This window comes from Podarcis erhardii (assembly GCF_964252035.2).
Source record: "Podarcis erhardii genome assembly, chromosome: 3".
NCBI classification, from domain to species: domain Eukaryota; kingdom Metazoa; phylum Chordata; class Lepidosauria; order Squamata; family Lacertidae; genus Podarcis; species Podarcis erhardii.
In genome coordinates, this window is record NC_138507.1 from 122103702 (window position 1) to 122381143 (window position 277442).

A 277442-nucleotide genomic window follows, 5' to 3' on the forward strand; every position below is an offset into this window, starting at 1 on the left:
ACTTCTGGCGCAACGGAACACTGTGACAGAAACCAAAGTGCTCGGAAACACTGTATACTGTCCCCCTGCAGCAGTACCTATTTATCTACTTGCGCTGGTGTGCTTTCGAATGGCTAGGTTGGCAGGAGCAGGGACAGAGCAATGGGAGCTCACCCCGTTGCGGGGATTCAAACCGCCAACTTTCTGGTCGGCAAGCCCAAGAGGCTGGACTCTCCTCATGCTTCGCAGCAGCAGGATGGGGGCATGAAATAAAGAAGGACAATAGAATTAATGGACTATGCAGAATTGGATAAGATTACAGGAAGGAATCTGAAACCTGTGGGACCAGAGATTGTCAGAGGACTGGAGTAAATATTGGAAAAGCAATTGTAATAAACAGATTACGCTAGCAGGACTGCGAGACGTATTGTAAGGAGGACTGTGTGAAATATTGCAGAGAAGATAATGAAGAGAGTTATTAGTTAACGACAAATAAAAGTAATAGGGAAATTAAGAAATGTAGATTAAGTGATAAAGATTGAAAAAACCTTCAGATGCAGTTGATGGAAGTCCAAAACATTGTATAAGATAAGAAAATATGTTATATGATTGTTGGGAATGATATGTAAAAAATTAATAAGTAGATAGATAGATAGATAGATAGATAGATAGATAGATAGATGATAGATAAAGAAGGACAAGCAAAACATTCAAGAGTGGGATGAGATGCTCCAGAAATAAACATCACCCCCTCCCCACCTCCTGAGCTGGGTCAACTGGTCAATAGAGGAACAACTCTTTAGAAATTGGTGCCCAATATTGAGGTTTGTTGTTCCTCTTCCCTCCCTGTGGCTTTACCCTTTCGTGTTGTGTTTTCGCCCTGACTGTAAGCCTGTGGGGCAGGGACTGCCTTGTTTAATTGGTTGTATGAAGCTGAAGGCAAAGGTAAAGCCCCCCCTTTACACTTAAGTCCAGTCGAAGGTGACTGGGGTTGCGGCATTCATCTCGCTTTCAGGCTGAGGGAGCCGGCGTTGGTCCACAGTCAGTTTTCCAGGTCATGTGGCCAGCATGATAAAACCGCTTCTGGCGCAACGGAACACTGTGACAGAAACCAAAGTGCTCGGAAACACTGTATACTGTCCCCCTGCAGCAGTACCTATTTATCTACTTGCGCTGGTGTGCTTTTGAATGGCTAGGTTGGCAGGAGCAGGGACAGAGCAATGGGAGCTCACCCCGTTGCGGGGATTCAAACCGCCAACTTTCTGATCTGCAAGCCCAAGAGGCTCGGTGGTTTAGACCACAGCGCCACCCGCGTCCCTATGGTATGCAACCTGCACTGGGAGCCTTTGTGGCTGAAAAGCGAGGTCTCAAGAGCTCCAAATAAACAAATAATCAAGAATGGCCTGGATAGGTCAGTTGGTTAGAGTGTGGAGCTGATAATACCAAGGTTGCAGATTCGAACCCCATATGGGATGGCTAAATTTTCCTGCATTGCAAGGGGTTGGTCTAGATGATATTCTGTGTCCCTGAGATTGAGCTGGAGGAGGAAAGTAGAATTCGGACTTAAAAACAACCCCCCCTGGAACCCCGGGAGCAATCGATGACGGAGTTTGGAGAGGAGAAAGGCAAGTTTTGACAGCTGTCAAAGAGCTGTCAAAGCGGAAAATAAGATAGAGACTATGTTACAAGGACTTTGCTGGTTATATTTGTTATAAATTGGATACAAATTGTTTTAAATAAGGATTATAAAGTTACTAGGGCTAATGGACGCGATCTGGAAGAGAACTCAGTTTTTGCAATCCACCTAGAGGAGCCGAGGGATATTACAAGTGGTTTTAGCTGGAAATTGGAACTGAACTGTTTATCTCCTGGGAAACTGCAGAAATGGAACATTATTATGACTACAGAGGCCACTACACCGAAGAAGACAATGGAATCATCTGTTGTGGAATGAAAGGAACTTGACGTAATGTTTTGTTTCTGAATAACAAGCCTCTGTAAAGGAACTAACTTTTGGAATTAGGACATTTGTGCAGGAAAACAGGGACAGAAAGAAATAGAAAGAGGAGTGTGATCAATAAGAACAACAAAATAACAAGAATTGGACCAAGTCAAAAGTGGGGACATTTGGGACATCCAGATTTGACAAGCTTAAGGATTATAATTTGGAGTTCTTCACTCCTGGATATAAAAATCTGGATGGAAAAAATGGGCCTTTCTTTGAGACAGAATCCTTCCATGATTGGACATTCGAAACTAAAGAGGACTGGCAAAGGACTATGACTTAGAGAGATGTGGAAATATCGGACATTGAGGAACATTGGGAACGCAACCGGGAAAAGGGGGGGTGGGAAATGTGGAATCCAAAGGGCGTAAACTATGTTTTATTTAGGCTATATACATCTACATGGTATTCTAAAGTGGGGAACTCATGGTGGGAATAAGCCTATTTTAGGGGAATGGAAAATAATGTTTTTTTTTTTTTTTTTTAAAAAAAAAAATGGGTTAAGGATAACAAGTCTGAATTGAGGAGAAGAACTTGTTGAGATCATTTGAGAGATTTGGAATACACGGGGGGGAGGGAAGGGGAAGTCCTGAAAGGATGTAATTGGAAAAAGATTTGAAATTGGATGTTTTATTAATTTGTAATTAATTGGAAAATTTTAATAAATATTATTTTAAAAAAAAAATAGATGATATTCTGTGTCCCTTCTAACTCTACAATATTAGGATTATAAGAATGCTGTTTTCTACTGATGCTTTAAAGCATGGGTAGGCAGCCTAAGGCCCGGGGGCTGGATCTGGCCCAATTGCCTTCTAAATCCGGCCCACGGACGCTCTGGGAATCAGCATGTTTTTACATGAGTAGAGTGTGTCCTTTTATTTAAAATGCATCTCTGGGTTATTTGTGGGGCATAGGAATTCATTCATTACTTCCTCCCAAAAAATATAGTCCAGCCCCCAACAAGGACTGATGGATAGTGGACCGGCCTCCTGCTGAAAAAGTTTGCTGACCTCTGCTAAAGGCTGGGCAAAATGCAGTGGGCTAGTTTGCTGAGGAAACATTGTGCTGGGGAATAATAATAATAATAATAATAATAATAATAATAATAATAATAGTAATAATAATAATAATTTATTCTTTGTACCCCGCCCATCTGGCTGGGTTTCCCCAGCCACTCTGGGTGACTTCCAACAAAGATTAAAAATACATTATAATGTCACACGTTAAAAACTTCCCTGAACAGGGCTGTATTGCACTATAAGGCAGTCCATGTTGCAGATTCCTAACACACACACACACAAAATGTACAAGACTTGTGTAGGAAGGTTGGAAGGATTTGCAGAAATAACGATTTGAACTAGAATACAAAAATGGGAGGTGTGAGGAGGTCAAGGAAATAAGTAAAGGAAGAAAGTTATGTAAAGGTTTAATCTGTTCTTTTTCCTCTTTTTTAAGTGAGTGTATTTTCTTTTTTGTTGTTGTTGTATTTTTTTTGTATTTTGTATTTTTCGTTTTTTTTCTTTCTGTAACTCTTAAACTTTGAATAAATATTATTATTATTATTTTTAAAAAAAGACTTCTGTGGCTGGACTCCTTAAGAGCTGATGGCTCTGGTGTGATTGAGATCTCTGGCTCATCGGTCTGATCTGTCATTAGCCAACCCCCCAAGAGAAGCTTATCTGGCAAAGGGAAAGGACCCTCTGCAGAGAATTACACGAAGAGAACTTGTGATCCTCTCGTCTCGCACGGAGGCACTTTGTGGCTGCGGGGAGCTCAGCAGAGAAATAAGCCAACATGTGTTGGATAAAGGGCATGATCCAACAAGAGCACGCTTGGTACGAAACCCAGTACAGGGACATGAACCAACAGGGGTACACAATTCAGTGAGGTTCTCCTTCTTGAAGCTCCTCTCGAGTAGGAGCCCCTTTGCAGTGGGGCTCATGCAGGAAGACAAGAACATGAGGAAAGCCTGGTGGATCAGGCCCGTGGCCTGCCTAGTCCAGCATCCTGGCCTCACAGCGGCCAACCAGATGCCTGCGGGAAGCCTACAGCGAGCACAAGAGGTCTATTCCCTTCTGTGATTTTCAGGATATCTTCCTACTGGACTGCTTCTAAAATCCATTGGTCCCACAACCTGCAAACTAACAGGAAATGAAATTGATTTATCCCTTAGCTGAGCTACCATGGGAACCTGGCATGGGAGTCCCTTGCCTAGTGGTGGGGCTTGCGCCACAGACATCATCAGGAAACTGAGCTCAGATTTATTTAGGTAAAGGTAAAGGGACCCCTGACCATTAGGTCCAGTCATGGCTGACTCTGGGGTTGCGGCGCTCATCTCGCTTTACTGGCCGAGGGAGCCGGCGTACAGCTTCCGGGTCATGTGGCCAGCAGGACTAAGCCGCTTCTGGCGAACCAGAGCAGCGCACGGAAACGCCGTTTACCTTCCCGCCGGAGTGGTACCTATTGATCTACTTGCACTTTGAGGTGCTTTCAAACTGCTAGGTTGGCAGGAGCAGGGACCGAGCAACGGGAGCTCACCCCGTCGCAGGGATTCGAACCGCCGACCTTCTGATCGGCAAGTCCTAGGCTCTGTGGTTTAACCCACAGCGCCACCCGCTATTATGGTCATGGTACAGCTGTGCAGGTGTTCTCATACTACATCGCAGTCATCACAGGTGGGGCTCTGGGCTCCAGGGGGTTTCCTTCCATTTTTGACTGGGATGCCCCCAGGTTTCATCCTTCCCAGGTGTATCTAAAATAAATATCCAAAATAACTAATTTACCTGTTCAGGTTTCCCCACAGCTGTCATTCCTGAATATGTGAATCATGGAATCATAGAAATGCAAGGACTCCTTATGGGGTCCTTGCTGTGGGATCACATTCATCCAGTGTTTTACCAACTGCATTGGCTTCCGGTGGAGTACAGGATCAGGTTTAAGGTGCTGGTTTTGACCGTTAAAGCCCTATATGGCCTAGGACCCTTGTACCTACGGGGCTGCCTCTCCTGGTATGCCCCGTGGAGGACCTTAAGGTCCACAAATGACAACATTTTGGAGGTCGCAAACCACAAGGTGGTTAGTTTGGTCTCAACTAGGGCCAGGGCCTTTTCAGTACTGGCCCCAACTTGGTGGAACGTTCTGTCACAAGAGATCAGGGCCCTGCAGGAATTGACATCTTTCTGCAGGGCCTGCAAGACAGAGCTGTTCCGTTTGCAAGAAGCTCTGTGAAGAATTAATATTGGAAACATTGTAAAAATGAAAAAGGAGTGAGGAGATGTTATTAATATAAGGCAATATAAAATTAGGAAATGTGTAAGAAATGAATAAAACGGAGGATTATCAGAAGATCTGAGGGAAGTCCAAAAAGAATGTATTTGTGATAAAGTGTGTGTTATGTTTTATAATTTTGTATTGTAATATATATATATATATATATAGAGAGAGAGAGAGAGAGAGAGAGAGAGAGAGAGACAGAGCTGTTCCGTCTGGCCTTTGGCTTGGACTCAATCTGACCCTTATGTTTCCCTCCCCTTATGGTTTTGATCTATGGGCTACGTTTAAAACGAGGCTGCATTTTAAATTTCATTTTAACCTGTATTTTAAATTCCCCCCGCCTATTACGTTTTTACTGTAATTGTACTGGTGTTAGCCACCCTGAGCCTGGCTCTGGCCCAGGAGGGCGGGGTATAAATAAAATTTATTATTATTATCAGAGTTGGAAGGGGTCCTGCGGTCATCTAGTCCAACCCCCTGCAGTGCAGGAATCTCACCTGAATCATCCATGACAGGTGGCCCTCCAACCTCTGCTTAAGTACCTCCAAGGAAAGAGAGTCCCACAACCTCCCGAGGGAGACCGTTTCCCTGTCAAACAGCTCTTCCCACCACAAAGTTCTTCCTGATGTTTAGCAAGACAACAGCTGAAGAATTTATGAAGTGGGTGCTTAGCTGCAGCTGGGATTTCAATAGCCCCACAATGGAAAACCTTGAACCAATATCTGCATTTGGCTTGGTGGGATAATAACTTTTGGACGTTGTCTATGGCGAGGGGAAATTGCACACAAGCTGCGTGTTTCCAGGGTGTGTGTGTGTGTGTGTAGGACTGGACATGGTTGGAGGATGGATGGCAGTTAACAGATTGAGGCTGAATCCTGACAAGACAGAAGTACTGTTTTGGGGGGACAGGGGGCAAGTGGGTGTGGAGGACTCCCTGGTCTTGAATGGGATAACTGTGCCCCTGAAGGACCAGGTGAACAGCCTGGGAGTCATTTTGGACTCACAGCTGTCCATGGAGGCGCAGGTCAATTCTGTGTCCAGGGCAGCTGTTTATCAGCTCCATCTGGTACGCAGGATGAGACCCTATCTGTCCACGGACTGTCTCACCAGAGTGGTGCATGCTCTGGTTATCTCCCGCTTGGACTACTGCAATGTGCTCTACGTGGGGCTACCTTTGAAGGTGACCCGGAAACTGCAACTAATCCAGAATGCAGCAGCTAGACTGGTGACTGGGAGCAGCTGCTGAGACCACATAACACGGTCTTGAAAGATCTACATTTGCTCCCAGTACGTTTCCGAGCACAATTCAAAGTGTTGGTGCTGACCGTGAAAGCCCTAAACGGCCTCGGTCCAGTATACTTGAAGGAGCGTCTCCACCCCCATCGTTCTGCCCAGACACTGAGGTCCAGCTCCAAGGGCCTTCTGGCAGTTCCCTCACTGCAAGATGCCAAGTTACAGGGAACCAGGCAGAGGGCCTTCTCGGTAGTGGCACCCGCCCTGTGGAACGCCCTCCCACCAGATGTCAAGGCAATAAACAACTATTTTACTTTTAAAAGACAACTGAAGGCGGCCCTCTTTAGAGATGTTTTTAATGTCTGATGCTGTATTGTTTTTAATATTCGGTTGGAAGCTGCCCAGAGTGGCTGGGGAAACCCAGCCAGATGGGCGGGCTAAAAATAATAAATGATGATGATGATGATGATGATTACTACTCCTACTACTCCTACTACTCAGAATGCTTTTACATCAGCCGTGCGGATTTTATTTACTAAACTCCAGACTTAGATGCTCAACGTTCACCATCCATTCATGCCAACTAAGGAAATATGGATGTCTTGATTTGTATTGCTGTGTCGCTGTTTCTTTCTCTTGCTATTTACTGCTTGTTGGTTTTATAAACTGTACGATGCAGTACCTTGCTGCCACATTTTTGGGTTGCTACTAATGTTAATCAAAGTTAAAACATGATGATGATCAATTGATTAATACCAGGAGTGTAGGTGCTCTCATCCTCAGAGAGGAGCAACCAAATTTGTGCAGGTGATGGACGCAAAATTGCAGAATGGTTCCAGCCAGGCGATCTCCATAAACAAATTCTGAGCTCCGTCGGATGGCCAAGATTTATGAGTCCTAATAATAAGAAAATATTGTTTTTTCCTAAGGGGTCAAATCTCCCTTCCTTCTGTAATTCATACCTGGAGAACAGCCATCCTTTCTCTTACTCGATTCTCTATTTTCTTTTTTTCATTTACATAACCTCCAGTTATGCAAATATTAAAGCACATATTGCAATCTGTTCTCTTCTTACATCTGGGAGCGAACCAATAAATAAATAAATAAATAAATAGGGAAGCTATTTTTTATTTGGTAGATTAATCAACTAACAGCCCAATCCTAAACATGCCTACTTGGAAGTTAAGTCCTGTTGAACTGGAAAGGGCTTGCTCCCAAGTAAGTGGTGTGAGGATGACAGCCTAAAAGGGGGGGGGGGCAACTAATGCATTTGTTTTGAGAGACTCCTCCCTCCCCATTGCACCCAAAATCTGCTTCAGAGTATTGGGGAAGCCCCAGAACAGATTTAGAGGGTGCCTGGAGGGCTGGGAGAGGGAAAATTCCATTGCACCAGCAGAAATCCTTGTTGCTTACTGCTACAAGTCCACATTTTCAGTCGATTAAATTACAGAGAGACAATTAAATTTGGCATGGTCCTGAGTTAAGCATGTATTTAGTTTCAGAGGCTAGTTTTAAAGAATCCCAGACACTGTCGAAAGCTGTCAAGCTTTTGAAAGAGTGCAAATATTTACCTGTAATCAATCAATCAATCAATCAATCAATCAGAAAGCAGATGATTAATCAAATAAACTGGGTGGCAGTCTGTCCTCTCCTCCTCTGCTCAATCCCACCACTCAGGAGCAAAAGGGTTATTTAATTGTAATCAACAACCCCCTTTTTCTGGATAAAGGCTCTCTCAGTCCTACCTGGGCTTCCTATTTGCCTTATGGCAGGCTTCCTCCACCTCGGCCCTCCAGATGTGTTGAGACTACAATTCCCATCATCCCTGACCACTGGTCCTGCTAGCTAGGGATCATGGGAGTTGTAGTCCCAAAACATCTGGAGGGCCGAGGTTATGGAAGCCTGCCTTATGGGGTCTCAGCTCTGGGGTTCCAATACCTCAAGCAATCTCCTCTAACTAGTGATATTCTGTTGCCACCTTATAAACACTAATAAGTCAGATTTATTCTGTCACAGACATTATAGCTTGGCCAAATGGCCATCTGTTAGAGACTCTTAAGTTGAGATCCCTGCATTGCTGGACTAGAAGATCCTTAGGATCCACTCCAACTTTACTGTTCTATGATTTTGTGATGGTAAAAGCTGACTATAGCAGATTCTTATATGATTTGTTTCTAATAAATGTGTTTGGATACCACATGCTTGGCATGAGCCAACAGCGTGACTCAGCAGCAGAAAATGCTAATTTTGTTCTAGGCTGCATCAACAGAAGTATAGTTTCCAGGTCATGGGTAGGCAAACTAAGGCCCGGGGGTCGGATCCGGCCCACTCGCCTTCTCAATCAGGCCTGCGGACGGTCTGGGAATCAGCGTGTTTTTACATGAGTAGAATGTGCCCTTTTAATTAAAATGCATCTCGGGGTTATTTGTGGGGTATAGGAATCCGTTCATTCCCCAACCGCTAAATATAGTCCGGCCCCCCACAAGGTCTGAGGGACAGTGGACTGGCCCCCTGCTGAAAAAGTTTGCTGACCCCTGGTCCAGGTCAAGGGAAGTAATAGAACCATTCTATTCTGCCTTTGGCTGATTAATATCCTATAGTAGCAGTTCTCAACCTGTAGGTCCCCAGATGTTGTTGGGCTACAAATCCCATCACCCCTGAGCTCTGGCCTTGCTACTAGGGATGATGGGAGTTGACATTCAACAACATCTGGGGACCCACAGGTTGAGAAAGGCTGTCCTATAGCCTTTTAAATGTATCTGTGGGAAGTGGGGTGGTCATTATTTTGTTGTCTTGGTTTAATTATTTACTAGTGTTTTATCTTGTATTTTCTTCCATCAACTGTCCTGGGATGTCTTGAGTGATGGATGGATTGATGAATGAATGAATCTGATGTCACAATGGCATCATGTGACTGACAGGTGGGTTGCCCCAACATGCACTAAAGTTGGAACATGGGAATGGGGACAGATCCAGCCCAATGGTCCCCAAAGTCTCCCTATCTCTGACATAAATTGCTGCCCATGTTTTTCCCCATTAAGAAACTCACCTGAGACCTAAAAGAAAATGTGATGAAAATGATGTATAGATGGTATATTACACCTGTCAAGTTAGAAAAAATGTATAAAGTCAGTAGTAAATGTTGGAAATGTAAAGAAAAAGAGGGAACATTTTATCACATGTGGTGGGAATGTAAAAAGGTGAAATGCTTCTGGGAGATGATATATAATGAGATGAAAAAAATGTTGAAATATACATTTATAAAGAAACCAGAAGCATTTTTACTGGGCATTGTTGGGAGTGATATAAATAGAAAGGAGTATAAGCTCTTTTTATATGCAATAACAGCAGCAAGAATATTACTGGCCCAAAAATGGAAGCAAGAAGAATTACCGACGATTGAAGAATGGAGGATGAAGTTAATGGACTATGCAGAATTAGATAAACTAACAGGAAGGATTCGAAACTGGCGGGACCAGAAATTCACTGAAGACTGGAATAAATTTACAGACTATTTGAAAAGTATTTGTGAAGATCAGAAGACATTTGTAGGTTTGCAAGAAGTTTTGTGAGGAGTATTCTCCAAAAATGGAGAAGGGGAAGGATGATTTGTTAAGAGATGTAAAGGCAATATAAAATTAAGAAATGCATAAGAAGCGGTTAAATTGGTGGATCATCAGAGGTGCTGATGGAAGTCTTAAAAAAAGATTGTATAAGTGATATGTTTTGTGGTACATTTTAAAATTTATATGTAAAAATCAATAAAAATTATATATTGAAATAAATAAATAAGAAACTCACCTGCAGCTCCAAAATCTTGATGCGGTGGCGATGGTTCCTCAGCTCCTCCTGGAGTTCAGAGATGAGTTCCCGCAGTTCCAGGATCTGCTGCTTCCTCTCCTCGTTCTCGTGGAGCCAGTAGGAGACTTCATCCGTGCAACGGAACATGTCAGGGCACCTCTGCTGGTCCAGTTGTGGCAAGGTGGCGATGATCTTGCACCTGCCATTGGGCAGGACCTGGTTGCTGTATTCTCCACACTGGATGAGTCCAGGGCTCCCTTGGTGGCCGTCATCTCCGCTCATCCCTTCGCCATCGGCCGCCAGGGGTCTCTGCAGGGAGCGGTGGTTCAGGAAAGCCAGGAAGAGGAGTATTTGTGCCACCAGCCTTTGGGGTCCTGAAGGCACCCCAAGCTTCATGGTGCAAGCACAGGCCCAGGCCAGCTGGCAATGGAACAGCCACTCGTTCAGAGGGTGGCCTGCATGGAGACGTCTCCTTGGTGCAAACCCCAAACTTTGCATTGGCGTGGAAAGGAAAGGATCCACTGCAAAGGAGAGCCTAAGGCTGAATGTGGAGCTGCCATCAGGATTGCAAGGTTATAGGTGTGCGTCGATTCGAGAACCCAGGATATATGGTCCAGAGGATGGCAAGCGTGAATTCCACTCCCCTCTGTTATTCCGCCTTGTATGGAATAATGCCAACTCAATCTAGGACCCAAGGTCTTCTCCAAACCTCCTTGAGGCAGTGTGCTTAGACACAGGATTTCTTTGGATTAAATTGAGCAGATTGCCTGCAACTCGTCCATTTTTCATGGAGGATAACAACCCGAAGGAGAGGTTTCCTGGCACCAAGATTTCAGCACCATGGACAAGTCCTCCAGCAAGTTGTTTGCCCCCAAAGGAGGACCCAATAGACAACTCACAGAGACTGCTGTTCATGCATGGATCACAAACAGCTGACTGTTTTAGGCATTTCCCAGGTCTCTTTCCTTCAATTGGAAAAAAAGAGCAGAAAACGAAAGGAAATGAGTTTCTTAACATTTAGGGCAGTCTTTCCCAACTGGGTTTTTGGACAGCAAATCCCATCAGTCCCAGAACACATGGCCCATGAACACCCACATTGCAGGGAGTTGCGTTAGATAACTCTTCATGGTTCCTTCCAACTCTACAATTCTATGATTCTATGAAATATTTAAAATTCAAATTTCTAAAATATTTTACTTCAGAGCAAGCAAATTACAGGGGAAACATTTTGTGTGTGATTTCAAGGCACCCTTGCCAAACTGTCCTTAGTTTTGCAAAGGGTAGGAAGAGATACCAAAATTTCACTGTCAAAAATATTGACCATGGTCTCTCCAGGAGCCACTTCTGAGATTGCTTCATGGCACTGCCTTCCTCTGAATTACTCCTCAAAACCCACCATTTGCTTATGTGTAAGAACATTTATATGCTGTCATGCCATTAAAAATATATATCAATGAATTTGTTGATATGTATAGACTGATTTCACAAAGTTAAGTTAAGCTAAGCAGATATATAAGATCGAATGTTTAATTATTAAGATACAAAATTACATTCTCAATAATAAAGTTACAAAATAATAACAAGGAAGTCACGCACGGGTGGAGGGAAGACACAGGGCAAGAAATAAGAAATGGATAAATGTGTATATAATGAAATGTGAAAATGTGAATTTACGAATATAGAATCCTAGAATCATAGAGTTGGAAGAGACCACAAGGGCCATCGAGTCCAACCCCCTGCCAAGCAGGAAACACCATCAGAGCACTCCTGACATATGGTTGTCAAGCCTCTGCTTAAAGACCTCCAAAGAAGGAGACTCCACCACACTCCTTGGCAGCAAATTCCACTGTCGAACAGCTCTTACTGTCAGGAAGTTCTTCCTAATGTTTAGGTGGAATAGGTGGAATATAATGTATATAGGTGGAATATAATGTATATGTATCAATATGTAAAGATTTCATATATGTATTGCAACATTAATAATAAATTAAGAGCAAAAAAATAATATATATCAATGGGATTTACAATAAAAGCTGTTAAAAAGACCGGCAGCCATTCACCATTGTGTTCTTAATTGCTTGCATAGGCCTGGAGGACCTTGAATCCTGGAACTTCATATGATTGTGGAATTCCCTCTGCTGGCAGGATAAGACCTTTTTGTTCAGGCTAAGGTGCAGATGATGCTGACCACTGCGCTGCTAGATCTTGGGGTGAACTACACTGCCTCTAAATGCATTCTGGTGCACCATATTTACTCGAGTCTAATGCACCGTCAAATCTAATCCGCACCTTAATTTTTGCAATGTAATTTGGCCAAAAGAAAGGTGAGCATTAGATTTGAGTAAATATGGATTTTTGACTGTTCTCAACTTCTACTTTGCATTTTACAAACCTTTGTAAGCTGCCTTAAATCCCAACTTGAGAGAAAGGCAGGATACCAACCCATCCTGCATCAATAGGAGTATAGCATCTAGATCAAGCGAAGTAATAGTGCCACTGTATTCTGCTCTGGTCAGACCTCACCTGGAGTACTGTGTCCAGTTCTGGGCACCACAGTTCAAGAAAGACACTGACAAACTGGAACGTGTCCAGAGGAGGGCAACCAAAATGGTCAAAGGCCTGGAAACGATGCCTTATGAGGAACGGCTAAGGGAGCTGGGCATGTTTAGCCTGGAGAAGAGGAGGTTAAGGGGTGATATGATAGCCATGTTCAAATATATAAAAGGATGTCACATAGAGGAGGGAGAAAGGTTGTTTTCTGCTGCTCCAGAGAAGCGGACATGGAGCAATGGTTCCAAACTACAAGAAAGAAGATTCCACCTAAACACTAGGAAGAACTTCCTGACAGTAAGAGCTGTTCGACAGTGGAATTTGCTGCCCAGGAGTGTGGTGGAGTCTCCTTCTTTGGAGGTCTTTAAGCAGAGGCTTGACAACCATATGTCAGGAGTGCTCTGATGGTGTTTCCTGCTTGGCAGGGGGTTGGACTCGATGGCCCTTGTGGTCTCTTCCAACTCTAGGATTCTATGAAAACAACAAGCCTTCTCCCCCCACACATGGAAAAAAGCCAAAGAAGGATTCTGTTGCAAATGTGACTTGAAAGGATAACCAAAACCAATCTGTAAATTTCAAATTTACTTTCCACAATTTCCCCCAGTCCTCAAATTGTATATTATGTCAGATTGTTCTCTTTTGAAAGAAAAATATATGAAAATGATGTATAGATGGTATATTACACCAATACAGATAGCAAAAATGTACAAAACTGGGTCAAACACATGTTGGAAATGTAAAGAAAAGGAAGGGACTTTTTATCATATGTGGTGGGAATGTAGAGAAGTTAAAAATTTTTGGGGAATGATATATAATGAATTGAAAAAAAAATGTTTAAAATGGCATTTATAAAAAACAACCCAGAAGCATTTTTGTTAGGGATTGTAGGACAAGACCTGCCAAGGAAAACAAAGAATTAATTTATGTATGCTACAACAGCGGCAAGAGTCTTGATAGCACAAGGCTGGAAGAATGAGGAAATCCCAACAAAAGAACAGTGGCAAGAGAAATTGATGAGCTACGAAGAGCTGGCTAAATTGACATACAAACTGCGGGGCAATGACAACTGTGACTTTAAGGAAGAACGGGAACTTTTTACAATTTATCTAAAAAGAAAACAAAATGAATTGGACTCTTTGCCACGTTTTGAATAAACATACACAAATTTATTGGTTGATAATATACTAGATAGATAATGTAACGATATGTATAATTTTAGGGACGTGGGTGGCGCTGTGGGTAAAACCTCAGCGCCTAGGACTTGCCGATCGTGTGGTCGGCAGTTCGAATCCCTGCGGCGGGGTGAGCTCCCATTGCTCGGTCCCAGCGCCTGCCAACCTAGCAGTTCGAAAGCACCCCCGGGTGCAAGTAGATAAATAGGTACCGCTTACCAGCGGGAAGGTAAACGGCGTTTCCGTGTGCTGTGCTGGTGCAGGCTCGCCAGAGCAGCTTCGTCACGCTGGCCACGTGACCCGGAAGTGTCTTCGGACAGCGCTGGCCCCCGGCCTCTTAAGTGAGATGGGCGCACAACCCCAGAGTTGGACACGACTGGCCCGTACGGGCAGGGGTACCTTTACCTTTACCTTAATTTTACAACATGCAGAGAATAATATGTGCTGAGAAATCAGAGAGAAGAGCTGAGGGAAGTCTCTTGGGGGCAGGGTTTGAAGGGGGAAGGGGGAAAATAATGAATATGAAATGTTTTGATAATTTGTTATGTTGAAATTGTTAATAAAAACATTTTTTAAAAGAAAAGAAAAGAAAAGAAAAGAAAAGAAAGGAAGGAAGGAAGGAAGGAAGGAAGGAAGGAAGGAAGGAAGGAAAGAAGGATAACCAAACCACATGCAATTAATCAGAGAATTGGAGAATGGTTGAGTTGGAAGGGACCCCAACGGTCATCTAGTCCAACCCCCTGCAATACAGGAATCATAGCTAAAGAATTCATGATAGACGACCGCCCAACCTCTGCTTAAAAACCTCCAAGGAAAGAGAGTCCGCAACCTCCTGAGGGAGACTGTTCCACCATTGAATGGCACTTAGTACCAGAAAGGTCTTCCTGATGTTTAGTCAGAATCTCCTTTCTTGTAACTGGATGAGTCCCAAGCTTCACCCCCACTTGACCCCATTGTGCTGTTGCTGCTTCTTTGTATATGTGACTGTGAGGCACACGCACACACATTGTTAATGTTCTCTTTTGTTGACTTGTGACGCTGAGCTGTCTTCTGGAGCCGGATGGGTCACGATAAAACACATTTCCTTAGAGGAAACGCCGTCGTTGCAAGCCTTCTGACCTTTTCACCACATCTCTGTGGATTCCCCACCTTCCCTGAGACGAGAGATCGCCTGCGTCTTCCACAGCTAAGAAAACGCCGTCATTGTTTAGGGACCCACCTTCAAATATCTCAAGGGCTGTTGCATGGCAGATGGAGAGAGCTTGTTTTCTGCCGCTCCAGATGGCAGATCCCAAACCAATGGTTTCAAATTATAATAATAAGGTCCTGTGTGAGTGTCTGGAGGCGGTTGGAGGATGGATGGCGGCTAACAGATTGAGGCTGAATCCTGACAAGACAGAAGTACTGGTTTTGGGGGAAGGGGGCGGGCAGGTATGGAGGACTCCCTGGTCCTGAATGGGGTAACTCTGCCCCTGAAGGACCAGGTGCGCAGCCTGGGAGTCATTTTGGACTCACAGCTGTCCATGGAGGCACAGGTCAATTCTGTATCCAGGGCAGCTATTTACCAGCTCCATCTGGTACGCAGGATGAGACCCTCCCTGCCCATGGACTGTCTTGCCAGAGTGGTGCATGCTCTAGTTATCTCCCGCTTGGACTACTGCAATGCGCTCTATGTGGGGCTGCCTTTGAAAGCTACCCGGAAACTACAACTAATCCAGAATGCAGCAGCTAGACTGGTGACTGGGAGCAGCCACCAAGAGCACATAACACCGGTCTTGAAAGACCTACACTGGCTCCCAGTACGTTTCCGAGAACAATTCAGAGTGTTGGTGCTGACCCTTAAAGCCCTAAATGGCCTCAGTACAGTATATCTGAAGGAGCATCTCCACCCCCATCGTTCTGCCCAGACACTGAGGGCCTTCTAGTGGTTCCCTCACTGTGAGAAGCCAAGTTACAGGGAACCAGGTTATTGTATTTTAGTGTTTTGTTGGAAGCCACACAGAGTGGCTGGGGAAACCCAGCCAGATGGGCGGGGTAATAAATTATTATCATCATCATCATTATTAAATTTTTATTTTTACCCCGCGCTTCCTGGTTCAGGAAACTGAGCTCAGGGCTGCTAACAACAAATTAAAAACACTTAATTGATGCTACAAAAACAACAACAACCAAACTAGCATAAAATACTGTATAAAGCGTAAATAACAATAAAATCAAAAATCAATTTAGGGAGAAAATTCATCCAATAAACATTAGATGATCACCAGGGCTAGCTGGCTAAATTAGTCCCACTTGGGCCAGCGAAGAGACCAACGAGATTCTGACTATATGTTAGGTAGAACTTTCTGGTGGTAAGTTCTGTTTGACTGTGGAACGGGCTCTCTCAGAAGGACTCTCCTTATTTTGAGGTTTTTCAACGGAGGGTGGGTGGCCATTTGTCAGGGATTCTTCAGCTCTGATCCCTGCATTGCAGGGGGGGGGGGACTAGATGACAGCTGAGGTGCCCTTCCAACCCTCTGAAATTCTCCCTAAAAGCAAAACAATATCCTGGGATGCTGAGAGTCAGCTCGAGTTGTGTTCTCCACCTGCAGCCATTTTAGACAAGAGGCCCTGAGTCAGAACAGATGCAGAGACCCCAGAGAGAATGTGGGGCACATTGGGGAGAGGAGGGCATTCATTCCCCACAAGGACGACCCCTGAAAAGAAGAAGCCCGAACTTACCTGCAAAAGGACCAGCCTCTTGGGATCCTTAAGCGACACGCCTGGGGACGTGGAGTGTGCTTTAAGGGAGGACTCCCAGGGCTTATTCTACCTGATCCTATCACTGCACTAAAAATAACATTCAGGGGCCTTCTCAGTCGATGCACAAGAAGGAGGGCAGTAGCAGAGGCCCTGCTTGACCTTCAGGAGTTTTATCAGTGTGCGGGAGATTACATGGGAGGCTGGCCAGGGTGAAGCTGTTCTTATTCCCTGGGGGTGGGGGAAGGAGGGGCCTTAAAGGCAAGGCCACATTTGTGAATGAGAGGACGCCTGAGGTTCCTTCTTCACCCTTTGCTGACAGACTAAGGGCAGCATCCATTGATGTCTGTGGGACGTGAAGCACAAGAGCAGTCAAGTACAACATTCCTAGAGTGAACATGTTTACACATGGGGAGGAATGTTTGTCCAGCAAGCAGGTAAACTTCCTGTTTCCTTCTGGGCTGGGACAGACTTCCTCTGCATGGGACTAGAGGTGGGCATGGCTTCACCTGTGCAGGTAACAAAAGCATAGGATTGGCCGCCATATCTCTCTCTTTTTGACTACGTGCGTCGAAGAAGCAACATCTGCTTAGCCGAAGATGCTCTCTTGACTTCCAGTCAAGAGAGGACAAAGGGACTGTCTCTTTATGAGATAGTTTCCAGGTATATGTTACTTTTCTAAGCTAAGTCTGCCTTCTGGGATCCGATTGTGAACAGAATGTGAGTGAGTAAACTCTTTTTATACTTTTATAGAAGACTGTGTCGTGTCTTATCTTTGATGAAGGAATAAGGGGAAAGGTGGCGCTGTGGGTTAAACCACTGAGCCTAGGACTTGCCGATCAGAAGGTCGGCAGTTCGAATTCCCGCGACGGGGTGAGCTCCCGTTGCTCGGTCCCTGCTCCTGCCAATCTAGCAGTTCGAAAGGACATCAAAGTGCAAGTAGATAAATAGGTACTGCTCCGGCGGGAAGGTAAACGGCGTTTCCGTGCGCTGCTCTGGTTCGCCAGAAGCGGCTTAGTCATGCTGGCCACATGACCCGGAAGCTGTACGCAGGCTCCCTCAGCCAATAAAGCGAGATAAGTGCCACAACCCCAGAGTCGGCCACGACTGGACCTAATGGTCAGGGGTCCCTTTACCTTTACCAGAACAGTTATTATAGAGGCTTTAGTGAGCCTGAGTTTAAAAAGGGGGATGTTACTCTCCTAAATTGTGAACTTGTTTACACAAGTTGGAAAGGCTATAATCAAACAATATATCCTCTCCTGCATCCCTGAACATTCCCACAATTTCCACATTGGGAATCCACACAAAGAGACTCTGGTTCCTAAGCTGTGGTTAGAAAAAGGATATTGCAGAACTGGGAAAAGTTCAGAAAGGGCCCCAAGTGGTCCCTCATCCTGTTATCATAGCGGCCAAACCAGCAAGCAGGATTTGAGCACAAGAGCCCTCTCCCCTCCTGTGGCTTCCAGCAGCTGGGACCGCTGAGGCATTGCTCATGGCAGCAGAGTAAGCCATCATGGATAGTAGCCATCGACAGCCCTCTGCTTTGTGAATTTGCCTCACCTGCTTTTAAAGACATCCAGGTTGGTGGCCATCTCTGCCTCCTGTGCTGTGTGAAGAAGCGCTTTTTAAAAAATCTGCCCTGAATCTGCCAACGTTTAGCTTCTGCTACTGTAAAGGTAAAAGCACCCCTGACCATTAGGTCCAGTCGTGGCCGACTCTGGGGTTGTGGCGCTTATCTCGCTTTATTGGCTGAGGGAGCCTGCGTACAGCTTCCGGGTCATGTGGCCAGCATGAGTAAGCCACTTCTGGCGAACCAGAGCAGCGCACGGAAACGCCGTTTACCTTTCTGCCGGAGTGGTACCTATTTATCTACTTGCACTTTGACATGCTTTTGAACTGCTAGTTTGGCAGGAGCAGGGACCGAGCAACGGGAGCTCACCCCGTCACGGGGATTCGAACTTCCGACCTTCTGATCGGCAAGTCCTAGGCTCTGTGGTTTAACCCACAGCGCCACCCGCATCCTCTGCTACTGTACAAAGGAAAAAAATCTCTATTTCTTGCTCTACCCACTTTTGAACGTGGACTTTGGAAAATTTCGCAGAAGGGAATGTAGCCACTGGGTTTCCCCACCCCTGCTTTTGAGGACCCCTTGGAGATTGCACTGAGTTGCATCGCCTGAGCTCTGTGAGTGCAGCTTTCTCCCGATTGAAGCACAGAGCATTTGAGAACCAGGACATTCACAGGGAACCCAAAATGCTTGTTTACAAAGCTATTGTACTACCAACTTTACTGTATGCTTGTGAAATGTGGACCACTTATAAACACCATCGCCAACTCCTAGAAAGATTTCATCAACAGTGTCTCCGAAAAAATTTACACATCACGTGGGAAGACAGGTGAACTACTGCCAGTGTACTGGAAGAAGCAAAGATCCCCAGTGTCAAAGCAATGATTCTTCAACATCAACTTTGTTGCACAGGTCATGTTGTGCGGATGCCTGATGATCGTCTTCCAAAGAAGCTACTCTATTCCGAACTTAAAAATGGAAAGCGTAATGCTGGTGGGTCAACAAAAGAGGTTTAAAGACTGTCTCAAGGCAAATCTTTTAAGAAATGTAGTATAAACACCGACAACTGGGAAACACTGGCCAGTGAGCACTCCAGTTGGAGAACAGCCTTTACCAAAGGTGTCATGGGCTTTGAAGATGCTCAAACTCAGGACAAAAGGGAGAAATGTGCTAAGAGGAAGGCACACTTGGCAAAACCACACCGTGATCAACTCCCGCCCGGAAACCTATGTCCCCACTGTGGAAGGACGTGTGGATCCAGAAGTGGCCTCCACAGTCACTTATGGACTCACTGTAAAAATTGTGTTTATGGAAAACAATCTTACTTGGTTACGTTGTTGTTGTTTAGGCATTTAGTCATGTCTGACTCTTCGTGACCCCCTGGACCAGAGCATGCCAGGCACTCCTGTCTTCCACTGCCTCCCACACTTTGGTCAAACTCATGCTCGTAGCTTCGCGAACACTTTCCAACCATCTCGTCCTCTGTCGTCCCCTTCTCCTTGTGCCCTCCGTCTTTCCCAACATCAGGGTCTTTTCCAGGGAGTCTTCTCTTCTTATGAGGTGGCCAAAGGACTGGAGCCTCAGCTTCAGGATCTGCCCTTCCAGTGAGCACTCAGAGCTGATTTCCTTCAGAATGGAGAGGTTTGATCTTCTTGCAGTCCGTGGGACTCTCAAGAGTCTCCTCCAGCACCATAACTCAAAAGCATCAATTCTTCAGCGATCACCCTTCTTTATGGTCCAGCTCTCACTTCCATACATCACTACTGGGAAAACCATAGCGTTTCCTATATGGACCTTGGTTACGAGGGATCGCCAAAGAAAGAAGTTGAAAGAAGGGGTCCAGCATTGAGTTACGGTCATGCTCGGAATTCATTTGGATTCCCTGTGTTTTAACAGAGGGCTCCCGACTTCACACGCTTCTTCCTGCCATTATGGATAGTTCTGACCTTTCCCCCCAAAATTGCCTGTTTGTGTGCAAATGTCAACACATTTGCCTTGCAGAATGTGCTGTCTGTGTAGGAGCCCAGGTCCAGCTCTGGTGCAGAATTAGGACTCAGCACACCCATGGTTACACCCTGGTAGCTCAATGGGACCTGATGAAAGCTGCAGCGAGGATATGGATCTCACCCATATCGGTGATCCTTGCAAACCCTTGATCTGTGGTACAGGCCCTGTTACTGGTTCACAACAATTCTCGTTCCACATTTGCGAAAGTTTTAGTGTGCTGGCGCCTAAACACTTCAGAACTCTTCTGGCTCTAGACCTCGGGCAATTCACCGGACACTTTCTGGCACCCGCTAAAAACATTTCTGCTTAGACAAGCCTACCCAGACATTTAGAAAGTCAGTGAGAGTTTTCATCTGGTTTTAAGCTTTCGAAAGTCTCAGACTGTTGTCGTTTTCCTTAGCGATAACTTTATTGCTTTTCGTAAGCTGCTTTGAGGTTGCTGGTTTTTACAAGACCTGTGGGTATAGGGCAGCATATAAACCAGGGGTCAGCAAACTTTTTCAGCAGGGGGCCGGTCCACTGTTTCTCAGACCTTGTGGGGGGTGGACTATATTATTTTTTTTTGGGGGGGGGAGAATGAACGAATTCCTATGCCCCACAAATAACTGAGAGATGCATTTTAAATAAAAGCACACATTCTACTCATGTAAAAACATGCTGATTCCCAGACCGTCTGCAGGCCAGATTGAGAAGTTGATTGGGCCGGATCCGGTCCCCAGGCCTTAGTTTGCCTACCCATGATATAAACAAACAAACAAACAAACAAACAAACAAACAAACAAACAAACAATACAGTGGTACCTCAGGTTACATATGCTTCAGGTTACATACGCCTCAGGTTATAGACTCCGCTAACCGAGAAATAGTGCTTCAGGTTAAGAACTTTGCTTCAGGATGAGAACAGAAATTGTGCTCCAGCGGTGCAGCGGCAGCAGGAGGCCCCATTAGCTAAAGTGGTGCTTCAGGTTAAGAACAGTTTCAGGTTAAGAACGGACCTCCGGAACAAATTAAGTACTTAACCTGAGGTACTACTGGACATTCAAGCGGTGTATATCTGACTACTGAAGCAGAGTTTCTGTTTTTCTCTCCACACCCTGCTCTGATCTCTCTCTCTCGCTCTCTCTTAGACACACACACACACACACACACACACACACACACACACCCCATCTCAGTCTGCACCGCTCTTAACAGGCACAGAAAACCTCTGGTATTTCTGTCTCATGATAATCTCCCATTACCTACCAGTGGTTAGGTCAACATGTTTTCCTTGTATAATGAAATCCATTACCATCACCTTTTGCTTAAACCCTAGAATTGCCACTCAGACCCCTTTCAAGGAAACTCATTTCTTTGGACGGGAACCCACGCAGGAGATACATTTGCCGGGTCATCATTTGGGCTTCAAAATGGATTTGACCTCTTGCTTTGCATCTCCTCCTCCTCCTCCACTCCTGCCCCCTCCCCAGCTTTTATCCTTCCCGCCATTAGGCTCACGAAATTTCATTGTGATCATGGGAAACAAACGAGGCAATGGGGGGCAGAGAGGCTCTTAGCCCCCCTCCACCAGTCTGCTCCTATTTTTAATTAAAAGTTCACAATGCTCCTTTGCCTTCAAGGCCCTTCTCCTGCACTCTGTGGACCTGGCGGTCCACTCCAGTTAGATTTAGCCAGCAAATCTAACTCTTGAGTGAGGCAGAAATGGATATTTCTCCTTCCTTCCATTATGCTCTAAGTTGTTTGGGTAGCGTTCGGCGGGGAAGGAAAATAAATGAAATCGATGTAACTGAGTGGCCGATTTTGGCCAATAATGGCCCTCTGAGAATTTTAATCAAATGGAAAAGTCCTCCAGAAAGGTCAAGGACCATAAGTTGTTTTCCCCTCAATGCCTCACCTTTTCACTTAATGGCCCAGCGTCTCACTTAATTGCCATGGAGACGGGCTGCTCAGATCAAAAACAAACAGGCTCCGTAAAGCTCAGGCAAGCCTCTAGCCCTCATGGGGGCAGAGAGCCCCCTGCCCCCCAGGATCCCAGAGCCCCTCTGAAATATCAGCAGAGTCCCTCTCAGGTTGTGTTTGTTGGAAAGGGGCCATAGCTCTGTAGTCATAACTCAGTGGTCCCCCTTCTCTCAGTCCCGCACAGGAGAGGGCCTTCTCAGTGTTGTTGTTCTTTAGTTGTTTAGTCGTGTCCGACTCTTCGTGACCCCCTGGACCAGAGCACGCCAGGCACTCCTGTCTTCCACTGCCTCCCGCAGTTTGGTCAAACTCATGCTGGTAGCTTCGAGAACACTGTCCCACCATCTCGTCCTCTGTCGTCCCCTTCTCCTTGTGCCCTCCATCTTTCCCAACATCAGGGTCTTTTCCAGGGAGTCTTCTCTTCTCATGAGGTGGCCAAAGTCTTGGAGCCTCAGCTTCAGGATCTGTCCTTCCAGTGAGCACTCAGGGCTGATTTCCTTCAGAATGGAGAGGTTGGATCTTCTTGCAGTCCATGGGACTCTCAAGAGTCTCCTCCAGCACCAGAATTCAAAAGCATTAATTCTTTGGCGATCAGCCTTCTTTATGGTCCAGCTTGGTGGTGGTAGCTCCCACCAACTTTGGAATTCTAAGAAGAGGAGGAGGAGGAGGAGGAGGAGGAGGAAGGAGGAGGACCTTCTGGGTCAGGCCAATGGCCCATCTGGTCCAGCATCCTGTTCTCACACTGTAAGGCCATGTCCCATCTTTGAAGGAATCACTGCCCAGTGGAAGTACCTCAGTCTGGAGAGTAGACCCAGCCTCAGGCAGGGAGATTCAGTGGGGTAACTTGCAATGGAAGGACTGAGGAGCAGAGGTTTGCACCCAGCTCCTTGGAAGTGCCGGATTTACGTATAAGCTAAACAAGCTATAGCTTAGGGCCCCACTCTCTTGGCCACACCCCCCCCAAAAAAAATAAAGGAATTAAAGAAACCTGGATGTACATTTCCAAAATATAAGATATAAAAAGCAAATAAAATAAAACCTACATACAGCAACAGTGTTTCGTGTTGTGTAGGCCCCTATGATGTAAGTCATGGGCCCCGCCTGCTAGCCTGCTCCCTAAAATATCACTAGTTTGCTCATTTCTATATACAGTGGTACCTCGGGTTACATATGCTTCAGGTTACAGACTCCGCTAACCCAGAAATAGTGCTTCAGGTTAAGAACTTTGCTTCAGGATGAGAATAGAAATCGCCCAGCGGCAGCAGGAGGCCACATTAGCTAAAGTGGTACCTCATGTTAAGAACAGTTTCAGGTTAAAAACAGACCTCCGGAACAAATTAAGTACTTAACCTGAGGTACCACTGTATAGGGTGCCTACATTCTGCATGGGCTGGTTGCAGGGCAATATGTGCAAATGGCTTTAGGTCTATAAATTACTGTATAGCATATATTCAACACAAAAAACAGCGACAATTTCATAGAATCATAGAATCATAGAGTTGGAAGAGACCACAAGGGCCATTGAGTCCAACCCCCTGCCAAGCAGGAAACACCATCAGAGCACTCCTGACATATGGTTGTCAAGCCTCTGCTTAAAGACCTCCAAAGAAGGAGACTCCACCACACTCCTTGGCAGCAAATTCCACTGTCAAACAGCTCTTACTGTCAGGAAGTTCTTCCTAATGTTTAGGTGGAATCTTCTTTCTTGTAGTTTGGAGCCATTGCTCCGTGTCCGCTTCTCTGGAGCAGCAGAAAACAACCTTTCTCCCTCCTCTATGTGACATCCTTTTATATATTTGAACATGGCTATCATATCACCCCTTAACCTCCTCTTCTCCAAAGAGAAGATTTGTTCTTGACAAAGGACAGCTGGACATAGAAAGGGCCCCATTACCTTCAGTAGCTGAGGGCTGTTGGCTATTTGCAGTATGGTAGCGCTGCAGAGAGCTTGCTGGGGAGACCATGCATTAAAAAGGGACTCAAAAATAACTTAAACAAGGTTTTAATAACAAAAACAAAAGAAACCATTCAACATTACCTGGACATAGAAAGGGCCCCATTACCTTCAGTAGCTGAGGGCCTCATCAAACCTAAATCTGGCCCTGATCCTTGGCCATGTTAAAGGGCAAGGAGAGGATGGGAAGTGGAGCCCCCCTTAAATTTGGGCATGGGACACTCGGAGTGCCAGCAGCCTTCTGCAAGGGGGTGCTTTCCTGGTGCTTCGAACTACAACTCCCAGTGGTCCCCACCAGTTGTCAGAAACATCTGGAGGGCACAATGCTGGGGAAGGTTGGAGTGTGTGTGTGTGTGTGTGTGTTTGTGTGTTTGTGTGGAGATTTGTGTCCCAGAGCAGAGTCCCTGCATCCGCCAGCTCAAGCCGGAGTCATTTGGTCTTCTAAGCTCATTAAGGCTTGTTTTGTTGATGTTTGGTCCTGGAAGAAAGAGAAAGGCTAAAAAGTTTGTCGTCCGGTGACCTTTTCATTGCTGTTTCAACCTTAGACTCCTTTCAAAGCATTTGCATAAACTCCCTTCATCTTTAATGTCAACAGATGCTCTTTTTGCGAACCAGAGAGAGAGAGAAAGTAAGATGCTCTGTAGCCTGGCGATGGAATAGACAGAGACTGCAACAAGCACCGTGGCAAAAAAAAACACACAAAAAACTCCCGCATTTTAAGTTTAACGCTGCAGCTCATTCAGGTCTGAGTCAGCGTCTGTTGACGTCACCTTGAGTTACTTTCATGCTCTCACATACTTTTGTTTTGTGATGGTCTGACGGCTAGGGGCAAAGCAGAGAACCCGATCTGATTACTAAAACGTTAAAATATAAACATCCATTATTCAATTAAAGAATCCAGTTCAAACAGCCCAGAGGAGATATGACAGCCATCTTCTGGGCTGTCTCATGAAGCCAGCTTGTTTTCTCCTGCTCTGGAGGGCGGGACTCGAACCCATGGCTTTAAGTTATAAGGAAGGAGATTCCGACTAAACGTCAGGAAGAACTTTCTGACACTAAGAGCTGTTTGACAGTGGAACAGACTCCCATGAGAGGTGGTGGACTCTGCTTCCTTGCAGGTTTTTAAGCAGAGCTTGGTCATCTGACAGGAATGCTTTACCTGAGATTCCTGCATTTCAGTGGGTTGGACTAGATCAGCCTTTCTCAACCTGTGAGTCCCCAGATGTTGTTGAACCACAACTCCCATCACCCCTAGCTAGCAAGGCCAGAGCTCAGGGGTGATGGGAGTTGTAGTCCAACAACATCTGGGGACCCACAGGTTGAGAACCGCTGGACTAGATGATGAAGTTGCCTGCCAGCGATGAGGAGCTGGCAGCAGACTGAAGAGTCCCAGCCCACAATGGCAAGATGCATCTCTGTGTCTCTGGGGTGCCCAAACTTTTTTCAAAGAGGGCCAGATTTGATGAAGTGAACATGCGTGAGGGCCGCCTAGAGTTGTTGAACTTTTTTTAGGATTGAAGTTGTTGAGTTTTTCTTCGGGTTTTATCCCAGGAAACGAACTGCCACACAGCCAGATGGGCGCTGTATAAATAATAAATAATAAAATTATTATTATTATTATTATTATTATTATTATTATTGGCACTGTGAGACTCAGAGGGTGGAAAGATCCTCAAGCCACTCTGGGTGGCTTCCAACACAATATTAAAATACAATAGTCTATTAAACATTAAAAGCTTCCCTAAACAGGGCTGCCTTCAGATGTCTTCGAAAAATCTGGTAGTTGTTTTTCTCTGCCTGGTTCCCTGTAAGCTCACTTCTCACAGGGAGGGAACTGCCAGAAGGCGCTCAGCGCTGGATCTCAGTGTCCAGGCTGGACAATAGGGGTGGACACGCTCCTTCAGGTCTACTGGGCCAAGGGCGTTTAGGGCTTTAAAGGTCAGCACCAACTCTAAGCAAATTCTGAAATTCCCTCTTCCTCCTGTTTCTTCCTGATGATCAATTTCTTACAGGTGTGAAATGGGTATTATGTGGCTGTTGGTTTGAGGGGGGATAGGGCTCCATGATCACTGCAGATGGTGACAGCAGCCACAAAATTAAAAGACGTCTGCTTCTTGGGAGAAAAGCAATGACAAACCTAGACAGCAGCTTAAAAAGCAGAGACATCACCTTGCCGACAAAGGTCCATACAGTTAAAGCTATGGTTTCCCCAGTAGTGATGTATGGAAGTGAGAGCTGGATCATAAAGAAGGCTGATTGCCGAAGAATTGATGCTTTTGAATTCTGGTGCTGGAGGAGACTCTGGAGAGTCCCCTGGACTGCAAGGAGATCAAACCTCTCCATTCTGAAGGAAATCAGCCCTGAGTGCTCACTGGAAGGACAGATCCTGAAGCTGAGGCTCCAAGACTTTGGCCACCTCAGGAGAAGAGAAGACTCCCTGGAAAAGACCCTGATGTTGGGAAAGATGGAGGGCACAAGGAGAAGGGGACGACAGAGGACGAGATGGTGGGACAGTGTTCTCGAAGCTACCAGCATGAGTTTGACCAAACTGGGGGAGGCAGTGGAAGACAGGAGTGCCTGGCGTGCTCTGGTCCAGGGGGTCACAAAGAGTCGGACACGACTAAACAACAACAACAAGGTAGAGCAAACCAATTTTGTTGGTAAAGCAGTCTTAAATTGTTCGGTGCTTTATATCGTAAGCGTAACACATCGATCTTGGCTCTGTAGGAAATTGGCAACCGGTGCAGCTTGGATTCAGCCACAGCCATCACCCACCCAGCTCAAAGGTTGACGCTGGCAGGCAGGTTTGGGTGTCAGAGTCAAAGCTCCTGTGTTGCTATAGCAGGTATATTACGATTCGCAGGGGAGGGAATGAGTCACCCATGAAATCGTTGGCCTTTGGGAGAAAGGCAGCACGAATCTGAAGGACGCAAGCGCACACCGCCAGGTAGACGAGCTCCACACTCAGGTGCGAACGCAATGCCTGTAATTCAACTCCAGCAGGTGCAAAATGAATGACTAAAGGGAATGGAAAACAGGTTGGCTGTTATCCGTCTGTCTAGAGAGAGAATGGAAATTGGATGTGTGTACTATTGTAGACACGGGAGCCAACTCCCTGGGGCTGAGGTCCCTTCCTCCCCCCCCAAAAAAAATTGAGGAGATTGGGGGCTCCCCCAAAGTTGATGGACATTGCCGTTCAAATGGTGTGTGCCGTTTACCTGCCCGCTCAACTTTTTATTCAAGTTACACACACACACACACACACACACACACACACACACACTGATTGTAGATGCAAGTCTGGCGACATGGAAAGCCAACAGGGAGCCTCAAGCGATTCATTTGCACACTCCCATTTGAGAGCCAGACTAGGACCTGGGTTCAAATCCCCACTCCAACAATGAATTGTGTGTGACCTTGGGCCAGACGCTGGCTCTTTCAGCCTCACAGGGTTGCCATGGGGATTAAATGAGGAGTGGGTGTGGAAGAAATTTAAAGACTATCTGCAGAAACACTGTAAAATTAATGAATGTTAAAATGATGTTGGACTGAAAATAAGTGGCATTAGCAACAAAGTTAAAAAGTATGTAAAAATGAATTGACAATGGATGAAAATATAGGGCTATAATATGTTAAGATATAGAGTTAAGATAATGAAAGAGGGTAAGGATTTGCTGATTTGATTAAATTAATGGGAATGCAAAAAGGGGAGGTGTGAGGAAGTCAAAGAAACAAGCTAATGAGTCCAAAGTTATATTAAAAAAATGGATTTGTTTTTAACTTTTTCTTTTTTATTTTCTTTTTCTGTATTTTGTATTTTTCTTGTTTTCTGTATTTTGTATTTTTGTTTTTGAGAGTCTTCTCTTTTTGCTTTTTTATGTATTTTTGTATTAATGACTTTGTTAAATCTTAATAAATATTATTAAAATAAATAAAAATAAATAAATGAGGAGTGGATGGAGGGGGATGGACCATCCAAGCCTTGGAGAAGAGGGTGGTATATAAAGGTTGGATGCCCATCTGTCATGGATGTTTTGGTCGAGATTCCTGCATTGCAGGGGGTTGGACTAGATGATCCTTGAGGGTCCCTCTGCAATTCTATGACTGTGAATCTATGAAATGCTCTTGTGCTCCAGTGCTGCTTACGGGTTTCCCATAGAAGGCATCTGGATGGCCACTGTGGGATCTGCCCCCTTGCTTCTTAGCACCCCTCTAGGTCGCCCCTCTGCCCCACAGGGGGTGTTGCCACCCAATTTGGAACCCACAGGAGTAGATCCTCATCTACCTGGATGTGAATTAACCTGCGGGTTGTGCTGCTTCCTTATCACTGTATCGCAACAGGAAAATATATTTCGCACTTTGTATGTGCGTTGCCTTTCAGATCACACCGCAACAGGGGATGATGCTCGAGAAACCTACTGGTTGAGCAGTGAAGAAGCTGTAATAATAATAATAATAATAATAATAATAATAATAATAATAATAATAATAATAATTTATTATTTATACCCTGCCCATCTGGCTGAGTTTCCCCAGCCACTCTGGGCGGCTCCCAATCAAGTATTAAAAACAATACAGCGTTAAATATTAAAAACTTCCCTGAACAGGGCTGCCTTCAGATGTCTTTTAAAAATAGGATAGCTACTTATTTCCTTCACATCTGAAGGAAGGGTGTTCCACAGGGTGGGCACCACTACTGAGAAGGCCCTCGTGTCTGGTTCCCTGTAACCTCACTTCTCGCAGTGAGGGAACCGCCAGAAGGCCCTCGGAGCTGGACCTCAGTGTCTGGGCTGAACAATGGGGGTGGAGACACTCCTTCAGGTATACTGAACCGAGGCCATTTAGGGCCTTAAAGGTCTGCGCCAACACTTTGAATTGTGCTCGGAAACGTACTGGGAGCCAATGCAGATCTCTCAGGACCGGTGTTATGTGGTCTCAGTGGCCGCTCCCAATTGCCAGTCTAGCTGCCGCATTCTGGATTAATTGCAGTTTCCGGGTCACCTTCAAAGGTAGCCCCACGTAGAGTGCATTGCAGTAGTCCAAGCGGGAGATAACCAGAGCATGCACCAATCCTGGCGAGACAGTCTGCGGGCAGGAAGGGTCTCATCCTGCGTACCATGGAGGCGCCCTGGACACAGATTTGACCTGCGCCTCCATGGACAGCTGTGAGTCCAAAATGACTCCCAGGCTGCTCACCTGGTCCTTCAGGGGCACAGTTATCCCATTCAAGACCAGGGAGTCCCCCACACCCAGTCGCCTCCTGTCTCCCAAAAACAGTACTTCTGTCTTGTCAGGATTCAACCATCGCCAGAGGAGGTCGGAGTTTTAAAGCTTTCTGGCGAACCATTTTCGAAAACCCTTTTGGTGCTCGGTTACATCTGCAACTATGTGACATCGCAGGAGTGATGCAACCGGTAACTCTGTTGAGGGCAGGTGGAACCACATCTCTCTCGATTGGAAATATTCTAGCAAGATATTTTTCAGAAAAAATATTGCACTTCATGTTCTCCCCTGCGTTCAGTTGGCTGCAAACTCTGGGTGGCATTTTTTCCTCTCTCTCTCTTTTGCAGTTTGGCTCACTCTCTTGAGTCACCCACAGTGGACACTTCATAAAACAAGAGGAATGAGAGGCCCTGCTTCTTAATCTCAGAGGTAGGGGTGGTGGCATGCTGCATTTAATCCATGAAGCGGGCATTCACTCTAAACATGCTCAGAGGAGCTGTTAGCTGCTGCCCATTCGCACGTTGCAGAGATGATCTGTGAGTTGACCGCCTCTCCCGGTCTGCCCCACGGAGAGCCTCAAGGACCATAAATGGCAACACCCCAGAGGTCCCGGGCCCTAAGGAAGTTAGATTAGCTTCAACCAGAGCCAGGGCCTTTTCAACACTGGCTCCCACCTGGTGGAACGATCTGCCTCATGAGACCAGGGCCCTGCAGGATCTGATTTCTTTCCACAGGGCCTGTAAGACAGAGTTGTTCTGCCTGGCCTTTGGCTTGGAATCAATTTGATTCCCTCCCCCTCTTTCTTTTTTCTTTTTCCTTTCTCCTGTGATGAGGCTGCATTTTAATATTTTAATGTTGTATTTATTCTTGTTTTTAAGTTGTATTCATTCAACTTGTTTTTATTATTGCTTGTTTGCCGCTGTGAGCCCGGCCTTGGCTGGGGAGGGCGGGGTATAAATTAAAATTATTATTATTAGTAGTAGTAGTATTATTAGTATTAGTATTAGTATTATTATGCCTTGATCTGGGGGACCTCGTCGTGCACAAATTCCCATGCATCTGGGACGGATGATCTGTCTCAGAACGGCATGTGGAAATGCTACCTTTGAGAGCCATGTTTTCTTCCCCTACCCTCCTTTTGCTTTGAACAAGATGTTCCCGTTAGTCCCTGCTTTGTCTTGATCTCCCGGGGGTTGAGGCAGAGCCTTTGAGGTCAACAGGACCTCATTTCTGAAAGTCAAGACAACGTAAAGAGCCTCGTTCCATCCCTGTGGCTTGAATCTGCTTGGGAGAGTGTTGTGATTAAACCTGCCTCTCAAGTGCCTTGTTTGCCTGGCTTGCGGCTGGCAGAGGAATGATATATATATATTTTTATTTTAAAAAACACACACCCTGATCTCCTTTTCTTGTGCTTATGGGATAGCCATGCACGGCTAAGGCTCCCTGTCAAGGGGAACCTTCATCCTGCTGCCTGGGAGAGGCTGTGCATGGCTAAGGCTCCCCCAAGAGCCATGCTCCTTTTAAAGAGCTGTGTGGAGCGTGTGTGCGGCTCTTGGGGGCCAAGAGCCTCACACATGTTCCACGGAGCTCTTTCAAGGGAGCGATGAGCAGAGCCTCCCGCCTGCATTCGCTCCATAAGACGCACACACATTTCCCCTTACTATTTAGGAGGGGGAAAGTGCGTCTTATAGGGTGAAAAATACGGTAAATCCTAACAGCCAGAAGCTTCCAGGGCTTTGGGAAGAAGGTGCCAGGAGAGTGTTTAGGGGGCCAGCCTAGTTCCCCTAGTCCAGTGAGGGCACGCTAGTGCTATCCACTATGACCTCGAGGCCTCATTCCTCTTCCGCCAGCACAGAATCCAAGGTGTGTATTTGTAAAATTAGGGCTTGTGTGCGGAGCTCTGGTGGACTCTGGCGACCAGGAGGGAGGAAAACCAAAGGAGAGAGAGGGCGCCTTTGTGACCAAGCCAGGGAGAGTGATAACTGAAATAAAGGGTGAGACTTTGCCTGCCGTTGTTCACTCTCAAACTTTTGGAGTGGGAGGGACCAGACGGTGAGAAGGGAGGATGAGATCATGAGATGACAAAGTGGTGGGGTGGTAGGGAAGGTGGAGGGGAGGAGACCAACAAATGCCTCCTCCTGGGACCGTCAATATTGTTTTGAAACGAAACAGCAGTGCTCCATCTCTGCGCCTCGACTCCAAATGTGTCCCTCATCATCTTATGTCAATTGATTTGCGGCAATTCCAGGCTCCTAAGCGACTTGATAGTGATGGAAGAGGCTTTGGAAGGGAAATTCAAGGGAAGGTCGGAGCCTCTGATTGGGGCCATCAAGCCCTTCTGAATCGCCTCTCTGTCAAAGGAAAGGATGTCCCAGGAACCTTCTGGCCGCTGAAATACGAGCCAGATAATGCTCCTAATGTACATTGCCTCTGGCATGAACTCCCCAAGGGCAGACTGCCCAAGCTGGTGTCTATATGTAGAGATCACAAAGCCAGTTATGGCCACCACTGGCATTTTATTTTTAAATCCCACCTTATCCCAAAAGGTTTCTAATTTTTATTTTAATGTGGGAGGGAATGAAAACTGGCTCAATCCATCCAAACCTAAGCACTTTATTCACCAATTTAGTTTGCAGGAGAGTTAAGCCTGTGCTGAACTCTTTCCCGCTGAAATCTCAATGCAAGGAGCAGGAGAGGCAAAAACCCAGCATTTAAACCACAGTTGAAATGGATATAAATTCACTGTACTCTTTTTGGCCCCTGCTAAACAACATTCCTACCTGGATATTTAGAAAGTTGATTCAAGTTTTCGTCTGCTTTTAGCACATCATCATTTTGACCTAGTGAAACTAACTGTTGTTGAGTTTTCTTACCGATAATTCTATGGTTACATCAGCCTTTCCCAGCCTGGTGCTCTCCAGATGTTTTGGATGGCTTTACCAATTAGTCCAAAAAAGCGGCCATAGAATCATAGAGCAGGATGAGTGTGCCTGTCGAAGGAGGGAGTTCTGTGCTTCGGTTCGTGTCGTGTGCATGTTTTCAGAAAGCACAAATCATGCAGGACTGTCCTCAAATGCAAACAACCTTACATTTCCTCCTGTAGCCCTGGTCTCTGCGCAGAAGAATAAACGGGCAGAAATCTGACATCAGCAACTGGAAAATAGAAAGCTGTGGGGATGGGAACATTTCAACCTTTCAAGGACACTCGTCAGGTGGCCAGCCTTGCAAAAAAGCTATTGAAAAGGAAGATGACAAGATGAAACCACTGGATTTCAATATATCAAGAGGTTCAGTGCTGCCACATCTGGACTGAATTGGCACAATTGATTTTTTTTAATTCTCATATTTTTTGTGTCAGTTGTTTTACCAGTGCCAGGGTGTCTGTTGTCAACACAACTGCTTCATTTGTTGTCCATTTTTCTGCATTCCCTTTCCACCTGGCCTTGCTGTTTGCAACTCTTTCCCCAAACTGGTGTTAAAGCCGTAAATTTGGAATAAATAAAGCCATAAATTTAGAATAACACCATCTGCACCCAGCAAAGTGAGCGTGAGAAAAGCTCTGCAGGATCAGGCCCAAAGTGGCCCATCCAGTCCATCATCCTGTTACCACGAAGGCCAGCCAGATTCCCCACTGGGAAACCTGCAAGCAGGATTCGAACGCAAGATTCCTCTCCGGCCTCTGAGGCTTCCAGCAACTGGAAGTGGACCGGACTGGTGCGCAACAAGCAGACTTAACATAATAAGAGAACAAGAAGAGCACACATTTAAAGAAGGTTGGGAAACGTTTGCTGAATATATGGGAATTACCGTATTTTTTGCTCTATAAGACTCACTTTTTCCCTCCTAAAAAGTAAGGGGAAATGTGTGTGCGTCTTATGGAGCGAATGCAGGCTGCGCAGCTATCCCAGAAACCAGAACAGCAAGAGGGATTGCTGCTTTCACTGTGCAGCGATCCCTCTTGCTGATCTGGCTTCTGAGATTCAGAATTTTTTTTTTCTTGTTTTCCTCCTCCAGAAATTAGGTGCGTCTTGTGGTCTGGTTCCAGTTACAGACAGGTAGCCGTGTTGGTCTGCCATAGTCAAAACAAAACAAATTCCTTCCAGTAGCACCTTAAAGACCAACTAAGTCAGTTCTTGGTATGAGCTTTCGTGTGCATGCACACTGTGTATCTGAAGAAGTGTGCATGCACACGAAAGCTCATACCAAGAACTGACTTAGTTGGTCTTTAAGGTGCTACTGGAAGGAATTTGTTTTGTGGTCTGGTGCGTCTTATAGAGCGAAAAATACGGTGATTGCGTACAACTGAAAATACTGGCAGCATTAAGATAAATCTAACTGTGTAAACAAGTTTTGATGGATGCAATAATGGGATACTGAATGGTATAAGGGTTTTTTTTTTGCAAAATATGCAGGGATTTATGATACTTAAAATGAACCACGTAAAGAGAAGAAGGGAAGTCATGGATATCCTAAGGATGTAAAATGAGTATTTTAAATTGTAAAACAAAAAACTTAAATAAAATTATATACAAAAAGGGGGGGGGGAGTGGACAGGACTGGAGTCCAAACAAGCTTATGACGCTCTCTTGATTTCTCTGCAAGAGATGAGCGCAGCTCCTACTCTTGACATGATTTAGTCAGAGGGTCGGAATGCCCATTTTCATTTCGGTGCTAAACGCATCTTCGCAGGCTCAATAGGGCACTCGCCCTCAGGATTAATGGGATCGGGGAAGGGCCAGAGCTCTCCCCCCCCCCCCAGAGCTTGCTTATTACAGGTGACATTTTGACAGGGCTGCCTGTGCATCTGGAGAAGAATATTTAGCTCATCTCAACCAATTAGCATAGTAATTAAATACAACATGGAAATGAGGAAACAGGGCCAGCTCTTGCTATTATTACACCGCTTGGCAATAAGTCATAATAGCAAGTAGCAGAAGAGTGTCCTGATTTTCTTCGGGTAGCTGGAATCTTGGAATGAAAGCAGTTCCCCAGCTGGGGGGTGATGGGGCAGTGGGAATACCTGGGGGTGGGGTCTAAGAGGCACAGTGGCTGCAGGAGGTTTCTGGGAAAGACTTTGGAAAGCTGGCATCACTTGATCAGCTACAGCCCTTGCATTGAATTGAGGCAGCTGAATACTTTTAATTGGATTTGGAATACACATGCGATTAATTCTCACCGCTTTGAATTCCAATACGTTATCATCTTCCTTAGTGGGTCTTGTTCATCTTATTATATACCTTATTTTTCACTCCATAAGATGCACCTGACCATAAGACACACCTAGTTTTTAGAGGAGGAAAACAAGAAAAAAAAAATTCTGAACGAAACAGTGGATGTATGATTTTGCTGTGGCCACAGACATGTGATTTGACAGTGAGTTTGGGGTGACCCAATGCAAAAATCCTGAGGATTCATGTGGATCTGTGCTTTGTAACCATGTTTTTGCACCATTGCGGCCCCACGAAACAGTGGATGCATGATTTTTTGGGTACAGGCTGTAGCCATGGACATGCTATGTGATCTGATGGTGAATTTGGGGTGACCCAATGCAAAAATCCTGAGGATCCATGGGCTTTTACATCCCCCTCCCAGGCAGCCTCCTTTATCTCTAGCGTCCCTTATCTCCCTCCCGATCGCTTGTTTCCTTTCAACACCCCCTTCCCTCTTGTTTGCCTTAGTGTCTTTTCCTTAGCTGGAGCAGTTTTTTTGCTCCTCCTTTTCTTCTAATTTCTCTCCTCATTGCTTGTTTTAGTCTTCCTGTCTCCTCTCCTTGCAAGTTCGCTGTCTTTACCTCCCCCCTCCCAGGCAGCCTCCTTTACCAGCAGCCTTATATGATCAGCGTCCTAATCAGCGGCTTTGTTTCAACACCCACTTCCCTCTTTCAAAAAAGAAGAAGAAGAAGAAGAAGAAGTAGTAGAAGAAGAAGAAGAAGAAGAAGAAGAGGAGCTCCAGGGACCACATATTCACTCCATAAGATGCGCACACATTTCCCCTTACTTTTTAGGAAGAAAAAAGTGCGTTTTGAGGAGTGAAAAATACGGTATATTTTTATTAAGTTTATATAACGCCCTTCATCAAGGGGGGTTCATAGAAAAAAATACAAGACAAAATGCCAGTTGCAAGAATTGCAACAGAACAACAAAATATAATATGCCCCACTTCCCACAGATACGTGTAAAAGGCTTTAGGATATTGATCAGCCCAAACATTCAAGAGGAACGTTTTTGCCTGCAGTCTAAAAATATAGAATGAAGGTGCCAGGTGAAACTCCCTGGGGAGAGCATTCTACAAAAGGGGAGCCCCATTCATGGAAACTGCTGTTCCGAATAATGCTTGATACAGGTTGGGGTTTGGGGAACTAGAGCGGATTATATGGAATCAAGGGGGTTGTTGTTGTTTAGTCATTTAGTCGTGTCCAACTCTTCGTGACCCCCTGGACCAGAGCATGTCAGGCACTCCTGTCTTCCACTGCCTCCCGCAGTTTGGTCAAACTCATGCTGGTAGCTTTGAGAACACTCTTTCACCTATTCCTGTTATTATCATTCCCTTTTAATGAGGGCGAAAGAGGAAAGCACAAACTATGGTCTGAAGCTCAACATCAAAAAAATGAAGATCATGGCCACCGGTCCCATCACCTCCTGGCAAATAGAAGGGGAAGAAATGGAAGCAGTGAGAGATTTTACTTTCTTGGGCTCCATGATCACTGCAGATGGGGACAGCAGTCACGAAATTAAAGGACTCCTGCTTCTTGGGAGAAAAGCAATGACAAACCTAGACAGCATTTTAAAAAGCAGAGACATCACCTTGCCAACAAAGGTCCGTATAGTTAAAGCTATGATTTTCCCAGTAGTGATGTATGGAAGTGAGAGCTGGACCATAAAGAAGGCTGATTGCCGAAGAATGGATGCTTTTGAACTATGGTGTTGGAGGAGACTCTTGAGAGTCCCATGGACTGCAAGAAGATGAAACCTCTCCATTCTGAAGGAAATCAGCCCTGAGTGCTCACTGGAAGGACAGATCCTGAAGCTGAGGCTCCAAGACTTTGGCCAACTCATGAGAAGAGAAGACTCCCTAGAAAAGACCCTGATGTTGGGAAAGATGGAGGGCACAAGGAGAAGGGGACGACAGAGGACGAGATGGTGGGGCAGTGTTCTTGAAGCTACCAACATGCGTTTGACCAAACTGCGGGAGGCAGTGGAAGACAGGAGTGCCTGGCGTGCTGTGGTCCATGGGGTCACGAAGAGTCAGACACGACTAAGCAACTAAACAACAATAACAATTTTTTTAATCATTATTACTATTGTTATTAAAAAGACCAATGGGACACTCTGGGAGAAAAATGACTGGTGGTTGAAGGGAACTTAATGGGAGTCTGGTTTGTTCCCTAGCAATCCTCACATTCTTGCGCATTCATACGTAGAAGAACACACAGTGAAAAGGAATCTTTTTGAAAGAGGGGCATCTTTAAAATGCTGGATGCCCAAAGGTTATGAGAAACGTGGGCCCATCACGGAAGCTCAAGCACTGAGCCTGTTCAAACGCCCCTGACATTTTAGTCTCTGGACTTCATGAGGACGCCTGCATATTCTGTCATTGCACAGGGTTGGGCTGGATGACCCTGTGGGGTCCCTTACCATTCTATGAGCTACTGTAGAACCTGCCAAGCTGGTTGCGCTGTGTTTAGGGGCCCGCGTCCTGCCCACAGCCCCACCACAGATGATGCCCTTGCCCCTTGACACCACCTGGACCACCAGCTGCCAGTGTTTTGTTCCCGGCGCAGCCCAACAAAAGCTCAAAGTTTAATTGGCGCCTGACATATGCAAGCGATAGCGTGATAAATCGGAGAGGACCCGCGTGCCTCTCTTGCTTAAAGTCTCTGATTTCCCCATTTATTTGTTTCTAAAGTCACCTGTTATCCTCTGAGCTTGCAGAACCAATTAAGAAGCTAGAAGGGTCGAGGATAGAGGGGGGCGGCGGTTTTCCTCGCCCTCACCTGGCGATCTTCATCACACGGAGACGCTAATCCACCCACACCTCCAATTGCCACCGGTGCCCAGAAATAATTCCTCTCTCTCTTTGGCAAGCACCTGCTAATCCCCACCCCCTGCTCCCTTGCACACCTGGAGGCTTCGAGGCCACCTCCCCTTTTCCCTTGCGGCTTCAAAAGGTATCTCCGGAAGGCTGCTCGCGCTCCGGAGACGCGCGGGCGTGATATAAAAGGGGGTCCGGGCTGCAGCTGAAACCTCGCAGACGCGGCGCCAGGAGGAGGAATCGGAGACCACGAGGCATCGCAGTGCCAGGTAAGTCTTCCCGGGGCTCCTCTACCGCCCAGCCACTTGGATGCCCGCCTGCAGACAGGACAGGTGTTACTCCAACAGGTGCGCTCTTCCCCTCCGCACCTTTCATCACTCACCTTGACCAGCCTCGAAGCAGGTGGGGAGATGATCTCTCCAAAGGTGGCAGAAGGACCATAGCTGTCAACTTTCCCCGTTTTTTAAAAAGGGAAATGCCCTTATTCCCAATAGGATTCCTCGCGGGAAAAGGGGAACGTCGACAGCTATGCAGAAGGAAGACTTTTTTTCTTTCTTTCTGTTAGCCTGTTCTGTGAAGCGGGACAGGGACGGATGAGGAGCAATGCGTCAAATACACGAGGGGGAAAGTTTTAAGACGGGAGTTGGGGAAAAAGGAGCAGAATCCCAGAATCTGAGTTTTGTAGGGTTGTGGAGCTGGAAAGGGAGCCCCGAGGGTCATCGAGCCCAACCCCGCTGCTATGCAGGCTGTGTGGCATGGAAGATGGAGCAAACTTGTACATGTATAAAAGCATAGAAATGTAGAGTTGGAAGGGTCCTGGGGTCATCCAGTCCACCCCGCTGCAATGCAGGAATCTCGGCTAAAGCGTCCATGACAGATGGCCACCCAACCTCTGCTTAAAAACCTCCAAGACAGGAGAGTCCGTCACCTCCCGAGGGAGTCCGTTGGCTCTCACTGTCAGAATGTTATCTTTGATGTTAAGTCGGCATCTCCTTTCTTGTGACTTGAAGCTATGAGTTCGAGTCCCACCCTTCAGAGTAGGAGAAAGCGAGATTGCTCCATCCTCCATATGGTCCCTTTATTGTTTGGAATGGGTGCATTTTCAATGGGCCCAATCCACCAGGAAGTTAGTTCTCTCTTACACTCCCCCATTCAGCTGAAAGGGAGCTCTCCGTAAGAGTGAATTCATATTAATTTACACCTTTGCACAGACACAAACTTTTCTTTCGGTCCACACAACCGGGTTGCTCAAGAGGCGAAAAGCCCTTTCCCCACCTGACTTAATTCTTTCTCTCTCACGCTTACTGTTTCTCTCACTCCCTCACAAACACGGTTGAGTAAAGATGATCGCCTTTATCTAGAGGAGGGAGAAAGGTTGTTTTCTGCTGCTCCAGAGAAGCGGACACGGAGCAATGGCTCCAAACTACAAGAAAGAAGATTCCACCTAAACAGTAGGAAGAACTTCCTGACAGTAAGAGCTGTTTGACAGTGGAATTTGCTGCCAAGGAGTGTGGTGGAGTCTCCTTCTTTGGAGGTCTTTAAGCAGAGGCTTGACAACCATATGTCAGGAGTGCTCTGATGGTGTTTCCTGCTTGGCAGGGGGTTGGACTCGATGGCCCTTGTGGTCTCTTCCAACTCTAGGATTCTATGATTTTATGATTCTACATCTGTAGTCGCAGATGCGATCCCTGAAGGCATTGTTATTATTGCAGATTTATTCATTTGGAACAAAAGAAGGCAGAAGTTTGCTGTTTCCTAGGTACACCTTTTTAAAGCTATGGCACAACTTATAAGGGATAAAACCTGTTTATGCCTCATTAGAACAGCTATAACCCTCCCCTCCTTCCAGCTTCACATCTAATTTTAAGAACATAAGGTGCTCAGGGTAGGAAAAGCAGAATAGTAATAATAATAATAATAATAATAATAATAATAATAATAATAATACTAATATAATTTTAATCTGTATGTGGGCGTTAAAACTTTTGTAATGATGCTTTTTTGTTGTTGTTCTGTAGTGAGATATATTGAAAGGGATCAAATTCGCTGAGGAAAAGGAGATAACCCAGTAGTGTTGGACTAGATGGCCCTCATAATAATAATAATAATAATAATAATAATAATAATAATAAATTTTATTTATACCCCGCCCTCCCCAGGCAAGGCTGGGCTCAGGCCGGCTAACAAGCAATAATAAAAAGCTGAATGAATACAACTTAAAAACAAGATTAAAATACAACATTAAAACTTCAAATTTCTATGATTCTTACTCAGACCCACTGAAATTCAGAATGACTTCATGTTAGTTGCATGTATTCTATACTGCAATAGCATTTAATAATACCCTTTTCTCCCTCTGTTGTGGGAGAGGAGACTGCTATGAATGCGTTGTTCAGAGGCAGGAAGATTTCAGGACAGCAGAGCCGACGCGACGGGCTGCAACTTCTCAGACCTTCTGTTTCCCTTGGTTTGTTTGTTGCCTTTTCTGTACTGATTTCTGGTCCCAAAAAACCTTACCCCCCCTTCACCCCAGCACTGGAAATGCCCAACCTTTTCTTATAGCGCAGTCTGCGTGCTCAAAACCTTCCACATCCCTTTACCTTGCCTTGGAAACAGCAGCTGGACGGTAAGTTCAGGTGGTTAACCTCATAATACAGGTAAGACAGGTGAGCCCAGGAGTATCACATCAAAGGGAAATGGAGAGAAGGTTCTCTGCTTCTGCCACAGCACTAGAACACGATGAAGAGATTCAGGACAGGGAAAAGAAAGGGTCATGCAGCTAAACTATGGAACTCACTGCCTCATGAGGCAATGATGATACAATACGATAATCTTTATTGTCATTGTCCCATACAGAACGAAATTGAAAAATCTACATAAGACATTCAAAACCAACAAGCCTGCTATCCCAACCTGGTTAGCCCCCTAAACACTCTGATACCCCATTTTAAAATACAATATACTCCCATATAGACTCCTTACACTGCATTTAAAACCAAAATCTAATTTGGATAGGAACTGTTTCTCGGGCGGCTAGTCCTAGTCTTTAATAACCCTGGACCTTCTTCCAGAAGGCAGAAGCTGAAAGAAATCATTTCCGGGGTGAGCACTATCCTGCGCTATCTCTGCAGCTTTCTTATGGCACCTGGAAGCATAGATTTGATCCAAGGTGGGAAGAGTGCACCCAATTATTCTCTCCGCAGTCTTGACAACCCTGGACAGCATTGTTTTTTCCCTGACCATGCAGCTCCCAAACCACACGCACAGACCATAAGTTAATACATTCTCCACAGTACAATGGTAAAATGCCATCAACAGGTCCTTTGAGAAATTGTTTTTCTGGAGGATTCTCAGAAAATATAACCTCTACTGGGCTCTCTTCACCAGGTCTTTGCTGTTTTCTCCCCAGGTTAGGCCAAGAACTTGGATGGCTTTAAAAAGAGGATTAGGCAAATTCAGGGGGGGGGGGCTACTGATGGTTACTAGCCAGGGGTGTGGGCTTCCTTTTGGCCTGATCTAGCAGATTCTTCTTACGTTCTTAAAGTATTATTATTATTTTTTAATATCTTTATTGTCATTGCCCCCTCTCAGGGACAACGAAATTTACTTGGCTGCTCCATCCACCCAGGTAGGGCACTCCACACAAAATCAGAACAACTATAAAAACACTCATTAAAACAATACAGTATAATACAGCAAGGGAGATTAGATGACTTTCAAAGTCCAGGTTTCCCATTCAGGGCCGAGATCGCTCTGGAGAAGAAGCTGTTCTTGAGACGGCTCGTTCTTGTCTTCACCGTCCTGTATCTCCGTCCCGACGGCAGGAGCTCGAAGAGACAGTGACCAGGATGCGATGGATCTTTTGCTATGTCCAGTGCCTTCCTATGGCACCTTGTGGCATAAATTGCTCTAAGGTGGAGAGTGGGCAGCCAACAATGCTCTCTGCTGCCTTCACAACTCTGCACAACCCCATCCTGGCCTGGGTAGTACAGCTACCCAGGCTTTATGTTCTTAAAGCACATGGCAAAACTATGGAACTCCCTCCCACTGCAAACAGCAGCGGCTTCAGAATTTGGATGGCTTCCAAAGAAGACGAGGATTATTGATTGTCATTACAATTCATTTATTAATCGCCTTTAACATCAGTCACATAAAATATTAAAACCAGTTAAAAAGGGTATTTATGTATGTCACTACAGCAGTCATGTTTTGTTAGTCCAAAAATGGAAAAGGAGTGAGTTCCCAACTAAATAAGAATGGCAGCTTAAACTGATGGAATACGTACAGCTTGCAGACTTAACATATAGAATTAAGCGAACAAGAAGAACATACATTTAGAGAAGGTTGGAAAATGTTTATTGAATATATGGGGGGGGGAATTGTCTACACTTGTGTTTAATGTAATCGTAGGACAGTTATGGAGTCACATTTAACCCACATATTATGGGTTAGGATACTGATAGAAATACTGTACTGAACATCCTTATTAGCTATCAGTGTAATATAACTGAAGTATTTGGTTCTTACAGATAGACAATTCAAGGCAAACTTCTACATTTGCTCCCAATGCATTTCATTATCTACGAACCTTTGCCATACTTTTTTTTCCGTTGCAGTATGAGATTACAAAGCACAGAAGGGAATTAAATTCCTACGGATTGTGAGAATGGTGCTATATTGCCTGAATGGGTTTCCTCCATGTAACATGCATAGGCTACAATCTAAAACAAACAGAATTAAGTCCATTGGTGTATTGAGCTGCTATTATGCTTAATATGGCACCCCTATTTTCTGTCTTGGCAGACCCCCCAAAAGATGCTGAGACTCCAAGGAAGCAGTCTTTGGGCTGCCCTGGGCATCCTGCTTATCCACTTGGTGGGAGGAGCGCCCAACAACTGCCTGGACAGCGGCGGGTGCCGAGACATGGAGACGAAAGCAGAGGTCGAGGTAAGTGGGCAGGGCAGAGGGGAGGGGGCCGTTGCGGGTCTTGGAGAAGCACTTGGAACTCCCTGCCACAAGATACGGCAATGGCTGCTTGGCTTGGATGCCTTTGAAAGGGGGGTGAGGCACACTTGTAGAGGAGGAAAGGCCCATCAGCAGCGATAGCAAAGGGGAGCCTCCCTGCTCAGTGGATTGCTGTTGTTTAGTCGTGTCCGACTCTTCGTGACCCCCTGGACCAGAGCACGCCAGGCACTCCTGTCTTCCACTGCCTCCCGCAGTTTGGTCAAACTCATGCTGGTAGCTTCGAGAACACTGTCCAGCCATCTCGTCCTCTGTCGTCCCCTTCTCCTTGTGCCCTCCATCTTTCCCAACATCAGGGTCTTTTCCAGGGAGTCTTCTCTTCTCATGAGGTGGCCAAAGTCTTGGAGCCTTAACTTCAGGATCTGTCCTTCCAGTGAGCACTCAGGGCTGATTTCCTTAAGAGGTTTGATCTTCTTGCAGTCCATGGGACTCTCAAGAGTCTCCTCCTGCCCCAGAATTCAAAAGAGACCCGACTTACAGCAGGGCTTTGTTTAGGGTGCTCAGCATCCCCACCTAACAGCCAAAGTATGGGGTAGCGCAGCAGCAGCTTTTCTGCTCATCTTCCAACCTCCTACCGGCCCCAGAGCTTCAATTCCAGCTGTGGATATATTTGGCACAGTCTTTTTTGGTACAGATCGCAGAGAGAGCGGCAGGGAGGGCATTAAAAGAGTGTTTAGAGGGTGCTCCCTACTTTTGCCGTTTTCGCTCCTGCGTGCAGAGTGCTAGAACGCGACACCCGTGTAAATGGAGAGAGTCCTATACGTAAGTAATAAGATCATTCCAACAAATGAAAGATCATTAACAAGTCATTATAATTCCTATGTGGAGGATAAAATTGTGATATGGAATTATGAAAACACTGGTGAGAGATGAGAGGCAGGACTGTGATTTGGAAAATGCTTCGGAAATCAAACTGTGGGAAGTCATGAAATTAAGATTATAATTTGGAAGACAATTGGAGTTTTTTATTTAAGTTTTTTATTTGTACAGCGGTACCTCGGGTTATATACGCTGCAGGTTACAGACTCCGCTAACCCAGAAATAGTACCTCGGGTTAAGAACTTTGCTTCAGGATGAGAACAGAAATTGTGTGGCAGCAGCGGGAGGCCCCATTAAGCTAAAGTGGTGCTTCAGGTTAAGAACAGTTTCAGGTTAAGAACGGACCTCCGGAACGAATTAAGTACTTAACCCGAGGTACCACTGTATTGGATTGTGATTTGATATGTTAATTGGATGTTCTTATTGGAAAATTAATAAACACTTTAACGAAGAAACAGCACTTCATTATAATTCCTGTCAATGCATCCCAAACACCGTCGAATTTATCCCTACACAATCTGCGTCTAAAAGCAGCAATCCGTTTGTATACTGCAAGAGTTGTCGTATCTTCTCCCCATTGATCGAAGGGGGCCATGGCATCATCTTTCCAGTGAACCAATATCGGTATTTCTGTGCTTAAACCTAACAGCTCGAAAGCACACCAGCGAAAGTAGCTAAATAGGTACTGCTGTGGCAGGAAGGTAAACAGCGTTTCCTTTCGCTTTGGCTTCCATCACGGTGTCCCGTTGCGCCAGAAGCGGTTTAGTCATGCTGGCCACATGATCTAGAAAGCTGTCTGTGGCTCTGTCAGCCTGAGAAGCGAGATGAGCATAGTCGCCCTTGACTGGAATTAACCGTCCAGGGGTCCTTTACCTTTTTATCTTAGTAGGGCTGCTATATGTCTGGAATTTCCCAGGCACTGCCATGATTCATCCGTCAAAAATTGAAATTGAATTGAAATACGTTATTATCACTTGTACAACTTGTATACAGTGAGATTACAGGAGCACCCCCACTCAGCTCTCTTAGTCTTAATTCCCCTCGTTTACTGACACTCACCCACCAAACCCGAAAGTCACTTGCCCTGTTGTTATCTTTTCATTCAGCAGCCTAACAGCCCACGGATAGAAGCTGTTTTTTACCCTGTTGGCACGACTAATCGTGCTTCTATATCTCCTGCCTGAGGGGAGGAGATCAAGAAAGTGCCAGCCAGGGTTTGACTAATCACCCCTGATAATTTTCCTCACTCTCCTGAGGCAACGTTCTTCCATTATTTCATCCAGTGGATTCACAGGGCAGCCCATAATATCTTGCGCTGTATTCACCACCCTCTGTAGGCACTTCCTATCAGCTGGTGTCAAACCAGCGTACCACACTGTGACGCAGTATGAAAGGGCATTTGAAATGGTGTCTAGTTTGAATTTTCGGTAAAAAATGTCTGGGGAAACCCGGGCGAGTGGCAGCCCACATGACTTTTTTCTGGGCAAATTTCCTAAAAACTTCATTTTGTTTTTGCAGATTTCCAGAAATTAATAATAATAATGTTGTTGTTTAGTCATGTCCGACTCTTCGTGACCCCATGGACCAGAGCACGCCAGGCACTTCTGTCTTCTACTGCCTCCCGCAGTTTGGTCAAACTCATGCTGGTAGCTTCGAGAGCACTGTCCAACCATCTTGTCCTCTGTCATCCCCTTCTCCTTGTGCCCTCCATCTTTCCCAACATCAGGGTCTTTTCCAGGGAGTCTTTTCTTCTCATGAGTTGGCCAAAGTATTGGAGCCTCAGCTTCACGATCTGTCCTTCCAGTGAATAATAATAAGTTATTATTTATACCCCGCCCATCTGGCTGGGCTTCCCCAGCCACTCTGGTCGGCTTCCAAATAAATATTAAAATACTGTAATACATCAAACATTAAAAGCTTCCCTAAACAGGGCTGTCTTCAGATGTCTTCTAAAAGTCTGGTAGTTGTTTTTCTCTTTGGCATCTGGTGGGAGGACGTTCCACAGGGCAGGTGCCACCACCGAGAAGGCCCTCTGCCTGGTTCCCTGTAACTTGACTTCTTGCAGTGAGGGAACTGCCAGAAGGCCCTCGGTGCTGGACCTCAGTGTCTGGGTAGAATGATGGGGGTTAACAACTTTGCCAAATAAAGCTCAACAACTACCTGACGGCTAACCACAAGGGTCTCCGTCCCCTGTCCCCTTTCTTCGTTGCAGGAATGCCTCAGAGCCTGCAGAACCGGCCTCTCGGAAGAAACCCCCGTTTTCCCCGGAAACGGCCACCTGCAGCCGCTGTCCGAGAGCATCCGCAAGTACGTCATGAGCCATTTCCGCTGGAACGAGTTCGGGAAGGGCAACGGCACCGACCCGGGCCACAAGCGGGAAGAGTTTCCTCACAGCCTCACCATGGATGCCCTTCCGGCTCAAGGCAGCTGGGAAACCGCTGGGCAGGGTGACCCGGAGACCCCCGAGAGGCAGGAAGGCAAGCGGTCGTACGCCATGGAGCACTTCCGCTGGGGAAAGCCGGTGGGGCGGAAGAGGAGGCCCGTCAAGGTCTACCCGACGGCGGAGGACGGAGAGGAGGAGCTGGTCGAGAACTATCCCCAGGAGTTCCGCAGGGACCTCTCCTGGGAGGCGAACCCCGAATTCGGCTCCCCCGAGGAGAACGGCGAGGGCACCCGGTCCGAGGAGGAGGAGGAGGAAGAAGGTGGTGGCCCGCGACCCTGGGAGGCCAAGAAGGACGGCATGGCCTACAAGATGCGCCACTTCCGGTGGAACGTGCCTGCGCCGCCCAAGAAGAAGCGCTATGGCGGCTTCATGAGCCCCGAGCGCAGCCACACGCCCCTAGTGACTCTTTTTAAGAACGCCATTGTCAAAACAGCCTACAAGAAAGGCCAATAGGGGGTGGGGAGAGGAGAGGAGAGGGGAGGGGAGGGGAAGGGGGAGAGAGAGAGAGAGAGAGAGAGACCAGGGACAAAAAAGCACCCCCTATATGTTCAGGGTGGTGGTGGCAAAGAGACCTCTGATCTAGATCCCTTTGGCACATGTCTCATTTAGACCCTGTTAATGATAATCATTTCTTTTCGTTGTCCTCACTTGCTCTGGGTAACTGTGGAACTCGCCGCTTAGGATAAACATTCGTGTTTGCATTCTGGTTTTTGGGTGTTTATGTTATTGTGTTTTTGGGGGGCGGGGAGGAAAGGTTTGTTTGGCGAAAGATTAAGCCAGGATTGGCCAATCCGGGTGCTGTCCAGAGGTTTCGGACTACAAGTCCCATCAGCTCCAGCCAGCATGGATGATGGGTGTTGTAGTCCAAAACCTCCGCAGGGCACAGGGACGGCCGAGCCTGGCTTAATCTCCCATCTGTGGTTTCTGCGGAACGAAGCAGGAAGGAAGCCTTATCTTTCGGAGGGGCGCAGAGTATTTTCGTATTTCGAACCAGCTGTACAATACTGTAAATGAAAGGGTTAAAAGATATAAAATAATAATTCTGAGAATAACAATAATACATCTTTTTGCAAACTAAGCGTGGTCTCTGAGGCATCTTTGGGCACGTGGGGGCAGCGTCATGAGCTCAGCGTCTTCTTCCCTTGCTTTGGTTAAAGTTGCAAGTTGGATCGGAGTCGAAACTTCAGACGGAAAGAATAATTACCGTATTTTTTGCTCCATAAGAGACACCTTTTTCTTCCTAAAAAGTAAGGGGAAATGTCTGTGTGTCTTATGAAGCAAATGCGTGGTCCCTGGAGCCGAATTGCCCAGGGGCAAAAAGCAGATCATGCTTTTTTTTTTTTTTTGAAAGAGGGAAGTGGGTGTTGAAACAAAGCCGCTAATCACAAGTGATCGGAAGCGAGATAAGGGACGCTAGAGATAAAGGAGGCTGCCTGGGAGGAGGAAGGTAAAGACAGCAAACTTGCAAGGACAGGAGACAGGAAGACTAAAGCAATGAGGAGAGAAATTAGAAGAAAAGGAGGAGCAAAAAACTGCTCCAGCTAAGGAAAAGACACAAAGGCAAACATGAGGGAAGGGAGTGTTGAAAGGAAACAGCTGATCAGCAAGCGATCGGGAGGGAGATAAGGGACGCTAGAGATAAAGGAGGCTGCCTGGGAGGGGGGAGGTAAAAGCCCATGGATCCTCAGGATTTTTGCATTGGGTCACCCCAAATTCACCATCAGATCACATAGCATGTCCATGGCTACAGCCTGCACCAAAAAAATCATGCACCTACTGTTGCGTGGGGCCACAATGGTGGAAAAATGTGGTTACAAAGCACGGATCCACATGGATTCTCAGGATTTTTGCATTGGGCTACCCCAAACTCACTGTCAAATCACATGTCTGTGGCCGCAGCATGAACCACAAAAATCATACATCCACTGTTTTGTTCAGAATATTTTTTTTTTCTTGTTTTCCTCCTCTAAAAACTAGGTGCATCTTATGGTCAGGTGCATCTTATGGAATGAAACTAGGCAAAGGTGCAGGGAAACAGTAGAAGGAGTTTGTGCATCAGAAGCAAGACTCTGCTGGGAGACTGCACTCCTCCATTTCTGCCCTTGGGAAACACGCAAAGCAACAATAAAGCAATGCCTCAGAACATGTGCAGAGTGCATTCCCAATTGTTAGCTACTGCATAGCCAGTGTCTGGGCCCAATCCTTGCACAACCCACAGTTGACTACATCAGGCTTCCAGGCAGAGTTGAGTCGCAATCTCTAAGCCTAGAGAGGCTCCAGACCCGGAGATCAGTGGAGAGTGTGGTGTCTTTAGGATACGTGGTTTCACCTACACAAATAGACAACCTGAGCCTAAGACAGGGGGGGCTCCCAGCAGTAACACCCCAGCAGATCTTGCTTCTCCATTGGTTTCTGTTTTGGATCCAGCACACAGCAAGCAGGATTCTGTGTCTCCAGCTTCCAATCTGCTTTTCAGCTCAGCTCACCCCCCCCCCGAAACTGTTCTCCTACCTAGCAGGTGACAAAGTGGAGGCAAGCCCCCCCCCCCCTGAGCCTGGAGGAAACCCATCCCTTAATTGTAGCTCTCTCAACCTGGCTCATTTTGGGGAGATGAGGATGAGGACACTCATGGCCCACTAAGGTCATTGCCACCTCCTCTCTGAGATTCTAACTCTCACAGGACCCCAAGAATTGGGAGAGACTTGGGGCATCACCCAGACGGACCCCCTAGAGCCACACCATTGAATCATAAAGTTGGAAGGGACCCCAAGGGATCATCTTGTCCAGCCCAGGAATCGCAGCTAGAGAATCCCTGAGACATGGCCATTCAACCTCTGAATAATAATAATAATAATAATAATAATAATAATAATAATAATAATAACTTTTATTTATACCCGCCCTCCCCAGCCAGAGCCAGGCTCAGGGCGGTTCACACCAATAAAATCACAGTAAAAACATAATAGGGGGGAGAAAAAAACCCAATTTAAAATACAGGTTAAAATGCAATTTAAAATGCAGCCTCATTTTAAAAGCAGCCCATAGATCAAAGCCATAAGGGGAGGGAAACAGAAGGGTCAGACTGAGTCCAAACCAAAGGCCAGGCGGAACAGCTCTGTCTTACAGGCCCTGCAGAAAGATGTCAAGTCCCGCAGGGCCCTGGTCTCTTGGGACAGAGCGTTTCACCATGTCGGGGCGAAAGCTGAAAAGGCCCTGGCCCTAGTTGAAACCAATCTAAGCTCCTTGAGGCTTGGGACCTCTGAAGTGTTGTTATTTATGGACCTTAAGGTCCTCCGTGGGACATACCAGGAGAGGCGGCCCCGTAGGTACAAGGTTCCTAAACCACAAAGAGCTTTAAAGGTCAAAACCAGCACCTTAAACCTGACCCTATACTCCACCGGGAGCCAGTGCAGCTGGAAAAGCACTGAGTGAAAATGCTCCCATGGCAGGGACCCCGTGAGGAGCCTCGCTGCAGCATTCTGCACCCGCTGGAGTTTCTGGGACAGCTTCAAGGGCAGCCCCGCATAAAGCGAGTTACAATAATCAAGCCTGGAGGTGACTGTCACATGGATCACAGTGGCCAGATCAGGGCGAGAAAGGTAAGTGACCAACTGTTTAATACAGCGGAGATGGAAAAATGCCATCTTTGCATGCTCAAGAACCTCCAAGAAAGGAACCCACAACCTCCTTGGCATTCCACTGCCAAACTCTTACCACCACATAATTCTTCCTAATGTTCAGTTGGAATCTCCTTTTTTTTTTTGGAGCAGATATAGCCATATAGATAAGACCACCAGGATAAGAGACCTCTTAGCCTTCTCCAGGCAAAACATACCCAGCTCCTTCAACCGCTCTTCATAAGGCTAGGTTTCCAGACCCTTGATCATCCTGGTTGTCCTCCTCTGAACACCTTCCAACTTGTCAACATCCTTCCTAAATTGCGGTGCCCCGAACTGGACACCATATTCCAGGTGTGGTCTGACCAAGGAAGAATAGAAAGGGACTATGACTTCCCTTAAAAGGTACGCGGGTAGCGCTGTGTTTTAAACCACAGAGCCTAGGACTTGCTGATCAGAAGGTCGGTGGTTCAAATCCCCGCGACGGGGTGAGCTCCCGTTGCTCGGTCCCTGCTCCTGCCAACCTAGCAGCTCGAAATCACATCAAAGTGCAAGTAGATAAATAGGTACCACTCTGGCGGGAAGGTAGACGGCGTTTCCATGCGCTGCTCTGGTTCTCCAGAAGCGGCTTAGTCATGCTGGCCACATGACGTGGAAGCTGTATGCCAGATCCCTCGGCCAGTAAAGCAAGATGAGCGCCACAACCCCAGAGTTATCCATGACTGGACCTAACAGTCAGGGGTCCCTTTACCTTTATTCATTGTATTGGGACGTGGGTGGCGCTGTGGTCTAAACCACAGAGCCTACGACTTGCCGATCAGAAGGTCAGCAGTTCAAATCCTCACAACGGGGTGAGCTCCTGTTGCTCGGTCCCTGCTCCTGCCAACCTAGCAGCTCGAAAGCACATCAAAGTGCAAGTAGATAAATAGGTACCACTCTGGCGGGAAGGTAAACGGCGTTTCCGTGCGCTGCTCTGGTTCTCCAGAAGTGGCTTATTCCTGCTGGCCACATGACCCGGAAGCTGTACGCCGGCTCCCTCTGCCAGTAAAGCGTGATGAGCGCCGCAACCCCAGAGTCGTCCGTGACTGGACCTAATGGTCAGGGGTCCCTTTACCTTTATGACTTCCCTTGACCTGGAAACTCGACTTCTGTAGTTGTAGCCCAGAATAGCGTTACCTTTTTTTTTTTACTGCTGCATCACACTGCTCATGTTCAGCTCGTGGTACCCAAACACTGTTGCTGGAGACAAATCATATCGCAATCTGTTATAGTCAGCTTTAACTATTGCAGAATTGTATAGCTGGATGGAATCTAAAGGGTCATTGCAGAATGGCATAACTATCTACAGTATCCTCCTGCTGGCCCAGGGTGAGAACTTCAGTACATAACAGTCCACCACCCTCTGAGGGAAATTATTATCCCCAGTACCGGGTGTCCCACCGTCCGTAATATTGTGTCACCGCACGCTAAGGATTCGACCTTCCCTTTGCCAAAGAATTAAGAGTCCCTGTTTATTGGCCCTTATCTCCTCCAGTTACTTCAGAGATCTCCAGCAACAGCCCTCTAGAGCAGGCATCCCCAACCTTCGGCCCTCCAGATGTTTTGGACTACAGTTCCCATCAGCCCTGACCACTGGTCCTGTTAGCTAGGGATCATGGGAGTTGTAGTCCCAAAACATGTGGAGGGCCAAGTTTGGGGGTGCCTACTCTAGAGCATGGATAGGCAAACTAAGGCCCGGGGACCGGATCCTGCCCAATCGACTTCTAAATCCGGCCCGTGGACAGTCCAGGAATCAGCATGTTTTTACATGAGTAAAATGTGTGCTTTTATCTAAAATGCATCTCTGGGTTATTTGTGGGGCATAGGAATGTGTTCGTTCCCCCCAATATAGTCCAGCCCCCCCCCCACAAGGTCTAAGGGATGGCGGCCAGCCCCCTGCTGAAAAAGTTTGCTGACCCCTGCTCTAGAGTCAGTCTCGTCATGGTTGAAAGTTCGGTTGGACCACAGATCCCATGTACCTACAGGACCGCCTCTTTGCTGGTATGCCCCATGGAGGACCTTAAGGTCCACGAATGACAACGCTTTGGAGGTCACAAGTCGCAAGGTGGTTAGCTTGGTCTCAACAAGGGCCAGGGCCTTTTCGGTGCTGGCCCCGACTTGGTGGAACGCTCTGTCACAAGAGACTAGGGCCCTGCGGGACTTGACATCTTTCCGCAGGGCCTGCGAGACAGAGCTGTTCCGCCTGGCCTTTGGTTTGGATTCAGTCTGACCCTTATGTTGCCCACCCCTTATGGTTTTGATCTATGGGCCTTACAACAGCTCTAAGGCTCTGAGCCCATCATATCTGCGGATGGAAGAACAGAGGCATAGGAGGCCAGCTTCGCTAAGTCCTCCTTGTAAGTCTGCACGGCATAGACGAGATTCAAATTGGGGACTCTCCCCTAGCAATTGCGCAATATGAGCTTTAAACGCAGAGGAAACCAGAGTCCCAATGGTGGCTCCATTGACCTGCTATTGCGGCCGTCCAATGCAAAACAAACAAACAAACAAACAAACCCCTTTCAAGAAAACAAAATGTTTTCTTAAAGACAGTCCGGCCTGAGCCTGTGACATTAACGCTTGTTTGAAAAGGCCACCCAGATAACTATTCAAACACAGATCAACTCAGCACCCCACAACAATATGTGACCTTTTGAGGATCAACAATGACTTGTTTCCACCTCCTTCATTGCACCTCAGCATGACACATTGTTGTGTTCCTCAAATCCCAGGAGGGTATTTGAGACCATGAATAGTCATGCCCTCAGATGTTATGTATCATAGACTTTATCCAGGCCCATCTACTTGTGAATTAAAAGCCAGTTTTCAAATAAAGAGTTATCGTAGAACGATAGAACGGCGATGCAGAAGTCTCAGCTACAGCGTCCATGGCAGATGGCCATCCAAACTCTGCTTAGAAACCTTCAAGGAAGGAGAGACCACCACCTCCCGAGGGAGACCGTTCCACTGTAGTGTCAGAAAGGGAATCTTGTTTCTTGTAATTTGAAGCCATGGGTTTGAGTCCTACCCTCTGGAGCAGCAGAAAGCAAGCTTGCTCCATCTTCCATTTGACAGCCCTTGAGATATTTGAAGATGGCTCTCATATCACCTCTCAGTCTCCTCTCCAGGCTAAACATACCCAACTCCCAAACTGAGAGGGTACTGGGATATGAACATTATGTTGTTACTTTGTTCCATATCTTTAAATCTCTTTCAGCTTTTGCCTTCTGGAAGAAGGTACAGGATTATAAAGACTAGGACTAGCCGTCTGAGAAACAGTTTCTATCCAAATGCAGTTTTGGTTTTAAACGCAGTATAAGGTAGTCTCTATGGGAGTATATTGTATTTAATTATGGGGTATCAGAATTTTTAGGGGGTTAAGCAGGCTGGGATAGCAGGCTTGTTGGTTTTTGAATGTCTGATGTAGATATTTTCAATTTCGTTGTTCTGTATGGGACAATGACAATAAAGATTATCGAATCATATCAGAAATCTATCTATCTATACAGATAGATTCATATCTAGGCAGATTTATGCCTTATCGATAAGACTCATGGCACTGAAGAGTAACTCTAGGCAGGAGTTATTACATTTACCGTATTTTTTGCTCTATAAGACTCACTTTTCCCCTCCTAAAAAGTAAGGGGAAATGTGTGTGCGTCTTATGGAGCGAATGCAGGCTGCGCAGCTATCCCAGAAGCCAGAACAGCAAGAGGGATTGCTGCTTTCACTGCGCAGCGATCCCTCTTGCTGTTCTGACTTCTGAGATTCAGAATATTTTTTTTCTTGTTTTCCTCCTCCAAAAACTTGGTGCGTCTTGTGTTCTGGTGCGTCTTATAGAGCGAAAAATACGGTGAATATATATTTATCTAACTCTGTCCCAAAAGATCCCTATGTACATTACGGGGTGCGGATGGGAGAAAGGTGCATTTTTTTGGCCAGGAAAATATTCTGAGCCAGGAACCAGCAGCAAAAACGACACAGACCCACAGAGAATAGATTGACTTTATGCGATGGATTATCAACACACGCGTTCAGTGGAGAGAGAGAGAGAGAAAGGAAACACCCGACCCATCAAAAAAGACTTTTTAAAACATCTTCTTAAAAAAGGGAGGCCAAAAATGGCGCCCCGCCTCTTGCGACTGTCCGTCAAAGGCTGCCCAGGTGCTCTCTTCCGCATAACGGGGAAATCGAGTCAAGCACAAAGGAGGGGAAGGAAGACGAAGGGGCCTTGGGGTGTGTGTGTGGGACTGTAAGCGGATTCATCCTGCATCCCCATTGCTTGGAAGGTGGTCCAAAGGGGATGCCCTCCCCCATGGGCTCCTGGAGGCAGCAGGATCGCGATCCGCCTGGTCCCAGGTGATGGTTCGAAGCCGAAGTCGCATCCTGGCATGCAGTTGGGACCCCTCAGTAGACGCACAGGTCCGGGAACTTCATCTCATAGACCGGGATGGAGTGGCTCTGAGGCTGGCCGTACGCGGCCGTGATGGTCCCGGAGGGGCTGGGAGGAGGTCTGCGGTCAAGAGAAGAGGACTTTGAGACACAGCTGGCCCTTGTCGCTCTGGAGTGTGTGTGTGTTGTTACAGAAATTACGGGAGGGGGGGTGGTGGCACATCTTTAAAGTTGTTAAATGTTACAAATATTACGCCTGAATGTATATCCTTTCGACTTGGCAGCTCAGGGAAGTTACCTAGCTTTAAAAAATAATATAAAATCAACTCCTTTGCCAGTTTCCTCCATTCCAAAGCTGTTTTGCCCTTGAAAAATAGGGACTCGAGGAAGTGCCCAGAGGAGACAATTGCTGAGCTAATTGTTGGCCAAGGAAAGGTCTTAGAACACGTACATAAATATATAAACCACATGTCTGAAGCGGCACAGGAAAACAGCCATGAAGCCATATTGGCTCCCAAACTGACCAAATGTTTATGAATAGGGTGAGCCTGTGACCTGGACTCAGGAACTAAGTATTTATCATTACAAAAGACTGGCCAGGCTCCCCAGGCGAGTAAGCATTAACAGGTAACCTGCCAGACAGGAGATAAACAACGACAGGAGGTTAAACAACACACTCAGATTTCTGCTGTAGACCGCCCTTTCTGCGATGTGGGTATGATGGGTCTGGGGGTGGTCTTGAACTCCAGGGTGGGCAATTTAAAATGTCTATATAAGGGCGGACACACCTTGGTTCGGGGTCCTCCTCCTTTCCTGCAACAGGGGGCCACCCTGTTGCAACAGTTCAACAAAGATCAGGCTTACTAGCTGCTTTGCTTCATAATATTCTCTGGTTGGCCTCCGTTATTTTCTCCCGTGTGCTGCCCCCTGTTAGGATTCTTGCTTCGTGTTTGCAGTCATGGGATTGTTGTCTATCACATGACGGTGTATGTTTTCATTCCACAGTGTGGAAAGTGACCAAAACAGGATGGAGAACCTGCAAAGGACTCTACAAGGGCTCTTGTGTCCCCCCCCCCCATAAGGGAATAAGGGCAGATTTCCGTTTATTACACTTGCGTTTATAATGCTTCTGAATCTAATTTTAAAAGAACCATCTCGCATTTGGCAAGACACACACCTGGTTCGGTGGGGGAGTGGTCAGGAATGCTTTCAAGAGACACTGAATCTGTTACCTGTCTCTCCCCCAATGCGTCTCCTTACCGCTGGCCCCCCCAATATATTCCAGGTTTTACCCTTGCCAGCCTCTGAACCATGCCCTTCGGCAAACCACTGTTCTAAATCTATACTCTCCTCCTTTTCCTGGGAAGGTGTGTGTTTGGGGGGGGGGGGCGACTCCCACCATTCCTCCTCAGTCCAGCCACTGACAGTATGGTGGGGGAAAAAGTGTCACAAAAGAAAGCTGCTCTGCCCAAAACAAGCGGGAGAAGTTCTCCTGTGCAAGGCTCGTGCGGGGAGAGGGGTTTCTCCTGTGCGCTGCCTCCTGTTAGGATTCCTGCTTCGTGTTTGCAGTCATGGGATTGTTGTCTATCACATGACGGTGTATGTTTTCATTCCACAGTGATGGAAGTGACCAAGACAGGATGTTTTGGTATTACTGTGTTCCATGAAGTGGGACTATCATAGCTGTCAACTTTCAGATTTGAAAATTAGGGATCAGCAGCCTCAAAAATAAGGGATCAGCAGCCTCACCTGTCCCAGGGACAGTCTACGGGATATCTAACAATCCGGGATAGCAGCGGGAAACGGCGCTGGAATAAGGGAATTTCCCGCAAAAAAAGGGAAGGTTGACAGCTATGGGCTATTGTCCTTTGTTCTTTCTCTCTTTGCTGTCTGATGAGAAAGAGGCAGGAGCTAAATCAGAATGCTCCGAGTGTATTATATGTAAATAAACATAGATTAGCCAAAATGCTGTGCTACTTAGTTCTGTTACGCAAGCTGCAAAGACTCTGCGGATCCCTAAGTATGCCGATGTCTGCTGGCATCGGCTGCTGTGATGTTCAGGCTGAAGAAAGCTTTTGAAGCTCCCGAGCGATCGACCAGGAGGGAGAGAATGTGCCAGTCGGGCATGTGTCTCTGCCAGGGTCCTACATGTGAGGAGAATGATCCTAATGCCCCCACCCAGCACCCCCAACCTCTCTCCCCCTTCCACCCCCTTACCGTATGGTGATCTCAAATATCTGGTTGAGCTTGCTCTGCAGAAGCGTGGCCTGCAACAAGAAGAGGAACGACTATGAGCATTGGAATTGTAGACAGGGAGGAACGAAGGCATGGGATAACTCTAATACGCAGCACTAATAGATCATTTGAGGGAAGCATGGAAATGGGGGCGGGGCCTAATTTTAACCTCAAGAGAATGCAAACTGGGAAATGGTGCTATAGTTGTATTTTTTTGCTTTTTGAGAATGTATAGATTTTGCTCAGTGCAAAGGATGAGCAAATCTATTTCATTCCTATTTTATTAGGAATAAATTAATTTTATTCCTATTTTACAAATCTATTTTATAATTAAAAATAGGAATTGCTGCCCTGCAATGCGATCCACATGGGGCTTCTCTGGCGTTTGAACCTGAGGCTGCTGGCTGTGCAAAATGCTGCAGCGCGATTGCTGACAAGGGGGAGGCCTCGCTAGCACAGAAAACCTGCGCTCAGAGGTTGCCATTTTGCTATCAAGCCCAGTTCAAGGTGTTAGTGTTGTTGGGGGAAGTGGGTGAAATCACACTAAGTGAGGGATTTTGCTCAGGGCAAAGGATGAGCACTGGAGGCAAAATGCTACCCGGCATTAGTATCACAGGGGGAGCTGGCATAGGGAAATGTGAGCGGATCATCTTGGATCTTTGCAAGGCTCACTTCCGAGACCAGAGAACTGCACTGGAGCAGATTGGTTCGCAATGCAGCAGCATTGCTTAATGCTCATGTAGAGAGTGTTAGGTTTCTGTTTGTGCCACTGTGCAGCTGCTTAGAGTCACAAGACTCTGTTTACATTCCAGAGATTCCAGACTGTTGGAAGTCTCATGGGAGATGGATGTTGATATTACTGGTTTCCGGTTTCTTTGTACCAGTTGCCTCTCTGCTTTCACAGAGAGAGGATGCATATTCTTTTCTGTCTGCGTAGTTAGAAATAATACTCTTAGCAATGCAGCTCATATTTTTCTCTCCTTCTGCTGCTTGGATACTCTGCATAATGGGAACATGTCTGGAGCCTCATCAAAGGCTTAGGTCATTAATCACCGTCGGAGGACTCGACTGGAGGAGTAGCTCGGTCGAGCGCAAGTTCCGACAGAGAGTGTGTTTATGCTTGTCTCGTGTCCAGTGGCGGAGGAACCCTCTTTGACACCAGGGGCAGGACGCACCGCCTGGCGACGCACACATGACATCCATATGGAATGTGCATGTGCGGCATCCCATATGGAGTGTGCACGCACAGCGAACAAATCCACTACTCACCCGGGCGCCACAGTGAGCCGCGATTTCTTCAAAGGGAGCTTTCTGGAACTTTTCCACCACTTGCCTCCTCCTCTCCCGCTCCTGTTCCTCCACCGCAACGCTGTCTACTAAAAAAGAAGAAGACCAGGAACGTTCGTTGGACACGACAGCGAGAACCAAGTTCAAGGTGTCCCTACCAGCATACAAAGGGATGTGGGTGGCGTTGTGGGTTAAACCCCAGAGCCTAGGGCCCGCCGATCAGAAGGTCGGCGGTTCGAATCCCCGCGATGGGGTGAGCTCAGCAATATCTTTTCAAATATTGTTAATTTTACTTAGGGGTATTTTTATTGCTTTTACAATTTTTTCCTAAACCGCTTTGAGTTGTTGTGGTACAATTAATTGTATGACATCAAGTAGTAAATTAACACCCAAGTTAAATGCTGACAGCTTCTGAGGAAAACCTTGATGGTTTGGGAGCAAGAAAATCTTTGTGGGATGGAGAATGCAGCTTCTCTTAGGCTTCTGAAGGAATGCAGTGATGTGTAGGTGGGCTTGTCAGCTGGCCTCCCAGCCCCTCTGCATGCCAACAATTTTTGTGTGTGGTTGTTATTGTATTCGTTACTGTGTTGTTGTTTTTTGTTACGTTTTGTTAAAAATGTAAGAGAAATATTATTAAAGAGAGAGAGAGTTGCCAATGGTCCCTTCCTTTTTGCCCAAAGTGGGGTGCAAAAGGGGCAGGGGACCCTGCTGGACACCTCTGGTCCCCAAAGACTCTTACCAATTGCGTTCTTCAAGGTTTCATACGTGATCTCCTCGGCAGGGGCTCTCTGTTTTGGGTTTGAGTGGACAGTGGAAGGAGGAGAGAAGAGAACAGAAATGTTAGAAACCAGGAGTCTCAAGATGTCATTGTTGTCTGGGCAGAAATCCTAGAATCATAGAGTTGGAAGAGACCACAAGGGCCATCGAGTCCAACCCCCTGCCAAGCAGGAAACACCATCAGAGCACTCCTGACATATGGTTGTCAAGCCTCTGCTTAAAGACCTCCAAAGAAGGAGACTCCACCACACTCCTTGGCAGCAAATTCCACTGTCAAACAGCTCTTACTCTCAGGAAGTTCTTCCTAATGTTTAGGTGGAATCTTCTTTCTTGTAGTTTGGATCCATTGCTCCGTGTCCGCTTCTCTGGAGCAGCAGAAAACAACCTTTCTCCCTCCTCTATGTGACATCCTTTTATATATTTGAACATGGCTATCATATCACCCCTTAACCTCCTCTTCTCCTACTTGAGAGGCAAACGGGGCTGCCAGCAAACGATTGGGGGTGGGGAAGATCTCCTGAACCAATAATCCCATCAGCCCTAAACAGCTCAGGGCCAAGAGCTGAGAGGCCGTCTCCTTCCCTACAAAGCCTCTTGGGTCCCCTGTCACCCAACCCCGACTTCCACGAAATCTCCCGGCGGCTTGCGACAAACGGGCCGTGACAGGGCACCATCCAAACCGCGTACCTCCTCTTTTTCGGGGCTATTTCTCGACTCCACTTCCACCTGCAGGGAGATGGTCTCGCCAATGCTCTTCCTCTTTGACAGCCGATCTTCATCTGAAAGGGAAATTGCCAACATGGGAGGAACGGCTGTTAAAACTAGCAGGCTTTTAGCCGAGATGGGGACACCGGCATGTTTAAATCAGAGAAAAGTCATTGTTAACATTTGCTAAAGACTGGAAACCTCTTACAGAATTTTGTGTGGAAAAGATATGATGATATTTGGATTTGAGGATTGGAGATCATATTTGTTTATGGAAAGTGACTTTGTTGGGTGTTGGACTGGATAAAGTGCATATTGCTTTTATACAGCAGACAAATGAAGAATGGGAAGGTTTTTTTTTACTTTCTGAGTGTTATCTTTCTGTCTTTCTCTCTTAACCTCTATTTTACTCTTCCTTTCCTTTCCTTTCCTTTCCTTTTTTCTCTCCCTTTTATGCTTTTATTGTATCTAGACCAAAGTCTTAGTTTAGATAAAAAAGGGAAAAGATATTAAGTTTTGTATTTTTCCCCCTATACAGTCATACCTTGGGTTACAGCCGCTGCAGGTTGCGTTTTTTTGGGTTGCGGACTGCCAAAACCCAGAAGTACTGGAACGGGTTACTTCTGGGTTTCGGCGGTCGCACATGCGCAGAAGTGCTAAATCGCGCTTTGCGCATGAGCAGAAGCCCCAAATTGCAACTGCATGTGCGCAGATGCGGGTTGCGAACGCTGCGGGTTGCGAACGTGCATCCTGCATGGATCAGGTTCTCAACCCGAGCAGCCACTGTAAAGCTTAATAAAAACTATTACTTTAAAAATGAAATGGTATGAGGAATGTAGAGTTGTTCTAGATTGGTGCTTCCTGAAGTGCAGGACTACCTATTGGGATGTAATAAGAGGGTAGCAGGGACTTGGGTGGCACTGTGCGTTAAACCACAGAGCCTAGGACTTGACGATCAGAAGGTCGGTGGTTCGAATCCCTGCGACGGGGTGAGCTCCTGTTGCTCGGTCCCTGCTCCTGACAACCTAGCAGTTCGAAAGCACGTCAAAGTGCAAGTAGATAAATAGGTACTGCTCCAGCGGGAAGGTAAACGGCGTTTCTGTGCGCTGCTCTGGTTTGCCAGAAGCAGCTTAGTCCTGCTGGCCACATGACCTGCAAGCTGTATGCTGGCTCCCTCAGCCAATAAAGCGAGATGAGCACCGCAACCCCAGAGTCGGCCACGACTGGACCTAATGGTCAGCAATCCCTTTACCTTTACCTTTAAGAGGGTGGCAGGGGGTTTAGAGGTGCATATTCAACCACTTTGCCTTTTCCCCTCCCTCCCCTGGCATCGGAGGGCACTCTCAGCCCCCGTACCTGTCAGCTGGGGGATATAAGGGGTGCTGAGCCGGTCTGAATTGTATCCGCTGCCCCCCAGCACCTCGCTGATCTTGCTCTGCCGAAAGAGGATCTCAGGGCCCAGGCGGTCCAGGTTCCTTGATAGCCTACGGAAGGGAATCGGGAGGAGAAATGAGAGGGGGTGCCAAAGCCTCTCTCTCTCCCGCCTGCTCCCTTGCTGCTCAGAGCATTCCCTCATGCAGAGGAAGGGCCAAGGAAGGCATCAGCACAAAAGGAGTATGCGTGTCACCGGATGAGGAAAGCATCAAGTCTTGGATTCCAAGTCAGAGGCTCCTGGGCTGGCTTACCTGGGCTTCTCTGCAAACACGCCTTCGGGGAGCAGGTACGGCGCCTCCTTCTGCCTCATCTCAATGACCTGGAAAAAAAGCAGAGGCAAGACTCGCTCAGCCAGCTGAGATCCTTGGGGAAACCTTCGACCACCACCAGCGCCCACATCTCTGAGCGCCCTGCTTGGCACACACTGACATTTAGGTTCCCCGATATTAAGATGGGTTTACTCTATCAGAGTGGGACGTGGGTGGTGCTGTGGGTTAAATCACAGAGCCTAGGGCTTGCCAATCAGAAGGTCGGCGGTTCGAATCCCTGTGACAGGGTGAGCTCCCGTTGCCCGGTCCCTGCTCCTGCCAACCTAGCAGTTCGAAAGCACGTCAAAGTGCAAGTAGATAAATAGGTAACGCTCTGGCGGGAAGGTAAATGGCGTTTCCGTGCGCTGCTCTGGTTCGCCAGAAGCGGCTTAGTCATGCTGGCCACATGACCCGAAAGCCGGCTCCCTCGGCCAGTAAAGCGGGATGAGCGCCACAACCCCAGAGTCGGTCACGACTGGACCTAATGGTCAGGGGTCCCTTTACCTTTTATAACAGGGACAATACAGACCTCGTGAATGTGCTGGCAGAAGGCGGGCACTGTGGTCAGCTGGCTGATCAGGTTCAGGTAGGCGGCGCCGAGGGCATAGAGGGCACAGCGACTGTATAAAGGCAGGTTGTCCTCGTTGACCTGGGCCAGCTCCTGCAAAGAAGGTTGGGATGTTATGGGTCCGGGCAGTCTGATATGAACGTCAACGGAAAAACTCGAGAGACCTGGGAAATGCCTGATTCTCCTCTGTTGGCTCTGCTTCTCCATCGTCTTGTTGGGTTGAACTGGGTTATTCTAAGCTGCTCTTTGACAGCCACTGGCAGAGCAGAAATCTTATATCGCTTGCAGGGCCAGATTGAGGTTGGATGAGGCCCTCAGCTACTGAAGGTAATGGGGCCCTTTATATGTCCAGCTGTCCTTTGTCAACAACAAATCATCACTGTTCTTTGTGTTGAATATATGCTATGTGAGGACACGGGTGGCACTGTGGGTTGAACCACAGAGCCTAGGTTTTGCCGATCAGAAGGTTGGCGGTTCGAATCCCCACGACGGGGTGAGCTCCTGTTGCTCGGTCCCTGCTCTTGCCCACCTAGCAGCTTGAAAGCACCTCAAAGTGCAAGTAGATCAATAGGTACCGCTCCGGCGGGAAGGTAAACGGCGTTTCCATGCGCTGCTCTGGTTCGCCAGAAGCGGCTTAGTCATGCTGGCCACCTGACCTGGAAACTGTACGCTGGCTCCCTCGGCCAGTAAAGCGAGATGAGCGCTGCAACCCCAGAGTCGGCCACGACTGGACCTAATGGTCAGGGGTCCCTTTACCTTTACTATATGCTATGTGGTAATTGATGGACCTAATAGGTATCTCAAGCCATTTGCGCATGTTGCCCTGCAACTAGTCCATGCAGAATGTAGGCACCCTATATATAGAAAGGAGCAAACCAATGATATTTTAGGGCACAGGCTAGCAGGCGGGGCCCATGACTTGCATCCTAGGAGCCTACACAACACAAAACCCTGTTGCTGTATGTAGGTTTTATTTTATTTGGTTGTTATCTTATCTTTTGGAAATGTACATCCAGGTTTTTTTTCTTTAATTTTTTTGGGGGCCCCAAGAGAGTGGGGCCCTAAGCTACAGCTTGTTTAGCTTATATGTAAATCCGGCACTGATGGCTTGTACCTGTGAGGTTAGATGGCCATCTGTCAAGGAAGCTTTGGTTGAACTTTCTGCATTGCAAGGGGTTGGACTGAATGACCTTTAGGGTCCCTTCCAACACTACGATACTCTGAATCTATATGCCAGAACTCACTGATATTCATTTACATAATAATATGTATAAACCGCCTAAGCTCAGTTGGTTAAGAGCGTGGTTGCAGGTTTGATCCCTGAACAATACAGCTGCATATTTCTGCATTGCATTACTGTATCTTAATATTTTGTTGCAAGCCGCCCAGAGTGGCCGGGGGACACCCAGCCAGATGGGCGGGGTATAAATAATAAATTATTATTATTATTATTGCAGCGTCCTCAGGGTCCCTTCAAACCCACAGTTCTATGATACTAACTCAGACAAATAAAAGTATCAAAACATCACATAACTATAACATTATTAAATCAATAAAATACAGAAAGAACACCTGGCGCTGGATCAGATTAATTCTCTAAAAGCTCTTTGCGGAACAAATTTATTTTTTGTTTCACAGATTTCCAAACAGCTTCACAGCCCAAAGGCTACGAATGAATGGGTTGACAAATAAGATAAATCACAAAGACTGAACTCTTTAAAAACCGCAAAGCCATTTCTTCAATCAAAATTTTCCCCAAAATATAGAGAGCTGGGTCACACGTCAGGGAAAGCCCGTCTGATACAGATTAAAACCACCTTAGCAATAGTCATATCAATATTGCTTTGGCACCCCATTCTCTCTCCTCCGGACCCCCCAAGAAATAAAGGAATCAGCTGGCAGACTCCCCCTGGCCCAGTCATAGAATCATAGAATCCTAGAGTTGGAAGAGACCACAAGGGCCATCTAGTCCAACCCCCTGCCAAGCAGGAAACACCATCAGAGCACTCCTGACATATGGTTGTCAAGCCTCTGCTTAAAGACCTCCAAAGAAGGAGACTCCACCACACTCCTTGGCAGCAAATTCCACTGTCAAACAGCTCTTACTGTCAGGAAGTTCTTCCTAATGTTTAGGTGGAATCTTCTTTCTTGTAGTTTGGAGCCATTGCTCCGTGTCCGCTTCTCTGGAGCAGCATAAAACAACCTTTCTCCCTCCTCTATGTGACATCCTTTTATATATTTGAACATGGCTATCATATCACCCCTTAACCTCCTCTTCTCCAGGAGTCCCTACCTGCATGGCCAGCGCCAGGCGGATGAGGTCCACCACCACCTCCTCGTTGGCCAGCTCGATGCTGGTGAGCGCCAGCAGGCTGTAGATGGCCTCGTAATGCGCCCGCCCGTTGCTCTCCTCCTTGCACGTCAAGTACATGTGGCGATAGAGCTGTTGCGAGTGCTGTGGAAAAGCAGAGAGGCAGTGTTTGTGAGAGAGGTGTCGCCGGAGGACTTTTATACTTCCATGCCTCTGAAAACTAAACCAACAGCATTGTAGGTTTTCCGGTATAGAAATCTGGGGTGCAGCCACATTTGGAATACGGCACAGTCCTGGTTGCCTCAAAAAGGGCCGCCAAATAATAATAGGAGTTTTTCTCCTTCTCATAACACTAGCATCTGTGAACATGCAATGAATGTCGGAAGATTCAGGGTGTTTAGGGAAGTTTTGATGTTTTATTGTGTTTTTAATATTCTATTGGAAGCCGGCCAGAGTGGTTGGGGAGGCCCAGCCAGATGGGAGGGGTATAAGTAATAAATTATTATTATTATTATTATGGTGGATAAACGACGTTGCACATGGAAAGTGCCAGAAATGATTTCCCCCCACCCCCCGTTGATGTCTACCTGTCCACCTGGCTGGCTCACATCCTTCCACCTGCAAGTCTTGCAAACCCACAAGCGCTCCCCCCCCCCCCGCGTACCTTTTTCATGAAGACCGTATCCTGGCGGGAGCACTTGTCCACTTTCAGCTTCAGGACGGAGATATCGCTGATGGTGCTGTGCGGGGAAATGGCAAAGGATGAGAGGCAGCGTGGCATAGTGGTTGCAGTGCTCCTGGGCCGTGTTCAGAAAGTGGTAGTGGGGGATGAGTGTTCAGACCCCTGGGCTCTCACTTGTGGGGTGCCTCAGGGTTCTGTCCTCTCCCCCATGCTTTTCAACATCTACCTGCAGCTGCTGGGTCATGTGGCCAGCATGACGAAGCCGCTTCTGGCGAACCAGAGCAGCGCACGGAAACAGAGTGGTACCTATTTATCTACTTGCGCTTTGATGTGCTTTCGAACTGCTAGGTTGGCAGGAGCTGGGACCGAGCAATGGGAGCTCAACCCATCGCAGGGATTCAAACCGCCAACCTTCTGATCGGCAAGCCCTAGGCTCTGTGCTCAACAGCTATGGGCAAACCGCAACCCCCCGAGCCCAACAACACGGAAAAATACGGTAAATTGCTGTGTTGGCCCTTTGCGAAAAATAAGTTTGTTTTGGGTTGCAGTTTGGGCACTCGGTCTCCAAAAGGTTTGCCACCACTGTTCTGGGGTCCTGCTGCTGGGGTCCTGCTGGGCTCCCGTCTGTTAGAATATTCCGTTCCACCTTAAGGGACAGGCATGATTGTTGTATGTCACCTGCCTGTTTACACTCCAGCACAGCTTGCTGGGAACTTCCGTTTGTGTACAGCTTTTGCATTTAGCTGCTTGCTTTGGACATCAAGGGAAGAAGACATGTTTTCCTTTTGTCCTGATGTATGCTGAATAAGTGGGACGCGGGTAGCGCTGTGGGTTAAAGCCCAGAGCCTAGGGCTTGCCGATCAAAAGGTTGGCGGTTCGAATCCCCGTGACGGGGTGAGCTCCCATTGCTCGGTCCCTGCTCCTGCCAACCTAGCAGTTTGAAAGCACGTCAAAGTGCAAGTAGATAAATAGGTACTGCTCTGGCGGGAAGGTAAACGGCGTTTCCGTGTGCTGCTCTGGTTCGCCAGAATTGGCTTAGTCATGCCGGCCACATGACTCGGAAGCTGTACGCCGGTTCCCTCGGCCAATAAAGCGAAATGAGCGCCGCAACCCCAGAGTCGGTCACGACTGGACCTAATGGTCATGGGTCCCTTTACCTTTACAGTGGTACCTAGGGTTACATACGCTTCAGGTTACATACGCTTCAGGTTACACACTCTGCTAACCCAGAAATAGTGCTTCAGGTTAAGAACTTTGCTTCAGGATAAGAACAGAAATCGGGCTCTGGAGATGCAGCGGCAGCAGGAGGCCCCATTAGCTAAAGTGGTGCTTCAGGTTAAGAACAGTTTCAGGTTAAGAACGGACCTCTGGAATGAATTAAGTACTTAACCTGAGGTGCCACTGTACATGCTGAATAAACTGCTTGTAAATATGTTCAACACAGCCTCTCCCTGCACAGCTGAGTGTGTGTGCTCAGCTTCTGAAGGCTTATGAAGCTAGGGTCGCAGTTTCATGCTGATCCAAGGACTGGAGATTGCCTGGCCCACCGGCCGGTGGGCTGAGGCCAGCTGGGGGCCTGCCTATTGCCCCCGATTCCTCGGCTGCATCCCAACACCGCCCCCCCATCCTGCCAGCCTGCAAACGGAAGGCAAGGCCTGCACACCTGATGGTCTGGAACTTGTGCTTGTTCCCGTGGCGGTCAATGAAGCTGATGAGGATCTGGAGGACAAAGAGGCGGATCTCTGCGTCCTCCATCAGAGCCGCAGACAGGAGACGGTCCAGGAAGGAGCTGGGCAGAGCTGTCAGCATGTTGCTGCACTGGAAGCCGGTGGAGACCTGTGGGGTCCACAGAGATCTCCGTTAAACGGCGCCAACCTCATAGAATCACAGAGCCTTCCTGTTAGGTATTATGTCCATGGAAATCAAGGAAAATCATAGACCCCTCTTTATATATGCAACCACAGCGGCTAGGACAGGCATAGGCAAATTCCAGCCCTCAATAATAATAATAATAATAATAATAATAATAATAATAATTTATTATTTGTACCCCACCCAACGGGCTGGGTTTCCCCAGCCACTCTGGGCTGCTTCCAACAAAGATTAAAAATACATTAAAATGTCACACAGTAAAAACTTCCCTAAACAGGGCTGCCTTCAGGTGTCTCCTAAAATTCAGATAGTTGTTTATTTCCTTGACATCTGGTGGGAGGGTGTTCCACAGGGCGGGCGCCACCACCAAGAAGGCCCTCTGCCTGGTTCTTTGTAGCTTTGCTTCTCACAGGGAGGGAACCACCAGAAGGCCCTCGGCGCTGGACCGCAGTGTCTGGGCAGAATGATGAGGGTGGAGATAATCCTCCAGGTATACTGGGCCGAGGCCGTTTAGGGCTTGAAAGGGCCTCCAGATGTTTTGGAACTACAATTCCCATCATCCCTAGCTAACAGGACCAGTGGTCAGGGATGATGGGAATTGTAGTCTCAAAAATATCTGGAGGGCCGGAGTTTGCCCGTGCCTGGGCTAGGATTTTAATAGCAAGGAATTGGAAAGGTGATAACATCCTCAAAAAACAGACTGGCAAGCGGAAACGATAGAATACAGTGGTGCCCCGCAAGATGAAAAACTCGCTAAACGAAAGGGTTTTCCGTTTTTCGAGGTGCTTCGCAAGACGAAAACGTCTTGCGGGTTTGCTTCCTTTTTCTTAAAGCCGTTAATACCCGGGGAATCCGCGCTCCGCAAGACGAAAAAACTTGCGGAACGAATTAATTTCGTCTTGCGAGGCACCACTGTACTTACAACTTGCCAAAGCGACAGGGAGAATAAGAGGAAATTCAGTACAAAAAGTTAATAAATATTGGATGATATTTAAAGGATATCTTAAAAATTACAGTGACAGTGTTAATCTCCTGACAGACATGGAATGAATCTTGAAATATAGAGAATGTACATTGTAAAAGTTTACGGATATAAAATGGGAAACCAAGATAATAATAATGAAATGTGTATAGCTTAACAAAGTGTAAAATAGCACAAGGAGAAGAATCGGAAGTTAGTGTCTATGATATCTATGGTGTGTCTATGTTGTGGTGTGTATTGTCTAAGTTATATGTAAATTGATGTATAATAAAGGTGTTTTTGTTTTTTGTTACAAAAACAAAACAAAACAAAACTTTTTTTTAAAAAAAGAATCAAGAGTTGGAACACCGCAGCTCAGTTGCAACACATTCCATAGGGCAACTCTCCCAGATTCTGGAATTAATGAAAAAATACACCACATTGGTTACCTGGAGGAGGGATTTCAGAAGCATGATCTGCGTCAGCCGATTCCGATTCTCCCTAAAAAGGCAAAAGTTGAGATTAAAGCCTGGCGGTGGTGATGTTCGCACTGAGAAGCTAACTCAGAATCACAGAGAGGCACAAACAGAATTTCCTTAGCTGCAGGGTGCAAGGTAACAAAAGAAATACGCGCCGCCTTCCTCATTTTCTCTCTTGCAGTGATAGTGCCTACGCCACACAGTCTAGAAAAGCGTGCACACCCCTCTGCAATTTTGCTAACTTTATTTCTTTATTTCTCAGGCGGCATATCTGCTGCGGCAGTTACAGGGAAACTTCCCAGCACTGATGGACAAATTAAGAAACAGCCTTTTCAGTAAATTCTTTAAAACTAAGGCCACAAAGTCTGCAGATAAACTATGCTGCCGCTTCTAAACAATTAACAACACAAGCAACACAAAGACTAGTCTACTAGATACCACTGCCATTCTTATTGCATAATATACATAATTTAGTACAGCAAAAAAAAAAAAAATGTGTACACTTGTGAATTCTAAAATATATTTGAAATAAAATGAAAAGACGTCTGTAAATCTTTGAAAGTCCGTAGAAGTATAATAAGTCTATAGTTGAAACAAAGTAATAGATGCTATCCTGTGGGCTAAGCAGTAAAACTTTTTAGGCGCTGGAATCTATGTAACATATGCTTATGACCACTGCTCCTTGTGCATTTTTCTAATCTATGGGAAATTAAAAGACGCCTGCTTCTTGGGAGAAAAGCGATGAAAAACCTAGACAGCATCTTAAAAAGCAGAGACATCACCTTACCAACAAAGGTCCGTATAGTTCAAGCTCTGGTTTTCCCAGTAGTGATGTAGGGAAGTGAGAGCTGGACCATAAAGAAGGCTGATCGCCGAAGAATGGATGCTTTTGAATTCTGGTGCTGGAGGAGACTCTTGAGAGTCCCATGGACTGCAAGAAGATCAAACCTCTCCATTCTGAAGGAAATCAGCCCTGAGTGCTCACTGGAAGGACAGATCGTGAAGCTGAGGCTCCAAGACTTTGGCCACCTCATGAGAAGAGAAGACTCCCTGGAAAAGACCCTGATGTTGGGAAAGATGGAGGGCACAAGGAGAAGGGGACGGCAGAGGACGAGATGGTTGGATAGTGTTCTCGAAGGTACGAACATGAGTTTGACCAAACTGTGGGAGGCAGTGGAAGACAGGAGTGCCTGGCGTGCTCTGGTCCATGGGGTCACGAAGAGTCGGACATGACTAAACGACTAAACAACAGCAACATCCTTATGACCACTGCTTCTTGTGTATTTTTCTAATCTATGGGTTGCACTGAAGAAGATTCCAGCGAAACAGTCAGATTATCCGGGATCACTGTCCTACGTTGTTATTCACTCACCACTTCAGCACTATGAACTAATAAAATAATAATAATAGTTTTATTATTATGCTTTTATGGACTTTCAAAGATTAACAGACGTGTGTTCATTTGATTTCAAATATATTAGAGAATTTACAAGTGTACACATTTTGTTTTTGCTGTACTAAATTACGTATATTATGCAATAAGAATTGCAGTGCTATCTAGTATACTGGTCTTCGTGTTGCTTGTTTGTTGTGTTAAGTTTGCAACACAGGGGTTTGTTGTTCTGTGTTTCTAAACAATTGGCTTGATTTTTAAATTCCGGTTATTTTTTTCCAAAACAATTGCAATTAATTTGAGTCTCCAATAATTCTCTTTCCCCACCCTCCGATATGCAGAAACTTGTTTTTTCTCCTGGCTGGGTTCAGCAACGCAAAGACTTGCTAAGGCTCCAGCCTCATAAAGAGAGGCTGCTGTTCCTTCCAGCTTTCCATCAAAATATCTGTCACCTTTAATTCTTTAATTCTTGTTTTCCCAGCTCCCAGGTAGAGATTTAAATACACATCTCCTATTAGTCCAAGGTAAGAGCTGTTTATTTTTAAACAGAAACCAGAATCGGGACCATTTTGCTAAGTGCTTCCTGGCATCAGACAGAGCTGAGACATCTTGAGGAATGTGGAACTTAAAAGTTAGCATTTTGGTGGACAGAGCAGAGAATCTCTCCAGGTATTTGCAAACACTTAGAGAAATGGGCTTCTAAATTTGTCCCGAAGGTAGTATTTTAGTGCCCACAAAAGGAGCTATGGGCCATAACGGGTTCTGCTCTGTCTCCAATGTCGGAGGCAGCAAACTCTCAAATACCAGTTGCTAGAAACGGCAGGAGTCAGAGAATTGCCAAGTTGAATAATAATAATAATAATAATGATAATAATAATAAAAAAATTTATTTATACCCTGCCCTCCCCGGCCAGAGCCAGGCTCAAGGAGGCTAACAACAGTAAAAATTACAGTAAAAGCATAATGGGGGGGGAACCCCAATTTAAAATACAGGTTTAAAATGCAGCCTCGGATGGGGCACAGCGGGGTCATCCAGCCCAACCTGCTCCAACAGAGGATTTACAGGCTGTGGGAAGAGGATTTGGGGTGGGGGGGGGGGAGGTAAAGGAGAGAGTAAAACAGTCGGAGGAAAAAGGGGTAAAGGGGGGAGAAGGAGAAAAAGTGTCCTCACCCAGCTTTGCCCGTGTCTAGAGGGTGATGCAGAGAAGGAAGAGGGACTTTGCTCATGATAAAAAGCATGACCTCCGACCTCTGATAGGTGGGCAGGGTGCTGGCAAACGAACCTAAAGAAAGACAGCAGGAAGAGAGCATGCAAGACGGTCCAGATTCGCGGGGGGGGGGGGAGAGAAGATGGGGGTGAACGGACAGGCAGGCGGGCAGAGAGGGTGCAAAGGCCCGAGGCAAGAAAAGGAGGGGGCACTCTCTTTTCAGGCCAGAAGCATTTCAACAAAATGTTACACAGAATCACAGAAATGTAGACTTGGAAGGGTTCCCCCCAAGGACAGGCTCCCCCAGACTTGGCCCTCCCATCATCCCTAGCTAGCAGGACCAGTAGTCCGGGATGATGGGTTCTGGTGCACAGAACCTTCTCAGGCACCCAATCTGAGCATTACTGACCTCAGCCAATGTGCAGGGGCCCAATCCTGCACTGCACATTGCTTCAAAAGTGTATTAGTATGTAACACATTTTCACCCCGCCTTTATTTCATCGTGGAGCTACATGTGGAGTACATGGTTCTCCCCTGAATTGTAGTGTTGGATGGGACCCCAAGTGTCATCTAGTCCAGGCATCCCTCCAGCTGTTTTGGGACTACAACTCCCATCATCCCTAGCTAACAGGACCAGTGGTCAGGGATGATGGGAACTGTAGTCCCAAAACAGCTGGAGGGCCAAGTTTGGGGATGCTTGCCCCTGGGTCATCTATAGTCCAACCCTCTGCAATGCAGGAACAGCGACGGTGCCGGTCCAAACTTGCGCCGCTAACTTTGCCATGAAAAATAGCTCGCATATGGGGCAGTTTAACCCGGAGGCAGAATAATAATAATAATAATAATAATAATAATAATAATAATAATAATAATTTATTATTTGTACCCTGCCCATCTGGTAGGGTTTCCCCAGCCACTCTGGGTGGCTTCCAACAAAGATTAAAAATACACTGAAATATCACACATTAAAAACTTCCCTAAACAAGGGCTGCCTTCAGTTGTCTTTTAAATGTCAGGTAGTTGTTTATCTCTTTGACATCTGGTGGGAGGGCATTCCACAGGGCGGGCACCACCACCAAGAAGGCCCTCTGCCTGGTTCCCTTTAACTTGGCTTCTTGCAGTGAGGGAACTGCCAGAAGGCCCTCGGAGCTGGACCTCAGTGTCCGGGCGAACGATGGGGGTGGAGACGCTCCTTCAGGTCTACTGGGCCTTTGAGGCTGTTTAGGGCTTTCAAGGTCAGCACCAACACTTTGAATTGTGCTCGGAAACGTACTGGAAGCCAATGTAGGTCTTTCAGGACCGGTGTTATGTGGTCTCGGCGGCCGCTCCCAGTCACCAGTCTAGCTGCCACATTTAGTTGTAGTTTCCAGGTCACCTTCAAAGGTAGCCCCACATAGAGCGCATTGCAGTAGTCAAAGCGAGAGATAACCAGAGCATGTACCACTCTGGCCAGACAGTCAGCGGACAGGGAGGGTCTCATCCTGCGTACCAGATGGAGCTGGTAGACAGCTGCCCTGAGCACAGAATTGACCTGCTTCTCCATGGACAGCTGTGAGTCCAAAATGACTCCCAGGCTGCACACCTGGTCCTTCAGGGGCGCACCTCCCCATTCAGGACCAGGGAGTCCCCCACACCAGCCCACCCCCGTCCCGACAAAACAGTATTTGTGTCTTGTCAGGATTCAAAATCAGAATGGGAATTTTTGGAGCAAAGGAAGCTGTTTGTAGGAGCACCCAAAACAAACTTCCATATGCCGAACGGACAACAACCCTGCGTCACCCCAAGAACCAGCCCAGATTTCAACCATGTCTGAAGTAATGGGTGCTGGTCTGGAGACAAACAAAGGCATCTGCTTAGAGATGCTTAGAATGTTTTTAGGGGCTAACCAGGCTGGGATAGCAGGCTTGTGGGTTTTTGAATGCGTGATGTAGATTTTTTCAATTTCATTGTTTTGTATGGGACAGTGACAATAAAGATTATCGTATCATATTGTCTCCCATCTGCTTTGACTCTGGCGATTCCCAAGCTTATCCTGACCTCTGCTGGTGGCATGAAGGCAAACTCTGTGAAGGCACCTGTTTCCCTTCCTTCCTATCTGCCTCCAGGGCTAGAAACTCCCGTCCCATGTGCTCCCGAGGGATTTATGGAGATACGGAAGGGTTAAGAACATGAGAAGAGTCTGGTGGATCAGGCCCATCTGGTCCAGCATCCTGTTCCCACAGTGGCCCACCCATTATTGACAGTAAGAGCTGTTCGACAGTGGAATTTGCTGCCAAGGAGTGTGGTGGAGTCTCCTTCTTTGGAGGTCTTTAAGCAGAGGCTTGACAACCATATGTCAGGAGTGCTCTGATGGTGTTTCCTGCTTGGCAGGGGGTTGGACTTGATGGCCCTTGTGGTCTCTTCCAACTCTATGATTCTATGATTATGGGAAACCCACAAGCAGGATTTGAGCACATGAGCAATCTCCCTTCCTGGAATTTCCAGGAACTGGGTTTCAGAAGCATTTCTGCCTTTTGAAGGCCCTCTTCTCCATGAATTTGTTCCATACTCTTTTAAAGCCATCTGGGTTGGTGGCCATCAGAGTTTCCTTAAGACTAGGGCCCTTCAGGATTTGACCTCCTTCCACAGGGCCTGTAAGACAGAGCTATTCTGCCTGGCCTTTAATTTTAATTCAGCCTGATATTTTATTTCCCTTTTCTTCCCTCCCTTTCCCCTTTTTATGAAGATCACCCACTCTGAGACCCCACAGCTAATTCTCCCCTGGCCTCCTCACTGGCCCAATTCAGCCAGCTAGTCCCGGGGATTATCTAATGCTTAAAGGTAAAGGGACCCCTGGCCGTTAGGTCCAGTCGTGGCCGACTCTGGGGTTGCGGTGCTCATCTCGCTTTACTGGCCAAGGGAGCTGGCGTACAGCTTCCAGGTCATGTGGCCAGCATGACGAAGCCGCTTCTGGCGAACCAGAGCAGCACACGGAAACGCCGTTTACCTTCCCACCGGAGCGGTACCTATTCATCTACTTGCACTTTGACGTGGATTGGATTTGTTCTGTCTCCAGAAAGATACGAGTTCGAAGCTGATTCACCCTCGTGCCTCTGGGGATAGATTAATGATTCCTCTCTCGATAACTCAGAGGAGCAAACTAGCTAATTTTTCTGTAAGCGATTCCTAAAAGGAAACCCATCCAGATTTCTTAGCAGGCAGCTTAACAAACCGTTTAATACTGATTTTCGCTTTACAGTAGAGGCACAAGTCTCCCCTCTTTCTTCATCCTTTGTCCTGCTGTTCAGATGAGTTTTACTCAAGTCCTTACAGCCTTGATGATGCATTGACTGTTTCATTTGCCTTGCCTGTGTTCTTAGTTGTTGTTATATTTTTAAAATATATTGCTCTTGATCTTATTGTAAGCCCCCTCCCTCTGTCCCCAGGTGGCTCATAAGCACAGATGGCAGAGAAATTAACAGAATAACAGTATTGTAGATTCAGAAGGGATCCCCAGTGGTCATCTACTCCAACCCGCTGCAATGAAAATGCTTAGCTAATGAATCCCTGACTTTATATTAAGAAATTTTATTTAAAAGAAAGTGTATAAGAGGGATGTTATCATGGACTGAATGTCTTAAATAACCTTTTTCTATGTAACCAATAGATGGAAAATCAGAAGTCCTTATTTTTCTTTATTTCTTCTTTTTCCATTATCCCTTCTGTTTCTTTTTCCTGTTCTTCTCTCTCTTCCTGCTTTTTTTCTCTTCCTTTTCTCTTTCCCCTTTTCTTTTTTGTCGCTGTTTACATCTGTTTCTTTTAAATTTATATCAAGTTTTCTACATCTTACTGTATTTGGAAAAACCTTAACAAAAAAATTAAACAACAAAAAAGAAAGAATCCCTGACTGTTGGCCCTCTGACCTCTGTTTAGAAACCTCCCATGAAAGAGTCTGTCCCGCGGTCAAACAGCTCTCGCCGTCAGAAAGTTCTTCCTAATGTTTATTCTTCCTAATCTGGTTCTCCTTGCATAGAAATGCAATAGATCTACATCATGAGTAGGTAAACTAAGGCCCGGGGGCCGGATCCGGCCCAATCGCCTTCTAAATCCAGCCTGCGGACGGACTGGGAATCAGCATGTTTTTACATGAGTAGAATGTGTCCTTTTATTTAAAATGCATCTCTGGCTTATTTGTGGGGCCTGTCTGGTGTTTTCACATGAGTAAAATGTTTGCTTTTATTTAAAATGCATCTCTGGGTTATTTGTGGGGCATAGGAATTCGTTCATTATTTTTTGCAAAATATAGTCCGGCCCCCCCACATGGTCTGAGGGACAGTGGACTGGCCCCCTGCTGAAAAAGTTTGCTGACCCCTGCTTTAGGCCAGGGGTAGGCAAACTAAGGCCCGGGGGCCGGATCCGGCCCAATCACCTTCTAAATCCGGCCCACGGACGGTCCAGGAATCAGCGTGTTTTTACATGAGTAGAATGTGTGCTTTTAATTAAAATGCATCTCTGGGTTATTTGTGGGGCATAGGAATTCGTTCATTATTTTTTCCAAAATATAGTCCGCCCCCCCCCCAGCTGTCAACGTTTCCCTTTTTTAAAGGGAAATTCCCTTATTCCGAATAGGATTCCTCACAAGGAAAGGGGGAGAGTTGACAGCTATGCCCCCCCCCCCACAAGGTCTGAGGGACAATGGACTGGCCCCCTGCTGAAAAATCGTTGCTGACCCCTGATCTACCCGATTCAAACTTCCTGAAACAAGACACAGACATGGGCCTTTCACACTGCACTTTCCTGAAAGCGTTGATGAAGTTCCCCGATCAAAAATATGCACTAAAATAGGGGGAAATGCACACACAGGAACCTGATCCAGACCATTGGTCTGAATGGACCATTCACAGCAGTGTTGACTACACTGGCTGGCAGCCACTCTCTAGGAATTCGGACAGAGGAATATCTGGCGATGCTGGGAATTGAACCTGGAGTCTCCAGCATGCAAAGGACCCTGAGCTGTGACCTTTCTGGCTCAAAGGGAGGAGAAGAAAAAGCCTTGGCCTACCTGTGGTCTTGATGACGGCCTCCTGGAACATCCTTTCTTCGTGCTCCTTGATGATCTTGGTGCCCCCGGCGATGGCGCAATCGTAGCTGCCTGTCAGGGCGTAATCGATGCTCAGGCGTAGCTGCCTCAGGAGAGTGTTGAAGACCTCCAGCACGGTTGGCCCTGGAAGAAGCGCACAGAGCATTGGAGTCTCCCCTGCGATTCTGGCAGAGCAGGGGGTCAGGCTAGAGGACCTTCAGGGGTCCCTTGTAGGAGTGCAAATATCCAGAGTGTGGGGGTCAGGTGGGGTTGCTATGAGGAATTATGAAATATGAAGCAAGCCATTGTGTCAGCAATGAAAGCATGGCGTTGACTGGGTTTAATTCATTGACAATAATTTCTGATCAAATCCCATCAGCGTCTCCGCCTCTGCCATTTTCTTTCTCTACACCTGACTTATATGCAGAATTCATCATGCGAAAGGCTGGGCTGGATGAATCCCAAGCCGGAATTAAGATTGCCAGAAGGAATATCAACAAGCTCAGATATGCAGATGACACAACCTTGATGGCAGAAAGTGAGGAGGAATTACAGAACCTTTTAATGAGGGCGAAAGAGGAGAGTGCAAAATATGATCTGAAGCTCAACATCAAAAAAATGAAGATCATGGCCACCGGTCCCATCACCTCCTGGCAAATAGAAGGGGAAGAAATGGAGGCAGTGAGAGGTTTTACTTTCTTGGGCTCCATGATCACTGCAGATGGTGACAGCAGCCACGAAATTAAAAGACGCCTACTTCTTGGGAGAAAAGCAATGACTAACCTAGACAGCATCTTAAAAAGCAGAGACATCACCTTGCCAACAAAGGTCCATATAGTTAAAGCTATGATTTTCCCAGTAGTGATGTATGGAAGTGAGAGCTGGACCATAAAGAAGGCTGATCGCCGAAGAATGGATGCTTTTGAATTCTGGTGCTGGAGGAGACTCTTGAGAGTCCCATGGACTGCAAGAAGATCAAACACATCCATTCTTAAGGAAATTAGCCCTGAGTGCTCCCTGGAAGGACAGATCGTGAAGCTGAGGCACCAGTACTTTGGCCACCTCATGAGAAGAGAAGACTCCCTGAAAAAGACCCTGATGTTGGGAAAGATGGAGGGCACAAGGAGAAGGGGATGACAGAGGACAAGATGGTGGGACAGTGTTCTCGAAGCTACCAGCATGAGTTTGACCCAACTGTGGGAGGCAGTGGAAGACAGGAGTGCCTGGCATGCTCTGGTCCAGGGGGTCACGAAGAGTCGGACACAACTAAACCACAACAACAACAAAAGTGTAACTTTGTCCCTACATGGGTGTTTTTTTTAAAATGCTCAGAGGAAATCTGATTGGTTCTTACAAACTCTGTGTAAAAAGTTCTTTTGTGAATAAAACAACCTGGGCCAGAGGGTGGACAAGAATTATTATACGCGCTCGTCCCAGAGTCTTGCTGTTCAAGGCTCTGTGTGTATGTTATTAATCAGAGTCTAATCCTTCCTTTGCTTTGGGAACGCCATAGTCCCTTCCAATTCTACAGGTCTGTGACAGGCTCGCTCAGCTGCTCTGATCTGTGGATCTAGCGCTGCAACAGGTGCTGCGTAACACCAGTTCCGCATCTTTAAGAACTCCATCTTTTAGAATGGTTTGCCCTTTGGAACTGCCTGCCTCTGGGTATCAAGGCGGCGCTTTCGCTGCTCCTTTTGGCACCTGCTAAAGAGCATTTTTGTTCAGACAAGCCTGTCCAGATGTTTAGACGGTTGTGGCATTTTAAACTCTCTCTCTCTCTCTCTCTCTCTCTCTCTCTCTCTCTCTCTTCTTGTTACAGAACCGTAGACACATAAATCATAAAGCCTGATACAACTGACAAAAAAATGGATCAAACAGCCCTCAACAGTCCCTTTGCAGCTAAAAAGACAATCCCAAAATGCTTAAGGGACTAGTTTGGACCTGAGACAGCAGTTCCTTACTTTTATTTTAATTTTTTTAATACATTTTTAATGATTTTTTAACATATCAGTTCCAACAGTCATCTTCAACATATCTTCTCATATTATACAATGTTTTAGACTTCCATCAACACCTCTCATGATTTTCCGTTCTTTATCACTTATTCTGCATTTCTTAATTTCCATATTGCATTTAATTGTCCTCAACTAATCATTCTTTTCATAATCTTTCTTGTAATATTTCAAATAACCCACCTTACAAAACTTCTTGCAGTCCTGCTAGCGTAATCTGTTCATCACAATTACTTTTCAAATAGTTCATATATTTACTCCAGTCCTCTAAGAATCTCTGATCCCGCAGGTTTCAAATCCTTCCTGTTAATTTATCTAATTCTGCATAGTCCATCAACTTCATCCTCCATTCTAGCAGTTCCTTACTTTTAGCCCAGTTTCTGAACTTATGAGGGAGCGTGGTGTAGTGGTTAGAGCGTCGGAGTTCATATGCCCCTACACACCCACGAACCTCACTGGGGGTGACCTTGAGCAAGTCACCGAGCTTTCAGGATAACCTACCTCGCAGGGGTATTGTGGGGGTTCAGTGAGGAGGGGTGGGGAGAACCGAACCCACCACCTTGAGATCCTTGGAAAAATAGCTGGGAATGGATAGGCAATAAATGAATTAAAAATAACTATAAATACCTCTCCAGGCTAACTTCCCCATCAATATTTCCCATTGATTTGTCTGGGATTGATCTCTGACTCATAAGTGCCTTGCCAGTGATAATATCATAAGAATAGTAGCTTTAAACTGCAGCAGTGAGTTCCACAGTTTAAACACGCAAAGAATGGCTTTTTTTGGACTGTCCCGATTCTTCCGACACTGCTATACTTTGGAGTAGGCGGGTGGCTAGAGATTTATCTGCCGGGAGTGGGCAACGCTCTGTCCTCGGACAGCACCGTCTTGGGGGTCGCACCCTGGCTCCTTACCGACCGATCCGGAGGCTGCGATGACGGCTGCCTCTGACAGGACCTCCACGATCCCGGCCCGGACGGTGGCCGCACTCCTGCTATTGGCATCCAAGTGGCTTAGAAGCTGCTGGATCACGAGGTGAGAGTGCTGGGGCTGGAAGAGCGAACAGACAAGAGAGGATGAGGGGAGAAAAGAAAGTAAGATTGTGACGATGTGGAAATGTTGGTGTCAGATTTCGATTTTGTCCTAATGGTTTCTTTTTTAAAAAAAAAAAAAAAGCTTTTCATTTAATTTTCTTTAACATAAACAAAACAAAATAAATACAGTAAAATTCTACCATCACATGTCCACTTATTTTCTCGACGCTCTATCGAGCACAGACTTCTCTCCCTCCCTTCAACAGGCTTTCATATTAATCTTTCATTTTTCGCAGATTCTTAATAACACCCTATTCACATCATAGGATTTATTTTAATCCTACTACAGTCTCTAAACTTCTACAGTTGTTACTTATATACTCCACAAATTTACTCCACTCTCTTCTGAACTTTGTTTCCTCTTGGTTATGGATCCTGGGGGTCAGTTTTGCTAATTCCACATATTCAACCATTTTTACCTGCCACTCCTCTAATGTTGGCAATTCCTGAGTTTTCCATTTTTGGGCTGCTAAGATTCTGGCAGCAGTCATAGCATACATGAATAATCTCTGGTCTGCATTCCTTATTTCATCTCCTATCAATCCCAGCAAAAAGGCTTCCAGATTTTTTGGGAAAGTGTATTTGAACAATTTTTTTTCAGTTCATTGTACATCATATTCCCTTTTTTCCCCCATTTTCTCACATGTCCAGCACATGTGATAAAAATCTCCATCTTTCATTTTACATTTCCAGCATGCTTTACTGCTCATGCTATACATTTTTGCTAGTTTGACAGGTGTTAAATACCATTGTCCTAATGGTTTCAATATTAATTGCATTTGACCTTCTAGGCAGAATGCATTGATGAATGATTCCTGCATGCTTGCATTTTGTAACTCTTATGCTTCCCTTATGTGAACAAGTAATCTTATCTGGCACCAATGGCCAGCCAGGATGTTTGCCTATGTCTGTTTTGAGTTAAGGCTAGAGTTCAAATCCAGCATCTTCTTGAGATGTTCCGGGGACAGGAGAGTAAGATATGGGAATGGAATGTCAACAGTCCCTGCGGAAGCCCTGGTTGCCAGTGTAACTGGGGTTAGAGTGCAATAGTTGAGACCAAATGGTTTGGTAAATGAGGGCAAGTTGATTTTAGTGTGGCAGAGCCTAGGACTTGCGTGGCGAGTTCCCGCCCCCACCCGGGAGAAATAAAGACACTGGACACCAAGTATTAAGGTTAAATGGGCGAATTAGGCCACAACTTTATTGATTTCAAGAATGAGAGGTATTGGCTTAGGTATTGGTCGTATCGACTAGCCGGCTCCAGCCCGATTGCATGGGTTAACACCATAAGGGGGAGTCCTGTTGAGGCACGTCAACTAGGAGCTCCCCCGGGTCACCGCTCAAGGGCGTGCCTTAGGCCCACACCTCCATAGGCTTCGGACAGGGCCACGCCCCGCCCCCCCCTGGAATCCTTTATCGGACTACCCTTAGCTTTTTGGGGGGAGGTGATGGCGTTTCCTCCCCCCCCCCACATCCTCTTAACCCCTTCTTACCAATGTCTAACCGCCACTTGAGCAACCGCTCACCGCCAATACAGTGGTGCCCCGCAAGACGAACGCCTCGCAAGACGGAAAACCCGCTAGACGAAAGGGTTTTCCGTTTTGGAGGCGCTTCGCAAAACGAATTTCCCTATGGGCTTGCTTCGCAAGACGAAAATGTCTTGCGAGTTCCTGCGGGGTTTTTCCCCTTTTTCCCCCTTTTCCTAAGCCCTAAGCCGCTTATCAGCTGATCCGCTAAAAGCCGCTAAACCGCTAATAGCGCTAATCCGCTAAGCTGTCAATGGGCTTGCTTCGCAAAACGAAAAAACCGCTAGACGAAGAGCCTCACAGAATGGATTAATTTCGTCTTGCGAGGCACCACTGTACCCTCATGCCTGCAACCAATCTCTGATCCCCATTGCAATGTCAGTCAGCCATATGTCATTTCCTGCATCCAAAAGATGCACGCCATCAAACCGGTAGAGGGCCTCATTGTTGAAACGTATGCCTGGGTGGTCAATGCCCCCCTTTTTTTTAAAGGTTAAAAAGAGGGCGAGCCCCGGCCGCGCCGGCCCTAAATAGGGCAGGCCACGCCCCCCAGCCACTCGATTGGCTGGCTGGGTTGACAACGTGGCTGGGATTCCCTCAATCTCACGGGGGCTACAACCAGCCCCCGCGCACGTGGGGTGGGCATGAAGCCTGCAACCGCACCTCCTCCACAGGCTCAGAAGTGGCTTTGCCGATCAGAAGGTCGGTGGTTCAAATCCCCACGATGGGGTGAGCTCTCATTATCTGGTCCCAGCTTCTGCCAACCTAGCAGTTCAAAAGCACATCAAAGTGCAAGTAGATAAAGAGGCACCGCTCTGGCGGGAAGGTAAACGGTGTTTATGTGCGCTGCTCTGGTTCGCCAGAAGTGGCTTAGTCATGCTGGCCACATGACCCGGAAGCTGTCTGTGGACAAACACCAGTTTCCTCGGCCAGTAAAGTGAGATGAGCACCGCAACCCCAGAGTCGGTCACGACTGGACCTAATGGTCAGGGGTCCCTTTACCTTTACCTATGTATGTTTACAGGGGGCAGGCAGGTGTGGGGGACTCCCTGGTCCTGAATGGGGCAACTGCGCCCCTGAAAGCCAACAGAGCATTTCTAGCTAAAAAGCTGGTCCAACGACGGATGGCATCAATGAGAGAGTGTGCTGTGTGTCCTGTCCTTTTGTGTTACCTGGACAGTAAGGTCACATCCACATTCAGTCACATGCAAAGGAAGGATGTTCCCACCAGGAGGAAACAGGAAGTTTTCAACTGGCTGGGCCAAACATTCCCCTGCATGTCCACTCTAGGAAAACAAGGAATGTTGTACTTGACTGCTTCTTATGTATCACATCCCACAACTGCCTTCTGCAGCTCCACAGCTGAACCGTGCACTGAAGAAGCAGCCGTTTCTTTTGTCTGTCGCAAATCTCCGGCTGCATCGCACGCTTGTGAGTTCTAGCATTGCGAAAGAGGCAAATTTTCTCTACCCTCTTTCTGCATGCCAGGCATCCTTTTATAAACGTCTGCCAGGAAGCAGGTGGATTCGCAGGACCCCGCAGGGTTGAAACGATGTATGTTTGTGTGGGCAGAGGAGCTCTGCCCCTCGGCAAAGCGAAACCCAAACCCGCTTTCCTTTCAGCGTGGGAAGGAGAAACCCTCTCCCCATGGCGACTCTCACCTGGATCGAGTACATGATGATCTTAAAGCAGTGGATGGCGAACGTCTTCGGCTCCCACAGTGTGTGGTTGTCCAGGTGGCTTTTGGGAAAGAAGGGAAAGGACACCGTTTAGCAGAGGCACCCAACAAACATCTGGATTTCCTGCTCTCTTGCACACCTGCCAGAGCATCTGGAGGACAGTCCCTGGTTCCAGGGTGTCAGGTGAGAGGCCATGACAGGTGGTTGCAGGAAGGCAGGTAATGCACACAGCCAGCTTTTGGAGTAGAAAACAAATCGGCTTCTCCCTGGGAATCTAGAAATCACCACCTGAACCAGAGAAACAAATCTATCGCTTGTTCAAAGTTCAACCAAAGATTCGGTTTCTTTGTTTGAGAATTTTTTTTTATTTTTAAACCTGCTAACTCGGTTTCTCTGTATCCAAGATTAGCCTTTTCTCATGTGAAAATTGATTTAAGGATTCCAGCCAATAATAGCTGGTCAGAGAGAGAGGGAGGGAGGGAGAGACAAAGGACTCAGCTATATTAGGCAGAAAACAGTGTTTTGAATGTGTTACAAACTTGCACCACCAGATGGCACTAGAGAGCAAAAGAATTTTCTTTGCTGTTTTCCATAGGGTTTTTTTCCTTTTGTTATAACGATTTAATTTCTGGCTAATTTATAGCATGCTTTTCCCTGCAGATCCAGTGAAAGTGAAAGAGAGGCGTGCAAATATCCAAGCGGCGACAGAGAGCATTTGCAGCCCTCCAGGTGTTTTAAGAGGCTCCCAGTGGTCAGGAATGATAGGAACTGTAGTCCACCAACATTTGGGAGGCAACAGGCTCCCCCACTCCCTATATTATAACTCTGCCAGCTCAGACCAAAGGACCACCTGGTCCTCCACGTTGCTTCACACAGTGGCTGGTCATAGATGTCTGGGGAGTCCGTGAGCAGGACATGATGGTTTCTGTTTTCCTTTGCTGTCTGCCTGCGGCATCCCATGTCAACTGCCTCTGCACATGGAGGCTCTATTTAGCTGTTCCTAGAAAGAACAAGGGGAGGCCTGTAGCTGGATTTGTGGGAAACCAGCAAAGCAATGACCAACCGAGACAGCATCTTAAAAAGCAGAGACATCACCTTGCCAACAAAGGTCCGTATAGTATGGAAGTGAGAGCTGGACCATAAAGAAGGCTGATCGCCCAACAACAACAACAACAACAACAACAACAACAACAACAAGAAGCAATCGAGATCTGAGCATGACTTTCCCCTCCTGTGGCTACCAAAAAAAAACTGGCACTGATGCAGCTGAGAGTATTAGTTTTTTTGTACTTTATGAGTAGAGCCATAAAGTGTTGAATCTGGATGGAGCCTATGGTTTCAGCCCCTGAAGTTACGCCTGCTTCTGCCAAATGCAAAGCCTGTGGGAATGTTCAGGCAGGCAGGAGAGGATATATTGTTTATTAATATCCTTCCTAACTGGCGCTAGCAAGTTCTATAACTTAGCAGAGTTTTACATTCCCCTTTTAAACTCACAGCGGATAACTGGTTGCAGGCTTGTTTAAGCCCCTTAATATTAGATTCCTGGTAAGTCCCCTTATCTCCCTCTTAAAAGAAAAAGCACACGCCACAATCTTGTTTAAAGTACAGTGGTATCTTTGGATGTGAACGGGATCTGTTCCGGAGTCCCATTCGCATTCAGAGCAGAATGCAACCTGCGTCTGTGGGTGCGTGGGTCGTGATTTGCCACCTCTGCACATGCGCGTGACGTCATTTTGAGCGTCTGCGCATGCGCGAGTGGTGAAACCCAGAAGTAACCTGTTCCGTTACTTCCGTGTCCCCGCGGAGCGCAACCCGAAAACGCTCAATCCGAAGCTACTTCAACCCGAGGTATGACTGTATATATAAGAAGTTTACTCACACATTCAGTTCACAGATGGATCCCTGAAGGCAGACTTAGTTACAAAGGATATACATGTGGATCTACCCCATATGGGGAGGGGGTTAATCCCAGTGACTGCAGACAGGCAGTCACTCCAGTTCACACGACGAAAGGAAGATGGAAAAAAGAGGGAGAAGGGCTGCGTGCCTTGTGCTTTTGTTACCTGCACAGGTAAGGTCACGCCCACCTCTAGTCACATGCAAGAGGAAGGATGCTCCAGCCCAGGAAGGAAACAGGAAGTTCCGACTGGCTGGGCAAAACATCCCCTTGCATGTCCACTCTAGGAAAACAAGGAATGTTGTACTTGACTGCTATCTATGTATCACATCCCACAAACCCCCGCTCTTCTGGTTAGGCAAACCAACCCCCCACCCCGATGGGACCACTGAGGCAAGCTCAACGGGGAGCGACGCAGGATCATCGGGGACTTACATGAGGACAGGTTTGATGGCGTTTTTGATGTTTCCGTAAGCCGCCCGGCCCAGCAGCTCCCTCAGGCATCGCTCGGCCAGCTCTGCTGGGTTTTCCTTCTCCTTCTCGGTTGTTTGCAAGGGAGACGGAGAACGACTAGAGGAGAACAGAGCAAAGACAGATTCAATTCAGACCCAGGTCTAGACACCTGCACAGTGCAGAAATGCAAGGCCCCAGCTCTTTTTGAGTTTTGTTTCCTCCAAATGGCTGGAGCATTTATTTCATAAAATTTATACACCCCTGTTGGGATGCTGCCGAGGAGACAGGGGCTCCAGCCACCGCCGGCAGCCGGGAGAACTCTGGTTCCTGGAACAGCGTCAATCAATGACTCGAGCCTCCGATACGTTCAGAAGCTGAGCACGCTCTTATCAGCAGAGTGAATAAATCTTCACAACATAAGTGGCAGACAGAGACATGCGTAAGCATTATTTACAGGCGTTTATTCAGCATAGTGCAGGAACAAAGGGAAAAAAACATGTCTGCTTCCCTTCGTGTCCAAGCAAACAGCAGTATAGCAAAAGCAATATATAATGGAAGTTCCCAGCAGACTGTGCTGGAATGTAAACAGGCATGTGACACACAACAGTCATGCCTGTTCCTTTTAAGGTGGAACGGAACCATATCCTAACATCCTCCCCCTTTCCGTGTAACCTGTAGTACCTGTGATTCAACCCAATTGCAACCCCTGTAAATAAACCTTAAGTTGTTCTCTGTTAACAACCTTAGACAACAGATCTGCAGGAATTTCATTTCCTGGCACGTAGGACACCTGAATAAGCCCCTTCTGAATACAGAAAGCCCCAAAGAGAATAAAACAATAAAATTATCAGTACAAACGCTCTATTCAACCAAACTGAAAACGAATTAAATCAGGCATCCATATTCTGCACGTCTGGGTAGACTTGCCTAAACAAAAAATGCTTTTAGCAGGCACTGAAAAGTTTGCTGCGAAGGCGCCTTCCTGATATCAAGAGGCAGGGAGTTCCAGAGGATAAATGCTGTCACAATAAAAGATTTATTTCCTACATAATGTCCATTGGTATCAGGTGGCACCTGCAGCAGTGCCAGCTCCACAGATCGAAGAAGTCAAGTGGGTGTAGTTGGCATAAGCTGATCTCGCAAGTAAACTGGCATGTTCCCACCCAGACCCTGCTGAAGTAGACCTAGAGCCACATAGCACCTAGAAAGACATATATGGGAATGTGGAGCAGGAAGAAACCAGCCAGCTGCAGACATTTCCCTGCACAAGCCATATGTTGTGGTTCCTCAGAGGAAAGAGGCAGGATCAAACCCAGCATACAGAGACACAACGGATACCCTCCTCTGGGTCATTCTGCAACCCAGCTGCACCGGAATGAGGGGGTGAATGCAATCCCACCCCAGGCACAGATGCGGAAGGATTACTTCCCACCTCGCCCCCAGCGGAAGCTGATCAGAAAGAAGCAAGACAGAACAGTAACTCACACAGAGATGCAGAGGACCACCTCCAGGATGGATGGAGAATTTGGGGCTCACGGGGACACAGGAAGCTGCCTTGGAGATAGATAGTCCACTGGCTCGCAGAGCCCACTATTTTCTACTTTGGCAGCAGCTGCCCAAGGTTTTCGGCAGCAACCTTACCTGGGCATACCTGGTGATGCTGAGGATTATACCTGGGGCTTTTCATGTGCAAAGCACAAGCCACGCCCCCTCTCCCATAGCTGTCAACTTACAGATTTGAAAATAAGGGACCAGCAGCCTCGAAAATAAGGGATCAGCAGCCACAATAAGGGATTTTCAAGGCACAGGTATGTTCAACTTCTGAGCCCCTCCAAGCCAAAAGCAGAAAGCCCAGCCAGCAGCCAAACGAAGCTTCAAGCGGTGGTTCCCACAGCGCAGCAACCCGGCAAAGGGGACGCAGCAAGGAAAACCACCGTCACCTCTCTGCTGGGAAGCGCTGAGCAAAGGCGAGTCGCCAGGCAAAGCGGCCGATTTGATCAGCACAAGGCATGCAAGCTCCACCCCCCAGTTGTTCTTAGACTCCTTATTGGGTGAGCAACGCAGCCAAGCAACACAGTTGGAGCCTCCCTCCTCCCTGGCCGGCAGGGAGGGAGGGAGGGAGAGGAGCTGCTTCCTTTGAAACCCGGGAAATTTAAGGGACATCATCAATAAGGGACAGCAGCGGGACACGGCGCTGGGATAAGGGACTGTCCCGCCAAATAAGGGACGGTTGACAGCTATGCTCCTCTCCTTAAAGGGGCCTTCAATTATTTGATAGATGCCTCTGTGAGAGTGCCCAGACTTGCCCTTCGAGTGCTATTGGGGGCATTCCTGATCTAGCTGTTCTTCCGACAGCATTCCCACTCCAGGATTCCCCTGGGCGGAAAGTTACTCACCTTTCAGTCTCCTCCGCGTGCTGAAGGTTGAAGAGCAGTGAAGGGACAATCTTATCCATGTGCTGGGGGTCCCAAATGTTGGCCTGAAGTTCGTCGTTCACCGTCTTCCGCACCACACCTTGGAGACCTTTTATCCCAGACATCCGGATTCTGAAAGAGAGAGAGACTTTTTTTTGCTGCCTACCTGGAATTCTGGCCTCCAGCTCAGCCTCTCCCAAACTGGCTCCCAGTACATTTCCAAGCACAATTCAAAGTGTTGGTGCTGACCTTTCAAGCCCTAAACGGCCTCAAAGGCCCAGTATACCTGAAGGAGCATCTCCACCCCCATCGTTCAGGCGGATACTGAGGTCCAGCGCCGAGGGCCTTCTGGTGGTTCCCTCGCTGCAAGAAGTGAGGTTACAGGGAAGCAGAGAGAGGGCCTTCTCGGTGGTGGTGCCCGCCCTGTGGAACACCCTCCCAGCAGATGTCAAGGCAATAAACAACTATTTTAGTTTTAAAAGACAACTGAAGGCAGCCCTGTTTTGGGAAGTTTTAAATGTCTGACGCTGTATTGTTTTTAATATTCGGTTGGAAGCCGCCCAGAGTGGCTGGGGAAACCCAGCCAGATGGGCATGGTATAAATTATTATTATTATTATTATTATTATTATTATTATTACTACTACTACTACTACTATTTGGGGCTATAGCTTCTCATCTGCCCCCAGCTCTCATCTACATAACTATTTCTAACCTGAGAGTCTTAGGGAATGGAATCACAGAATCACAGAAACCTCAGCTAAAACATTCATGGCAGGTGGCCATCCAAGCTCTCCTTAAAAACTGAGGTTGTAAAAAAAATCTGTTTTCCTTTTTTTACATAATAGATTAATAACTTCTCTGTTATTAGATCTCCAGGGAATATGGGGAAGGCTCTTTTGCAGCATCTCACTGATCTTAAATCTGCCGAAGTAAAAGCTGGACCTAGAAGCATCTGTTGGTTAGAGTGTGGTGCTGATAATGCCACAGTTTGCAGGTTCAATCACCACAGAGGACAGCTGCATTTTCCTGCATTGCAGGGGGTTGGACTAGATGATCCTCAGGGTCCCTTCCTCCCCCCAAAAAATAATATTTATTTATACAACAAGAAGAAAAAAACACACACAAAAAAACACAAATACCAAATTGTACACAAATTACAAAAATAACCATAGACACATAATTTGCTTGGCAAACAATAAAACATCTATTGGTCTTAACACTAAAGACCCAACTTCCCCTCTATTCCATATTTCAAATTCATATTACTTATTGCCAATACACATTTTTTTTCATAATTAAACTTATTCTCAATAAATCTAATTTCTTCTATTTACCTAGCAACTATTACTGAAGTTCCTCGAATGCTGCAACAGAATTTAAACTACTATATTTATTTTTCAGATATTCTTTGAAAACCTCCCATATAGAAACAAATTCCTGTTTTGATTTATTCTTTATCTTTTCTGATAAACCATCTAATTTGGCATATTCTGTCAGCTTTTGGATCCAATCTTGTATAGAGGGGATTTCATTACTCTTCCATTTTGCTGCGATCAAAACTCTTGCTGCCGCCGTCGCATATAAAAAGATACCCTTCCTCTTTTGTGGAATATCCAAATCTGTTATTCCCAGGAGGTAGGCCTCTGTTTTTTTATTGAAAGAGATCTTTAGCATTTTTTGCAGTTCTGCATGTATACTCTCCCAGGGTCCCTTCCAACTGTAAAATTCTCGACAGATGTTGTATTTCTGGTTTTTATGGAAGCCGCCCAGAGTGGCTGGGGAAACCCAGCCAGATGGGCGGGGTACAAATAATAAATTATTATTATTATTATTATTATTATTATTATTATTATTATTATTAATGTTCTAATTTGTGGGCTTCGCAAGAGTCATCAGGCTGTTCTTTGGTTGGTATGGATAATTTGCTTGAGTTGCCCAACCCTATAGAAGGAAGAAGCTGTTAGAATTCCTGCTCCATGATTGCAGTCATGCGATTGTTGTTTTTCACATGACGGTATATATTTTGACTCCACAGAGTGGGAAGTGACGGAGACAGGATGTTTGTGTTGCTACTGTGTTCCGTGAAGTGGGACTATTGTCCTTTGTTCTTTTCCTCTTTGCTGTCTGATGCTAGAGAGAGAGGGAGCCATGTTGTAGTGCTCCGTGTGTGTTTATATGTAAATAAAGTAGATTAGCCAAAATGCTGAGTTGTGAAGACTCTGCGGATCCCTAAGTGTGCTGGTGTCGGTTGGCATCTGTCGCTGTGATGTTCAGGATGAAGAAAGCTAATGAAACTCCCGAACAATCGACCAGGAGGGAGAGAACATGCCATTTGGGCATGTGTCTCTGCCAGGGTCCTACTCGAGTGTAGGCTGAACTCCTGACAGAAGCTACCGCCAAAGAAGAGGAAGATTGGCAAAACAAACTAAATAACTATGCATGACATAGTACAAAATTTGAAACCCAAGAAAGAAAAGGACATTGTTGTTTTAAAAAGGGGAAATGTTTAAGGCATATATTGCAAGCTTTGTGTATAGGTTTCTACATTAGTTGAACTTCTAAAGGTCGCTTGTAACAACATGAATAAGATGTTAAAATGGGACTGTTAAGAATATAAGATTCTATAGATGTGCATGAATAAGTATAAAATAATGGAACCAGGAAAGGGAAGGGAGGGAAGTCAATTAAGATGTATGAATTCTGGAAACCGATTGGTATAGAAATATTGGGAATTGTGGGTAGGAAGGTGGAAATATCTAAATTAATGGTTCTTATTCGCCTGAGTAGCACAGAGTTAAAACAAAAGAGGAATGTAAATTGGTTAAATTGATGGTAATTGTATCCAGACAGGTTATAGTGAGATAAACCCAGATGCCAACTTTGCTGCCACATACACCCAGACAACACCATTACTGGCCCCAACAACATCACACATACCATCTCGGGACTATTTAATTGCTCATCATCTAACATTGTGTATGCCATCAAATGCCAACAGTGTCCTTCAGCTCTCTATATTGGACAAACAGGCCAAACCTTACGCCAAAGGATAAACGGACATAAATCTGACATCAGGAATCACAAGACAGAGAAACCAGTAGGAGAACACTTCAATCTCCCAGGACATTCTATACAAGATCTCAAAGTAGCTGTTCTATTACAAAGGAATTTCAGAAATAGACTGGAAAGAGAAGCTGCTGAATTGCAACTTATTACCAAACTTAAAACCATGGAGAGACCTGGTCTGAACAAAGACATTGGATTCTTATCTCATTATACATGACAAAGCCATTTTTCACCTTCTCACCCCTTGCTTTTTCCTGTAGGACCTATTGCAGTCGTTAAGAGTCGTCAACAGGCTCATCACAGCTATCTGCCAATCACCCATTCCCACCACCCTTCTGAGTAATACCCCTCCCCACCTTCTCACTATATAGAAGGGTCTGGTGACTTCTGTTTCAGTGTATCTGAAGAAGTGTGCATGCACACGAAAGCTCATACCTAGAACTAACTTAGTTGGTCTTTAAGGTGCTACTGGAAGGAATTTTTTTTTAATTTTGTTTAGGTTATAGTGAGTAATTGGAAAAATGCAGAAGAGCTACAGGTGAACCAATGGAGGAAAAAATTGAAAAATATTACAATCTTAGAATATCTAACTGTGAAGATACATTAAATGAAAGGGTTTAAGGTCAGTGAGAAGGAGGAGGATTGGTTTGAGAAAACTAAATTGAATTATTTGGGCAGGTTTGAACAATTTGGGGCAATTAAAATGTTAAAAGTTAAATAAACCTTGTTGAGGGAGGAGTGTTAAGGTATATAGAATGGTACATATGGTTGATTTGAATATGTTATTATTGATTATGTATACCCAATGTATCAGCTCCCTGTGGGTTTTCACTTTTTGTTTTCACTGGTTGTGTTTTGGTTGTTGGTAAAAATAAATAAATTAATTAATTAAGAAAAAATAAGATGTATGAATTAAATTTGTGATTATGAATTTTTTGTTTTCTTTTTCATGTTATTATAAAAGTAAGAAATTGTATTGGGTTTTTTTAAAAAAAAGATAATTTGCTTAAGTCATCAGCACTTCCTTATCTCTTCCACAGCCCTGGGACTGCAAAACCAGTCTAACAGCTGCAACAGTAATATTCCTCTTGAAAATATCAGTAATATTAATATCAGTAATGTTAGAAGTGGGATGGCCATCTTTCAGGGATGCTTTAGCAGAGATTCCTGCATTGCGGGGGGTTGGACTAGATGACCCCTGGAGGTCCCTCCCAACTCTTAAGATTCTCTGGTTCTATAATAGAAATAGTAATTTATTATTTTTACCGTGCCCATCTGGCTGGGTTTCCCAGCCACTCTGGGCAGCTTCCAACAAAGATTAAAAATACATTAAAATGCCACACATTAAAAGCTTCCCTACACAGGGCTGCCTTCAGATGTCTTCTAAAAGTCTGGTAGTTTTTGTTCTCTTTGACATCTGGTGGGAGGGCGTTCCACAGGGCGGGTGCCACTACCGAGAAGGCCCTCTGCCTGGTTCCCTGTAACTTGGCTTCTCGCAATGAGGGAACCTCTAGAAGGCTCTCGGCACTGGACCTCAGTGTCCGGGTAGAACGATGGGGATAGAGACGCTCCTTCAGATATACTGGACCGAGGCCGTTTAGGGCTTTAAAGGTCAGTACCAACACTGTGAATTGTGCTCGGAAACGTACTGGGAGCCAATGCAGGTCTCTCAGGACCGGTGTTATGTGGTCTCGGAGGCTGCTCCCAGTCCCCAGTCTAGCTGCCGCATTCTGGATTAGTTGTAGTTTCCGGGTCACCTTCAAAGGTAGCCCCACGTAGAGCGCATTGCAGTAGTCCAAGCGAGAGATAACTAGAGCATGCACCACTCTGGCGAGACAGTCTGTGGACAGGGAGGGTCTCAGCCTGCGCACCAGATGGAGCAAGGCTATTTTCTGCTGGGAACAAGAGGGAACAAGGCTATTTTCTGCTGGTGCAGAGGGGAAGACCCAAACCAATGGATTTAAATTACGAAAACGAAAATTCCGACTCAACATCAAGAAGAACTTTCTGGCGGTAAGAGCTTTTCGACAGTGAAATGGGCTCCATCGGAAGGGGGAAGACCCTTTGTCGTTGGAAGTTTTTAAGCAGAGGTTGCACGGCCATCTGCAAGGGATTCTTCAGCTGTGTTGCGAGGGGGAGGACTAGATAAGCCCTGGGTTCCCTTCCAGCGCTACAATTCTATGCAGCAAAGACCCACAGGAGGAGGCGTGGCCTCTGTCAGCTTGAGGAAGCCAGCTTGAGTCCTTCCTTCCCTCTGGTTCTATTTTTTCCTGGAAGATCTGTGCCAAACCAGTTTTGGGTGTGAGTGTCCCTTTTGGACTCCTTGAAGGTGAACCTACCCCTGGCAGGCGATTGCAACCTCATTTAGCATGTTTAAAGAGCACCTTCCTTTCCCTTTCGGCGGGGGCGACTCCTTCCTCCCAGAAGGATTAATTACGAGGAGCAGAGCCAGATGAATGTTGCTTTCCACGAACTGAGCTTCTCTCCGCTCCTGGTGCTTTCGAAAAAAAACCCCAGCAGGGGCTTCCTTTCCCCACCCACCCCTCTATTCCGGCACCCAAGGAGCGCTTCTGTTTTGGATCCGATTCAGGCAGTGCTCCCCGCAACTCTGCACACAATCTCCACCTGCAATTAGCCTGCCAAAGATGCCTTTTCAATGCCTTGTCCCTCCTCGACAAAAGCTGGGTGCCGCTTTTCAGAGGGATAATGAATAGTCGAGGTTGGGGCGCGGGAGTCGGATCAGAACAAGGTGCCTCCAGGGAGGCCTCTAAGAGCAACTGGTGACTAACTGCCTCAAAACTAGCATGTCTTTTGTTTCCTGCTATGGTTCCTCTTGGATTTATGGGTCTGCACAGTGCCATGGCCTGTTTGCGCCCAATTAAATCCCCTTGGCAGTAGGTGTTGGTTCAGCTTAATGCAGCTGCGGTAGAGCCCCTTGGGGGCAGTGGGATTTCCAGGGGGCGCTAAGAGGTAAGGTTGCCTGTGTATATTACACACTCTACAAGCTTGTTTTCTCCTGAACTGGAGGGGAGAACTGAAGCCAATGGCTTCAATTACAAGGAAGGAGATTCCAATTAAACATCACAAAGAACTTTCTGACAGTGAGAGCTGTTTGACAGTGGATCAGTCTCCCTTGGGAGGTAGTGGACACTCCTTCCTTGGTGGTTTTTAAGCAGAGGTTGGCTGGCCATCTGTCATGGATGCTTTAGTTAAGATTCCTGCATTGAGGGGAGTTAGAATCATAGAATCATAGAGTTGGAAGAGACCACAAGGGCCATCGAGTCCAACCCCCTGCCAAGCAGGAAACACCATCAGAGCACTCCTGACATATGGTTGTCAAGCCTCTGCTTAAAGACCTCCAAAAAAGGAGACTCCACCACACTCCTTGGCAGCAAATTCCACTGCCGAACAGCTCTTACTGTCAGGAAGTTCTTCCTAATGTTTAGGTGGAATCTTCTTTCTTGTAGTTTGGAACCATTGCTCCGTGTCCGCTTCTCTGGAGCAGCAGAAAACAACCTTTCTCCCTCCTCTATGTGACATCCTTTTATATATTTGAACATGGCTATCATATCACCCCTTAACCTCCTCTTCTCCAGGGTAAACATGCTCAGCTCCCTTAGCCATTCCTCATAAGGCATCGTTTCCAGGCCTTTGACCATTTTGGTTGCCCTCCTCTGGACACGTTCCAGTTTGTCAGTGTCCTTCTTGAACTGTGGTGCCCAGAACTGGACACAGTACTCTAGGTGAGGTCTGACCAGAGCAGAATACAGTGGCACTATTACTTCCCTTGATCTAGATGCTATACTCCTATTGATGCAGCCCAGAATTGCATTGGCTTTTTTAGCTGCCGCGTCACACTGTTGGCTCATGTCAAGTTTGTGGTCAACCAAGACTCCTAGATCCTTTTCACATGTACTGCTCTCAAGCCAGGTGTCACCCATCTTGTATTTGTGCCTCTCATTTTTTTTGCTCAAGTGCAATACTTTACATTTCTCCCTGTTAAAATTCATCTTGTTTGTTTTGGCCCTGTTCTCTAATCTGTCAAGGTCATTTTGAAGTGCGATCCTGTCCTCTGGGGTGTTAGCCACCCCTCCCAGTTTGGTGTCATCTGCAAATTTGATCAGGATGCCCTTGAGTCCATCATCCAAGTTGAAGAGGAACCATTGATGAGCACCCTTTGGGTTCAGTCAGTCAGCCAGTTACAAATCCACTGAGTGATAGCATAGTCAAGACCGCATTTTACCAGCTTCTTTATAAGAATATCATGGGGCACCTTGTCAAATGCCTTGCTGAAATCAAGGTAGGCTACATCCACTGCTTGTAATTCTGTCAAAAAACGAGATCAGGTTAGTCTGACATGACTTATTTTTCAGAAATCCATGCTGACTATTGGTGATCACAGTATTCCTTTCTAGGTGCTCACAGACTGTTTGCTTAATGATCTGCTCCAGAATCTTCCCTGGTATTGATGTCAGACTGACTGGGCCCTAATTATTTGGGTCCTCTCTTTCCCCCTTTTTGAAAATAGGGACAACATTTGCCCTCCTCCAGTCTGCCGGGACTTCGCCTGTTCTCCAGGAATTCTCAAAGATGAGTGCCAGTGGTTCTGAGATCACATCTGCCAGCTCTTTTAATACTCTTGGATGCAGTTCACCTGGCCCTGGAGACTTGAATACATCTAAACTAGCCAAGTATTCTTGTACTATCTCCTTAGTTATTCTGGGCTGTGTTTCCTCTGCTGAATCATTTGCTCCAAATTCTTCAGGTCGGGCATTGTTTTCTTTATCGGAGAAGACTGAGGCAAAGAAGGGATTGAGGAGTTCAGCCCTTTCTGTGTCCCCTGTTTGCATTTCACCATCTTCTCCTCTGAGTGACTCCACTGTTTCTTTCTTCTTCCTTTTGCTACGAACATACCCATAAAAGCCTTTTTTGTTGCTTTTAACCTCTCTAGCAAGCCTGAGTTCATTCTGTGCTTTAGCTTTTCTGACTTTGTGTCTACACGTGCTGGCTATTTGTTTGAATTCCTCTTTGGTGGTTTTCCCCCTTTTCCATTTTTTGTACACATCCTTTTTTAATCTTAACTCAGTTAAAAGTTCTTTAGATAGCCACCCTGGCTTCTTTAGGCACCTTCCATGTTTCCGTCTCATTGGTATTGCCTGAAGTTGTGCTTTTACTATCTCCCTCTTAACAAACTCCCAGCCATCATGAACTCCCTTTCCTTTTAGTATTACTGTCCATGGGATCTCACCCAGCACTTCCCAAAGTTTTATGAAGTCGGCTTTCTTAAAGTCAAGAAATTGAGTCCTAGTATGCTTGGCTGCTCCTTTCCGCTGTATAGTAAACTTCAGAAGAGCATGATCACTCGCGCCTAATGATCCTTTGGACTAGATGACCCTAACTCTACAAATTTCTGATTTGAGGACCTTGGAGACCAGGGTTCAAATTCAGACTAGGCCATTGAGGCTCACTAGGTAAGACCCTGACAGCCAGTTCTAGGGATAAAATAGGGGGTTGGTGAATCATGTGACCACCTTGAGCTCCTTGGAGGAAAAGGTGAGATAAAAATGGAGTGGATGGATGGATGGATAGATGAATCCAGCTAGTACTCACTTTGTCCGGGTGTCCATGTCGTCGTGGCTGGAATGACACATTTCGCTGAAGCGAGAGACGAAGAAGTCGTAGCTCCTGTGATATGACGGGGTGTCCTCCTCAATGTTTGCAAATTTCACAAACTGCAGGCGGGGAAACAGGGAGCAGGGTGGCAGAGAAAGAGGTGGGAGACAAAAATTTTAAAAATGCAATGCTCTTTCCCAATTCTCACTCTGTAGGGAAATACGGAAGATCTTCCTTTCCACACGGAGTGATGTTGTCTGCGTGGGCTGGAGCAGCACGTGGGCTCAATCCCCATATGAGATGAACCCACACTCTCATCTGTAACTACAAGCTAAAGCCTGCCTTCAGGATCATACTGTGAACTGAATGCAAGTAATCTTATTACTTTTAAAAGAAGACTCTTGTGTCACTATTTTTTTAAAGAGGGAATTAAAGGGGAATTTAGCTTTGGTATTTAAAATTTTGTATGTTTTAAAGTTTAGTTGTGAAATTCATATCATTCATGTATTCATGTATTGTTTTAACACTTAATTGGGGGCCACCCAGATTGGCTGGGGAAACTCAGCCAGATGGGTGGGGTATAAATAAATTATTATTGTTGTTGTTATTGTTATTTTTATATCAACTTTCTCAGCCTCTGGACAGGCTCATCTAAAAGCAAGAATGCTTTTAGCAGGTGGCTTTTAGCAGGTGGCTTTTAGCAGGAGTACATTGAAGGCACCTGTTTGATATCAATAGGCTTGAGTCTTACTCTCCAGAGAAGGAGAAAACAAGCTTGTTCCATCTTCCATGGGACAGCCCTTGAGATATTTGAAGATGATTCTCATATCTCCTCTCTGTCTCCACTTTTTCAGGCTAAACATATCCAACTCCTTCAACCGTTCCTCATCAGGCTTGGTTTCCAGACCCTTGATCATCTTGGCCGCCCTCCTCTGCCCACGTCCCAGCTTGTCGACATCCTCCTTAAATTGTGGCGCCCAGAACTGGACACAGTATTCCACCTTCCATGTGACAGCCTGCATTACAGGGGGTCAGACTTGATGAACCTTGGGGGTCCCACCCAACTCTACAGGTCTAAGCGGTTTATAAATTTTAAGAAATGAATAAAGTTTGGGCCCAAGGACTCTCTGCTTCACTGCTCAGCTGCTTAGCCATCCTGCCAAGCCATGTCTCTGAGGACATAATTTTTATTTCTACCCCACCCTCCCCAGCCAAGACCGGGCTCAGGGAGGCTAAAACCAAGTAAAAACAATTGATTGAAATACAACTTTAAAAACAAGATTAAAATACAACATTAAAATGCAGCCTCGTTTCAGTAGAAATGCAAATCAAAAACTTTTTGGGAATGAAAACGTCAAATCTTCACCAAGGCCAACTATCCAGACTGGCCCCACGTGGGCCAGAAAAAAGCCAGGGAAGTTCCCAAATAGGAGTTCCATCACAGAAGGAAAAAGGAAAGAGGCGAAGGCCCTGCAGAAAGAAATCAGATCCCACAGAGCCCTGGTCTCATGAGACAGAGCGTTCCACCAGGCCAGAGCCACCACTGAGAAGGCCCTGGCCAACTCTGCTACCTGCACCTCTTCCTCAGATGCAACACTTCACAAATCTTACAGCGCTTACTGAGTTTGTGCCAAGAATCTGTAGGTCCGGCTTCTCTGACTCCAGCAGCTTGGCCACCATCTTCAGGAAGCTCTCCACGAAAAGATTGATGCTCTGGCAGTGACAGGCCATCAGGAGCTGGTCCAGGGCTTCCATCGCAATGCAGACGTACCTGGAGTGGCAGGCAGAGAAAGAGAAATGGAAAACCACCCTTAGAATGCCTCCATCCCTTACTGGGTTAGAAGGAGAGCAAGGGAAGGCAATGCTCAAAGTCACCAAAGGATACAAAGGAACACAGGAAGCTGATTGCTATCCAGTCACAGAGTCACAGAATTGTAGAGTCACCTAGTTCAGGGACGTCCAACTTCCAAGAGACTGCGATCTACTCACACGATTAAAATCTGGCAGTGATCTACCCCTTTTTAGGGGGGTTCAGGTCAGAATTGTTGAGCTTTTTCTAGGGAGGAAATATTGATTAATTTAGCAGCTTAGGTCAAATAAATAAAAAAACGTCTCTCACCAAGAGATTCCTGATGAGACAGTCAGCCTCACTGTGAAAACTCCGACTTCCGCTCTGGCGATCTAGAGGGCAGAGCAAGGGGGCAGAGCCGGAGGGAGGAGCCAGCAATCTACTGTGATCTGCTGAATCCTCCTGGGGATTGACCAATTGATCCCGATTGACCTTTTGGACATCCCTGATCTAGTCCAAACCCCTGCAATGCAGGCTGTCACACAGAAGATGTTGAAGCGATGATTCTTCAACACCAACTTCGTTGGACTGGTCATATTGTGCGGATGCCTGATGATCGCCTTCCAAAGCAACTACTTTATTCCGAACTTAAAAATGGAAAGCGTAATGCCAGTGGTTGACAAACACTGGCCTGCGGCTGCTCTAGTTGGAGAACAGCCTTTCCCAAAGGTGTCCTGGGCTTTGAATTACAGATAGGTAGCCGTGTTGGTCTGCCATAGTCAAAACAAAACAAATTCCTTCCAGTAGCACTTTAAAGACCAACTAAGTCAGTTCTTGGTATGAGCTTTCGTGTGCATGCAGTGTGCATGCACACGAAAGCTCATACCAAGAACTGACTTAGTTGGTCTTTAAGGTGCTACTGGAAGGAATTTGTTCTGGGCTTTGAAGACACTCGAACTCAGGACGAAAGGGAGAAACGTGCTAAGAGGAAGACACGCTTGGCAAACCCTCACTGTGATCAACTCCCGCCCGGAAACCTCTGTCCCCACTGTGGAAGGACGTGTGGATCCAGAATTGGCCCCCACAGTCACTTATGTTTTTTTTTTTGAAAGATATTTATTAGAGTTTCCAATTTAATACAAAAAGAAAGACAACAAAAAACAAATAATGCTCAAAAAATAACAAAAGTACAAAAATACACAGTTAAAACAAAACAAAACAAATATAATTCCCGTTACTTATTTCCATTACCTTATATGCCGGACCTCCTCTCACCTCCCCCTTTTGTATTCCAGTTCAAATTCTTAATTCAGCAAATCCTTATTGTAACTTATTATAACTTATTTTAACTTGTTACTCCATTTTTACATTACAGCTGGTAACCACTTAATTTCTGTCCAACAACTTTCTAACATTCATTAATTTTACAATATTTCTGCAAATAATCTTTGAATTTCCTCCAGTCCTCTTCCGCCGACTCTTTCCCCTGGTCTCGAATTCTGCCAGTCATTTCTGCCAGTCCCATATAGTCAATCATCTTCATCTGCCATTCTTCCAGAGTGGGTAGATCTTGTGTCTACTTATGGACTAATTGTTAAAACTGTGTTTATGGAAGACAATCTTACTGGGCTACGAGTGATCGTGGAAGAAGAAGAAGAAGAAGAAGAAGAAGAAGAAGAAGAAGAAGATGAAGATGATGATGATGAAGAAGATGAAGAAGAAGAACACTGGCTGTCACATGGAAGATGGAGCAAGTTTGCTTTCTGCTGCTTCAAGGGGAGACCAGAAGCAATGTTCAAATAACAAGGAAGGAGATTCCAACTAAACCTTTGTTTGACAGGGGAATGGACTCCCTCAGAAGGTGGTGGGCTCTCCTTCGTGGGAGGCTGGGTGGTCACCTGCCAGGGATTCTTGAGCTGTGATTTCTGCATTGCAGGGGGTTGGACTAGTTGACCCTCAGGGTCCCTTCCAACGCTGCAATTCTATGATTCTATGACTCTGTTGTTAGAATTCTAAGGTCTCAAATATAAATTAAATGTTCATAAATGTACAAGGCAAACACATATATAAACCATGTGTCTGAAATAGTATAAGAGAGCAATCCTGAAGGCATTTCAACTCTCCCAGTGACCTCAAATATTCCTCTGCAGGAAGGGAGGCAAATGGGGAAAGCCTTCCCATTGTCTTTTTGCTTGCAAGGGCATATTTGTGTATGAATAGGGTGAGCCTGTGACCTGGACTCAGGAACTAAAGTATTTACCATCACAAAAGAATGCCCAGGCTGCCCAGGTAATGCGATCAGTGACCATTATCAGGTACCCTGGCAGGCAGGATTTCTGCTGTAGACCGCCTCCTTCTGTGATGTATGTATGATGTTTTGGGGGGTGGTCTTGGGCCACAGGGTGGGCAGTTTTAAAAGTCTAAATAAGGGCTTGCACACCATTGTTCTGGGTTCCTCCTCCCTCCTGCATGTGGTGAGTAGGGACCCTGTTGCAACAGTTTAATAAAGATCAGGCTTACTAGCTGCTTTGCTTCTCAATATTCTCTGGTTGGCCTCTGTTATTTTCTTCTACCGATAGGGAACCCACTTAAGGACTCTATACGGGCTCTTGGATACCCCATAAGGGAAAAGGAGCAGTTCCCCCCCTTATAACAACTCCCTACATCTTCTCCTGGTCCTAATCCAGCAGCAGAACCCTTCTCAATCACATTTCCTTTCTCCAGCACACATTTCTGGGCTCAGAGCTGGCCGACGTGTCTTCTGAGCTCACCTGTTCCAGAATCTGAGCCCAGGATTTCCCCTGGGACCTGCCTGGGAGGTAAACATCAAAAGCAAGGTGTGGAGAAAGAGAGAGAATGAGGACATCCTGCTCCGTTAAAACACACACACCAAATAAAAAATAAATCCACTCAATAAGGCCACGGCAGACACAAGTTTTGCTCCCCAGGCACCGCAATTGACGTCAAGCAAAGACTTGAAGACGTGGGTGTCTCCCCAGGGTTCAGCCAGCCCAAAGGCAAAAATAAATCACCTGTCAGTGGAAGACAAACAGGCCTGGGCTGTTTGCAAACGCAATGTTTTTGCAGTGGAAAAAGCCCACTTATTCAATCATTTCAGAACTCGAGTCTCTCTTTTTGTCAATCACAGGCCCATCAAGCCTGGACTACCCAATTAGGGTTGTCATATTTCAAAAGTGAAAATCCAGACACAAGTTGTTGAGGGTGGTTTTGGTTTTTTTTTTTGCAAAATCTCCAAAAAACAACAACAGTTTTTGAACTATTTTTATGGCGATTCTCCAAAAATCAATACTTCCGACAGGGGTTGCCATACATCCAGGTTTTGCCAGACATTTTCAGCGATTTTCGGAAATCCCACCCAGACGCAATTTCCGACGGATGGATCTCAGATATATCTGGGAAATCCCAGACGTATGACAGTCTACAATAGTGAGGCTTCAGTTTCAAGACATGTCCTGGGTCATATTTTGTTTCACAGACGTAGAATCCCCTCCTATAACCCTGCCCAGGTTCTGATATCTTCCGAGGAGGCCCTTCTCTCAGTCCTGCCCCCCGCCCAGGCATGCTTGCTGGGGGTGCAGAAGAGGGCCTTCTCCGTGGTGGCTCCCAGGCAACTTTGGAACTCCCTGCCTAGAGAAGCGATTGTTTGTATTTTTTAAATAAATCATGTGTGTATGTGTGTGTGTTTAATTGTTTTCAATTATTGTTTTTCTTTCTATGTTTTCAGCTGTTCTGATTTCATCTGTAAGCCACCTTAAGCCCCTACCAGGGGGAAAAGTTTATTTTTATTTTAGTTTATTTGTTAGATTTATATAGCTCCTGCCATCCTTAAGAACTCAGGGCAGTTCACAGAATAACATACAGGATAAAAACAAGTAAATAATATATGCAGATGACACAATCTTGATGGCAGAAAGTGAGGAGGAATTAAAGAACCTTTTAATGAGGGTGAAAGAGGAGAGCGCAAAATATGGTCTGAGGCTCAACATCAAAAAAAACAAAGATCATGGCCACTGGTGCCATCACCTCCTGGCAAATAGAAGGGGAAGAAATGGAGGCAGTAAGAGATTTTACTTTCTTGGGCTCCATGATCACTGCAGATGGTGACAGCAGTCACGAAATGAAAAGACGCCTGTTTCTTGGGAGAAAAGCAATGACAAACCTAGACAGCATCTTAAAAAAGCAGAGACATCACCTTGCCAACAAAGGTCCGTATAGACAATGCTATGGTTTCCCGGTAGTGATGTATGGAAGTGAGAGCTGGACCATAAAGAAGGCTGATCGCCGAAGAATGGATGCTTTTGAATTCTGGTGCTGGAGGAGACTCTTGAGAGTCCCATGGGCTGCAAGAAGATCAAACCTCTCCATTCTGAAGGAAATCAGCCCTGAGTGCTCACTGGAAGGACAGATCCTGAAGCTGAGGCTCCAAGCCATTGGCCACCTCATGAGAAGAGAAGACTCCCTGGAAAAGACCCTGATGTTGGGAAAGATGGAGGGAACAAGGAGAAGGGGACAACAGAGGACGAGATGGTTGGACAGGGTTCTTGAAGCTACGAACATGAGTTTGACCAAACTGGGGGAGGCCGTGGAAGACAGGAGTGCCTGGCGTGCTCTGGTCCAGGGGCTACGAAGAGTCGGACACAACTAAACAACTAAACAACAACAACAACAGGGCTATAAATAATTAAATAATAATAATCGGGGCTTTTTTCCCCATCCGGAACTCACCGGAACTCAGTTCTGGCATGTCTCAGGTAGGCACCATTGCCAGTATAACAGAACTAGGAAGGTGTTCATGGTGACTTCCGGCACCTCTTTTTCTTTTATAGAAAAATAGCAATACAGTCTTACTTTGGATCCCGAATGCCCTGGAACTCAGATGTTTTGGCTCCCGAACGCCACAAACCCGGAAGTGACTGTCCCGTTTCGCGAACGTTCTTTTGGAACCCGAACATCTGACCGGGCTTCTGATTGGCTGCAGGAGCTTCCTGCAGCCAATCAGAAGCCGCACTTGGGTTTCCGAATGTTTTGGAAGTCGAACAGGCTTCCGGAATGGATTCCGTTTGACTTCCAAGGTACGACTGTAATAATAATATCCATAAAATAATAATAACTCAGTAGAAGGGCACAAGCCTTGAATGCAGAAGGCTCCAGTTAGAGCTTCTGGTATTGATAGTTTACAGGATCAGGTAGAAAATGTGGGATGTGAAACACAAGAGCAATCAGGTACAACATTCCTAGAGTGAACATGTTTACACATGGGGAGGAATGTTTGTCCAGCCAACAGGTAAACTTCCTGTTTCCTTCTGGGCTGGGACAGACTTCCTCTGCATGTGACTAGAGGTGGGCGTGGCCTCACCTGTGCAGGTAACGACAAAAGCACAGGGAAGGGCAGCCATCTCTCTCTCTCTCTCTTTGACTACATGCATCGAAGAAGCAACATCTGCTTAGCCAAAGATGCTTCCAGCCAAGACAGGACAAAGGGACTGTCTCCTTATGAGATAGTTTCCAGGTGTATGTTACTTTTCTAAGCTAAGTCTGCCTTCTGGGATCCTATTGTGAACAGAATGCGAGTAAACTCTTTTTATACTTTTATAGAAGACTGTGTCGTGTCTTATCTTTTATGAGGGAATAAGGGGAAAATACCAGAACAGTTATTATAGAGGCTTTAGCGAGCCTGAGCAAACACCTCCACTGCGAATTTAAAAAGGGGAATGTTACTCTGCTAAATTGTGAACTTGTTAACACAAGTTGGAAAGGCTATTATCAGACAATATATCCTCTCCTGCATCCCTGAACATTCGCACAGAAAATAAAGCGAAAGATCCTCCTCTGCCCAAAAATGCCAGAGAGTCACTGCCAGACAGAGCAGACTATATTGAGCTAGACAGCCAAGCATTTTGATCTCAAATAAAGGAGTTTCATGAGTTCCGCTGAAATCCACCATTTCAAAGGTGTGCGGAGATCAAAGCCAAGAGTCCTATTCTCTGGAGGGAATTAACCGGCGCCTCCAAGTCAACCCAACATCTGAAATCGGAGGAGGCGGCATGTGCCCTCCAGCACCCGCCACAGCCTTTGCTGCCGACATCAAACTCTCCTCCAACAAAGGCTCCATTGAGAGCAAAACCTCATTAGCCGTCCCTTGAACGCAGAACCTCAGACAATCCCTTTGAAGGGATTGTCATTTCTGATGAAAGCGGACGTCTTTGCAGCTTTGAAACATCTCCCAATTTCCATGCTCCTGAGTGACGCTTCCGCGCCCCTCTTTCTCTCCAACTTCTCCCCCCCAACCCCCCTTTTTTTCTCCAGCAGATGAAAGCAAAACACAACAGGCAAATGGGGGCAGGAAGTGCAAAGAGACAGTTGTGTGTCCTGGTTGTGTCGCCAAAACTGGGGGAATAAACAATAAACCCACCCCAGAAGTATTTGAAGGCCCTGTTTCATCTGGAGTTGACCCGACACCTCGGAATCATAGCGGTAATTTATTATTGGCAACATCAACGCCCCCAGAAGACGCACGACAGAATCTCTCCGGCAAACACCACCTACTAAGTGGAGCAGCCGCTCCAGCGAAGTGAAAAGTCAGGTGTGAGCAGAAAGAGGATGGATATAGAAATGACTCAGGCAGCTCAGCAAAAATAGAATTTGAAAAATCAAGCGGAATGGTGGAATCTTCTGTTTCTTTAGAAAAGAGATATTATGCACAGAGGGGAGAAAGGGGACAGGGAAACGCTTTTGTCCTTTTCTCGTAACGCTAGGAATTGCAGAGAAACGGATGGGGGAAAGCTTTACGGTGTCTCTCAAAACGCTAAATTTGTGGACCTCTTTTGAATATTTGGGGCAGATAAAAGACAGGAAGCTATCTATGGCTCTGCTCTGCTTCCACTTTGAACATGCTGTGCGTGACGCTCCTTTTTTCTCTAAGCTAAAAGTCCCGAAAGCTGCATCCTTTCTTTGATTTTTTTGGTGGCTCTGTTATGTGGGATGTGATACATAAGTAGCAGTCAAGTACAACATTCCTTGTTTTCCTAGAAAAGACATGCAGGGGAAACTTCCACCAGATGTCAAGGAAATAAACAACCATCATACTTTTAGAAGACATCTGAAGGCAGCCCTGTTTAGGGAAGTTTTTAATATTTAATGCTGTATTGTTTTTAACACTCGATTGCAAGCTGCTCAGAGTGGCTGGGGAAACTCAACCAGATGGGTGGGGTATAAATAATAAATTATTATTATAAATTATTATTACCTGAGATTCCTGCATTTCAGTGGGTTGGACTAGATGATGAAGTTGCCTGCCAGCGATAAGGAGCTGGCAGTAGACTGAACAGTCTCAGCCCACAATGGCAAGATGCATCTCTGTGTATCTGGGATGCCCTCCCACCAGATGTCAAAGAGAAGAATAACTACCTGACATTTAGAAGACATCTGAAGGCAGCCCTGTTCAGGGAAGTTTTTAATGTGTGTCATTTAAATGTATTTTTAATCTTCGTTGGAAGCCGCCCAGAGTGGCTGGGGAAACCCAGCCAGATGGGCGGGGTAAAAATAATAAATAATAATTATTATTATTATCATTATTCCGCATGTGGGCAACAACTTTTCGTATAGGCTAGGAAGGGTTCCCAGTTTTAAAAGCTTTTTCATCCCACTGCAGGGCTGTAGAATCATGGAACTGTGGGGTTGGAAGGGCCCTCCCCAGGTCATCCAGCCCAACCCGCTGCCACACAGGTCTCCCTTACCCGTATCGGTGCCTGCTCACATCTCGGATCAGTTTTTCTGACAGGTAAGCGCCGATGCGGTCGAGCTTCTCGGGAGCAGAAAGGGCGTAGAAAGTCAGCTTCTCCATGTTGGTTTTCACCAGCCCATCCTGGAAAAAAAGGGAACATCTGTCAGGACTCAAGTCTGCACGGCCATCTTGAGGGATGTTGGACAAGGACCTCTGCTCAAAGGAAGGATCTAGCAGGGATCCAGGGAGAAACCGAGGAGCCATTGGCAGGTCACATGGTACAGCCCAGCCCCTATAAAAGCTCTCCGCTTCAGACCTTTTGTAAGTTTGGGGGCAAACTTTGATCGGCTAAACTGGCACCATTACCAGTGCCCAATGATCCCACATTTGTAATAACTTGATCTCTTAGTGCAGCAGCACTTAACCTTTGGAACTCCCTGCCTCTTGAGATCAGGCAGGTATCTCCATGGCACTCTTTTCTGCTACCGCCCCAAAACATTATAGTTTAGAGAAGCCTACCCAGATGTTTATGGGACGCGGGTGGCGCTGTGGGTTAAACTACAGAGCTTGGGACTTGCCGATCAGAAGGTCGGCGGTTCGAATCCCCATGACAGGGTGAGCTCCTGTTGCTTGGTCCCTGCTCCTGTCAACCTAGCAGTTCGAAAGCACGTCAAAGTGCAAGTAGATAAATAGGTACCGCTCCGGCGGGAAGGTAAACGGCGTTTCCATGTGCTGCTCTTGTTCGCCAGAAGCGGCTTAGTCATGCTGGCTGTACGCCAGCTCCTTCGGCCAATAAAGCGAGATGAGCGCCGCCACCCCAGAGTCGTCCATGACTGGACCTAATGGTCAGGGGTCCCTTTACCTTTACCTTCACCTCAAGAAGACTTGCTCAAGTGGCTGAGAATGGGTTTGGAGACTCCTTTCTCAGGCACCCCAGAAAGGACAGACAGGCTAAAAAACTTTACATTGGTCATAAAAGAAATGTGTGATCTCGTTCTCATGTTAATAATCCATATGATAATATTGGTACCCGTTGAAATTTTTATAAACCTAATGACTAATGTCAATAATATAACCACTGCTGAACTGAACATACCCTCTAAATGTTAATCTTGTATGTGTAACGCAACATGACGAATGCCAAACAACAACTTTGTCGTATTTGCACAATGTCTGCTTACAAAAGCACACAAACACAACTGCACAGAATGTGCTGAGGTGGCTCCATTAGACGGTCAAAGCGCAGAAGGAAATCTTCCTACAGTCAGAAATAATCAGAAATGCTCGGTTCATGGCACAAGTTTTCAAGCCGTCAGTCAGAACTAGGCATGCACTGAAGATTATATATATGTAGTATGTCTCGCCAGAGTGGTGCATGCTCTAGTAATCTCTCTAGTTATCTCTTGCTTGGACTACTGCCATGCCCTCTATGTGGGGCTCCCTTTGAAGGTGACCCGGAAACTACAACTAATCCAGAATGAGGCAGCTAGACCGGGGACTGGGAACGGCCACCAAGACCACATAGCACCAGTCTTGAAAGACCTACACTGGCTCCCAGTATGTTTCCGAGCACAATTCAAAGTGTTGGTGCTGACCTTGAAAGCCCTAAACGGCCTTGGTCCAGTATATCTGAAGGAGTGTCTCCACCCCCATCGTTCTGCCCGGACACTGAGATCCAGCACCGAGGGCCTTCTGGCGGTTCCCTCCTTGAGAGAAGCCAAGTTACAGGGAAACAGGCAGAGGGCCTTCTTGGTGGTGGCGCCCGCCCTGTGGAACGCCCTCCCACCAGATGTCAAAGAGAACAACTAGCAGACTTTTAGGAGACATCTGAAGGCAGACCTGTTTAGGGAAGCTTTTAAAGTTTAATAGGTTATTGTATTTAGTGTTTTGTTGGAAGCCACCCAGAGTGGTTGCGGAAACCCAGCCAGATGGGTGGGGTATAAATAATTTATATATATATATATATAGAGAGAGAGAGAGAGAGAGAGAGTGAGTTAGGTATTGCATTAAACTGTAATTATGGTACGTTCTTAATATGTAGTCAGTAGTTCACTCTTTGATTAAAGCCTATACTGTCCCCCAAAGTAACAGAAGTCTGGAGGGAGAAACAATGGGAACCAAAATGCATTAAATGGGGGTGTGTGTATAAAAATGCACACCTTTGTGAAAATAATGTACATAAATGCATTACTTTAGGGGAAGCTGCTGACTTTTTTTCTCCCCCCCCCCCAAAAAAAAATCACAAAGTTTGGACACGATGAGCTGAACTGAAGATTAGAAAAATAACAAAAATGAGGAAAACGGGAATTGACAGATTCCTCTATCCTCCTACCTTTTGCAATCACGTATCCTTAAAAAAACAGGATGCATCCCCCATTCCTGGAAAACATAACCTTTAATTTGGCAGCACTTTCGGATCTCTACCTTCTGTGCTTTGCCTTTCAGTTCGAAAGGAAGTTGGGAATAAAGTTTTAGGGAGATTGGGTTGGGGGGAGAGAAGACATATGGAAGGAGGTGTGAAAACAGCCCTCCCCATTTGGCAAGGAGCTGCCAGTTAGAATTCCTGCTCTGTGATTGCAGTCATGGGGTTGTTGTCTATCGCATGACGGTGTATGTTTTGACTCCACAGAGTGGGAAGTGATGGAGACAGGATGTTTGTGTTACTGTGTTCCGTGAAGTGGGACTATTGTCCTTTGTTCTTTTTTATCTTTGCTGTCTGATGCTAGAGAGAGAGGGAGCCATGTTGCAGTGCTCCGTGTGTGTTTATATGTAAATGAAGTATTTTAGCCAAAATGCTGTGCTACTGAGTTCTGTTACGCAAGCTGCGAAGACACTGCGGATCCCTAAGTGTGCCAGTGTCTGTTGACATCGGTGACTGTGATGTTCGGGCTGAAGAAAGCTTTTAAAGTTCCTAAACGATAGACCAGGAGGGAGAGATATGCCCAGTTGGGCATGTATCTCTGCCAGGGTCCTACTCGAGTGTAGGACAAGCTCCTGACAGGAGGAACAGGGTATGTTTAGCCTGGGAAAGAGGAGGCACAGGAGATAGCATAGCCATCTTCAAGTATCTCAAGGGCTGTCACATGGAAGAGCAAACAAGCTTATTTTCACCAGAACAGTTATTACAGAGGCTTTAGCGAGCCTGAGCAAACGCATCCTCTGTGAGTTTAAAAAAGGGAATGTCACTTTGCTAAATTGTGAACTTGTTTACACAAATTGGAAAGGCTATAATCAAGCAATATATCCTCTCCTGCATCCCTGAACATTCCTATAAGATTTGCATCACTTGCGGTCCAGCCCAGGAAATTTGCACTGCCCAGGCTGCCCTTTGCAGTATTGATCTTGACCTAAAGAATTTGGATACTCTGTGCAGAACCGCATTCCTGGGAGGGCGAGGAGGGAAGGATGTCAACACACACACACACACACACACACACACACACACACACACACACACAAATACAAGAACTCTGAGTTGGGCTGAGCAGAGAAGGCATGTTTACCTCTGGATCCTCAGGGAAAATGTTGTCAACCAGCCTCTTGTAACGGGGGCGCAAAGCTCCACAACAGCCGCAGACACCTGGAAGAGAAGAGGAGACCATGAGGACGTTAGAAAGAGCCTCCTGTTCTCACAGCGGCCAACCAGATGCCAGTGGGGAACCAGCAAGCAGGATTCGAATACAAGAGCCCTCTGCAGTTTTCAGAAGCGTTGCAGCTTCAAACTGTGGTATAAGATCATAGACATCCATAGCCCTCTCCACCTCCATGAATTTCTCCACCTCTCTTTTAATGCCATCTAGGTTGAGCCTCTTGGGCTTGCCGATCAGAAGGTCGGCGGTTCGATTTCCCCATGACAGGGTGAGCTCCCGTTGCTTGGTCCCTGCTCCTGCCAACCTAGCAGTTTGAAAGCATGTCAAAGTGCAAGTAGATAAATAGGTACCACTCCAGCGGGAAGGTAAACGGCGTTTCCGTGCACTGCTTTGGTTTGCCAGAAGCAGCTTAGTCCTGCTGGCCACATGACCCAGAAGCTGTACGCCGGCTCCCTTGTCCAGTAAAGCGAGATGAGCGCTGCAACCCCAGAGTCGGCCACGACTGGACCTAATGGTCCTTTACCCTTTACCTTAGGTTGATAGCCTGAGACCTTCAGGTATAGGGCGGTATAGAAATAGAATAAATAATAATAAAATAAATAAATAATGTCCATCTCTGATTACTGTGGGAGGGAGTTCCACAGTTTAACTACATGTTTCAAGAAGGACTTTATTTCGACTCCTGCTTGCCGGTTTCCCCTAAGAGCCACCTGGCCGGCTGTTGGGGGAACAGGATGCTAGGATAAATAGGCCACTCGCCTGACCCGTTCTTAAGTCCCAGGTTAGGCTGAGGTGGGGAGCAGAGGAGGAGAAGATTTCAGGGACAGAGAAATGCGAGCCTCACTCCAGACAAGGCAGCACAAATGCTCTTTATCGGTTGGAGGCCATGACTCACACGAGCGAAAAACAATTTCGTGAGCGAGTAGGCAAGGAAAGAGCCTTCATCGCTCAGAACTGGACCAGATGTAGCCCTAGGAAAAGAGGCTGGAGGGAGTCGTTTGACAGCGGCAGAGAGAGGCTTTTTCTTTGTCTTTGCTGCGGTGTGTTTCACGCCCTGGTGCAGGCAAGCCCTGAGCTACCCAGGGTAAAGTTTTGTTTGCCATACTGTGCCACCCCACCCTATCTTGGTCGCACTCTGTGTGCCACACACTCCATCCCATTCAGCCAGGGAGATGCAGAGTTCCCCAAATCATGGCCGAACCTTGCAGGTGGGGAGAGGAAACGGGAGCCTGATCTGGTCTCTGTTCTCTCGAATAAGCAGCTCCATAGCCAGTGGTGTAGCGTGGGTTGCCACTGCCCGGATCAAGGTACAAAAGAAGGGGCATCACCTGCAGCTGCCTGCTCCCATACAGGGGCCTGGGCTGGGGGCTCTGCACATGACGGCGGCATCAGCCATGGCGTGAGAAGTGTGTCGCACACACCTTCCGAACCTCTGTAGCCCAGTGGCGTAGTGTGGGTTGCACTCTTAAGAATTTTGCGCCTGGGGCAATCGCCCCTGCAACCCCCTACCAGCGCTACGCCACTATCCACAGCCACTCCCCGAAGCACGCAAATTTCAGCGCTGGGGGTGGGGGATTTTTTCCATCAACGAGGGCCGCATTCTTTTCCGGGTGACCTTGCGGGGGCCACGTGTCAGTGCTGGGGGCAAAAGTGGGCAGAGCAACACACACTAAATTCACCATTGCAAAGCAAGGTAGCTTCTGCTCTCTCTCTCTCTCTCTCTCACACACACACACACACATCTTCCATGCAGGTGAGCAAAAGGCATTGTCAGAGTTCAAGGGCAAATTCCAGTCAGGCAAAGACATTCAAGGAGGATGAAGATCAGGGCATGGCCTGGAGAGAGTTCCAGGGGCCAGGCAGAGAAGCCTAGAGGGACACACGTGGTCCCCACCCCAAGGTTTCCCACACCTGCAAAACTTAGCCTTTCCTTTTTTTTTTTTAATTAAAATTTTTATTACATTTTCAATTTACAGAAAAAAGAAAAAAGAAAAAGAAAAAGCGATCCAACTTTCAAAATGCATTTTTACATTGTTAACTGGACTTCCCCACATCTCCCTCACCCTGCGTTCTTTACAATAAACATGTCAGCAAATTATTACCTTATTTCGTGTCTTATTTGTATCTTTCAAAATATTTTACTTCTAGATTTAAAGTACCTTTTTCAAATATTTATGCCTTAGAATAATACATAAAATAACTTTAAATTTCACCTTTTTCTTACTTATAACTTAATTTTCTATTTTCCCAATCTAGTTGCAGGAGCAAAAATTTCCAAATCATGCAGATTCTTAACATTCATACAACTTATAATGTTTTTGTAAATAATCCTTAAATTTTTTCCAGTCTTCTTCCGTTGTCTCTTCTCCCAAATCTCGAATCCTGCCAGTCATTTCTGCCAATTCCATATAGTCCATCAACTGCGTCTGCCACTCTAAAACGTAGCCTTTCGCTCCTATTCCTCCAGCGCAACATCCCAGGAAACAAGGAGGGCCAAGTTAAGCTGTGTACCGGAAGGGGCAATAATAATTTAATAATAATGATTTTATTATTTACATCCTGCCCATCTGGCTGGGACTCCCCAGCCACTCTGGGCAGCTTAAAGGTAAAGGTAAAGGTACCCCTGCCCGTACGGGCCAGTCGTGTCCGACTCTAGGGTTATGCACCCATCTCACTTAAGAGGCCGGGGGACAGCGCTGTCCGGAGACACTTCCGGGTCACGTGGCCAGCAGGTTTTACCCACAGCGCTACCCACGTCCCTTGCCTGGGCAGCTTACAGCGTATTTAAATCCCCAAAGCCCCCCTCTTTCCAACCCTCTAATTCAGGTGTGGCTAGCCTGTGCCCTTCCAGACATTTGCCAGGCTACTATTCCATCAGCCCCTGTTGGCACAGTTAACACCAGGGCCTGATGGGAGTTGTAGTCCCAGCAAAGCCTGGAGGACCACAGATGGTCTCCAAGCTGTGATCTAATTCCCTCTGCCCTTCAGGTCACGGCCTAATATAGCACAGAGTGGGCTTAAGTCCATTGAAATGGGTGGTTTTAAGAAGGAAGAAATGGAGGCAGTGAGAGATTTTACTTTCTTGGGCTCCATGATCACTGCAGATGATGACAGCAGTCACGAAATTAAAAGGCGCCTACTTCTTGGGAGGAAAGCAATGACAAAGCTAGACAGCATCTTAAAAAGCAGAGACATCACCTTGCCAACAAAGGTCTGTATAGTTAAAGCTATGGTTTTCCCAGCAGTGATGTATGGAAGTGAGAGCTGGACCATAAAGAAGGCTGATCGCCGAAGAATGGATGCTTTTGAATTCTGGTGCTGGAGGAGACTCTTGAGAGTCCCCTGGACTGCAAGAAGATCAAACGTATCCATTCTGAAGGAAATCAGCCCTGAGTGCTCACTGGAAGGACAGATCCTGAAGCTGAGGCTCCAAGACTTTGGCCACCTCATGAGAAGAGAAGACTCCCTGGAAAAGACCCTGATGTTGGGAAAGATGGAGGGCACAAGGAGAAGGGGACGACAGAGGACGAGATGGTGGGACAGTTTTCTTGAAGCTACCAGCATGAGTTTGACCCAACTGCAGGAAGCAGTGGAAGACAGGAGTGCCTGGCCTGCTCTGGTCCATCGGGTCATGGAGAGTCGGACACGACTAAACGACTAAACAAGAAGAAGAAGAAGAAGAAGGTTTGAGTCCTCTGCATTGAATTGCAGCCTCTGCAATTGCTGTTCCCTGGTTCAATATTTCCCCCCTCCCATGATTGATCGTCACAATTACTCTAAACATCTCCCCCTCGCCTCTGGCTCCTTCCTCAAAGTGAGCAATTGATTCTTCTCCTTCAACACAAAGTGCCTTGCACCTAACCCCCTAATGAATTCTCCATTCCTATCCACAATGAATCTCACCTCTCATGATCTCTTAAAGCCGCCTCATTATTGCAGATGACAGACTAATGTTAAGTTGATCCCATTTCTAATGTGAAAACATGATGAGCTCGCTTGCAGGGCTCCAGAAATTCAGGTCCGAATGCACTGAGCTGGGATAGCTTAGTTGGTAGACCATGAGATTCTTAATCTCAGGGACATGGGTCTGAGCCCCACGCAGGGGGTCAGACTAGACAATCCTTGGGGTCCCTTCCAACTCTCCAATTCAGATCTACTTGCTCAGAACAAATCCCACTGATTCAGCCGGAATCACTCCCAGATCTGTCTGCAAAAAGATTATTATTATTACTACTACTCAAGGCAGCTTATGCAGATTAAAACAACCCAGACAGAACACAAAGGGCTAAACACGTACAGAAGATGGTCGTTAAAAAGCAATCAAGCTCTAATGGAATTAAAGCAATACAAAAACCAAATCTGTTAGAATGAAGACTTCCCTTTCTGTAGGGAGGGGTCCCTGCCAGTCTCTCCTGGGGGTTCAGGCTTCTCCTCAGATGCTGTTCTGGGGTGTCCCTGAGTTTCTAGGGGGCCAGATCACCACGGAAGAGGAGTTACCTGGCCGAAGGATGATATCGTGCCAATATGGACTCTCCTCCACTGGAGATTTTAAAGCAGAGTTTGGGTGGCCATCTGTCATGGATGATTTACCTGAGATTCCTGCATTGCAAAGGGTTGGACTGGATGACCCTCAGGGGTCCCTTGCAACTCTGTGGTTTGTGATAGGAATTTTGAGGTCTTAGATATATGGTAATGTTCATAAGTGTACCAACCAAGCACGTACATAGATCAGCACAGGAAGACCGACGTGGAACCATTTTGATTCCTAAACTGAATAAATGTTTTCTCTGCAAGGTCAAAGTGTTGTCTCTTTCCTCACAAATTATCTCTTTCCTCACAAATCCTAAGGGCACATTTAAGATATGAATGGGGTGTGAGCCTGTGACCTGGCCCAGGAACTAAGTATTTATCATTACAAAAGACTGGCCAGGCTCCCCAGGCAATCCAATCAAGTAAGCATTAACAGGTAACTTGCCAGATAGGAGATAAACAACGACAGGAGATAAACAAAGCACTCAGATTTCTGCTGTAGATCGCCCTTTCTGTGATGTAAGTATGATGTATCTGGGGTGGTGGTCTTGATCTACAGGGTGGCAATTTCAAAAGTCCATATAAGACCTTGCCCGCCATTGTTCTGAGTTCCTCCTCCTTTCCTGCGTGTGAGGGGAGCACCCTGTTGCAACAGATCAATAAAGATCAGGCTTACTAGCTGCTTTGCTTCTCAATATTCTCTGGCTGGCCTCTGTTATTTTCTCCTACCAATAGGGAACCTACGTAATGACTCTATATGGGCTCTTGGATACCCCGTAAGGGAAAAGGGCAATTTTTGTTTACAACAACCTGCAGCCAAGACTCGCCACCCACCCCTCACCAGAGGCAAATTCGTTTTAAATCCCCCCCCCAAATTCACTCCCTAAATCTCTGCGACCTCTTTCTGAAATTTGCGCCAGAAATGAATGATGCAACAGCCTTTAATGTCTCTCCTCTTCTTCCCCATTCAAAAGCATAGGCAACCCACCGAGCTGATACCCCTGTGGGGGCAAAAGGGAGCCATGGCCCCTGCCTTGTGGGGTAACATGCCAGGCTGTGGGTGTGTGTGTGTGTGATGGAGGCTGAGAGATTGCTTTACTCCTTCCTCCGAGGGGCAGGGAAGGATTCCCCCAAGGTGGGGGAAGAAAGGAGAATGAAGAAACTGGCGCCTTGCCAAGGAGGATATTTGCATAATAAGACCTGGCTTTCATCTCATCCTCTTTGTGTTCAGCACACTTTGCAAACATTAACTGATTAATCTTCACAACACAGCCCCTCTCTGGGCTAAACATCCCCCCTTTCTTTAAACATATAAAAAAATACAGATGGGTGAAAAAGAAAAGCTTCGCTCCATCCATCGCTTTGCCAGATCAGACTAAAGCTCTGCCTAGCCCACCATCCTGATCTCCGATCAGGGGCTTCCAGGAAACTCACCGATGAGGAGCTGATACGGAAGGGGGGGCATGTCTTCTTCACCTTCTTCTTCGCTACAATATATCCATTTATTTCCAATTGCCAATGTCAAAAGGGACTAAGATCTATAAAATTCATAGAAAATCAACGTGCCAATTTGCTCAATTTCTCTAGGACTCCATGACACCTCCCCTGTCCTCCATAATCCCTCAAGCAAGGTGTCAAGACCCTAATCCTGTCAAATCACTCTGCCAAGCCTTTCCTCCGGGCAATGCCAGTACATGGACCATTGTCTTCTCATCACCGGTACTCAGGATGTGCTTATCTGCACATATCTCCAGCTCTGCATATTCCCCCCTCCCTCCTCCATATGTTAATCCTTTGTAACCCAACCTCTTCTTAATGTATTCATGATGTAATCTGTGTAACCCAACCTCTTCTTAATGTATTCATGATGTAACTGGGATGTATTTTGCACTGTATTCTGGGACATAGAGGGAAGTTTCAAAAGTTCATGTCACCCCTTTCTCGCTGTTCAATCTCGCCTTGAACCTGTTGCGCAATAAACTTGGATCTTCTGCAGCTTGCTCCTGTCTGTGGCTGAGCTCATTTTCCTCCGCAGGGACCCGCGGACTTAGTCCGACGAGCTGGGTGGCAGAGCAGCCTCGCACCCAGATTTTACCGTAACAGGAACAAAGGATTTTTTCAAGCTGCACTGCCACTGAAGCTGGAGGTTCCATTCTTAGCGATCACAGAACATAAGGAGAGCCTGGTGGGTCAGGAGAATGGCCCATCTAGACCAGCATCCCCTTCCAACAGTGGCTGACCGGATGCTGGCGGGAAAACTGCAAGCAGAATTTGAACACAAGACCCCTCTCCCCATTGCAGGAATTTATGTATAGGTTGGACGGGGGTTGCCCCTCCAGCAGATGTCATGCACATGCAGCCCACTACCAAAACCAGCACACTATTGTGACTTGTCCCCACTTCATCACAGTTTATTCCTATCTATTCAAAGGGCCTTTGCTGCACGATACCAAATGTAAGAATTCGCTGATAAATGTATCTCTGTACTGGCTCACTGGGAAAACTTCTGAAGAAGTATCTGAAGAAGTGTGCATGCACACGAAAGCTCATACCAAGAACTGACTTAGTTGGTCTTTAAGGTGCTACTGGGAGGAATTTTTTTTGTTTTGGGAAAACTTCAGAAATTCATATAGACATGTGAGCTCAGCTACTCAGCAGCCCCTCTGCCTGAGGGATAATTCCTGGCAACCTGATACTTGAGTGCCAGACAGGTATTCATTCCAGAAATAACAAACCCAGATGAAGACAAAAGGGTGGGATTAACTTGGCTGGGAAATAGGGCAATGTAAATACCGTATCTCTTTTCTTACACTTGATGGGTTTTTGGTGGAGGGCAAGGAGAACCATGGGGCAGGGTCCAGGATTCTCAGATTACTGCCACCAGACCTCCCCTTTCATAATGTAACCGTGATGTATGAGTGTAACATGGGGATTAGTAAAGGGTAAAGGGACCCCTGACCATTAGGTCCAGTTGTGGCCAACTCTGGGGTTGCGGCGCTCATCTCGCTTTACTGGCCGAGGGAGCCGGCATACAGCTTCCAGGTCATGTGGCCAGCATGACTAAGCCGCTTCTGGCGAACCAGAGCAGCGCATGGAAACGCCGTTTACCTTCCTGCCAGAGCGGTACCTATTTATCTGCTTGCACTTTGATGTGCTTTTGAACTGCTAGGTTGGCAGGAGCAGGGACTGAGCAATGGGAGCTCACCCCTTCGTGGGGATTCGAACCACCGACCTGATCGGCAAGCCCTAGGCTCTGTGGTTTAACCCACAGCGCCACCCGCGTCCCTTTTAGTCAGCTGCTTATTGTAAGGTCTTTATTTCTCATGCAAGCAAGTTTTTTTTGGGGGGGGGGGTTTACATCTAAATACCAGTCGATACTTTCTCTTCTCATTTAAACTGGATTAAAGTTGTAAACCATACACAGAGAACCCCACTTGCACTGTTGCAACAATCCACTTGTAAATTAAGTGCCTATCTCGAAACCTGCTAGGTTTGCAAAGCACCACCCACTGGGAGCTTTTCCTGCACAAGCCCTGCTCAAACTACTATTATTTTCTATCCTGCCTTCTTCCTGGGCCCAAAGTGGGTCCGGGACTCAAAGTGGCTTACACAAATTAAAGCAAGCCCCAACAAAATGCAAAGAGCTAAAAGCACATAAAAGAGGATTGTTAATAAAATAATAAAACTGCAATAGAGGTAAAACAATATAAAAACAATTTGATTAAAATCACAGAATTGTAGAGTTGGTCTTCTATTTCAACCCTCTAAAATGCAGGATAATAAAAACAAATATTGAAAATAAACAGCAGCATTGCACTATTCAGGAGCCCTTGAAAAAAAAGTTAGTTTCCCCAAGGCCTTTCAGAATAATACACTAGCTTTAATTGTGGAAATAGATAGCTCAGTTGGTAAGAGCACAATGCTGGTAACGCCAAGGTTGCAGGTTCGATTCCCTGTGTGGCACAGATGCATATTTCTGCATTGCAGGGGGTTGGACTAGATGATCCCAAAGGGTCCCTTTCCAACTCTACAATACTATGATTCCATAAAATGCACTCCTGGCAACTGCAGAGTTCTGGGCATCCAGGCTCAGAGCTGAGTCCAGGATCACATCACAGTCAACTTTTCCCTTTTCTTGCGAGGAATCCTATCGGAATAAGGGAAATTCCCTTTAAAAAAGGGAAAAGTTGACAGCTCTATGCATCCAAACTACAAAACTGATTCTTCAGGCGAATCCCCGTTCTGCTTTCCAAACGACACAGAGCCCCCTCGGTCCCGTCTGGACGAAGTTCACCCATATCCAGTCTGTTACCGATGAACAGGAGCGGGGCAAGACGTACCCCCGGCGGATCGTGCCCGCCACACACCTTTTTACATCCCTTGCCCGAGAGAGGAAAAGTGTCCCCAACCACTGGCAGGCGTGCGCTCTCCCAGTGAGAGAAACCAAGGAGGCGAAACAACACTGAGTGCTGAAAGGAAACAATTTTTAAAAAGCAAAACCCAGGAGGAGAAGGCGAAGGGAGTCTATGCAAAAGAAAGACCCCCCAAAAGAAATTCAGCACAGCACTTCCAACCTCCCAGCCCCGGTTTACTTGCGGCCTCCATCTGCTCCGCCGGGATCATGTATCTGGCGACAGCCAAAGTCCAGCCCTTTGTCTCTGTGACAAAGACTTGAGCCAACTCGAGATGGAGACGGAAGACGAGCCGTCAGCAAGCCCGGCCCAGCCCAGGCTGTGATACGCTGTGCCAATGGCCGGCAAGACCACAGCCGGCGGCTGATGCTCCCTTGCAAAGACCTCTCGCCTCCCGGCTGGGTCTCTGCTTCCGGCAGGGAAAAGCTTCTATCCATGCTCATGCACACTTCGGCACTCCTATGCCAAAGCTCAACAACTGTAGCCAAACCGCCACCCTCCCCTAAAAACTTTTGTGTCCAGATTTTCAGTTTATGAAATACAGTGGTACCTCGGGTTACAGATGCTTCAGGTTACAGACTCCGCTAACCCAGAAATAGTACCTCGGGTTAAGAACTTTGCTTCAGGATGAGAACAGAAATTGTGCTTCGGCGGCGCAGTGGCATCAGGAGGCCCCCATTAGCTAAAGTGGTGCTTCAGGTTAAGAACAGTTTCAGGTTGAGAACGGACCTCCAGAACGAATTAAGTTCTTAACCCGAGGTACCACTGTATGGCAATCCTAGCATAATACAGTGGTACCTCAGGTTACATACGTTTCAGGTTACAGACGCTTCAGGTTACAGACTCCGCTAACCCAGAAATAGTACCTCGGGTTAAGAACTTTGCTTCAGGATGAGAACAGAAATCGTGCTCTGGCGTCGCGGCGGCAGCGGGAGGCCCCATTAGCTAAAGTGGTGCTTCAGGTTAAGAACAGTTTCAGGTTGAGAACAGACCTCCAGAACGAATTAAGTTCTTAACCCGAGGTACCACTATATGGCAGTCCTAGCATAATACAGGATAATGCTAGTTTTGTTTTGTATTTCAGGTCTTCTCTCTCTCTTTCTCTGCCAAGATTTAGGTAGGTAGCCGTGTTGGTCTGACGCAGTCGAAATAAAAAATAAATAAATAAAAATGGTCCAGTAGCACCTTAGAGACTAACTAAGTTTGTTCTATGACACGGGTGGCGCTGGCGTCTAAACCACGGAGCCTAGGGCTTGCCGAATGGAAGGTCGGTGGTTCGAATCCCTGTGATGGGGTGAGCTCCCTTTACCTTTTAAGTTTGTTCTGGATATAAGTTTTCATTTGCATGCACACTTCTTCAGATACCAAGTTATAGGGATTCTCTCCAAATGCATGTATTTGTAGGGGGGGGGGAGGTGAAAAGACAGTACAGGGTGGGGCAGATGAGGGCCTCTTCTTTATTTTTCTATCTGGTGCTGAACTTACCCAAAAAATCAAACACAAGGGTGGTGATGGGAAAAGGAAGTATCTGTGGGATTGAGTGTGGATATGTATGAACATTTGTAAGGACTGTATGAAATGTTTGTATGTTTGTATGTTCGCAACATGTGTGTATTGATGCTGAATTATTTTAATAATAAAAACTTGTTGGAATTTTTTTTTAAAAAAAATCCATTGCAATCTATTGCAGCCTCATAGAATGGCCCCTCTGGAATTTGTCACACACATGAATTTGTGAGTCTATCTGTGCTTGGCTAGCCAGAGCTTAAGGTAAATGGTAAAGGCCCCCTGGACGGTTAAGTCCAGTCAAAGGCCACTATGGGGTTGCAGCGCTCATCTCGCTTTCAGGCCGAGGGAGCCAGCGTTTGTCCACAGACGGCTTTCCAGGTCTTGTGGCCAGCAGGACTAAAACCACTTGTGGTGCAACGGGACACCGTGACGGAAACCAGAGCACACAGAAACACCGTTTACCTTCCCACCGCAGTGGTACCTATTTATCTACTTGCACTGGTGTGCTTTCAAACTGCTAGGCAGGAGCTGGGACAGAGCAACGAGAGCTCACCCCATCGCGGGGATTCGAACTGCCAAACTTCCGATCGGCAAGCCTAAGAGGCTCAATAGTTTAGACCACAACGCTACCCGCATCCTCAACAGAGTGGTAAGTGGCCCCCAGATGTGATGTCTTGGCCATCCCTGTATGATGGCTCTGTTCTGCCCGTTACAATCGATTCTGAATATTAGTTGCTGGAAATCACAGAAGGGAGTGTGTTCGAATCCTGCTTGCTGGTTTCCCACATTGACCTTGTTGGCCAGGAGGCTAGTCTAGAGGGGGCATTGGCCTGATCCAGTAGATTCTTCTCATGTCCTTCCTGCCCAGGGAGGTTGGGATTCATACCTATCAAGGGAGGTGTCCTCCATTCTCCCCACACAAAGCCATCAGCCTGGCAAGATACATTACTCCCTCACCAGTCCCATCGGGGCTCATTAAGAGGCTGGTTTTGTTTTTTTCTCTTCCAATGACAACCCCCCCCCCTTTCCCCATCTAGACCCAAATCCCTGCAGACAGAAGCAGATCCCTCTACCTCCCCTGCTTTGCCAAAGAAAGGGGCCTCCCGCAGAGCGAGGCAGCCCCCACCATCTGTCGATTCTTAAAAACCACCAGAAAAGGCCCTGAGTGCTAATTTGCCCTTTAAGACACGCAGAACTGCTGAACCTCCCAGCAATCACTTAGCTACAGAACCCGAATCTCTTTCTTGTTCTCCCTTTGGCAGAGATGTAAACACAGCCAGGTTTGGCTTAGAACACGCACTGCAAACAGGTTTCTGTGAGGAACAGATGGAGTCTGTACCGTCAGTTAACCTCCTAGATGATTTGCTTAATGGAAGCTTAGAGAGGCTTCGGGCTGCTGGAAGCTTTGCAGGAGCAAGCCGAGAGGCGGGTGTTACGCTCCCGGACTGAATCAGGAGGGGGGCAGTGACCCCACCCTACAGACTAGGGCTCTGCTAGGATTGTCCAAAACCGGTTTGAAGTCCATATCGTGATATTGGTTTCATAATTTTTGAGAATCATGATGAGTGGGTGCTATGCAGAAATCACAAGGTTGGAAAAGCTGTGAAGCCTGTCAATGCCTCTTCATGTTGTTGTTGTTTAGTCGCTTAGTCATGTCCAACTCTTCGTGACCCCCTGGACCAGAGCATGCCAGGCACTCCTGTCTTCCACTGCCTCCCGCAGTTTGGTCAAACTCATGCTGGTAGCTTCGAGAACACTGTCCAACCATCTCATCCTCTGTCGTCCCCTTCTCCTTGTGCCCTCCATCTGTCCCAACATCAGGGTCTTTTCCAGGGAGTCTTCTCTTCTCATGAGGTGGCCAAAGTCTTGGAGCCTTAGCTTCAGGATCTGTCCTTTCAGTGAGCACTCAGGGCTGATTTCCTTCAGAATGGAGAGGTTTGATCTTCTTGCAGTCCATGGGACTCTCCAGAGTCTCCTCCAGCACCAGAATTCAAAAGCATCCATTCTTTGGCGATCAGCCTTCTTTATGGTCCAGCTCTCACTTCCATACATTACCACCGGGAAATCCATAGCTTTAACTATACGGACCTTTGTTGGCAAGGTGATGTCTCTGCTTTTTAAGATGCTGTCTAGGTTTGTCATTGCTTTTCTCCCAAGAAGCAGGCGTCTTTTAATTTCGTTGTTTTTTTTAAATAATATTTATTACTTTTAAAACTTACAAAAAGGAAAGAGAAGAAAAAAGACCCCCCCCAAAAAACCCCCACAAGATAAGGAAAAAACAATACAATACAATATATAAACAATACAAAACACAACATTAACCTAAACAAAACAAAACAAAAACAATTTAAAAACATACATTGTACCATTTCAGTAGTCTATCTTTCATACCCTTGTTTCATCGACCTCCTCTCACCTCCCTTTTCGTATTCCACTTCTATTAATTGTTTCAGCAATTCCTTTCCACCTTTCTCTATTTTCTGTCATATAAATATCTTAACTTATTTTTACCCTTATTTTCCATTAATACCATAATGCTTATTTATGCTTAACTCCTTATAACATTTCAACTAAAGCCATAAGATTTCATTCCAACATTTTTCTAACACTCAGTAATTTTACAATATTTCTCTTTCTGAAAATAAACTTTAAAACTTTTTCCAAACTTCTTCCACCATCTCTTCTCCCTGGTCTCAGATACTGCCAGTCATTCGTCAATTCCAAATAGTCCATCAACCTGGTGATCTTCTGTTCAAGGCTCTCAACTCTTTTCCAAGTCCCTTCTGTAGGTCTTCTTCATATTTATACATGCACTTTACTTTGTCTTCTACTGATCTTGTTCTTATTTTCCTTCCTTTGATACTGAAGAGCAGATCTTGGGGAAGCTCCAACCTAGCAATGCTTTTATTCCTTCTCAACAGGTCAACCAAATCTCCATGGTTAAATCTAAAATCCATAAGGTATTTCAGGACATGTTTCAAAATTCCTCCAAATCCAAAGGCCCCCACAGCTCCAGCGTCTTTTAATTTCGTGACTGCTGACACCATCTGCAGTGATCATGGAGCCCAAGAAAGTAAAAAGCCTCTTCATAGCTCCATCCTTATTTGTGATATATATTCCTGCATTGCAGGGGGTTGGACTAGATGACCCTTGGGTCCTTTCCAGCTCTACAGTTCTATATCAGTATGTTTAGCTGGTGATATATTACAAAGTTGAAAACCAGCTCCATTCCTATTTCAGACATCCTGATATATCAGTATATCATGATGTTTAGTTGGTGATCTATTGTGATGTTGAAAACCATATATTACCAAGCCATACTACTGGCCCATCCAGCTTGCTTGGTGCCAAAGCCCTTGTCCTAACTTTCATCATCATCATCCATAACATTTATATGCCGCTTAACCTGCAAGATCCCATAGCGGTTTGTGTAAAACGCAGCTAGACGATTTAAAAACTCAAGATGCATGTACAACATTAAAAGCCGACAATACAAAGAAACAGATGAGTAAAACAGAGAAGCCATCGATAAAGCACTCATTTATATATTGATAAAGCAGGACAAGGTGGTGAATCTTACAAAGTATACACACAAAGTATCAAATGTGGTGACAGCCTGGCAGAAGATGTGTTTTATTATTTATTATTTATACACTGTGTATCTGAAGAAGTGTGCATGCACACAAAAGCTCATACCTAGAACTAACTTAGTTGGTCTTTAAGGTGCTACTGGAAGGAATTTTTTTATTTTGTTTTGACTATGGCAGACCAACACGGCTACCTATCTGTAATTAAAATGAAAACATCACAGCACCAGCCATGTCCTTAAAATCCCCATTCCTGGAGAACTCTGGGAATTGTAGCTCTGGGGGGGGGGGGGATAGGGAATCTCTTAACAATGGGCAACACTCTTAATAAACTACGTTTCCAGAGATTCTTTGATGGTGGTGGGAGCCATGGTGGTTTAAAGTGATATGGTTTGGGGCCGTGAGGCAAGGTGAGGTGACTGCTTCGGGTGGCAGCATCGCCAGAGGCAGCAGACCCAATGGGGCCACCTAGATGCTTTCCACACACATCACGACCTAGCCAGTCTCCCTCATCCTATCCTTGCTCCTTCTGATTTCTGCTTTAACAAGATCCACACCTATCCAAGCCTCTTCTTGGGGGGAGGAAACCCAAAAGCGGGACCCGTCCTCTTTGCCCTTGGCTCTGCAGTCTGAAATTGTACCAGCCAGGCAACAAACAGTCCCTAAAGAGGCTTTAAAAATAAAAAAATAAAATTGGCTCCTTCTCCTGATCAGTTCTGAATATCAGCTGAATATGTCGCTTGGCAGAGCTGCCAAGACTCATTTAGAACATGAAAATACATTTAAGGTGTTGATTATAATACCTTAATGGCTCATGCAGGCATCGAAGCGGCTAAATAAAGGTTGCAATCCCGATTGGCAGCGGTTAAAGATGAATTACTGTAATTATCCTCTATTAGATCAATTTCCTCAGCTCCAAAAGTTCTGCTTCGGTGTTTTTGCACTGTCTTGTTTGTTTGCCGGCAAGGCGCAAGAGAGCTGACCTGCCGCCTCATCCGGGGTATCCAAAAGTTGGCAGGTTCAAGACAGGTAAAGTTCCTCTTTGTGCAGTGTGTCGTTCACCTACGGAACTCACTGCCACAGGAGGGAGTAAATGGCCACCAACCTGGCCTAAAAGTGAATTATTAGACAAATTCATGTCTGAAAGAAGATTGGACACATTAGCCCAAGGGACTGGAGAAAATTCAGCCCGGCTGTTGTTTCACCCAAAAATGGAGTTTGGCGCTCACCTAGTCTAATGGATTACTGAATTTTGATTTATTTGATATAAGTTGCTTATTCTAAAGTTATTGTGACTTTTTCTATTGCATCAGATTGCTGCTATTAATGTTTGATGTTTTATTATTATTTTTATGCGTGTTGGAAGCCACCCAGAGTGGCTGGGGCAACCCAGACAGATGGACGGGGTATAAATAAAAATAAATATTATTATTAAAAACCTCAGCATCTCTCTTGCACAAGCAGAGCACTTGCTCTCCTCTCTATTTAAATCTCCCTTTGTGTAGAGATTTTCAAAAGGGATACATGAGAAATCTGAAGAATCATGTATTGCGCAGGCTGTTTATGTTAGCCAGATTTAATAGGTTTCCCTCGCTGATAGTGAGAGGAAGATATTTAGCTCTCCCAGAACCAGAGCGTCTCTGCAAATGTAGTAAACAGGAACCTCATACTTTGGAGCATATTTTCTTTTCTTGTGATTTTGGCATTTATGCCAGAAGACAATTATTAGAGGCCTTACAACTCAGTAGGCTGAATTCTATGATACCAACGGTTCAGGACCCTGCTTTCGGACAGGAATGATCAAATTACTTTAATAGTGGCTGAATTTTTGAGTGCTGTCCATGTAGAAAGACTGGGCCATATAAAGAGATTTAGTGGTTCTTAATAGATCGGTGATGTGGTAGTGTTGTATTGTATTATTTATGCAAATTGATTTCCTCTGGAGTTAAAGTTCTGACCGGGACAAACCTTGTTAAGCTGAGCTTGTACTATGCACAATTTGTATACGGTGTCTGTTTGATAATGTGTGGTTTGCTATGCCTAATAAAGGATATTTGATTTGATCTCTCTTGCACAAACTGTGCATCCTCCAGCAAGGGGAAGCCAACAAGCTTTTTGGGCAAGTCTGTCCCCCTGTCAAGCAGCTCTTGCTATTAGGCAGTCAAAAAAGCAGAGACATCACCTTGCCAACAAAGGTCCGTATAGTTAAAGCTATGGTTTTCCCAGTAGTGATGTATGGAAGTGAAAGCTGGACCATCAAGAAGGCTGATTGCTGAAGAATTGATGCTTTTGAATTCTGGTGCTGGAGGAGACTCTTGAGAGTCCCATGGACTGCAAGAAGATCAAACCTCTCCATTCTGAAGGAAATCAGCCCTGAGTGCTCACTGGAAGGACAGATCCTGAAGCTGAGGCTCTAAGACTTCATGAGAAGAGAAGACTCCCTGGAGAAGACCCTGATGTTGGGAAAGATGGAGGGCACAAGGAGAAGGGGACGACAGAGGACAAGATGGTGGGACAGTGTTCTTGAAGCTACCAACATGCGTTTGACGAAACTGCGGGAGGCAGTGGAAGACAGGAGGGCCGGGTGTGCTCTGGTCCAGGGGGTCACGAAGAGGCGGGCACGACTAAACGACTAAACAAGAACAACAACAAATATTTAAATATTTTCTTTAGTTCGTTATAAATCATCTCCCAAAAGTTCTTAATTTAACACAAGTCCGCCACATGTGGTAAAAGTCTCCATCAGCCTCCTTGCACTGAATGCAGGAATCTTTTTTGCCCAATGTGGGGCTTGAATTCAGGACCCTGAGATTAAGAGTCTCATGCTTTACTGACTGAGCTATCTGAGTGTCCAGTTCTACCCCCTTCACTTCAGGTAGTTGGAGGAGAGAAGCAAATAGGCGGAGGGGTGGACTAGATGACTCTATGGGTCCCTTCCAACTCTACAAGGAAAAGGCAAGATTTAAAAAAAGGAAACTCATTTTAGATCTGTTCCAATCTGGGAAGGCTTAGGGGATTTGCCAGCTTCCGCATCATCTGGGACTTTGGATTCGCGAGCAGGTTTTAACATACGGACTCCGAGCCAGAATTAATATCCTAGATCAGGAGGGGAAACAGACCGGAGTGCAGAAATGGAGTCTGCTTGTGGCTTTCTGGGATCTGCTAATGTTGCTTCTCAGGGGGCTGCCCTCAATGACAATGTGACAGCCTGATCTGACAGCCGTCTCCCCACTTAGCAAGTCTGCAGTATGTCATGGCTGGGGTGTTTGCACAGCGCCCCTCCCCTTTCCCCCCGCTGTGATGCTAAACAGCACCTAGTTCAAATTCTGGCAGCACCCTTTGAGATGCTTGCCTCTGCTCCGCGAGAGCAAAACACCCTCTTCTCCCTGCCACCTCCCTCTCATTTATTTCTCTTTATTTCCATTATTAACAACCAAAAAGTACAGTAGCGAGCTATTGCATAACAACAACAACAACAACAACAACAACAACAACAACAACAACAATTTATTTATACCCCGCCCTTCTGGCTGGGTTTTCCCAGCCACTCTAGGCGGCTTCCAACAGAATATTAAAATACAATACAGTGATACCTCGGGTTAAGTACTTAATTTGTTCTGGAGGTCCGTTCTTAACCTGAAACTGTTCTTAACCTGAAGCACCACTTTAGCTAATGGGGCCCCCTGCTGCCGCCGCGCCGCACGAAGCACGATTTCTGTTCTCATCCTGAAGCAAAGTTCTTAAACCGAGGTACTATTTCTGGGTTAGCGGAGCCTGTAACCTGAAGCGTCTGTAACCTGAGGTACCACTGTAACCAATTAAACATTAAAAGCTTCCCTAAACAGGGCTGCCTTCAGATGTCTTCTGAAAGCCTGGTAGTTGTTCTTCTCTTTGACATCTGCTGGGAGGACATTGCACAGGGTGGGTGCCACCACTGAGAAGGTTCCTTCTGCCTGGTTCCCTGTAACTTGGCTTCTCACAGCGGGGGAACCGCCAGAAGGCCCTTGGGGCTGGACCTCAGTGTCCGGGCAGAACGATGGGGGTGGAGACACTCCTTCAGGTATACTGGGCTTTAAAGGTCAGCACCAAGACTTGTGCTCAGAAATGTATTGTGCTCAGAAACAAATTGTGCTAAGAAACGTATACCATATTGTTGTTGTTTAGTCGTTTAGTCATGTCCGACTTTTCGTGACCCCCCTGGACCAGAGCACACCAGGCCCTCCTGTCTTCCACTGCCTCCCGCAGTTGGGTCAAACTCATGCTGGTAGCTTTGAGAACACTGTCCCACCATCTCGTCCTCTGCCGTCCCCTTCTCCTTGTGCCCTCCATCTTTCCCAACATCAGGGTCTTTTCCAGGGAGTCTTCTCTTCTCATGAGGTGGCCAAAGTCTTGGAGCCTCAGCTTCAGGATCTGTCCTTCCAGTGAGCACTCAGGGCTGATTTCCTTCAGAATGGAGAGGTCTGATCTTCTTGCAGTCCATGGGACTCTCCAGAGTCTCCTCCAGCACCAGAATTCAAAAGCATCAATTCTTTGGTGATCAGCCTTCTTTGTGGTCCAGCTCTCACTTCCATACATCACTACTGGGAAAACCAGAGCTTGAACTATACGGACCTTTGTTGGCTTGTCAACCCCTTGTTTATCCTCTCCCAGGACATCAGCCTAGCGATTTGCTTTCGCCTCGTGTGCTGATATCATGGTTTGCTGCTGGCTTTGTCGCAAATGCCAGTTTCTGCAGGGCCTCTCCCACAGCCGCCTCTCTGCGGCATTCCCGTTGCCAATGCCCGTCTCCTTGCCGCGATATCGAAGGCAGCCACAGGGAGGAGAGACGGCCTTTTTATTTTTTGCGGAACACTTCTGGGGCGAGCGATAGAGAGGAACCCAGGACTAAAACTTTCTGTTCTGCAATGCTGGCGCCCAGATTCTCCAAGCAGAATACATTCGCGCAGATTAATCACATTTCATCGAATCATAGCGTTTGAACAAAGATGCTCTAATTGGAGTGCCTGGTGCACATTCAAGCTTCCCTTTTAAACACCCACTCTTGCGAACTTCATCCTTGGCTTGGGGAAAACTGCTTTGACTCAGGTTTGGCTCTTTGCAGCACTCAGAAAATCCATCCTCGGTCTATATTAAATGCAAAGAATTGTAGAATTGAAAGGGTCATCTGGTCCAACACCTCTCTTCTTTGCCCAGCTGCTGCCAGCTGAGTCTGTCTCTTTTACAGCTTCCTTGTTCCGGCCTTGCAAGTGAGTCATTTCTGTGGCCTCTGGGCTCGTGCAGACTTTTAATATCCAGCTGCCCACAAGTGCTTCTGTTCCTCCTCGAGGCCTAAAAATAAAAGACCTTTTAACACACCTGGCTCGAGTGTTTATCTGGAATCGGTTCTTATTCACCATAGGCGAGCGAGCAACCTTTTTAGACTCCTGTATTGATTGCTGCTATAATAGTCTCTGTACAAATTCTCCCGTGTCTCAGTTTCGACTGCTTCATTCCGCTTGCTAACCTTCCCTGCCCTTTCCCCTTCTTATTAGGAATAATACAAGTTCTCTCGTCTGAAAATCCTATGTGTGTTGTTGGTTCAAGTTGCCCAACCTTATTTGTGCTGCTTGTTGTTGTTGTTTAGTCATTTAGTCGTGTCCGCCTCTTTGTGACCGCCTGGACCAGAGCACACCAGGCACTCCTGTCTTCCACTGTCTCCCGCAGTTTGGTCCTTGTGCCCTCCTTGTGCCCTCCATCTTTCCCAGCATCAGGGTCTTTTCCAGGGAATCTTCTCTTCTCATGAGGTGGCCAAAGTATTGGAGCCTCAGCTTCAGGATCTGTCCTTCCAGTGAGCACTCAGGGCTGATTTCCTTCAGAATGGATACGTTTGATCTTCTTGCAGTCCATGGGACTCTCAAGAGTCTCCCTCCAGCACCATAATTCAAAAGCATCAATTCTTTGGCGATCAGCCTTCTTTATGGTCCAGCTCTCACTTCCATACATCACTACTGGGAAACCCTCTATAACCTCTATAACCCCACAAAAACCTACAATTCATTTTGCTTTGTTTCTGCAGAGGTGTTGATGCAGAGGCCACTTCTTCTTGGAGCAATGATGACAGTAGAATCCTAGAGTTGGGAGAGACCACAAGGGCCATCGAGTCCAACCCCCTGCCAAGCAGGAAACACCATCAGAGCACTCCTGACATATGGTTGTCAAGCCTCTGCTTAAAGACCTCCAAAGAAGGAGACTCCACCACACTCCTTGGCAGCAAATTCCACTGTCAAACAGCTCTTACTGTCAGGAAGTTCTTCCTAATGTTTAGGTGGAATCTTCTTTCTTGTAGCTTAGAACCATTGCTCCGTGTCCGCTTCTCTGGAGCAGCAGAAAACAACCTTTCTCCCTCCTCTATGTGACATCCTTTTATATACCTATTTGAACATGGCTCTCATATCACCCATTAACCTCCTCTTCTCCAGGCTAAACATGCCCAGCTCCCTTAGCCGTTCTTCATAAGGCATCATTTCCAGGCCTTTGACCACTTTGGTTGCCCTCCTCTGGACACGTTCCAGTTTGTCAGTGTCCTTTTTGAACTGTGGTGCCCAGAACTGGACACAGGACTCCAGGTGAGGTCTGACCAGAGCAGAATACAGTGGCACTATTACTTCCCTTGATCTAGATGCTATACTCCTGTTGATGCAGCCCAGAATTGCATTGGCTTTTTTAGCTGCCGCGTCACACTGTTGACTCATGTCAAGTTTGTAGTCAACCAAGACTCCTAGATCCTTTTCACATGTACTGCTCTCAAGCCAGGTGTCACCCATCTTGTATTTGTGCCTCTCATTTTTTTTGCCCAAGTGCAATACTTTACATTTCTCCCTGTTAAAATTCATCTTGTTTGTTTTGGCCCTGTTCTCTAATCTATCAAGGTCGTTTTGAAGTGTGATCCTGTCCTCTGGGGTGTTAGCCACCCCTCCCAGTTTGGTGTCATCTGCAAATTTGATCAGGATGCCCTTGAGTCCATCATCCAAGTATGTTGTTGTTGTTTAGTCATGTCTGACTCTTCGTGACCCCCTGGACCAGAGCACACCAGGCACTCCTGTCTTCCACTGCCTCCCGCAGTTTGGTCAAGCTCATGTTCGTAGATTCGAGAACTCTGTCCCACCATCTCGTCCTCTGTCGTCCCCTTCTCCTTGTGCCCTCCATCTTTCCCAACATCAGGGTCTTTTCCAGTGAGTCTTCTCTTCTCCTGAGGTGGCCAAAGTCTTGGAGCCTCAGCTTCAGGATCTGTCCTTCCAGTGAGCACTCAGGGCTGATTTCCTTCAGAATGGAGAGGTTTGATCTTCTTGCAGTCCATGGGACTCTCAAGAGTCTCCTCCAGCACCAGTATTTAAATATACTTTCCCCCAAAATCCAGAAGCCTTCTTGCTGGGTTTGATGGGGAAAGAGATCAAGAAAGCGTATCAAAGACTGATCATGTATGCCACAGCAGCGGGAAGAAACAAGCTGGCCCCAAATTGGAAGCTACCGTACAAGAAATTCCAACCATTGCAGAGTGGCAGACGAAAATGATGAACTATGCGGAGTTAGCCAAGCTGACTGGCAAGATTCGGGACCAGGACGACCAGAGATTCATAGAAAGTTGGAGTAAATTTATGGTGTATTTACAGGATACAGTGGTGCCTCGCAAGAGGAAATTAATCCGTTCCCGTCTTGCGGTTTTTTCGTCTTGCGAAGCACGGCTATTAGCGGCTTAGCGGCTATTAGCGGCTTAGCGGCTATTAGCGGCTTAGCGGCTTAGAAAAAGGGGGGGAGGGAAAAAACTCACAAGAACTCGCAAGACATTTCGTCTTGCGAAGCAAGCCCATAGGGAAATTCGTCTTGCGAAGCGCCTCGAAAAACGGAAAACTCTTTCATCTAGCGAGTTTTTCATCTTGCAAGGCATTCGTCTTGTGGGGCACCACTGTAATTGTAAAACTTTAAAAACACTGGCAAGATTGATATAACTCCTACAATGTAATAAATAAGAGACTCAGTATTTAAAATATGTGATTTAAAGAAATAAGGGATACCTGTTGAAGGGAAGGAGGGAAGTCATAAGCTTGGCAGAGCTAAAAGTATTGATGTGATTTGATGTATTGTATGAAACTGTGTTGAGAAAATAATTTTAAAAATTGACAAAAAAAGAGATTCCTGCATTCAGGGGGTTGGACTAGATGATCCCGTGGGGTCCCTACAATGCTGCAATTCTATGATTCCCTGGAATCTGTTTGTCTATTTCATTTCCCTCCCACCTTGGAGCTCACGGTGGTGGAATATTTAATCCCCACAACGATTCTGTAAGGTAGGTTGGGCTGAGAGACAGTGAGCTTTGTGGCCAAGTGGGAATTCGAACCCTGGTCTCACAGGTCTTAGTCTGACACTCTGACCACTACAACACACTGCCTCTTTCCAAAGCAAGGGTGGCCTGGGTGCTATTCTTGCTCTCAATACGTACTTAAAAAGAATCACTAAAATGCTATTTTAAAATATTTTCATAATGCCTTCCCACTTTTTCCAAAACATTTAGGGCAGTTTACTATAAATCATATCACTAAGAACAGAACCAGAAGCTCCAGTTAAATATATATATCCATCCATTTTTGGAAACCGAGTTCTTTTCTTAATGGTGTTTTATGTTGTAAACCACCCCAATGCCTTCTGATATGGCCTTATAGAACTACTTCTAAATATAGAAATAAAGGCAGGCCTGCAGGTTCTGTGTTGCCTCTGAAGGCCACAAGGGCAGATTGTATCTGCAAAGTTCTCACTTGACAACCCAGGCAATTGCAGAGCTCAGAAATCAAGAAGGATTCCCAGTTCAGCAAAACACTCTTTAGCCCAAGGGTCCCCAACGTGGTGCCCCCAGAGGCCTTTGCTGGCACCTAGAGGGTCCCATCCCCCTACTGAAATTAAGTTTTGAAGGAGAATGGCATGTCTCCTTTTGGGATGTGCCTGGTGTGGGAATGTTCAGGGATGCAGGAGAGGATATATTGTTCGATTACATCCTTTCCAACTTCTGTTAACAAGTTCACAATTTTAGCAGAGTAACATCCCCCTTTTTAAACTCACAGCGAATGCGTTTGCTCAGGCTCGCTAAAGCTTCTATAATAACTGTTCTGGTATTTTCCCCTTATTCCCTCATAAGACACGACACAGTCTTCTATAAAAGTATTAAAAGAGTTTACTCACTCACATTCTGTTCACAATTGGATCCCAGAAGGCAGACTTAGTTTGAAAAGGAACATACACCTGGAAACTATCTCATAAGGAGACAGTACCTTTGTCCTCTCTTGGCTAGAGGCCAAGAGAGCATCTTTGGCTAAGCAGATGTTGCTTCTTCGATGCATGTAGTCAAAGAGAGAGAGATGGCTGCCCTGCCATGTGCTTTTGTTGTTACCTGCACAGGTGAGGCTGCACCCACCTCTAATCCCATGCAGAGGAAGTCTGTTCCAGCCCAGAAGGAAACAGGAAGTTTACCTGCTGGCTGGACAAACATTCCTCCCCATGTGTAAACATGTTCACTCTAGGAATGTTGTACTTGACTGCTTGGCATAAGAACCCTGGAAGGAAGCCAAACTGTGGAACTCCCTGCCACAAGAGGCAGTGGTGGCCACGAACTTGGATGGCTTTAAATGAGGATTAGACAAATTCATGGAGGAAGAGAGCTCTATCGAGGGCTCCTAGCCAGGACGGTTCTGCTTTGCCTCCACAGTCAGAAGCAACGATGCTTCTGAATGCCAGCTACTGGAAACCACAAGAGGGGAGAGTTGGTCTTGTGTTCGAGTCCTGCCTGCAGGTTTCTCCCGCAGGCATCTGGTTGGCCGCTGTGAGAACAGGATACTGGGCTAGATGGGACATTGGCCTGACTCTGCAAGTTCCTCTTATGATTTTAGGAATAATCATAATCATAATCAAATTTTATTTATATGCTGCCCTCCCCAGCCGAAACCGGGCTCAGAGCAGCTAACAACAATAAAATCACATAAGTGATTTTACATAAAATCACAAACAATTACATAAAATCACAATCAATTAATTAAAATACATTCTAAAATTAATACATTCTAATTCAGAAGCGGCCTTATATGACATCTTTTATCCAACTCAGTATTGTCTATAGTGGCATTAAAGCTAAAAAAGCCAATGCAATTCTGGGCTGCATCAATAGGAGTATAGCATCTAGATCAAGGGAAGTAATAGTGCCACTGTATTCTGCTCTGGTCAGACCTCACCTGGAGTACTGTGTCCAGTTCTGGGCACCACAGTTCAAGAAGGACACTGACAAACTGGAACGTGTCCAGAGGAGGGCAACCAAAATGGTCAAAGGCCTGGAAACGATGCCTTATGAGGAACGGCTAAGGGAGCTGGGCATGTTTAGCCTGGAGAAGAGGAGGTTAAGGGGTGATATGATAGCCATGTTCAAATATATAAAAGGATGTCACATAGAGGAGGGAGAAAGGTTGTTTTCTGCTGCTCCAGAGAAGCGGACACGGAGCAATGGTTCCAAACTACAAGAAAGAAGATTCCACCTAAACATTAGGAAGAACTTCCTGACAGTAAGAGCTGTTTGACAGTGGAATTTGCTGCCAAGGAGTGTGGTGGAGTCTCCTTCTTTGGAGGTCTTTAAGCATATGTCAGGAGTGCTCTGATGGTGTTTCCTGCTTGGCAGGGGGTTGGACTCGATGGCCCTTGTGGTCTCTTCCAACTCTATGATTCTATGATTCTATGATTCTAGAGTTTCAGACTGGGGACATTGCTAATAATAGAATCATTGAATTGTAGAGTTGGAAGGGATCCCCAAAGGTCATCCAGTCCAACCCCCTGCAATGCAGGAATCCCAGCCAAAGCATCCCTGTGATACGGCCACCCAGCCTCTGCTTAAAAACCTCCAAGGAATGAGAGTCCACAACATCCCAGGGGAGACCATTCCACTGTTGAACAGCTCTTACTGTCAGAAAGTTTTTTCGAATGTTTAGTCGGAATCTCCTTTCTTGCTACTTGAAGCCATGGGTTCGAGTCCTACCTTCCGGAGCAGGAGAAAATAAATTTGTTTGCTCTACCACGTGACAGCCCTTGAGACGCTTGAAGATAGCTATCCTATCTCCTGTGTCTCCTCTTTCCCAGGCTAAACATACCTTGCTCCTTCTGTCAGGAGCTCAACCCATACTCGAGTAGGACTCTGGCAGAGACACATGCCCGACTGGCATGTTCTCTCCCTCCTGGCCGATCGTTCGGGAGCTTCACAAGCTTTCTCCTGCCCAAACATCACAGTGACTGATGCCAACAGATATCGGCACACTTAGGGATACGCAGGAGTCTTCGCAGCTTGCGTGACAGACCTCAGCAACTCAGCATTTTGGCTAATCTACTTTATTTACATATAAACACACACGGAGCACTGCAACATGGCTCCTTCTCTCTCTAGCATCAGACAGCAAAGAGAAAAAAAAGAACAAAGGACAATAATCCCACTTCACGGAACACAGTAACACAAACATCCTGTCTCTGTCACTTCCCAAAACATATACCGTCATGTGATAGACAACAATCCCATGACTGCAATCACGGAGCAGGAATTCTAACACCTTCAAACGTTCCTCATCAGGCTTGGTTTCCAGACCCTGGATGTGCCAGGGATTAAATCAGGAACCTTTTGCATGCAGAAGAAAGTGTTCTGCTTCCAGGTATCAGGAAAATAAGGAAAACTACGTACCAGCCTGAACTGGGCAAGATGAGGTCACGATCCGAATTGGCGTCAGAGACCTTTGTGTGATGTTCTTTGCAACGAAAACTGAACGTAAGTCCCTTTCGAAGCTCAAGTTTATTTTGGGCAAGCTTCACTATATATCCAGAACGAATGGACAGGCGAAGATCCATTCCACACACACACACACACACCCCGATTTATCTCAGTCACATAAGCTTCTTAAAAATGCACAGATAGTTTTCATTAGATTACAAATGGCCGGAGGCTTAAGAAGTAATTTGTGTCGGCCAGATCCTGTGTCAGGGATCTCTTACACTTTTATCCCGAATTTCCTCCTGAGAGCACAGTTCTCCCCTTAGAAACGTAATTTTAAAAATACTGTGTGAGGGGTATTGTTTCTGTTATTATGGGATGCATTTCTGACACTGACAGGTAGGGCTGGGAGAAACCACCTGCCTGAAATCTTGGAGATCTTTCATTCATGCAAAGTGTAGATGGTCGGGAACTAGATCATAGCTGTCAACTTTTCCCTTTTCTTGCGAGGAATCCTATTCGGAATAAGGGAATTTCTGTTAAAAGAAGAGAAATGTTGACAGCTATGAACTAGATGGAGAAATAGTTTGACTCTGGTATAAGGCAGGTTTCCGTGCTCCTAACCTGACGGCTCATCCCTCCTCCAGAGATTTTGCAGGCTGCGGCAGATCGTGATCCTTCCGGGGAGAATAAACAAAGAAAACCTGAGGGCTAGAAAGGATGGGGTGTAAAAACTGTCTCTCTGCAGCCTCCCATCCCTTCCTCTTCCTTGCAGCTGTCAATCACAGCCTCCTGTAATTCAGACTAGACTCCTCTCTCAACCACCCTGGAAAGGCAAAGCCAGAAATCTTGGTGCCACCATCAACCTCGAGACAGGCAGATCATGCCACTGCCCACCTGCAGGCTTGCCAGGGAGCTAATAAGACAAGCTGCCTCTCAAATTATAGCACGAGGAGGTGGAGAATGACAAGTGATCCGTGGAAGAGTGAGAATCAGCTCTGCGCTACTCATCCCCTTGCCTGTCACCCGCTGGATTTTCCAACACGCATGCTAAAAAGGCAGAGAGGATAGGCTTTCCGGCACCAGAATCTGTCAGAGAGGAACTCGCTGCCTCGCCAGCTTTTGCCCATTTATTTACGATTGTGACCATGGGTGCCGTGGTTCGTATAGCACCGTCCACTTTGAATCACCTTCTGTAATAATAATAATAATAATAATAATAATAATAATAATAATAATAATATTTATACCCTGCCCACCTGGCTGGGCTTCCCCAGCCACTCTGGGCGGCTTCCAGCAAAATATTAAAATACAATAATTCATCAAATATTAAAAACTTCCCTAAACAGAGCTGCCTTCAAATGTCTTCTAAAAGTCAGATACAATGGACGCTCGGGTTGCGAACGTGATCCGTGCGGGATGCACGTTCGCAACCTGCAGCATTCGCAACCTGCGTCTGCATGTCTGCACATGCACAGGTTGCGATTCGGCACTTCTGCGCACGTGCAAAGCATGGTTTAGCGCTTCTGTGCATGTGCGACCGCTGAAACCCGTAAGTAACCCGTTCCTGTACTTCTGGGTTTTGGCGGTCCGCAACCCGAAAAAACACAACCTGAAGCGGCTGTAACCCGAGGTATGACTGTACAGTAATACATCTAGTTATGTACCGTCCTTCTTGTGAACGCTTTGAGTAACGAGCTCCGCTAACCTGGAAGTTAACTTGGAAGCAAACTTTGCCCCAGGATGCGAGTGGAAGTTGCGCACCGCTGGTGTGGCAGCAGCAGGAGGCCCCATTAGCGAAAGCATGCCTCATGTTAAGAACGGTTTCAGAATAAGAACGGACCTCTGGAACGAATTAACTTCGTAACCGGAGGTACCACTGTAGTTATTTATTTCCTTGACATCTGATGGGAGGACGTTCCACAGGCGGGTGCCACCACTGAGAAGGCCCTCTGCCTGGTTCCCTGTCACCTCGCTTCTCGCAGGAAGGGAAATGCCAGAAGGCCGTCGGAGCTGGACCTCAGTGTCCGGGCAGAACGATGGGGGTGGAGATGCTCCTTCAGGTCTACTGGACCGAGGCCGTTTAGGGCTTTAAAGGTCGGCACCAACACTTTGCATTGTGCCTGGAAACGTACTGGGAGCCAATGTAGGTCTTTCAGGACTGGTGCTATGTGGTCTCGGCGGCCGCTCCCAGTCACCAGTCTAGCTGCCACATTCTGGACAATTGTCTCCAAGCAAAGCGCAATCCGAATAGTGGACAAGGCTCCCTCCTTTTTTCAGACCTTGAGATTTATCAGTATATCACAATGTTTAGCTAGTGACATATTGTAAAGTTGAAAACCAGCTCCATCGTTATTTCCAGATACCTTATTTTTCGCTCCATAAGATGCACTTTTTTCTTCCTACAAAGTAAGGGGAAATGTCTGTGTGTCTTATGGAGCAAATGCGTGGTCCCTGGAGCCGAATTGCCCAGGGGCAAAAAGCAGAAACAGGAAGACTAAAGCAATAAGAAGAGAAATTAGAATAAAAGGAGGAGCAAAAAACTGCTCCAGCTAAGGAAAAGACACTAAGGCAAACAAGAGGGAAGGGAGCTAATTGGCAAGCGATCGGGAGAGAGATAAGGGACGGATAAAAGAGGTTGCCTGGGAGGGGGGATGTAAAAGCCCATGGATCCTCAGGATTTTTGCATTGGGTCACCCCAAATCCACCATCAGATCACGTAGCATGTCTATGGCTACAGCCTGCACCAAAAAAATCATGCACTCACTGTTTTGTGGGGCCGCAGTGGCGCAAAAATGTGGTTACAAAGCACAGATCCACATGGATCCTCAGGATTTTTGCATTGGGTCACCCCAAACTCACCATCAGATCACATTTCTGTGGCCACAGCATGAACCACAAAAATCATACATCCACTGTTTCGTTCAGAATATTTTTTTTTCTTGTTTTCCTCCTCTAAAAACTAGGTGCATCTTATGGTCAGGTGCATCTCATGGAGCGAAAAATACGGTATATCAGTATATTGTGATGTTTAGCTGGTGAGACATTGCGATGCTGAAAACCAGATATCGCCCAGCCCCAGATGCCAGTGGGAAACCAGCAAACAGGATTCGATTCTCCCCTCTTGTGCTTCAGCTGGGGAGGGTGGGATATAAATAACATTATTATTATTATTATTATTATTATTATTATTATTATTATTATTGATGCTGGAGCATCTGGGCCCCCTTTGGGCCTGTCCCAGTCTCTTCTTAGGCTATTTTCACATGCAACACAATGACACACAGTTCTGCCGAACGCAGCACTACGTAGGCAAATTAGCTCTCTTCCGCCTGTCTGGCCCAAAGAATGCGGTATTATTTTAAAAGGGGAGTTTTAAAAAAACACACAAACCAAGCTCTCTGCAGTTCACTTGTGGCTCATCCCCTTCCGCTAATGACTTCTTTAGCTGGGATTCATTCTGGCAGGATTCACAGCAATTAGCATCGCTGGTTTTTAATTGCATTTCACTTCTGGCGTCTCAGGCAGAGTGCAGCTGTCATGGGGGCAAGCCTCTCCCCATAGACCCACCCCTGCCTTCCACCCCCAGCCCCACTCTCCAGGAATTGTCAGAAGGGACTGCTAAGTGCTGAGAGACTGCAATGCACAAACCCACACACACCACACACCGACACCGGATCCTGGCTGCAAGACGTTTTCTCTGCACCGCAGTCCAGAGCGGCAAAACAAGGGATGGTTCTCTGTTGCAAGCCCAGCCCCCAAACTGCACATTTTAAGGCGTTTTTTCAAAGGCAGACCTAAAAGGGTGTCGAAACTGCACAAAACAAAACATGGACCAGAGGAGCAAACAATAATTACCCCCCCCCCTCGAGGGGAGCACTTGCAAAAGTGGAGCATAGACAGCTTGAGCTTCTCTCCACCAGTACAAAGAAACACAAGGTTGGTCCTGATTCTGAGATCAGCAGGTGAGGCTATCAACAACAACAACAACAACAACAACAACAACAACAACAACAACAACAACAACAACAACATATTATTTATTCCCCAGCCACTCTGGGCGGCTTCCAACAAAACACTAAAATACAATAACCTATTAAACATTAAAAGCTTCCCTAAACAGGGCTGCCTTTAGATGTCTGCTGAAAGATTGTTAGTTGTTTTTCTCTTTGACATCTGGTGGGAGGGCGTTCCACAGGGCAGGTGCCACCACCGAGAAGGCCCTCTGCCTGGCTCCTTGTAACTTGGCTTCCCGCAGCGAGGGAACTGCCAGAAGGCCCTCGGCACTGGACCTCAGTCAACCTGGGTCTGAACTGCAAACACTTTGGACTGCAGGTGGATGTCTACCATGTTTATTTACTTACAGCATTTCTATACCACTTAATCTGTTAAAAACATGGTCATCTGTCATGGGTGCTTTAGCCAGGATTCCTGATTGCAGGGGGTTGGACTAGATGACGCTCAGGGTTCCCTCCAGCTCTACAATTCTATGATTTTGTGTCGAGGCTCCGTACTCTTGCATCTGTGGCTCTGGGAGGACACTTGCTTTAGCTATTTTGCTCTGCAGGCACATATTCTGGGGTTTATCAGCCCTTAGGATAATAGAACTGTAGAGCTGGAAGAGACTCAAAGAGTCCTTTAGTCCAAATGTCTGAAATGCAGGAATCTCAGCTAAAGCATCCAGGATAAAACTTCTGCTTAAAAAACTCCCAACGAAGGTGAGTTCATCACCTCCTGAGGCAGACCGTTCCACGGTCAAACAGCTCTTGCCCTCAGAAAGATCTCCCCGGTGCTTAGGAAACCAAACCAATAGGGCCCAGTCTTTGTCAACTTGGTGCTGTCTGGTGGTTTTGAACTACAACTCCCGTGGGAGTTGTAGTGCCAAACTTCCAGAGGGAACCTGGCTGGAGAAGGCTGGGCTACCCAATTTGACCCGGCGGGGAAATGGCAGGGAGCAGGGATTCGCCCTGCTCCAAAAGGTTCCAAACAGCCAAACCAGAAGGAAAACCTGCAACCTCCAGGGAATGGCAATTGTTCCACCCCAAGCTGGCGCTGTGGGTTAAGCCACTGAGCCTAGGGCTTGCCGATCAGAAGGTCAGCGGTTCGAATCCCCGCAATGGGGTGAGCTCCCGTTGCTCGGTCCCTGCTCCTGCCCACCTAGCAGTTCGAAAGCACATCAAAGTGCAAGTAGATAAATAGGTACCACTCTGGTGGGAACGTAAACGGTGTTTCCATGCGCTGCTCTGGCCCACCAGAAGCAGCTCAGTCATGCTGGCCACATGACCCGGAAGCTGTACGCCGGCTCCCTCGGCCAGTAAAGCGAGATGAACGCCGCAACCCCAGAGTCGTCCACGACTGGACCTAACGGTCAGGGGTCCCTTTACCTTTAAGGCGACTGCACCGACAAACCTGGTTGATCTGAAGACATCCCAGCCATGCACTGCAACAAAACAGGCCTCTATGAATCTATGCACAATTGCTAGGCCAGAAATGCAGAAAAATCGAGGAATAACTTCAGTACCTGGAATTGTACCTGCCTTGCAAGGCTCACGGTAGGAATTTATCTGAGCCCCCCAGGATTGGAACAGCTTGTAAAAGTGATCCCAGCTGAAATGCGTTCCGCAGAGAATCCACCCCGGGAGGGAAGGCCGGGATCTGGTGGCGCCAATGCCCCCTGCCCTCTAGAACGCAGAAGGGACGGACACAAATTTAATCATCTCCCTGCGCGACGAAGGCTGCAGGGGAAAGAGGGCTTTTGCCAGCTGCTGCAGCCAGATGTTTGACATTAGCAGCCCTCTAAGTGTAAAGGATTTGCCTCTGCGAGCAATGTGGCTTTCGGCGGGGTCAGGAAAGGATAAAACGCAATCGGACTAAGTGTTTTGCAGGATGCGAGCCAAGGAAAGGGAAACCTGCTGGTATTGTGAATCACCAAGCTGGGATGAGCCAGGAAGGAAAGCAGCAGAAGCAAAGAACTTGGGCCGCAAAGACTCTCTGGGTGACCTTGGCACCCTGCAATCGGTGTTAGAAACTCAGGTATATAAGCTGGGCGCCCAATGGCTCTTTAAACCAAGGTCAGAATCGCCAAAGCGGCATGTCTAGTTGCCATCTTGGGCCAAGGCAGCTCAAAAGTCTTATTTTTGTTGTTGAGGGTTTTTTTCTTTTTGCAAAATCGAAAAAAGCATCTACAACTTTTCTGTCTGGATTTCCACTTTTTGAAATATGGCAACTCTATGCAACACCATAAAGTCTCACACGGGATATAACTGATCTATGGAAGGAGCTTTATGATATGAAAATAGAGACGATGGTTGTACTATTGTAACTCAAGAAAACCCTTAATAAGGACATTTTAAAAAAAAATCACTCACTGCCAGATCTACAGGGGTTCCAGTATATTTAAGGCAGTGTTTCCCAACCTTTTTTGGGCAAAGGCACACTTGTTTCATGAAAAAAATCTCGAGGCACACCACCATTAGAAAATGTTTAAAAAATTAACTCTGTGCCTATATTGACTATATATAAAGTAACTCTCTTTAATAGGAATCAAATAAACACAAAGAAAGTATTTTATAATTACTTTATTATGAAATAGTAAGTACCGTATTTTTCGTCCCATAGGACGCTCCGTCCCATAGGACGCACCTACTTTTTTGAGGGGGAAAATAAAGGAAAATTTTTTTTCCTTTATTTCCCCCCCAAAAAACCAGGTCGGGGAACAGTGGGATGGCGGTGCTGCGCCTCCCCGCTGTCCCCCGAGCTTGTGGGGCTGGCCCATGTCTGCCTGGCGCGAGGGGCGCTCTGCTTCAGGGCGCCCCGCGCGTCCGGCAGCAGGCTACAGTCCGCAGCATGGGGAACCCTCTGTTTCAGGGCGCCCCATGCGCCCCCCGGGTGCGCAAGGCTTGCCAACACGAGCGCGGAGCACGGGGCGTCCTCCGAAGGGCGCCCCGTGCTCCGCGCTGCCAGCTGCCGCCCGCAAGCCTTGCGCTCCTGGGGGGAGATCCCCCGGGTGCGCAAGGCTGGACAACACCAGCGCGGAGCACGGGGCGTCCTCCGAAGGGTGCCCCGTGCTCCGCGCTGCCAGCTGCCGCCCGCAAGCCTTGCGCTCCCGGGGGGAGATCCCCCGGGTGCGCAAGGCTGGCCAACACCAGCGCGGAGCACGGGGCGTCCTCTGGAGGGCGCCCCGTGCTCCGCGCTGCAGGCTGCTGCCCGCAAGCCTTGCGCTCCCGGGGGGAGATCCCCCGGGTGCGCAAGGCTTGCGGACACCAGCGCGGAGCACGGGGCGTCCTCTGGAGGGCGCCCCGTGCTCCGCGCTGCAGGCTGCTGCCCGCAAGCCTTGCGCTCCCGGGGGGAGATCCCCCGGGTGCGCAAGGCTTGCGGACACCAGCGCAGAGCACGGGGCGATGGGATGTGGGAGGGAGCTCGCTCCCCGCCCCGCGTGTGCTCGTCGCCGCCGCCCCGCCTCTCGCCGCCCAACTCGCCCGCCTCCCTCCCACGGCACACCAGCCGACGTCCCGCGGCACACTAGTGTGCCGCGGAACACCGGTTGGGAAACACTGATTTAAGGTATTGTTACAGAAGTTTCTCCCCCTCCCCTTTGATGGTTTTAAACTGATGTTCTGCTTCTGTGTTTACTCTGGCTTAAGATATCTCTCTACATCAATAAATCTATATATATGACTTGCATTGTAAAAATAATTAATAAATAAATCTGGCCAGTTCAGAGGACGACCTTGAATTGGGTTAAGAACTTGGAGAAGTGAAAGAAGAAAATTCCCTTGCTCCAAGGATAATCCGCATATATATTGGCCAATTCCGACCTCTTTTTCTTAATGGTGACACGGACCATTCATAATGTAGGAATATTCTTCAAAACTGTGAGCAGGGCAGGTGAAGGCAAGAGACAAAAATTCAATACAGTGGTACCTCGGGTTAAGTGCTTAAGTACTTAATTCGTTCCGGAGGTCCGTACTACCTGAAACTGTTCTTAACCTGAAGCACCACTTTAGCTAATGGGGCCTCCTGCTGCTGCCGCGCCGCCGGAACCCTATTTCTGTTCTCATCCTGAAGCAAAGTTCTTAACCCGAGGTATTATTTCTGGGTTAGCGGAGTCTGTAGCCTGAAGCGTATGTAACCTGAGGTACCACTGTATATTGAATTGCTGCTCCTGCTTAGGCTGCACAGGAAAAGCGTTTGGGTTCCTGAAATTCATTCTGATTTGTGCAGGTCAAATATAACGGACAGAATTCTAAAGGAGATTGTATTAGTGTGCGAAAACAGCCCAGATCTGAGGATCCCCGGATGGTGGAGACGACAGGTGTCGAATCCTGGCACCTGGGCACCTTCACTTGGTCGCACGGGACAGCGAGCCAGGTGCAAAATGCGCCTGGCTAGTTTTGAGCCCAGAGTCCGCAATCTAGCGGATTCTTACACAAACCTGTTGTGTAAGGATGACACAGCTGTGGGCACCACGGTTTAAGAAGCTGGAAGGTGTGCAGAGTGGGCCAATCAGGATGATCAAGGGTCTTAAGACCAGGCCTTATGAGGGATGTTTAGCCTGGAAAAGAGTTAAACATGAGAGCCATCTTTGGATATCTGAAGCACTGTCACACGGAAAGCTTTGTTTTCTGCTCCTCCAGGGGACCCAAAGGACATCTAGTCTAACCCCCTGCAAGGCAGGATCCGTTGGGAAGGAAAAGAACGGATAGGAGTTGTGCAAGAACGTGGAGGCTTCCCATTTCCAGTGGAGGCTGTGCAGGAAAAAATTCCTGGGGAAATTGCGCTCCAAATTGTGGTTTGAGGTCGGCACACAGCTCCCCTTGAATTATCTGAGGACAAGGGAGAGATATTTTGGCAAAGCGTCCACAAGGCAGCAATCCATCGACACTCAACAGAACGCAAAGACGTCACTGCGGCGGAGATGTCAAGCAGACAGATTCGGGAAGGAATCCAGCAAATTATACCATGTTTGCAAATTGCACGCCAGCTTTTTACAACTAGCTATACAGCATATATATAAGGTGACAAAAAGGCCAGTTAAACTTTAATGTTCATTTATGCAGCACTTTTTAAACACAGGCTTGCAGACAAGTCGTACTCAAGTTTATAAGCCCTCAAATGAATTTAATCCCACCGTCGCTATCACACTGCATCAAAAATATGAATGGGATGTCTTCCAAGAGAGACTGCCAAGAGGAAGTCTCTGGCATTGCTCGACTTGAAGGCTCCCAAATGCTCCCTGGAAAAGCAGCAAGGCGGTTCGGCTGCCCTTACTGGGCAAATGGCAAATGGGTAACCTCAACGAGCCCATTTTACAGATGGAGAACTGAGGCGAGGCTAAGAAACAGGACTGGCCCACTGCCGTCATGGCAAACTATCCTAAAGGAAGACTTTTGAGCTGAGGTTGGAAGCCCATCTGTCAGGAATTCCTTAGCTGTGGTTCCTGCACATTCCAGGGGGTTGGACTAGATGGCCCTTTGGTGTCCCTTTCACCTCTACAGTGCTGTGATTCTGTGGTCCAGCTAAACTGCAGCAAGTCTCTTTTGTTAACTGGGGATCTCTTTCCTCAGTAGCTATTCCATATTAAGGACTGATCTTCAGAAGGAAATGGAATATTCCACAAAGCAAGGGTTAAGTACTGCAGTTGAGAGGCACAGCCATATCAAAATCCCAAAACAAGCCCAGCCCCAATATCACAGTTTATTCACGAAACATGATTCACCCATGACTGGGATGCAAGCCAAAATAGATCAAGCAAAAAAAGGAAGAAGAAGAAAACACAACCCCAAAGGTTGCAGTGGTATTTGCATCAATCTTTGAACTCATCTTTACTCCCTCGGCCACGGATCAGGCACAGAACATTCATGGACATTCAAACAGGAAAAGTCGGTCACAGACAGAACTGCCCTGCAAGCAGAAATGCAGCAGCTAAGGCTTTAGAGCTCCTGGCTCAGGGCAGCAGAGCAAAACCAGCCAGCGAAACACTGGGGAAATGGCAATCCTAGAAGAATGTATTTTCAGCTCACCAACCAAACTGATTCGTGCATCGCCGGGGGTTGGTCTAGATGACCCTTCCTATTTTTTGGGTTGCAAGGGAACAACGACGAAATCAGCCTCAAAAAGAAGGCTCTCTTGGCTCAGCTATTGCAAGGAATCTCGGAGTTTGATGCAGCAGAAGCCGGCTTGGTGTGTGTGAACCTTGTGCAAATCGGCACCCCCCACCCCCCCACCCCCCACAATTGCCTTTGCAAGCCTTGATTCAGAAACATCTGCCTGTTGCAACTCAGACCAGCTGCATCACTGAAGCTGGCTTTCGGAGAGGGCTGCAGGAACCGGACCTGCTATCTGCAGCATCGGGGCCCTGGGATGGCATTACTCGCCAGACAAACCTGAACAAGAGAGGGGGGTAACCATGCCCAGATTCACACACACACACACACACACACACACCCTGCAAACACGCACAAAGCAGATTGTAAACACAGACTCACAGCTGTGAATACTGCATTGGGGGGGGGGGTTAGACTAGATGACCTTTGGGGAGCCCTCCAGCACTACAGTTCCAGGATCCTATGAAAATAGAGGACACCCCCCCCCCAACTGCACAGATCACACACACACCAAATCCCACAGACCAACCTCCCCTGGATTTGCACCCCCAGAGCAAGGCAGCGGCAGACACCAGGCTGTGTTATCGCAAGCAAAATATGGGGAGCGGGGCAGGAATGGGACCCATTGAATATGGCAATCCAAGGGAATTAAGTAACAACACGGGTTTTTTCGGGGGGGGGGAGGGCGTGCAGGGAGTAGTGGCCAAAAATAGTTGCCTGCGCAGCAGAAGCGTTCCCCGGTCTCCAACAAAGGTTACAACTTTTGTTCAATAGGCTGCCAATACAAGAGGGGATTTTTATTTTTGCGGGGGGGGGGGGTTAACCCTTTGATGCCCTCTGCAGAGCTCTATTCTACTGGACTCCAGCCTTGGAATCCTTTGTAGTCTTTACTGAGTTCCAGGGAAAGGGGGAAATAGAAACTGGAGGAAAGGAAATGCCGTGATTTGGGGGGGGGGGCGGGGCGGTCATAAAAAGGCAACTTGCAGGGGGCTGGAATAGATGACCCATGGTGTCCCTTCCAACTCTACATTTCCACAATTTCTTCTCCATGTCCCTCTGGAGCCACGGGAACAAGACCCTGCCTGCTCCGTAACACCAAAGAAGCTCCCCTGTCAGTCTTGATTTCTACCTGCGGGGAATTCCCTTTCGTGTCTTTTTTTGGGAGAGCAGATTTCAAACTGCCATCTGAAGCTGGGGGCGGGGCGGGGGGGGGCACAATCCAGACACACGCCGGACCTGTGGACCACACTACCCAGTTACATTTTTTTTAAAAAAACACATCTTTCTTTTTTCCCCAATAACAGCCCTTGCAGATATTGTGATTTTCAGAAGGGGGGGGGGAGGAGGGACAAGGAGGAGAGGGGGCTGCTTAACTCTTTCCTTCCCAACCAGACCCCCCCCCCCTTTGCATAGAACTCCTTCTCCCCGCAGCTTCAGTGCAGAACATAGCTGTCAATTTTCCCACCCCCTTTCTTTAAGGGAAATTCCCTTATTCCGAATTGGATTCCTCACCAGAAAAGGGAAAAGTTGGCAGCTATGGTGCAGAAAGGCCACGAGATACCTATTTATCAGGCCTTGGAGATTTTTTTTTGGGGGGGGAGGGACGCTCTTCTTTGCGAGACCCCCCCCCAAAAAAAACCCAACCACAACAACAACCAAGCAGAAATGGGGAGATCTTGTTTCCTGGGGCCAGAACTGATGAAAGACCGCTTTATTATTATTATTTTCCTTTCCTGACACAGCGCGCAACGCTCTCCGCATCCCTCTAGCATCTCTTTTTCAGAATGGGGGGGGGAGCAGAGATGCTTGCCTGTTCCCCTGCATCTCTCCGGTGGGCGAGGCGACCCCTAGGAGGTGTAGCTGGAAAGTGACCTTCGTGGACGGAATTTGGGGGGCAGGGGGACGATGGCACGATCAACATTCCCCCCCCCACTCCAAAAAAAGAGAGAGAACCAGGCAGAAAGAAAGGAAAAAGCAAAACCCGCAGCAAACGGAGGGTGCAAGCTGCCAGTCCCTGGTGATGTTGGGGAAAAGGAGAGCCAAGCGGGTACCCCCCCCCACCGCGCGCCCCCCGCCTTACCGTACATGGCTCGCCAGCGGAGCCCCGGCTCGCCGCGCCCGCTCCGCCGCGCTCCCCCGCTCGCTCTGCGGCGCCGCTCATTCACCGCCGCGGCGGAGCCCCGGAGAAGGCGGAGACAGGCGGGCATGAATGAACGGGGGGGGGGGGTCTTCTGCGCATGGGCGGAGAGGGGGTGGGTGGGGGTCCTCGGTTAGAAGCGCCCCTCTGGAAGTGTGTGTAGGGGGTCTCTGGTACCCTGAGGAGAGGCTTCGGGAAGAGACTGGAGGGCTTGGGAGGGGGGTTCCCCAGAGGCCATCTAGTCCATCCCTGGGGGGGGGGGGATCCTGGGTTAGACACCCTCCTCTGGAGGGAGTCATAAGAGTGGGGGGCTCTGGTGCCCTGAGGAGGGGCTTCGGGGAGAGAGTGGTGGGCTTGGGAGGAGGGATCCCCAGAGGCCATCTAGTCCATCCCACCCCGGGGGGGGGAGTCCTTGGTTTGACACCCTCGTCTGGGGGGGGGGGTTGGAAGAGTGGGGGTCTCTGGTACCCTGAGGAGGGGCTTCGGGGAGAGAATGGTGGGCTGCAAGGCAGGAATCGCTGCTAAGGGATCCCTGGCAGGTGGACGTCTGATTCAAAACCTCCAGCGAATTGCACGATGGTGGAATAATAATAATAGTAGTAGTAGTAGTAGTAATAATAATAATAATAATAATAATAATAATAATAATAATTTATTTATACCCCGCCCATCTGGCTGGGCTTCCCCAGCCACTCTGGGCAGCTTCCAACAAAATATTAAAATACCGTAATGCATCAAACATGAAAAGCTTCCCTAAACAGGGCTGCCTTCAGATGTCTTCTAAAAGTCTGGTACAGTGGTACCTCTGGTTATGTACTTAATTCGTTCCAGAGGTCCGTTCTTAACCTGAAACTGTTCTTAACCTGAAGCACCACTTTAGCTAATGGGGCCTCCTGCTGCTGCCGCGCCGCCAGATCACGATTTCTGTTCTCATCCTGAAGCAAAGTTCTTAACCCGAGGTACTATTTCTGGGTTAGCGGAGTCTGTAACCTGAAGCATCTGTAACCTGAAGTGTATGTAACCTAAGGTACCACTGTAGTTGTTCTCTTTGACATCTGGTGGGAGGGCGTTCCACAGGGCAGGCGCCACCACTGAGAAGGCCCTCTGCCTGGTTCCCTGTAGCTTTGCTTCTTGCAGTGAAGGAACCGCCAGAAGGCCCTCAGTCCTGGACCTCAGTGTCCAGGCAGAACGATGGGGATGGAGACGCTCCTTCAGGTATACTGGGCCAAGGCCGTTTAATTTTGCTCAGAAACACACTGGGAGCCAATGTAGGTCTTTCAAGACCGGTGTTATGTGGTCCCGGCGGCCGCTCCCAGTCCCCAGTCTAGCTGCCTCATTCTGGATTAGTTTCAAGACCGGTGTTATGTGGTCTTGGCGGCCACTCCCAGTCACCAGTCTGGCTGCCGCATTCTGGATTAGTTGTAGTTTCTGGGTCACCTTCAAAGGTAGCCCCACATAGAAGGGAAGGTGGAAGGGATGGTGGAAGTGTTGGAAGGGGTCCTGGGGGTCATCTAGTCCAACCCCCTGCAATGAAGGATTCCCTGACTGGCGGCCCCCCAACTGCTGTCCTGCTTCTGCCCCCACACCTGTATGATATGTGTTGGGTGGAGAGGGAAGAGTTGGGGACAATTTCTGGAAATCGTCATGCCAATCTTATGGAATCCAAGAATCATTGAACTGTAGGGTTCGAAAGGACCCCAGGGGTCATCTAGACCAACCCCCGACGATTGAGGCATCTCAGCTGAAGCATCCATGACAGGTGGCCCTCCAACCTCTGCTTAAAAACCTTCAAGGAACTAGAGGAGGCCACAGCTTCCAGGGGGAGACTGTACCACTGCTGAACACGCCTCAACTTCAGAAAGTTCTTCCTAATGTTTAGTGAGAATCTCCTTTCTTGTGACTTGAAGAAGTAATAATAATAATAATTTATTATTTATACCCTGCCCATCTGGCTGGGTTTCCTCAGCCACTCTGGGCAGCTTTCAACACAATATTAAAATACAGTAATGCCTCAAACATTAAAAGCTTCCCTAAACAGGGCTGCCTTCAGATGCCTTCTAAAAGTCTGATAGTTGTTGTTCTCTTTGACATCTGGTGGGAGGGTGTTCCACAGGGCAGGTGCCACCACCGAGAAGGCCCTCTGCCTGGTTCCCTGTAACCTCACTTCTCGCAGGGAGGGAAACACCAGAAGGCCCTCGGTGCTGGACCTCAGTGTCCGGGCAGAATGATGGGGGTGGAGATGCTCCTTCAAGAAGCCCTTGATTCAGAAATTGGGCTCCTGGGCCTGGAAGAAATCTCTCACCTCCTGGCTTCTGCCAAGCTGAGTTGGACTGGATGACCCCAGGGGTATCTTCCAACTCTATACTTCAAGGAAATGTCAGGGAAAATTACATATATGAGCAGTGGGAAATCTCTCCCAAAGCCCCCCTCCTCTATTGACTGCAACACAGCTGAAATCTCCCCCTGCTCAAAAATTATATACAGTATATAAAAAGTGAAAATGGCCTGATTTTTTTTATACCTATACTGGGGCACAGTCTCATTCAGCGTCATCAGCAGATATGCCGATATCTGACTCATTCACGACTATATTGAACCTTCATTCTCCCTTGTGAAGTAACTCACAGGTGGGGAATAATGTTATTTTTTATAATTATTTACTGTTTGTAAAGGGAACCTTTGCATGAGTCAATACCTTATTATCCCTTTAGAACTGCCCTGGATCTCTGTACATTTGTCCTTCCATTTTTGACTCTGTTTTCGTTTTCGTTGTTATGTTTGCACTTTGTTTGTTTGTTAATAAATCAATGCATTGATTTTAGAATGCTGTGTTACTTTTATTGTTGTTAGCCACTTTGAGCCCGGCCTCAGCTGGGAAGGGATATAAGGGATATAAATAAAATTGTTTTATTATTATTATTATTTTAAAAAGTGAAATGGGAATTTCAGATTTCAGATAATTTAAAAATACATCACTTCTGAATTTTAATTTTGAGGGAGATTTCTTAAAAAAAACCACACCGATTTAAAAGAAAAGCAAAAGCCACACCTCCAAATCTTCCGACTTATGATTCCTAAGTCAATCATGTTTTGAAAAATCCATTGCGGCTCTGCCTCCCTCCTGCTGCCCCTGAAACGCTCAGATCCAGCAGCAAATATTATTGCAAATGTTAGGTCTCAAATTTGGAGATTATACAGCCTGGGGGATCCCCCCCCCCTGAATAAATTGGGATGATCTGTTTCTAAATAGCTTCTTCCAGGAAAAAAAAAAAAAAAGAATCTTTCTCTGCTGTTGAAATTCCCCACCTAAAACAGGAACCCACAATCGGAGCAGAATTGCGGCTTCTGCTTCAGAATTATCTCTCTCTTTTTGCAGGCGAGGGGGGCGGCGGGACTGACTGACTGCATCACTGGGTGACGTCAGCAAAAGCTCCGGGGGTGGGGTGGGGGGGGCGGACGGGTGGAGGGAGGATCAGCTCAGCCTCAGCTCCGGACCGCAAGGGCTATTTATACATCTGCTGGTGGAGAGCAAGGACTGCGCCGGATGTTCAAATGCACCAGAGATTTCCTTACTCAGGTAGCCTAAGAAACTGGAAGACAGAGGGGGGGGGGCGGGCGCAGCTCATGATATGTATAAATGATGTCTTCTGGGGCGAGGGGGAGTGAGCAAAGCAGGCGGGGGGGGGGTGTAACGTTGTCCAATGCTCCTTTGCATGGGTGTAACCAGGATTTCCCAGTAGTGATGTATGGGAGAGCTGGACCCTAAAGAAGGCTGATTGCCGAAGAATTGATGCTTTTGAATTCTGGTGCTGGAGGAGACTCTTGAGAGTCCCATGGACTGCAAGAAGATCAAACCAGTGGCATAGCGTGGGGGTGCAGGGGGAGCCGGCCGCACTGGGAGCAACATCTGGGGGTTAGGGGGCGCAAATCCATGGGTTAGGGGGCGCGAATTACTTGCCTTGCCCCGGATGCTGACAACTTACGCTACGCCACTGCATCAAACTGATCCATTCTGAAGGAAATCAGCCCTGAGTGCTCACTGGAAGGACAGATCCTGAAGCTGAGGCTCCAAGACTTTGGCCACCTCATGAGAAGAGAAGACTCCCTGGAAAAGACCCTGATGTTGGGAAAGATGGAGGGCACAAGGAGAAGGGGACGACGGAGGACGAGATGGTGGGACAGTGTTCTCGAAGCTACCAACATGAGTTTGACCAAACTGTGGGAGGCAGTGGAAGGCAGGAGTGCCTGGCGTGCTCTGGTCCAGGGGGTCACGAAGAGTCGGACACGACTAAACGACTAAACAACAACAACCAGGATTTTGGTTGGGGACAGCCAAAGTTGTTGAGCTTTTTTTATGTTCTTAAAAAGGACATTATGTGGGGCAGGCTTCTGGGGAGCCCTGGACATTTAAGTCCAGCCAAAGGTGACTATTGGGTTGCGGCCCTCATCTCGCTATCAGGCCGAGGGAGCCAACGTTTGTCCACAGACAGCTTTCCAAGTCATATGGCCAGCAGGACTAAACTGCTTCTGGTGCAACGGGACACCGTGATGGAAACCGGAGCATACGGAATTGCCGTTTACCTTCCTGTCGCAATGGTAACTATTTATCTACTTGCACTGGCGTGCTTACAAATTGCTAGGTTGGCAGGAGCTGGGACCGAGCAACAGGAGCTCACCCCCTCACGGGGATTCAAACTGCCGACCTTCTAATCAACAAGCCCAAGAGGCTCAGTGGTTTAGACCACAACGCCACCCCATGTCCCCCTACAAACAACTTATTGTAGCACCACCTAGAGCAAAAAACCAGAGCACCGCTGAGCATGCACAGAGGGCATTTTCAAAATCGCGAAGCAAGAACGGTCCAAGCCTTTCCCCTATCAGACCAGACCAAGGGTCTAACTTGCCCCCCATTCCATTCTCAACAGTGGCCACCAGAAACCCACTCTAGGAAGCCCCAAGAAGAGCATGGCGGCAACAGCCACCCCATTGAATTTGCCCCTCCAAACTGGTTGTCTGAGATACACTGCCTCTGATCTTGTAAGATCCATTTTGGCTATCGTAGCCAACAGCCATGGCAGCCCTCTCCTGCCTTCTGAGTTCGCCTGATCCTTTTGTGAAGTCCTCACCCAAATCCATGGCCAGTTTTGCTTCTGTAGACACTACCCGCTAAAGGCCGGGGGAAAGAGAGTTCATGAGGTTTGTCCCCATCACAAGTCTTTGGCTGAGTGATTCTGGATGGGTAACGAATCCAAGGGAAATTGAATTGGTCTTCAGGGGGGTGTTTGCAAAATTGCTTACTGCATGGGATATTAATTTTAGGGCCTAAATTACTCCTAAGTAACTTTAACTACAGGGGATCAGGTGGGATAATGCATGGGGGTTGATCATAGAATCATAGAGTTGTCTAGGACACCACAGGTCATCTGTCTAACCCCTGCAATGCATCCCTGGTTGATGGCTACCCAACTTCTGCTTAAAAACCTCCAAGGAAGGAGAGTCCACAGCCTTCTGAGAGAGTCTGCTCCACCACTGAACAGCTCTTACTTTCAGAAAGTTGTTCCTAATTATTTAGTCTGAATCTCCTTTCTTGGAACTTGAAGCCATGGGTTCGAGTCCTACCCTCCAGAGCAGGAGAAAACAAGCTTGCTCCATCTTTCATGGGACAGCCCTCGAGATATTTGAAGATGGCTATCCTATCTCCTGGGACACGGGTGGAGCTGTGGGTTAAACCACAGAGTCTAGGACTTGCTGATCAGAAGGTCGGCGGTTCGAATCCCTACGACAGGGTGAGCTCCCGTTGCTTAGTCCCTGCTCCTGCCCACCTAGCAGTTCGAAAAACACGTCAAAGTGCAAGTAGATAAATAGGTACCGCTCTGGCGGGAAGGTAAACGGTGTTTCCGTGCGCTGCTCTGGTTTGCCAGAAGCAGCTTAGTCATGCAGGCCACATGACCCAGAAGCTGTACGCCGGCTCCCTCGGCCAGTAAAGCGAGATGAGCGCCGCAACCTCAGAGTCGGCCACGACTGGACCTAATGGTCAGGGGTCCCTTTACCTTTACCTTTTATCCTGTCTCATCTCAGTCTCCTCTTTTCCAGGCTAAGCATACCCAACTCCTTCAACTGTTCCTCATCAGGCTCAGTTTCCAGACCCTTGATCCTCTTGGTTGCCTTCCTCTGCATACCTTCCAGCTTGTCAACATCCTTCTTAAACTGAATCAAAGCAAATTTCAGAGGATTTGGAGTTGAGAAATTAACTGGGGGCAAATGAATGGAAGAGGAACCCGTTTGGGATGACCTGGGGTGGGGTGTACGGCAAACAAACAGATCTACCCAGACACTGAGGTTCAGCACCAAGGGCCTTCTGGTGGTTCCCTCACTGTGAGAAGCCAAGTTATAGGGAAGCAAGCAGAGGGCCTTCTCGGTAGTGGCACCCGCCCTGTGGAACGCCCTCCCACCAGATGTCAAAGAGAACAACAACTACCAGACATTTAGAAGACATCTGAAGGCAGCCCTGTTTAGGGAAGCTTTTAATGTTTGATGTATTACAGTATTTTAATATTTTTTGGGAAGCCACCCAGAGTGGCTGGGGAAGCCCAGCCAGATGGGTGGGGTATAAATAAATTATTATTATAATATTATTATTATTATCTGGAGCACTTTGGGTGGGAAAGGGGCTGCCTTGCTTTCTAGGACACTTAAAGTCTATCCTTGCATATAAACTGGTACTTGCAAAGCTGTTGTGCAAATCTGTGCCTCAGCGCCTCGATTTTGGAAGTCCCAGCAAGTAAGACACACACATCCCATTTGCTAAAAATCAATCTTCTTTCCTTTTGCCCTCTTCGGCGCTGGCTGAACTTTCCCCCAACTCAGTGATTCTCAAACTTTTTCCTCTGCTTTTCCCACACTTTCAGAATGAAAATCTGCTTGCTCCACACTGAAAGTTTCACTGATAAGAAATACATTGGGAAACAAAAAGAAACAGTTCTCGGACTTCCGGGTCGGCGCCATCGCCGAATGGCGGACTCCCTCCGAGCTCCGGAGGGAGCCTGCACGGCAGGGGCTGGGTCCTACCGCACCGGCGATGCGGGGACCCTTAAAAACCACGGCCACGGGGGCCGTGGACATGGAGACTCGGCTGACACCGTTAGCGCCCTCCCGACTCGTGAAGGAGCCTTTTTAAAGGCTACGGATCGGGTGCCGGGGAGAAGCGTGGTGTTTTGAGTCCTCTGCTATCCCTGCCGTGCGAAGCCGCATGCCATTCGGCGGAGAGCGCTGGCTTCTTCCTTTGAAAATTCGGACCTAAAAGAACAACCTGTAAGTAATTGGAACTTGGATTAAAAAGAGGGACAAAAATTTTAAAAATTTCGGAGCGAGCGGGGGAGGCGCAAAAAAGGAAGTCAGCCACCCCCTCCATTGTAGAAGGGACAAAGCAAAGGATCTGATAACTGAGATCGGAGTAACATCATTTTGGCAAGTTTTTAACCTCACGAGTGAAGAATATGAGATTGAGCTGGAGGAGGAAAGTAGAATTCGGACTTAAAAACAACCCCCCCTGGAACCCCGGGAGCGATCGATGACGGAGTTTGGAGAGGAGAAAGGCAAGTTTTGACAGCTGTCAAAGAGCTGTCAAAGCGGAAAATAAGATAGAGACTATGTTACAAGGACTTTGCTGGTTACATTTGTTATAAATTGAATACAAATTGTTTTAAATAAGGATTACAAAGTTACTAGGGCTAATGGATGTGATCTGGAAGAGAACCCAGCTTTTGCAATCCACCTAGAGGAGCCGAGGGACATTACAAGTTTTAGCTGGAAATTGGAACTGAACTGTTTATCTCCTGGGAAACTGCAGAAATGGAACATTATTATGACTACAGAGGCTACTACACCGAAGAAGACAATGGAATCATCTGTTCGTGGAATGAAAGGAACTTGACGTAATGTTTTGTTTCTGAATAACAAGCCTCTGCAAAGGAACTAACTTTTGGAATTAGGACATTTGTGCAGGAAAACAGGGACAGAAAGAAATAGAAAGAGGAGTGTGATTAATAAGAACAACAAAATAACAAGAATTGGACCAAGTTAAAAGTGGGGACATTTGGGACATCCAGATTTGACAAGCTTAAGGATTATAATTTGGAGTTTTTCACTCCTGGATATAAAAATCTGGATGGAAAAAATGGGCCTCTCTTTGTGACAGAATCCCTCCACGATTGGACATTCGAAACTAAAGAGGACTGGCAAAGGACTATGATTTAGAGAGACGTGGAAATATCGGACATTGAGGAACATTGGGAATGCAACCGGGAAAAGGGGGGGTGGGAAATGTGGAATCCTTAAAGGCGTAAACTATGTTTTATTTAGGCTATATACATCTATATGGTATTCTAAAGGGGGGAACTCGTGGAGGGAATAAGCCGATTTTAGGGGAATGGAAAATAATGTTTTTTTTTAAAAAAAAAAATTTGGGTTAAGGATAACAAGTTTGAATTGAGGAGAAGAACTTGTTGAGATCATTTGAGAGATTGGGAATACAAGGGGGGGAGGGAAGGGGAAGTCCTGAAGGGATGTAATTGGAAAAAGATTTGAAAGTGGATGTTTTATTAATTTGTAATTAATTGGAAAACTTTAATAAATATTATTAAAAAAAAAAAAAAAAAAAACAAAAAGAAACAGTTCTCACCAGCGCTTGATTTATAACACAGAGCACAACTGCTTTATAATATGCTCATGGGGCACCCAGAGAGCATGAAACAATGCAGCTACACAATCCCTCCCAAAATATAATTAGAAACGAGCCTCTTACATATGTACCTTAAGCAGGTATGCAAACTCACTGAGAGGTGTGAGCTAGCTTCTGCTGGGCAATCTCATTTGTATTAGGTCTAATTAGAGACAAACTCTCTTCACCTCAGCAACACAAAGAAACCTTTCTCTTTTCTGATCTGTCATATTTGTCAGAGTTGGACATCCCTGCTCACAGCGATATGTGGTGGAGAACTGTAGAAGAATAGCCAATGCTCTTGAAGAGACGTGAGGGTACTGTTTCTGGTCGTGTGTCCAAAAAAAGAAAAGAAAAATGAAATGAAATTATTTAGGTACTCTACTATGCTGCACTGAAATGTTCAAATGTTTATTTGATTGTCCTGAAATCTTCCCACTGCAATTGCCACCCTCTCCTGCTGCACCAGGAGAACCGCTGTCCTAACTGGAGAGGAGAGGTGCAATGCTGGATAAATATCATCAACATCATCATCATCATCATCATCATCATCACCATCATAATCATCCAGCACAAGGTTTCTAGGGGGTGAAGGAAACTTAGGAAGCTGTAAGGCGACCCAGGTGTCAAAAAAGACTATTCATGTGTGCTACTACTATGGTCCATGTTTTGTTAGCCCCAAAATGGAAAGCGAGCGAAATCCCAACTAAAGAAGAATGGCAAACTTAAGCTGACGCACAGCTTGCAGACTTAACATACAGAATAAGAGAACAAGAAGAATGAACCTTTAAAGAAGACTGGAAAACGCTTACTGAACATATGTGTGAAAATTGTGGCAGCATTAAGATAAATTCAACAGTGTAAATAAGTTTTGATGGATGTAATAATGGATTACTGAATGGTTTAGTTTATGTAAAATATGCAGGGATGTATGGCATGCAAAATGAACCATAGAAAGAGAAGTCGTTGATTTAAGGATGTTTAAATGAATATTTTGAAATGTAATTTAGAATACACACACACAGAGAGAGAGTGGACTCTCTGGTTGTGAACATGATCCGTGCGGGATGCACGTTTGCAACCTGCAGCATTTGCAACCCGCACCTGTGCATCTGTGCACGCGTGGGTTGCGATTCGGTGCTTCTGCGCACGTGCAAAGCGTGATTTAGCGCTTCTGCGCATGTGCGACCGCTGAAACCCAGAAGTAACCCGTTCCAGTACTTCCAGGTTTCATAGAATCATAGAATCATAGAGTTGGAAGATACCCCAAGGGCCATCGAGTCCAACCCCCTGCCAAGCAGGAAACACCATCAGAGCACTCCTGACATATGGTTGTCAAGCCTCTGCTTAAAGACCTCCAAAGAAGGAGACTCCACCACACTCCTGGGCAGCAAATTCCACTGTCAAACAGCTCTTACTGTCAGGAAGTTCTTCCTAATGTTTAGGTGGAATCTTCTTTCTTGTAGTTTGGAACCATTGCTCCGTGTCCGCTTCTCTGGAGCAGCAGAAAACAACCTTTCTCCCTCCTCTATGTGACATCCTTTTATATATTTGAACATGGCTCTCATATCACCCCTTAACCTCCTCTTCTCCAGGCTAAACATGCCCAGCTCCCTTAGCCGTTCCTCATAAGGCATCGTTTCCAGGCCTTTGAAATGATTTTGAGGCCTAAGTCTCTGTTAGCCTGTATCCAGTGGTTTCGGTGGTCTGCAACCCGAAAAAACGCAACCTGAAGCGTCTGTAACCCGAGGTATGACTACACACACACACACACACACACACACATATATACACATATACTGCATGATACCAACTTAGACCACTGGTCCATCTAACTCAGTACTGGATGGACTGACCAGCAGCTGCTTTCCAAGGTTACAGGCCTTGCCCCAGCCTTATCCACAGATTGAATCAAGGACCTTCTGCATGCAAGACACCTGCTCTGCCATGGTGTCACCGCCTCCCCCTCCTATCTAGAAAATAGCCAAGAGGTCCCCATGGCAGGAGCACTTCCAGAGAGGGGAGAGACATGCAGGAGACTTATGGAACCATAGAGTTGGAAGGAACCCCAATGGTCATCTAGCTCAACACCCCGCAATGTGCAGGTCCGAGAAGGCCCTCTGCCTGGTTCCCTGTAACCTCACTTCTCGCAGTGAGGGAACCGCCAGAAGGCCCTCGGTGCTGGACCTCGGTGTCCGGGCAGAATAATGATGATGGAGACGCTCCTTCAGGAAAACTAGACTGAGGCCATTTAGGGCTATCAAGGTCAGCACCAACACTTTGAATTGTGCTCAGTAACGTACTGGGAGCCAGTGTAGGTCTTTCAGGACAGGTGTTATGTGGTCTCGGCGGCCGCTCCCAGTCCCCAGTCTAGCTGCCACATTCTGGATTAGTTGTAGTTTCTGGGTCACCTTCAAAGGGAGCCCCACGCAGAGCGCATTGCAGTAGTCCAAGCGGGAGATAACCAGAGCATGTACCACTCTGGCGAGACAGTCCGCGGGCAGATAGGGTCTCAGCCTACGTACCAGATGGAGCTGGTAGACAGTCGCCCTGGATACAGAATTGGCCTGCGCCTCCATGGATAGCTGTGAGTCCAAAATGACTCCCAGGCTGCACACCTGGTCCTTCAGGGGCACAGTTACCCCATTCAGGACCAGGGAGTCCCCCACACCTGCCCGCCCTCTGTCCCCCGAAAACAGTACTTCTGTCTTGTCAGGATTCAACCTCAATCTGTTAGCCGCCATCTACATTGCAGCGGGTTGGACTAGATGATTTCTGGGGGTCCCTTCCAACTCTACAATTCTACAGTCTCACAAGTGTCATGCCCAGGTTGATACAGGGAGCCTGTGTCCGAGGCCGGCAACAGAGCCCAAGACCCCTACAGCCCCATAACCCCATCCTCTCGCTCTCTCCTCATTGCATGCTCCCCCGGCGGCCATGCAAGTGTCTCGTCTTTACCGTTGCAAATGTGTCTGTCCACGGCCGCCGTGCAATCCACCAGGCCTCTCCGGCAGGCCATGATGCTCCCTCTGGCCTGCAGGCAGAACAGCTGTGCCTCCTCCTCCTGATCCCTCCAAGGAGAAGATCTTGCTCGCTGTCAGGCTTGCAAGCTGCCCTGGATAATGAATATGTGGTCCTTCCTTCCTCTCCCTTGCACCTCTCAGAACTGCTGCGCTGTGCCGGAGGGTGGGAGGGGGGGGGGGAGAGATGATGGTGGGAGCACCAGACACAGCAAACTGGGGCATCAGCAACTCCCAGCCTTCGGCTTCTTCAAGGACTAGATTCTGCTGTTCCAGCTTCTCCTCCTTCCCTTTTCAAGGGCTTCTGTTTACTTCTTGCTTTCTCAGCTAAGGATTTAGTAACCTTCTCATTCTGCCTCATCAGGAATCCAGGCTCCCCACCCCGCTGGCTCCCTTTTGATCCCTCTCTTCTCTCAGTTACAAGAGGCATCAGCATGGATTCCTCTGTCTCCTCTCCTTTTTTGAACCCTTGCCTGAAGAGCTGTCAATCAGAGCGAGAGAGGAAATCAGGAGGGAGGAGGCAGCCTTGAAAGGAGGGGACCCCTCGCAGCCTTGTGTTAAAAATTAGACAATGCTAAATGGTCTTTTTTGTGCGAATGGGAGGCGTAGGGAAAACTGGAGGGGAGGGGGTTGCAAGAAGAGCTGCGAGATCACTGGCAGGACACGTGCTCTGCATGCAGAAGGCTTCAGGTTCAACCCTCAGTGGCAGTATCTCCATAGGCAGTGTGGCGTTTGTGGACTAGGACCCGAGAGAGATCAGGGTTCAAATCTGTGGCACTCAGTGGGTGGGCTTGGGCTTGCTGCTGCCTCTCAGCCAAACCTGCCTCGCAGGTATTGATGATGATGATGATGATAAATTATTTATACCCCACCCATCTAGCTGGGTTTCCCCAGCCACTCTGGGCGGCTTCCAACAAAACACTAAAATACAGTAACCTATTAAACATTAAAAGCTTCCCTGAACAGGGCTGCCTTCAGATGTCTTCTAAGTGCCAGGTAGTTACTTTTCTCTTTGACATCTGGTGGGAGGGTGTTCCACAGGGCAGGTGCCACCACCGAGAAGGCCCTCTGCCTGGTTCCCTGTAACTTAGCTTCTCGCAGGCAGGGAACTGCCAGAAGGCCCTCGGCCCTGGACCTCAGTGTCTGGGCAGAACGATGGAGGTGGAGACGCTCCTTCAGGTATACTGGACCAAGGCCGTATTTAATAAAGCAAATCCACTTTCCATGAAGCTTCTACTGGCCTTTGCCAAGGTGCGGTCTTCCTTATTAAAGGGACTTGATGGAAGCAAATGAAATTAAAGAGAAACTCCATGGGAGGCAGTGTGGTGCAGTGGTTAGAGCAGGCATAGGCAAACTCGGCCCTCCAGATGTTTTGGGACTACAACTCCCATGATCCCTAGCTAACATGACCAGTGTTCAGGGATAATCGGAATTGTAGTCCCAAAACATCTAGAGGGCCGAGTTTGCCTATGCCTGGGTTAGTGTTGGACTATGACCTGGGAGATCTGGGTTTCAAATCCCCACTCAGCCATGAAGCTCACCGGTTGGGACTGGCCTTGGCCTCCCAGGCTAACCTACCTCACAGGGTTGTTGAGAGATAATCTGGGGAAGAGGAAAGCTGTGTAGGCCACCTCAAACTTCCAGGATAAAGGTAAAGGTAAAGGGACCCCTGACCATTAGGTCCAGTCATGACTCTGGGGTTGCAGCGCTCATCTCGCTTTACTGGCCGAGGGAGCCGGCGTACAGCTTCCGGGTATTGTGGCCAGCAGGACTAAGCCGCTTCTGGCGAACCAGAGCAGCGCACGGAAACGCTGTTTACCTTCCCACTGGAGTGGTACCTATTTATCTACTTGCACTCTGATGTGCTTTCCAAGTGCTAGGTTGGCAGGAGCAGGGACCGAGCAACGGGAGCTCACCCCGTCATGGGGATTCGAACTGCCGACCTTCTGATCAGCAAGTCCTAGGCTCTGTGGTTTAACCCACAGCACCACCCGCGTCCCGTTCCAGGAGGAAAGGTGGAAAAAATAAACCACAATAAACAAATACGAATCTTCTTTAAAGTTGCACAAGGGCAAGGCACTCCTAGAGCCCTGACAGCCCTTGGGATTTTTGTTGCACTCGCTTCAGCCCTGACACATGGGTTGTGGATTCCTGTCAATGTCGTTGTCTCCAGGAGCACACAAAATTGGGCGATCTGCTGCCTCTCAGCCGAATCTACCTCATAGGGCTGTTGTGAGGATTAAATGAGGATGGGGAGAGCCATATGCACCACTTTGAGCTCCTAGGAGGATAAAAAGGGGGGAAATGCATGGGCTAATTCACAATTAATAGGGCTGGGAAAGATCCCCTCTCTGAAATCCTGGAGAGCGATTGCTGGTCACCACCACAATATTGGCCCGCAGTCTGAATCACAGTTGGAAGGGGCACCCAAAGGCCATTTAGCCCAACCCCCTGAAAAGCAGGTCAATGATGCAGAATCAGATGGAGCAGTGTTTCCTGTGAAGGGTGGTCTCAGCCTGACTCCCACAGCCTTCCCCTCCAGCCCTCAAATGTTTTTGTGACTTTGTGGAACCCAGTTCATCTACTGATTGATTGATTGATTGATTGATTGATTCTGTGACTGCAGTACATTGTTTATTGCTTTCATTTTATGGATCAATGGTCTCGTTAGATAGTAAAATTCATGTTAAATTGCTGTTTTAGGGGTTGTTTTTAAAAGTCTGGAACTGATTAATCCATTTTGCATTCCTTTCAATGGGAAAGCACGCCTTGGTTTTGGAACGCTTTGGTTTTGGAACAGACTTCCGGAACAGATTAAGTTTGAGAACCAAGGTACCACTGTATCTATAATACAGATCTTATTACTTGGCGCATTGAGGTGTGGAATATCGCCCTGCTGGCAAAACTAGCGAATAAGCTAAAAGTCCAAAGAGGAGAAAAAAAGATGACTTTTGACCTGTTTGGCCTGATTTTATTTCATTTATAAGCAAGGAGGAACATGGCTGAGGACCCCTCTTGGCCCATGAACGAATGTGGCTGATACAGGGACTCTGGACAATTGAAATCTTTAATTCTTTTCCCTTGGTATAATAGAGTGTACCATGTTTTGTAACCCTGTCTTGCTTAACCATGATACCTATGCTAAAAATAGTTCCTCGCATTCAGATACTGACAGCTTATTTTGGCTTCCTTTCATGTCTGTATTTCTTCCACATCGATCTATAATTGCGCAAGGACTGAGTACATTTGCCGTCACATCCTGTTCGATGGTAACACTGCGTTTTGCAAAATTCTGTATGCTGCTTAAAAAAATAAATCAGTAAAAAATATTTTTTAAAAAACAAACAAACAAACAAACAAACAAACAAACAAACAATGTGGATCTGAAACGGGGCGCTGTACATAGGTAAAGGTAAAGGGACCCCTGACCATTAGGTCCAGTCGTAACCGACGCTGGGGTTGCGGCGCTCATCTCGCTTTACTGGCCGTCATGTGGCCAGCAGGACTAAGCCGCTTCTGGCGAACCAGAGCAGCGCACGGAAACCTGTCTACCTTCCCGCCGGAGCAGTACCTATTTACCTACTTGCATTTTTGACGTGCTTTCGAACTGCTAGGTTGGCAGGAGCAGGGACCGAGCAACGGGAGCTCACCCCATTGCAGGGATTCGAACCGCCGACCTTCCTATCGGCAAGTCCTAGGCTCTGTGGTTTAACCCACAGCACCACCCATGTCCCGGCGCTGTGCATTGTTGTTGTTGTTTAGTCGTGTCCGCCTCTTCATGACCCCCTGTACCAGAGCACGCCAGGCACTCCTGTCTTCCACTGCCTCCCGCAGTTTGGTCAAACTCATGCTGGTAGCTTCGAGAACACTGTCCCACCATCTCGTCCTCTGTCATCCCCTTCTCCTTGTGCCCTCCATCTTTCCCAACATCAGGGTCTTTTCCAGGGAGTCTTCTCTTCTCATGAAGTGGCCAACATCTCGGAGCCTCAGCTTCAGGATCTGTCCTTTCGGGCATACATAGATCTAAATTCTAATGGAGAATGCCTTCCCTTCCTCCTGACCTAAGCCCTTTTCGAACATTGTTTGGATTTGTATGTCCAGAAGGCAGTTTCAGTGCCCCTGTGCATGTGCAAAGCCCTTTCCGACAGAGAAGGCAATCAATTGCACACCTTCTGCCAGAAAGCCCAGCGAGGAAAGTTCAGGTGTGAGGTTTCGACACAGCTAAATTAAATTGAAGGCGGCTGCCTGGTCATGCAGGAGGAGCCGCCAGAGAAGCATTTGCAATTGCAAATGAGGCCGGCGAGTTAATTAATAAGGGAAGGGCCTGGAAGGGGGAGCAGCGGTGGCAGCAGCAGCAGCAGCAAGGTCACTAAATCACAAAGCTCAAACCTGGATTAATTCTTTATTAGCAAGGCACAATTTTCACGGACTTGGCTGGGTTTCAGGCCCAAGAAGCACATGCCCAGTAGGTCCCACTCCCTGAAATCCGTTGCTGAGACCAAATGTCTGCAAAGCTAGGGTTGCCATACATCCAGGAATTCCTGGACATGTGCTGTTTTGAAGGTCCTACATGCCCATTCGGGGGGAATTTTACATTTTAAAGTAAATGTCCTGGATGTGGGTCAATAATAATAATAATAATAATAACAACAACAACAACAGTGTGCAGGCAGCTCTGGTTCTGGTCCAGGCTCTGGTGAGCTCAGGCTCATCAGTGGTGAAAGGGCTATTGAACGATTGCCCTGAAAAAGCTCAACAACTTTTTGTGTCTGGATTTTAACCTCTTGAAATATGGCAAACCTACCCAAAGCTGCCTATGTGTGGTGTAGTGGTTAAGAGTGGTAGTCTCGTAATCTGGGGAACCGGGTTCACTGAACGTCACTTTCAATTCCTTATTTGCATATGTGGAGCTGAGTGAAAACTATCTACTGTACAGTATCCCCCTGCAAGGTCCATATAGTTAAAGCTATGGTTTTCCCAGTAGTGATGTATGGTAGTGAGAGCTGGACCATAAAGAAGGATGATCGCTGAAGAATGAATGCTTTTGAATTCTGGTGCTGGAGGAGACTCATGAGAGTCCCATGGACTGCAAGAAGATCAAACCTCTCCATTCTGAAGGAAATCAGCCCTGAGTGCTCATTGGAAGGACAGATCCTGAAGCTGAGGCTCCAAGACTTTGGCCACCTCATGAGAAGAGAAGATTCCCTGGAAAAGACCCTGATGCTGGGAAAGATGTAGGGTACAAGGAGAAGGGGACGACAGAGGACGAGATGGTTGGACAGTGTTCTTGAAGCTACCAGCATGAATTTGACCAAACTGTGGGAGGCAGTGGAAGACAGGCGTGCCTGGCGTGCTCTGGTCCATGGGGTCACGAAGAGTCGGACACGACTAAACGACTAAACAACAACAACATCCCCCTGCTGGCCCAGGGAGAGAGCTTCAGTACATAACAGGTTGCCTACCCCTGAACTTGTCCATGATATCAGGCTTGCTTTTCCTTGCTCCGCCTGATGTCTTCCTTGCAGGCTATTTTGGGTCTTTGTTATTATCTGTCACCCTCTCACAGGGAGAGCGAGAGATAATAATAACAACAAAGGCTGGCGCAGGGACTGTGGCACAGGACTGGCATTACATCTCGCTGGGAGCGTCTCTCGTTAGCAGCCCTCAACTCCTCTCCCCTTTCCTCCTGTCTCCTGAGGTCTTTCTCTTCTCAAACCCCTGTGGGCAGCTGCCCCCTTGGTTGGGCTTCAGTTCTCAGCTGCGGATCAACTCCAAGTGCCAAGATGACCCCCTGGGAGGTGGCGTTGGCAGCCTGCCAGGTTTTGGCACCCGTTAAATCCTCGAGCAGCTGTCAAAGCGCCTGGCAAGGTTGCTCCAAGATAGACAGCGATGCCAGAAAGCTTTCAGGAGGTGCTGAAGCAGGATGGAAGAGCCTGAGGCGGACTGGAGAGAGGAACGAGAAACAGGACAGCAAAATAGGGTTTCTAAAATTATGCATGGTGTGGTGGAGAGGAACGTTTTTCTTCCCCTCCCCTAAGACTAGAACTTGTGAACACCCCGTGCTATATTAGAAGCAAAAAAAACTTGTTTTGATGAATTGGAAGAGCCGCAAAAAGATTCCACTGAGCACATGGGTTGATAATATGGACGGATTAGCTACATACGAACGAATTGCATGTTGACGCAAATTAAGAATGGATAAATATGAAGACACCTGGAATGAATATTTAAGCAATAAGGCGGATAGTCGGGGGCAGGAGAGAGAGGTGGGGAAATATTGTTAAAAGGGTGTCCAGAGGAGGGCAACCAAAATGGTCAAAGGAAACGATGCCTTATGAGGAACGGCTAAGGGAGCTGGGCATGTTTAGCCTGGAGAAGAGGAGGTTAAGGGGTGATATGATAGCCATGTTCAAATATATAAAAGGATGTCACATAGAGGAGGGAGAAAGGTTGTTTTCTGCTGCTCCAGAGAAGCGGACACGGAGCAATGGTTCCAAACTACAAGAAAGAAGATTCCAGCTAAACATTAGGAAGAACTTCCTGACAGTAAGAGCTGTTCGACAGTGGAATTTGCTGCCAAGGAGTGTGGTGGAGTCTCCTTCTTTGGAGGTCTTTAAGCAGAGGCTTGACAACCATATGTCAGGAGTGCTCTGATGGTGTTTCCTGCTTGGCAGGGGGTTGGACTCAATGGCCCTTGTGGTTTCTTCCAACTCTATGATTCTATGATTCTATGGCTTTTGTTGTAGTGTCTTTTGTGGTCGTTGTTTGCATTGAAAAAACGATTAAATAAATTAGAATAAGATAAAAACCAACACCCAGTGATTCAGGACAGAAGACAGAAAGGACTCCTTCACACAGTGGATATGGAAACTGTGGGACTCACTCCCACAGGAGACAGGGAGTAACCACCTTTTCAGATGGCATAATAATAATAATAATAATAATAATAATAATAATAATAATTTTTATTTATACCCCCTCTTCCCAGCCAGAGTTGGGCTCAGGGTGGCTAACACTAATAAAATCAAAGTTAAAACATAATGGGGGGTGGGGAGGGAGAGAAAAAAATGGGAAAAACGGGAAACAAACCAATTTAAAATACAGGTTAAAATGCAATTTAAAATGCAGCCTCATTTTAAAATCAAGACCATAAGGGGAGGGAAACATAAGGGCCAGACTGAGTCCAAACTAAAGGCCAGGTGGAACAGCTCTGTCTTGCAGACCCTGCGGAAAGATGTCAAGTTCCGCAGTGCCCTGGTCTCTTGTGAGAGAGCCTTCCACCTAGTCGGGGCCAGTACTGAAAAGGCCCTGACCCTAGTTGAGACCAATCTAACCACCTTGTGACCTGGGACCTCCAAAATGTTGTCATTTGTGGACCTTAAGGTCCTCCGCGGGGCATACCAGGAGAGGTGGTCCCGTAGGTACGTGGTTCCTAGGCTGCATAGGGCTTTAAAGGTCGAAACCAGCACCTTAAACCTGAAACCTGGACTGCACCGGGAGCCAGTGCAGTTGGTAAAGCACGGGATGAATGTGATCCCACAGTGGGGACCCCGTAAGTAGCCTCGCTGCATCATTCTGCACCCGCTGGAGTTTCTGGGTCAGCTTCAAGGGCAGCCCCACGTAGAGCGAGTTACGATAATCAAGCCTGGAGGTGACCGTCGCATGGAAAAGAGGATTAGACAAATTCATGGAGGAGGAGGGGGCTACCAATGCTTCTGAATACCAGTTACAGGAAACCACAGCAGGGGAGGGTTTCTCTTGTGCTCGGACCCTGCTTGCTGGTTTCACACAGGCAAGTGTTCAGCCACAATGAGAACAGGATGCTGGACTAGATGGGCCATTGGTCTGATCCAGCCGGCTTTTCTTATGTTCTTATGAGGGCACATTTAAATGGCAGAAAATTTGGGAGTGTTGAGTGCATCGCAAGACATTTTTGCATAACTATGTCAGCTCCTGGTGGAAGCGGAAATCAATCCTCATCTAGCCAGATTGAGAGACAGCAAGGCAAGGCAGGGATCACCCAGCAGCAGACAGCGAGCCAGGGGGGAGAGCCAGGCTCTGCAGGACCACGGAGAGTTCCCAGGGAGGAGAGATGTTGTTTTGGAACTCCTGTTTGGCCAAGCGAGCCAAGTGAGACTGTGGAAGCTGGGATTGAAAGGTTGAGAAAGGCTTGTGAAAGGGCGAGCAAAATGATTGATGGGGCGGAATGCTCCTTCTATGAAGAAAGACTGCAGTGTTTGGGATTTTTTAGTTTAGAGAAAAGGCAAGTAATGTGGGAATGTTGTAGATACTAGTAGAGGATATATTGATTTAATAGTATCCTTCCTCACTCACGCTTTTGAGTCAGCGGCAGAGCGACATTCCCCAGTATATAGCAGGAAGCTAGGTGGTAGATTCGTTTGAATCTCTTTACTTAAGCAATCCAACCTGACTTTGTTCAGATTGGGTTCTGTTCCTGATAAATCCCCTTTTATCCCTCCTAAAAAGAATACAGTGGTACCTCTGGATGCGAACAGGATCCGTTCCGGAGCCCCGTTCACATCCTGAAGCAAACACAACCCGCATCTGCATGTCTGCGCGTGCACGGGTCGCGATTCACAGTTTCCACGCATGCGTGTGATGTCATTTTTAGCGTCTGCGCATGCGCGAGCGGCGAAACCTGGAAGTAATGTGCTCTGTTACTTCTGGGTCGCTGTGGAGCACAACCCAAAAATGCTTAACCTGAAGCTACTTCAACCCGAAGTATGACTGTAAAGACACAAGAAGCTTCTTTTAAAAGTACTAAGAAGTTTACTCACATTCAGTTCACAGTTGGATCACTGAAAAATCCCCCTTAAAAATCTTTCTTCTCCGTTAGTCCCAGCTTTGGACCCAGAACAGAACAAGCAGGTCTCTGTGTCTCCAGCTTCCAGCTCAGCCCTCTCACACAAACCACACCAGCTATTGTTCTAATGGCAACACAGAAAGTTGCCCACATCAGACCATTGGTCCATTTAACCCCGTATTGTCTGCAGTGGCTGGAAGTGGCCCTTCAGGATTATAAGCAGGAGACTTAGCCCAGTCGTATGTAGAGAGGCTACTGGGGATGCTCTACCAGGGAGCTACGGCCCCAAAGCAGAGTGGAGACAAATGTGCTGAGGAACAGGTGTTCTGCTTCTAACCTTTCCCGCGATGCCAACGTCCCGCTCTTCGGCTGCAGACATTGTCAAGCAGTGCACAGTGACGCAGAATCTGCCTTTGGGGGACTTCAAAGCTTTAATTAAAACCAGGCTTTTGATCAAATTACTTCCTCTGATTTCCCTAGAAATTGGGAGAATTCAGGGTTAATGAAAGCTGTTTCAAACATACGTGAGCACAGAGGAAATTGGATTTCTCTCTCTCTCCTTTCCTCCTCAAGGTAGCATTGGCGCAGAGTGAACGAGAAGCCCAAGAGAGGTGACCTTCCATGGCAAAAAAAATGGATCAGTCAATCCAAAACAGCTTTCCCCAGCTTGGTGCTCTCCAAATGTTTTGGACTACGAAAGATGCCCTCTTGAAGATACTGTTGTATTTGCAGACTCTTCTACACAGCGGAATGATGAGCAGTACGTGCCACATACTTTACTTTACTTTATTTACACTTCAATGCTGAGAGAATACAAACATGCATCTTGCCTCTGCGAGAGCAGAGAAACAACTCCTCTCCTCGGAAACACCGAGAGAAACAGTGAAAAACAGGAAACCAGTGTACGTCACATCCAGTCTCCCATTCCTGTGGGAAACCCAACAGCAACTCTGACTGTGGAATGCAAAACATTGTCCCGTGACAAGCATTTCGCTGCACAGTGAAGGAAGCAGAAACCAACAGATACCACCAGTGGAAGTTCTGGTAGCAGTGGCCCAGGAAAGGTGCTCCTCTGTGGTGGCCCCAAAGTGATGGAAGTCCCTCCCCGAAGAGGTGTGACTGGCACCCTCATCACATGGTTTCCATCAAATGTGGAAGATGCTCTTTACTGAGCATTCATCCTGATTTGCATATGTGGACATTAGACCATGGCTGGCCTCCCCTGAGCTTTTGTTCTTATTTGTCTGCAATGGGCTTTTATGGCTATGAAAATTCACCCTGAATGTCTTCCCATTTTTAATCCATCCATCCTACACCTTACATTACATTTTACCATCAATTTCCTCACTACAAAATCAATTTCCTCACTCCATTTTTCCAAAAAGTGGATTTGTTGCATGAGGGTGACACAGAGCTTTTAATAATACTCATACTCATACTCATACTAATACTACCCCGTCCATCTGACTGGGTTGCCCCAGCCACTCTGGGTGGCTTCCAACATATATAAAAACATAATTAAACATTAAAAGGCTTCCCTATGCAGGGCTGCCTTCAGATTTCTTCTAAGGTCATCTCTTTGACATCTGGTGTATGATATATTCACCTTTTAACTTCTAGTTTTTATCCCTTACCTGTTTTAAGTCTTATGTGCTCATTTAATCCATATGCTTCTTATATTCTCACTTTAACTGCACTGGTTTGCAATTTAATTCCTCCCACAAAATTACTGGCAGTCTGGGGGTGCCCTGGATGCTATATTAATCTGTTCTGCAATCAGATGCATTTTTTATAATACCTGTATCAGTGTTTATTACTTGGGCTAAAGATAGATGATCACAATAAGTGACAAAACACGATTGTCCCACTGTGTTTTATTATTATTATCCTCACCAAAGGTTCGAAATAGATCTTGGCAGCTGCAGAACTTGGAAGGGCAAGCTGTGCGCTGCATGGTGCCTGCGTGTTTGCGAGCTCAGATTTAAATGCAAGTGAGAAAGAGAAGAGGCATCTGCTCCTCCTGCTGCCCACACGTCCCGTCCCTGGCAGAGGCTCAACTACGGGGCAGGAGCGGAGCGATAAAGAAAGGCAATAAGAGAAACCTCCCACAAATACTTCCATATCTTGTCTCCAGGAGGCAAGAATTGGGACAAGATTGGAGGAGCTGTAAAGCAGAGGTTAGGTGGCCATCTGTCATGAATGGTCTAGCCAAGATTCCTGCATTGCAGAGGGTTGGACTAGATGCCTCTGGGGGTCGCTTCCGACCAGTGCCAGTTTTATGTATAAGCTAAACAAGCTGTAGCTTAGGACTCCACTCTCTTAAAGGTAAAATATGCCTGCTTCTTGGGAGAAAAGCAGTGACAAACCTAGACAGCATCTTAAAAAGCAGAGACATCACCTTGCCAACAAAGGTCTGTATAGTTCAAGCTATGGCTTTCCCAGTAGTGATGTATGGAAGTGAGAGCTGGACCCTAAAGAAGGCTGATCGCCGAAGAATTGATGCTTTTGGATTCTGGTGCTCTCCTGCCTTCCTCCTTTAACCCACCACAGCAACCTTGCAGGGTAGGCCAGGCGGAGAGGCAGGACTAGCCCCAAAGTCACACCCACTGAGATTCATAACGGCTGAGTGGGCAGATTTGAACTCTGGTCTCCCAGGTCAGACACTCTAACCACTACACTGTACTGGCTCTCTCCTTAAAACTTCATAAAAATATTAGCCCAAAGCCGGGATCAATACGGAAGTCTTTAAAGAAGGTAAAGGGACCCCTGACCACTAGGTCCAGTCGCGAGCGACTCTGGGTTGTGGCGCTCATCTTGCTTTACTGGCCAAAGGAGCTGGTGTTTGTCCACAGACAGCTTCCAGGTCATGTGGCCAGCATGACGAAGCCGCTTCTGGCAGACCAGAGCTGCGCACAATCTCTGCTGACAAGACACTCTGAGTTGCACCCCGGGGGGCATCACTTGTGCATGCTATTACACATGCACCCCCCCAACCTGGCCAGGCCGAATTGGCCCCCCCCCCATTCACCCACTGGGGGGGGTCTGGGGTCTTCCTTGAAAATATGGGGGGGGGGGCGTGCTCACTTTCAGGAGGGCCCAGATGGTGCACCTGTTGCTAACCTTCGTTCCAAGAAAACCAAACTTGGATAAGCATATATCTCTGTGTCTTCAACTTCCAGGTCTGTTCACCCCCCAGAACTCTGGCTCTTGTTCTTCAACCTAGCAGGTAGACAAGGGTGTGTGTGGAGCCCCCATTACGAGAAGGCAAGTTACAGGGAACCAGGCAGAGGGCCTTCTCGGTAGTGGCGCCCTCCCTGTGGAACGCCCTCACACCAGATGTCAAAGAGAATAACAACTACCAGACTTTTAGAAGACATCTGAAGGCAGCCCTGTTTAGGGATGCTTTTAATGTTTGATGTATCAGAGTATTTTAATATTCTTTTGGAAGCCGCTCAGAGTGGCTGGGGAGGCCCAGCCAGAAGGGCGGGGTATAAATAATAAATTATTATTATTATTATTATTATTATTATTATTATTATTATTATTATTATCCTGGAGGTCCCCATCACTCTTGTGACCTGGTTCATCCTTTTGAGACGTTGATGAGGACACTTAAGTGGCCAGGGAAGTTCTTTGTCTTACAAAGCAACTCGTCTGGCTAGTTCAGCAATAGAATCCTCTTTCAGAGTCTCTCCCTCGCTGGGTACAGGACCCCAAGGATTGGTCCCAGAGCATCATCCAGCCCGACCAGCGAAACTCACAACACTACATAACAAATTTCTCTTGGCGGTGTACAGAAAACTAAAGCAAACAATTTGTACGACAGCAAACATTGCAAAACTACTCTGATATAAAAATGCACAGATGGCAGAGGATGAGATGGTTGGACAGTGTTCTCGAAGCTACCAGCATGAGTTTGACCAAACTGTGGGAGGCAGTGGAAGACAGGAGTGCCTGGCGTGCTCTGGTCCAGGGGGTCATGAAGAGGCAGACACGACTAAACGACTAAACAATAACAACATAAAAATGCTCCATTGATACAAAGGTCAGTAATCCATATAAAAGAAGTGTCAGTTCCTTCTCCTCTAGGGGTTGGTCTAAATGACCCTTGGGATTCCTCCCAACTCTACAATTCCTTCTGACACACCTTCCCCTTCTACCCATCCACCTGGGATCTCACCCAGCGCCCAAGCAAAATCACAAATCACCCACAGACTTCCCACAAAGAGGAAGGTTCCTTGAACCTGTGGACGTCGCCTTAGTCTCTCTGTGGATCTTTCACACAGAAAGAGACCCAGGAAGTCAAGCCAATGGATCGATCACCAACATGACTCTCCCCTCGGTTTCAGAGTCAGCTGCCCTGGCCTCCAGCAGCCACCAGGTCCACCCTCTTCTCCTTACCTGCCATTGTTGGATTCAGGATGGATGCCTGCTGTTGCCTTGATCTCGCCCTGCTCTGCTTCAGAGACCTTCTGGGAAGCCAAATCCTGGAAAGCTCAGATGGCAAAGCTGGCAGAAGGCGGCAGCTTGCTCTGTTTCAACAAGTTGCTCAGAAAACCTGGACTGCTTTCTCTCTTGAACTCGCTCTTCAAGTCCGCCAGGCTCCTCTGGGTACTTGTTTGTGGACTGCAGCACCCATCTGCCACCGATCTAGCTGGGCACACCCGTCTCCCATCTGCTTTACCCTGGAGGACCAGGGCAAAATGCCACCTGGTTCAGTGGCAGGCCAGACCCGTGTCCTGCACTGCTGAGGGGTCAAACGCTTCTCCTTTGGCACTACGGAGATCCAGAAGGACAGGGTGCCACGTGCAAAAGTCTGGGCTGCAGAGGTGGGAGGCCTCTTGGGCCCACGGCAGTGGGCATGCCACCGTGCCCAGCTGGGAGGAGGCTGGTGGATGGAGTTCCTTTGTCAAGCCACGTTCCTCCCTAGACTCCCGACACCCACCTGCTTCCTCGCGGGCTGCCCACTGCTGTTTCCATGGACACGGGTAGCAGCAGCTGTCAGTGCCAGCAGGGTCTCGGCGACGCAAGGAACCCAGTCATCCGAGCAGTGAATCCACGGCGGAAGGCCATCTCCCGCAGGCTCGGATTCTGCTCCGCAGGGGGAGAGAGGGGTTCAACGGGAGCAGGCCATGTCCCCTGCTTCGTCTGCCAGCGATGGAGAAAAGAGAGGCAAGCAAACACACGCACCAGGAGTAAACTTTGGGGAAAGGTGCTGGCGAGTCAGTTCCGATTCCTCCAGACCGGCTGCCTCCCTTGCTCAGAGAAAAAAATGGAAGAGGGAGGCAGAGCATCCAAGATATTGAATGCAGGTTTATTCTTAGAACAAGGGGACGTTGAAGACATGCTGTCAGCCAACGCTCTCCAGCTGTCCCGTGGGTGGCGTGACGTTGGAGGTATTTGGAAGCAGAAGAAGGAGAGATAGAGAGGTGGCGTTTTGGACTCGGGCTCCTCTGTTTTAGGGAAGGGCCATAGCTCAGTGGTAGGGCATCTGCTTGGCAGGCGGAAGGTACTCTTGCCTGAGAACCTGGAGGGCTGCTGCCAGTCCGGGTTGACAGTACTAAGCTAGAGGGACTAGTGGTCAGTTTAAGCTGCTGTCAGTGTTTCTGAAGTTTTCTTCCTCGTCTCTCCAGAAATTGTGACCCAGCAAGGGACAGGGAAATTCAAACAACAACAACAACAACAACAACAACAACAACAACAACAACAACAATTTATTATTTTTACCCCGCCCATTTGGGCGGCTTCCAACAAAATATTAAAATACCGTAATATATCAAACATTAAAAGCTTCCCTAAACAGGGGTGCCTTCAGATGTCTTCTAAAAGTTTGGTAGTTGTTGTTCTCTTTGACACATGGTGGGAGGGTGTTTCACAGGGCAGGTGCCACTACCAAGAAGGCCCTCTGCCTGGTTCCCTGTAACCTCACTTCTCACAGGGAGGGAACCACTAGAAGTCCTCGGAGCTGGACCTCAGTGTTCGGGCAGAATGATGAGGGTGGAGATACTCCTTCAGGTATACTGGACTGAGGCCATTTAGGGCTTTCAAGGTCAGCACCAACACTTTGAATTGTGCTCGGAAACAAACTGAAGCCAATGTAGGTCTTTCAGGACTGATGTTATATGGTCTCGGCAGCCACTCCCAGTCACCAGTCTAGCTTCCGCATTCTGGATTAGTTGTAATTTCCGGGTCACCTTCAAAGGTAGCCCCACGTAGAGTGCATGGCAGTAGTCTAAGCGGGAGATAACCAGAGCATGCACCAATCTGGCGAGACAGTCTGCGGGCAGGAAGGGTCTCATCATGCGTACCAGATGGAGCTGGTGGACAGCCGCCCTGGACACAGAATTGACCTGCGCCTCCATGGACAGCTGTGAGTCCAAAATGACTCCCAGGCTGCTCACCTGGTCCTTCAGGGGCACAGTTGCCCCATTTAAGACCAGGGAGTCCCCCACACCCGCTCGCCTCCTGTCTCCCAAAAACAGTACTTCTGTCTTGTCAGGATTCAACCTCAATTCCAGAGTTGGAAGGGACCTCCAAGGGACATCCAGTCCAACTCCCTGCAATGCAGCTGAAGAATCCCTGGAAGCAGGGGCGAAGCTGCATGCTATGGCATTGGGGGCGGAGAGCTGGCATGGCGTGGCTGGCGTGCATCCCTGGGGGGGGGTGCGGCGCATGTCTGGGGGGCAGCCATGATGGTACCTCCTCCCCGATGGTGCCAGGGGCAGTGTGCTCCCTGTCCCCCCCCCCCACGTTCCTCCACCAGTGCCTTGAAGATAGCAGCAAAACTCTGCTTAAAAACCTCCGAGAAAGGAGTACACCATTTTTTAAGGGAGTTCGTTCCACTGTCAAAATGCTCTGACCATCAGAAAGTTCTTCCAGATGTTTATTCAGAATCTTCCTTCTTGTAAATCAAATCCATTGGTTCAGGTCCTCCTCCCTGGAGCAGCAGAAAGCAAGCTTGCTCACTCTTCTGTGGGCCAGCACTTCAGATATTTGAAGATGGCTCTCATATCTCTTTTCAGTCTCCTCTTTTCCATGCTAAACATACCCAATTCCTTCAACAATTCCTCATCAGGTTTGGTTTACAGTCCAAGATGGTCCTGGTCATCTTGGTTCCCCTCCTCTGCACACCTTCCAGCTTGTCAACATCCTTCTTAAATGGTGGCACTCAGAACTGGACAAAGGACTCCAGGTGTGGTCTGACTAAGGAAGAATAGAGCAGTATCATGACTTCCCTTGATCTAGACACTATATTTCTGTTGATGAAGCCTAGAATAGCATTCACTTTTTTCCATGCAGCATCACTCTGTTGACTCATAGAATCATAGAATCATAGAGTTGGAAGAGACCACAAGGGCCATCGAGTCCAACCCCCTGCCAAGCAGGAAACACCATCAGAGCACTCCTGACATATGGTTGTCAAGCCTCTGCTTAAAGACCTCCAAAGAAGGAGACTCCACCACACTCCTTGGCAGCAAATTCCACTGTCGAACAGCTCTTACTGTCAGGAAGTTCTTCCTAATGTTTAGGTGGAATCTTCTTTCTTGTAGTTTGGAGCCATTGCTCCATGTCCGCTTCTCTGGAGCAGCAGAAAACAACCTTTCTCCCTCCTCTATGTGACATCCTTTTATATATTTGAACATGGCTATCATATCACCCCTTAACCTCCTCTTCTCCAGGCTAAACATGCCCAGCTCCCTTAGCCATTCCTCATAAGGCATTGTTTCCAGGCCTTTGACCATTTTGGTTGCCCTCCTCTGGACACGTTCCAGTTTGTCAGTGTCCTTCTTGAACTGTGGTGCCCAGAACTGGACACAGTACTCCAGGTGAGGTCTGACCAGAGCAGAATACAGTGGCACTATTACTTCCCTTGATCTAGATGCTATACTCCTATTGATGCAGCCCAGAATTGCATTGGCTTTTTTAGCTGCCGCGTCACACTGTTGGCTCATGTCAAGTTTGTGGTCAACCAAGACTCCTAGATCCTTTTCACATGTACTGCTCTCAAGCCAGGTGTCAACCATCTTGTATTTGTGCCTCTCATTTTTTTTGCTCAAGTGCAATACTTTACATTTCTCCCAGTTAAAATTCACCTTGTTTGTTTTGGCCCAGTTCTCTAATCTGTCAAGGTCATTTTGAAGTGTGATCCTGTCCTCTGGGGTGTTAGCCACCCCTTCCAGTTTGGCGTCATCTGCAAATTTGATCAGGATGCCCTTGAGTCCATCATCCAAGTCGTTGATAAAGATGTTGAATAAGACCGGGCCCAAGACAGAACCCTGTGGCACCCCACTAGTCACTCTTCTCCAGGATGAAGAGGAACCATTGATGAGCACCCTTTGGGTTCGGTCAGTCAGCCAGTTACAAATCCACTGAGTGGTAGCATAGTCAAGACCGCATTTTACCAGCTTCTTTACAAGAATATCATGGGGCACCTTGTCAAATGCCTTGCTGAAATCATGGTAGGCTACATCCACTGCGTTCCCTTCATCTACCAGGCTTGTAATTCTGTCAAAAAACGAGATCAGGTTAGTCTGACATGACTTATTTTTCAGAAATCCATGCTGACTATTGGTGATCACAGCATTCCTTTCTAGGTGCTCACAGACTGTTTGCTTAATGATCTGCTCCAGAATCTTCCCTGGTATTGATGTCAGACTGACTGGGCGGTAATTATTTGGGTCCTCTCTTTTCCCCTTTTTGAAAATAGGGACAACATTTGCCCTCCTCCAGTCTGCCGGGACTTCGCCTGTTCTCCAGGAATTCTCAAAGATGATTGCCAGTGGTTCTGAGATCACATCTGCCAGTTCTTTTAATACTCTTGGATGCAGTTCATCTGGCCCTGGAGACTTGAATACATCTAAACTAGCCAAGTATTCTTGTACTATCTCCTTAGTTATTCTGGGCTGTGTTTCCTCTGCTGAATCATTTGCTCCAAATTCTTCAGGTCGGGCATTGTTTTCTTTATCGGAGAAGACTGAGACAAAGAAGGCATTGAGGAGTTCAGCCCTTTTTGTGTCCCCTGTTTGCATTTCACCATCTTCTCCTCTGAGTGACCCCACTGTTTCTTTGTTCTTCCTTTTGCTATGAACATACCCATAAAAGCCTTTTTTGTTGCTTTTAACCTCTCTAGCAAGCCTGAGTTCATTCTGTGCTTTAGCTTTTCTGACTTTGTGTCTACACGTGCTGGCTATTTGTTTGAATTCCTCTTTGGCGGTTTCCCCCCTTTTCCATTTTTTGTACACATCCTTTTTTAATCTTAACTCAGTTAAAAGTTCTTTAGATAGCCACCCTGGCTTCTTTAGGCACCTTCCATGTTTCCGTCTCATTGGTATTGCCTGAAGTTGTGCTTTTACTATCTCCCTCTTAACAAACTCCCAGCCATCATGAACTCCCTTTCCTTTTAGTATTACTGTCCATGGGATCTCACCCAGCACTTCCCTAAGTTTTATGAAGTCGGCTTTCTTAAAGTCAAGAAATTGAGTCCTAGTATGCTTGGCTGCTCCTTTCCACTGTATAGTAAACTTCAGAAGAGCATGATCACTTGCGCCTAATGATCCTTCCACTTCTACCCCACTAACCAGGTCATCAACATTGGTTAGGACCAGATCTAAAATGGCTGTTCCTTTTGTTGCTTCTCTCACTTTCTGGACAATGAAGTTGTCTGCAAGGCCAGTGAGGAATCTGTTTGACCTTATGCTCTTGGCTGAGTTTGACATCCAACAAATATCCGGGTAATTGAAGTCCCCCATTACTACTATCTCCCTTCCTTTTGCATGCTTGGCCATCTGTTCCAGGAAGGCATCATCTATGTCCTCCGTTTGGCTTGGGGATCTATAGTAAACTCCCACAATGAGGTCCCTGTTATTCTTCTCTCCCTTAATTTTGACCCAAATGCTCTCACTTTGGCTTTGAGGTTCTAAATCTTGGATCTCTTCACAGGTATACACATCCCTGACATATAACGCCACTCCTCCTCCTTTCTTGTCTGGTCTGCTTCTCTGAAATAGATTGTATCCCTCTATTATTACATTCCAATCGTGGGACTTATCCCACCAGGTTTCAGTGATGCCTATTATGTCATATTTAGTTTGCTGTACCAAGAGCTCAAGCTCATCTTGTTTATTACCCATGCTTTGCGCATTAGTGTACAGACATTGAAGTCCATTAATCATTCCCCCGTGTCTCTTATTTAAGGATTTTTCCCTCCCACCACTAGGTCTGCGTGGTGTTTGCTCCATTTGGTCTATGACATTTGGATGATCATCTTCATCAATTGATAGACTCCTACCTTCAGGAGCACTGTCTCCCTCCCCCACATTAGTCAGTTTAAAGCCCTCCTGATGAGGTTTCTGAGATTTTTGGCAAAAACATTCCTCCCAACCGTTGTGAGGTGCAGCCCATCGCTTGCCAGAAGTCCATCTTCAAGAAACTGCAGTCTGTGATCTAAGAATCCAAACCGTTCCTGTTTACACCATTTGCAAAGCCAGCTGTTCACTTCCACTATTTTCCCCTCTCTCCCTGGGCCACGTCATTCAACTGGGAGGACAGATGAGATGACAATTTGTGCATTTAATTGCTTCAATTTCCTGCCCAGAGCCTCGTAGTCTCTTTTGATCTTCTGGAGGCTATTGCTTGCAGTGTCATTGGTTCCCACATGAACCAAGAGGAAGGGGTATTTGTCAGTGGGTTTTATGATTCCTTGCAGTCGTTCAGTTACATCTTGGATCTTAGCCCCGGGGAGACAGCACACTTCCCGAGACATCTTGTCAGGCCCACAGATCACTGCTTCTGTTCCCCTCAGTAGGGAATCCCCTATCACCACTACACGCCTCCTCTTAGGTTTGGTCGGGTTCTTCCGTGAGCTGTCCATTCCAAGGTCGCCTGCACATTCCCTGAGGACTGACTTTGCTGCTCGTCTTCATATACCTGATCGACTGTAATGAGGGAGAGATCCTCAAATGGAGTCTGCTCTTCGTCTTCCATGCTAGGGGAGAGGACCTCAAAGCGATTGTGTATTTCTAAACAATCAGAGTGAACCCTGGGCCTCCTACTTCTTTGAGTCACGTTTCTCCATATATCTGGCTCCTGTGTTGGTGAACTAGTCCCCTGTCTCCTCCTTAGTGGAGATGGTGTGCTCTGTTGCTTCCAAGAAGAGCTCCAGCTCTCTAATTCTTTGGAGCGTAGCTACACGTTCCTCCAGTTGCTGGACTTTGTCTTCTAAGAGGGCAATCAACATGCAATTGCTGCAGGTAAAGCTGCCTGCAACCTTTGGCTACAGCGGTCCTCCATCATAAAAAGTGTGAAGACAGGACAAATAACTCCCCCCCGCAAAAACCCCCAGGTCTCCCCCAACAAACGTTTGAGACTAGCTCCCCTAAATCTAAAAGATGGATCAAACTGCGCGCCCATGTGAAACTTGTGAAACTTGAAGTCTACTAATGTGAAACTTGAAGTCTACCAAGGCCCCTAGATACATACTGATTCATTTCTCATTTAAGGGTGAGCCCATCTCATATGCACCTTCCAAAGCAATATGAAAACTGAAACACAGAACCATCCATAGAAATTCACACTTCTCTGAATTGTGCAATGCTTTTTCCACTTAAGTAGTGTTCACTAGTATACAGTGGACTCTTGGGTTGCGAACGTGATCTGTGCGGGATGCACGTTCGCAACCCACAGTGTTCGCAACCCACATCTGCGCATGCGTGGGTTGCGATTCGGTTATTCTGCGCATGCACAAAGCGCAATTTAGCACTTTGGCACATGTGCAACCACCGAAACCCGAAAGTAACCCGTTCCGGTACTTCCGGGTTTTGGCGGTCCGCAACCAAAAAAACGCAACCTGAAGTGGCTGTAACCTGAGGTATGACTGTATTTGTTATGAATGTTGGACTAGGGACTGGGAGACCAGGATTTAAATTCCCAGCCAGCCATGAAGCTCACTGGGTTACCCTGGGCCAGTCACTCACTACCTTTCAGTCTAGCCTACCTCACAGGGTTGCTGCCAGGAAGAAATGAAGAGGGGGAGAACTGTGTGCCCCACCTTCAGCTCCCTGGCAGTTCGGACCCCTTGAGGGTACACCAAGAAGACGCAGACTCTGCACCCCTACAATCTGTTGACAATTGGGGGCCTTTGCACCAGGTTATTCACCCCCCTTAGTAATCCTCATGTATGCTAATTTATCAATAGTTTCACCATTTTCTGTGGCACCACAATTTAGGGAGGATATTGACAAGCTGGAAGGTGTGCAAAGGAGGGTGTTCAAGATGATCAAGGTTCTGGAAATGAAGCCATATGCGGAATGGTTGAAGGAGCTGGGTAGGTTTAGCCTGGAGAAGAGGAGACTGAGAGGAGATATGATACCTACCCTCAAATATCTTATGGGTTGTCATGTGGAAGATGGAGCAAGCTAGTTTTCTCCTGCTCTGGGGTGTAGGGCCCAAATCAATGGATTCAGGTCCCATGAATGGAGATTCTGGCTGAACATTAGGAAGATCTTTTTGAAGGAAAGAGTTGTTTGACCAGAGAATGGACTTACTTGGAAGATGATGGACTCTCCTTCAGCGGAGGTTTTTGGATGGCCACCTGTTAGGGATTCTTTGGCTTGGACTAGTTGACCCTCAGGGTCCCTTCCAATATAATTGTTGGATTCTATGATGATAATTGCAATTTTGCTCCATTTTGACCTGGAAGGGGATATGTCTAGCATTGCTCCCCCCCACCAACAGTTCCCCTGAACCTTCTTCAGAACTGGATCAATTCCCAATTCCAGTGTGTTTCATGGAAGCAGCTGCCTGTTACTTCACACACCTTTGCTGCCTGTGGACATTTGATGATCATGGAGCAATATTTGTCTGACTTGGAGCCAGACATGGTGAGGAAACAGAACTCAGCCGTGAGACCACAGGCTCCCCACCTTGCCTGCTGCACCTTGCACGTCAGATTCTCAGGAAAGGATGTTGAAGCACATGCCAGTTACTCCAAAACCAAAGGAAAGTCACAGTATGGAGAGGAACTGGCAGAGCCCCCACCCCAACCCAGAGCCCCCTTTCATACAAGGCACCACCACACAGAGGTTTCCAATGCTTGCATTTATTGAAAGGAAAAGCTAAAGCAAATGAGCAGGCGAATCCAATCCTAAACCCTTTTACAAAGATGTCAGCCTCACTGAGCACAGCAGGACTTGCTCTGGAGTAAACGGGCAGAAAGGATTGGGCAGGGATTGTTCCTTCTCAGAATCGCCTTCAGCAGCAGCAGCAGTGAGCAGAGAGGTTTCTGCAGAGGTGCAGTCAAGGAAGCTGCATCTCCAGAGATGAAGCGGGGTGGTCTTCCTTTCTTCAGAGGTGATGCGTGATGGGTCTGCTGTAGAGTTAAATGAAAAAGAGAGAAAACACTGTGAATATCGGGGGTGCTTAAAACAGGCCAGGGACCCCCTGAAGACCAAAGAGCCAAATGCTATCTGAATTGGGATTTCACATGGTGGAGGAGTGGGGTTCAGCTTAAACTTTCTGCTGGATGTCGGGAGAGGTCTCCATTCTGAACCCAAACTGCTCCATGTACTTTCTGGAGCTGATGGGAGATGTACTCCAAAACATCTGGTGGCCACCTGGTTGACCAAGGTGCCCTCCAGGCTTTTAAAAGCCTTTTTTCACATGCGGCTCAGTTATCCTACTCCTATTCTCTAAGCTGCTAGAGTCAAGTGACTCCAAATGTCATCAGGGAATGTTCAAGGTCCAAACTCAAAACAATGAATTTAGCATTCAGGAGAATCTAGCAAGTGCCACCCCTCCGCTCCGTGGTTGTTAAGGGTCAAAGACAGGGGGAAGAAGCAGAGCTGTAACTCTGCCACCATGAATATCGGAGGTGCTCAAAACACGCCAGGGACCCCCTGAAGACAAAAGAGCTGGATGCTATCAGAGTTGGGAGTTCATGGGGGTTGTGGTGGTTAGAGTTGGTTAGAGTGTGACCTTCTGCTGAATGTGCAGAGGTCAGGAGACTTCTCTATCCTGAACCCAAATGCCTCCTTACACAGTCTGGGGCTGATAATCCAAAACATCTGGTGGTCACCTGATGGACAAAGGCTGCCCTCTACGCTTTCAATAACTTTGTTTCACATGGGGCTTGTTCTCAAGCTCCTGTTTTCCAAGCACCAAGTGGCTCCCAATGCCATTAGGGAATTCTCAAGGTCCAAACCAAAAACAGTCATTTGGGAGAATCTAGCAAGTGCCCCTCTTGTGGCTGTTAAGGGTCAAAGACAGGGGGAAGAAGCAGAGCTGTAACTCTCCGGCCTTTGGGGTCGTGTCTCTTTGAGATGCCACAGACGTAATTCCAGGCACAGGTATGGTTTTGCCTATAACTCACCTTAGCTGCGCTTGCAGCAACGCCTGTCTCCCGAACACTTCCCAATCTCTTTCTCGCCTTTGTTGCAGGTTTTTCTGCAGCTGCCCCCATTGTTCTGGCAATCCTGGGTGGGACGTTGAGCTCCGGTGAAATCTGCAGGGGAAAGGGAAGAGAAAAGCAAACTAAGAGAGGAAGATGCAACTACCAAGGAGAGGATCTACCTGGGAAGGCTGCTCCATCTCCCAGGACTGGCCTTCTACACCTTCCACCCTTTGTTTCTCAACAATCCTGCTAGCCAGGACATCTGGAGGGCACCAGGTTGGGGGAGGCTGGTGCAGGATGAAAGGGGCTGGGATGAAGAGTGAGACCCCCCCCTGCACTTTCAGAAGGAGGGCTGACTAAGGCAATCACTGGTGTCCTTGCGGCCACTGGAAACCTGGGAGAGAGAAGTTCTCTTGCCCAGGAAACTGGCCCACTCTCTTCTCCACCACAAAACTGAATCTACTGAAATGTGTCATTACAAATTCTATAGCAGCAGCTTCTTTGGATCAGATTCCATATTTTAGGATTGGAATGGCAATCAAGACCTTGCCTGCTGGGATCAGGCCAAAGGGGCCCCATCTAGTCCATCAACCTGGTCTCACAGTGGCCAATCAGATGCCCCATTTGGGAAGCTCTCAAGGGGGACAGAGGGGCAAGAGAATTTCCCACCCATCCCTTTGGGATTCCCTGCAAATGGTATTCAGAGGCAGGTTTAAAAGGAATAAAGTGGGGAGCTGTGGAGCTCAGAGAAGAAGCATCTGAGAAGAAGGCCATACCTGGAGCCACCAGCATTAGGAGGAGGAAGGCGAGAGAGAGGAGGCAGAAGATCTTCATGGCTGGAGGTTGGTGGGAATCCTGGAGATGCCTGAAGCCAAGTGGAAGAGCAGTTGTCTGGGGAAGGAGAGGTCTCTCTACTTATGGGTGGATGGAGGACTGGTGAAACCTTGTGGGAAGCCAAATGTCTTTTACAGGATAGATGTTGCAAGTCTTGCAGGGCAGAAGAAGATGAGAATTGCTCTCTGGATTTGAGTAATGCTCTTGTGCAAAACCACATACGGAAGAATGACCACAAACCTGGGTAGTGTCAATGACTGTCAAAGAGAGAGAATTGGGTTGTTTCTAAAATGTTGCCCTCGATGAATGTATTTTCCAAGAATGTATTGAGATTACAAATATTTTTTCAGTTCATTGCGATCAAAATTTTTGCAGCCGTGGTTGCATATAAAAAGATTTCTCTTACGTTCTTTGGTATCTCCCTGCCTAGAATTCACAGTAAGAAGGACTCAGGTTTTGGGTTGTTGTTTTTTTTTTAAGTTAATTTTAATTTTTCTTTTTTAGGGAGATGATTCTTATGAAACTAGACTGGGAGAATAAATTATTAGAGTTTGCTGAAATGGCACAAATGATAAACAGACCGAGAAGCAACTCAAATCAAAGCTTTATTTTAAAAAATGGGACATGTTCAAGAATATAACACTGGTGCGCCATCTATGGTAGCATTTGAATCATTTCTGTGTATATTAATAACCAAAACAAAGTAACAAGAAACAAAAGATGTAAGAAAATATAAGATACTATAAATAGAACAGTGAGAGATTTTAATAGACAGTGAGTGATTTTACTTTCTTGGGCTCCATGATCATTGCAGATGGTGGCAGCAGTCACAAAATTAAAAGACACCTGCTTCTTGGGAGAAAAGAAATGACAAACCTCGACAGCATCTTAAAAAGCAGAGACATCACCTTGCCAACAAAGGTCCGTATAGTTAAAGCTATGGCTTTTCCCAGTAGTGATGTATGGAAGTGAGAGCTGGACCATAAAGAGGGCTGATCGCCGAAGAATGGATGCTTTTGAATTCTGGTGCTGGAGGAGACCCTTGAGAGTCCCATGGACTGCAAGAAGATCAAACCTCTCCATTCTGAAGGAAATCAGCCCTGAGTGCTCACTGGAAGGACAGATCCTGAAGCTGAGGCTCCAATACTTTGGCCACCACATGAGAAGAGAAGACTCCCTGGAAAAGACCCTGATATTGGGAAAGATGGAGGGCACAAGGAGAAGGGGACGACAGAGGACGAGATGGTTGTGTTGAATGGTTTCTTTAAATGTAAAGGTTCATCATTGTTCCACCTAATGTGTATGTCTTTAAGGGGCCAGAGCAAGGGCCAGAGCAAGATAACGAGACCCAGCTTTACAGCTGTGAAACATAGCAGGTGCTGCCGAGTTGCATTGATTAAGGTGTGTCAGCATTTGCATGTAGTATATAAGGAGCAGCACCTAGCTCTCCCATTACCCTGGGGGTTGGGTTGGTGGTTGGGTCTGGTTTGTTGTTAATGTATTTAGTGTATAAGGAGTTTTTGTTTTCTTGTAATTAAAACCTTGTTTAAGTTATTTTTGAGTCCCTTTCTTTTTAATGCATGATCTCCCCAGCAAGCTCTCTGCAGCGCTACCATACTGCAAATAACCAACAACTTTGGTTATGGGCCCAGCTGCTGAGTGGATGACTGCATATTTTTGGACTCTGAGAAAGGTTTGAAAACTCCTTCTCCTGTTAGTGTAGTTTTTGTGGGTCTGGAAGATTTCCAGAATGGTTGACCGGGTTCCTGAAGCTGAGAAGGCTCTGGTCTTCCCACAGCTAACAGATGAGAACTATAGTTTATGGTCTTTTCGGGTGGAGGCGCTTTTGACCTCTAGGGAAGTATGGACCTATGTAACTGAAGACCCTCCTGACCCTGTAACTAATGCTTGGTCGAAAGGAGATGCAAAAGCCAGGGCGATAATTAATTTGGCAGTCAGCGACCAGCAAGTAGTCTATATAAGGAATAAGAAAACTGCCAAAGAAATGTGGGACAGTCTTGCAGCAGTGCATGTTAGAAAAGAGTCAGCGTCTGCATTGACGTTTTTCAAGCAGCTGTACCAGACGAAGTTGCAGCCTGGTGGTGATTTGGCAGCACACTTGAGACGTCTGGAGGCAATACGCAGCGAATTAATTCGAAGGGACATGGACATACCTGATATTCAGTATGTTTTTATCATTCTTTGTTCCCTTAACGAGGACTTTGATGGTGTAGCTAGCCAGATATCTGCCGTCCCACCAGCACAATTAACTGTGGAAGGGGTAACGGCAAGATTAATGGGCGAGTTGGCTAGAAGGGAGGCTTGTGCCATAAGCACTCCTATTTCCAGAAGTAATGAGGAACACCATATGCAAACTTGTGGTGATGCGACTGCATTTAAAGCTGCAAAGCGTTGTTGGTTCTGCAATAAGCAAGGACATTTTGCAAAGGACTGCAGAGCCAAAAGAAAGCAAAGTACTCCCAAGCCTGTTTCTGTTCACCAGTCACGGGTGTCATCTCAGCAGCCAACATCGCACCGTAAAGACAGAAACGAGCCGCGAGCTTTTCACGCTCGGACTGCAGATCATAAAAGAATTAAAGGTGCCAAGTGGAATTCTTTTATTGTGGACTCAGGAGCTTCTCACCACGTTTGCAACAATCGAAGCTTGTTTATTTCTTTCGAAGAGGAAATTGGTAATGTACATTTAGCCAATTCACAAGTCTTGCAGTCACTTGGCAGAGGTACTGTTAAACTTGACTCTTTAAACATTACAATAGCGAACTGCATTTACTGCCCATCAGTGGACAACTTATTATCAGTAAGGTGTTTTGCTCGTCAAGGCATAAGTGTGCGTTTCTTAAATTCAATGTGTGAGTTTTTTGAGGGGAACAAACGTCTATTGTATGCCCGGGACTCTGATGGTTTATATAGACTGTATTTTCGCACCTACTCCCAATTGCCTATAAATTGCAGAGCAGCACAGTCAAGCCAGGGGTTGAGGAATGCAAGGCCTCATTCCGGGTGTCTCCACGAGGCGCACAGAATTCTGGGACACTTGAATTTTGCTGATGTAATTAGGACGAAGAATATTGTTAATGGCCTCAACTTAAAGCCATGTAAATTCTTTATGCAATGTTTATCCTGTTGCAAGAATAAGATTAAGGTTGCACGCAAGGGTAGGTGCTCAGATAGGAAAGTAACTGAGCCATTTGAGCGTGTACATTGTGATTTAGTTGGGCCACTCCCACCATCATTAGGAGGTTCTAAGTACTGGCTTACCCTCATAGACCAGTATAGTAGATATTGTTGGACTTATGCAATAGCTGACAAGTCCCAAGCATTTGAGAAGTACAAAGTTTTTTGCAACTGGGTAAAAACGCACTTTAACAAACCAATTAAGAACCTGTTCTCTGACCGGGGCGGGGAATTTGTTTCTGAGGATTTTGAGAAATTCCTGGAAGCGCAGGGGACTACTCATGAGTTATCTTGCCCCCGAAGTCCCTGGCAAAATGGGCTTGTTGAAGTTGTGCAGCGTGACCTGCAGGCAGGGGTTAAAACGTATCTGCACGATGCTAATCTGCCCAAAGACTTTTGGGCTGAAGCGCTTAGTGCGTTTTGTTATGTCAGAAATCGCAGTTATCATTCTGGTTTAGATGTCACCCCCTATGAGAAGTTGTTTAAAAAACGCCCTAATCTGAAATACCTACGCATTTGGGGTTCAGATGTAATTATGCATTATCCCGCTAAGCAGAAATTGGGTGAGCGTAGTGTTCAGGGAAAATTAATGGGCTACCAGCAGGGGGCGTACAGAATTTACATACCAGCAACTGGCAAATTTCATATTACCAGAAGCATGATACAAACTGTAAATTGGAATGGAGTTGCTGTTTTCCAAGATACTGATGGTATAGATAATACTGAGGAAGAAGAAGCAGCAGCAGCAGCAGCAGCAGGAAATGGTGCTTCTGAATTAATGGAAAAAGACAAAAAGCCTGTTGAATCTGATAATTTGTTTGATGATTTAAAGTCACAGGCACCCGAGGGGAGGTTAGATTCTCTTGAGTTTTCTGACCGTGAGCTTAGCCTACAGGCATCTCTTCAGTCCGACAATGATGATTTACAACCTGAAACTAGTAGTTCACTTAGTCCCATTAAGTCTGAGGAGTCTGACTCCCCTTCTGGACTAAGACGTTCAGATAGAAAGAGGCAGAAGCCACAACGATTTGCAGATGAACGTTTTAATACTGTGTATGCCAATAAGGTGGTTTTTGAGCCAAAAAGCTACAGTGACGTTCAGAATTTACCTAAGCACCAAGCTGCAAATTGGTATAAAGCTATGAACTCTGAGATAGCTTCTTTAAAAGAGCATAACACTTGGTCTCTTGTACCACAAACCCCAGATATGAGACTTATTGATTCAAAATGGGTTTATAGAGTTAAAATGAATGACAAAAATGAAGTTGTAAGGTACAAAGCAAGATTAGTTGCTAGGGGTTTTCAACAAATTCCAGGCGAAGATTATGATTTGTGTTATTCACCAAGTGTAAAATATGAAACAGTTAAACTTTTGTTAAAAGATGCATCACAACGTGGACATTCTGTTTATCACCTAGATATAAAAACTGCATATTTGTTTGCCGATTTAAAAGAACAAATTTTTATGCGTGTTCCTGAAGGCATAGATGCTGCTGAAGGTTTGGTATGCAAATTAAATAAATCCCTTTATGGTCTGCACCAAAGTGGAAGGAATTGGCACCAAACTTTAGCAAAAGAATTGCTGGCTATTGGTTTTTCACAAGGAAAGGCAGACAATTGTGTATTTATAAAGGAAAGGGCAAACTCTGTGACAAAAATATGTGTGTATGTAGATGATGTGTTAATTTCTACAAAAACTAAACAGGAATATGAAGAGGTAGTTTCACAGTTACAGAAGAAATTTGATGTGGTGGAATTAGGCATAGCTAAAAATTACTTATCCATGCAAATTGAGAAAGGCAAAAATGGATCTTTTCTGGTTCATCAAACTGCAAAAATTGATGACCTTGTTGAAATGCTACGTTTAGAAAATGCAAATGGGAAGGAAACGCCTATGGTGTGTGGTTTCACCTTTACAGGTAAAGATAAGCCATTTCCTAACAAAACTTTGTATCGTTCTGCTATAGGCAAGCTAAATTTCATTCAAAGAATCTCAAGACCAGATATAACTTATGCTTTTCACTTTCTGGCAAAATTTGTGGAAAAACCTACTACACAATGTTTCTCTGCTCTTAAGAGAGTGGTAATGTACCTTAAACATACCAAACATTATAGGTTGCAGTTTACGTCAAGTATTGACAAAGGTTTTGAAATTTTCTGCGATGCATCTCATGCAGTGGAACAAAATAATTGCAGGGGTGTGTCTGGTATGGTGTTTTGTTATAATGGTTGTCCGTTTGAATGGAAGTCCCAGACACAAACCATTATTTGTCTCTCCACAACAGAGAGTGAATTATGTGCATGCGTTCAGGCCACTCGTGATGTAGAATGGTATCTGCAAGTATTCGCAGACCTACAGATGCAAGTAACACTACCAGTAAAAGTTTACCTTGATTCCCAGAGTGGACTTGCTATCCTATGTTCAGAAACCAATACGCAGCGCACCAGAGTCTTAAGATTACGTTTGGAGTTTGTAAAGAAATTAATTGCTGACGAAATGATTGTATTTGAATATGTCCCAGGTGATAATCAAATTGCGGACATTTTTACAAAAGCACTTCCAAAGGTTACACATGAAAAACATGTACAAAGTATGCTTTATGTTTTTGTTCCACAATGATGAACCGCAGGGGAAATGTTGAATGGTTTCTTTAAATGTAAAGGTTCATCATTGTTCCACCTAATGTGTATGTCTTTAAGGGGCCAGAGCAAGGGCCAGAGCAAGATAACGAGACCCAGCTTTACAGCTGTGAAACATAGCAGGTGCTGCCGAGTTGCATTGATTAAGGTGTGTCAGCATTTGCATGTAGTATATAAGGAGCAGCACCTAGCTCTCCCATTACCCTGGGGGTTGGGTTGGTGGTTGGGTCTGGTTTGTTGTTAATGTATTTAGTGTATAAGGAGTTTTTGTTTTCTTGTAATTAAAACCTTGTTTAAGTTATTTTTGAGTCCCTTTCTTTTTAATGCATGATCTCCCCAGCAAGCTCTCTGCAGCGCTACCATACTGCAAATAGCCAACAGGTTGGACAGTGTTCTTGAAGCTACAAACATGAGTTTGACCAAACTGTGGGAGGCAGTGGAAGACAGGAGTGCCTGGCGTGCTCTGGTCCAGGGGGTCACGAAGAGGCGGACACGACTAAATGACTAAACAGCAGCAACATAAATAGAACAAAGTAATAACTATTTGCACAATTGAAAAACAGTAATGCTAAATACATGGGGGGGGGGCAGGGAGTCCTGCGTAGACAAGCAAGAATATATGGTGAAATGAATTGTATACGGAATATTAGACTGTTATCCTCTTCCTAATGATCCCTTGCATAGAGTCCATCTTTTTCACAGCTGCCACACATGGGGCCCACATCTTCTTGGAGCTCTTTACTATGACTCCAAGGTCTCATTGCTAGTCAGTCACCACCAGTTCATACCCCATGAGGCTACACCAAGAACCTGCAGGTTCTGCACCTCAACACTCTGTTGACACTTGAGGGCCTATCCAGTATTCCATCAGTAATCCTCATGTGTGTTAATGAAGTCATAGTCCCGCTCTCTTCTGACTTGGTCAGACCCCACCTAAAGTCCTGTGCCCAGTTCTGGTCATCACCATTTAAGAAGGATGTTGACAAGCTGGAAGGTGTGCAGAAGAGGGCAACCAAGAGGATCCAGGGTCTGGGAGTGAAGTCTGATGAGGAATGGTGGAATGGAGGAATGGGGTAGGTCATGCTTAGCTTGGATTAAATGAGATCTGAGAGCCAACTTCAAATATCTCAAGGGATGCCTCATGAAAGATAGAGCAGACCTGCTTTATCCCTCTCTGGAAGGTAGGGCCCAAACCATTGCATTCAAATTCCATGAATGAAGATTCTGATTGAACATTAGGAAGATCTTTCTGAGGGTAAGAATTGTCTGAGAATTGAATGGACTCCATCAAAAGGTGGTGGACTCTTCTTCAGTGGAGGTTATCAAGCAGAGATTCCATCTCTCAGGGATTCATTAGCTTAGACTAGATGACTCTCAGGGTCCCTTCCAACTCTACAATTCCAGGATTCTATGATAAATGCCATTTCACTCCATTTTGACCTGGCATTGCTGTTCCCAACTCTCACCAAACTCCCCCCCCTCCCAGCAACCTCCTTCTGCTCTGGGCCAATTCCCAATTCCTCTGTGTTTCACGGAAGCAGCTGCCTGTTACTTCACACACCTTTGCTGCCTGTGGACATTCACTGATCATGGAGCAATATTTGTCTGACTTGGAGCCAGACATGGTGAGGAAACAGAACTCAGCCGTGAGACCACAGGCCCCCCACCTTGCCTGCTGCACCTTGCAATTCAGTCTCTTGGGAAAGGATGCTGAAGATGCCACATGTCTGTGTAGGTTGCAAAAGATGAGCAGATGCCCCATAAGTTTCACAAGACAGGACACAGCACAGACCAACACCTCAGGGCCGGCACTAATATTCCTCCCCCAGAATAATATGAGAGTGTGACCCTCACTTTTGAGTCCCCATCTCTCTCCTGAGGACGCATAAATTCACAACAGTGCACACAATTTCATACCAATGCCTGCCATTGCCAACAATATCAAAACTAATTCAGCACTACAAGTAAAATGCAAACAGCGCAACACACACATTCAGGCTATTCAGAAAAGGAGGGTCAAACCTTCCCTTTCTTTGGAAAAATGGATATGGAGTCTGATTGAGGGCTTGGAAGAGCAATGGAACAGTTTGGTGCTGGAATGATTGCGCTGTTTCCAAGGCTGCTGTCCTGTTCAGGCAAAAGATTTCTGCTTGGTATAGGACATTTCCCTCTTCCCTGAAGACTCCCCCCAGGCAGTGGCGTAGCGTGGGGGGTGCAGGGGGGGGGCCGGCCGCACCGGGCGCAACATCTGGGGGGGGGGCACGCTCGCTGCCTCCGGAGTCGCCGAAGAGCCTCGGGCGCAGGCTGTAGCAGAGCCCCATGTCTCGCGGAACCGACGAGCCGTGCACACGTCCGGGCTGAAGGCGTCCGGCAGGCAGCGGCTCTCAGTGCTCGCCGCAGTCCCCGCGCGTCAGGGCCGCTGAGGGCACGCCAGGCAGCCCCTCCTCACAGCCCCGCCGCCGCCGCTGCTTCTGCAGCTGCTGGGCCATGTTGCATTTTTCTCGCCTCTCTGCCCTCCTTCTCCTCTGGGCAAGCGGCGTCGTTTGGGCGGCAGCGCCAGCGGCAACTCGCCTCAGATCACCTGACACGGACCCGCCGCCGCCGCCGCCGTGGCTACCTTACCGTAAATACCCCAGCCCAGGCAGCAGCAAGAAGAAGCTGGCAGCGACGGCAGGTTAGGGGTGCAAATTACTTGCCTTGCCCCGGGTTAGGGGGCGCAAATTACTTGCCTTGCCCCGGGTGCTGACAACCCACGCTACGCCGCTGCCCCCAGGCACGCTCAAAATCTGCTCTAAAGTTTGGAATGACTCTCCAGATCAGATTTCGGTGGTTCCTGGGGCAGAGATGGTTTAGGATAGTGTTTTCCCACATGAGGTGTGTGGGGAGGGGTGCTGAGTTTCATCCTTGCACCAGGCGCCACTGAAATTTGGAAGACCAATTTCCACCACTGTCCAGGGAGAGGAGAGGAATCCGGAGTCAATTTGTGAATTTGGAGACAAGCCATTGAGTTGCAGATGGTGGAGAGAAAGCCCAGGTGGAAATGATGGTATGAGATGTGGATTTGAACGACTTAGCTTGAGATGAGCCCTGAAACGGACCAGCCCAAAGGCCTGTCTAGTCCAGCACCCCTTGCTCTTTCCCACAAGCTCACACTCTCCTTTGTAAACCAAGGAGAGGCTGTTTTCACAAGCAAGCGGCATAGAATGGCAAAAGCTCCCAGCAGCCTCAGCCTCACATGGTCAAGCATAGGGCAATGGGAGTAGTCTTCCCAAACATCTGGAGGGCACTAGGTTGGTGAAGGCTGTGATGTGACCTTTGTCCAGATCTCTCGTCTTCCCCCTTGGTCCCCATCCCAACAAGGACTGCGAGACTTGCATTCTTGCTCTATGCCCCAATGGACATTTCTTTTATTGTCCACCATCATTACGCTTTCATTATAAAGTTGGGAATAGAGTAGTCGCTTTGGAACACGATAATCATCTAAACCTCATGACCAGTCCAACAAAGTTGATGTTGAAGAATCATTGCCTCAACACTGATGACGGGGCAATAGCAAAGAACCTTCAGCATCCAAAATAAACCAAAAATGGGAAGTAGAAGAACGACATATGGATATTAATTTATTTACAAAAAAGCCCATTGTTTTTTGGCCCTCATTGAAATGCAAAGTTGAAGCAAACTGTAAGAATCTCTAAGAAGATACGCCTTTCATTTCCCCCACTATTTGTCCTCCAAATATGGAAAAGAAAAGGCATGACCTCAAAAGGATGCTAAGAAATCACTCTTCTTCAATGGATAGCTTGCCAGTGGGATCCTCTTTGTGTTTTTGCCAGGTAAATGGGAGACATTAAATTCAGCTGGCAGTTAAAGTCCTTCATCCTTCCAAACTTTGAATTTTCCAAGGTGGTTCTCCAGTCACATAACTGGTACCCAAACTCATAAAGTGGAGTACCAGTAGCCATTGATAACCCACAAATAACAGCTTTTCAAAACCACCTAATTTGGTGGCACTATCTGTAGGGACAAACCTAGACAGCATCATAAGAAGCAGAGACATCACCTTGCCAACAAAGGTCCATATAGTTAAAGCTCTGGTTTTCCCAGGAGTGATGTATGGAAGTGAAAGCTGGACCATCAAGAAGGCTGATCGAAAGTCCCATGGACTGCAAGAAGATCAAGCCTCTCCATTCTGAAGGAAATCAGCCCTGAGTGCTCACTGGAAGGACAGATCCTGAAGCTGAGGCTCCAATACTTTGGCCACCACATGAGAAGAGAAGACTCCCTGGAAAAGACCCTGATGTTGGGAAAGATGGAGGGCACAAGGAGAAGGGGACGACAGAGGACGGGATGGTGGGACAGTGTTCTCAAAGCTACCAGCATGAGTTTGACCAAACTGTGGGAGGCGGTGGAAGACAGGAGTGCCTGGCATGCTCTGGTCCAGGGGGTCCCGAAGAGTCAGACACGACTAAATGACTAAACAACCACAATCTCCTGTAGGAGAAAACTCCATCCTTTAACTATGTGCTGTGAAGGATCTTTTTCAAATGCATTATGTGAAGAAACCTTAATTCTGCAAAGGGCATAAGGAGATCCCTGCTGGATCAGACCAGCAGCCTACAAGAGTCAACCATTGTTGGGAAGAAGGCTACTACAAACACACATATGAGAAACAGCCATGCCCTCGCTTGTGATTGTGAGCAACTGGAGTTCAGAAAATGAAGCAGTGGAAGGAAAATTGCCCTGGGAGCCGGGAGTCCTGATAGCCTTCTGCTCCAAGAACGCCCTTTTCCTCTATTAACTTCATGGAAAACTCAATGCATAGCTGGGAAATTAATTCTCCAATGCCATAATTTCAGAAACAACTCTCTCTGCTTCTCTTTGTCAGTCAGTGACACTAGCCTGGTTTGTGGTCATTCTTCCATATGTGGTTTTGCACAAAAGCATTACTCAAATCCAGATGGCAATTCTCATCTTCTTCTGCCCCACAGGGATTGTGACATCTATCCTGTAAAAGACATTTGGCTTCCCACAAGGTTTCAACAGTCCTCCATCCACCTATAAGTAGAGGGACCTCTCCTTCCACTGTCAACTGCTCTTCCACTTGGCTTCAGGCATCTCCAGGATTCCCACCAACCTCCAGCCATGAAGATCTTCTGCCTCCTCTCTCTCGCCTTCCTCCTCCTGATGCTGGTGGCTCCAGGTAAGGCCTTCTTCTCAGATGCTTCTTCTCTGAGCTCCACAGCTCTCTGTTTTATTCCTTTTAAACCTGCCTCTGAATACCATTTGCAGGGAATCCCAAAGGGATGGGTGGGGAATTCTCTTGACCCTCTGTCCCCCTTTAGAACCTCCCAAATGGGGCATCTGGTTGGCCACTGTGAGACCAGGTTGGTGGACTTGATTCCAGCAGCCAGGCTCTTAGCTGCATCTCCCTCTCTTAGTTTGCTTTTCTATTCGCTTTCCCTTACAGATTTCACCGGAGCTCAACGTCCCACCCAGGATTGCCAGAACAATGGGGGCAGTTGCAGAAAAACCTGCAACAAAGGCGAGAAGGAGATTGGGAAGTGTTCGGGAGACAGGCGTTGCTGCAAGCGCAGCTAAGGTGAGTTATAGGCAAAACCATACCTGTGTCTGGAAATACGTCCGTGGCATCTCAAAGAGACACGACCCCAAAGGCCAGAGAGTTACAGCTCTGCTTCTTTCCCCTGTCTTTGACCCTTAACAGCCACAGGGGGAGGCACTTGCTAGATTCTCCCTATGGCTAAATTCACTGTTTGGAGATCTTGAGAATTCCCTGATGACATTTGGAGCTACTTGACTCTAGGAACTTGGAAAAAAGAAGCCAGAGAACTGTGCCCAATGTAAAATATGTTATTCGGAAGCATAGAGGGCAGCCTTTGTCAACCAGGTCCTGACTGGATGTTTTGGATTATATCTATCATCAGCCCTAGACAGTGCAGCAAGGCATTTGGGTTTGGGGTGGATAGCTCTCCCAACCTCTTCACATTCAGAAGGTCACACTCTAACCAAATCTAACCAGCTGAGCTAAGGTCTGAGCCAACTCTCCAACCCCATGAAATTCCAACTCTGATAGCATCCAGCTCTTTGGTCTTCAGGGGGTCCCTGGCCTGTTTTGAGCACCCTCCCACCCGCATTCATGGTGTTTCCTCTCTTTATTGTTCAACTCTACAGCAGACCAATCACGCATCATCTCTGATGAAAGGAAGACCACCCCGCTTCTTCTCCGGAGATGCAGCTGCCTTGACTGCACCTCTGCAGAAACCTCTCTGCTCACTGCTGCTGCTGCTGCTGCTGTTGCTGGCAATTCCGAGAATGATCCATCCCTGCCCAATACTTTCTGCCCATTTACTCCAGAGCAAGTCCTGCTGTGCTCAGTGAGGCTGGCATCTTTGTAACTGGGTTTAGGATGGGATTTGCCTGCCCATTTGCTTTTGCTTTTCTTTTCAATAAATGCAAGCATTGGAAACCTCTGTGTGGTGGTGCCTTGTATGAAAGGGGGCTCTGGGTTGGGGTGGGGTCTCCACCATTTCATCTCCATACTGTGACTTTGATTTGATTTGGGAGTAACTGACAGGTGCTTCTGTACACCAACACAGTAGAATTGGGAATTGGCCCAGTTCTGAAGGAGATTGAGAGGGGCCGTTGGTGGGAGGGGGGAGAAGCAATGCTAGACACATCCCCTTCCAGGTCAAAATGGAGCAAAATCGCAATTATCATCATAAAATCCTACAATTATAGAGTTGGAAGGGACCCTGAGGGTCAACTAGTCCAAGTTAAAGACAGATGGCCATCCATTCTCTGATTAAAATTCTCCACTGAAGGAGAGTCCACCACCTTCTGAAGGAGTCCATTCCATGGTCAAACATCTCTTTCCATCAAAAAATCTTCCTAATGTTCAGTTGGACAAAATTCAGCACCGCTTCCCCCCACACGTCATGTGGGAAAACACTGCCCTAAACCCACCTCTGCCCCAGGAACCACCAAAATCTCATCTGGAGAGTCATTCTAATCTTTAGAGCAGATTTTGAGGTGCCTGGGGGAGGCTTCAGGAGAGAGGAGGAAATGTCCTATACCAAGCATAAATCTCTTGCCTGAACAGGACAGCAGCCTTGGAAACAACCCAATCATTCCAGCACCAAACTGTTCCCTTGCCCTTCCATGCCCTCGATCAGACTCCATATCCATTTTTCCAAAGAAAGGGAAGGTTTAACTCTCTTTTTCCAAATGGTCTGAATGTGTGTGTTGTGCTGTTTGCATTTTACTTGTGGTGCTGAATCAACACTTGGTTTTGATGTTGTTGGCAATGGCAGGCATTGGTATGAAATTGTGTGCACTGTTGTGAATTTATGTGTCCGTGGGAGGGAGATGGGGGCTCAAAAGTGAGGGTCACACTCTCATGTTATTCTGGGGAGGAGTATTAGTGCCGGCCGTGAGCTGTTGGTCTGTGCTGTGTCCTGTCCTGTGAAACCTATGGGGCATCTGCTCATCTTTTGCAACCTACAAAGACATGGGATGTCTTCTCCTTTCCTGAGAGACTGAATTGCAAGATGCAGCAGCCTGTGGTCTCACGGCTGAGTTCTGTTTCCTCACCATGTCTGGCTCCAAGTCAGACAAATATTGCTCCATGATCAGCGAATGTCCACAGGCAGCAAAGGTGTGTGAAGTAACAGGCAACTGCTTCCATGAAAAACAGAGGAATTGGGAATTGGCCCAGATCAGAAGGAGGTTGGGGGGGGGGGAGAGAGGTGAGTGAGAGTTGGGAACAGCAATGCCAGGTCAAAATGGAGCAAAATGGCACTTATCATAGAATCCTGGAATAGTAGAGTTGGAAAGGTCCATGGGTGGCTCAAAATATGTATAAAAACATCAAAACACATTAAACATCAAGCTTTTAAAAAATTCCCTATACAAGACTGCATGTTTCATAAACAGTAATTGAGCGCCTCACCTTCAAGGAAACTGAACTCTGGGCAAACACTGAAACTCCTGGGTTTTCTCAATGCTCAGCAATTTGGGTGTTGTGTAACAATATTATCAAGGAAACCTCACAAGCATTATCCCCCCCCCTTTTCTCCAGTTCCATATCTGAATCTGTTTGCATGGAAAGGGGTCCTTTTGGCATTGCTGCTCCCAAATCCCACCCACTGCCCCCCAATATCACCTCCTGATCTGGGCTCATTCCCAAGTTCACTGTGCTAAATCTGGCAGTTGCTTCACCCAACTTTGCTGCCTGTGGGCATCCGATGGAGCAACGCTTGTCCGTTAACTTGAAGCAAGACCAGGTGGGGAAATGGGACTAAGCCCTGTGGCCACAGTTTCCCCACCTTGCCTGCTGGGTTGGCACTTCAGGCTCTTGGGAAAGGATGCTGAAGACATCTCCTGGGGCCCATCTCTGTGGAGATTGCAAAAGACCAGCAACTGCTTCCATATGATACAGGCACTGCCCAGATGAACAGCTCACGACTGGCACTGATACTTCTCCCCTTCTCCAAAATTAAATTAAAAAGCCGTGCCATCACCTTTGGGTGCCCATTTTTTGAAGCTGAAGTTGGATGGGCACCGGTAAGAGATTCCTGCATTGCAGGGGTTTGACTAGATGACACTTGGGGTATCTTCCGATGCTGAAGCTCAGAACCTCATGAACCTCAGAGCGCATGAACCTCAGGGCTTGCCACATACATCTTGCAAATGACGGTTGGCAACCCACAAGATTTCAACAGTCCTCGAGGCACCTAGAATTTGTATCATCCTTCCTTCCCCAGTCCACTTGGCTTCTGGTACCTTCAGGATTCCCACCAACCTCCAGCCATGAAGATCTTCTGCCTTCTCTCTGTGGCCGTCCTCTTCTTGATGCTGGTGGCTCCAGGTATGGCCTTCTTCTCACATGCTTCTTCTCTGAGCAGCTTCCCAGCTCTCAGCTTTATTCCTTTTAAACCTGACTCTGAACATCACTTGCTCTGACTCCCAAAGTGGTGGGATCTTGCCCCTCTGTCCTCCTGGAGAATATCCCAAATGGGACTTTAGGTTGGACATTGTGAGAAGAGGATACTGGACTAGATGGGCCCCCTTTGGGCAGATCCACCAGTCAGTCTCTTCTGATTACATCCTTTAGAAGATCCACGGAAGCTTTCAAACTTGCAATAATGCGCTTCAGCACACTCAGATTTGTGGTGGGTAAAAGAACGGGCCAGTTTCCTGGGCAAGGGGGCTTCTTTCTCCCAGTTGGCCAGTGGCCGCCCAGGGGAGCCAGTGACTCTGACACAGCCTTCCCAACCAACTTGGCTCAGACCCAGTCCTGAAGGTGCAGGGAGGCAGCAGAAGGGACTGACTCTGTGCTCCAGCCCTGCATTCTTCCTGCACCAGCTTTCCCCAACCTGGTGCCCTCCGGGTGTCCAAGCCAGCAGGGCCATTGTGGAAGAAGTTGTGGAAGAGCCTTCAAAGTCTTCCTTTTCCTCCTCCAGATTTCACCAGAGCTAAAGTTGCTGTTCCAATACGTGAACGTATTGGTGGGAAATGCATAAGATGGTGCCCGAAGCCACTTTTTATGTGTTCAACTGTCCTAATGTTGAATGACTTCCGGTCGGCGCCAGCGTTTGATGGCGGTCCTAGCCTCGAGCTCCGAGGCAGGACTGCTCCGTAAGTTTGGGTCTTACCCGCTACGGCAAGCGGGGGACCCCTAAAATCACAGGCGCTGAAGCCTGTGAGCAAGGAGATTCGGTGGGCACCTTTGCGCCCCCCCGGCATCGTGAAAGAGCCTTTTTAAAGGCTCCGGAGCGGCATCGGGGTGAGCGCGGTGCTGAGGATCGCTACCCAGCTTACGGAGTGAAGCCGCGTCGCCATTAACGGAGAGCGCCGATTTCTTTCTGAAACTAACGATTGGCAACAACAATACCCGTGAGTAAGAACGCAAAATTAAAACGGGACTTAAAAATCCAGAAGATTTGGCTGAAAACGGGAAGGTAAAAATTAAGGAAGTCAGCCTCCCGGATCTGCATGATTAACGGAGCAATGAAAAGACCGAGCTGTGTTTAAATGGACTTTCTTTTTAACTCGTACTAGACAAGACATCGAAAGGATCTCCCCCCTGTAGTGCAGGGGAAGGGGGGGAGGAAACAGAATTAATTTAACCTGCAATAGAAAGGGATAAGGAATAAAAAACCTCTGCTGCCGACACTTCTGGTCAGGTTGCCGGAGCAGCGATCGCCTGAAAAAGGAACTGTCAAGTGAGCTGTCAAAGGACAGTGGTTATAAAATAAGACTTATTTGAAACATATTAACGGGACTTTGGTGGATTACAATTTTAACAGTAAAGTGCTACAAATTAAAGACTCTTAGTGGGACTTTTGCCTCTGGACTTTCTGTTCCTTTGTTGTGGGTGACTTTGGATGGTTACAATTTCCCCCTCTAGAGGGCTTTAGTTGCATTACGGTGTATCCAGCGGGACTTTCCACTTGCAACTTTCCTGTGTGAATGACCTTGAGTTATGAGCAACCCGCCAGAAGAGATTTCAACAAGAAGTAAAACAAAGCAGGCTCAAAAACAAGCTCAAAAAAGAGGCTCTTTATCAGGAGCAGCAGCTGCACAAGAAAAAATAACAGCAGCATCAATGGAGTCAATGACACAGGCTCTGCTCAAAATAAATCAGTCACTAGAAGTACTCACCAAGCAATCTGCAGAACTTACTAAACAGTCTACAGAGAATTCTAAGAAACTGACGGAGTTGACAACAAGATTAGACCTGAACACAACAACAATTTCATCTAACACAGATTCTATAAACCGTTTGGTTCAAGAGTCTACGGAAACAAGGAGAATAGCTGAGAGTGCTAGGTCTACTGCCGAAGAAACCAAAGGAAAGTTTGCGCCTATTGCAAAAAAAGTACATGAACATGATACAGCATTAGCCCTACTAGAACTGGAAAGGAAAAGCAAGAACCTGAAATTAAGACTGGTTCCAGAAGAGGAAGAGGACAAGCTTGGGGAATTCCTCACAGATAAATTTCAAGATTTTTGGAATGATGAGCTAGATGGAGAAGAAGATGAATTTGTGATAACCTCAGCCTTTCGGATTGGCAGGAAGCAAGGGAAGAAGCCAAGAGATTGTTTAATTACCCTGGGATCAAAGGAACAAAGAGACAAAATACTGAACCTACATTTCCAGAAGGCCTTGGTCATTAAAAATTCTCAGATCCAGATTTTCAAGGATATTCCTAAATATTTTTTGGAGGTTAGATCTCAATTTAAAGAATTAGTTGATCTACTTAAACAGAATAATATCCCATTCAGGTGGGAATTTCCACAAGGGCTGTCCTTTAACTTTAAAGGGAAGAAAATTAAAATAAAATCAAACCAGGATAAAGAACTCTTTTTGGAAAGAAATCAAGAGGATCTTCAGAAAGGAACTGTTAGTGAGGGGGAAGTACCGGACATTTCAAATCTATCATTTGGACTGAACCGAGCACCGACCGAGGAGGAACAACAACTTGGTGCAGTCGGTGGAAGAGCTACCCAATAACAAAAATGTCTCTGCAACTCTACAGCTGGAATTGTAATGGTTTGAACCACCCTCGAAAAAGGGGCCAAGTATTTCATCTATTAAAGAAAGAACATCTAGATGTAATCTGCCTACAAGAAACCCACATTGCCAGGATACATAGAAAACTTTTAATAAACAAGAGATTAGGACAAGAATTTATTTCATCAGATAGAGTTAAGAAAAGAGGAGTTGTGATTTATGTTAAGGAAAAATTTGAACCAAAACTGATTTTTAAGGATGACCAAGGAAGATACCTGGCAGTGGAAATTCAAATTTATGGAGAAAAGATGTTGATTGTTGGAGTTTATGCACCAAACGAGGGGAAGGCTGAATTCTTCAAGAAGTTGCACGAGACTTTAATGGACTTTTTGGATTTTAAAATCATAATGATGGGTGATATGAATGGAGTCGTCTCCACAAACATGGACAAGGCCCAAAGACAAACAATATCTAATGATGGAAGACTACCAAAGACTTTCTTTGAACTGACTGACACTATGGACCTGATTGACATTTGGAGAACTAGGAACCCTCTGGAAAGGGAGGGGACCTTTTTCTCTGAAGCAAAAATGACATGGACTAGAATTGATCAAATATGGACTTCTAGTAATCTGGTATCGAAGGTTAAAAAAATAGAAATCTGCCCAAAGACCTGTTCTGACCACAATGCTGTCAAGATGGAAATGAAACTGACAACAGCTGGAACCTTTAGATGGAGAATGAATGACACCCTCTTTGGAGATGAGGAAATTTGTAAAAAGGCCCAAAAAACACTTAAAGACTACTTCGAGATTAACATGAGATCAGACACCGAAAAAAGAGTTATTTGGGATGCAAGTAAAGCCGTGATGCGTGGCTTCCTAATACAACAGAATTCAATAAAGAGGAAAAAACAGAATGAGAAGAAAGAGAAAATTTGGAACCTAATAAAAGAAGGGGAGAAGAAATTGAGATCTAAGCCTAAATCTCATGAGATATTAAGAGAAATAAAATTCTATCAAACACAATATATGGAATTGATGAATCAGGAAATAGAATGGAAAATTAAACAAATGAGACAAAAGACTTTTGAGTCCGCAGATAAATGTGGGAAGCTACTGTCTTGGCAACTGAAAAAGAGGCAAAAATTGAATACAGTGACATCACTTGAAGTAGATGGGAAGTTTATTAATAAACCAAATGAGATAAGCAATTGTTTTCAAAGTTTCTTCAAGAAATTATACAAACAAGGGCCAAAAAACGAACAGGAGATAGAAGAATTTATCGGAAAATACGGCCTACCAAAAATCTCTGAAAATAATAGAAGGAGTTTGAATGAGAAAATTACAGATCAAGAAATAGAGAGCGCCATTCAGGATATGCAGCTGGGAAAATCACCAGGACCAGATGGACTAACCGCGAGATATTATAAAGTACTGAAGGATTGGTTAATACAACCATTGAAAGAAGTCTGCAATCAAATTTTGGAAGGGAAAAAGGCTCCCGAATCGTGGAAGGAAGCATTCATTTCACTTATACCGAAGACAGAAACTGAGAAACATCAAGTTAAGAATTATCGCCCTATATCACTTTTGAATGTGGATTATAAAATTTTTGCAGACATTTTAGCAAAAAGATTCAAAAAAGTGTTGTTAGAGGAGATTCACAGGGACCAAACAGGCTTTCTACCAGGCAGGCAATTGTCAGATAATGTGAGGAATATTATAGATATTCTAGAACTTCTGGAAACTGACATAAATAGAAAAGCTGTTTTGATTTTTGTGGATGCAGAGAAAGCCTTTGACAATATTTGTTGGAGCTTTATGAAGAGGAATCTCCAAGGGATGGGGGTAGGCAAGAACTTTGAAAATGGTATAAGTGCAATTTACTCTGAGCAAAAGGCCAAACTAATTGTAAATGGTATGGTTATGGACGAAATTCCAATAGAGAAAGGGACACGACAGGGATGCCCAATCTCTCCTCTATTGTTTATATCGGTACTGGAGGTTTTCCTAAATATGATTAGAAGAGACCAGCTGGTTAAAGGTATACAGGTCGGAACTAAACATTATAAGTTAAGAGCATTTGCAGATGATCTAGTTTTGACATTACAACAGCCAGAAACCAGTACAAAAAGAGTTTTGGAACTTATTGAAATATTTGGTCAGGTAGCAGGTTTTAAATTAAATAAACATAAGACAAAGGTGTTGGAAAAAAATCTTACGGTGGGGGAAAAAGACAGTTTTCAAAGAGAAACTGGTTTGGAAATTACTAAAAAGGTAAAATATCTGGGGGTGAATTTAACATCTAAGAATGTGAATCTACTTAAAGATAATTATGAGAAATGTTGGGCTGAAGTGAAGAAAGATTTTGATATATGGTCAAGATTGAGACTTTCCTTGTTAGGCCGAATTGCTGTTATTAAGATGAATGTATTGCCGAGATTGTTGTTTCTGTTCCAGACATTGCAAATTCTAGATAAGATGGACTTTTTCAAGAAGTGGCAGAAAGACATATCTAAATTTGTCTGGCAGGGCAAAAAACCCAGAATAAAATTTAAGATTCTAACTGATGCAAAGGATAGAGGGGGCTTTGCCCTGCCGGACTTAAAACTTTACTATGAAGCAGCAGCTTTCTGCTGGCTGAAACCATGGCTACTTCTTGAGAATACAGACATTCTAGACCTGGAAGGTTATGATAATAATTTTGGTTGGCATGCATATTTATGGTACGATAAGGTAAAGGTACATAGAAATTTTAAAAACCATATTGTTAGGAAAGCATTGTATAATGTATGGAATCGATATAAAGATTTGTTTGAAAGTAAAACCCCTAGGTGGTTGTCACCAATGGAAGCCAAGGCGGTAAAAAGACTGAACATGGATACAGATTGGCCAAAATATTGTGAAATTATAGAATATGATGGTGAAAAGTTGAAACTACAGAGTTTCGAGAAATTGAAACCTAAAGTCCGAGATTGGTTACATTATTTCCAGATCAATGAAACTTTTAAGCAGGACAGAAAACTAGGATTTCAGAAGGAGAGGTCAAAGTTAGAAACAGAATTGCTAGAACCCAATACTAAGAATTTGTCTAGAATGTATAATCTGCTGCTAAAATGGAATACACAGGATGAAACGGTTAAATCAGCTATGATTAAGTGGGCACAGGATATTGGTCATGATATTATGTTTGCTGACTGGGAGCAGTTATGGACCACAGGTATTAAATTTACGGCATGCAGTGCCCTGAAAGAGAACATAATGAAAATGATCTATAGGTGGTACATGACCCCAGTCAAGCTTGCAAAGATATATCATTTGCCCAATAACAATTGTTGGAAGTGTAATGAATGTGAAGGAACTTTTTATCACCTTTGGTGGACCTGCCCAAAGATTAAGGCCTACTGGGAAATGATCTATAATGAAATTAAGAAAATCCTTAAGTGGACATTTGTAAAGAAACCGGAGGCTTTTCTCCTGGGCATGGTCGGCCAATTGGTACCAAAGAAAGATAGGACCTTTTTTATGTATGCAACAACAGCAGCAAGAATCCTTTTGGCGAAGTATTGGAAGACTAAAGAATTACCTACTCTGGAAGAATGGCAGACTAAGGTGACTGAATTTATGGGACTGGCAGAGATGACCGGCAGAATCCGTGACCAGAGGAAAGAGACAGTGGAGGAGGACTGGAAAAAATTTAAAATCTATCTTAAAAATTGTTGTAAAATTTCGGAATGTTAAGATGTCAAGGGATTGGATACAAAGAATTACAGCTATAAATTGAAATTTATAAAATAGAATTTTTTTTTTTTTAAAGAGAATTAAATATAAAAATGGGATGAAGAATTGCTAAAAATTTTAAAATATGGATGCAGTGAAGGGGAGGTTCGGGGAAGTCGTGTTATGTTTATTTGTTTTTTGTTTATGTTGTAAAATCAATAAAAATTATTTTAAAAAAAAAACAACTGTCCTAATGTGCTGCCGTTAAGGTGAGTTAAATCCAATCTTAGCTGTGACCAAAAATTAGTCTCATGAACCCAAATGCATGAGGCTCATCGCTCTGTCCCCTCCCTCCACCTCCCTCCCTTAACCTTTCCAGCCAGTTTAAGGGGAACAACATTAATGTCTGCACAGGGGGTTGAAAACCCTTTCCTCTCACCTTGCTGCCCCCATGAAAGCTCCCTGACCCCTCAGCCACAACTCCCCTTAGCCTCCCTTGGCTCAAAAAACAGCTCTTCATGGCATGAGAGGGTGGGGGCTCAGTCGCTGACCCTCCTCAAATAGCAAAGGCAACCTGTGTGAAATGTCCCTGTGAAGGTGGTTATTGATTCACTGAATTGTAGAGTTGGAAGAGAAATTCCAATGGCTGGGAGGGAATGGGTTAAATGCACACCAGCGCACAAACAATGATCTCCTCAAATGTGTCCTCTCTTGGGGTTGTTCTTCGCACAAAGAAGAAGAAGGAAAAGAACCACATTAGAAAAATAGTGTGTATCGCAGCCATGCCCCACTCAGAGCCCCCCCCCCCCAAGTGCATACAGGAAATGCCCAGAGGTCTCTCTTACAATCACAGAATAGAAATGTAGTGTTGGGAGGGACTGAAGGGGTCATCTAGTCCACCCCTCTGCAAAACAGACCCTCTGTGTGCAATTTGAACTCTGACAACAGCAGCTCTTCTGCCTCCCAGTTGGAGTCACTGGTTGGGGTTTTCAGAACCACCGCCAACACCCATATTAACAGTGTCTCATCCTCTCACAGGGTGGTAACTCTGCAGATCTCCGGTGCAAGACCTCTGGTGAAAGGAAGACCACCCTGCTCTCCTCTGATGTGCAGCTGCGTCGACTGCACCCCCCCCATCTCTGCTGGGGAAGAAACCGCTTTGCTTGATGTTGCTGAAGGCGATGCTGGGAAGGGATAAAGAGGGGGCCATCCTGTCTGCCTGTCTACTCATGAGTAAGCCCCTCTGTGGCCAGTGGGGCCTGACTCCTTAGTAAGTGGGCTCGGGATTAGAGCTTGGATTTGGTTTGCCTGCGGAAATGCTTTAGCTTTTTCTTTTTAATAAATGCAAGCATTGGAAACCTTTGTGTTGGTTCATGTTGTGAAATGGTGTGCTGGGTTGAGGGGATATTTGAGCCAATGGACAAATATCAACAGGGAGCCACCACAGAAAATTCCTCTTCTCTCATTTCCACCCTCCAAACCTCTTGCGAAGGAGGCACACGAAGAAGGGCTTCTGACGATCATCTCAGGGTCCAAGTCAGCTCATACGGAGAGGCCGTCCTTGAGATATTTTGGTCCTGAGCCCATGAGCTGTGTGAGAGCTGAGTTGGAAGCAGCCTGGAAGCTGGAGACACAGATTCCTGTTTGCTGTGTAGGGGACCCAAAGCTGTGATAAACTGAGAAGGATGATTTGGGGGATGTTAATGTTGTGATCTTGTCCATTTTATGCTCAGCCTCTCTCTGTATGTTCATTAAAAATCATATCACCTAAATACACCAAAGTCTCCACTCACTTTCAAGGAAACCAAGCTCTGGGCAACACTGAAACTCCTGGATTTTCCCCAGGCTCAGCAATTTGGGTGCAGTGTAACAATATTTTCAAGGAATCCTCACATATGTTATTTGCCCCTTTTCTCCAGCTCCATCCCTGAATCTGTTTACATGGAAAGGGGTGTCTTTGGCATTGCTGCTCCCCACTCCCACCCACTGTCCCCCAATATTACCTTCTGATCTGGCCTCATCCCCAAGTTCACTGTTCTGCATCTGGAAGTTGCTTCACCCAACTTTGCTGCCTGTGGGCATCCGATGGAGCAACGCTTGTCCGTTAACTTGAAACAAGACCAGGTGGGGAAATGGGACTTAGCCCTGTGACCACAGATTCCCCACCTTGCTTGCTGGGTTTGAACTTTGGGCTCTTGGGAAAGGATGCTGAAGACATCTCCTGGGGCCCATCTCTATGGAGATTGCAAAAGACCAGCAACTGCCTTCTAAATGTTACAGGCACAGCCCAGACCAGCACCTCACTACTGGCACTGATACTTCTCCCCCATCTCCAAATTTTAATATAAAAGCCTTGCTTTTGGGTGCCCACTTTTTGTAGTTCCCCCCATATATTCTCAATAATGCACAGAAGTTTAAACCAGTGTCAACCAGAAATATTAAAATGAAGCATCAAGCAACACAAATACCATAAAAGCAGCACAACGCAAAAACACAAACAGAGAGCAGGACAGTGTTCAAACAGTGTCCGGAAAAAGATGAAGATAGGAGTTGCCTTTAAGTGATATTTTGGGATGGCCACCAGCATTGACCAGAAAAAGGGCAGCAGTGGCAGTTGGGAGACAAATTCAATGGGGGGAATCTGTAGCCAGTGTGGTGGCCTCCACCAGATGCTGTTGACGCACAACACCCACCTCACCCCCCTTTCTTTCCTGCTGCTTTCCCCTATGTGAAGCCATTTAAAGTTAGCACACCTCTCCACAAAGGTGGGAATTTGGGACTCATCATGAAAAAGTGAGAAGCTAAGGTGACTTAAGGGTTTCTGTGAAAGTCCCAGAATTTTGAGGCCAGTTGGAAACAATGTCTTTGGAAATGTGATGAAGAGACAGGGGGGCAAGAACACATAACAATAGTAATAGCAGCATGATTTGTGGGAATGGTCAGGGATGCAGGAGAGGATATATTGTTTTATTTGTGTTAACAAGTTCACAATTTAGCAGAGTAAGATTCCCCTTTTCCCTTTTTAAACTCACAGTAGATGTGTTTGCTCAAGCTCGCTAAAGCCTCTATAATAACGTCTAGTATTTTCCCCTTATTCCCTCATAAAATATAAGACATGGCACAGTCTTCTATAAAAGTATAAAAAGAGTTTACTCACTCACATTCTAAACAAAAAATTCCTTCCAGTAGCACCTTAAAGACCAACTAAGTTAGTTCTTGGTATGAGCTTTCGTGTGCATGCACACTTCTTCAGATACACTGAAACAGAAGTCACCAGACCCTTCTAAATAGTGGGAAGGTGGGGAGGGGTATTACTCAGAAGGGTGGTGGGATTGGGTGATTGGCAGATAGCTGTGATGAGCCTGTTGACGACTCTTAACGACTGCAATAGGTCTTACAGGAAAAAGCAAGGGGTGAGAAGGTGAAAAATGGCTTTGTCATGTATAATGAGATAAGAATCCAATGTCTTTGTTCAGACCAGGTTTCTCCATGGTTTTAAGTTTGGTAATAAGTTGCAATTCAGCAGCTTCTCTTTCCAGTCTATTTCTGAAATTCCTTTGTAATAGAACAGCTACTTTGAGATCTTGTCTAGAATGTCCTGGGAGATTGAAGTGTTCTCCTACTGGTTTCTCAGTCTTGTGATTCCCGATGTCAGATTTATGTCCGTTTATCCCTTGGCGTAAGGTTTGGCCTGTTTGTCCAATATAGAGAGCTGAAGGACACTGTTGGCATTTGATGGCATACACAATGTTAGACGATGAGCAATTAAATAGTCCCGAGATGGTATGTGTGATGTTGTTGGGGCCAGCAATGGTGTTGTCCGGGTGTATGTGGCAGCACACCACTTTGTGTAAATCTCCCAGGACATTCTAGACAAGATCTCAAAGTAGCTGTTCTATTACAAAGGAATTTCAGAAATAGACTGGAAAGAGAAGCTGCTGAATTGCAACTTATTACCAAACTTAAAATCATGGAGAAACCTGGTCTGAACAAAGACATTGGATTCTTATCTCATTATACATGACAAAGCCATTTTTCACCTTCTCACCCCTTGCTTTTTCCTGTAAGACCTATTACAGTCGTTAAGAGTCGTCAACAGGCTCATCACAGCTATCTGCCAATCACCCATTCCCACCACCCTTCTGAGTAATACCCCTCCCCACCTTCTCACTATATAGAAGGGTCTGGTGACTTCTGTTTCAGTGTATCTGAAGAAGTGTGCATGCACACGAAAGCTCATACCTAGAACTAACTTAGTTGGTCTTTAAGGTGCTACTGGAAGGAATTTTTTGTTTTGACTATGGCAGACCAACACGGCTACCTATCTGTAACTCACTCACATTCTGTTCGCAATCGGATCCCAGAAGGCAGACTTAGCTTACAAAAGTAACATACACCTGGAAACTATCTCATAAGGAGACAGTCCCTTTGTCCTCTCTTGGCTGGAGGCCAAAAGAGCATCTTTGGCTAAGCAGATGTTGCTTCTTCGACGAAAGTAGTCAGAGAGAGAGATGTCTGCCTTGCCTGTGCTTTTGTCGTTACCTGCACAGGTGAGGCCACGCCCACCTCTAGTCACATTCAGAGGAAGTCTGTCCCAGCCCAGAAGGAAACAGGAAGTTTACCTGCTGGCTAGACAAACATTCCTCCCCATGTGTAAACATGTTCACTCTAGGAAGGTTGTACTTGACTGCTCTTGTGTTTCACATACCAGATGATTGAGGGAATTGGGGAGACTGAGAGGAAAAAAGAGAGCCGTCTTCCAATATCTCAAAGGCTGCCGAGTAGAGAATGGAGCTAGCTTGCTTTTTCCTGCTCCAGAGGGGAGGATCCCAACCAATGGATTCAGAACATTAGGAATACAGTGGTGCCTCGCAAGACGAAATTAATCCGTTCTGTGAGGCTCTTCGTCTAGCAGTTTTTTCGTCTTGTGAAGCAAGCCCATTGACAGCTTAGCGGATTAGTGCTATTAGAGGTTTAGCAGCTTTTAGCGATCAGCTGTTAAGCGGCTTATCAGCAGATCAGCTGATAAGCGGCTTAGCAGCTTAGGAAAAGGGGGGGAGGGGAAAAAACCCGCAGGAACTCGCAAGACATTTTTGTCTTGCAAAGCAAGCCCATAGGGAAATTCGTTTTGCAAAGCGCCTCCAAAACGGAAAACCCTTTCGTCTAGTGGGTTTTCCGTCTTGCGAGGCGTTCGTCTTGTGGGGCACCACTGTAACTGAGTTGTTCCACAGTGGAATGGACTCCTTCCAAAGCTGGTGGGCTCTCTCCCTTGCAGGAGCATTTGAAGCAGAGGTTGGATGGGCACCAGTCAGAGATTCCTGCATTGCAGGGGTTGGACTAGATGACTCTTGCGGTAACCTTCCAGTGCTGAAGCTCTATAAGTCTATAATTCTGTGGCCTTGGCTGCTCCTTGGCACATGAAACTCAGAGCTTGCCACATCCATCCTGCAAACAACGGTTGGCATCCCACAAGATTTCATCAGTCCTCCAGTCACGATAAGTAGAGGGACCTCTCCTTCCCCAGACAACTGCTCTTCCACTTGGCTTCTGGTACCTCCAGGATTCCCAACAACATCCAACCATGAAGATCTTCTGCCTCCTCTCTGTGGCCGTTCTCCTCTTGATGCTGCTGGCTCCAGGTAAGGCCTTCTTCTCACATGCTTCTTCTCTGAGCTCCAGATCTCTCAGCTTTATTCACTTTAAACCTGACTCTGAGCACCACTTGCTGTGACTGCCAAAAAGGTGTGATCTTAGCCCTCTGTCCTCCTGGAGAGTTTCCCAAATGGGGCTTCAGGTTGGACCCTGGGAGAAGAGGATGCTGGACTCGATGAGCCCCATTTGGCAAGATCCACCAGCCAGTCTCTACTTATTACCTCATTTATGTGATCCACGGAAGCTCTTCCTTTCAAATCTGTAATAATGCGCTCCAGCAAACTCAGATTTATGGTGGGTAAAAGAACGGGCCAGTTTCCGGGGCAAAAGGGCATCTCTCTCCCAGTCTGCCAGTGGCCGCCTAGGGAAACCAGTGACTCTGATGCAGCCTTTCCTACCACCTTGGCTCAGACCCTGTCCTGGAGGTGCAAATAGGCAGCAGAAGGGACTGGCTCTCTGCTCCAGCCCTGCATTCTTCCTGCACCAGCTTTCCCCAACCTGGTGCCCTCCGGGTGTCCAAGGCAGCAGGGCCGTTGTGGAAGAAGTTGTGGAAGGTGTAGAATTTCAGTCCTGAGAGACAGAGCCTTCACAGTCTTCTTTTTCTTACTCCAGATTTCACCAGAGGCCAACGTTCTTGCCGTCAGAGATGTCAACAGCAGGGAGGGATAGTGCAAACTGTTTGGTGCCGTCCGCCCCTAACACTACTATTTCATTGTACTATTCGTCCCTGGGTGTGCTGCCGTAGAGGTGAGTTAAATCAAATCTTAGTTTTCCTGGAAAATAAGTCAGCTATGTTTCATGCATGTGACTCATCTCTCTGCCCCCCCCACTCCACTTCTCTCTTAATCTTTACATCCACTGTGAGCTGGAATAATATTAGTGTGCACACTGGGGGGTGACAACCCTTTCCCCTCCCCTTGCCGTCCCCATGAAAGCTCTCTGACCCCTCAGCCACAACTCCCCTTAGCCTCCCTTGGCTGAAAAGGCAGCTCTTCCTGGTGTGAGAGGGTGGGGGCTCAGTCGCTGACCCTCCTCAAATAGCAAAGGAAACCTGTGTGAAACATCCCTGTGAAGGTGGTTATTGAATCACAGAATTGCAGAGTTGGAAGGAAAAGAGTTTGGTGCAAAGTTTTGAGAAGCTAAAAGGGAAGTGTGCATGCACACGAAAGCTCATACCAAGAACTGACTTAGTTGGTCTTTAAGGTGCTACTGGAAGGAATTTGTTTTGTTTTGACTAAAAGGGAAAGTAAGAGATTGGCTTCATTACTATCAGATAATGGAAGTTTTTAAAATAGACAGGAAAATCGGCTTCCAGGTGGAAAAATCAAAATTAGAAACTGAACTGTTAGAGCCCAGCACTAAGAATTTGTCAAGAATGTATAACTTGCTGTTGAAATGGAATACACAAGATGAAACGGTTAAATCTGCAATGATTAAGTGGGCACAGGATATTGGTCATGACATTATGTTTGTTGGCTGGGAAAAGCTATGGACCACCGGGATGAAATTCACGGCATGTAATGCCTTGAGAGAAAATATTATGAAAATGATTTACAGGTGGTACATGACCCCAGCCAAACTTGCAAAAATCTATCATTTGCCCGATAATAAATGTTGGAAATGTAAAGAAACTGAAGGAACATTCTTTCATCTTTGGTGGACGTGCCCAAGGATTAAGGTCTTTTGGGAAAGGATCTATAATGAACTGAAAAAGGTACTTAAGTACACCTTCCCTAAGAAACCAGAGGCCTTTCTCCTGGGCATAGTCGGCCAATTGGTGTTAAAGAAGGACAGAACATTTTTTATGTATGCTACAACAGCAGCAAGAATACTCATCGCAAAGTACTGGAAGACACAAGATCTACCCACCGTGGAAGAATGGCAGATGAAGGTGATGGACTATATGGGTTTGGCAGAGATGACGAGCAGAATCCGAGACCAGGGAAGAGAAACGGCGGAAGAGGACTGTAAAAAATTTAAAGACTATCTAAAGAAATATTCAAAAATTAGTGAATGTTAGATTGATGCTGGATGAGAAAATCAGGGGTTAACAGCGGTAATGGTCAAGTTAAAAGAAAATGAGTGTTATTAAAATTAAGTTGAAAGTAAGGGAGGGATTTGTTGAACAATTAATTAGACATGAGAATGCAGAAAGGGGAGGTATGAGGAAGTCAGGAAAGTAAGTTGCAAGAAATCAAGAGTCGAAATTATATGTGTTGTATGTTTTTATTGTTATGTTTTTATGTTTTGTTTGTTCTGATAAAAATTTGTGGAAACTTTAATTAAAATTATTTTTTTTAAAAAAGGAAAGAGTTCGGTGCACACCAACACAATGATCTCCTCAAATGTGTCCTCTTCCGGGGTTGCTGTTTGCATAAAGAAGAAGAAAAAGGAACCTGATTAGAAAAAAAAGGGGGAATGGCAGCCAAGCCCCTCTCAAATTCCCCCAAGTGCATATATGAAATGCTCAGAGGTCTCTCCTACTATCACAGAATAGAAATGTAGCATTGGGAGGGACTGAAGGGGTCATCTAGTCCAACCCTCTGCAAAACAGACCCTTTGTGTGCAATTTGAACTCTGAGAACAGCAGCTCTTATGCCTCCCAGTTGGAGTCACTAGTCTGGGTTTTCAAAACCACCACCAACACCCATTTTAACAGTGTTTCCTCTTCTCACAGGTGGGGGGTAATTCTGCCGATCTCCGGTGCAAGACCTCTGGTGAAAGGAAGACCACCCTGCTCTCCTCTGATGTGCAGCTGCCTCGACTGCACCCCCATCTCTGCTGGGGAAGAAACTGCTTTGCTTGATGCTGCTGAAGGCGATGCTGGGAAGGCGTCAAGAGGGAGCCATCCTGTCTGCCTGTCTACTCACGAGTAAGCCCCACTGTGGCCAGTGGGGCCTGACTGCTTAGTAAGTGGGCTCGCGATTGGAGCTTGGATTTGGTTTGCCTGCAAAAATGCTTTAGCTTCTTCTTTTTAATAAATGCAAACATTGGAAAACTTTGTGTAGGTCCATGTTCTGAAAAGGTGTGCTGGGTCTTGTTTTCTGTTGGACTGTAATATATGATATGCGAAACTCATAAATACAAAAAGCAGAGATAACAAGAAAGGATATGTGGTGAGGATTCCATGGAGACATGAGATTCCTCCATGTGTGTAATATCCTGAAACAGCGCAGGGGAAGGTCTGAGCTCCTCCCAACTTCCTTGGCTGTTCTGACAGTGGCCAACCAGATGCCCACAGACAGGACCACAGCCCAAGAGTGCTCCTTTTTCCCACAGTCTCCTGCCATGACAATGGAGGGAGAACAAAGGCATTGTGATGAGTAGCCAGAGGTATCTTCCATGTTGTCTGGAGAACCCCAAGGATCCCCATCCCTGTCTTGTAGAATTATGGATTTGTACAGTTGGAAGGGACTGTGAGGGACATCTAGTTGGGTCCCCTGCAATGCAGGAATTTCAGCTGAAGCACTGTCCAAATAGCTCCTACTGTCAGAAAGTTTTTCCGAATGTTTAGTCAGAATCTCCTTTCTTGTAGCTTGAAGACATTGGTCCGGGTCCCACCTTCCAGAGTAGCATTAAACAAGCTTGCTTCATCTTCTGTGTGAAAGCCCTTTAGATATTTGAAGGTGGCTCTCATAGGATCCCCATCCCTGTCTTATAGAATTATGGTCAAAACAAAATAAAAAAATTCCTTCCAGTAGCACCTTAAAGACCAACTGAGTTAGTTCTAGGTATGAGCTTACGTGTGCATGCACACTTCTTCAGATACACTGAAACAGAAGTCACCGGACCTTTCTATATAGTGAGAAGGTGGGGAGGGGTATTACTCAGAAGGGTGGTGGGAATGGGTGATTGGCAGATAGCTGCGATGAGCCTGTTGACGACTCTTAACTGAGTAATACCCCTTACCCTTCTGAGTAATACCCCTCCCCACCTTCTCACTATATAGAAAGGTCCGGTGACTTCTGTTTCAGTGTATCTGAAGAAGTGTGCATGCACACGTAAGCTCATACCTAGAACTAACTCAGTTGGTCTTTAAGGTGCTACTGGAAGGAATTTTTTTATTTTTTTAATTTTTTATTTTTTTTATTTTTTTTATTTTTTTTTATTTTGTTTTGACCATGGCAGACCAACACGGCTACCTATCTGTAACTGGAATTATAGAATTATGGGTTTGTAGAGTTGGAAGGGACTGTGAGGGTCAGCAAGTCGGGTCCCCTGCAATCCAGGAATCTCAGCTGAAGCTTCCATGACAGATGGCCATCCAACCTCTGCTTACAAACCTCCAAGGAAGGAGAGACCACAACCTCCTGAGATAGACTGTTCCACTGTCAAATAGCTCCTACTGTCAGAAAGTTTTTCCTGAATGTTTAGTCCTGAATGTGTGAAAGCCCTTTAGATATTTGAAGGTGGCTATCGTATCTTCTTAAGGAAAGGTGCGTTGGAAGCTGCCCAAACCTTGTGATCATCCCTGGACAGGTGAGGCCCCTCAGGTGAGTTCTTCTACCCCATCATCTGGGTGACATTCACATTACTCTCAAGATTTGATGCATCTGATGCTCTCCTCCCCCTCCTTTCTTGCTTACATTTCATCATACCTCAATTCCTCAAGGACCATGGACCATGGACTAAAATACAATATCCATTATAAGTCAATACTTTTACTTGACTGACTACAGGTCACCAAACAATGCACAAGCTTTTGAGTTCTGTGGAATACTTCTTTGGGCTGGATATTAAGCAAATGAGGCTGTGGGTGGAGGGCAAAAATCTGGTCTAGGGTTAAAATTTGCCTTGGTGTGAGTCTTAAGGTGCAAAGCAAGAAGAAGGGTCACACCGCTTGATACAGATTTTGCTTGGATCACAACTCTGGATCCCAGCCCTGACCATTGGCCACTGGTGGGAGTTACATCAGGAAGGTCAGAGCTTCCCAGACATGACGTGATACTGGAGATTCCAGGTTTCATGCTGGGAGAAGTAGAACAGCCCATTCCCCATATTTGAAAGGATCAACTACAGCTGTTCCCTAGATTAAGGTTACCAGATTATTATTTTTTCCTATGAATCTGGGGACACTTTAAATAAATAAATAATGTGATTGTGTTGTGTGCTGTTGAAATTACTATTAAAAAAAATATTAAATAAATAAATACTACATGTTCGGGACATTGATGCTGCACCAGTGGCAGTGGCAGAGAGGCCGCCGCTGCCTTGACCTCAACCGCCACGTTTCCCCTTCCTCCAAGGCTTCTATCTCCTCTTTCGATGAGCCTGGACAGCCCCTGAGTTGTTGGTTCTTCGGTGGTGGTGGTGAGGAAGCAGTGCGCAGTGGGTCAGGCATGGAAGGCAGAGAAGGAGGGCCGAGAGCAGCGGTGGTGAGGCCATCGGGGCATGCCCAATCTCATTCCTACTTGCGTGCATTCAGGAGGGGGCAGGGATCCCTCAGTTGGGAAGGGAGAGATCCCCGCCCCGCTCCTGTTTGCACGCAAGGAGGAGTTGGGCGGCTGCTCCGATAGGCAGCATGAAGCCTCCCTTCACAGCTGAGTTGCTGGGCTCAGGGAAGGTGGAGTCAGCCCTGAAGTTGCATCTTGGAGCCCCTGCACCACCATCCTATGGGAACTTCCAAGCAACTCCTGAAGCCAGCCAGAGCCAACTGCTCCGGGCTGCTGAGACTGCCGCTGCTGCGTTTCCCGGGGACATTGGATGAAATCCGGGGACATTCCGGGGATGGAATTTGTCTGGGGACTTATGCACAAATCTGAGGACTGTCCCCGGGAAACGAGGACATCTGGTAACCCGACCCTAGATCCAGCTCTGGCCTTAAATGAAACGTTGTCAGGTTGCTGGTGGTCAAAGGTATACAAGAGACAGTCATATTTGTGAATGGGAGACAGGATTTAAATTCCCACCCAGCCATGAAGCTCACTGGCTGACCCTGGGCCAGTTACTACCTTTCAGTCTAGCCTACCTCACAGGGTTGCTGCCAGGACAAAATGAAGAGGGGGAGAACTGTGTGCCCCACCTTGAGTTCCCTGGCAATTCAGACCCCTTGAGGGTACACCAAGAAGACACAGACTCTGCACCCCTACAATCTGTTGACAATTGGGGGCCTTGGCACCAGGTTATTCACCCCCCCTTAGTAATCCTCATGTGTGTTAATTTATCAATGGTTCCACGTTTTTCTGTGGCACCACAATTTAGGGAGGATATTGACAAGCTGGAAGGTGTGCAATGGAGGGGGACCAAGATGAACAAGGTTCTGGAAATGAAGCCGTATGCGGAATGGTTGAGGGAGCTGGGTAGGTTTAGCCTGGAGAAGAGGAGAATGAGAGGAGATATGATATTCATCTTCAAATATCTTATGAGTTGTCATGTGGAAGATGGAGGGTAGGAAGATCTTATGGGTTGTCATGTGAAGATCGGGGGGTAGGACTCAAACCAATGGATTCAAATTCCATGAATGCAGATTCCAACTGAACATTAGGAAGATCTTTTTGAAGGAAAGAGTTGTTTGAAGGAAAGAGAGTGGAAAGGAAAGAGAGTGGAAAGGAAAGAGAGTGGAATGGACTCCTTCAGAAGGTGGTGGACTCTCCTTCAGAATTTTAAGCAGAGATTGGATGGCCACCTGTCAGAGATTCTTTAGCTTGGACTAGTTGACCCTCAGGGTCCCTTCCAAATCTATAATGCTAGGATTCTCTGATGGTAATTGCAACCTTACTGCATTTTGACTTGGAAGGGGAAGTGTCTAGCATGGCTTCCCTCCCACTCTCACCAACTGCCCCCCTGAACCTCCTTCAGATATGGGCCAATTCCCAGTTCCACTGGTTTGCACAGAAACACCTGCCAGTTACTCCCAAATCAAATAAAAGTCACAGTATGGAGAGGAACTGGCAGAGCCCCCACCCCAACCCAGAGCCCCCTTTCATACAAGGCACCACCACACAGAGGTTTCCAATGCTTGCATTTATTGAAAGGAAAAGCTAAAGCAAATAAGCAGGGGAATCCAATCCTAAACCCATTCACAAAGATGTCAGCCTCACTGAGCACAGCAGGACTTGCTCTGGAGTAAACGGGCAGAAAGGGTTGGGCTGTGACGGATCCTTCCCAGAAGCGCCTTCAGCAGCAGCAGCAGCAGCAGCAGTGAGCAGAGAGGTTTCTGCAGAGGTGCAGTCAAGGCAGCTGAATCTCCAGAGAAGAAGTGGGGTGGTCTTCCTTTCGTCAGAGGTGATGCGTGATGGGTCTGTTGTAGAGGAAACACTGTGAATATGGGGGGTATAGAAAGAGGCCAGGGGTCCCCCTGGAAGAACAAAGAACCTAATGCTATCAGAGTTGGGATTTCATGGGGGAGGGGCTTGGCTCAGACCTTAGTTCAGCTCTTTAGAGTTGGTTTGAGTGTGACCTTCTGCCATAGCTGTCAACCTTCCCTTTTTTTGTGGGAAATTCCCTTATTCCAGCTCTGTTTCCAACTGCTTCCCACTGCTATCCCAGATTGTTAGATATCCCGTAATCCCGTAGACTGTCCCCGGGACAGGTGAAGCTGCTGATCCCTTATTTTCAAATCCGAAAGTTGACAGCTATGCCTTCTGCTGAATGTGCAGAAGAGAGTTCTCCATCCCAAACCCAAATGCCTCCTTACACAGTCTGGGGCTGATAATCCAAAACATCTGGTGGCCACCTGGTTGACAAAGGCTGACCTCCAGTCTTACAAAAACCTTGTCCCACACTGGGCTCGGTTCTCCAGCTCCTGTTTTCTAAGCTGATGGAGTCAATTGGCTCCAAATGTCATCAGGGAATTCTCAGCATCCAAACTCAAAACAATGAATTTAGCATTCGGGAGAATCTAGAAAGTGCCCCCCCCCCATGGCTGTTAAGGGTCAAATAAGCAGAGCTGTAACTCTCCGGCATTTGGAGTCGTGTCTCTTTGAGATGCCACAGACTTATTTCCAGGCACAGGTATGGTTTTGCCTATAACTCACCTTAGCTGCGCTTGCAGCAACGCCTGTCTCCCGAACACTTCCCAATCTCTTTCTCGCCTTTGTTGCAGGTTTTTCTGCAGCTGCCCCCATTGTTCTGGCAATCCTGGGTGGGACGTTGAGCTCCGGTGAAATCTGTAAGGGAAAGGGAAGAGAAAAGTAAACTAAGAGAGGAAGGTGCAACTACCAAGGAGGGGATCTACCTGGGAAGGCTGCTCCATCTCCCAGGATTGGCCTTCTACACCTTCCACCTTTTGTTCCTCAACAATCCCGCTAGCCAGGATGTCTGGAGGGCACCAGGTTGGGAGAGGCTGGTGCAGGATGAATGCAGGTCAGGGGCTGGGATGGAGAGTGAGCCCCTCCCCCTCCCCCCAGCACCTTCACCATGAGGGCTGACCCAAGGCAATCACTGGTGTCCTTGGGGCACTGGAAATCTTGGAGAGAGAAGTTCTTTTGCCCAGGAAACTGGCCCACTCTGTTCTCCACCACAAAGCTGAATGCATGCCTCCTTTGGCAATCTTCACAGAACTTCAGCCTAATGGTTGCCATCAATTTGAGTTGAATTAATTTTAATGCAATGATTTTGGAATGTTGTATTATTTTATTGTTGTTAGCTGCCCTGAGCCGGGCTTCGGCTGGGGAGGGCGGGATATAAATAAAATTTATTATCATGATCATCATTATCATTATTTTGTGTTATTGCAGTTTTATAGCAACAGCTTCTTTGGTTCAGATTCCATACTTTAGGATTGCAATGACAATCAGATCCCAAGAGCTTGGCGGCTGGGATCAGGCCAAAGGGGCCCCATCTAGTCCATCAACCTGATCTCACAGTGGCCATTCAGATGCCCCATTTGGGAAGCTCTCAAGGGGGACAGAGGGTCAAGAGAATTCCCCACCCATCCCTTTGGGATTCCCTGCATGTGAGATTCAGAGGCAGGTTTAAAAGGAATAAAGCAGAGAGCTGTGGAGCTCAGAGAAGAAGCATCTGAGAAGAAGGCCATACCTGGAGCCACCAGCATCAGGAGGAGGAAGGTGAGAGAGAGGAGGCAGAAGATCTTCATGGCTGGAGGTTGGTGGGAATCCTGGAGATGCCTGAAGCCAAGTGGAAGAGCAGTTGACAGTGGAAGGAGAGGTCCCCCTACTTATAGGTGGATGGAGGACTGGTGAAACCTTGTGGGAAACCAAATGTCTTTTACAGGATAGATGTCACAATCCCTGTGGGGCAGAAGAAGATGAGAATTGCTGTCTAGATTTGAGTAATGCTCTTGTGCAAAACCACATATGGAAGAATGACCACAAACCTGGGTAGCTTCACTGACTGTCAAAGAGAGGGAATTGGGTTGTTTCAAATATGCTGCCATTGATGAAGGAATTTCCCAAGAATGCATTGAGATTACAGATATTTTATTTCTTGGAGGAGAGAGCTATCAGAGAGAGCTATCAGGGCTACTGGCCTTCATGGCTATGTTCTCCCTCTGTTCTTGGCCTCTGAACTCATATCTCAGAATCAGAAGCAAGGGGGTTGCTGTTGCTACCAAATTTTGTGGCTGTTGGCTTCTGGTTATGCCATTGGCCTGATCCAGCAAAGTTCTTCTAATGCCCTTTGCAGAGTTAAAATTTCTTCAGATGATGCATTTGTAAAAGAGGTCCTTCACAGCACACTCTTAAAGTATTTACTTTGCTCCTTCAAACATAGTGGTAGCTGCCACCTTAGATGGGTTTGAAAAGGCCTTCCTTGTAGGATACAGGTGGCTGCTGGTCACAACTGTGGCCCTAAGTGCCATTTCCAGGAAGAGGCAGGAAGAAGCCATCATGGAAAGTTGCCATTGAAAGGCAGATCAAGTCAAAGGCGAAAGATTTATACGATCTGAGGAGAAGCCAGAGTACATGACACCAGTCAAGCTTGCAAAGATATATCATTTGCCTGATAATAAGTGTTGGAAATGTAAGGAAACTGAGGGAACATTCTTTCACCTCTGGTGGACGTGCCCAAGGGTGAAGGCGTTCTGGGAAATGATCTATAATGAACTGAAAAAGGTATTTAGGTATACCTTCCTTAAGAAACCAGAGGCCTTCCTTTTGGGCATTGTCGGTCAGAAGGTGTTAAAGAAGGATAGAACCTTTTTTATGTACGCAACAACAGCAGAAAGAATACTCATCGCAAAGTATTGGAAGACACAAGATTTGCCCACCTTGGAAGAATGGCAGATGCAATTGATAGACTATATGGAACTGGCAGAAATGACTGGCAGAATCCGAGACACAGGAGAAGAACAAACAGAAGAAGAATGGAAGAAATATATCTGCAAAAACATTGTAAATTATATGAATGTTAAAGTGATACAGGATAGTGAGAAAATGTGGCATTAGTGACAAAGCTGAGGAATGTGCAAAGATGTTTTATGAGTAACAAGTAAAGAAACACAGTTAAATTAACCTAATGATGGGAGATTAGAAGATAAGTGGATAGCAGTAGGAATGGTTAACTCAAAAGAAATTAGTTAAAATAGAGGAAAAATCTGCTGAAACTAAATTGGAAATCTGAAAACAGAAAAGGGAGATGTGAGGAAGTCCAGAAAGTAAGTTGTATGAAACTAAGAGTTGAACTTATATAATTTTGTTTGATTTTAGTGTTTTTTATTGTTCATTGTTTGTTGTTGTGTTGTTTTGTTTTGTGTGTTATTATAAAATTTATTGAAACTTTAATAAAAATTATTTTAAAAAATAATGAAAGGCAGATCAAGTCATGAGTTTGACCAATCTGCTTTGAAAGCCATGCAACTGGCTGGTCATCACTGCCTCTTGTTGAAGTGAGTTCCATAGTTTAACTATATGCTGAATGAAAAGGTCCATTCTTTTATCTCTCCTGAATATCCTGACACTCAGCTCCACCCGATGTCCCCATCAAACTCCGCTATGAGTCCACCTTACCTCCCATAATGAAACACCCGTGTCTCTTCCACCTTTCTCCACACAGTTCTGGGTACCACCATTTAAGAAGGATGTTGATGACCTGGAAGGTTTGCAGAAGAGGGTGACCAAGAGGATCCAGGGTCTGGGAGTGGAGCCTGATGAGGAATGGTGGAATGGAGGAATGGGGTAGGTCATGCTTAGCTTGGATAAAATGAGATCTGAGAGCCATCTTCGAATATCTCAAGGGCTGCCTCATGAAAGATAGAGCAGACTTCCTTCAGCATGGCCAGTAAGATGGAGCTATTCCGCCTGGTTTTCAGTTTGAACTTAGCCTGATCTTTTATTCCCCTTCCTTCCTTCCCTCCCCCTCCCCTTTTTATGAAGATTACCTGCTCTGGGATCCCACAGCTAATTCTCCCCTGGTCTCCTCGCTGGCCCAAATAGGACTAATTTAGCCAGCTAGCCCTGGTGACCATCTAATGTTTATTGGATGGATTTCCCCCCTAAATTGATTTTTGAATTTATTGTTATTCACATTTTATACTGTATTTTATGCTTTTGTTGTTGTTGTTGCATCAATTAAGTGTTATAGATTTGTTGCTAGCTGCCCTGAGCCCGGTTTTCTGACATGGGACGGGCGGGGTATAAATATTATTATTATTATTATTATTATTATTATTATTATTATTATTATTACTACTACTACTACTACTACTACTACTACTACTACCCTGCTCCGGAAGGTAGGGACCAAACCAATGGATTCAAATTCCATGAATGGAGATTTTGACTGAACATTAGAAAGATCTTTCTGAGGGTAAGACTTGTTTGACTGTGGAATGGACTCCCTCAGAAGGTGGTGAACTCTGTAAAGAAAAGGAAGGTACATTCTTTCACATGTTGTGGAATTGTAAAATAATTAAAAATTATTGGGTTGCGATCTGTAATGAAATGAAAAGAACGTTTAAGATAACCATTGTTGAAAGAGGAGAAACTTTTTTATAAGGCATTACAGGTCAAGATTTGCCAAAAGACAAGAAGAAATTATTTATGTATGCTACAACAGCAGCTAGAACTTTATTAGCTCAGTGGTGGAAAAGCAAAGAAATGCCAACAGAAGAACAATGGCAAGAAAAACAGATGGAATGTGCTGAAATGTCAAAGCTGACTTAAAGATAAGGACAATAGAGATTTTTTAAAAGACTGGGAACCTTTTGTGATGTATTTAAAGAAACAATGTAAGGAAATGGACTCACTTGCAGGGTTTGACTAAACACTTACAACCAACAAAATATAAATAGAAAACATGAATATGTGGTTAAAATAGTAAGAAGATAATTATATATATATATATTTTTAAAAATATTTTATTAAATTTTAGAAAAGACAACAAGAAACATAAGAAAAAACATACACAAAAATACAAAATTGTAAAGTACATAAGAAAAAAGAGAAAATAGTCTCGAAAAAGAAAAGAAAAGAAAAAACACATTTTTTTAAAAAAAGAAGAAGAAAAAACACAAAAATCCCTCTTTTTACTTCTCAACTTTGATTCACTTATTTTCATGACTTCCTCACATCTCCCTTTTTTGTATCCCTGTTGAAAATTAATTCAGCAAATTCATATCCAATTTATTTATCTAATTATCCATCCAATCTTGTTTTTAATCTGGTTGCTAGAACCCCTTCAGTTCATTTCAATACCATTAACATTCAAAAATTTTACAATATTTCTGTAAATAAATTTTAAATTTCTTCCAATCTTCTTCCACCGACTCTTCTCCCTGGTCTCAGATTCTGCCAGTCATTTCCGCCATCTCCATATATTCTATTACTTGCATCTGCCATTCTTCCAGAGTGGGTAGGTCTTGTGTCTTCCAATGCTTTGTGATGAGTATTCTTGCTGCTGCTGTTGTGTACATAAAAAAGATTCTATCCTTCTTTAACACCAATCATTTTCATAATGTTCTTTCTTAGGGCATTACATGCCGTAAATTTAATCCCGGTGGTCCGCAACTTCTCCCAGTCAGCAAACATAATGTTATATCCTATATCTTGTGCTCATTTTATCATAGCAGATTTTACCGTTTCTTCCTCAGTGTTCCATTTCAACAGCAAATTATACATTCTTGATAATATCTTAGCATTGGGTTCTAACAATTCTGTCTCTAACTTTGATTTTTCCACCTGGAAACCCACTTTTTTATCCTGGTTATAGGCCTCTCTTATTTGAAAATAATGTAAGAAGATAATTATAATGTATAATTGTTCATTTTATTACATTAGGGATTAGATGATAAGCAGAAGAAATGAATGTGTTACAAACCAGAAGGGGAAGTTGGGGGAAATCGTGGGGGAGGGGGTAATTGGGAATTTATTTTGTGATTATTTTACTAGCAGTGATTGTGTCAAAATTTGCTGTAAAACCTAATAATTATTTTTTTAAAAAAAGATGGTGGTAGACTCTTCTTCAGTGGAGGTAATTAAGCAGAGACAGAATTGTCACCTGTCAGGGATTCTTAAGTTTGGACTAGATGACCCTCGGGGTCCCTTTCAACTCTAGGATTCTATGATAAATGCCATTTTGCTCTATTTTGACCTGGCATTGCTGTCCCCCATTCTCACACACCTCTCTCTCCCCCCCCCCAACCTCCTTCTGATCTGGGCCAATTCCCAATTCCTCTGTGTTTCACGGAAGCAGTTGCCTGTTACTTCACACACCTTTGCTGCCTGTGGACATTTGCTGATCATGGAGCAATATTTGTCTGACTTGGAGCCAGACATGGTGAGGAAACAGAACTCAGCCGTGAGACCACAGGCTGCTGCATCTTGCAATTCAGTCTCTCAGGAAAGGATGCTGAAGACATCCCATGTCTGTGTAGGTTGCAAAAGATGAGCAGATGCCCCATAGGTTTCACAGGACAGGACACAGCACAGACCAACAGCTCACGACCGGCCCTAATACTTCCCCCCCAGAATAATATGAGAGTGTGACCCTCACTTTTGAGCCCCCATCTCCCTCCCACGGACACATAAATTCACAACAGTGCACACAATTTCATACCAATGCCTGCCATTGCCAACACAATCAAAACCAAGTGTTGATTCACCACTACAAGTAAAATGCAAACAGCACAACACACACATTCAGAAAATTTGGAAAAAAGAGGGTTTAACTTGCCCTTCCTTTGGAAAAATGGATATAGAGTCTGATCGAGGGCATGGAAGGGCAGTGGAACAGTTTGGTGCTGGAATGATTGGGTTGTTTCCAAGGCTGCTGTCCTGTTCAGGCAAGAGATTTCTGCTTGGTATAGGACATTTCCTCCTCTCCCCTGAAGCCTCCCCCAGGCACCCAAAAAATCTGCTCTAAAGATTGGAATGAATCTCCAGATCAGATTTGGTGGTTCCTGGGGCAGAGATGGGGTTAGGACAGTATTTTCCCACATGACGTGTGTGGAGAGGGGTGCTGAGTTTTGTTCTTGCACCAGGCGCCACTGAAATTTGGAAGACCAATTTCCACCACTGTGCAGGGAGAGGAGAGGAATCAGGAGTCAATTTGTGAATTCGGAGACAAGCCACTGAGTTGCAGATGATGGAGAGAAAGCCCAGGTGGAAATGATGGTATGAGATGTGGATCTGAAAGACTTAGCTTGAGATGAGCCCTGAAACGGACCAGCCCAAAGGCCTGTCTAGTCCAGCACCCCTTGCTCTCTCCCACAAGCTCACACTCTCTTTTGTAAACCAAGGAGAGGCTCTTTTCACAAACAAGCAGCATAGAAATGCCAAAGCTCCCAGCAGCCGCAGCCTCACATGGTCCTGCATAGGGCGATGGGAGTAGTAGTCCTTAACATCTGGAGGGCACCAGTTTAGCGAAGGCTGTGATGCAACCTTTGTCCAGATCTCCCATCTTCCCCCTTTGGTCCCCATCCCAACAAGGACTTGGGATTGACAAGGACTGGCGTTCTCGCTCGCTGCCACAGTGGACATTTATTTTGTTGTCCACCATCATTATGTTTTCCATTGTGAAGTTGGGAATGGAGTAGTTGCTTTGGAAGACGATAATCAGGCATCTAAACCACATGACCAGTCCAACGAAGTAGATGTTGAAGAATAATTGCTCATCACTGATGAGGGGGCAATAGCAAAGAACCTTCAGCATCCAAAAAACCCAAAAAATTGGAAATAGAAGAACGATATATGGATATTAATTTATTTACAAATAAGCCCCGGGGGGGGGGTGTGTGGCACTCATCAAACATTGAAATGCAAAGTTGAAACAAACTGTAAGAATCTCTAAGAACTGTCATTCTTCAATGGATTGCCTGAGAGTGGGGTCCTCCTTGTGTTTTTGCCAGGGAAATGGGAGACATTCAATTCAGCTGGCCGTTAAAGGCCTGCCCAGATAATTTGCAGTTTCCACAACAGTATGTGAACCAGAACAGAATCATCCTTCCAAACTGACTCTTCTTTGAATTTTCCAAGGCGGTTCCCCAGTCACATGAAGGGAACCCAAACCCATACAGTGGGGTACCAGTAGCCATTGATAACCCACAAATAAGAGCCTTTCAAAACCATCTAATTTGGTGGCACTATCTCCTGTAGGAGCAAACTCCATTCTTTAACTGTGTGCTGTGAAGGATCTTTTTCAAATGCATTATCTGAAGAAACGTTAATTCTGCAAAGGGCATAAGGAGATCCCTGCTGGATCAGACCAGCAGCCTACAAGAGTCAACCATTGTTGGGAATGGTAACAAAAAGGCTACCAGAAACACACATGTGAGAAACAGCCCTGATAGCCCTCTCCTCCAAGAACGTGCTTTTCCTCTATTAACTTCATGGTAAACTCAATGCATAGCTGGGAAATTAATTCTCCCATGGCATAGTTTCAGAAACAACTCTCTCTGCTTCTCTTAGTCAGTGACACTAGCCTGGTTTGTGGTCTTTCTTCCATATGTGGTTTTGCACAAGAGCATTACTCAAATCCAGAAAGCAATTCTCATCTTCTTCTGCCCCACAGGGATTGTGACATCTATGCTGTGAAAGACATTTGGTTTCCCACAAGGTTTCACCAGTCCTCCATCCACCTATAAGTAGAGGGACCTCTCCTTCCCCAGACAACTGCTCTTCCACTTGGCTTCAGGCATCTCCAGGATTCCCACCAACCTCCAGCCATGAAGATCTTCTGCCTCCTCTCTCTCGCCTTCCTCCTCCTGATGCTGGTGGCTCCAGGTATGGCATTCTTCTCAGATGCTTCTTCTCTGAGCTCCACAGCTCTTCGCTTTATTCCTTTTAAACCTGCATCTGAATACCACTTGCAGGGAATCCCAAAGGGATGGGTGGGCAATTCTCTTGCCCCTCTGTCCCCCTTTAGAACTTTCCAAATGGGGCGTCTGATTGGCCACTGTGAGACCAGGTTGATGGACTTGATGAGTCCCCTTTGGCCTGATGCAGCAACCAAGCTCTTGGGATCTGATTGTCATCCCAATCCCAAAATATGGAATCTGATCCAAAGAAGCTGCTGCTATAGAATTTGTAATGACACATTTCAGTAGATTCTTCTGAGGGCTTCTCTCTCCAAGGTTGCTAGCGGTCCCCAGGGAAGCCAGTGAATGCCTTGGGTGAGCCCCCCTGCTGAAGGTACAGGAGGGAGGAGGTTCTAACTCTCCATCCCAGCTCCTTTCCTGCATTCATCTTGCACCAGCCTCCCCCAACCTGGTGCCCTCCAGATGTCCTGGCTAACGGGATTGTTGAGGAACAAAGGGTGGAAGGTGTAGAAGGCCAGTCCTGGGAGATGGAGCAGTCTTCTCAGGTAGATCCTCTCCTTGGTAGTTGCATCTGACTCTCTAAGTTTACAATAATAATAATAATAATAATAATAATAATAATAATAATAATAATAATAATATAATCCCAGCCCATCTGGCTGGGCTTCACCAGCCACTCTGTGCGGATTCCAAAAAAAATTAAAATACAGTAATACATCAAACATTAAAAGCTTCCCTAAACAGGGCTGCCTTCAGATGTCTTCTAAAAGTCTGGTAGTTGTTGTTCTCTTTGACACCTTGTGGGAGGGCATTCCACAGGGAGGGTGCCACTACCGAGAAGGCCCTCTGCCTGGTTCCCTGTAACTTGGCTTCTCGCAGTGAGGGAACTGCCAGAAGGCCCTCGGTGCTGGACCTCAGTGTCCGGGTAGAACGATGGGGGTGGAGACGCTCCTTCAGATATACTGGACTTTTCTCTTCCCTTTCCCCTGCAGATTTCACCGGAGCTCAACGTCCCACCCAGGATTGCCAGAACAATGGGGGCAGCTGCAGAAAAACCTGCAACAAAGGCGAGAAAGAGATTGGGAAGTGTTCGGGAGACAGGCGTTGCTGCAAGCGCAGCTAAGGTGAGTTATAGGCAAAACCATACCTGTGTCTGGAAATAAGTCTGTGGCATCTCAAAGAGACACGAACCCAAAGGCCGGAGAGTTACAGCTCTGCTTCTTCTTCCTGTCTTTGACCCTAAACCGCCACGGGGGGGGGGCACTCACTAAATTCTCCCAAATGACTGTTTTTGGTTTGGACCTTGAGAATTCCCTAAAGACATTTGGAGCCACTTGGAGCTTAGAAAACAGGAGCTTGAGAACAAGCCCCATGTGAAAAAAAGGTTTTTGAAAGCATAGAGGGCAGCCTTTGTCAAACAGGTGGCCACCAGATGTTTTGGATTATCAGTCCCAGACCATGTAAGGAGGAATTTGAGTTTGGGATGGAGAACTCTACCAACCTCTGCACGTTCAGCAGAAAGTCACACTCTAACCAACTCAAACCACAACCACCATGAACTCCCAACTCTTATTGCATCCAGCTCTTGGGTCTTCAGGGGGTCCCTGGTCTGTTTTGAGCACCCTCCCACCCATATTCATGGTGTTTCCTCTCTTTTCTTTTTCATTTAACTCTACAGCAGACCCATCACGCATCATCTCTGATGAAAGGTAGACCACCCTGCTTCTTCTCTGGAGATGCAGCTGCCTTGACTGCACCTCTGCAGAAACCTCTCTGCTCACTGCTGCTGCTGCTGCTGAAGGCGCTTCTGGGAAGGATCCGTCACAGCCCAACCCTTTCTGCCCGTTTACTCCAGAGCAAGTCCTGCTGTGCTCAGTGAGGCTGGGATCTTTGTAACTGGGTTTAGGATTGGGTTTGTCTGCTCATTTGCTTTAGCTTTTCCTTTCAATAAATGCAAGCATTGGAAATTTCTGTGTGGTGGTGCCTTGTATGAAAGGGGGCTCTGGGTTGGGGTGGGGGCTCTGCCAGTTCCTCTCCATACTGTGACTTTCCTTTGGTTTTGGAGTAACTGGCAGGTGTTTCTGTGCAAACCAGTGGAACTGGGAATTGGCCCATATCTGAAGGAGGTTCAGGGGGGCAGTTGGTGGGGGGGGAGGCAATGCTAGACACATCCCCTTTCAGGTCAAAATGTAGAAAGATTGTAATTACCATCAGAGAATCCTAGAATTACAGAGTTGGAAGGTTGCCTGAGGGTCAACTAGTCCAAGCTAAAGAATCTCTGACATTTGGCCACCCAATCTCTGCTTAAAATTCTCCACTGAAGGACAGTCCACCACCTTCTGAAGGAGTCCATTCCACGGTCAAACAACTCTTTCCTTCAAAAAGATCTTCCTAATGTTCAGTCGGAATCTCCATTCATGGAATTTGAATCCATTGGTTTGAGTCCTACCCCCCAATCTTCACATGACAACCCATAAGATCTTCCTACCCTCCATCTTCCACATGACAACTCATAAGATATTGGAAGATGAATATCATATCTCCTTTCAGTCTCCTCTTCTCCAGGCTAAACCTACCCAGCTCCCTCAACCATTCCTCATATGGCTTCATTTCCAGAACCTTGATCATCTTGAACACCCTCCTTTGCACGCCATGTCAATATCCTCCCTAAATTGTGGTGCCACAGAAAAAGGTGGAACCATTGCTAAATTAACATACATGAGAATTACTAAGGGGGTGAATCACCTGGTGCCAAGGCCCCCAATTGTCAACAGAATGTAGGGGTGCAGAGTCTGCATCTTCTTGGTGTACCCTCAAGGGGTCCGAACTGCCAGGGAGCTGAAGGTGGGGCACACAGTTCTCCCCCTCTTCATTTCGTCCTGGCAGCAACCCTGTGAGGTAGGCTAGACTGAAAGGTAGTGAGTGGCCCAGGGTCACCCAGTGAGCTTCATGGCTGGCTGGGAATTTAAGTCCTGTCTCCCATTCATAAATATGACTGTCTCTTTAATACCTTAGACCACCGGGAACCTGACAACGTTTCATTTAAGGCCAGAGCTGGATCTAGGGTCGGGTTACCAGATGTCCCCGTTTCCCGGGGACAGTCCCCAGATTTGTGCATAAGTCCCCAGACAAATTCCATCCCTGGAATGTCCCCAGATTTCATCCAATGTCCCCGGGAAATGCAGCAGCGGCAGTCTCAGCAGCCCGGAGCAGTTGGCTCTGGCTGGCTTCAGGAGCTGCTAGGAAGTCCCCATAGGATGGTGGTGCAGGGGCTCTAAGATGCAGCTTCCGGGCTGCCCCCACCTTCCCTGAGCCCAGCAACTCAGCTGTGAAGGGAGGCTTCATGCTGCCTATCGGAGCAGCCTCTCAACTCCTACTTGCGTGCAAACAGGAGCGGGGCGGGGATCTCTCCCTTCCCAACTGAGGGATCCCTGCCCCCTCCTGAATGCACGCAAGTAGGAATGAGATTGGGGATGCGCCGATGGCCTCACCACCACTGCTCTCGGCCCTCCTTCTCTGCCTTCCATGCCTGACCCACTGCGCACTGCTTCCTCACCACCACCACCGAAGAACCAACAACTCAGGGGCTGTCCAGGCTCATGGAGAAAGGAGATAGAAGCCTTGGAGGAAGGGGAACCGTGGCGGTTGAGGTCAAGGCAGCGGCGGCCTCTCTGCCACTGCCTCTGGTGCAGCATCAATGTCTCAAACATGTAGTATTTATTTATTTAATTTTTTTTTATTAGCAATTTCAACAAAACACAACACAATCACATTATTTATTTATTTAAAGTGTCCCCAGATTCATAGGAAAAAATAATAATCTGGTAACCTTAATCTAGGGAACAGCTGTAGTTGATCCTTTCAAATATGGGGAATGGGCTGTTCTACTTCTCCCAGCATGAAACCTGGAATCTCCAGTATCACGTCATGTCTGGGAAGCTCTGACCTTCCAGATCCAATTCCCACCAGTAGCCAATGGTCAGGGGTGGGATCCAGAGTTGTGATCCAAGCAAAATCTGTATCAAGCGGTGTGACCCTTCTTCTTGCTTTGCACCTTAAGACTCACACCAAGGCAAATTTTAACCCTAGACCAGATTTTTGCCCTCCACCCACAGCCTCATTTGCTTAATATCCAGCCCAAAGAAGTATTCCGCAGAACTCAAAAGCTTGTGCATTGTTTGGTGACCTGTAGTCAGTCAAGTAAAAGTATTGACTTATAATGGATATTGTATTTTAGTCCATGGTCCATGGTGGTATGATTCTGCTTCTGATTCTGCCTCTGATTCTGCCTCTGATTTGTTTACCATCCTTCATTTGTAGATTACGGGGCAGTTCACAACATAAAAAAAGATAAAAAACACAAAATGCATCATAATAAAACAAAAACAAATCCATATCTCCCCAAACCCCCTGGGGACATCATCCAATCACAGAAAATGCCCATGCCTGTGTTGCCACCCTCTGGACATCTTGGGGAGGAGGAACACAAAGAATGGCCTCAGATGATGATTTCAGGGTCTCAGTAGGTTCACATGGGGAGAGGGGCTCCTTGAGGAATTGAGGTATGATGAAATGTAAGCAAGAAAGGAGGGGGAGGAGAGCATCAGATGCATCAAATCTTGAGAGTAATGTGAATGTCACCCAGATGATGGGGTAGAAGAACTCACCTGAGGGGCCTCACCTGTCCAGGGATGATCACAAGGTTTGGGCAGCTTCCAACGCACCTTTCCTTAAGAAGATACGATAGCCACCTTCAAATATCTAAAGGGCTTTCACACATTCGGGACTAAACTTTCTGACAGTAGGAGCTATTTGACAGTGGAACAGTCTGTCTCAGGAGGTTGTGGTCTCTCCTTCCTTGGAGGTTTGTAAGCAGAGGTTGGATGGCCATCTGTCATGGATGCTTCAGCTGAGATTCCTGGATTGCAGGGGACCCGACTTGCTGACCCTCACAGTCCCTTCCAACTCTACAAACCCATAATTCTATAAGACAGGGATGGGGATCCTATGAGAGCCACCTTCAAATATCTAAAGGGCTTTCACACAGAAGATGAAGCAAGCTTGTTTTCTGCTACCCTGGAAGGTGGGACCCGGACCGATGTCTTCAAGTTACACGAAAGGAGATTCTGACTAAACATTCGGAAAAACATTCTGACAGTAGGAGCTATTTGGACATTGCTTCAGCTGAGATTCCGGCATTGCATGGGACCCAACTAGATGACCCTCACAGTCTCTTCCAATTCTACAAATCCATAATTCTACAAGACAGGGATGGGGATCCTGGAGGTCCTCCAGACAATGTGGAAGATACCTCTGGCTACTCATCAAAATGCCTTTGTTCTCCCTCCATTGTCATCGCAGGAGACTGTGGGAAGAAGGAGCACTCTTGGGCTGTGGTCCTGTCTGTGGGCATCTGGTTGGCCACTATCAGAACAGCCAAGGAAGTTGGGAGGAGCTCAGACCTTCCCCTGCCCTGTTTCAGGATATTAAACACATGGAGGAATCTCATGTCTCCATGGAATCCTCACCACATATCCTTTCTTGTTATCTCTGCTTTTTGTATTTATGAGTTTCGCATATCATATATTAGAGTCCAACAGAAAACAAGACCCAGCACACCTATTCAGAACATGGACCTACACAAAGTTTTCCACTGTTTGCATTTATTAAAAAGAAGAAGCTAAAGCATTTTTGCAGGCAAACCAAATCCAAGCTCCAATCGCGAGCCCACTTACTAAGCAGTCAGGCCCCACTGGCCACAGTGGGGCTTACTCGTGAGTAGACAGGCAGACAGGATGGCTCCCTCTTGACGCCTTCCCAGCATCGCCTTCAGCAGCATCAAGCAAAGCAGTTTCTTCCCCAGCAGAGATGGGGGTGCAGTCGAGGCAGCTGCACATCAGAGGAGAGCAGGGTGGTCTTCCTTTCACCAGAGGTCTTGCACCGGAGATCGGCAGAATTACCCCCCACCTGTGAGAGGAGGAGACACTGTTAAAATGGGTGTTGGTGGTGGTTCTGAAAACCCAGACCAGTGACTCCAACTGGGAAGCAGAAGAGCTGCTGTTCTCAGAGTTCAAATTGCACACAAAGGGTCTGTTTTGCAGAGGGTTGGACTAGATGACCCCTTCAGTCCCTCCCAATGCTACATTTCTATTCTGTGATAGTAGGAGAGACCTCTGAGCATTTCCTGTATGCACTTGGGGGAATTTGAGCCGGGCTTGGCTGACACACACACTTTTTTTCTAATGTGGTTCTTTCTCCTCCTCCTCCTCCTTCTTAGGAAACGCAACCCCAGGAGAAGACACATTTGAGGAGATCATTGTTTGTGCGCTGGTGTGCATTTAACCCTTTCCCTCCCAGCCATTGGAATTTCTCTTCCAACTCTACAATTCTGTGATTCAATAACCACCTTCACAGGGACATTTCACACAGGTTGCCTTTGCTATTTGAGGAGGGTCAGCGACTGAGCCCCCACCCCCTCATGCCACAAAGAGCTGTTTTTTGAGCCAAGGGAGGCTAAGGGGAGTTGTGGCTGAGGGGTCAGAGAGCTTTCATGGGGACAGCAAGGTGAGAGGAAAGGGTTTTCAACCCCCTGTGTAGACATTAATATTATTCCCCTTAAACTGGCTGGAAAGGTTAAGAGAGGGAAGTGGAGGGAGGGGACAGAGCGATGAGCCTCATGCATTTGGGTTCATGAGACTAATTTTTGGTCACAGCTAAGATTGGATTTAACTCACCATAACGGCAGCACATTAGGACAGATGAACACATAAAAAGTGGCTTCGGGCACCATCTTATGCATTTCCCACCGATACGTTCACATATCGGAACAGCAACTTTAGCTCTGGTGAAATCTGTAGGAGGAAAAGGAAGGTCTTGAAGGCTCTGTCTCTCAGGACTGACCTCCTACACCTTCCACAACTTCTTCCACCATGGCCCTGCTGGCTTGGACACCCGGAGGGCACCAGGTTGGGGAAAGCTGGTGTAGGAAGAATGCAGGGCTGGAGCACAGAGTCAGTCCCTTCTGCTGCCTCCCTGCACCTCCAGGACAGGGTCTGAGCCAAGGTGGTAGGGAAGGCTGTGTCAGAGTCACTGGCTCCCCTGGGCAGCCACTGGCAAACTGGGGGAGAGAAGCCCCCTTGACCAGGAAACTGGCATTTTCTTTTACTCACTGCAAAGCTGAGTGTGCTGAAGGGCATTATTACAGATTTGAACACAACAGCTTCCGTGGATCTTATAAATGAGGTAATAAGAAGTGTTAGACTGGTGGATCTGCCCAAGGGGCCCATCGAGTCCAGCATCCTCTTCTCACAGAAGCCCCATTTGGGAAACTCTCCATGAGAACAGAGGGGCAAGATCCCATCTCTTTGGGAGTCACAGCAAGTGATGTTCAGAGGCAGGTTTAAATTGAATTCAGCGGAGAGCTGTGAAGCTGCTCAGAGAAGAAGCTTCTGAGAATAAGGCCATACCTGGAGCCAGCAGCGTCAAGAAGAGGACGGCAACAGAGAGGAGGCAGAAGATCTTCATGGCTGGAGGTTGGTGGGAATCCTGGAGGTACCAGAAGCCAAGTGGAAGAACAGTTGACTGGGGAAGGAGCAGTCATACAAATTATAGGTGCCTCGAGGACTGTTGAAATCTTGTGGGTTGCCAACAGTCGTTTGCAAGATGGATGTGGCAAGCCCTGAGCTTCATGAGGTTCCGAGCTTCAGCATCGGAAGATACCCCAAGAGTCATTTAGTCCAACCCCTGCAATGCAGGAATCTCTGACTGGTGCCCAACCAACTTCAGCTTTAAAAAAATAGGCACCCAAAGGTGATGGCAAGGCTTTTTAATCTAATTTTGGAGAAGGGGGAGAAGTATCAGTGCCAGTTGTGAGCTGCTGGTCTGGGCTGTGCCTGAAACATTTAGCAGGCAGTTGCTGGTCTTTTGCAATTCCCAAGAGCCTGAAGTTGAAACCCAGCAGTCAAGGTGGGGAATCTGTGGTCACAGGGCTAAGTCCCATTTCCCCACCTGGTCTTGCTTCAAGTTAACAGACAGGCGTTGCTCCATCGGATGCCCACAGGCAGCAAATCTGGGTGAAGCAACTGCCAGATGCAGCACAGTGAATTTGGGAATTAGCTCAGATCAGAAGGTGATATCAGGGAGACAGTGGGTGGGAGTGGAGAGCAGCAATACCAAAAGCATTTAGGTTTCCTTGACAATATTGTTACACAGCACCCAAATTGCTGAGCATTGAGAAAACCCAGGAGTTTCAGTGTTTGCCCAAAATTCAGTTTCCTTGAAGGTGAGGCGCTCAATTCCTGTTTATGAAACATGCAGTCTTGTATAGGGAATTTTTCAAAAGCTTGATGTTTAATGTGTTTTGATGTTTTTATACATAATTTTGAGCCACCCAGGGTCCCTTCCAACTCTACAATTCCAGGATTCTATGATAAATGCCATTTTGCTCCATTTTGACCTGTAATTATTGTCCCCAACTCTCACCAACCTCCCCCCCCCCCCGCCAACCTCCTTCTGATCTGGGCCAATTCCCAATTCCAATGTGTTGCTCGGAAGCAGCTGCCTGTTGCTTCACACACCTTTTCAGCCTGTGGACATTCACTGATCATGGAGCAATATTTGTCTGACTTGGAGCCAGACATGGTGAGGAAACAGAACTCAGCCGTGAGACCACAGGCTCCCCACCTTGCCTGCTGCACCTTGCAATTCAGTCTCTCGGGAAAGGATGTTGAAGCACATGCCAGTTACTCCAAAACCAAAGGAAAGTCACAGTATGGAGAGGAACTGGCAGAGCCCCCACCCCAACCCAGAGCCCCCTTTCATACAAGGCACCACCACACAGAGGTTTCCAATGCTTGCATTTATTGAAAGGAAAAGCTAAAGCAAATGAGCAGGCAAACCCAATCCTAAACCCAGTTACATAGATGCCAGCCTCACTGAGCACAGCAGGACTTGCTCTGGAGTAAACGGGCAGAAAGGATTGGGCAGGGATGGATCCTTCCCAGAAGCGCCTTCAGCAGCAGCAGCAGCAGTGAGCAGAGAGGTTTCTGCAGAGGTGCAGTCAAGGCAGCTGCATCTCCAGAGAAGAAGCAGGGTGGTCCTCCTTTCGTCAGAGGTGATGCGTGTTGGGTCTGCTGTAGAGTTAAATGATAAAGAGAGAAAACACAATGAATATGTTTGGGAGGGTGCTCAAAAGAGGCCAGAGACCCCCTGAAGACCAAAGAGCCAAATTCTATCGGAATTGGCATTTCACATGGTGGAGGAGTGGAGTTCAGCTTAAACTTTCTGCTGGATGTAGAGAAGTCGGGAGAGGTCTCCATCCTGAACCCAAACTGCTCCTTTCACTTTCTGGAGCTGATGGGAGATGTACTCCAAAACATCTGGTGGCCACCTGGTTGACAAAGGCTGCCCTCTAGTCTTTTATAAGCCTTGTTTCACACGCGGCTCAGTTATCCCACTCCTGTTTATAAGCTGATGGAGTCAAGTGGCTCCAAATGTCAGCAGAGAATTCTCAAGGTCCAAACTCAAATCAATGAATTTAGCATTCGGGCAAATCTAACCAGTGCCCCCCATTGTGACTGTTAAGGGTCAAAGACAGGGGGAAGAAGCAGAGCTGTAACTCTCCGGCCTTCGGGGTCGTGTCTCTTTGAGATGCTACAGAGTTATTTCCAGACACAGGTATGGTTTTGCCTATAACTCACCTTAGCTGCGCTTGCAGCAACGCCTGTCTCCCGAACACTTCCCAATCTCTTTCTCGCCTTTCTTGCACGTTTTTCTGCAACTGCCCCCATTGTTCTGGCAATCCTGGGTGGGACGTTGAGCTCCGGTGAAATCTGTAAGGGAAAGCGAAGAGAAAAGCAAACTAAGAGAGGGAGATGCAACTACCAAGGAGAGGATCTACCTGGGAAGGCTGCTCCATCTCCCAGGACTGGCCTTCTACACCTTCCATCCTTTGTTTCTCAACAGTCCTGCTGGCCAGGACATCTGGAGGGCACCAGGTTGGGGGAGGTTGGTGCAGGATGAATGCAGGTAAGGGGCTGGGATGTAGAGTGAGACCCTAACCCTCCTAGCTGCGCCTTCAGCAGGAAGTTTGAGCCAAGGTGGTAGGAAAACCTTTGTCAGAGTCACTGGCTTCCCTGGGGGCCACTAGCAACCTTGGAGAGAGAGGTTCTCTTGCCCAGGAAACTGGCCCACTCTCTTCCCCACCGCAAAGCTGATTGCACTGAAATGTGTTATTACGGATTTTATAGCAACAGCTTCTTTGGATCAGATCCCATACTTTAGGATTGGGATGGCAATCAGATCCTAAGAGCCTGGCTGCTGGAATCAAGTCCATCAACCTGGTCTCACAGTGGCCAATCAGATGCCCCATTTGGGAAGTTCTAAATGGGGACAGAGGGGCAAGAGAATTGCCCACCCATCCCTTTGGGATTCCCTGTAAGTGGGATTCAGAGGCAGGTTTAAATGGAATAAAGCTGAGAGCTGTGGAGCTCAGAGAAGAAGCATCTGAGAAGAATGCCATACCTGGAACCACCAGCATCAGGAGGAGGAAGGCGAGAGAGAGGAAGCAGAAGATCTTCATGGCTGGAGGTTGGTGGGAATCCTGGAGGTACCAGAAGCCAAGTGGAAGAGCAATTGCCAGGGGAAGGAGAGGTCCCTCTACTTATAGGTGACTGGAGGCCTGTTGAAATCTTGTGGGATGCCAACCGTTGTTTGCAGGATGGATGTGGCAAGCTCTGAGTTTCATGTGCCAAGGAGCAGCCAAAGACCACAGAATTATAGACTTATAGAGCTTCAGCACTGGAAGGTTACCCCAAGAGTCATCTAGTCCAACCCCTGCATTGCAGGAATCTCTGACTGGTGCCCATCCAACCTCTGCTTCAAATCCTCCTGCAAGGGAGAGAGCCCACCATCTTTGGAAGGAGTCCATTCCACTGTGGAACAACTCAGTTATTCCTAATGTTCTGAAACCATTGGTTGGGATCCTCCCCTCTGGAGCAGGAGAAAGCAAGCTTTCTCCGTTCTCTACTTGGCAGCCTTTGAGATATTGGAAGACGGCTCTCATTTTTCCTCTCAATCTCCCCAATTCCCTCAATCATGTGGGATGTGAAACACAAGAGCAGTCAAGTACAACCTTCCTGGAGAGAACATGTTTACACATGGGGAGGAATGTTTGTCCAGCCAGCAGGTAAACTTCCTGTTTCCTTCTGGGCTGGGACAGACTTCCTCTGCATGTGACTAGAGGTGGGCATGGCCTCACCTGTGCAGGTAACAGCAAAAGCACAGGGCAGCCATCTCTCTCTCTATAACTACATGCATCAAAGAAGCAACATCTGCTTAGCCAAAGATGCCCTCTTGCCTTCCAGCCAAGAGAGGACAAAGGGACTGTCCCCTTATGAGATAGTTTCCAGGTGTATGTTACTTTTCTAAGCTAAGTCTGCCTTCTGGGATCCTATTGTGAACAGAATGTGAGTGAGTAAACTCTTTTTATACTTTTATAGAAGACTGTGCCATGTCTTATATTTTATGAGGGAATAAGGGGAAAATACTAGAAGTTATTATAGAGGCTTTAGGGAGCCTGAGGAAACACATCCGCTGTGAGTTTAAAAAGGGGAATCTTACTCTGCTAAATTGTGAACTTGTTAACACAAATAAAACAATATATCCTCTCCTGCATCCCTGAACATTCCCACAAATCATGCTGCTATTACTATTGTTATGTGTTCTTGCCCCCCTGTCTCTTCATCACATTTCCAAAGACATTGTTTCCAACTGCCCTCAAAATTCTGGGACTTTCACAGAAACCCTTAAGCCACCTTAGCTTCTCACTTTTTCATGATGAGTCCCAAATTCCCACCTTTGTGGAGAGGTGTGCTAACCTTAAATGGCTTCACATAGGGGAAAGCAGCAGGAAAAGAAAGGGGGGTGAGGTGGGTGTTGTGTGTCAACAGCATCTGGTGGAGGGGACCACACTGGCTACAGATTCCCCCCATTGAATTTGTCTCCCAACTGCCACTGCTGCCCTTTTTGCGTTGTGCTGCTTTTATGGTATTTGTGTTGCTTGATGCTTCATTTTAATATTTCTGGTTGACACTGGTTTAAACTTCTGTGCATTATTGAGAATATATGGGGGGAACTACAAAAAGTGGGCACCCAAAGGTGAGGGCAGGGCTTTGATATTTAAATTTGGAGAAGGGGGAGAAGTATGAGTGCCAGTTGTGGGCTGTTGGTCTGGGCTGTTCCTGTAACATTTAGAAGGCAGTTGCTGGTCTTTTGCAATCTCCACAGAGATGGGCCCCAGGAGATGTCTTCAGCATCCTTTCCCAAGAGCCCGAAGTTCAAACCCAGCAAGCAAGGTGGGGAACCTGTGGTCACAGGGCTAAGTCCCATTTCCCCACCTGGTCTTGCTTCAAGTTAACGGACAAGCGTTGCTCCATCGGATGCCCACAGGCAGCAGAGTTGGGTGAAGCAACTGCCAGATGCAGCACAGTGAACTTGGGAAGTGGCCCAGATGAGAAGGTGATATCGGGGGGACAGTGGGTGGGATTTGGGAGCAGCAATACCAAAAGCATAGAGGTTTCCTTGATAATATTGTTACACAACACCCAAATTGCTGAGCATTGAGAAAACCCAGGAGTTTAAGTGTTTGCCCAGAGTTCAGTTTCCTTGAAGGTGAGGCGCTCAATTACTGTTTATGAAACATGCAGTCTTGTATACAGAAGTTTTTAAAGTTTCATGTTTAATGTGTTATGATGTTTTTATACATAATTTTGAGCCACCCAGGGTCCCTTCCAACTCTACAATTCCAGGATTCTATGATAAATGCCATTTTGCTCCATTTTGACCTGGCATTATTGTCCCCAACTCTCCCCCACCTCTCTCTCCTCCTCCCACAACCTCCTTCTGATCTGGGCCAATTCCTAATTCCTCTGTGTTTCACGGAAGCAGCTGCCTGTTACTTCACACACCTTTGCTGCCTGTGGACATTCACTGATCATGGAGCAATATTTGTCTGACTTGGAGCCAGACATGGTGAGGAAACAGAACTCAGCGGTGAGACCACAGGCTCCCCACCTTGCCTGCTGCATTTTGCACTTCAGTCTCTCAGGAAAGGATGCTGAAGACGTCCCATGTCTGTGTAGATTGCAAAAGATGAGCAGATGTCCCATAAGTTTCACAGGACAGAACACAGCACAGACCAACAGCTCACGACTGGCCCTAATACTCCTCCCCCAGAATAATATGAGAGTGTGACCCTCACTTTTGAGCCCCCATCTCTCTCCCACGGACACATAAATTCACAACAGTGCACACAATTTTATACCAATGCCTGCCATTGCCAACACAATCAAAACCAAGTGTTGCTTCAGCACCACAAGTAAAATGCAAACAGCACAACACACACATTCAGGCAATTCAGAAAAGGAGGGTTAAACCTTCCCTTTCTTTGGAAAAATGGATATGGAGTCTGATCGAGGGCATGGAAGGGCAAGGGAACAGTTTGGTGCTGGAATGATTGGGTTGTTTCCAAGGCTGCTGTCCTGTTCAGGAAAGAGATTTCTGCTTGGTATAGGACATTTCCTCCTCTCCCCTGAAGCCTCCCCCAGGCACCTCAAAATCTGCTCTAAAGATTAGAATGACTCTCCAGATGAGATTTTGGTGGTTCCTGGGGCAGAGGTGGGTTTAGGGCAGTGTTTTCCCACATGACGTGTGGGGGAAGCGGTACTGAATTTTGTCCAACTGAACATTAGGAAGATTTTTTGATGGAAAGAGATGTTTGACCATGGAATGGACTCCCTCAGAAGGTGGTGGACTCTCTTCAGTGGAGAACTTTAATCAGGGAATGGATGGCCATCTGCCTTTAACTTGGACTAGTTGACCCTCAGGGTCCCTTCCAACTCTATAATTGTAGGATTTAATGATGATAATTGCGATTTTGCTCCATTTTGACCCGGAAGGGCATGTGTCTAGCATTGCTTCTCCCCCCTCCCACCAACGGCCCCTCTCAACCTCCTTCAGAACTGGGCCAATTCCCAATTCTACTGTGTTGGTGTACAGAAGCACCTGTCAGTTACTCCCAAATCAAATCAAAGTCACAGTATGGAGATGAAATGGTAGAGACCCCACCCCAACCCAGAGCCCCCTTTCATACAAGGCACCACCACACAAAGGTTTCCAATGCTTGCATTTATTGAAAGGAAAAGCTTAAGCAAATGAGCAGTCAAATCCCATCCTAAACCCAGTTACAAAGATGCCAGCCTCACTGAGCACAGCAGGACTTGTTCTGGAGTAAATAGGCAGAAAGTATTGGGCAGGGATGGATCATTCTCGGAATTGCCTTCAGCAGCAGCAGCAGCAGCAGTGAGCAAAGAGGTTTCTGCAGAGGTGCAGTCAAGGCAGCGGGGTGGTCTTCCTTTCGTCAGAGATGATGCGTGATTGGTCTGCTGTAGAGTTGAACAATAAAGAGAGGAAACACCATGAATGCGGGTGGGAGGGTGCTCAAAACAGGCCAGGGACCCCCTGAAGACCAAAGAGCTGGATGCTATCAGAGTTGGAATTTCATGGGGTTGGAGAGTTGGCTCAGACCTTAGCTCAGCTGGTTAGATTTGGTTAGAGTGTGACCTTCTGAATGTGAAGAGGTTGGGAGAGCTATCCATCCCAAACCCAAATGCCTTGCTGCAGTGTCTAGGGTGATGATAGATATAATCCAAAACATCCAGTCAGCAGCTGGTTGACAAAGGCTGCCCTCTATGCTTCCGAATAACATATTTTACATTGGGCACAGCTCTCTGGCTTCTCTTTTCCAAGTTCCTAGAGTCAAGTAGCTCCAAATGTCATCAGGGAATTCTCAAGATCCCCAAACAGTGAATTTAGCCTTAGGGAGAATCTAGCAAGTGCTGTTAAGGGTCAAAGACAGGGGAAAGAAGCAGAGCTGTAACTCTCAGGCCTTTGGGGTCGTGTCTCTTTGAGATGCCACGGACGTATTTCCAGGCACAGGTATGGTTTTGCCTATAACTCACCTTAGCTCCGCTTGCAGCAACGCCTGTCTCCCGAACACTTCCCAATCTCTTTCTCGCCTTTGTTGCAGGTTTTTCTGCAGCTGCCCCCATTGTTCTGGCAATCCTGGGTGGGACGTTGAGCTCCGGTGAAATCTGTAAGGGAAAGCGAAGAGAAAAGCAAACTAAGAGAGGGAGATGCAACTAAGAGCCTGGCTGCTAGAATCAAGTCCATCAACCTGGTCTCATAGTGGCCAACCAGATGCCCCATTTGGGAAGTTCTCAAGGGGGACAGAGGGGCAAGAGAATTCCCCACCCATCCCTTTGGGATTCCCTGCAAATGGTATTCAGAGGCAGGTTTAAAAGGAATAAAACAGAGAGCTGTGGAGCTCAGAGAAGAAGCATCTGAGAAGAAGTCCATACCTGGAGCCACCAGCATCAGGAGGAGGAAGGCGAGAGAGAGGAGGCAGAAGATCTTCATGGCTGGAGGTTGGTGGGAGTCCTGGAGATGCCTGAAGCCAAGTGGAAGAGCAGTTGACAGTGGAAGGAGAGGTCCCTCTACTTATAGGTGGATGGAGGACTGTTGAAACCTTGTGGGAAGCCAAATGTCTTTTACAGGATAGATGCCACAATCCCTGTGGGGCAGAAGAAGATGAGAATTGCCATCTGGATTTGAGTAATGCTCTTGTGCAAAAACACATATGGAAGAATGACCACAAATCAGGCTAGTGTCGCTGACTGACAAAGAGAAGCAGAGAGAGTTGTTTCTGAAATTATGGCATTGGAGAATTAATTTCCCAGCTATGCATTGAGTTTACCATGAAGTTAATAGAGGAAAAGCACGTTCTTGGAGGAGAAGGCTATCAGGGCTCCCGGCTCCCAGGGCAATTTTCCTTCCACTGCTTCAGTCTCTGAACTCCAGTTGCTCACAATCACAAACGAGGCCATGGCTGTTTCCCATATGTGTGTTTCTAGTAGCCTTCTTCCCAACAATGGTTGACTCTTGTAGGCTGCTGGTCTGATCCAGCAGGGATCTCCTTATGCCCTTTGCAGAGTTAAGGTTTCTTCAGATAATGCATTTGAAAAAGATCCTTAACAGCACACAGTTAAAGAATGGAGTTTGCTCCTACAGGAGATTGTGGTTGTTTAGTCGTTTAGTCATGTCTGACTCTTCGTGACCCCATGGACCAGAGCACGCCAGGCACTCCTGTCTTCCACCGCCTCCCACAGTTTGGTCAAACTCATGCTGGTACCTTTGAGAACCGTGTCCCACCATCCCATCCTCTGTCGTCCCCTTCTTCTTGTGCCCTCCATCTTTCCCAACATCAGGGTCTTTTCCAGGGAGTCTTCTCTTCTCATGTGGTGGCCAAAGTATTGGAACCTCAGCTTCAGGATCTGTCCTTCCAGTGAGCACTCAGGGCTGATTTCCTTCAGAATGGAGAGGCTTGATCTTCTTGTAGTCCATGGGACTTTCGATCAGCCTTCTTGATGGTCCAGCTTTCACTTCCATACATCTCTACTGGGAAAACCAGTAGTATATGGACCTTTGTTGACAGGGTGATGTCTCTGCTTTTTATGATGCTGTCTAGGTTTGTCCCTACAGATAGTGCCACCAGATTAGATGGTTTTGAAAAGCTGTTATTTGTGGGTTATCAATGGCTACTGGTACTCCACTTTATGGGTTTGGGTACCAGTTATGTGACTGGAGAACCGCCTTGGAAAATTCAAAGTTTGGAAGGATGAAGGACTTTAACTGCCAGCTGAATTTAATGTCTCCCATTTACCTGGCAAAAACACAAAGAGGACCCCACTGGCAAGCTATTCATTGAAGAAGAGTGATTTCTTAGCATCCTTTTGAGGTCATGCCTTTTTTTTTTCCATATTTGGAGGACAAATAGCAGGAGAAATGAAAGGCATATCTTCTTAGAGATTCTTACAGTTTGCTTCAACTTTGCATTTCAATGAGGGCCAAAAAACAATGGGCTTTTTTGTAAATAAATTAATATCCAAATGTTGTTCTTCTACTTCCCATTTTTGGTTTATTTTGGATGCTGAAGGTTCTTTGCTATTGCCCCCTCATCAGTGTTGAAGCAATGATTCTTCAACATCAACTTTGTTGGACTGGTCATGAGGTTTAGATGATTATCGTATTCCAAAGCGACTACTCTATTCCCAACTTTATAATGAAAGCGTAATGATGGTGGACAATAAAAGAAATGTCCATTGGGGCATAGAGCAAGAATGCAAGTCTCGCAGTCCTTGTTGGGATGGGGACCAAAGGGGGAAGACGAGAGATCTGGACACAGGTCGCATCACAGCCTTCACCAACCTAGTGCCCTCCAGATGTTTGGGAAGACTACTCCCATTGCCCTATGCTTGACCATGTGAGGCTGCGGCTGCTGGGAGCTTTTGCCATTCTATGCTGCTTGCTTGTGAAAAGAGCCTCTCCTTGGTTTACAAAAGAGAGTGTGAGCTTGTGGGAGAGAGCAAGGGGTGCTGGACTAGACAGGCCTTTGGGCTGGTCCGTTTCAGGGCTCTTCTCATGCAAAGTCCTTCAGATCCACATCTCATACCATCATTTCCACCTGGGCTTTTTCTCTACCATCTGCAACTCAATGGCTTGTCTCCAAATTCACAAATTGACTCCTGATTCCTCTCCTCTCCCTGGACAGTGGTGGAAATTGGTTTACAAATTTCAGTGGCGCCTGGTGCAAGGACAAAACTCAGCACCCCTCCCCACACACCTCATGTGGGAAAACACCCCCCTAAACCCATCTCTGCCCCAGGAACCACCAAAATCTGATCTGGAGAATCATTCCAATCTTTAGAGCAGATTTTGAGGATGCCTGGGGGGGAGTCTTCAGGGAAGAGGAGGGAAATGTCCTATACCAAGCAGAAATCTCTTGCCTGAACAGGACAGCAGCCTTGGAAACAACCCAATCTTTCCAGCACCAAACTGTTCCATGGCCCTTCCAAGCCTTCAATCAGACTCCATATCTATTTTTCCAAAGAAAGGGAAGGTTTAACCCTCCTTTTCTGAATTGCCTGAATGTGTGTGTTGTGCTGTTTGCATTTTACTTGTAGTGCTGAAGCAACACTTGGTTTTGATTGTGTTGGCAATCGCAGGCATTGGTATAAAATTGTGTGCACTGTTGTGAATTTATGTGTCCATGGGAGGGAGATGGGGCCTCAAAAGTGAGGGTCACACTCTCATATTATTCTGGGGAGGAGTATTAGTGCCGGTCGTGAGCTGTTGGTCTGTGCTGTGTTCTGTCCTGTGAAACTTCCAGGGCATCTGCTCATCTTTTGCAAGCTACACATACATGGGATGTCTTCAGCATCCTTTCCTGAGAGACTGAATTGCAAGATGCAGCAGCCTGTGGTCTCACGGCTGAGTTCGGTTTCCTCACCATGTCTGGCTCCAAGTCAGACAAATATTGCTCCATGATCAGCGAATGTCCACAGGCAGCAAAGGTGCGTGAAGTAACAGGCAGCTGCTTCCGTGAAACACAGAGGAATTGGGAATTGGCCCAGATCAGAAGGAGGTTGTGGGAGGGGGAGAGAGAGGTGTGTGAGAATGGGGGACAGCAATGCCAGGTCAAAATAGAGCAAAATGGTGTTTATCATAGAATCTTAGAATTGTATATTTAGAAGGGACCCTGAGAGTCATCTAGTGTAAACTTAACAATCCCTCACAGGTGGACATTGAATCTATGCTTGATAACTTTCACTGAAAACGAGTCCACCACCTTCTTTAAAATAATAAAAATAAAAATAAAAATAAAAATAAAAATAAAAAAAAAAATAAAAAAAAATAAAAATAAAAATAAAAAAGTAAAAAAAAAATATTAGGTTTTACGACAAATTTTGAGATACTCACTGCTGGTAAAATAATCACAAAATAAATCCCCAATTACCCCCTCCCCCATGACTTTCCCCAACATCCCCTTCTGGTTTTTAACACATTAATTTCTTCTGCTTATCATCTAATCCCTAATGTAATAAAATTAACAATTATACATTATAATTATCTTCTTAATATTTTAACCACATATTCATGTTTTCTATTTATATTTTGTTGGTTGTAAGTGTTTAGTTAAACCCTGCAAGTGAGTCCATTTCCCTACATTGTTTCTTTAAATACATCACAAAAGGTTCCCGGTCTATTAAAAAATCTCTATTGTCCTTATCTTTAAGTCAGCTTTGACATTTCAGCATATTCCATCAGTTTCTCTTGCCATTTCTTCGCTTTTCCACCACTGAGCTGTTCACAAGTTCTAGCTGCTGTTGTAGCATACATAAATAATTTCTTTTTGTCTTTTGGCAAATCTTGACCTGTAATGCCTAATAAAAAAAGCTTCTGGTCTTTCAACAAAGGTTATCTTAAATGTTCTTTTCATTTCATTTCATTACATATCATATCCCAATAATTTTTAATTATTTTACACTTCCACCACATGTGAAAGAATGTACCTTCCTTTTCTTTACAGAGTCCACCACTTTCTGAGGGAGTCCATTCCATAGTCAACCAACTCTTACCCTCAGAAAGATCTTCCTCATGTACGGTCAGAATCTTCATTCATGGAATTAGGATCCATTGGTTTGGGCCCTACCTTCCAGAGCAGGATAAAGCAAGTCTGCTCTATCTTTCATGAGGCATCCCTTGAGATATTTGAAGTTGGCTCTCAGATCTTATTTAATCCAAGCTAAGCATGACCTACCCCATTCCTCCATTCCACCATTCCTCATCAGGCTTCACTCCCAGACCCTGGATCCTCTTGGTTGCCCTCTTCTGCACACCTTCCAGCTTGACAACATCCTTCTTAAATGGTGATGACCAGAACTGGGCACAGGACTTTAGGTGGGGTCTGACCAAGTCAGAAGAGAGCGGGACTATGACTTCATTAACACACATGAGGATTACTGATGGAAAACTGGATAGACCCTCAAGTGTCAACAGAGTTTTGGGGTCCAGAGCCTGCAGGTTCTTGGTGTACCCTCATGGGGTGTGAACTGGTGGTGACTGACTAGCAATGAGACCTTGGAGTCATAGTAAAGAGCTCCAAGAAGATGTGGGCCCCATGTGCGGCAGCTGTGAAAAAGATGGACTCTGTGCAAGGGATCATTAGGAAGAGGATAGGAATGTGAACTGCCAATATCATCATGCCATTATTCAATTCTATGGTGTGACCACATTTGGAATCCTGCACAGTTCTGATCACCTCACCTAAAGAAGAAGATTGTAAAGTAGGAAAAGTTTCCCTCAGCCTCACATGGTCCTCCTGCATGCTGGGGGTGATGCGAATTGTAGTTCCAAACATCTGAGGCACGAGGTTGCAAAGGCTATGGTGTGGACAGGTGTGAGTTGTGATCTATTTTTTTTAAAAAAAATAATTTTTATTAATTTTCCAATTTTAACAACGAAACAACACCAAACAATACAAACAACAACAAACATAGACACATACATACATTTTTGCTTTCTTAACCTCATTTTCATAAGCCTCTTTTCTCGGACTTCCCCGTACCTTCCCCTTTTTGCATCCTAATTTCAAAATTTTTCAGCAACCCTTTTAGACAATTATAGTTTAACTTATTCTCCTTTCAATTACACTTTAAATCAAAAGATATATATAGCTGTAATTATACATCTTCCTTTCCCTTAACACTTTAACACTCCTCAATTTTATAGCAATTTTTAAGATATGCTTTAAACTTCTTCCAGTCTTCCTCCACAGTCTCTTTCTCTTGGTCACGGATTCTGCCGGTCATTTCTGCCAATCCCATAAAGTCGATCACTTTCGCCTGCCACTCTTCCAGCGTGGGTAACTCTTGTGTCTTCCAATACTTTGCTAGAAGGATCCTTGCTGCCATTGTGGCGTACATAAAAAAGATCTTATCCCTCCTTAACACCAATTGGCCGACCATACCCAAAAGAAATGCCTCTGGTTTCTTATGAAAAGTACATTTAAGTACTTTCTTAATTTCATTATAAATCAGTTCCCAGAAGGCCTTAATCTTTGGGCAGGTCCACCAAAGGTGAAAAAAGGTACCTTCGGTCTCATTACATTTCCAACATTTATTATTGGGCAAATGATAAATCTTCGCAAGCTTGGCTGGGGTCATGTACCACCTGTAAATCATTTTCATAATGTTTTCTCTTAAGGCATTACAAGCCGTGAATTTAATACCTGTGGTCCACAACTGTTCCCAGTCAGCAAACATAATATCATGACCTAAGTCCTGTGCCCATCTAATCATGGCTGATTTAACTGTCTCATCAATTGTATTCCACTTCAACAGCAAGTTATACATCCTTGATAAATTCTTCGGATTGGGTTCTAACAATTCAGTTTCTAATTTCGATTTTTCCATCTGGAATCCAATTTTCCTGTCTTGTTTAAAGGCCTCCATTATTTGAAAATAATGGAGCCAATCTCGTACCTTGGACTTTATCTTCTCAAAGCTCTGTAATTTAAATTCACCACTTTCTAGTTCCAAAATCTCAGAATATTTTGGCCAATTAGTTCTCATATTAAGTTTCTTCACCTCTTTAGCCTCCATTGGTGATAGCCACCTGGGAGTTTTGTTTTCCAACAAATCCTTATACCGAATCCAAACATTATATAGTGCTTTCCTGACAATATGGTTTTTGAAATCCTTGTGCACTTTAACCTTGTCATACCAGATATATGCATGCCAACCAAACATATTGTTAAAACCTTCCAAATCCAGAATGTCTGCATTTTCAAGTAGTAGCCAGTCTTTCAACCAGCAAAATGCTGCCGCTTCATAATACAGTCTTAAGTCCGGCAGGGCAAAACCCCCTCTTTCTTTTGCGTCAGTAAGTATCTTAAACTTTATTCTGGGCTTTTTGCCCTGCCAGACAAATTTAGATATATCTTTCTGCCACTTCTTGAAACAATTTAATTTATCCACAATTTGTAGTGTCTGAAACAAAAATAACATTCTAGGCAGCACATTCATTTTAATCACTGCAATTCGGCCTAACAAGGAAAGCTTCAAGTTCGACCATATTTCTAAGTCTTTCTTTATCTCTTTTTTTTTTTTTTTAAATAATTTTTATTGATTTTACAACATAAACAAAAAACAAATAAACATAACACGACTTCCCCAAACCTCCCCTTCACTGCATCCATATTTTAAAATTTTTAGCAATTCTTCATCCCATTTTTGTATTTAATTCTCTTTAAAGAAAAAATTCTATTTTATAAATTTCAATTTATAGCTGTAATTCTTTATATCCAATCCCTTGACATCTTAACATTCCGAAATTTTACAACAATTTTTAAGATAGATTTTAAATTTTTTCCAGTCCTCCTCCACTGTCTCTTTCCTCTGGTCACGGATTCTGCCGGTCATCTCTGCCAGTCCCATAAATTCAGTCACCTTGGTCTGCCATTCTTCCAGAGTAGGTAATTCTTTAGTCTTCCAATACTTCGCCAAAAGGATTCTTGCTGCTGTTGTTGCATACATAAAAAAGGTCCTATCTTTCTTTGGTACCAATTGGCCGACCATGCCCAGGAGAAAAGCCTCCGGTTTCTTTACAAATGTCCACTTAAGGATTTTCTTAATTTCATTATAGATCATTTCCCAGTAGGCCTTAATCTTTGGGCAGGTCCACCAAAGGTGATAAAAAGTTCCTTCACATTCATTACACTTCCAACAATTGTTATTGGGCAAATGATATATCTTTGCAAGCTTGACTGGGGTCATGTACCACCTATAGATCATTTTCATTATGTTCTCTTTCAGGGCACTGCATGCCGTAAATTTAATACCTGTGGTCCATAACTGCTCCCAGTCAGCAAACATGATATCATGACCAATATCCTGTGCCCACTTAATCATGGCTGATTTAACCGTTTCATCCTGTGTATTCCATTTTAGCAGCAGATTATACATTCTAGACAAATTCTTAGTATTGGGTTCTAGCAATTCTGTTTCTAACTTTGACCTCTCCTTCTGGAATCCTAGTTTTCTGTCCTGCTTAAAAGTTTCATTGATCTGAAAATAATGTAACCAGTCTCGGACTTTAGGTTTCAATTTCTCAAAACTCTGTAGTTTCAACTTTTCACCATCATATTCTATAATTTCACAATATTTTGGCCAATCTGTATCCATGTTCAATCTTTTTACCGCCTTGGCTTCCATTGGTGACAACCACCTGGGGGTTTTACTTTCAAGCAAATCTTTATATCGATTCCATACATTATACAATGCTTTCCTGACAATATGGTTTTTAAAGTTTCTATGTACCTTTACCTTATCGTACCATAAATATGCATGCCAACCAAAACTATTATCATAACCTTCCAGGTCCAGAATATCTGTATTCTCAAGAAGTAGCCATGGTTTCAGCCAGCAAAAAGCTGCTGCTTCATAATAAAGTTTTAAGTCCGGCAGGGCAAAGCCCCCTCTATCCTTTGCATCAGTCAAAATCTTGAATTTTATTCTGGGTTTTTTGCCCTGCCAGACAAATTTAGATATGTCTTTCTGCCACTTCTTGAAACAGTCCATCTTATCTAGAATTTGCAATGTCTGGAACAGAAACAACAATCTCGGCAATACATTCATCTTGATAACAGCAATTCGGCCTAACAAGGAAAGTCTCAATCTTGACCATACATCGAAATCTTTCTTCACTTCAGCCCAGCATTTCTCATAATTGTCTTTAAATAGGTTCACATTCTTAGATGTTAAATTCACCCCCAGATATTTTACCTTTTTAGTAATTTCCAAACCAGTTTCTCTTTGAAAACTATCTTTTTCCCCCACCGTAAGATTTTTTTCCAACACCTTTGTCTTATGTTTATTTAATTTAAATCCTGCTACCTGACCAAATATTTCAATAAGTTCCAGAACTCTTTTTGTACTGGTTTCTGGCTGTTGCAGTGTCAAGACTAGATCATCTGCAAATGCTCTTAGCTTATAATGTTTAGTTCCGACCTGTATACCTTTAACCAGCTGGTCTCTTCTAATCATGTTTAGGAAAACCTCCAGTACCGATATAAACAATAGAGGGGAAATTGGGCATCCCTGTCGTGTCCCTTTCTCTATTGGAATTTCGTCCATAACCATACCATTTACAATTAGTTTAGCCTTTTGTTCAGAGTAAATTGCACTTATACCATTTTCAAAGTTCTTGCCTACCCCCATCCCTTGGAGATTCCTCTTCATAAAACTCCAACAAATGTTGTCAAAGGCTTTCTCTGCATCCACAAAAATCAAAACAGCTTTTCTATTTATGTCAGTTTCCAGAAGTTCTAAAATGTCTATAATATTCCTCACATTGTCTGACAATTGCCTGCCTGGTAGAAAGCCAGTTTGGTCCCTGTGAATCTCCTCTAACAAAACTTTTTTGAATCTTTTTGCTAAAATGTCTGCAAAGATTTTATAATCCACATTCAAGAGTGATATAGGGCGGTAATTCTTAACTTGATGTTTCTCAGTTTCTGTCTTCGGTATAAGTGAGATGAATGCTTCCTTCCACGATTCGGGAGCCTTTTTCCCTTCCAAAATTTGATTGCAAACTTCTTTCAATGGTTGTATTAACCAATCCTTCAGTACTTTATAGTATCTCGCGGTTAGTCCATCTGGTCCTGGTGATTTTCCCAGCTGCATATCCTGGATGGTGCTCTCTATTTCTTGATCTGTAATTTTCTCATTCAAACTCCTTCTATTATTTTCAGAGATTTTTGGTAAACCGTGTTTTCCAATAAATTCTTCTATCTCCTGTTCGTTTTTTGGCCCTTGTTTGTATAATTTCTTGAAGAAACTTTGAAAACAATTACTTATCTCATTTCTAAGTCTTTCTTTATCTCTGTCCAGCACTTATCATAATTGTCTTTAAATAAGTTCACATTTTTAGATGTCATGTTAATTCCCAGATATTTCACTCTTTTTACCATAATTAATCCAGTTTCCTCTTGGAACCTCTCTCTTTCCACATTTGTTAATTTTTTTCCCAAAACCTTAGTTTTTTGCTTATTCAGTTTAAATCCTGCAACCTGACCAAAAACTCGAATTAATTCTAAAACTCTTTTTGTACTAGTGTCTGGCTCTTGTAAGGTCAAAACTAAGTCATCTGCAAAAGCCTTCAATTTGTACTCTCTGGCTCCGACCTGAACCCCTTTCACCAGCTGGTCCCCCCTTATCATATTCAACAAAACCTCCAGGACTGATATAAAGAGTAACGGGGAAATTGGGCATCCCTGCCGTGTCCCTTTTTCTATGGAAAGTTCATCAGTAACCACATTGTTTACAATTAGTTTTGCCTTTTGTTCCGAATATATTGCACCTATACCGTTTTCAAACCTTTGGCCTACCCCCATCCCATGGAGATTCTTCTTCATAAAATTCCAAGAGATATTGTCAAAGGCTTTCTCCGCGTCCACAAAAATCAAAACTGCCTTTGTATTAGTATTAACTGTCAACATTTCTATAATGTCAATTATATTCCTTACGTTATCTGATAAATGTCTACCCGGGAGAAAGCCTGCTTGGTCCTTTTGAATCTCCTCCACCAACACCTTCTTTAATCTTTTTGCCAAAATGTCTGCAAATATTTTGTAATCCACATTAAGTAATGATATAGGGCGATAGTTCTTGATCTGTTTCTTGTCAGCTTCAGTCTTTGGTATAAGTGAAATGAAAGCTTCTTTCCACGATTCAGGTGCCTTTCTCCCCTCTAATATTTCATTATAAACCTCCTTAAGCGGCTGTATTAACCATTCCTTTAGTGCTTTGTAGTATCTGGAGGTTAGTCCATCTGGTCCTGGAGATTTCCCTAATTGCATATTTTGAATGGCCCCCTCTATTTCTTGCTCGGTTATTTTCTCATTTAAAACCATCATACTCTGTTGCGAAATTTTTTGTAATCCATAGTTCTTAAGAAAATCTTCCATTTCTCCTTCATTTTCCGGCCCTTGTGCATACAGTCTTCTGAAATAACTCTGAAAGCAGTTACTAATCTCATTTGGCTTAGAGCTATTCTTTCCATCCACCTCCAAACTTGTGACCGTATTCAGTTTCTGTCTCTTCTTCAGTTGCCATGATAGAAGTTTCCCACATTTATCTGCTGATTCAAATGTCCTTTGTCTCATTTGCTTAATTTTCCATTCTATCTCCTGATTCATCAATTCCATATACTGCATCTGGTAAAACTTAATTTCTCTCAAAATCTCATGAGACTTTGGTTTCGACCTCAGTTTCTTTTCGCCTTCTTTAATTTTATCCAAAATCCTGTCTTTCTTCTCATTTTGTTTCCTCCTTTTTAAGGAATTCTGCTGTATTAGGAAACCTTGCATCACGGCCTTGCTTGCGTCCCAGATCACTCTTTTCTCCACCTCTGTCCTCAAATTTATCTCAAAATAGTCCCTCAAAGTTTTTTGGGCCTTTTTGTAAACTTCTGGATCTCTAAAAAGGGTGTCATTCATTCTCCATCTAAAGGAACCAGTTGTTGTTACCTTCATTTCCATCTTTACCGCGTTATGGTCGGAGCATGTCTTTGGGCAGATTTCCACTTTTTTTATCTTTGGAGCCATTCCACTAGTAATCCATATTTGATCTATTCTTGTCCATGTCATCTGTGACTCTGAAAAGAATGTCCCCTCTCTCTCGAGAGGGTTTCTTGTTCTCCAAATGTCAATCAAGTCCATATTTTCAGTCATTTCAAAAAAATATCTTAGGTAATCTCCCATCCTTTGAAATCACCTGTCTTTGTGCTTTGTCCATATTTGTAGAAACGACACCGTTCATATCTCCTAAAAGAATCACCTTATAATCCAAAAAGTCCATCAATGTCTCATGCAATTTCTTGTAAAATTCTGCCTTCCCTTCATTTGGTGCATATATGCCAACTATCAAAAACTTTTCTCCTTGGATTTGTATTTCAATTGCCAAAATTCTTCCATGTTCATCTTTAAAAATCAGTTTTGGGTCCAGTTTCTCTTTTACATAAATCACCACGCCTCTTTTCTTGACTTTATCTGATGAAATAAACTCTTGTCCTAATCTTTTGTTTATAAGTAACCTTCTATGTGCCCTTGTCACATGGGTTTCTTGTAGACAAATCACATCCAATTGTTCTCTTTTCAAAATATGAAAAACTTCACGCCTTTTTCTGGGAAGGTTCAATCCGTTACAATTCCAGGTTAGGAATCGCAGAGACATTGTTGGTTAGTTTCCTCCAGCCGCACCCTGCGGCTGTTCTTCTTCCGTTGGTGACTTAAGCCCAAATGTCAGGTTTCCCAAGTCTGTGTCAGATGTCGAGTTCAGCACTCCTTTCACCAAGTCCTCCTCGTATCTGTCCAGGAATTGTTCTTTATCTTGTACTGTTCTTATCTTGACTTTCTTTCCTTTGAAATTAAAGGACAGACCTTGTGGATATTCCCACCTGAAAGGTATGTTGTTCTTTTTCAGCAGGTCAACCAAGTTCTTGAAGTAGGTTCTTACCTCTAGAATATATTTTGGGATGTCCCTATAGATTTGCACAGTAGCGTTTTCGATCTGAAGAGTTTTCTGGTAATGCAAGTTTAATATTTTGTCTCTTTCCTCTTTGGATCTCAAAGTTATCAGGCAATCCCTTGGGATCTTCCTACCTTGCCTTCTGCCCAATCTGAAGGCAGTTGTTATCTCAAATTCTTCTTCCTCTAGGTTCACCTGCCAAAATTCCGAAAGTTCTTTTGTGAGAAAGTCCACTAGACTGTCCCCTTCACTCTCTGGAACAAGTCTAAGTCTCGAATCCTTGCGCTGCATTTCCCACAAAGACAAGGTCACCTCATGCTGGTCAAGCTTCTTACAAACAGGTACTAAGTTTCCCTGTGTGGATTCTGCAGTAAATTTAGCTTCTTCCGCAATTTTCCTGATAGTAGCGTTTTCTTGCACCAATTTATTTATGGTCTCTGTATTAGATGTGATGCTTTTGGTGTTTAAATCTAATTTTGCTGTGAGTTCTGTCAATTGTTTCGTATTTTCCGTACTCTGCTTAGTCAGATTTTCTAAAGATTCATTTATTTTAAGCAATGCCTGTGTCACTGAATCCATGAATGCAGATATTCCTTTTTCCTGTCCAGCTGCGCCTGTTGGCAATAGTCCTGATAGAGAGCCCCTTTTCTTTTGTGCAGCTTTAGCTTTGGATCTTGTTGCTATCTCATCTACAGGGCCGCTCATGTCCCAAGGTCGTTCCCACAGGAACAGGTTTAATGGAAAAATCCAGTGACTTTGTTTTTAACAGTCTATGTTGCAACTGTTGCCTTCAGTCCTCTAGAGGGAGCATCAATATATCCAATGAGCAAAGGAAACAAAGAGTCCAAAAGCCCTCAGAGGAAAAGAGTTTCTAAAGAAAAAAAATCTATCAGTCTTTTAGTTGCAACAGTGTTATTTCTGCAGAATCTCAAAAGTTGTATCCAATAAAGTCCCCACTTTACAGCAAGTCTTATCTGACAGTTCCCTGTCAAAGTGCTTCACCCAGGCAGTCCGTTCCAAGAGTCAGAGACTGCAGGAAATTGTCCTTTAAATTTCCCTCATGCAGGTTACCTTTTCTCCTTCTTCTTCCCCCCCTGTTCCTGCTTACAAGGGGGGGAATTTAACTTCAGTGTTAGGGTTAGCCCACTCAAAGAGTTCACAATAGCTTCTTAATTGCAGCTTCCTAGTTCCCTTGCTTTAGCAATCATACAGTCCGGGGGAGGCAGACTTCCTTTATTTACCATCCCCGATTTCAGCCAAATTTTAAAGGTTTTTGTTTGTAATCCCAGTAAGGTTTCCAATCCTACTCACGGGTACTCAGTTTCAGTCCAAATTTCAGGAAGGAATCGGCGCTCTCCGCCTATGGCGACGCGGCTTCACTCCACGGGCTGGGTAGCGACTCTCAGCACCGCACGATCCCCCGATGCTCCTCCGGAGCCTTTAAAAAGGCTCTTTTTCAGCAAAGGGGGGCGCAAATGGTGCCCACCGAGTCTCCTTGTTCACAGGCTTCCGCGCCTGTGATTTTAGGGGTCCCCGCTTCGCCGTAGCGGTCAGACCCGAACTCGTGGAGCAGCCCTCTCTCCGGAGATCAGAGAGAGAGCGGCCATTAAGCGCTGGCGCCGACCGGAAGTCAGGTGTGAGTTGTGATCTATGTCCAGATCTCTGGTCTTCCCCCTTTGCTCTTTGTTTTTTTTGTTTGGCTAAGGCTTTTCTGTTACATCTTGTTGTCAACACATACTGTGCTACAGTCATACATAAAAAACATAGCATAGATATAAAACATAAACATATGATAGTAATAATAACATATCTATATTCTCCCAAGATTATTTAAATCCCCTGTGCCTTGAATCAGACTTCCTTTTCATTCCTTCCAAGGTTTCCTAGAGAGCCAGTGTGGTGTAGTGGTTAAGAGCGGTAGTCTCGTAATCTGGGGAACTGGGTTTGCGTCTCCGCTTTTCCACATGCAGCTGCTGGGTGACCTTGGGCCAGTCACACTTCTTTGAAGTCTCTCAGCCCCATTCACCTCACAGACTGTTTGTTATGGGGGAGGAAGGGAAAGGAGAATGTTAGCTGCTTTGAGACTCCTTAAAGGGAGTGAAAGGCGGGATATCAAATTCAAACTCTTCTTCTTCTCCTCCTCCTCCCTATAGTTCAACTATGGAACTCACTTCAACAAGAAGCAGTGATGACCAGCAAGTTGCATGGCTTTAAAAGCAGATTGGGCAAACTCATGACTCGATATGCCTTTCAATGGCAACTTGCCAGGATGGCTTCTTCCTGCCTCTTCCTGGAAATGGCACTTAGGGCCACAGTTGTGACCAGCAGCCACCCATATCCTACAAGGAAGGCCTTTTCAAACCCATCTATGGTGGCAGCTACCACTATGTTTGAAGGAGCAAAGTAAATACTTTAACAGTGTGCTGTGAAGGACCTCTTTTACAAATGCATCATCTGAATAAATTTTAACTCTGCAAAGGGCATTAGAAGAACTTTGCTGGATCAGGCCAATGGCCTACAAGATTCAAGTATCTTGTTCTCACAGGAATAACCAGAAGCCAACGGAAACAAAATTTGGGAGCAACAGCAACCCCCTTGCTTCTGATTCTGAGAAATGGAGTTCGGAGGCCAAGAACAGAGGGAGAATGTAGCCATGAAGGCCAGTAGCCCTGATAGCGCTCTCCTCCAAGAAATAAAATATCTGTAATCTCAAGGCATTCTTGGGAAATTACTTCATCGATGGCAGCATATTTGAAACAACCCAATTCCCTCTCTTTGACAGTCAGTGACGCTACCCAGGTTTGTGGTCATTCATCCATATGTGGTTTTGAACAAGAGCATTACTCAAATCCAGACAGCAATTCTCATCTTCTTCTGCCCCACAAAGATTGTGACATCTATGCTGTGAAAGACATTTGGCTTCCCACAAGGTTTCATCAGTCCTCCATCCACCCATAAGTAGGGGGACCTCTCCTTCCCCAGTCAATTGCTCTTCCACTTGGCTTCAGGCATCTCCAGGACTCCCACCAACCTCCAGCCATGAAGATCTTCTGCCTCCTATCTGTCGCCTTTCTCCTCCTGATGCTGGTGGCTCCAGGTATGGCCTTCTTCTCAGATGCTTCTTCTCTGAGCTCCACAGCTCCCCGCTTTATTCCTTTTAAACCTGCCTCTGAATACCACTTGCAGGGGATCCCATTGGGATGGGTGGGCAATTCTCTTGACCCTCTGTCCCCCTTGAGAGCTTCCCAAATGGGGCATCTGGATGGCCACTGTGAGACCAGGTTGATGGACTAGATGTGGGCCTTTTGACCTGATCCAGCAGCCAAGCTCTTGGGATCTGATTGCCATTGCAATCCTAAAATATGGAATCTGAACCAAAGAAACTGTTGCTATAAAATCTGCAATAACACAAAATAATGATAATGATGATCATGATAATAAATTTTATTTATATCCCGCCCTCCCCAGCCGAAGCCGGGCTCAGGGCAGCTAACAACAATAAAATAATACAACATTCTAAAATCATTGCATTAAAATTAATTCAACTCAAATTGATGGCAACCATTAGGCTGAAGTTCAATGCATTCAGCTTTGTGGTGGAGAAGAGAGTGGGCCAGTTTCCTGGGGAAAAGAACTTCTCTCTCCAGGGTTTCCAGTGCCCCAAGGACACCAGTGATTGCCTTGGGTCAGCCCTCCTTCTGAAGGTGCAGGGGGGAAGGGGAGGGTCTCACTATCTATACCAGTCCCCTTTCCTGCATTCATCATGCACCAGCCTCCCCCAACCTGGTGCCCTCCAGGTGTTCTGGACCAACCTTCCCAGGTAGATCCTCTCCTTGGTAGTTGCATATCTCTCTCTCTCTCTCTCTCTCTCTCTCTCTCTCTCTCTCTCTCTCTCTCACACACACACACACACACACACACACAATTTGCTTCTCTCTTCCCTTTCCCCTGCAGATTTGACTGGAGCTCAACGTCCCACCCAGGATTGCCAGAACAATGGGGGCAGCTGCAGAAAAACCTGCAACAAAGGCGAGAAGGAGATTGGGAAGTGTTCGGGAGACAGGCGTTGCTGCAAGCGCAGCTAAGGTGAGTTATAGGCAAAACCATACCTGTGTCTGGAAATAGGTCTGTGGCATCTCAAAAAGACATGAACCCAAAGGCCAGAGAGTTACAGCTCTGCTTCTTCCCCCTGTCTTTGACCCTTAACAGCCACAATGGCTAGATTTGCCCGAATGCTAAATTGACTGTTTTTGGTTTGAACCTTGAGAATTCCCTGATGACATTTGGAGCCACTTGACTCCATCAACTTAGAAAATAGGAGTAGGATAACTGAGCTACATGTGGAACAAGGCTTTTAAAAGCCTGGAGGGCAACTTGGTCAACCAGGTGTCCACCACATGTATTGGAGTACATCTGCCATCAGCTCCCGAAAGTGTATGGAGCAGTTTAGGTTTGGGATGGAGACCTCTCCCAACTTCTGAACATCCAGCCGAAAATCTGAACTGAACCCCACCCCACTAACATGTGAACTCCCAGTTCCGAAAGTGTTCAGCTCTTTGCTCTTTCAAGGAGTTACTGGCCTCTTTTGAGCACCCTCCCAAACATATTCATGGTGTTTCCTCTCTTTTTCATTTAACTCTACAGCAGACTCATCACGCATCACGTCTGATGAAAGGAGGACCACCCCGCTTCTTATCTGGAGATGCAGCTGCCTTGACTGCACCTCTGCAGAAACCTCTTTGCTCACTGCTGCTGCTGCTGAAGGCGCTTCTGGGAAGGATCCGTCACAGCCCAATCCTTTCTGCCCGTTTACTCCAGAGCAAGTCCTGCTGTGCTCAGTGAGGCTGGCATCTTTGTAACTCGGTTTAGGATTGGGTGTGTCTGCTCATTTGCTTAAGCTTTTCCTTTCAATAAATGCAAGCATTGGAAACCTCTGTGTGGTGGTGCCTTGTATGAAAAGGGGTGCAGGATTGGGGTGGGGGCTCTGCCAGTTCCTCTCCATACTGTGACTTTCCTTTGGTTTGGGAGTAACTGGCAGGTGTTTCTGTGCAAACCAGTGGAATTGGGAATTGACCCATATCTGAAGGAGGTTCAGGGGGGCAGTTGGTGGGAGTGGGGGAAGCAATGCTAGACACATCCCCTTCCAAGTCAAAATGCAGTAAGATTGCAATTATCATCAGAGAATCCTAGCATTATAGATTTGTAAGGGACCCTGAGGGTCAACTAGTCCAAGCTAAAGAATCTCTGACAGGTGGCCATCTCTGCTTAAAATTCTCCACTGAAGGAGGGTCCACCACCTTCTGAGGGAGTCCATTCCACGGTCAAACAATTCTTTCCTTCAATAATATCATCCTAGCGTTAGTAGGAATCTCCATTCATGGAATTTGAATCCATTGGTTTGGGCCCTACCCCCCAGAGCAGGCGAAAACTAGGTTGCTCCATCTTTTACGTGACAGCCCTTAAGATATTTGAAGATGAATATTATATCTCCTCTCAGTCTCCTCTTCTCCAGGCTAAAGCTACCCAGCTCCCTCAACCATTCCACATATGGCTTCTTTTCCAGAACCTTGATCTTCTTGGTCCCCCTCCTTTGCACACCTTCCTGGCAACAACCCTATGAAGTAGGCTAGGCTGAAAGGTCACCCAGGGTAACCAGTGAGCTTCATAGCAAGATGGGAATTTATATCCTGGTCTTCCACTCCAGGGAAGCAATGCTAAACATATCCCCTTCCAGGTCAAAAGGGAGTAAAATTAGAGAATTCTAGAATTGTAAAGTTGGAATGGTCCCTGTGGGTCTTCTAGTCCAAGCTAAAGAACTTTGAATTGGACCCAATTGAAAGTTCTGGTTTTGACCTACAAAGGCTGAAATGACTCAGGACTCCATTAGCTCAAGAACCTCTCCCTACTCCCATTGTTGATGCTGCTGTTTCTCAGGGAACGGATCCGTTTGTAGGTCTGAGAGCTAGTAACTGCCAAGCTTCCTCTGTCCCTGGGACTGAGCATTCTGGGATTGGTGTCAGCTGCCCTTTGCAAAGGCAGCCTTCAGAAACTTAAGGAAGGAGATTGTTTGGAATTCCATCTTCCATATACAGTGCCATAAGAATTCAAAGGTGTTATAAATAAAACGAATGTGCCCAAAGTAAGCACACACACATATAAGTAGATAAACCCCATGTCTGGAAGAGTGCAGGAAAGCAATCCAGAAGCCATGTTGAGTCTTAATGACCCCAAATATTTCTCTGCAGAAGGAAGTACTGGTATCTTGGAAAAACCTTCAAATTCTGTTTTAAGGGGATATTTTGTGTAGAGTGCTTCTTTCTGTGATGCTTGCATGATGCTTTTGGGTGGTCTATGGCTAAGGGGCTGGGCAATTTCTAAAGTCTGTGAAAGCTCCTACACACCTTTTTTCTGGATCCTCATCTCCTTGCAGCGGGGGAACTTAGTTTGCAAGAGAAAAACAAACATCTTCTTTGCTTGTTTTCTACTGCCTTCTCCCTCCATCCGTTCTTCTCCGACCAGTAATGGACTTAGGGGGCATGGAGTCTCTTGATGGAGAGGTGGGCTGTAAAAGACAATCCCCAATTTTTCTATAATAACAAGCAACAGGATGAGTCATTTCCCAAGAGTCTGAGAGATGCACTGTGTAACAGTACCATTACTTCCAGCTGTGTTCGTACATACACATAAGTACATAAGAAGAGTCTGCTGGGTCAGAGAATCATTGCATTGTAGAGTTGGAAGGGATCCCCAGGGTCATCTAGTCCAACCCCCTGCAATGTAGGAATGTCAACTGAAGCATCCATGACAGGTGGCCATCCAACCTCTGCTTAAAAACCTCCATGGAAGGAGAGTCCACAACTGCTTTAAAAACAAGATTAAAATACAACATAAAAACATTAAAATGCAGCCTCATTTCAGTGGAAACTCAAATCAAAAACTTTTCTGGGGATGAAAACGTCAAGTCTTCACCAAGCCTAACTGTCCAGACTGGTCTCTCACCTCTGCAGAGAAGGGTTGCCCCTACAAGCACAAACTTCAGCAGGAAGTGGTCAGTCCATGACAGTGGGATGGTATACACACACAACACACACACAAACACACCATTCGAAGACCACCTCCATTTCCACTCTGGTCAAAGTTTGTTCTCATCATAGGGATTCTGCTCCAGGTTTTTTGTCAAGATCCCATCTCACCCAGGATCCTGTTCCCAAAGTGAGCAGCCAGATGCGCATGATAGGAAAGTCGAGAGCAGGATCCGAGCACAAGAGCCCTCCTGTCTTTGGCAGCAACTGGGATTCAGAAGCACTGCTGCCTCTGACTATCAGCCATCCATAACCCTCTCTCTCATCCTCTTTTAAAGCCATCCAAGTTGGTTGGGAGTTCCATGGATGAACCGTGGGAAGTAGGACATCCCTGTCTCTGCCCTGCAATTCAGCTTCATTGGTTGTCCCCAAGTTCTGGCACTCTGAGGGAGGGAGGAAAACTTTTTGAGATCCACTTTCATGGGCAAGGGGAAGAGGGGAGAGGAACCTCACAGAGCGTTTGAGAAAGCCACTGGAAAGAGGGGGGAAGGTTGGGGTGAACCATGAGAGGAGGGGGAAGGGCTCAGGGTCAAGCTGTGAGTGGAAGGAGTGGGTGAGGCGGGGAGGGAGGGGGTTGGTCTGATGTGGGTGAAGGGAGACCAGTTGGGGAAGGAGCTGGGGTGGAGCCCAAATGAATTAACATATCAGAGTTGGCACCACCAGTGACTAGAAAAAGAGAGAGGAGGCAGCCGAGAGAGCAAATTTCATCATTTTTGTTATGTACTGAGTTGAATAGGACCCAAAATGCAGCAGTCTGATTGGTCCTAGAACAACAGGATCCAGAATGCAGCAGTCTGATTGTTCCGCAGGAGCCACCAATCCAACTCTGGGTGGAATTGAATCTGCAACCTGATTGGCCTACAGGAGAATCCCAGAATTAGCCAATCACGTGGGGCCCATTGTGTAAATAATGTATATAAAGCAGACATTTCAGGGGAACTTCCATTACTCACTACTCTGTGCTGAATAAAGAGCATGAAATCCACACTCGACTCCGAGTATATTTCAGTTTTAAAACTGCAGGGGGCAGGAACACATCAACATCATCATAGCAACACAGCCTTGGTCTTTGGCTGGTCCTTGGCACATGACCCTCAGAGATTGCAGCATCCATCCTGCAAACAACAGTTGGCATCCCGCAAGGTTTCAACAGCCCTCCAGGCACCTATAAGTAGAGGGAGCTCTCCATCCCCAGTCAATTGCACCTCCACTTATCTTCTGGTATCTCCAGGATTCCCACCAACCTCCAGCCATGAAGATCTTCTGCCTCCTCTCTGTCGCCTTCCACCTCCTGCTGCTGGTGGCTCCAGGTATGGCCTTCTTCTCAGACGTTTCTTCTCCAAATTTCACATCTCTCAGCTTTCCTCATTTTAAACCTGCCTCCTAATGTTTAAAGGTAAAGGTAAAGGTACCCCTGCCCATACGAGCCAGTCGTGTCCGACTCTGTGGTTGCGCGCCCATCTCGCTTAAGAGGCCGGGGGCCAGCGCTGTCCGCAGACACTTCCGGGTCATGTGGCCAGCGTGACAAGCTGCATCTGGCAAGCCAGCGCAGCACATGGAAACACCGTTTACCTTCCCGCTAGTAAGCAGTCCCTATTTATCTACTTGCACTTTGAGGTGCTTTCGAACTGCTAGGTGGGCAGGTGCTGGGACCGAGCAACAGGAGCGCACCCCGCCGCGGGGATTCGAACTGCTGACCTGATGATTGGCAAGTCCTAGGTGCTGAGGTTTTACCCACAGCGCCACCCGTGTCCCTCCTAATGTTTACTTGCAGGGAATCCATAAGGGATGAGCGTTGGGTTCTCTTGCCCCTCTGTCCTCCTGGAGAGCTTCCCCAATGGGCATCTGGCTGGCCCCTGCAAGAAGAGGGAGTAGATGGGGTTACAGATAGGTAGCCGTGTTGGTCTGCCATAGTCAAAACAAAATAAAAAAATTCCTTCCAGTAGCACCTTAAAGACCAACTTAGTTCTTGGTATGAGCTTTCGTGTGCATGCACACGAAAGCTCATACCAAGAACTAACTTAGTTGGTCTTTAAGGTGCTACTGGAAGGAGTAGATGGGGTCTCTTTGGCCTGATCCAGCAGCCAGTCTCTTCTTATGATCTTCTTGCCATGCTAATCCTAAAACATGGAATCTAATCCAAAGAAGCGGCTGCTTTAAAATCGTTCATCTTTGCAGTGGGGCAGAGAGTGAGCCAGTTTCCTGGGCAAGGGGGCTTCTCTCTCCTGTGACTCCCAGGCAAGCCAGTGGCTCTCAACCAGCCTTCCCTTCCACCTTGGCTGAAACCAGACATGTCCAACAGGCCGATCACGATCTACCTGTCGATTGCGGGGGGTGCCACTGGTCGTTCATGAGACTAAAGAAATTGCCTCCCCTCCAAAAACTTTTTAAATAAAAAGCTCAACAGCTTTGGTCACTGCCCCCTAAAATAAGCCCAACAACTCTTGCTAATGATAATGGGTAGATCACACCATTTTTTAAATACTTGGAGTGGATCACAGTCGCTTGGGAGTTTGACATGCCTGGCTTAGACCATCTTCTGGAGGTGCAGGTGGGAGAGGAATGATCTCTGTTTCCAGCCCAGACCCTTTCCCTGCATTCCTCCTGCACCAGCTGTCCCCAACCTGGTGCCCCCCAGATATCCCAGGCAGTGGGGCCTTTGGGGAAGGTGTGGAAAGTGCAGAAGGTCAGGCCTTAGGAGGAGGGGGCAGAGCAAGCTTCAAAGGGTTTTTTTCCCCTTTCAGATTTCACCGAAGCCCAAAATTTCGAACCGCAATGTGTCCGTAGGGGAGGGCGATGCAAGTATTTCAGCTGCGGCATCAAGGAAAGAGGAATTGGATGGTGTACGAGAGACAAACTTTGTTGCCGTTGAGGTGAGTTACAGTGGTGCCCCGCAAGACGAACGCCTCGCAAGATGGAAAACCTGCTAGACGAAAGGGTTTTCCGTTTTGGAGGCGCTTCGCAAAACGAATTTCACTATGGGCTTGCTTCGCAAGACGAAATGTCTTGCGAGGTCCTGCGGGTTTTTCCCCTCCCCCCCTTTTCCTAAGCCGCTAAGCCGCTAATCCGCTAAGCTGTCAATGGGCTTGCTTCGCAAGACGAAAAAAACGCTATACGAAGAGCCTCACGGAACGGATTAATTTCATCTTGCGAGGCACCACTGTATGTGGAAATGTTCATTGTGCCCAGGGCTGAAGAAAATGGGTTCCAGAACAGTTGAGGGAGCTGGGTATGTTTAGCCTGGAAAAGGGGAGGAAGAGACTTTTTTTCTCCTGTTTCGGAGGGTAGGACACAAAGCAAGATTCAGACTCAAGAAGGACTTTCTGAGGGAGGGTAAGAGTTGTTCAACAGAGGAATGGTCTACCTCAGAAGGTGGTGGACTCTCCTTTCTTGGGAGCTTTTAAGCAGAGGTTGGATGGCCATTCATCAAGGATTGTTTAGTTGTGATTCGAACCTTGCCCGGGGTTAGAGTAGATGACCCTTTGGGGTCCCTTAACATGCTACAATTATGCGGTTCTGGGCTATGCACTTTGGGAGGCTTGGTAGGGGCTTTGCAATCTCATCTACCTTTCTTCTGTTTATTTTCCTAACCAAGAGCTGCCCCAACCTACAAGGAGCATCTCAGCGAGCAGCACCCTCTTCATTCCTCCTTTTAAAACAGGCAGGGCTGGGAGAGACCCCTGCTGGGAACCCTGCTGAGATCACTCAGCTTGATGGACCAACGGGTGGAAGACAGCTTCCGATGTCAGACGTGGGCCTGTGTCCCAGGGTGCCACCCCCTTCCTTTGGGGCAGGGACCCAAACTGACATTTCTACTCCACTGTGTGCAAAAAACCCCTTCATGTTTGCCATTCATAAATGTGACAGTGTTTCTCTTTCATACCTTTGACCACCAGGAACCTGACAATGTTTCATTGATGGCCAGAGCTGGATCTAGGGAACAGCTGTAGGTGATCCTTTCAAATATGGGGAATGGGCTGTTGTGCTCCTCACAGCATGAAACCTGTAAACTCCGTTATCAAGTCATGTCTGGGGAAGCTTTGACCTTCCAGATGCAACTCCCACCAGTGGCCAATGGTCAGGGGTGGGGTCCAGAGTTGTGATCCAAGCAACATCTGTATCAAGTAATCTGACGATTCTTCCTTTTAAATCTAGACCAGATTTTCACCCCCCCCCAAGCCACTGCCTCATTTGCTTATTATCCAGCCCAAAGAAGCATTCTGCGGAATTCAAAAGCTTGCTTATTTTTTGGTGACCTGTGGTCAGTCAAGTAAAGGTATTGGCTTACATTAAATATTGTATTTTAGTGCATGGTGGTATGATTCTGGTTATTCTGATTCTGATTTGTATACCATCCTTCATTTGTAGATGACGGGGCAGTTCACAACATAAAAATACAAGATAAAAAACACAAAATGCATCATAATAAAACAAAAACAAATCCATATCTCCCCAAACCCCCTGGGGACATCATCCAATCACAGAAAATGCCCGTTCTTGTGTTGCCACCCTCTGGACTTCTTGGGGAGAAGGAACACAGAATGGCCTCAGATGATGATTTCAGGGTCTCGGTAGGTTCACATGGGGTGAGGGGGTCCTTGAGGAACAGAGGTATGATGGAATGTAAGCAAGAAAGGAGGGGGAGGAAAGCATTAGTTGCATCAAATCTTGAGAGTTTTGTGAGTGTCACCCAGATGATGGGGTGGAAGAACTCACCTGAGGGGCCTCACCTGTCCAGGGATGATCACAAGGTTCAATACCGCTCATCACCTGTAACCAATAAAGTTGTGGCCATATTTAGTTCATTAACCTTAAATATCTGTGTCATGTGTCTTTATTTCCATTGGGGGAGGCGGGAACTCACTATGCAACAAATCTGTTTCCAAAATTCATTAACTAATGGACAATCCCACCACATATGACTGTACGTTCCCATCACTCTGCATTTCCTCCAACAATTCTTTCTTCCAGATTTTGTAATGTGATATAACCTTACCGGTGTATAATACAATTTTTGTACCTGCTTCAACCCCTGGAAACCTTTGTGTAGGTCCATGTTGTGAAAAGGTGTGCTGGGTCTTGTTTTCTGTTGGACTCTAATATATGATGTGTGCCCAAGTGCTCCTTCTTCCCACAGTCTCCTGCCATGACAATGGAGGGAGAACAAAGGCATTGTGATGAGTAGCCATACTGTAGGTAGTCTACAACATTGTCTGGAGAACGCCCAGGATCCCCATCCCTATATTCTAGAATTATAGATTTGGAGAGTTGGAAGGGACTGTGAGGGTCATCTAGTTGGGTCCCCTGCAATGCAGGAATCTCAGCTGAAGCATCCATGAGGTTTCCAATGTTCTCATTTATTGAAAGGAAAAGCTAAAGCAAATGAGCAGACAAATACCACCCTAAACTCAGTTACAAAGATGTCAGCCTCACTGAGCACAGCAGGCCTTGCTCTGGAGTAAATGGGCAGGGATGGATCCTTCCCAGAAGCGCCTTCAGCAGCAGCAGCAGCAGTGAGCAAAGAGGTTTCTGCAGAGGTGCAGTCAAGGCAGCTGCATCTCCGGAGAAGAGATGGGGTGGTCTTCCTTTCGTCAGAGATGGTCTGCTGTAGAGGAAACACTGTGAATATGGGGGGGTATAGAAAGAGGCCAGGGGTCCCCCTGGAAGAACAAAGAGCCTAATGTTATCAGAGGAGGAATTTCATGGGGGAGGGGGTTGGCTCAGACCTTAGTTCAGCTCTTTAGATTTGGTTTGACTGTGACCTTCTGCCATAGCTGTCAACCTTCCCTTTTTTGTGGGAAATTCCCTTATTCCAGCTCCGTTTCCCACTCCTTCCCGCTGCTATCCCAGATTGTTAGATATCCCGTAGACTTGCCCAAGAATGGAAGATTTGAGACTGGGCGATAGTTGGCCATACTGGCCGGGTCTAAAGATAGTTTTTTAAGAAGCGGTTTAATGACTGCCTCTTTCATCAGATCTGGGAAGGCTCTCTCACAGAGGGAAGCATTCACCACCCCACAGAGCCCATCGCCCAGCCCTTCCCGGCTTGCTTTTATTAGCCAGGATGGGCAAGATTCAAGGAGACAGGTGGTTGGTTTCACGTGCCCAAGCAGCCTGTCCACATCCTCGGAGGTAACAGATTGGAATTGATTCCATGCAACTCGACCAGACAGAAGAAGAAGAAGAAGAGTTTGGATTTGATATCCCACCTTTCACTCCCCTTCAGGAGTCTCAAAGCGGCTAACATTCTCCTGGCCCTGCTCCCACGGTGGTGTCTACCTCCTTCCGAATCTGAACAACTTTATCTGCAATTATCCCCCAAGAGAGTTGAGGCTCCTCAGGAGAGCTATTCCTCCCCATCATCTAAGTGACATTCACATAAGTCACCAGGTTTGGTTCAGGTGATGCTCTCCCCCCCCCCCCATTTCCATCCCATCATACCACCATGGGCTCAATTCCAATATCCTCTACAAGCCAATCCTTTTACTGGATGGCCCACAGTAGAGTATATATATCTGCTTAGGGCATTGTCCAAAAGGAAGTGGGTGACACCTGACGCACAGACAAGTTTATGTGTAAGACGATGACTCTGGCCGGCCACAAGAGTGTCCTTGTGAGCATCTCAAAAGAACGAGTCAGGTTGCAGGAGCCACAACTGAGTGAAGGGGTCCTTCTGACTAATGGGTGGACCTTCCCTCCACCCCCATCTCAGGACATCTGCTCAAGAAAGTGCATCAAAAAGGGCCTCAGATGATGATCTCAAGATCCAAGTTGGTACATATGGGGAGAGGTGGCATTGGAGGTAAAGAGGTCCTGAGCCAGTTTGAGAGTTTTGCTGGAAGCAGGTTGGAAGTTAGAGACACAGAGATGGGCTTGCTGTGTACCAAATCCAAAGCTGTGATTGAGAAGGAGGATTTTTTTGGAGTGGGGGTGTTAATTCTTTGAAGCCCAGCATTTTATGCTCAGGCTGTCTATATGTGTAAATACCTCCAGATATCCTAAAGGCAGCACAGCCTCTGCTGACCTTCATTCCAAGGAAAGCAAATTCCGGGCAAGCATGGAAACCCCTGGGTTTTCTCACTGCTCAGAGAGTTGGGTGCTGTGTAAAATAGTTTCAAGGAAGCTGAAATGTGTTTTTTGCCCCTTTCTCCAGCTCCATCCCTGAACATGTCTGCATGGAAAGGGATCTCTTTGGCTTTACTGCTCTCCATTACCACCATTCCACACACCGCAATATCGCCTTCTGATCTGGGCTCATTCCAAATTTCACTGTGCTGAATCTGGCAGTTGCTTTAGCAAACTTTGCTGCCTGTGGGCATCTGATGGAGCAACACTTGTTCGTTAACTCGCAAGACCAGGTGGGGAAATGGGACTTAGCCGTTTGGCCACAGTTTCCCCACCTTGCCTGCTGGGTTTGAACTTCAGGCTCTTGGGAAAGGATGCTGAAGACATCTCATGGGGCCCATCTCTGTGGAGATTGCAAAAGAGCAGCAGCTGCCTTCTAAGTGTTACAAGCACAGCCCAGACCAACAGCTCCTGACTGGCACTGATACTTCTACCCCATCTCCAAATTTTAATATAAAAGCCTTGCCCTCACCTTTGGGTGCCCACTTTTTGTAGTTACCCCCATATATTCACTACAATGCACAGAAGTTTAAAACAGTGTGAGCTAGCAATATTAAAATGAAGCATCAAGGAAGCAACACAAATACTACAAAAGCAGCACAACACACACACACACACAAACACACACACAAATAGACAGCAGCACAGTGCACAAAGAGTGTCCAGGAAAAGAGAAGGTTAAGGCTGCCTTTCCCTTAGAAAGATGGATCTGGAGAGCATGGAAGGGCAACAGAATCATTTGGTGCTGGACCGATGGGGTTGACATCCAAGGCCACAGATGTCCACTTGTGGATGGGAATCCCCTGCAGACCCCTCCCCATTGCATCCTCAATATCTATTCCAAAGTATTGGGCAAAGTGGGATAAAAGTGGTGCCCAGGTAGAGTATGCAGAACTTAGTTTGTGAAGTTGGGGACAACCTGTTGAGTTGGAGAGGGTGATGAGAAAGCCCAAGCAGAAATGTTTCCATAAGATTCTCAGGACTGAGCCTGAGAAGAGCCCTGCAACTGGGTGAGGCCAAAGGAACTTCTAGTTGGGCCCCCAAGCAGGTGTGGTGTTGGGAGATTACCTGGCTCTTGGGCATGGACTGCATGAGAACACCTCCATCAGGGCTGGACTATTTCCCCAAAAAACGTTTTGTACGTCAGCTGCATGTACTTTCCACAATTATGCATGATTTGGAACAGAGCTGTCCTTCCAAGTGTTCTCCTTCCATGAATTCCGCAAAGCAGTTCAATCAAGTAATGTGCACCAAAACGCATAAGATGGTGTAATATGTACCCATATGGGTGAAAATAGCATGCAAGAATGGGGGGGGGAGCCTTGCTGCCGGGACTGTGGCCTAATGTTGAATGGCTGCCCAGCCAGTTTGGGGGGGGGCACCTGCCAGGAGCAACCATGGCCAGGCAGATTGCCCCCTTGATGTGGGAAGGTGAGGAGGGAGCACAGCACGGCCCTGTGAACCCTCTGTGCCCCATGCCTGTCTAGCAGTGATGGCGTCTAGAGTTGGGCTAGCGGGAAGTGTTTTGTTCACCCTCTGCACCCAGTCCCACCTGCAGAGCACCCCCCCCCAGGGGAAATCAAAAGATGCCATGCCACTGTGAGCAGAGAGCAAATCACAAACCAACAGATTCACTTTCTGAGTTGTTCAACGGTGAAACGGAGCCCTTCAGAAGGTGCCGGATTCTTCTTTGCAGGGAGATTTTGAGCAGAGGTTGGATGGGCACCTGTCAGGGATGCTATAGCTGTGATGGGATTGGACTTGATGAACCTATGATTCTGTGGTCACTGGCTGCTCCTTGGCACATGCCCCTCAGAGATTGCCACATCCATCTTGCAAAGGACGGTTGGCATCCCACCAGCTTTCTTCAATCCTCCAGCCACCTATAAGTAGAGGCAGCTTTCCTTCCCCTGGCAATTGCTCTTCCACTTGGCTTCTGGGACGTCCAGGATTCCCACCAACCTCCACCCATGAAGATCTTCTGCCTCTTCTCTGTGGCCGTCCTCTTCTTGATGCTGTTGGCTCCAGGTAAGGCCTTCTTCTCACATGCTTCTTCCCTGAGTAGCTCCACAGCTCTCAGCTTAATTCTCAGCCACTTGCTGTGACTCCCAAAGAGGTGGGAACTTGCCCCTCTGTCCTCCTGGAGAATATCCCAAATGGGGCTTCAGGTGGACCCTGGGAGAAGAGGATGCTGGACTTGATTCGGCCCCTTTAACCAGATCCACCAGCCAAGCTCTTGTTTCAAATCTGCAATAATGTGCTTCAGCACACTCAGATTTGTGGTGGGTAAAAGAACGGGCCAGTTTCCTGGGCAAGGGGGCATCTCTCTCCCAGTTTGCCAGTGGCCACCCAGGGAAGCCAGTGACTCTGACGCAGCCTTCCCTACCACCATGGCTCAGACCCTGTCCTGAAGGTGCAGGGAGGCAGCAGAAGGGACTGACTCTGTGCTCCAGCCCTGCATTCTTCCTGCACCAGATTTCCCCAACCTGGTGCCCTCTGGGTGTCCAAGCCAGCAGGGCCATGGTGGAAGAAGTTGTGGAAGGTGTAGGAGGTCAGTCCTGAGAGACAGAGCCTTCACAGTCTTCTTTTCCCTCCTCCAGATTTCACCAGAGCCCAACTTTCTTGCATTCAGAGATGTCGACAGCAGAGAGGGATACTGCGAGGCAGCTGCCTGTCCCTAAGGCCATTATTTCCGTGTTTTCGCCTATGGTGTTGCCGTAGAGGTGAGTTAAATCAAATCTTAGTTTTCCTCAAAAATTAGTCAGTTGTGTTTCATGACCCCAAATGCATGTGACTCATCACTCTGCCCCCCCACTCCACTTCTCTCTTAATCTTTACATTCACTGTGAGTTGGAACAATATTAGTGTGCACACTGGGGGTTGTGACAACCCTGTTCTCTCCCCTTACTGTCCCCATGAAAGCTCTCTGACCCCTCAGCCACAACTCCCCTTATCCTCCCTTGGCTGAAAGAACAGTTCTTCCTGGTGAGAGAGGGTGGGGGCTCAGTCACTGACTCTCCTCAAGTAGCAAAGGCAACCTCTGTGAAACATCCCTGTGAAGGTGGTTATTGAATCACAGAATTGTAGAGTTGGACAGGAAAGAGTTCAGTGCACACCAACACAATGATCTCCTCAAATGTGTCCTCTCCTGGGGTTGCTGTTCGCATAAAGAAGAAGAAGGAAAAAAGAAGCACATTAGAAAAAAAGTGTGTATGGCAGCCATGCCCCGCTCAAATCCACCCAAGTGCATACAGGAAATGCCCAGAGGTCTCTCCTACAATCATAGAATAGAAATGTAGCGTTGGGAGGGACCTAAGGGGTCATCTAGTCCACCCTCTGCAAAACAGACCCTCTGTGTGCAAATGGAACTCTGACAACAGCAGCTCTTCTGCCTCCCAGTTGGAGTCACTGGTCTGGGTTTTCAGAACCATCACCAGCACCCATATTAACAGTGTTTCCTCTTCTCACAGGGGGCAGGTAATTCTGCAGATCTCCGGTGCAAGACTTCTGGTGAAAGGAAGACCACCCTGCTCTCCTCTGATGTGCAGCTGCCTCGACTGCACCTCCATTTCTGCTGGGGAAGAAACTGCTTTGCTTGATGCTGCTGAAGGCGATGCTGGGAAGGAGTCAAGTGGGAGCCGTCCTGTCTGCCTGTCTACTCACGAGTAAGCCCACTGTGGCCAGTGGGGCCTGACTCCTTAGTAAATGGGCTCGGGATTGGAGCTTGGATTTGGTTTGCCTGCAAAAATGCTTTAGCTTTTTCTTTTTAATAAATGCAAGCATTGGAAACCTTTGTGTTGGTTCATGTTGTGAAAACGTTTGCTGGGTTGTAGGGACATTTTTGATCAGGCTCTCAGACCCTCTCTCTCTCTCTCTCTCTCTCTCTCTCTCTGCCAGTCAGTGGTGCCATCCAGGCTTTGTGGTTCTTTTCCAAACATGGCTTTGCACAGGGACCTTTCTCACATTGTAGGCCCCCACCTCTCCCTGCCCCTCCTCCTGCCCCTTTCTCTGTCTCTCTCCTCCAACTGTCCTGCTTCCTTGGGCAGCTGCACAGAGATGGATGTCTCAGAAACAGGAATTGAGCAGAGCTGAAAAAACCTAGGGGACATTCGCTGCAACATTTCTGCCATGAAAATAGGGATGTGCTATTGAATAATAATAATAATAATAATAATAATAATAATAATAATAATAATAATAATAATAATCCACCCATCTGACTGGGTTGCCCCAGCCACACTGTGTGGCTCAAATATATCTACAAAAACATCACAAGACATTAAACATTAAAAGACATTCCTATACAGGACTGCCTTCCGATGGCTCAGGGGTCACATAATTCCACACTCTCCAACATTTCTCTGAAGGAAAAGTGGGACATTCTGAGATCAAGTCAGATCAACCTGGACAGCTTCTGTAAGTCCAGAACTGTCCCTGGAAGATGGGGACACTTGGAGGGTTGGTGGGGCGTGGAGAAAAACAAGGGGGTGATGAAGGAGAAGGGGGAATGGAGAGCCTTGTGGACAGGACCAGCCCAAGACATTTGAGCCCCTGAGGCAAACCACAAAATGGTGCTTTCAAGCCCCCACCCAGCCCCTACTCAGGGAAGAAGGGGTGAGATGAAATCTGCAATAGGATCAAGGGGGGGGGGGATATCAGCAACGCCTCTGAGTCACCAATATGCATTTCTTCAAGGATGAAACTGATGCCCCTGTGGATCCTGCCACCCGATGTGGGCACCACCCGTTGCCTCATGAGTGGGCTGGCCCACCTGATGATCTGTGTACTTCATGGCAGGGAAGAAAGAGAAGGGAAGGGTGGGAAGCTGAGCTGAGAGGAAGAAAGGCGATGGGCAGGGGGCAGCGTGGACCACACAGTGAGGTTTCCCACAGGCTTCTAGGCAAGGCATGCATAACCCCCCCCCCATTCCTCCGATGGACATGCAAGAAGAAACGAGCAACATTTCTGGGATCAAGTGAGAAACTGGGATGGTTTCTGTAAATGCAGGACTGTCCCTGGAAAATAGGGACATTTGTAGGCATGGGCATAGCCAGTGGGGGCAGGGGGTGGTTCCTCCACCCCAGATCAAGGAAAACAATGGAAATACTTATCTAACTGCCCCCCTAACAAAAGTTCTTTCATTCCAACAAAGTCTTGACCCCACCCCTGCATACATTAATCCTGGCTACACCCATGTAGGGGGATCTGGAGATGCTGCAGAGGATCCTGCCCACTCTGGGACATGGTTTCCCTGCTCACACTCTGACTTCAGAGCAGGTGTATTATCACATTTTCACAACCTGCTAGAAACAGAAGGAATACAGGAGCCCCACACAGCCCTGGCTGAAGATGGGGGTGCCTTTAAGTAATAGATCAGGGTTGCCACCACCACTGTCCAGAAGAGTGTCTTAGTGCACCCCAAAATGTGGTCAGCCAGCCCTGCTGGTTCTGCTGAGTGTGCTGATGTGGTCCTCAGATAAATGGGACTTATCCCTGTGATCGCAGGTTCCCCACCTTGCCTGCTGGGTTTGAACTTCGGGCTCTTGGGAAAGGAGGCTGAAGACATCTCCTGGGGCCCATCTCTGTGGAGATTGCAAAAGACGAGCAACTGCCTGCTAAATGTTGCAGGCACAGCCCAGAAAAACAGCTCACGACTGGCACTGATACTTCTCCTCTTTCTCCAAAATTACATAGAAAAGCCTTGTCCTCACTTTGGGTGCCCACTTTTTGTAATTCCCCACATATATTTACAACAATGCACAGAATTTTAAACCAGTGTCAGCCAGAACTGTTGAAACAAAGGATTCAGAAAGCAACACAAATACCATAAAAACAGCACAACACACACTCACAAATAGACAGCAGGGCAGTGCACAAAGAGTGTCCAGGAAAAGAGAAGGTCTAGGCTCTTTTCCCTTGAAAAGATGGATCTGGAGAGCATGGAAGGGCAACAGAATCATTTGGTGCTGGACCGATGGGGTTGTATCCAAGGCCACAGATGTCCAGTTGTGGATGGGAATCCCAGCTCTTCTCCCCTGCAGACCCCACCCCATTGCATCCTCAAAACCTATTCCAAGGTATTCGGCAATGTGGGATAATAGCCTCCAGCTTTTGGTGGTGCCTAGGGAGAGGAGAGGATGCAGGACTCAGTTTGTGAAGTTGGGGACAACCTGTTGAGTTGGAGAGGGTGGTGAGCAAGCTCAAGAGGAAATGTTTCCATAAGATTCTCAGGACTGAGCCTGAGAAGAGCCCTGCAGGTGGGTGAGGCCCAAGGAACTTCTGGTTGGGCCCCCAAGCAGGTGTGGTGTTGGGAGATTACCTGGCTCTTGGGCATGGACTGTTGGTTTCTGCTCTCTTCACTGTGCAGCGAAAGTGCTTGTCACGAGACAGGTGTTTACATTCCACAGTCAATTGCTGTTGGGTTTTCCCACGGGAAAGGAGACTGGATGTGACGTACACTGGTTTTCTGTTTTTCACTGTTCTTTGCAGTTCAGTTTGTGTTTCTCTCCGTGCTTCAGAGGAGAGAGGATGCTTTCTCTGCTCCGGCAGAGGCAAGATGTTTTTCTGTAACTTACCAGCTTTGAAATGTAAATAAAGCAATATAGAGTATGTGCACGTATTCCTCATCATTCCGCTGTGCACGGGACACTGCAATCTCAACATTACTGGTTCCGGGCCCAGAAAAACGCAGTCATCTTGAGAATGGGCTCCAGAAATCGGAACAGTGGCACTGGGACGGATCGGACGATATCTCTGCGCGTCAAGATGATTGATGAGGTATGTGCTACTGCTCCGGGCAGCCTGCCAGCTTCTAATTAATGGCTTTATGGCTGGACTTTGAACTCTTAAAGCCGTTTGCCGGGAACAGGCAAAAGCTCAAAGGATCAAGTTCCTATGCTGGGGAAATCGAAAGTAACTTTTAAAAGTGCTTTTGGACTAAAGCAGCTGCAGAAAATAGTGACGCAGCATGATTTAAGGCAGCAGAGACAAAGCACTTTTGAACTTGCCTTTGGAATGAGGTTTTGAAGCAGCTGTACACAGACGCAGCTTGTATAAAGCAGCTTGATTTAAAGCAGCAGAGATGACGCAGAAGGCTAATGCAAGAGTCATGATGGCTAGCTGCAGAAGGCTGGCTGAGGCAAGTGGGGAATCTGAAGCCAATCAGCCACATGCTCAACTCACAGTAGCCTGTGATACTGCCGTGATTCAGAATGAAGCAGACCGCCAGGGTGATAGCTGCATGGGCAAGGGGGAGTCTTCACAGACGTCATCCCAGAGTGCAGTGGAACCACCAGATGGCGCCAAAGCTTTGAAGGCAGTGAAATGCTACTCGTGTGGACGTCTAGGCCATATGAAGAGGGAATGCAAATATCCCAGGGCCAAGACAGAGCAGCGCAGCTGAAGCTCATCGCGTGGAAGAGGCCAGAGCAAAGGCAAAGGTCCAGTGTCCAGGACGACGCAGCCCAAGGCAATGGTCTCACGCTTCACTCCAAAAGTTGCAGAGGTCCAGAAGATGTCTAGATCTTTCTTCGTTGTTGATTCAGCGGCGACCCATCACATGTGCAACGATAAGCGACTGTTCGTGTCTTTTACACCGCAGGAAGGTGCAATTCACCAGGCGGATGACCACACAATACCCAGTAAAGGCTACGGAACTGTTGTTCTTCACAGTTTGAACTTATCGATACAGAATGTACTTTATGTGCCGGATGCCAAACATAATCTGCTCAGCGTTGGACAGCTGAATGAGCGGAAAATTGACGTTTCCTTTAAGAACAAAAGGTGCATCATCACAAAGAAAAATAATTATGTATTGTATGCGGAATATGTTGATCGTTTGTATGTTTGTTGTGCAGGATGACACTTGTTGCATTGCAGGTTCTAACAAAAGTTTGCATGCAGAATGTATTCACGATTTTCATCGAAAATTTGGTCATTTGCATTTTGAGGCAGTATCTAAAATGCCTGCCTTGGTTGAAGGTATGACTATTAAACCCTGCAGGTACCACATGAAGTGCAAGGCATGCGCAGCAAACAAGGTGAAAATGGCTGCGAAAGGTAAGGTGTCTAGTAGGCAAGCTACAAAACCATACCAGGTTGTTCATGCTGATTTGGTTGGACCACTAGCGCCCTCTTTGGGTGGAAATAGGTAATTCATGGTTCTCATTGATGCATTTTCCAGGTATATTTATGTGTACAATCTCAAGCAGAAATCAGAGGCTTTTCCTAGGTTCAAGGAATTCTGTGCTTGGTTGGAAAATGTGCATGGTAAGAAGGTAAAGACTCTTTTCAGTGATCGCGGGGGAGAATTCACTTCTCAGCAGTTAGAAGCTTTTCTGACTGAGAAAGGAATTCAACACGATTTGTCTAGTCCTCGCTCGTTAAAATTTGTCTAGTCCTCGTTAAAAACCTTGCTGCATGATGCAAATCTTCCAGAGAGTTATTGGGCCGAAGCTCTCTCATGTTTCACTTACAGTTATAATCGCAGGTTATCTTCAGCGATTGGTTGTACCCCCTATGAGAAGATGTTTGGCAAGAAGCCATACATCAAACACATGAGAATTTTTGGTTCTGACATGTGGGTTCACTCACCACAAAACTCCAAGTTAGACAAGCGTGGTTTGCATGGTATCTTTCTAGGTTATCAGAAAGGTTCTTACAGAATAAGGATGACTGACTCTAAGACAATTAAGCTCACAAGAAGTGTCGAGTACAATGCCAAGTGGGGGGAGAATGTGGGAATTTTCCAATGTTATCCTGATGACAGTGATGAGACTGAGGATAGCCAAAAGCAACCGCAACAACCCACACCCACTGATGAAGGTTCTGATTCTGAGTCTGAAACTGAATCGGGTGATTCAGAGGATTTCAAGAGTGCGAAAGCCTCTATGCGACCCTCTGAAAGCTCTGATCAAGAATTGGAGGAACCATTGTTCACAATAGGCCACTTTTCTCCCAAGAAGGAAGAGGAGAGTGTTGAAGACCTAAGGCTAATTCGCAGGTCACAAAGAGCCACAAAAGGCAGACCTCCAAAGAGATTTGCTGATGAGTTTGCTAAGATAGCAGTAACAGCTGTTAAAAGCTCCAAGAAGGTATTTGAACCTTCAAGTTTCCAAGAAATCCAGGATTTGGATTCAAAGGAAGCTGAGCCATGGTTAAATGCCATGAAGGCTGAGCTTGATTCCTTGGAGAGGAACAAAACATGGGACCTTGTTCCAGTAGTTCCAGGAATGAAACTGCTAGGAAGCAAATGGGTCTTCAAAGCGAAGACAGATCAAAATGGCAAGATAGTCAGACACAAAGCCAGATTGGTAGCCAGAGGTTTTGCACAGGTACCAGGTGAAGACTATCACGAGACCTACTCACCCACAGTGAGGTATGAGAGCATAAGGCTTATGCTCCTGCAGAGGAGAATCTACACATTAGTCACCACGATGTGAATACAGCTTTTCTGTACGGATCTCTAGATGAATCACTTTATATGCTTCCACCTGATGGCGTACAGGTAAAACAGGGATTTGTTTGTGCTCTGAAAAAGTCCCTTTATGGTCTCAAACAAAGTGCACGGTGTTGGCACACAAAACTCACTGAAGTATTGTTTTCTCTAGGTTTTAAGCAAGGGAAAGCTGATCCATGTGTATTTGTCAAAGAAGAGGGGCAAAAGAAACTGTATTGTTTGTTTTATGTTGATGATCTTTTATTCTTTTGGAAGGATGTCACAATGTACAATAACGCCCTAGCTCAACTGAAAGAACACTTTGACATGAAAGATCTTGGTGAGGTAAGCAACTACCTATCTCTGGAAATAGAGAGAGATCAAGATGGTAACATTCTAGTACACCAGTCACGGAAAATTGCTGATGTGTTAAGCAAACTAAACCTGATGGATGCTAACCCTGTAGACACACCGATGACAACAGGTTATCAGGTAGATGACACTGAAGAAGCGTTTTCTGACACTACACTGTACAGAAGTGTGCTAGGCAAGCTAAACTTCATTGCCAGATGTTCAAGACCAGACATTGCTGTTAGCTGTAATTTGCTAAGCAGACAAGTCAACAATCCTACTGTTAAGGATTGGAAAGCTCTGAAACGCATAGCGCGGTATTTGAAAGGCACTATGCATTACAGACTAAGATTTAACAATCAGAAGTCTGGTGGTCTTGAGATATTTGCAGATGCAAGTTTTGGAAGTGACACTACAGACAGGAAAAGTACGTCTGGAGTTTGCTATATGTACAATCAGGGTCTATTTGATTGGTCATGCAAGAAGCAAACAACAGTTAGCTTAAGTACTTGTGAAGCTGAACTGAATGCACTGTCTTATTCACTTAAAGATTGTGAATGGTTGTTACAATTGTGCAAAGACATGAAAATTCCTGTCAAATGTCCAATCCAGGTTTACCAGGACAACAAAGCATGTTTGGCTTTGCTGAATTCTGAAGGTTGTAAGCAAAGCACGAAGCACTTGCAATTGAAGTTGCAACGTGCTAGGGAACGTATTCAGAAGGGACTCGTAACGGTGTCCTATATGCCAGGTAATGAAATTCCTGCTGATGTATTGTCCAAGATTGTATCAAGGGATCAACACTGTACCTATGTGCAGAAGTTGGGTTTGTACTGATATTGTACGAACACGCTGCCCAGTGATGTTCACAGAAAGGGGGAGGATGTTGGTTTCTGCTCTCTTCACTGTGCAGCGAAGTGCTTGTCACGAGACAGGTGTTTACATTCCACAGTCAATTGCTGTTGGGTTTTCCCATGGGAAAGGAGACTGGATGTGACGTACACTGGTTTTCTGTTTTTCACTGTTCTTTGCAGTTCAGTTTGTGTTTCTCTCCGTGCTTCAGAGGAGAGAGGATGCTTTCTCTGCTCCGGCAGAGGCAAGATGTTTTTCTGTAACTTACCAGCTTTGAAATGTAAATAAAGCAATATAGAGTATGTGCACGTATTCCTCATCATTCCGCTGTGCACGGAACACTGCAATCTCAACATGGACTGCATGAGAACACCTCCATCAGGGCTGGACTATTTCCCCAAAAAACGTTT

General features: G+C 46.4%; 3 protein-coding genes and 6 long non-coding RNA genes across 15 annotated transcripts in view; 4 read left to right on the top strand and 5 right to left on the bottom strand.

The window, feature by feature from the left end:
• Positions 1-10789, bottom strand: part of LOC309337880 (angiopoietin-4-like) — a gene marked incomplete at its 5' end in the record, with an annotated part of 21053 nt that extends 10264 nt beyond the window's left edge. Inside the window, one exon of the mRNA XM_081854852.1 lies at positions 10292-10789. Within this exon, the coding sequence (XP_081710978.1) occupies positions 10292-10789 (498 nt within the window). The remainder of the gene's footprint in view (positions 1-10291) is intronic.
• A 26882-nt stretch (positions 10790-37671) lies between these two features.
• Positions 37672-46240, top strand: POMC (proopiomelanocortin). Its single transcript, XM_081855000.1, has 3 exons — positions 37672-37762; positions 42297-42440; positions 45547-46240. Exons 2-3 carry the CDS (start codon positions 42309-42311, stop codon positions 46228-46230), a joined length of 816 nt encoding a protein of 271 aa, XP_081711126.1. The 5' UTR covers positions 37672-37762; positions 42297-42308; the 3' UTR covers positions 46231-46240.
• Positions 46241-53420: 7180 nt separating this feature from the next.
• On the bottom strand, positions 53421-171890 carry EFR3B (EFR3 homolog B). Of its 6 annotated transcripts, none has more exons than XM_081854632.1 (23): positions 171535-171890; positions 107898-107974; positions 104408-104535; positions 96482-96632; positions 94859-94980; positions 86163-86312; positions 83749-83883; positions 81399-81477; positions 78032-78167; positions 75087-75248; positions 70009-70120; positions 67415-67466; positions 65796-65968; positions 64115-64190; positions 63433-63594; positions 61101-61232; positions 60515-60582; positions 60186-60313; positions 58812-58903; positions 58087-58135; positions 57330-57436; positions 56043-56092; positions 53421-53946 (listed from the first exon to the last, which is right to left on the bottom strand). In XM_081854632.1, exons 3-23 carry the CDS (start codon positions 104512-104514, stop codon positions 53841-53843), a joined length of 2349 nt encoding a protein of 782 aa, XP_081710758.1. In that variant the 5' UTR covers positions 104515-104535; positions 107898-107974; positions 171535-171890; the 3' UTR covers positions 53421-53840. The 6 variants fall into 6 exon arrangements, with proteins under 6 accessions (XP_081710758.1, XP_081710756.1, XP_081710754.1 ...); XM_081854630.1 differs by having other exon boundaries at positions 170991-171890; XM_081854628.1 differs by lacking the exon at positions 171535-171890 and adding an exon at positions 157704-158286 and having other exon boundaries at positions 57330-57433.
• Positions 171891-179669: 7779 nt separating this feature from the next.
• Positions 179670-181961, bottom strand: LOC309338320. Its single transcript, XR_014154872.1, has 3 exons — positions 181752-181961; positions 180955-181086; positions 179670-179955 (listed from the first exon to the last, which is right to left on the bottom strand). It is a non-coding gene; the product is annotated as an uncharacterized lncRNA (long non-coding RNA).
• A 10694-nt stretch (positions 181962-192655) lies between these two features.
• On the top strand, positions 192656-193960 carry LOC309338087. Its single transcript, XR_014154686.1, has 3 exons — positions 192656-192844; positions 193112-193243; positions 193834-193960. It is a non-coding gene; the product is annotated as an uncharacterized lncRNA (long non-coding RNA).
• Positions 193961-215499: 21539 nt separating this feature from the next.
• Positions 215500-217729, bottom strand: LOC309338687. Its single transcript, XR_014155021.1, has 3 exons — positions 217531-217729; positions 216528-216659; positions 215500-215791 (listed from the first exon to the last, which is right to left on the bottom strand). It is a non-coding gene; the product is annotated as an uncharacterized lncRNA (long non-coding RNA).
• Positions 217730-224442: 6713 nt separating this feature from the next.
• LOC309339602 lies at positions 224443-226671 on the top strand. The gene is made up of 3 exons (XR_014155486.1): positions 224443-224669; positions 225697-225828; positions 226383-226671. It is a non-coding gene; the product is annotated as an uncharacterized lncRNA (long non-coding RNA).
• A 6875-nt stretch (positions 226672-233546) lies between these two features.
• On the bottom strand, positions 233547-240317 carry LOC309338321. 2 transcript variants are annotated; one of them, XR_014154873.1, is made up of 3 exons: positions 240121-240317; positions 239722-239853; positions 233547-233835 (listed from the first exon to the last, which is right to left on the bottom strand). It is a non-coding gene; the product is annotated as an uncharacterized lncRNA (long non-coding RNA). The 2 variants fall into 2 exon arrangements; XR_014154874.1 differs by lacking the exon at positions 233547-233835 and adding an exon at positions 239100-239145 and having other exon boundaries at positions 240121-240315.
• A 14351-nt stretch (positions 240318-254668) lies between these two features.
• LOC309338109 lies at positions 254669-257116 on the top strand. The gene is made up of 3 exons (XR_014154718.1): positions 254669-255283; positions 256141-256272; positions 256831-257116. It is a non-coding gene; the product is annotated as an uncharacterized lncRNA (long non-coding RNA).
• Positions 257117-277442: the final 20326 nt, after the last annotated feature.

Coding starts and splice junctions, on each gene's coding strand:
- EFR3B (XM_081854627.1), bottom strand. CDS start 157,764: ATGGCCTGCCGGAGAGGCCTGGTGGATTGCACGGCGGCCGTGGACAGA. Junction 64,191..65,795: donor CACAAGTTCCAGACCATCAG/GTGTGCAGGCCT, acceptor TTCCCCGCACAG/CACCATCAGCGATATCTCCG. Junction 56,093..57,329: donor CGGCTCACTGTGGCGCCCGG/GTGAGTAGTGGA, acceptor TTCTTGTTGCAG/GCCACGCTTCTGCAGAGCAA.
- POMC (XM_081855000.1), top strand. CDS start 42,309: ATGCTGAGACTCCAAGGAAGCAGTCTTTGGGCTGCCCTGGGCATCCTG. Junction 42,441..45,546: donor AGACGAAAGCAGAGGTCGAG/GTAAGTGGGCAG, acceptor TCTTCGTTGCAG/GAATGCCTCAGAGCCTGCAG.